We start from the raw sequence: 247398 nt of genomic DNA on the forward strand, positions 1-247398 counted from the left end.
AGCAATGGTTATATAGATAACTCTATATTGAATTATATACTCCATTTTTACTTGACTTTTGAAAAAAAAACAGAAGTTGTTTATATTCCATAACAATATATTCCAGTGTACTTAACTTGGATTCTGTTTCTTTTTATTGTTATCTTTGTTAATATATTTTTAAATGTCATTCTTTTGAGACTGCTTTCTTTATTTAATCTTCATGTCTTTGAATAATTCTTTGAATTATTCTTATTTTTATTTCTTTTTATAAATATTGATGCTAGAACATATATATTTTTCTTCTGATTCTATTCACTTCATTTTATCAAATTGTACGAGTCTTCCCAAATCTCACCACACTCTTTCCCTCATTTTTTACCACTCAATAGTATTACATTGTATTCATAGACCACAATTTCCTTTTTTAAAAAAATTTATTTCAATAGTATTCTCTTTTCCCAAATACATGTACAGATAATTTTCAACATTCATTTTTGTAAAACTTCGTGTTCCAAATGTTTCTTCTTACCTCCCCTACTTTTCCCCCTCTCCAAGACACAAGAAATCTGATATAGATTAAATATGTGGAATCCTTTTAAACAAATTACCATATGTTTCATGTACAAGAAACATAAGACCGAAAGAAAAAAAAACACACACACACAAGGAGGAAAACAAACAAAAAGGTGAACAAGCTATGCGTCAATCCATATTCAGAATTCACAGTTCTCTATCTGTATGTAGATGGTAGTTTCCATCCCAAGTCTATTGGAATTGCCGTGAATCACTGCATTGTTGAGAAGAGCTAAGTCTTGATCATCAGGTAATTTTCTTGTTATTATATGACAATTTCTTTAGCCATTTCCCCAATTGATATGGATACCTTAGTTTCCAGATGTTGGAGTTTTTTTCCCCTATTATATGGAGTCTTGATATGTATACTACACAAAAAGTTTTCATAAAATATTATCAGTATTATCACTATGACAACATATTAGAAAAGTCCTAGAACATCCTATGATGTTCAATTTATACCAAAAATGTAGAACTAATTCAATATAAGATAATAAGCTGTTAACATAAATAATAAAAATTATGTTTATATCAATATGTGTAGGATAGTTTTTTTTTTTTAAAGAATACCTATTAAATACCTATTAAAAACCCTAGAAACCATAGGATGAAATGAAACTTTCCTTAATGTAATAAGTAATGCCTATCTAAATCTAAGACAAATTATGTATAATGGGAAAAAATAGAAACTTTCCAGTTATAGCCAAAATAAAGCAAGGATGTCCTTTACCATAATTAATATTTGATTAAGTACTATACTGCTGGCTATAGCAATAATACAATTATACAATAATACAAAAGAAATTGAAGGATTAAACATAGGCAAAAAATGAATAAAATTATCTTTTTTAAAAACAGATAACATGATGGTATACTTAGAGCATTCTAGAGAGTCAGCTAAAATTAATTGAAACAATAGTTTTACCAAAATTGAAAAATATAAAATAAATCACATAAATCATTAGCAATCTTATATATTACCAATAAAGCCCAGCAGAAATCATTAGAAGTAAAAATTCCATTCAAAATGACTGAAGAAGTTATGTAATATTTGGAAGCATATCTAAGCAAGATTTACTCAGAAATTATATGAATCTAACTACAAAACAATCTGTGGAAATAAAGATAAACTTAAATAATTGGAGAAGCATTAATTGCTCGCATTAGATTAAGCCAGCATGATAAAAATGACAATACCATTAAATTAATTTACATATACAGTGCTCTACCAATCAAACCCATAAGAATATTTTATTGTTCTAGACAGTCATGAGAAAAGCTCTTTGAAGGAATAAAAAAATCAAAGTTTTCAAAAGTAATAATGAAAAAAGTGAGAATGTTCCCCAAACCTCAGTTATTAAGGGAAAGATTATTTTCTAATTTGGCAAAAAATGGGTATAGACTAATTCATCATATTATACTATAAGAGCTTGAACATTAGTGAAAAGAAGTCCCAAATGGATGCATGGCCTAAATGTAAATGGTAATCAAAAATTATTCAGTGATAAAGGATTAAAGTTCTGTCATGTGAATTGGACAATGTAAACTGATTTAGAATTCATCTGTGAAATAATGAAATTAAACCAATAGGAATAGATGAAACCATCAAGAAAAAGATAAAAAGTGTCCATGATAAAGTCTTAGATTGTTTAGTGCTGGACACCATATGTAAAGAACATTTGTAACCTGGGAGGGTATTCAGAGTCAGGGACCAAGATAGCAAAGACCTTTTGCAGTTGAAGCAGTTGAAGGACTTAAAAATTAAAAGACTTAAATGATGCCATACCTGTCTTCAAATATTTAAAGGGCTTATCAAGTGGAAGAGTAATTATATGTATGATGTTTGTCTCCAAAGGGTAGAAGATGATGCATAGACAGATTTAGACTAAATATGAAAGAAAAGATCTGAACAATTAGTTATATTTGTTTAGTCATATTTAGTTCTTCATGACCACATTTAGGGTTTTCTGTTTTTTTTAATGTGTAATCATTTAAAAAAATTTTTTTTACCTAATAGTATTTTTTTCCAATTGCATGTAAAGATAGTTTTTAAACATTTATTTTTGTAAGATTTTGAGTTCCAAAGTTTTCTTCCTTCCTCTTTCTCCACTTCCCAAGAAAACAAATAATCTGTTATAGGATATACATGCACTACCATGTTAAACATATTTCCATATTAGTCATGTTGTGAATGAAGAATCTGACCAATAAGAAAAAATCACAAAAGAAAAACAAAAAGCAAATTATAAAATAGTATGCTTTGGTCTGCATTCAGTCTACAAAGAGTTTTCTCTGTGTATGGATGGCATTTTCAATTACAAGTCTTTTGAAATTCTCTGGGATTCATATATTATAGAGAAGATCTAAATATCATAATTGATCATTATACAATATTGTTGCTACTATGTTCAATTTTCTCCTAGTTCTGTGTTCACTTCATTCAGCATCAGTTATTATAGTATACCCTTACAGGTTTCTCTGAAATACACTTGCTCATCATGCACCCATTTTGACTTAGTCTGACATAGGATGTGAGATGTTGGCCTAGGCCTAATTTCTGTCATACTATTTTCCAAATTTCCTAGAAGTTTTTGTCATACAGCAAATTCCCCAAAACTGGAGTTTTTGGGTTTATCAACTAATCAGACTACTCTCTGAGTATACCATCATACCAAATACAAAGAGTGATAATTTTGTTTTCTCATTGACTAGTTCTAATCCCTTCAATTTCTTTTTCTTCTCTTATTGCTAAAGATAACATTTCTAGTACAATATTAATAATGGTGGTGATAATCATGCACTGCTCTCTGAGTACACCATCATACCAAATACAAAGAGTGATAATTTTGTTTTCTCATTGCCTAGTTCTAATCCCTTCAATTTCTTTTTCTTCTCTTATTGCTAAAGGTAACATTTCTAGTACAATATTAATAATGGTGGTGATAATCATGCCTGATCTTACTGGGAATGCTTCTAGCTTATGCCCATTACATATAATTCTTATATGATAGATCTCTGGAGAAAATGTAATGGAGACAGAAAGGAATACACTTTCTTTTCAGCAGTTCATGGAACCTATACAAAAATTGACCATATATTAGGACATAAAAACCTCAAACTCAAATGCAGTAAGGCAGAAATAATAAATGCATCCTTTTCAGACCACGATGCAATGAAAATTACATTCAACAAAAAACCAGGGGGAAGTAGACCAAAAAATAATTGGAAACTAAATAATCTCATACTAAAGAATGATTGGGTGAAACAGCAAATCATAGACATAATTAATAACTTCACCCAAGAAAACGATAATAATGAGACATCATACCAAAATGTATGGGATGCAGCCAAAGCGGTAATAAGGGGAAATTTCATATCTCTAGAGGCCTATTTCTATAAAATAGAGAAAGAGAAGATCAATGAATTGGGTTTGCAATTAAAAATGCTAGAAAAGGAACAAATTAAAAACCCCCAGTCAAACACTAAACTTGAAATTCTAAAAATAAAAGGTGAGATCAATAAAATTGAAAGTAAAAAAACTATTGAATTGATTAATAAAACTAAGAGTTGGTTCTATGAAAAAACCAACAAAATAGACAAACCCTTAGTAAATCTGATTAAAAAAAGGAAAGAGGAAAATCAAATTGTTAGTCTTAAAAATGAAAAGGGAGAACTCGCCACTAACGAAGAGGAAATTAGAGCAATAATTAGGAGTTACTTTGCCCAACTTTATGCCAATAAATTCGACAACTTAAATGAAATAGAAAAATACCTCCAAAAATATAGCTTGCCCAAACTAACAGAGGAAGAAGTAAATATCCTAAACAGTCCCATCTCAGAAAAAGAAATAGAACAAACTATCAATCAACTCCCTAAGAAAAAATCCCCAGGACCAGATGGATTTACATGTGAATTCTACCAAACATTTAAAGAACAATTAACTCCAATGTTATATAAACTATTTGAAAAAATAGGGATTGAAGGAGTCCTACCAAACTCCTTTTATGACACAGACATGGTACTGATACCTAAACCAGGTAGGCTGAAAACAGAGAAAGAAAATTATAGACCAATCTCCCTAATGAATATTGATGCTAAAATCTTAAATAAAATATTAGCAAAAAGATTACAGAAAATCATCACCAGGATAATACACTATGACCAAGTAGGATTTATACCAGGAATGCAGGGCTGGTTCAATATTAGGAAAACTATTAGCATAATTGACTATATCAATAACCAAACAAACAAAAACCATATGATCATCTCAATAGATGCAGAAAAAGCATTTGATAAAATCCAACATCCATTCCTAATAAAAACACTTGAGAGCATAGGAATAAATGGACTTTTCCTTAAAATAGTCAGGAGCATATATTTAAAACCATCAGTAAGCATCATATGCAATGGGGAAAAACTGGAACCTTTCCCAGTAAGATCTGGAGTGAAGCAAGGTTGCCCACTATCACCATTATTATTTAATATCGTATTAGAAACACTAGCCTCGGCAATAAGAGTCGAGAAAGAAATTAAAGGAATTAGAGTAGGCAATGAGGAAACCAAGCTATCACTCTTTGCAGATGATATGATGGTATACCTAGAGAACCCCAGAGATTCTACTAAAAAGCTATTGGAAATAATTCATAATTTTAGCAAAGTAGCTGGCTACAAAATAAATCCCCATACATATAATTCTTACAGATGATTTTAGATAGATGCTGCTTATCATTTTAAGAAAAACTCCATTTATTTTTAAGTTCTCTTGGTTTTTAATAGAGAGAAGGGGTGCTCTATTTTGTCAAAAGCTTTTTCTGCATCTATCAACATGATCATATCTTTTCTGTTAACTTTGTTATTGAAATGGTCAATTATACTGATATTTTTCCTAATATCAAACCAACCTTTCATTCCTGGTATAAATCCAACTTGATCGTTTTAGATTATCCTGGTGATAAATTGCAATTATCTCTTTGCTAATGTGTGTGTGTGTGTGTGTGTGTGTGTGTGTGTGTGTGTGTGTGTAGGTAGATAGGTATAAATCAGTAATCATTAGGGAAATTGGTCTATAATTTTCTATTTCTGTTGTGGCTTTTCCTAATTTACATACCAGCACCGTATTTGTGTCATAAAATTAATTCAGAGGACTCCTTTGCTATTTTTCCAAATAATTTACACAGTATTGGAATTAATTGTTCCTTAAATGTGTGATAGAATTCACCCATGAATCCATCTAGCCCTTATGTTCTTTTTTTTTTCTTAAGATTTTGTTCTTAAGAAATTCACTAATCACCTTTTCAATTTCTTTTTTTTTATAAAATGGGGTTATTTAAGTATTTTATTTTCTCTTCTGTTAATCTGGACAATTTATATTTTTGTAAATATTCATTCATTTCACTTAGATTGTCAGATTTGGGGCATACAGTTGGGCAAAATAGCTCCTAATCATTGTCTTCATGTCCTCTTCATTAGTGGCAAATTCACCCTTTTCATTTTTATATGATAATTTGGTTTTCTTCTTTCTTTTTTTTTCCTAATCAAATTAACCAAAGGTTTATCTATTTTATTGTTTTCCCCAATTCTTAGCTTTATTTATTAATTCAATAATTTTCTTACTTTCAATTTCATTACTATCTCCTTTGATTTTCAGAATTTCTAATTTGGTACTTAATTGAGAATTTTTAATTTATTCTTCTTTCAGCTTTTTTAGTTGCATGCCCAATTCATTGATCTCCTTTTTTCTTTTTATTCATGCAAGCATTTAGAGATGTACAATTTTTCCCAAAGAACTACTTCAGTTGCATCCCATAAGTTTTGGTATGTTGTCTTATCATAGTAATTCTCCTGATGAAATAACTGATTGTTTCTATGATTTGTTGTTTGACTCACTCATTCTTTAGGATTATCTTTTTTTAGTTTCTAATTCATTTTTAGTCTATCTTTCCATGACCTGTAATTACACATAATTTTATTATGATTTTAAAAGGATGTATTCAATATTTCTGCTTTTCTTCATTTGATTGTAAGGTTTTTGTGCCCTAACATATGGTCGATTTTTGTGCAATTTCCATTTACTTCTGAAAAACAGATATATTCCTTTCCATTCCCATCCAACTTTTTCCAGAGGTCTATCATATCTAAATTTTGTAAAATTCTATTTACTTCCTTAACTTTTTTTTTGTTTATTTGTGCTTTATATTTATCTATTTCTGAGAGGGGGAGATTGAGATCCCCACTGGTATAATTTTGCTGTCTATTTCTTTCTAAAACTCACTTAATTTCTTTGAGAATTTGGATGCCATACCTTTTGGCGCCTATATGTGCCATCCTTGATATCTTCATTATCTTTGGTGTCCTTTAGCAAGAAGTAGTTTTCTTTCTCATCTCTTTTAATTAGATCTATTTTTGTTTTTGTTTTGTTGGAGGTAAATATTACTATCCCTGATTTTTATTTACTTCAGCTGAAGCATAGTATAATCTGCTCCAGCCTTTTACTTTTACTCTGTATGTATCTCTCTGCTTCAAATGTGGTTTTTTTAAATGTAAATAACATATGTAAGAAACATGTGGTTTTTAATCCATTCTGCAGCTTCTATTTTTATGGGAGAGTTCATACTGTCAGATTCACAGTTAGAATTATTAACTTAGTATTTCCTTTCATCTTATTTTTCACTGTTTATATTATTTTCTCCCCATTCTTGTCCCTCCTGTCCAGTGTTTTACTTCTAATCTCCATCTCCCTCAATCTGCCCTCCTTTCTATTAGCCTCCCCTTCCTTTTTTTCCCTTTCCCCTCTTAATTCCTTATAGAATAAGTTAAATTTTTATTCAACAAATTGTGTATAATATTTCCTCTTTGAGACAAATCTGATGAGAATAAGGTTCAAACGATGTTCAGTCCCTTCCTTTTTTCTCTCTACTGCAATAGGTCTTTTCCATTTCTTCATGTGATCTAATTTACTCTATTCTATCTTCCCTTTTCCTCTTCTCCCAATACAATTCCTTTTTTGCATCTTAATTTTTTTTATGTCATCACATTAAAGTCAATTTACACCCACACCCTCTATGTATACTTCTTCTTTCTGCCCTAATAAAGATACAATTGTCAAGAGTTACAAGTATCATCTTCCCATGTAACAATGTATAACATGCTGGGTTTTTTCCCCTTTCCTGTGTATCTCTTTATGCTTCTTGAATCATATTTGAAAATCAAAATGTTTGTTCAGGTCTGATTTTTTCATAAGGAATGTTTGCAAGTCCTCTATTTCATTGAATATCCACAATTTCCATGATATTCCCTCAGAATATCATATTCCAGAATATTCTATGCCTTCTGATCCTTTAATGTAAAGGGTGCTATATCCTAAGTAATCCTGATGGTAACTTCTTGGTATTTGAATTGTTTCTTTTTAGCTGCCTGCAATATTATCTTTTTGGTCTGAAAATACTGGAATTTGGCTCCAATATTCCCTGGGGCTATCATTTTGGTATCTTTTTTATGAGGTGATCAGTGGATTCTATTACTACTTTGCCCTCTAGTTCTAGGCTTTCTGGACAATTTTCCTTGGCAATTTCTTGAAAGATGTTGTACAGGATTTTTTTTTTTGTCATGGTTTTCAGATAGTTCTATAATTTTTAAATTCTCTCTTTTGAAAGATAATGATAAATGCTGAAGGGGATGTGGGAAAACTAGGATCTTAATACATTATTGATAGAGTTGTGGAATTCTGCAACATTCTGGAAAGCAATTTAGAATATACCCCAAAGGCTATCCAATTATGTATACCCTTTGATCCAACAGTGTCTCTACTGGTTCTGTATCCCAAAGATATCATAAAAGAGGGGAAATGACCCACACTTACAAAAATGTTTGTAGCAGGTTTTTTTTTTGTTTGTTTGTTTTTGTTTTGTTTTGTTTTGTTTTTGTAGTGGCAAGGAACTGGAAATTTAATGGATGCCCATCAGTTGAGGAATGGCTGAATAGGTTATGGTATATGAATGTAATGGAATATTATTGTTATATAAGAAATGATGAGCAAGCTATTTCAGAAAAGCCTGGAAAGACTCACATGAACTGATGTTGAGTGAGGTGAGCAAAACAAAGAGAATATGGTACACAGGAACAAGACTACAAGATAATCAACTATGATGGACTTGGCTCTTTCCAACAATGAGGTGTGTTACAGGAGTCACCTGCTAGTAGATGATGGGGATCTAATTCTGGTGAGCAGAATAGATCCCTTCATGTGAGAGGATGATAAAGATACAAGGAAACTGAGAGGCAGTTGCATTTTTTGTCTCTCTCCTTTTCCCTCTGGCTTCCAATTTATTTCATTATTCATAAGCAACAGCTGCATCAGTAAGGGCTGATTTGCAATTCCTTCAAATGTGTTATGATTCACAGCTGGAGGGCTTTCAGAAAATTGACCTGCCCCATTGTTTTTTAAGAACAGTCCTTAACAGAAGTGATTCAAGGCAATTCTAATAGATTGTGATGGGAAATGCCATCCATATCCAGAGAGAGAACTATGGAGACTGAATGTGAATCAAAGGATATTATTTTCACCTTTTTGTAGTTGTTGTTTATTTGCTTGGTCCTTTTTTTTTTTATCTTTCTTGTGTTTTTTCCTTTTTGATCTGATTTTTCTTGTATAGAATAATGAATATGGAATTATGTTTAGAAGAATTGCACATGTTTAAGCTATATTAGATTGCTTGCTGTCTTGGAGAGAGAGGAGAGAAGAGGGGGAAAATTTTGGACACAAGATTTTGCAAAGATGAATACTGAAAACTGTCTTTGTATGTATTTGGAAAAATAAAATATTAAAAAAAATTAAATTAAAAATTCTCTCTCCTGGATGTATTTGCCTAATCAATTATTTTTCTAGTGAGATATTTTATATTTTCTTCTATATATTTTTTCATTTTTAATTGTTTGATTGATTCTTGATGTCTCATAGAATCATTAGCTTCCAAATGCCCAATTTTAATATTTAAGGATTTTCTTCACTTAGCTTTTGTGCCTTTTTCCCATTTGACCAATTCTACTTTTAAAGAGGTTGGTTTCCTTGGTGAATCCCCCTCCTCAAATTAGCCAATTCTATATTTTAAGGAGTGCTTTCTTCGGTCAATTTTTGTGTTTCTTTTTTCAAAATGATGACCTTTTTCGCATAATTCTCATTTCTTTTTTCAATTTTTCTCCTACTTTTCTTATTTTTAAAAATCCTTTTTGAGCTCTTTCAAGAGACTTTTTTGAACTTGAAACCAATTCATATTCCTTTTTTGTGGCTTAACATTTAGACACTTTTTTATTGCTATCTTTTTCAGAATTAGTATTCTGATCTTTCCTGTTGCCTTAGTAATTTCCTATGGTCAAGGCTCTTTTTTAGTTTTTGCTCATGTTTTATTTTTCATTTTCATTTACTTATTTATTGGTGAGACAATTGAGTGAAGTGACTTGCCCAGTTTCACAGTGTTTGAGGCTGGATTGGAACTTAGGTCTTCATGACTGTAGGACTGATGCTTTATCCACTGTAACATTTAGCTGGCCATTTTTGCTCATTTTTAAAAGTTAAGTTCTGCTACTAGGGCCCAGGGGACATTGTCCCAAGCTTCTTTTGCTAGGAAACAGAGTCGTGGTCACTAGCATTCTACACTGGGACCTGAGATAGTTGTGGCTTGCCCACTATGCTGAGATGATCCTGCCTTGTCATGCCTATTGAATTTGCCTTCTGAATTGGGGCTGGAGGCCTCATATCTGGCCTGCTGTGACACTGGCCTGTGGAGCTAGGATTAAGGGGCCTTGGTTGCTGATCTGTGCTGTGGCTAAGAGCCTCCCACTAGAAAGTCTGTACTATGGCCATGTTATCCTTTTATACAAAAGAGACTTTTTCTGAAGTCCTTCTAAGTTATCATAAACTAAAAAATTATTTCAGTCTGGAATTTTTTGTGCATTTTATCATTCTAGAATCCATTTAGAGGCTTGATTTAATGTTGTTTATGAGAAAAACTGGGGGAAACTTCAGAAAACTTCCTTCCTTCTCTCCCCCACCTTCCACATTTGAAATTATCTTTGCAAAGATACTGGTACACTTTGCTGCTTCCTACTCCTGCTCATTTTGCAGATAAGGAAATGCAGGGAAACAGGGGTTGAATGACAAATCCAGTGTTGAATTCCTCCTTACTAGAGGTTTTTCAGCAAAAGTTGTATGATTATTTGTTGAATCTGTTCTAAAGCCTATGGAATGCACTTGACAATTTTGTGGGTCCCTATCAAAGTGGGACTCTATGATTGTGATGTTTCCAAATCTATTCAGGGTTAAATAAGGATGATGGGTGGGATGGAAAACATGTGTATACATTTCCAAACAGAAGAAAATTCACTGACATTAAGATTCTAGAGTCAAAAGTGTAAATGACCTCCTACAATCAAAAAATTCAATTTAAAAAATCAGATTTGTGCAGATGGATAGAATAGACAAAACTTTCTTTTATGAAACTTTTCCCCATGAAACTCTAAAGTTAAGATCAAGAATAATTGACACATGGAGTCCTTAAACTCTTCTTCCCCAAGACTTATAAGAAACATAAAGAATAAGAAGATTTATTTCTGGACAGGGTCAAAGGTATGGTTAGGATGACTCTTTCAGATCCTTTTCTCAGCCCTGATGGCTCATAATTCTGATTTGGACCTTACTTAGGAATAGAAAGTATATTAAATGACAGGAAAAAAAGGTGATTAGTCACAAAAGATTCAATAAGGAAACCTCCTAAGCAGCCTGAAAATCTTCTAGCAGTAATTGTCATTGCCACAAATCCTGCAAACAAAGGAAGCACTGACATGTTGCTCTGCCTACTGCTACCTTTTTGACACAATAGCCATGCTCCTTAGTAGTGGGCTACCTTTCCTCTTCCCACTGAGTCACTTAGCAGTGCTTTCTCTGAAGCTCATGCTAGGCCTTTCCTTGCCTCTATGGTCTTGATGCAGAACTGATAAATGATGATTGATTTTGGAGTTTTATTTTCCAGACAAAATAAGACTCCAAAATCAATCATCAATCTGGGTGAATGAGAAGTTACAGATCAATAGAGGGTTCTGCTGCTCTTAGTTTCCCCTTTTCTCTTTTCAAAGTCTTTTCAAGATGAATTCCAACAAAAGTATTTAAGGGTTATATACAAGTTCACTTGTGTCCTCTACTCTGAGGTTCTCTTCCATGGGCTGTTATTTAATCATTTCAATTGTGTCCAACTTTTCATCATCCAGTTTGGAATTTTCTTGGTAGAGATATTAGGATAGTTTATCATATCCTTCTCTAGTTCACCAGTTCATTTTACAGATGGGGAAATGAGGTAAACAGGATTAAGTGACTTACATAGGGTTGCACAGCTAATAAGTTTCTGACACAAGGTTTGAATCCAGGGAAATAAATCTTCCTGACTCCATGATCAGCACTTTTTTGTACCACTTTGTCTCTTCCATAGGCTAAGCAGTTGTAAAGATGTTAAATTCCCAAACTAAAAATACATATCTGAGTCCCTATCCAGTCCTGGAATGGAGAAGGCAAAGACTGAGAACCCCAAATTGATTGTACATCCTCAGGGCATAGAAGAAGGCCTTAGAGATAGTTGGGCCCAGGCTACAAAAGGTATTGAGGTCTAGACCTGAAGGTAAAACTATGAATTCCTCCACAAGTATCTTAATGTGCTGCCTAGAATAACAATAAATAGAATGTTGTTGTTTAGTCATTTTTTTCCAGTAATATTTGATTCTTCCTGACTCCCTTTGGAGTTTTCTTGCCAAATATTTTGCCATTTCCTTCTCCAGCTTACGTTACATATGAGGACACTGAGGCAAATAAAATTAAGTGCATTGCCCAGAGTCACACAATTAGTAAGTATTTAAGGCCAGATTGAACTCAGGTCTCTCTGACTCTAAACTCGGCACTCTATGCACTGGCCCCAAAATGGTTAGAATACCTGGAGGCAATGATAAGAAGTGAATCCTCCTGGTTCATGGATGAGACCATCATTGATGGTAATGTGGCCTATGTGATGTAGACTTTCCAAGAAGGGCAAATTCTGTTGAAAAGAAGCATGGGAATACCTGAAGAGGAATGGTAAGAAGTGAAACCTCCAGATCCATTTTGAGAACTATTAATATTTGTAATGTGGCTAGTGATGTGGTGAAGTTCCAGGAATGGAAAGCTCTGTAAGAAAGGTGGGGTAATCTGGGATTTCTGGTGACCAAAGTTGATTACCACAAATGATACGTGACAATTTTAAATGCTTCTAAAGGACAAAGCAGTTGTCTCTATACTATTCAAACACTCTTACTGTTTTGAAAAGAGTTTTCTGAGGTGGGTTTAATTCCTTTACATCATTCGCACTGGGACTCAAATCAATGCTCATGGCATTAAAGTGATTTAAGAGTTATGGAAAGAGTTGCTTTACAAACCCTAAATCCTAGCAGAGCCACAAACTTTGGAGGTAGAAATGTGAATTGGGGATATAAATCAATTTGGGTATTAAATGTGAATAATGGTGGCATAGAAAGTCAGAAGGAAACATGGGTAGAATTCCAAGTCAAGGTGTGGATGATTTGGCTTAACTGCCCTCCATCCTAACCCTCACTTTACTCAGACTCACCCAGATCAGTTTCTTTGGGAGGCATGCAAAGAGTTGGAAAACACACATACATTCACACAGTATATATACATCACTTTGGTGAACCCCAAATAAGTCCCAGGCGGAAACATCTTGCAAATGGAACAGATCATCTGTGACAAGTTCATCCAACTGAGAAACCTGATTTCTTGTAAAAAAATAAGCAACTTCTGCCCACCTTTTCTCTCCCCACCCTTCACAACCCAAGAGTCCTTCCATCTCTTAGAATTAGATCTAAAAGAAAAAAAAAAAAGAAATTCACTATTCTGCCCTCACTTTTCCCTACTTTTTCATCAAGCATAGCCTTAAATGTAAAATTCAAGGGAACCCTAAACTTACTCATGGAATAGAAAGAAGGCATAGTTTAAATTCATTTTCTTTTATTGTTGATTTGTCAGCCATATCCAATCCTCCCAACTCCAGTGGTTTGTCATTTCTTTCTCCATCTCATTTTAAAGATGAACAGAGTTGTAGGGCTTGCCCACAGTTACAGTTAGTATGAGTTTGAGGCCAGATTTGAACTCATAAAGGTAAGTCTTCTTGATTCCAAGCCCAGTCCTCTATCCACTGTACTATCTGGCTACCAAATGTGAAATCATACTCCCAACTTAAAATCATGAAATTTTTAAATAAGAAAAGACCAGAGAAATTATGTGTTTTGTCACCTCCATTTCTTCTCATCTTATAATTAGGGTATGAGTCTGAGGCATGGAGTAGAACTTGCCCAATATTACAAGGCTGAAATTTAACCTCTTTCCCTAACATGAGGCCATCTCTCTTGGGTCAGTGGAATCAATGAGACCTCAACAATGTTTGTTTGTTTTTTTTCCTCTATATCCTCAAAGATTAACCCAGTTCCTGGCACATAGTAGGTGCTTAATGAATGTTTGTTGACTGATAGGTTGTGGGACTTAAATAATATAATGTTCCAAAGGTGCTTTGCACACTTTAAAATGCAGTGCTAGAAATAGTGATATTCATATATGGCACTTGAAAGTTTTTATATAAAGGAGTAGTTAGGTGGTGCAGTGGAGAGAGCACCAACCCTGAAGTTAGGAGGACCTAAGTTCAAATCTGGCCTCAGACACTTAATACTTCCTAGCTGTGTGATCCTGGGCAAATCACTTAACCGCAATTGCCTAAGAAAAAAATAAGTAATAAAAAAAGAAAATTTACATACATTATCTATATTGAACCTCACAATAACCTAATGAGGTAGGCACTCTGAATTTGAGACTCAAGGAAATGAAATAATTTGTCCATGGAAAATAGTATTTATAGCCAACATCATCATCATTATTGAATTTTTATGCACTGAATTGGAAATCAGGAATGCTGTTTAATTTCTTTTTTCAAAATTTTATCATATCTTTTCTGCTAATCTAAATACTTCCTATGTTTTGGGACATGAGGAAGGTAGATGAATGGAACTAAAACCTTGTTCAAATCCAGATCTTGAATGTATAACTTAGTGTTAGGCAATGAACCTCTCTGGACCTGTTTCTTTATCTGAGAATATCTTGCTCACTTGGGTCTTGTGAGGACTCTATGAGGATAAGTTGGTGTTATAGACACATGAAAATACCCAGTTCCAATTGCAGAAGTGCTAAAGAAAAGTGAGCAAAATCCATTCCATTATTTTTTGATCTTACAACAGTCCTGTGATCATACCTCTGTCCTACTTCTGTAGAATGAGGGTAATTACTCCATTTTACAGATGTAGGCTAGTAGGACTTAAGCAGGTTAGTTGACTTGCTAGTGAATGGAGAATGGCTGAACAAATTATGGCATATGAATGTTATGGAATATTATTGTTCTATAAGAAATGATTAACAGGATGATTTCAGAGAGGCCTAGAGAGACTTACATGAACTGATGCTGAGTGAAATGAGCAGAACCAGGAGATCATTATACTCGGCAATAACAAGATTATGTGATGATCAATTCTAATGGACGTGACTCTCATCAATGAGATGATTCAGACCATTTCCATGATCTTGTGATTAAGAAAGCCATCTGCACCCAGAGAGAGAACAGTGGAAACTGAATGTGGATCTTTGTCTTTATATCACCAGTATCTAACATATACAGTTGGGAATTAATATATGTTTGTTCAGTTGAATTGAAGTAACTTGCCTAAGGAAAAAAAGTATTAATCCCAACCTAATAAACTAAAATTCAATAGAGATAAATAAGACAGGATGACAAAGCTGATAGAAGGGTAGATTTGGAATCAGAAAAAACTAAATTTCATTCCTTTCTCTGATACTTAATAGCTCTGTGACCCTGGGTAAATCCCTTAAACTCTAAGTGATAGAAGCAACTTATTAGGCCCTGTCTACTCATCATGTCCTATGGGAGAAAGTGCTCATACAGGGACTTTCCTTACTAGAACTTCCCTACTCCAAATCACAGCTCCTTTCTATATTTATATAAAGGTAAAGTCTTCCAATTACGTTCAAAAAGTCAAAATCACAAGTATAAGATAGGAAGGACAAGACAAATATAATAGTCTGTCTGAAAAAGATCTCAGGATTTCTACAAGCTTAGTATAAGTCAACAATATTGTTATGGTATCTGGTAATGAGAAAAAGAAGAAAAAAAATGTTAATTAGGTCTTAGGGTATATTAAGAGAGGCATGGTGTCCAAGAAATGAGGAATTAAGAATCCAACCATACTTTTCTCCTACCTAACCACACCTGCAACATAGTGTTCATTTTTGAGTGCCACACAAAAGGTATTGATAGGCTAGTGTCCAAAGGAAGGCAGCAGAATTGTTGAGGTACTAAAGATTATGTTGTCTACAGATCACTTGAAGGAAATGGGAACATTTAACCTACAAAAAAGAAGACAAGGTAGAAAGAGAGGTGAGAGAGCAAGTAGGACATGATAGCTATATGTAATGGGCTGTTTCCCAAAGTCATAGAGTTCATAAACAATAAAAATTGGAGTTGAACCCTGGTTCTCTGTCTCAAAAACAAGTCAGTCCATAAGTATTTATTAATCATTTATTATATACCATGCACTGTGTTAAATACTGGAACTATAAATACAAGTGAGAGGATAGTCTCTACTCTCAAGAATCTAATATTTTCCAGGGGTCCTCAAACTACAGCCCATGGGCCAGATGCAGCAGCTGAGGACATTTATCCCCCTCACCCAGGGCTATGAAGTATCTTTATTTAAAGGCCCACAACCTTTTTTGTTTTTGTTTTTACTATAGTCCGGCCCTCCAACAGTCTGAGGGACAGTGAATTGGCCCCCTATTTAAAAAGTTTGAGGACCCCTGATAAACAAACTAGAAAGGGGAAAGAGATCAGGTTGTAGAATTCCAAGAATGGATAATAGCTGCTCTGGATTCTTGTGTCATTTGGAGATTCTTGGAAAAACTCACCAAGGGAAAAAAGGACCTCAGGAGCAAAGGAAAGAGGTAACTGAGGCATATTACTATAGTTCAGAGATTGAGGGGGTGGCTGGTGCTTTTCCTAATGTATCATGTTGATGCCTTCTTCCTTTTAAAAATAATTTATCAACTTTTGAGAATAATTTGTGTGGTTTAGATATTGTTGCTGTTGTTGAGTTGTTACAATTACGTCTGAATCCTCATACCCTCATTCAGGATTTTCTTAGCAAAGATATTGAAATGGTTTGTCATTTCCTTCTCCATCATTTGATAGTTGAGGAAACTCAGGCAAATATGTTATGGTTAAAAAACTTACCTTCCATCACCCTGCTAATAAATATCTGGGGCCAGATTTGAACTTATATCTTCCTGACTCCAGGCCCTTCTACTGTGCTACTTAGCTGCCCACTATAGCTATCATTTTACTTTAAAAGTGATAGAATTCACTTGTAAACTCGTCAGGAATCCTTTTAGTTTTAATGAATCATCTTGCAATATATAGTTATTTGTGTACATGTTATATCCTACCCACCTGGTCATTAGATTGCAGTTCTTGTGGATAGAGAATAGCACTTAGCAAATTGTAAGTTCTTAACACATTAGCTGGATGGAATTGAATTATAAAAACGATTTTTATTGATGATATATTATCTTCTCTCTGGTCTTACTGCTCTACCTTCTCTCAATTTTCTTAGTTTTCTTCCTTCATAATCATAATGTGATTCTGTGTGTGGTTAGTATTTTGAAATAGTTTGGAAAAATACTCTAATTAAATTCCTCTTCCATTTACATTGAAAAATGATGTGTCCTTAGAGGGAAATGGGGCCTCAGAAATCTGTGGTGATTTTTTTTTTTTTTAATTTGACATTATGATAACAAAAGAGTTCTTTGAAGGCAGAGGATGCTTCATTTTTGTTTTTCATATCCCCAATTTCTAAGGAAAGTACCTTGGAACACAGGGAGAGGAAGGGGGGGCTGAACCTATGACTTCTTTGATATGGATAACTTCTGGATAAAAAAACATCTGCTACCAGTGCACCTCAATACAGTCTCTGCAACATATTCTTAAGTTGCTTAGAGCACTGAGAGATCATATGTATCAGAGACAAGGCTTGAACCTGAGGTCTTCTTGATTTCCAGATTAGTACTGTACTACAACAGGGCAAAACAGGTACTTAATAAATGCTTGTTGATTGATTGGTTGATGAATTCTAAAGTTGAAAATGTTTTGAAGTGATCAACTTGTCCAGCTCCTGACTTTCTATTGGGAAAATAATATGAAATAATATGAGTCTCAATGACTTGGCTGAAGTCCTGATACTGGAGAAGTATCTGGTGAAATAAATGTAGGTTTTCTAGTCATATAAAATTTCTTAAGTTTGAAGAGATGTTGAAGATTAGTTTAACTTTCTCATTAATATGGAGGAGAAAACAGATATAGAGGAGTTAAATTACTTGCCCAAAGCCACACAGTCAAATTCGAGTCAAAATTCCATGTTTGGATTCACTGCCCTACTACCTTATTCTACCTTGATAGCAGTTTCAATTTTTCACAGCAATTCTCAGGTTTTTTGGTCTCAGGGTCCCTTTTACTCTTAAAATTATTGAGGATCCCAAAGAACTTTTATTCATATGAACTGTATTATTTTTAGTTATTATTTTAGACATTTAAACTGATAAATATTTAAATACTTATTAATTCATTTAAAAGAATAAATACATTTAATGTTAATGTGAGCAATATATTTTATTAAAATAACTGTACTTTTCAATATAATAAAAGGAAGGGATCATTTTACATATTTTTGCAAATCTTCTTAGTATCTGGCTTACGAAGAGAAAGCAGGATTCCCATATATGTTTTCTGCATTCAATCTATTATGAAACTTTGTCTTGGTTGAAGTATATGAAGAAAGTTCAGACCTTTACAAATGTGCAGTTAGAAAAGGGAAGAATAATAGTCAATTAATGTCTGTCGTCTTCGTATTTATATAAAAATAGTATTGACCTCAAAGATCCCCTAAAAAGTTTTCAGAGATTCCTATATTATTAAAATGTTAATTTTTGGTTACATTTTAAGTTCCAAAATGTCTCTTTCCCTTCTTCTCTCTCTCCAAACCTCATACAAGAGAAGGCCATCATTTGACACAATGGACCACATTTTGAGAATGGCAGGCTTAGTAACTTTGTTATTTGAATATTGTTCGTTAATTAGTCATATAATTATAAAAATATAGAATCCCAAAGTTGGAAAAAACCCTCAGCATGTATTCATCAAAGCATGATTAAACACAATTGTAGAACCAGAGAAAATTAGTGATGAAAGGAATTGTAGAGATCATCTACAGAAAGGGAGACATGATACATTTGAAAGACCCTTGATTTAGAATGAAAGCATCTGGGTGCAAATCTTATTTCTAAAGCATGTTACCTATGTGACCATGGACAAGTTCTTTAAGTTCACTGGGCTTCAGTTCCTTCAAATCAAGGATTTGGGAATGGCCTTTATGATGCTTCTGAATTAACAGAACTCATCCTGCTCTCAGGATCTTAGTGTTCTTCCAAAGATGATGGAGGCGTCAGATAGCAGGATCATGAAGATTATGGGAGTAAAAATGAACCCCAAAGTATATCCCCTTCTAGATGCCCAGTTTACTTAGATGCTCTTAGAACTGGGTCAGTAGGCTTGTAACTTGTAGTTACACCAGAAAGGTGTCAAAAAAGCTACCAAACCCTCAATAGTTCATTGTAATGGTAAAAAGAAGATGCCAGAGTTCTTGAAAATCTTACCCTTCCTACTGCACGTGAAGACAGTGTGTGAAGACAAAATCATGCCCTATGTGTCTGCACTTCTGGCAAGTCCTAAGACTGACATGTGATATCACCCAGCCAGTAACTGTATATTCATCAACATCAAGGAATGTTGTCCCTCAGATCTAGTCCATTGAGCAATTATCAACTGAGAGACTCAGTCTACACCGAACAGTCAGCATCATTCCCCCAACATTTCTGACTGGGGTCCAAACTAGATTAAAATATAACTAAGAAATATTTAACAAAATAAATAAAAAATACAAATAAAATTCATTTTAAAATGTGGTATTCTAAGTCACTATGCAGCCATTAGGTGATTCTTTTACCATTTAGTGGCCCTCATTTCTATCTGAGTTTAATACCACTGGTTTAAAACAGTACATTCCATTATATGTCTTTATCATAGGTTCTTTTATAGTTCTGACTTGGAAGAGCTGTGTTCATTCAAAGATTGTGTATAAAGTATTTATACTGTCAGAGATTAGTCTTAAAAGTCACAAATTTTTAATGTTTTTATTAAAGTTTTTTACATCATCATAGTTTTCCCCATTTTATTTCCCTTCCCTCTTCCATAGAGTCATCCCATATAATATTTTATAAAGATAAAAAAGAGGAAAAAATTGGCACAACTAATCAATACATTGAAGAAATCTGAAAACATATGCAACGGGAAACTTCTCTTTCCATTAGGAAGGAGTTAGGTTAGGAGTGATTTTTTATATATCTCTTAGATGATTTTCAATATTAATTTTTTCTATCATTAAAAATAAAATAAAATGAGTAGGTTTGACTGAATTGTTTCTGAGATTATTTTTACCTCTCAAACTCTGGATCTGAATTAGCATCCTACCTCATGCATTTACTACCTATAGGACCTCAACCAGATCATTTATTTCTCTGGCCCTCAGTTTATTCATTGATAAAATTAGGGGGTTGGACTAGCTGATTTCTAAGGTACCTTCCAATTCTAAAACTATAATCTTAGTCATAGGAAATCCTGAGAGAAATAAGAGAGGATCTAGGCTGGAGGGAGGAGGGTAGCCAGGAAAAGGCAGGGTTATGATGACTAAGAATTCCTTTATGGTGGGCAGAAAGCTAGAAGTTTCAGGTCTACTTTCCAGGCACCAAGGAAGAAGGAGATGGGCTTTCCAGTTACAAATGTTTCCTACCAGAACAAGCTCTTGTAAACACCAGATAGCATGAATCACAGGCCTTACTTAGTTGGAAAAAGACTCATCAGGCAGCAGGGTGTTTTTAGAGTTTAGGGCCCCTTGTTTTTGGATGCTAAGCCACTTCAAAGTTTCTCATTTTCCATTTCTGTTTGTGGCAGAAGAAACTCTTAAGTTTCTTCCACTAGGCCTGGACTCACACTAGATCTTGAGGGTCAGTGTGTTTAAAGTAAGTGTTGAGTATGAGATACATTGAACAATGGTTCTTGCTTGGGTTGTTTCACTTCCACAGCCATCCACCCCTCCCATTTCTAACAAAGATCAAGTAAATCTGAAATATTGCCCTTTGACACCCATTTCCCCTCTTCTCTTCCCCTCTTCTTTTCCTTTCCTCTTTCTTCTTCCATTACCCATCCTACCTTTCTCTTGCTCTTCTCTTCTTTTTGAAAGACTGGGTGATGTATGTACTCAGTAATGGGTTTCCTTCCATTTCCACTTTTCTCTCATCTCAAGAACTATATCTCCAATATCTCTGCTTGCCTTTCAGCCTGTGATGTTACTGTCATCATTTTAGACTTGGGGCTTGCAAATTCAGTTTGAAAAAGCTGATTATTTCCTTTGAGCTACAATCACACTTTTATAAGTTAGTCTGGTTAATTGGAACAATGGGCAAATCCTTTTACCTCAACTATAAAATGGTGGAGTTGGATTAATTCAAGGTTCTTAATCTGAGATCTATGAACTTGTTCTATTACTTTTTAGATATCTATATTTCAATGTAATTGGTTTTCTTTGTTGTGCTATTTTTTTAAAAATGCATTTAAAATCAGTGAAATAACAAAAATGTTAGTGGATTTCTAAATTCCTAGCTCTGAAACCTGCAATGACTAGAGATTAATTCAGTTTTCCATTCATTTACTCCTTTTATTTTGTTTTATTTTTAAACAAAATTAGAACTACTTATTTTTTAAAAGTAAGCACAGAAAGGGTAAGAAATATATATATATATGTATATATATATATATAAACAGAATATAAAAAGTAAGATTTAAAGAAACAAACATAGGTGTTTTTCTTAGTATTTTTAAACTAATATCATTCATTACTTACCTTAACTTTGGTTTAATCCCAAGACTTCAGTAGAATGTTTCTGCTGTGAATCCTAATCTTAGAAACCAACCACTCCCAGCAGAATTCTAGAAATTCAGACTACTTTCAGATCCAAAGGCCTTCTTTCAGGCTCTTCATGGTTTTTCTATCTATCTTGGCACTAAGTATTCTGTTAGTCTTTATGAGGCTTATAGCATTAATAAAAGCCATGGTCTTTTCACTCTCTTTAAAATAGGGTATACCCCCTATTCCTTCTGACTCCTTTATTCTTTTCCCCACATGGCAAAAGAGAGATATTAGTCAGCTTATATCAAGTACCCTGTACAAATCTCTGAACTGTTTCTCCCCCCCCCCCCAAATATGGTTTCTGGACACCTTTTATTCAAGAGGAAGGAAGAAGATACAGTATCCCCTTCCTTTAAATTTTTAACTTCCTTAACTGAATTTAATAAGATGGAAAATCATAATTGCCAAATGTTAAAAAATATATATATATTCACCATATTTCCTACCCCATGCCACAAGTCAGTGTATTTTGCCCTTCCCTTTTCTCTACCACTGTAAGAAATGCTATCACTTTTAATGCTGATTTACAATCCTGGAGTTTCTTCAAATAATTAGTTTTATGATACCGAGCAATTTACCCAGGCTCTCAGGTTCCTCACTTGTAACAGGCTAGGCTAGAATCTAGTATGGTTCCAAACTCTTTGTAGTCATTCTAGAATAGTCTTGGATTAGAATGGTTTTTACATTTTAAAACAAAGTTTTAGCTTATTTTTTAATGTATTATTCTTAGTTTGAGAGCCATACAAAAACAATGAGCCAGATGTTATATATGTTATGTGTAAATTACTGTAGTGGTACTGGGGACACAAAGAAAATGCAGACCCCAAGGAACTTAAATATTTCACTCAACAAGGAATTAAATATATGCAAAACAATTTAGATGGTAATGAATGAATTAAGGAAATTTAAAAAATTTTGTTACTATGTTACCATACTTTATTATTTGTCATATTACTATATTGGCTATCCTACCATGCCTGGAATACTGTTCCTCTTTTATTCTGACTACTGGCCTCTCTAGCTTCTCCTTTAAATCTTAGCTAAAATCTACTAGGGAAACCTTCCCTAACCTCTCTTAATTTCAGTCCCTTCCTTCTGTTAATTATTTCTTATTTATCTACAATATATTTATATGTATGTATGTATGTATCTATTTGTTTGCCTATTATCTCCCTATTAAATTGTAAGCTCTTTGAGGTCAGAGACTGTCTTTTACCTCTTTTTATCCCTAAAAACTAATACAGTGTTTGGCATATAGTAGATGATTAATAAATGTGTATAGAATAGAATTGTGTATAGAATAGAATTGAATATAATATGTACTATATTTTGTTACTGTATTACTTTTAGTAATAATTTAAATAATATCTGTTTATTATTATATTCCAAACACTAGGCTAAACATTGGTGATACACATACAAGAAATCTGTTACATTCTAATAAGGGAAGACAATATATGAAGGGAAACTAATTTGACGAAAGAGATAGAGGGTACATGTCCTATGGAATGATTTGGAAATACTGAGGAAGTAGTTTATAGGCTTAGTTCTAGGAAATATAAGGTTAAAGCTCATCTATCAAAATCAAGGGTCCCAGGAACATAATCTAAATTCTAGTTGGAAGAGGAAGATGATAGCACGATGTAGGTAGCATGCTTTGGAAATGACTGGGAAGAATAATAAGAACTTTCCTGGATCCAGAATAGAACTAAGCCATAATTCTGCATAGTGACTCCAAGTCTGCTGAACCTTCCATCTAGTTGATGAGGGTTGAGGTCAACTACTATTTATCAGAGTGCTACATAATTATAGTACTTGAACCCAAACTATTGCCAGAAGCCTGAAAAACCTAGGATAGTAATAATAATCAGACCAGGTCCTGGAGCTAATTGCAGCAGATCCCTGGAAACTCCACAGATTCCTAGTTTAAGTGACCTTTGAAATAATTAGAAATCAGTATCAAAAACAAAAAATCCAACATAATGGCAGGACACCAATCAAGATGCCTAGGACCAGGCAAGGCCACAGTAAATCCACTGCAAGCAATTCACTGGAAATTTTAAAAACCTCATCCTAACATAAAGTTTCAATTTAGGAAGAAGCTCTAGAAGAATTAGTAAACAAACAAAAAACATTAAAAAGTGACTAACCCAGAAAAAAAGAATAATTCCAAGCAAAACCTTAAAGAAAATCATCACTTAGCCATAAGGCCAATCAGAATTTTTAGAAGAAATAAAGCAAAAGAGAAAAAAAATTCATGAATGAAATTATTAATTAAATGAAAAGATTAAAGGAAAGAATTGGAAATGAAACTCATTAGAGAAAGGACTGAAACAGAACTAACAGCTTGGTACAAGAAATGCAAAAAGAATGAACCTCTATTGAAATGGAAGACCTATAAGCATTCTTGATGAAAAGATTGAAGCTGAGTATACAAACATAGTGGTAAAGAGAAATATCCAACATTCTTTGAATAGACCTGAATCTCATAGAGAAGATCCTAGAGTAACCTGATACAACGTGCAACAAGAACAATGAAATCAGTGGAATAGAGTATTTGGAGACTCTATTGTTTTAATCTTTCCATGTATCATTTCTAATGTTAGGCACACTTGGGCTTCTCTCCTTCATCTTCTAATATATCATTGACATTTCTTTAGATAGTACATTGGGCAACCAAGTGATAGAGACCAAATGTTGTCTTTCCATTATCATTTCTCATTAGCCTATATAGCTATAGAAATCCCAATAAATCCATCCCATTTTACATTATATTTGTTGTCCTCATTCTGCTTTCATCTCCAAATGTTATTGGTAGGTTTATTTGATTGTCACAGTAAACTATGTACAGCCTTCAACTACTTTTGACATTTATGAGAAGATATTGGTTATGGTCCTTTTTAATCCAATGATACTAACGGTTGTGAATTATGCAAAGCATGATTTTGGAAAAATATAATTTCCAGGTGAATGAATAGCAATGGACAGATACACAAAGCATAAGACACTCAGACATATTACCAACATTGAATTTTGCACAAGAAATAGTAGAAAGGGAGAAGATTAAACTTTCAAAAAATAATTTTTACAAGAAAAGAAAATCAGTAAGCATTTTTAAAACATTCTAACTGTTTTAGGCATTGTATTAAGCTTTAAGGATGCAAAGAAAAAGCAAAAGAAACCAGTTCCTGCTCTCAAGGAGCTTACATTCCAGTGGAAGAGTCAACAGATACATAAATAGGCAGATACAACAGACTGAGAAAGGATTCCACAAAAGATGGCATTTAAGGTGAATTTTCAAAAAGTTAAGAATTTTAGGAATCAAGATGAGAAATAGAGCACTGGAGATGCTTAGAAACTTTAAAAATAGAACTCAGGTTTTGAAGAGTTTGCCATGCCAAATAGAAAAGTTAATATTTAATCTAGATCTAAGGTAACATGGTCTTATGTTTAAATGTACATATATGCACATTTTCCCCCTAGTAAGCACAATCAATTTATATCCTAGTGTTAGGAAGGATAGTATTTGTTGAAAGAAGCAAACAAATATTATAGTTATAATAAGAAGAGTTATAATACCCACAAATTGACACTATAAAATGAATTGAGAGAGAAGAGGAGGAAGAGGGACCTGGAAGGAGAAGAGAAAAAGACAAACAAAAAGAGAGGAAAAGAGAGAAAGAAAGAGCACACAATGACATCTGGATAATCTGTGAAGGGATTAAGGAGGAAATAAAATTTTTGGCTGGAACTTGAAGGATGGAAAAGGGTAAAAGGGATGGTCTCATTACTTGATATGAATATGACTATTATTCTTTCAAATAGAAGGCTGAACAGATGTTATATAGGGTTTATATTGGGATACTTGGGGCATAATCATTACTATGCAAAGAGTGCTACTGCTTCCTCTTTAAATATGCTTCAGAGAGAGAATTCAAAGCTGATTAAACCCCTGGCTTGGCCATATATGGGATTTCTTGTTTCTTAGTATTCTTTTTGGAATCACAAAAAGAAGTTGTATTGACTAAATGAAGTTAGGGAGACCATGAAGAACTAATCATCTTTCCCAATTAGCAGTGGACATGGATGACAGGTAGTAAGTGAGGGGAATCCAGCAAGATTTCACCCTTCATTACAGCTCTTTTTGAGGCCATAATTGTGAAAGCTCCCTAGAACACTGGGAAAACCCAAAACAGGTACTGGGAAAGCCCCTTCCTCACAATAGCTCCATCTGATATTGAGTCACACCATTTAATATTGTGGTGGAATAGAGAATTCCACTTGGAATCAGAAAACTTGACATTGTGTCCTTTCTAATTTGTATTATTTATTTCATCTTGGACAAGTTGTGTAATCTCCCTGAGCTTCAACTCATCTAAGATGTAGCTAATGACTCTTATATGATCTGTTGGTCAGCAATATTGTCATTTTTTAATTAATTTTTTTTCTGGTTATGCATGAACATAAATTTTTTAATACACATTTCATTATGAATCATGCTGGGAGAGAAAAATCAGAACAAAAGGGAAAAACCATGAGAGAAAAAAATGAAGAAAAAGAAAGAAAAAGTGAACATAGCATGTACTGATTTATATTCAGTCTCTTTAGTTCTTTCTTGGTATGCACATGGCATTTTCTATCCAATCTATTGGGATTGCCTTAGATCACTGAACCATTGAGAAGAACCAAGTCTGTCAGAATTGATCATCGCACAATCTTGTTATTACTGTGTACATTGTATTCTTGGTTCTATTTGTTTTGCTCAGAATCAGTTCATGTAAATCTTTCCAGAACTTTCTAAAATCAGCTTATTCATCATTTTTTATAGAATAATAGCATTCCATTACTTTCTTATACCATAACTTATTCAGCTATTTCTCAATTGATGGGCATTTATTCATTTTCCAGTTCTTTGCACAAAAAAAATTCAGTTACATTATTATAAGAAATATTCTTTAAAATCTATTAAGTTACTCATCCATTCCACTATTAGGCTTATAGCTGAAGAAATTTTTTTAAAAGAAGAAAAGGAATCATATATACAAAAATATGTTTAATAATTCTTTTTATATTGACAAAGAACTGGAAACTAAAGGAATATCCATCAGTTGGGAAATGGTTCAATAAAATATAGTATATTAATTGAATGTGCTGTAAGATAATGATAAATGGTATAGTTTTAGAAAAATCTAGAAAAACATGTGTGAACTGATAAAAATGAAGTAAATGGAACCATAAGAACAATGTATACATTAACAGCAACTTTGTAAAGACCATCAACTTTGAAGGACTTAAGAACATTTCAGTGAAATGACCAATCATGATTCCAGAGGATTGATGATGAAACATGACTTCTGACAAAGAAGTGATAAACTCAAGAATATAGAAGTAGATATATTTTTCAGATATGGCCAATAAGGACATTGGTTTTGTTTGACTATATATATTTGTTTATAAAAGTTTCGTTTTTAGTTTTTTTCCAATGGGAGAAGGAAAGTTTTAAAAAATGGATTTTTTTCATTAAAAAATTAAAATTTAAAAAAACATTAAAAATTAAATCTATATAAGTAGGAATTAATAGTACTATTAGCTTATCTGTCATGAAATTCCTTTCCCAGCTAATCTAAACTAGATTTGTATGTTTTGTGTCTCTCTGGCAAAGGCTTTATGCTCTTAAACATATTCAGAGCATTTTGTATCAAAGAGGACTGGGTAACTATTTAAAAGCTGAAAATATACTCCAAAAACTCCATAATTTTTTTGTCTCTGGGCCCCATGGATTATTTTTCTTTCTTTGACAATCAAAGCTCACTTCTCTAGGGTAGAATGAGAATCTCACATTCTATTATCCTAGGGGAAGATACTTTTCAAATCATCAAACTCTTTTCTGGTCTACCCAGGAAATCTCTTTTTAGGAAATGTCACCAAACAAGGAAAACATCTTCTATTGAGAATGAGTGCTAAGTGTTATTACAAGAGTAAATGAAAGTTCTGAAGCCCCTTATCTTCAAAATAGGGGAGTCAGTTCTCATTCAAGTTTTCAGGGATTAAGATGGCTGTATCCTGTGGTCATGAACCAGTTTATGGAGCTTTGAATTGCACCATATTTTTGAAAGGCAATGATCAACTGGAACATCTAGATAAGAGATATCATCATGTTGAGGTGACCAGAGATCACACCATAAGAATGTATTTTAAAAGAAATAAGAGAGGCAGGTAGGTGGCACAGTGGGCAGAGCACCAGGCCTGAAATCAGGAGAACCAAGTTCAAATGTGGCCTTAGACATAACACTTTCTAGCTGTGTAATCCTGGGCAAGTCTCTTAACCCCAATTGCTTCAGCAAAAAAAAAAAGAAGAAGAAGAAGGAGAAGGAGAAGGAGAAGGAGAAGGAGAAGGAGAAGAGAAGGAGAAGGAGAAGAGAAGGAGAAGGAGAAGGAGAAGGAGAAGGAGAAGGAGAAGGAGAAGGAGAAGGAGAAGGAGAAGGAGAAGGAGAAGGAGGAGGAGGAGGAGGAGGAGGAGGAGGAGGAGGAGGAGGAGAAGGAGGAGGAGAAGGAGAAGAAGGAGAAGAGAAGAAGAAGAAGAAGAAGAAGAAGAAGAAGAAGAGAAGAAGAAGAAGAAGAAGAAGAAGAAGAGAAGAAGAAGAAGAAGAAGAAGAAGAAGAAGAAGAAGAAGGAGAAGAAGGAGAAGAAGGAGAAGAAGGAGAAGAAGAAGAAGAAGAAAGAAAGAAGAAGAAGAAGAAGAAGAAGAAGAAGAAGAAGAAGAAGAAGAAGAAAGAGAAAGAAAGAAAGAAAGAAAGAAAGAAATAGGAATATTTAGCCTGGAAAAGAAAATATTTAAGTGGGAGGTAATGACTATCTTTAAATATTTGAAGTCACTTATTTTGTTGTGGTTGGACAATTAAGTAGCACAATGGATAGAATGCCAGACTTGGAATCAAAAAGATCTGGCCTCAGATACTTACTAGCTGGGTTACCTTGGGCAAGTCACTTAATCCTCTTTGCCTCAGTTTCCTCATCTATAAAATGAGCTGGAAAAGGAAATGGCAAGCGACTACAGTATCTTCACCAAGAAACCTCCAAATGGGATCCAAAAAAGTCAGAAAAACAACTGAAAACAACAATAAAAGTGGGGGAACTTCATTTTTATTAGACAGACCATTCTCCATTTTGAAAGTTTTAATGAATTTAAGCAATATTTGCCAATTTTTCCAAGTTCTACCCTAGGACAAACCAGAAGAAATCTACTCTTTCTTCTTAATCATCTCTTCAAATACTTAAATATTCTTACCATATCACTGTAAGTCATCTCTTCAGGTAAACAAGAATTTTTGGTTTCACTAACTGATCCTCCTTCAATAAAACCTCTATTGCTCTTAACTTCCACATTACCCTCTCAGGATATGTTCTATGTCATCAATTTCTTCCTAAAATACAATTCCCATAAGTAAACACAATATTCCAGATCATATATGACAATCATACGTACAGTGAAACTCTCACCTCCTTTGTTCTGGACCTTTCTTAATACAAGCTAAGATGACATTTAGTATTTTAACTTCAGTTTTACACTGCTGACTCATATTAAGTTTTTTAAACTTTCAAATAACATTAGTGATTCATATTGCTTTTTATTAAATCCTCTTCCGATCTTTTTCAGATATTATCTGAAACTTTAACTCCCTCCATCTTGAAATTATGAAGTTTAATTTTATAACCCAAATGTAATATTTTATTTATCTTTATAAAATTTAATCTCATTAGATCTGACTCATTATTCTAGCCTGCTAAATTTTTTAATAATCCCAATCTTTCAATAAACCATGTTGACTATCTTAGTATTATGCCATGTAAAAATTCAATAAGTATGGCATTTATACTTCATTTGAATCATTTATGAAAGTGTTGAATAGTACAAAGAATAGATTTCTGGGATACTCTACTACTGGAGGCCTTCTTCCGAGTTGCCATGAATATGTTGATTGTTATTCTTTTGTCAACCCATATATATTTAGCTTTCAGACTTGCTTTGTTTGCTCTAAGAAGATAAATACTCTAGTTTCACTGAATTCATACCATTGTAGTGACAAATTCATTGAGGATAACTAAATATGCTTTCTTTCTGTGTTTTCAGTTATCTTGAATTTCAATTTCTTCTCAACCAATATGATTCTTTCCCCTTTTTCCAATGACAGTATAATTTTTCTTAACTAAAACAGAATAGAAACAAAATAAGAATAGAGTAGATTTGCCTTCTCTACATTATTCTTTTCATTTTTCTCCTAAACAGTCACTCTATGCCTTTTTTGATCCTTCTCTTAAACATGACAATTTTTTTTAAACTAGTGTTACAATTTCATATTGGCAGCTGAGTAAAAGATGAATTGGAATGGGGAAGGATTTAAGGCAGGGAGAAAGTTAGAAACATATAGTTAGAAAGCTATTACAGTGAAAAGTTTAATCCTGATGAGGAAACTTTCTATTACAGAAAAGTAGCCCCTAGTCTACAATGTATAGCTTTGAAGAGTTGCCTAGGGGACTGAAAGACCAAGTGGTTTGCCCAGGATCAAACAGCCAATGTAGGTTCAAGGCAGGACTTGAACCCAAGACTTCCTGACTCTGATACCACCTTTTTATGAAATATTACTCCTAACAAAGATTTATATTAAGTAAAACAATCCTCTTTTATCTTTGGCTTTCATCATCAGCTTTAGTTAATCATCCCTCAAAGCTTTAGACTTATAAACTTTGGCCTTCAAGAGTAGAATTTGGACAATGATTGGAAGTTACAGAAACATGGATTTTAACCAATATGCAATGAGAAAACTTCCTAATAATAAAGCAGTTCAAAAGTAGGATGATGGAATGGCTCCAGAGGAAATGGATTTCCTCTCACTAAGAATATATTGAGATAGAGCTGATCTTTGGCATTCATTCTGTCTTGAGGAAAACTATTTATATAGAATGTTGCATGTACGTCTCCATTTCCAAAATATCTCAGTGCCAGCAGATGGCAGGAACAATATAAACTAACTAAAATGTTCTGAATCACAGGCCTTCCTACTAATTGCAGAGGTCAACTTGAGCTCGCACCTTTTCTGCATCTAAGGAATCTGAGGTTATTTGCATACTAAATCTGGCCAACCTGTTACCAATAATCTAGGAAAGTGACAGGTATTTTTTAATCACATTAAAGAGATGTCTAGATCAAGAGTCCTCACTCTAACAGCTATGACTCTAGCAATGAGATGTTAGGCAAGTCCCTGCTCTGGATCTTAATTTTCTCATTTGTGACATGAATGAATTAGCCTAGGTGATTTCTAAGGGATGTTTCAATCCTTTCAGGATATTTGCTTTCAGTATCTATTTCCTTATTTGAAAAGTGAGAATGACAATATTGTACTCCCTATTTCAAAGTGTTATTATTTGCTATAAATTTTAGAGTGTTACAGAAAACCTTATTATTATTATTATTCTCATATGAACCCTGAATTAATATACCAAATGGCTGACTTTAGGTGATGGTGAAGTGGGGAAAAGAGAGGAGAGATTTAGCCAGTCTATCTTCCATTAAGGGTAGCAGTCTCTATGCAACTTCCCTAAAAGTAGATTAGTATCCTCAAACAGATTCAAGAGAAATGGCAGGCCATAGGCCACAATAGGCATAATAGAGCCATGAATTATAAGCTGAAAGGGACCTCAAAAGTCATCCAAGCAAAAGACATTTTTCAAATGAGCAGAGAAGAAATAATCTGAGTTAGTCTTCTTTGAAAATGAATAAAGCTCAAAAAAAAAAAAGAAAGAAAGAAAGAAAGAAAAAAGAAAAAGAAAGAAAGAAAGTGAACAAAGTTTTTCCATGTCTATACCCAGAAACCCAAGAGGTCATGTCTGATTTCTGATGTTAGCTTTCAATGTCTTTCAGGTTCCATTGCATGACTGAGCAGAAAGAAGGAGAGAATTAATATTTTGACAGGAAATAGTGGTTTGAAAATGGGAGCACAGGTGATGTGTTGAGGGCTCAGTGTTGCTTTTAACTCCTACTTTATTTTTGTTACAGATGTAACACCTGAGGATTCCACATAACTTGCAAAATGAGTCCCATCTCCCCACCAAAAAAAAAAAAAAAAATCCCCAACTATTTTATGTTCATGTGACTTCACGGGACTACATCCTGTCAAAACCATTACTTAAAGTCCCACCAATATGCCAGATGACATGATTAGTCCAAAGCAAAGAAAGTTAAGGAATTATCATAGAAATGGCAATAAAACACTTTCCCTCAAAACTCAGGGCACATTTTCCCAGAAACATTCATACAATAAAAACAATCAACAAACATTTATACACACCAATATATGCCGAGCACTGTGCTAGATGCTGGGGATATTAAAAACAAAAGTGAAACAGATCCTGCTCAAGAAACTGTATTTCTGTCTAGGGAGACAATATGTACAAGCATAAATACATAGAGAAATAAATACAAGAGAATTTAGGGAGGGAAGGAATATAGGCATTTAGGAGTATCAGAATAGACTTCTTTTTAAAAAGTGAAGGAGAAAAATGTTATTGTAGATTAAATTTAAACTTGCTCATTTTTTGTTTGTTGGTTTTTTGATTTTTTTTTTCCCACCAGCACAACACTAGTATTATGTAAATTATTAACAAGTATTTACTGAGTCCCTATAATATTCCAGAAATTGTGTCAGGTATAATGGGGGATAAAATCATAATAAAAGACATGGTCTCTGTCCTTTTTATATGTAGAGGCAAGGATTGGGAGAGGGCAAGTTGACATGTGATTTCATGGACAGATGGAACTTCCAATAACTCCCTCTATCAATTCAGTTTGATACCTGGTCTAAAACTTATAGTCTTAGAAAGTGGTATAGCAGTACTTTGAGTTTAAGTAACCTTTCCATATCAGACAGTGATTGTCAGAGGCAGGAATTTAACTCAGAGTTCCTGATTCTAAAGCTAAACAAGCATAAAACAAAACCAGAAAAATTTTACTGTAGATAATTTAGTTGTATGGCCTAGATAATATAAGAGTTGAGAGATGAAAAGGACCAACAAGGACTAGAAAGAGTCAGGAAAGGCTTCATGAATTGACATGACTTAAGTCAAGCCTTTAAAAGATAGAAAGAATTTGGGCAAGCAGAAAATCAAGAAAGGACATCTTTCTTTTTTTTTTTTTAATAGTATTTTATTTTTTCCAAATACATGCACATAGTTTTCAATACTCATCTTTTCAAAACCTCATGTTCCAAATTTTTTCTCCCTTTCTCTCTCCCTCCCCTCCAAGACAGCAAGCAATCTGATATAGGTTAAACATGTGCAATTTTTCTAATTTTTTTTCCCATATTTGTTATGCTGCACAAGAAAAAACTGATCAAAAGGGGGAAAAAAAACACAAGGAAGAAAAAAAAAAACAAGCTAACAAACAATAATAACAAAAAGGTGATAATACTATGCTTGGATCCATATTCAGTCCCCATAGTTCTCTCTCTGGATGCAAATATCACTTTCCATCATAAGCCTATTAGAATTGCTCTGAATCACCTTGTTGAAAAAAGCCAACTCCATCACAGTTGATCATTACATAATCTTGTTGACCCTATGTACAGTGTTCTGCTAAGTTTTCTTAGGATCAGTTCATGTAAGTTTTTCTGGGCTTTTCTAAAATCAGTCTGCTCATCATTTCATATAGAACAATAATATTCCATTACATTCATATACCTTAATTTATTCAACTGTTCCCCAACTAATGGACAGCCGCTCAATTGACAATTCCTTGCTACTTCAAAAGGGCTGTTACAATCATTTTCCTACTTTTATGACCTTTTTAGATACAGATCCAGTAATGACACAATGGATTAAGAGATATGCAACAATTTTATAGCCCTTTGGGCATATTTCCAAATTGTTCTCCAGAATGATTAGATAATTTCACAACTCCATCAACATTGCATTAATGCAGGACATCTTTCTTAAAACAAACTGATTCAACTCAGCTAGTACAATTTGCTTGGACAATCGAAATGAATATATTAAGATATTAAAAGGGGAAGCAGAGTTTGTAAGAGGTCACTGAATGTTTTACTTTGTTCTGGACTAGCAAACACAATGTAGTCATTTGCATAAAGGAATAACAATAGCATAACTACTTATTTCTTCTCCTTTTTCCAAATAGGCAAAGCAAATCTCATTTATCTTGACTATGTCTCTGGAGAATAGAGAACTGGCAGGCTATAGATATCTATTTATTTTTGGAAAGAGCCACTGAGGGTGTTAAGAGATAGAAAATTTAAGTAATACATCTAGGATCAGTTGGTTTGAGTGAGCCTGTGGTAAAGCTTAGATCCCAACTGAATTCTCCTAGACTATGAAAGCTCTTTAGAAACCCAACAGTATTGAAAAACAGATACTGACCTGACTTATGTAATAGACAAGTTTAAGTGTATGTCTGAGTGCTCATTTGATATCTTCTGTTCTTTATAAGATCAAAAAGGAAATTCACATCCTATTTGTTTGGGGAGCTTTTGAAATTTGAAGGGGCATTATCTCTTTTCAATGATATAAATAATTGTGGCTTTTATTATTAAAAATATACACTGTTGTGGAAATTCACATGCAAACTCCCACATGACAGGAAAAAGAGGAAACAGTCTTAAGACAGGAAGTGAGTTGGATGTAACACTTTGGATGGACAAGTATTCTGGAACAGTAGTAATGGAAGAGACCTCTGAAGTTATCAACTCCAACCTCCTCACTTGACAACAAAAGAGAGGTCCCCCAAAATTAAATATTTTGCCCAAGGTCATACAGGCTTAAGAAGATCTCATTGTATATTAAGTTGAAGAGCCCAAATTTGGAATCAGGATTTCTAACTCCAAAACTCAAGTGTTTTTTTTTTTTTTTTCCCTCTGCATCATACTGCTAAGTACAGGAAGGTAGGTTGAAGGTCACACCCAAGAACTTGCAATATTTATTCTGAAACATTAGGACTTGGAACCATGGCTTTTTCCTTTGCCCGCCTCATCCTCCAAAGTAAAGTATCCATAGTTAAAAACTCCTAGCAGTCTTTGTGTAGAGACTTTTGTCCCTCAGACATGATTAGAGCACACTACATATTTTTACAATCCAGATTTTTGTAGTTTGAAAGCTGTCACATATTATATTATTTGATCCTAATACTTGTGTCCATTCCCTTGAATCTAATCTCTTCCCAACCCAGATCTTCTTCAAAAATATTAGAGTTAGAAGGGATTTCAGAGACTATCTATTCTAAGGATTAGCAAAGTATGGTAAGCCCTACATTTTCTTTTTGTATTGGGTAAGCAAATAATGTTTTTTTTTTTTACATTTGTAGATGCAAAAAATTTTATTTTAAAATGTAAGTACTATTTTAGTATTTAGTATAGAAATAATACAAAAACATGTGGAGTCTGGATTTGACCTAAGAGTTATAGTTTGCTAACTTGATTATTAAATATACTGCTGAGCAAGAATCACCTCATTTAAAGTAGGGAAGAGGAGATGACCCACTATCTCCAAAATAACTTATTTTAAATAGTTAAAAAGGAAGCTTTTCCATGCACCAAGTCTAAATTTTTCTCTCTACAACTTTGGTGGGAATTTGTTTTTCTTGACTATGCTCATTAGTTACAAAAGTTTTGTTTTTCTTTTTTTCCCCTATGTACGGCAAAGTAGAGGTGGGAGAAGAGAATTAATTTTTCTTTAAGTAAAACTAAAATAAAAAAAAATTCTTCCTCTGACCATTTTTGTTATTATTTCCAGGCCTTTCATGATGCTGATCACTTCCTCTGGATATTTTCCAGCTTTTTAATATCCTTCTTAGAGTATGGCACATAACTTGAAGATGGACACATCTAGCTCCATCAACTTCTCTGAGATATTTGTCATCATAATACCGCCTTTTCTTTACCTGTTCCATAAGCAACTTCCCTTAATTCTAAATATTCTCTTCTACAATTCTTCTATCTACTAATTAGTACCTGGTTCTATCCTAATAACAATCTCATTAACTTTCTAATAGCTGAATCTTCACTCATTTCCGTCAGCTCATTAGTCGAGACAAGTAAATTAGAATATTCTTTGCTCCTAATTGCCACTTTGGGTTCTTCTTCTTCCATCATTCAGGAACTCTCCTTCTTCAAAGTTCATGTTATTCATATATACTACCCATTTGAAATTCTAATAATTGTTTTCTAAAGATCTCCAGTTCACCTCCTTCCTTCTTCAATGAGTTTGGCATATGGCTTCCATTTTTTTTCCTACCTAACACCTATTCTCACACTAGGGTACTTCAACACACACACATACACACATACACATACACACACACACACACACACACACACACACACACACCTGTGTGTGTGTATATATATATATCGACTCTCCCTCAAATACTCTAACCACTCAGTTCCTCAACCTACTCACTTCCCATGACCTATTCCTCCACGCCACACCCATTTCAGCCACACAAAAAGATAGTCATATTTTTGATATTACCATTGCCCACAAAATGTGCCACCTCCACATTCAAAAATTCTAAAATCCCCTTGCTGACCATATTTTTTTTTTTTAGTTTTTCACCTCTTCCCCTGTCTTCCTTGACAAAATTTTACTTTTCAACTGCATAACCACCAATTGTTTAACTCCTCAGTTTTTTGTTTTTTTGTTTTTTTTTAAATGGCATTTTCCTTCCACTAACAACTCTTTCTTCTTATCCCCATCTTGATCCCTTGGTGAACTAATTCAACTCTACACTGTACTTCTCCTTTGAATCCCTAGCCTTTTTATTATTTCACCAATTACACCCTGTCTCTGCTCATGCCCATCATTTGCTGCCTTCATTCCTATTGTCATGCCACTGCACAAAGATGAGAAAATCATGTAACCATTCTGACTGCATCCACCACACATTTATGTTAGACAATTCCAACTGGGCCTTCACTCCTCTCTGTTGTTGCGCAATCTTTCTATAACTGGCTGATTAATTAACTATCCTACTCTTCAGAGCTCTTTCAAACATTTTCATTCAAACATTTTCATCCTTCCTCAAACTTCCTCTGGCTCTTCTACCTTCCCTCTACTCTCTCAACTGAGAAACTTCCTCATATTTTACAGAAAAACTGAGATCATTCATTATGAATTTTTTCTTTCCTTTTGTTCATCTCACACCATTCATTTGTCTTCTGCCACTGTCTCTTCCTTTACCCATATCTCACATGATGAGGTTTTACCTCTTACCAAAAACTAATCCATTTACCTACTCAAGCAATGTTAATGCTTCCTATTTTCCCCAACAAATTTTCCCCTCTGTCAATTCCATTCTACTACTTATTTTCTATCTCTACTTGTCTGCTGGTTCATTTTTACTATCTACAAACATGCCCATGTCTTTCCTATCCTTAAAAACCTTTACTGTCATTCCATTCCTGCTAATTATCATTCTGTCTTTTGTGGTTAAACTCCTTGAAAAGACCATCTATAGTTAGTGACTCTTCTTTTCTCTTACTCTCTTCTTAACTCTTATGATCCAGCTTCCAATGTTAACATTGTACCAAAACTATTTACTCTAAAATTACCAAAGATCATTTTATTGCTAAATCCTTTTCTCTATCCTCTGAATGCAGGGTTTGACACTGCTGATCACCTTCTCCTTTGATACTCTCTTCTTTCCAGATTTTTGAGATACTATCCTCTCCTGGTTTTCCTCATATCTGATTATATTTTCTGTCTCTTTTGTTTGGATCCTTGTCCAAATCACACCTTCTAATCATAGGTGTCCCATAATGTTCTTCCCTGGGCTCTCTTCTCTTCTCCATCTATGTTAGTTTACCTGGTGATTGCATCAGGTTCTGCAGATTTAATTAACATTTCTATACTGATTATTTTCAGATCTGGCTACTGACACAACTTCTCTGATAACCCCAGCATTTTTTTATCTCCAACTGCCTTTCAGACATATTAAACTTAAAAATTCAGTAGATATCTTAAACTCAATATTTCCAAAACAGAACTCATTTTCTTTCTCCCTAAATTCTCTCCCATAATTGAAGAAAGTCATCACTATTTTCCTAGTCCCATAGGTTTGAAATTTAAGGAATCATCCTTAACTTTTCATATTCTTTTCCTCCAAAATTTAATTTCTTTAAAGAAACAGAATAAGAAAAATAGAAAAAGAATACAAAACAAAAGAAAATATTGTCATGTGCCCAATAGAATACCAGGGAGGATTCAAAATATATAACAACATACGACCAGTTCAAGAAAGTACATATTGGGAGAAGCAATTATGTTCATGAGTGTCTATCTTTTTCTTTATTTCCTTGGAAATTGTTCTTTTGTTTTCTACCTGTGCATCTTTATTCTTTTTTCCCTCTTACATCCTCACCCCTACCCCCACGTGTGCTATAGTTAAGAAAAGATATATTTATATATACATATGGGGATATATACATACACATACATATGCACACACATAACCCCACACATAGACACACACATATCTTCCCTATCCTTGCTGACCCTTTGTTTTAATTCTGCTCCTAATTTACCTTTCTATTATTTAACCTTCCCCCATCCATGTCCTCTTCCCTTACTTTTTGATTTCCTGTCCACCCATCTCTTTCCCTTATTTCTTTATAGATTTTGGAGGCTATTATATCCTTCATAGTATATATGTAGTGTTGCTTATTTAACTCATTTGTGATGTAATTAGATTTTCTGAGCTATAAGCCTCCTTCCCCCTCTAATGTCTCTGTCTGGTCTTACTTCGCACTTTATTTATATGACATAATTACTATTTTTAACTTAACTCTACCTCAATTTCATATTTTCCATTCCTGGAATTTTGTATCCCTTCATTTTGTCTGTAATTTTTTCCCTAAATAAATCTTTTGCCAGAGAATGGCCACTATGAATTCTTCACATGACCAAACTCCCACTTTTGGTGCCTTCTATCATCGGATGTCTACATCACTCATATCACTAGGTCTCCCAAAATACTTTAAATTTAATTACTTTGCAATTGTTTTTATTCTCTTTGTATTTATTGTATATATATATATATTTACAATGTACTTTCTGTCTCCCTTGCTGGACTGTATAGTCCTTGAACTAGAGTTTGTTTCATTTTCTTTATATGTATCCCTAGAGCCTAGCACAGTACCTGGCACATGGTAGATGCTTAATAAATGCTTATTGATTGATTGTTTGATTCTTGATGCTATGTCAATAGTATCCAAGCTCTGTAATTTATTATCAAGCTGGTACAGACCCAGGGATAATTTGTGTGTCTTCTGTCTGAGGAGTAGGTTAGCTAAAGATGAAGAGGCTCAATAAATGAAAATTTCTTAAGCACTTAATGTGTGACAGATAATATGCCAAATGCTAGGGATGGAAAAAGAGCAAAAGATAATCCCTGTCTTCAAGGAGCTCACAATGTAATGGAGGAAACAACAAAAACAAATATAAATAAACATGCCATATACAGAATAAATAGGAAATGATTAACAGAGGGGAAAACACTAGATTTCAGAAGGAAGGGGGAAATTTCCATTAGAAGATAAGATTTAAATTGGAATTTATAGAAATCGAGAGCGGCCAGTATATAAAGATTAAGAGGAAGAACATTTCAGGTATAGAAGAAAGCTGAAGAGTAAGATGTAAGAAGTCTAGAAAGGCAGAGGGGTGAGGGAGTTCAGTTATGAAGGGTTTTGATAGACAAGCAGAACATTTTATATTTGATCTTGGATATAAACTATAATGAGCCATCAGAATTTATTAAATTGGGCATTGACATGGTTATATCTTTGCTTTATCATTTTAATGGCTGAATAAAGAATAGATTGGAGTTAGTGCCAGAGACCATGCTCTTCAAGGACATGGTCTTCAAGAAGTTAGAAGAGATTTGAGGCAGGCAGATAGACCCACCACCAAGCTACTGCAATAATCCAGGCAAGATAATGAGGGTTTCACTAAAATAGTGGCAGCATCAGAGAAGAAAGAGGAATATTTGAGAGATGTTGAAGAGACTTTAACAACAGAAGGACTCTGGAAAGATGGTGGAGTAGGTTAATAAATTTCAAGCTCTCCCAAATTCCCCCACAAATAGAACAAATTTGTACCTCAGGGCAAACATAGACTTGGAAAAATCAAGAAGACTTGGGGTAGAACTGGAATCCTCCTGACAACCTCAGAAAATTTGAAGAAAGACTCAGGATTGAGATTGTGATACCATCAGATCTGAATTTAAGGAAAATTATTTTGGTGGGAGATGGATAGGAGTGTCATGGGTCAGAACCCATGATCACCTCCATTCCATTTTATGACTCTAGAGGAGAACTTCAGTGAAATGGAAAATGATAACATATTGAGCATAGGGGATGAAGTATAGAGAGAAAAGTGGAAGTGGAAGATAAGATTTTGAGCCTGTATGACCTCAAGTTGATGAAAGTTAAGATATTCCTAGGTTACAGTTAGAGAGACATCATGTCCAGGAACATGGAGTTGATGATTCCTTTGTACTTTACCCTACTCAGAGATTTTGTTTGCTTCTGGATGTGTCACTTTAATAAGGATATTGATAAACTGAAGTGCTTCTCTAAGAAACCTCCTAGGAGGGCAAAGGGCCTTGAAAAAAAATTATTGAATTAAAAAACAAAAATATATTTATTAAACATTTACTATGTGCCTGGCACTATACTATATGGTGGACATACATTAAAAGCATATTATGATTCCTACTCTCTAAGAATGTTATATTCTAAAGGAGAAGATAGCAAATAAAGGGTAACTAGAAAGGTGATAGAGGAAAGGCTGGAATGGGACCAAATGAAGATTTCTCAAAAAGTCTGTGAGATGGAGTGAATCAAACTTTAGGATTGTCAGGTGACTCCTATTCTTAAAGAGCTGTAGGGCAAAAAATGTCAGACCCTTGGTCTAAACTTAAGGAAGTTACATGACCCACAGGAAGTAGACATCATTGCTGCCAACTGGTCAGTGGTTACTGCCTTTTCAATCCATGCAATGGACTCAAGTCTTTTACTATATAATTGATTTCCTCTTTCTGGTCCAGGGGCCATACATCATACTGGGTCATTAGAGCTCTATGTCTGCTCAGCTAGTGTGCTTAGACCCCTCCTTGAAAGGACTGAAAAAATGTTTCCTGTTTTTAGGATAAAGGGATATAGCACCCCATTCCACACAGTTTATGGGAGCTCATCCGGGATCTATGACTTCCCAGAGAGACAGCTGGGGTTGTAATGCAAGGCAGGCACCAAGTTAAGTTTTCCCTAACTGTCTTTGAGATCAGACTCTCAACTACTCTCTCTGTGAAGTATGCGCCTGAACAGAGGCACTCAAACAGCAAACAGCAGCAGAAGCCTCTGAAGAAGAATTAGCCTGAGAGCAAGTGGATGTAATCATAAAACTTGTATGTACATAATCCAGAGGCAGCACTGCCTGTGCCCTTGGGCTGTCTTTAGATTGAAGGCGACTCTGGGATCATCAAGATTTGATGATCCAAGATAAGGAGTAGCATCTAGTAAGCCAGAAAGAAGTCCTGAAATTTGGCACAGAGCAGAGGTGATCTGAATGACTATTGGATGGGGATGACCCCTCAAGGCTTGGACATCTGAGTCAAGGATCTCAAGCCATGAGATTGGACCTACTCTCTCCAGAAGAGAAAGGGGAAGGAGCAGTCCAAACCTAAATCTTCAGAGCAAAAATCTATACTACCACAAAGTGCCCTTCATGCAATATTGCTGTTTTATGTAGGAAAGAGACCGTCCTCTTTCATGTAATTTTTGTCTGTGTCTGTCTTTGTTTCTTTGTGCAGAATGTCTTGTCATGTCTGTTCTATGAGCTAGATTTTGTTACCTGGAAAGATTTAAAATGCATCCAGCAAGAAGAAAAACTTCTATGCTTCAATTAGAACACTGGAAAAGATTTTTTAACATCCTTAACTCCCACTTTAAAAAAAAAAAAAAACCTGACTTTTTCCTGTGCACCGCAGCTCTGGACAAGCTAGGGTCTACAGAAATAAAGTTAGCTAATTTTTGAGATCAATGATTGGGGAGTTTGGCAATTGGTCATTTCAAGATTGCAAAAGTGCTTAGCATAAAACAAAATGCTATATGAATGTGAACTTTATTAGATTTAATTGCTTCATTTTTGATAACTTTATGAGTTTTTAGATGTGACCAATATACAATGCTAATGTTGACATAAATGATTTTTTTTGTGTATAAAGTAATTTGGAAGCAAATTCAATGAAATTGAGGCTTCCATAAAGAGGATAGTGCAGAAAGTAAAGAGAATCTCTTTCTTTCCCTTTTCTCTATTCTCTGACTTCAGCAGAGCATGGATGAAGGAGTGGGAAGGAGAGAGAAAATATGCTCAATCAGTTCAGTGAAATTTGTTATTTAAGATATGACAGTAAAAGCAGTTTTATGTAAATTGTAATCTCTGCACTGACTGTGTTAACAGAAGATTTAAGAGTTTGGGAATTTTGGGGAAAACAGGCTACTTTTAAAAACTGACCGCAAATAGCCTACTCTGCAAGTCTTTTTTGATTGACAAAGGAAAGAGAAAAAGATTTGTGTCAACTGGCAAAAAAAATTAAAAGGTAATGGGGTAATGATTTCTTTCTAAAATTGTAGAACTGAGATTTAGCTTGTAACTAAAAGTTTGTATCTAGGGAAAAAAAAACTTTTATCTGGTTCAGGTTTACACTTTAAAAGCCTGGAGACCTGAGACTATGCAGTTTTCAACTGGAGGAAAATAAAAGAGAACAAAGAAAGGAAATGTCAGTCAAAGAAAGTAAATAGACAGGAAATGAAGAGGAGTCTTTTTTCTGGAATTCCTCTTGTAAATTTGTTAAGCTTTTTAAAACTATTTTGTCAGTAAGATTGTTATTCCTGAGAAAGAACTTGTTTGAGTTACATACGTCCCAGTGAAGGAATGAGTTTATTCATAATCTACAACTTTGTTAAGAAGGAATGACTTCTAATTGGCTTTTACCTCAGGAATGTTGAGATAACCACAATTTAATGATATATGCTAGAATTGTGAATTTGTTTACTTTAAGCACAAGATCTTAGAAAATTTTGTGCAAACATTGAAATATTACTGAAAATTTAAATCTGTATTTGATTTGATTTTAAGTTTAAAAAAATAGGTTGTTAAAACAAAGTTCTGGTAACTTACCTTAAAAGGTCATATATTTGTATCATCTAATTAGATGAAATATGTTGTTTTCTAAAATGTATATTGAATAATTTGTAAACATTATGAGCTATGTTCTAAAATTTTATCAGCTCTGTTAGAAATATGTATAAGTTTTATGAAATTTGGTCCAAAGTTATTTAGATATTAGCTATGTTGTGAATCTTAAAGTTTTAAAGAAAAAATAAGTAATTTTTTAAAAAGAGACAAGAAAGTAATTTGACAAAGTAATTGACAGTTTGATTGGAACATCTAGTTAGAATATCACAAGGTAAAGTATTGATTTTTAAAATAACTATTAATTGCTGTGTACATTAAAATTGAAAACAACTGTAAATTACATGAGATTCCTATCCATTTTTTTTGATAGACCATGCTATATTTATTTGGCTATCACTTAAAATTGTGAAATTGCTAATTAAATTATTTGGGGTTGTTGTCATAATATTGAAAACTAAAATTGTTAGATATATGTAGACACCAGATGATGATAGACATGAAAAGTTGGGGTTCGGTAATGTGAAGATTCGCATTGACCATTATCTTTGGCAAAAAGTAGATTTATTATGAAAAGAGCAAGCTCCTAGTGGAACTTGTCCTTTGCCAGGAGAAAGGAAGCACCCCATGATGTTCTTTAGCTGTCAGGCTGAATCCTAAAAGGAACTTAGCACCCTAAAAGAGTTAGTTATTAGGAGGAGAAGTGAGGTTGAAAAGCACAGTGGAGCTAGAAGAGATACCAAGCAGCATGGGGGAAGGGAAAGGGCAAGGTTTCATCCACCTTTTCCCTCATTGAGTGTGGCTGCGCCTTAGGAACCCACTCACTGGAGTGCACCATTCCACCCACCCCCCAATTAATTGCTTCTATTGTTAACAACTGAATCTTTTTTTTTATTTTTCAAGTTTATGGCTGATTTAAGGCAAAGTCATTTTTGATGCTGTATCAAAGATCCCACTGCTTAGCAATGCAAAAAACTTTTATGATTTTTTTAGAATTACAAGTTCTTTGAAAATGATTATTTCTACCAACGTCTCTGTTATGGGTCAGAACTCTGAAACAAGGATTCTTACAAGGTGTTAGGTCAGTGGAATTGATAAAGACAATGGTAGTTCAGTACATGTACTTAGTACTTACTATAGTTTCACAAGATTCATACCTATGATAAGAGAGCATATAAGCTTGGACAAACTCAACTAGAATCAGAACTAGAAGACAGAGACCATGATGATGGTCTTCCTGCCTCCCCCATAGAAACCAAGACACATTCAGGAAGACCTCAAGAAGCTGGCAGAGGCAGAGAAGACAAAGGACTGACAGCAGGAGCTTAGCTCTCAGAACCAAGGAGAGAGATAGGCCTCTAAGAAAGCTAACTGGGCCCCAGGAAAGGAGACAATGAAGGATTTGGACTTTAACCCTTGGCTGTTCTCGTGGTGATTACTGAATTGAAACAAAAGCTGCTCCCAGAGCTCCCAGGAAACTCACCAAAGAACATTACACATCTCCAACTGTCTTAAGCAAATTATTTAATATTTATTTAAATGCATAATGGTCTCCTTGTTTAATGAATATGATAACAAATATGATCTATAGCTTTCTTGAAGTACCCAGAGGAGAATTTTAACCTGATACCCCTGCACTAGTTTTGACTGTCTTGCAGGCATATTTGATAGGTTATGCACAATGGTTTGTAAGATTTTTGTTTGTTTGTTTTTATATAGACCTGAAGCCTCTAATTGGTAAAACTTGCTATTAAGATGAAATCTCTCGGGATTGTAACTAATATTGTTTTGAGTTTCGAATTTGGATATGATTGCTTCATGGATCATTAAGTCAGTAACCCATCATTTGGGAGAAATGCCATAAGTTACTCAGAAGGATGCCTTCCTGAGCTGTTACAAGTAGATGTCTTATCTGGGCAAGAGCTGGGAAGATAACCTTAGCCTCTGCTTAAGATGGGAGCCTTCTGACTCAATTTCCCAGTTCTGTTTCTTTGCTTCCCACCTGCTTTAGTCTGCCTATGAAGTGGAATTGTTACTGCATGATTGGTTGTCAGAACTAAGGATGCTTTATCCTGTCATGTATGTGCTTTCAGATTGAGGCCTTGAAGAATCAGTTTATATTATAAACATGTCCCTGCTTTTTCCTCTTTTAGCACATTTCTGTAATCAGAGCAAATGGCTAGTAGAAGATATGAGGCACAAAACATGTATGTAGATGATATCCTGATCTGCAGCCTAGCCCTGGAGGCTCTTCTGGCTACTGCCATAAAATCCTCAACTTTCTTGCTTCCTTGTGAGAATTTCTTTGTCGGAAAGCCCACTTTGCCTATAGGCCTACTAAGTATTTGGACCACCTTCCACCTCTCTTTTGCTTACTGTGGAGAGGAAACAGACAATCTTATCACTCCCTGATCAGGCCAAGGCTTTTAAGACCTTGAAAGCTAAAGTAATCTCTCCCCAGTCTTAGCCCTATCTAAAGCCTTTTACTCTGTATGTTGATGAAAGGCTGGGCCAGGTCCTAGGAATCTTGACTCAACCCCTGAGACCAGATCCCAGACTTTTTCCTTATTTCTCAAAGAAACTTGAAGTTTTGGGAGTGACCCTCCTGCTTTAGAGAAATAGTTGCCATAATCTTTATAATTGAGGAAGCTTCTAAGGTCATCCTAGGCCAATTATTGGAGATTCTAATTGCCCACCAGGTTTGGAGCATTTTTACCCTCACTAGAGTTTTAGAATTGGGGAAAGGAATGAGAATGAATATCTATACTGACTTCAAATATGTTTTTCATCTTTTGCATGATCATGGAGGCTATATGGAAAGAAAGGGAATTAGGATTCCCCTAATAAATAAGCAGGGGAAGAATTACTGTAAGCTGTTCATGAACCTAGAGAGGTTTATATTATGTTTCATAAAGGAAGGGAGATTCACTTTAGGCCTAAGGAAACAGGCTTGCAGATTCAGCTGCTTGCCCGGCTATCTGTTTGCCTCTGATCATGAGACACTTTTAATTCCTCAATTCCTGATTCCTGCATTCCCTCATATAGCTTCCAGATAACTAAATTTTGAAACGAGTGTTTTAAAAAGGCCTATCTGGAGGAAGGGTACATATTTGGGGGAGAATGGATCTTATATATATGCCCTCTCGCAGGGGTTTCAAACTGCTTTCAATTTAGTTGACTAATTGGGTACTGTACTAATTGGGTTAAAGGCTTGCCTTGTAAGACTGAAAAGACTCTAGAGTTTTTGCTAAAGGAGATCATACTCACTTAAGGCCACAAAATTCTACCCATTGCCCCATATCCTTTGAAGAAACAAAAGCAGGAATTTGGGGGAAATGTTCTTTGGTTGATAGCCTCATCTCTCCCCCAGTTTCCTCTGGATGGGGTCCCTGGTTACTTTACCCAATAATCTCCATAGTAACTCCACTTTTGTTTATTCTCTTTTTTTTTTTTTTGCTCATATTTAGTCTTTGCATTTTTAATTTACTTCTGAGAGTTGTTTCTTCCAGACTCCAAAACAGGAAATCCCAACTACTTGGTCAACCAGAAATCACCTGATACCTAATTCTGACATTCAGCACCGAATGCTCTGATATCACCTATAAGTCACTTCTCTCCCCTCCTCAATCTAGATCCACTGGGTAGGGCTACCTCTGTGCTCCTTATCATCCTGAAATCAGCTCCAGAAGATGAGACCTCCATCTCTTTGTCCCAAATGAAGCTGGGTCTGGACTGCTTGAGGTGGGAATGATGTGGCAATGGCTCTGAGGTCATTGGGCCTCCACAGTGCTGTAATTCTATGGCTGCCAGATGTCATTTTGTTCTATGATGACTGGGTTTCCAAGACAGATAGTGGGAGTTGGTGGAAGAGGGTTCTCCAATTCCTGCTCATTGCTTTAAGCAGCAATATCCTATCACCCACGTGCTTATACAGTTAATCACTAGAATAGCTCAACATTTCTTAACTAAAGTAGTTCCTGAAAGCTTCCACGGCTGTGTGGGGGTTGGTTCTAAATGGCAGAGGATGGATTACAGCTAATACTGAAGAGAGGGACAAGTCTAAAGGCCTAGATGATGAGGATGTCCTAGTGGAAGAAATATCTCAAGATTGATGTAAGAAATGTTCAAACATATGAAAAGGGGGAGGGATTGATGGGGACCAGATGAAGATTTCTCAAAAAGTCTATGAGATGGAATGGATCAGACCCTAGGCCTAAATTTCAGGAAGCCACATGATCCCTATTCTCAGAGGGCCGTAGAATAGAAAAGATCAGACTCAAGGATTAAGTTTCAGGAACTTACATGACTCACAGGAAGTAGACAGCATTGTTGACCAATAGTCAGTGGTTCCTTTCTTTTCAGTCCGCCCAATGAATGCAAGTCTTTTGCTATATAATTGATTCCCTGTTTCTGGTCTGGGACCACACATTATGCTGGGAGATTGGAGCTGAGCAATACGCTCAGCTGGTATACTTGGGCCTCTCCTTGCAAGGACTAAATAAATGCTCCCTATTTGTATCTGAAGATGCCTCTGAGTAATCAGTTTGAATAAGGGGGTCTAGCACCAGTTCCACAGAGGCACAATCCAGAAGCAGCTTCCTAGTCTGAGTATGAGCAAAATAAGGTAAACAATCAATACTCAGAGCCCAGAGTCCCAGAAGCAGAGTCTGGATTCTGGTTTGGAAGGGGAGGAAAAATATGATAGCATGATTTGCAAATAGGCAGAAAGTAGTGTGGGGGTCTAGTTGCTGGAAAGATAAAGTGCCAGGTTCACAAAGCTTTTTAAACCTTGGCTCATGATCTCATGTTGATGAGGTTTAGATTTAAGGAATCAAAATGAAATTAGGGTTTCTGGTGATCAGAGAGTTAAATGATAAGGTCTAGTGGCAGGTTTGGGATTCAGGAAACCAAATGGAGAGGTTTGGCTCCCCTGCACCCCCTTGGGATTTGGTGCAAGGGTAGGGAGTTTTAGGGACTCACTTCTGGCAGTAGAGAGACTCCCTGTAAAGGAATTTACAGACCCCAAAATCTAGATTGATAAAAAAGGTTTATTACAGGGATTGGAAGTAAGGTTAGAAATACTGTCAGAGAGACATAAAGTCTGGTTAGGGAAATAGGTGAGGGTAAAGAGAGGATGGCACTGGAAAGAGTATTCCAGCGGGCAGAGGTTTCCTTGGCATAGCATGGCATAGCCTAGCATGGCATAGCATGGCATGTTTGGAGCTCTGCAAAGAGAGGATTTTAGTTTGGCTCTTTTTATAATGAGAGATTTAGCTAAAAGGGGCCTTTGGGTGGAGTCCCAAGTTGGTTCCTCCCTGGGTTTCAGCTAGAGCTAGAATTTGAATTGAATTCAATGAGTTTCAGGACTGAGCCCAACCCCACCCAGATAACAAAGATGAAACTGTTTGTCCTTGGGGTGGGGTCCCTCACTGAGGCAGAGTTGAAGCAGATTTACTTCATTAAGGATTTTCAGTTTCGGGGTCCCCTCTTCAATGTGGGATCATGTAACTGAATATGGAGATCATGGAAAAAATTAATTCAATTTTTGTCAAGTGACAAAAAAATTAATTCAAAAATCAAACTTGTAATGAATCTGAGGTGTGAGGAATGGATTTATTTGATTTCCATAGTATAAAAATTTAGTTGGAGAAATGAAACAAATTACATTGAAACCCACAAGGGTTTCTATTTGAGAGGAACAGGGAATAATGGAATTTCTACTTAACCAAAGTAGTACAATAAATCTAGCTTCTTCTTGGTTAAAGCATCTTCATATAATTATTCCCTTAATGAGATATTACACAAACCTATATGGAGAATAATATCTTTACAATCAAATTAGGAGGCGACGATGGTTAATTTTTAACTGATTAGAGCACTACCACAAGACTACCACAAGGTAGTCTTGGTAGAGGCCAAAAGAATGTAAGGATGTAAGTTCCTTAGAGGCAGGGCTTGACTTTTGTAATTAGGGGTGATGGCCTGAGATTTGAAAAGAATCTTTTGTTCTTTGTCCCTAGATTTCCACTATTACCTTCTTCTCCTTCTAGAATGGAAGCTCCTTAGGAGCAGGGACTGCATTGAGTAGGAAACATCCTCCTCTATTAAGCAGTTGATAGCCTCAAGCTTTCTTATTTCATTCTTAAAGAAACTGTGTAGTTTAGAAACTGTTTAGAAATCCCAGTCAATGGGGCAAGGAGCCAGAGAGTTGTGGAGGGGAGTTTGTGTTGGGGAGGAAAGTTCATATTGGGGAATAATGCCTTTTTCCTAATTGTGTGTGTGTGTGTGTCTCTTTCAAACCACACTTTGTGGTTCAGAGATTGTGCACCCTTTCTTATGAGAAATAAATAAACTTTTTCTCACACCCATATTCAGGCTTTTGGTTATTTTAATGGTCGCTACTGTTCCAACACAGAGGGTTTCTGGCAATGCTTGCCTGAATTACATTGTGCGACTTCATTGCAGCCTTAGCTCTGCACATAAACCCACACACTTTGCACTACACATGCATGAACGTTGCCAGAAACACCTCTTCTAAGATTTGAGAAAGGGCTGTGTAAAAATTGCTTAGGTGAAAAAATAGTCATAAATAGAAAAATCTAAGAAGCTCTGACATATTAGAGCCCTGGGCCCCAGGAACAAAGTTTGATGCTGAAGTGACTCAAGAACATGTTATATGTTGATAGGTTGAAGGACCATGGAACTGCTTAACCCAATGGTCCTCAAAATGTAGTCCAAAGAATTGTTGGGGGTCTCTGAAACCCTTTCAGAGGGTCTACAAATTCAAAATTATTTTTTATTTTTAATATAGTAAATAGCTATAAATATAACCCATATGAATAAAAACTCTTAGAACAGATCCTCTTTAGTTAGTTTTTTTAACAACATGAAGACATTGAGAACAAAAGTTTGAGAACCACTGGGCCCTTAACCCAAAGAAGAGAAGACTTTGGGAGATTCAATTGCTATCTTCAAGTATTTAAAGACAGTTAAGTGGAGTTAATTTAATTTAAATAACAACACAGGTTAAGTACCTACTCTGTGCAAGATATTGTGTGAGGATACCCAAACAAAAATGAAACAATCCTGACAAATTCTCCTCAGGTATTTGCTTGAAAGCCTTAATGAGGAAAAACCCATCACCTCCCAAGATAGTCCATTCTATCTTTGGATAATACTAATGAAGAAGTATCAGATAAATAAAATACCAAGTTACTAGGGATTAATGTTATACAAATAGAACTAAATTTGTCTCCAGAGAAAAGAATTAGGACCAAAGGGTAGAACCTAAAAAGAGGCTGATTTAGGGTTGATTATAATGGAAAATTTTCTAACATTAGTGATGTGAAAGATGATTTTAATCAGTAACTTTATTCCATCCATCCAGTATCTATTATCTTACACTAAGGTACCTTAGACTTTATTGTTAACATATCTAAACTAGCATATTCTATGTCCTCTGATCTCATTGTGTACCAGGTCATCTAGATCTCAACTAAGCCCCTCCCTGGCCCTTTTTCAACTCTTCTCCAACTTCCTTCTAATTCCTCCCCTTACTCCCTAGAATTTGTCCTTATTTCTCTTTCCCACTCCACTCCAATTTTAAAAGTTCTAGTAATGACTAGAAGCACTTTTTCTTTATTATATTTAATTGGTCTTTGAGCTATTTCACATAATAAATGGCAACCTTTATGATTGTGATAAATATTGTGAGTTCTTCATGTCTTGAACCATTCTGTATCTAGTAATTTGGTACTTTATTTATCTGATACTTCTTCATTAATGTTATGGAAAGGTAGAATGGACTGCCTTGGGAGCCCCTCACTAAGGCTTTCACAAAGGCTTGATGAGCAGTTGTCAGGTATACCTGTCAGGTATCAGAGGCATAATGTCCTCAGAGGTCATTCCAATTCAGTTTCTGTGATTTTGTGATCTTGTTGAGTCTGGCAGAGTCTACAAATGATGTGGACTTTGAGTTTATTCTCACCCCTTATCAGGAATCCCAACCAGTTATCATCAGGTATAACCAAGTCCTAGACTATCCTGTTTAGCCTGGGGATGGAACTCTATCAACTTCCTTTATCTGTCCTTCAAACTTCTGTGCATCTTTAAACAACCTCTGAGATATTGATTAGCATATCTTTAGACAGGTCTGGGATCTGATCTGCCTGGAGCATTCCCTCTGGCTCCTCTATGCCTCCCTCTGAGGTTTCTGGCACTTTTTATTCCCTGAGAAACCCCCATGACTATACTTTTTCTATAAAAGATAAGCCTACAATGAAAATTGTTGCTAAGTCCTTTCCAGGACTGAGACCACTGTGAGGTACTCTCTCCTCATAGTGCCTTCCCTTTAATGACATCTTTCTCCTTACTATGGTTAGGCTGCTAAAATCCTCTATGGATCTAACTGCTAATTAATCAATGGCATACCCAGGTTTCATGGCATATTCCTTTAATAGATTCTTTCAAACTCTTTTCCTTGGTAACCTCATTGCTCTCCTATATCTATTTCATATTTGTCACTCCTGGTGGCGGTTATTTGGCTTGTAACATTTTCCCTAAATAAGCCTACCTTTTGGCAAAGAAAATGGCCATTGTGTATTTGTCACATGTTTATTTCAAAATAGTAATTGCTACCCTGACTTCATTACAAGGAAAGACAGAGGTTAAGAACTGTCTGTCAGGTGTTTCACCTTATTTTTTTGTCATTTCTGAACAGGTATTTATAATATGGTTATTTGCATGGTAGGATAACAATTGTACTCTCACATCTTTTTTGTTTGTTTTTCTTTTTAAAGGATGGAGAGAAGCTTGTTCATCCTCAAGCTCTCTGGAGAATAATAAGAGGTTTGTATCTATATTTGAATTTTCCCAACAATTGACATGGGTGTGAAACTGTATTCCCTTTTGATATGTAAAATTAACCTTCTTAATTTCTGCCCCTTTGATTCCAGACCCCCCAGACTCCAGAGAGTCTATGAGAGCATATACTCTTGGCTGGGCTTTTCTAAGGCAAATCACTCCATTGATGCAGACCCCAATGTGTTCTTGGTTCTACTTACTTCACTTAGCATCAATTCATGCCTCTCCAGGCCTTTGTGAAATAATCCTATTGATGGTTTCTTATAGAATAATAATATTCCATAACATTCATATACTGTAATTTATTCAACTATTCCCCAACTGATGGCTATCCACTTAGTTTTCAGTTCTTTGCCATTACATTTTTGCACATATGAGTCATTTCCCCTCTTTTATGGTCTCTTTGGAATACAATGACAGTTGAGACTGCTGGATCAAAGAGGATGGACAGTTTAATAACCTAGTTTCAAATAGTTGCCCAACTAACAGTAGTTCCAAATTGTTCTCCAGAATGGTTGGATCAGTCCACAATTTCACCAGCAAAGTGTTAAGTGTTCCATTATCTTTTTCAGGTGATTTTCCTTTTTTTCCTTTTTTATTAAAGCTTTTTATTTTCAAAACATATGCACATAATTTTCAACATTAATCCTTACAAAGCCTTATGTTCCATTTTTTTCCCCTTCCTTTACCCTCACCCTGTCCTCTAATTGGCAAATAATCCAACATACGCCAAACACATGCAATTCTTCTATATATATTTCCACAATTATCAAGCTGCACAAAAAAAATCAGATCAAAAAAGGAAAAAAAAAAGAGAAAGAAAACAAAATGCAAGCAAACAACAAAAACGTTAAAATACTATGTTGTGCTACACACTCAGTTCCCATAGTTCTTTCTATGGTTGTAGATAGCTCTCCTCAAAACAAGACCATTGGAACTAGCCTCTCAAGTGATTAAAAAAAAATCACAAAAATTATAATCATGCTATCAAACAAATTAAAAACGAAAAATTCAAGCTAAAGGGATAAACAAGGAAATTGCATTATTCTGAAAGGAACCACAAATAAGCTAATATCAATATGAAATATACTCCAAATTCCATCACATTCAAATTCATAAAGTAAAAATTAATAAAATTATAAGAATACAGATAATAATATAATGATTAAAGGAGTCTTTTATGCAAATCTAACAGAAAGTTAAATGAAAAGGAAAATACAGAATTGAAAAATTCTTGGAGAAAATAGAGCTAAAAGACTTATTGAGTCTTCAAAATGGGACCATGAAAGAATGTACATATTTCTACATATCATAAAGTTATACTTATTATTTATCAGTACTATCACCCTTTCCAGCTTCCTCTTTGTGTATTGTCTATTACTATAATTATTTTTAGATAAGGAACAATTTTGTTTTCTTGCATTTATATCCCCAGAATTTAGCACAATACCTGGCATATGACGAATGCTTATTAAATGTATTATCTTTTGTCTATCTACTTATCTCTCAATTTTTCTGTCTGTCTGTCTGCCTTTCTATCTGTCTATTTTTATAAATAATATGATGTATGGATGCCCATCAATTGGAGAATGGCTGAATAAATTGTGGTATATGAATATTACGGAATATTATTGTTCTATAAGAAATGACCTGCATTTTTTTATTTCCTCCATAGACTAATTGTACACTATTTCAAAGTCGACTCTTTTTGTACAGCAAAATAACTGTTTGGACATGTATACATATATTGTATTTAATTTATACTTTAACATATTTAACATGTATTGGTCAACCTGCCATCTGGGAGAGATAGTGGAGGGAAGGAGAGGAAAAGTTGGAACAAAAGGATTTGCAACTGTCAATGCTGAAAAACTACCTATGCATATATCTTGTAAACAAAAAGCTATAATAAAAAAAAAAATAATAATATGATGTCGACTACAGACCTTGGTTTGAGTCAATTCCCAATTTTAATACCTATCTATTTGTGTGATTTTGGACATGTCATAGTCTCTCTGAGCCTGACTATAATAATAATATTTGTTCTATCTGCTTGCTATTAAGGACCATGCCTAAGTGAAGGGGCTGGTCAATTCTCTGAGAGCCTCCACAGCTGTGAATCATAACATTTGAAGGAGCAGCCTTCGCAGATGTTCCTTGTGGATTGGGAATGAAATAAATTGAAGGCAAGAGGGAAAAGGAGAGAGGTCAGAGAACACCACTGTCTCTCAATCTTCTTATATCATCATCATCCTCTTACATAAAGAGATCCATTCTACAGGTCTGAGTTAAAACTCCAGCAGCCAGATGGCTCCTGTATCACAACATATGGCACCCAAACATGTGACACAAGAAACAAAGAAGCAGCAGTTCCCGAGAGCTGTTTGTGAGTAGGATCCTCCCAGAGTTCCTTTGGTAACCCGTGGGGAAGGAAAGGGAGAAGAGACCTGGTAAAATGTTTTTAGTCAAGGTAATTAAATGGACCAACACATCAAAGAGCCAAGTCAGGAGACTGATGAGAGACTTATGAAAAAAGCCTATTTTGACTATAGTCCTCTTCTCTGTTTAAAAGTTTGCCTCTATAATATCTCACAAGCTTTAACACCTCCTATAGTGCTGTTTGCACTATCTAGCATGTGGACACAGATACTTTAGCATGTGAACTTAGATAACAGCCAATGCATAAACTTACTGACCATGCTATGGGGGGAAAATAATCGAGTTTCCATAAAACAAAAAACAGTTAATTGTTAAGGACCATGTGTAAGTGAAAAGACAGGTCAATTTTCCAAGAGCCTCCACAACTGTGAATCATGATACAAAGGAGTTGCAAAGAAGCTTTCACAGATGTTCCTTATGGATTGGGAATGAAATAAATTGGAGGCAAGAGGGAAGAGGAGAGAGGCCAGAGAACACCACTGACTCTTAGTCTCCTTGTATCCTCATCATCATGAAGAGATCCATTCCACAAGTTTGAGTTAGACCTCCAGCAGCCACTGGCAGGTGGCTCCTGTATAACAACAAATGGCCTTATAGGATTGCTGTAACGAAAGTACTTTTTAAGAGTACTGGGATTTAAAGTCAGAAAAGACTTAGTTCAAATATTGCTTCAGATACTCATTAGCTGTGCAACTCTTGGCAAGTCATTTAACATTTTTTTTGTTTGGTTTTGTTTGACATCTTATTTTCAAATAATTTTTGTTTATTCCAATTAACAAGCATTTTAATTTATCTATTCCTCCTATTACCCTTTTCTTATGAACAAATAAAACATACTTTAAGAATATGATGTAGCAAAATAAATTCACATTAACCATATCTGAAAATGCCTTCTTTCTACATTTTAAGTTCATTACCTTTCTGTCAAGAGATGAATCATGTATTTTCATTTTCATTCTCTCAGATTTATTTTTATTTCAGAGTTCTGAATTTTTTCAAAGCTGTTTCTCTCTATGAAAAAAAGCCAGAGAAGACTAGAGTCTGACTCTCTTTTACTAATGTTTCCTGTTACACAACTGTCATAGCTTAATGTATAAATTGCATTCAGTTATAATTAGAGCTTGCTGATGAGGCATGGTTTTAATTCCACCTTCCTCATCCTGAGTTGGTCTTTTGGTTAATTTTTAGAAACCTTCTTCCTTTTGGACTGCTTCATGCTCCCTGGCCCCATTACCCCTACCAGCTGCAATGCAGCTTCCTCAGCAAAAACTTTGTCTGAAACTACTACAGAATTCTGTATTCTCTGCAACTTTGGGGCCAGGACTATGGAGAGAACAGCCCACAATTTATATAAACTGCCATATATATCATGTTCTCTGTGTGAATTATGACTGCAACTTTAACCCTGTTGTATCTATTCATATCCTCCTATGATGTGCACATTTATGAATATCAACAAACAATTCCAACTTTTCCTATCATTGCTAGAGGCCATTCATCTGAACTCTATTCCAAATTTGCATTAAATCTATAATGTTATTATCACTATAAAAATTGTTTTGTTTTGGCTCTTTCTTCTGCATGAGTTCATAGAGACCTTTACAACATTTTCTGTTTAAATTGTCCATTTAATGACTTCCTGTGGTCTAATAATTTTTCATTGCATTAATATGCCACAAGTAAATTAGCCATTTCCAAATAAGAGAATATCCCCTGAAGATTCAAATTTTGGCTACAATTTTTTAAAAAAATCTATAAATATGTTTATACATATAGACTATTTTCTGCTTTCTTTGACTTCTTTGGGGAATATAGCCTTAGTAGTAGCATAGCTGGGTCAAAAGACATGCACACTGTGACAAATACAATATGAGCAAGCTCTACAGCACAGAACTTAATAGAATTTTCAAAGAGTTTAGCTATAAAAGGGAGCAGAGATGTGGGATGTTAGCTAGATGAGATAAAAGGAACAACTGAGACTAGGAAGAGGGGAAAATGAACATATTTGTAGGCACCAGGAAGGCAGCCACTAGACATGAAGAGATTAAAGAAAAGTTGTCGAGTGGGGATGAGAGAAGGAAAATACAATCGAGAAGATGGAAGGAATAGAATTGGTTTACATATAAGGAAAAGGACTACCTTACCTTATGAAATAGGGGTAAACAAAGAGATAGTGGCAGAAGGAATCAGAGTGAGATGAAATGAAGAGAGAAAAGAGGGAGCTCTTGGTCTTCACTTTTTTTCAGTAAAATATGAATCAAATTTCTTGGTTTAAAGGGTAGAAGAGGAGGAGTGATGGAAAATTTGAGAATGTATGAAAAGGTTTGGAAGACTACTTAGAGAATGGAATAATCTTGTTGCTATGTACAATGTTCTTATTCTACTCACTTCATTTAGCATCAATTCTTGTAAGTCTCTCCAATCCTCTCTGAAATCATCCTGCTGATTCTTTCTTATAGAACAATAATATTCTATAACATTCATGTACCATAACTTATCCAGCCATTCTCCAGCTGAATTCTTCAGCTTTAGAGCCAACTTGGCCACAAGTATTTTGTAAGTTCATGGAATAAAATTTAAAATCCCTACTACCTTCTTGACTGCTTTTGCTGTCAGACCTGAAGTTTTCTTTAATCTCTCTTCAAAAAAATAGGTATTCATTCAAACATTTAAGGGCCTCAATTTTCACTCATGCCTTTGATTTCTATCTCATGAAGCTCTTGGTTCTCTGCTTCATAGAAATGGGGAGATTCTGAGTGAAATTTGTAAAGCTTTTGACTCAATCTACTTGCAACCACAGTTGACATCTAGCTTGTAGCCCTCTAAGCTTAGTTTCTGAAGTCTGGTTTTTCCCTGAAGATTGGCTCCCCTTGGTAGGCACAAAGGTAGAAAAGGGGAAATTCTACAGAATTCCCTTCCTTCTAGAGTCTGACAGAGGCTGAGATCTAAGATTGCCATGTATTCTTGAAGAAGGCAGAGGAAAAGGCAAAGATTATTGATCTGTCCTCCTGTCTTTGATATTGTTTTGTACTTCTATTCTCCTATTTTTTTAATATCCTTTTGTACTTATATCTCTTGTCCAAAAGCTTTGTTACCAGGTTCTCATGATACAGATAAAAAACTGAAACTTTAGAAATTAATTTCCCCTGCTGTGTTTCTTCCCAAATGTCAAGTTTTATTTTGACTCTATCTGAATTAAAAGGAACAGACTCATTCCCATTCTTAGGTCACAGATGTTCCAGGATAGGAGTCAAGGGAGCCCTAGTGTTCCCCAGAACTGAAACATTTGGCTAACTAAGTCTTATGCTTTTGTTTTGAAGTTGAGCTGTGGAGACTCTATTTGAGAAATAGAGAAAAGATTCTGGTTGGGGGTAAATTATTCCACTTTTTGAAATGACTATTTCTACCTTGTAGGTAGATTATAGAATTATAATCTTCCTGAGGGCTACATATTACTTTTCTGTGGCCTTTAAAATACATGAGGTTTCCTTTCAAAAATCAATACTTGATCCAAGTTTTTTCCACTCCCCCATTTAATAGTATTGCTTTCCATTTACATATAAAAATAGCTTTCAACATTTATTTTTGTAAGATTTTGAGTTCCAAATTTTTTTCTTCCCCCTCCCAAAGACAGAATGGAATCCAATATAAGCTATGCATCTACAAAAATGTTAAACATATTTCCATAATAGTCATGTTGTGAAAGAAGAATTAGAATAAAAGGGAAAAACCAAGAGAAGGAAAAGACCAAAAAAGTGAGAATAGTTTGTTTTGGTTTGCCTTAAGTTTCCATATTTTTTTCAATGTTTGTGGATGACTTTTTCTACCACAAATCTTTTGGAATTATCTTGGATCATCACTGTATTGGTGAGAACTAAGTCCATTATAGTTGATTATCACACAATATTGCTGTTACTGAGTACAATGTTCTCCTGGTTCTGCTTACTTCACTCAGCATTAATTCATGTAAATCTTTAGAAATTTCTCTGAAATTTACCTGCTCATTATTTTTTATAAAACAATAGAATTCCATTATATTCATATACCACAACTTGTTCAGCCATTCCCCCAACTGATGAACATCCTCTCAATTTCCAATTCTTTGTCACTACAAAAAGAACTATTATACATATTTTTGTTCATGTGAGTCATTTTTCCTTTTTTATGATCCCTTTGAGATATGGACCTAGTAGTGGTGTTGCACAGATTTATAGCCTTTTGGACATAGTTCCAGATTGGTTTTCAGAATATCTGAATCAGTTCACAACCCCATCAACAATACATTAATGTCCCAGTTTTCTCACAGCCTCCAAAATATTTATCATTTTTTTTCTTCCATCTTAGTCAATCTGAGAGATGTGGAGTGCTACTGTTTTGCTGTTGTTTGTCCTTCATCCTCAAAGAGAACCAGTAGTTTTATTTATTTATTTTATATATTTTTTATTTTATTTTATAATAACTTTATATTGACAGAATCCATGCCAAGGTAATTTTTTTTTTTACAACATTATCCCTTGCACTCGCTTCTGTTCCGATTTTTCCCCTCCTCTAGATGGCAAGCAGTTCCATATATGTTAGATATGTTGCAGTATATCCTAGATACAATATATGTTTGCAGAACCAAACAGTTCTCTTGTTGCGCAGGGAGAATTGGATTCAGAAGGTAAAAATAACCCGGGAAGAAAAACAAAAATGCAAATAGTTCACATTCATTTCCCAGTGTTCTTTCTTTGGATGTAGCTGCTTCTGTCCATCATTTATCAATTGAAACTCAGGTCTCTTTGTCAAGAAATCTATTTCCATCAGAATACATCCTCATACAATATCATTGTTGAAGTGTATAATGATCTCCTGGTTCTGCTCATTTCACTTAGCATCAGTTCATGTAAGTCTCTCCAACCCTCTCTGTATTCATCCTGCTGGTCATTTTTTACAGAACAATATTATTCATTCATTCCATAACATTCATATACCACAATTTACCCAGCCATTCTCCAATTGATGGGCATCCATTCAATTTCCAGTTTCTAGCCACTACAAACAGGGCTGCCACAAACATTTTGGCACATACAAGTCCCTTTCCCTTCTTTAGTATTTCTTTGGGATATAAGCCCAGTAGTAGCACTGCTGGATCAAAGGGTATGCACAGTTTGATAACTTTTGGGGCATAATTCCAGATTGCTCTCCAGAATGGTTGGATTCGTTCACAACTCCACCAACAATGCATCAGTGTCCCAGTTTTCCCGCATTCCCCTCCAACATTCATCATTATTTTTTCCTATCATCTTAGCTAATCTGACAGGTGTGTAGTGGTATCTCAGAGTTGTCTTAGTTTGCATTTCTCTGATTAACAGTGATTTGGAACACTCTTTCATATGAGTGGTAATAGTTTCAATTTCATCATCTGAAAATTGTCTATTCATAAGGGACCAGTAGTTTTAAATTTGATTCTCTAAGTATTTTCTACATCTTCTATAAAGAATGATAATTTTGTTTCTTCATTGCCTATTCTAATTCCTTCAACTATTTTTCTTTTGATTTTATTTGATTGTTTCTTGATATCTCATAGTCATTAATTTCCACTTGTTCAATTTAATTTTTAATGAATTATTTTCTTTCATTAGCTTTTATGCTTCCTTTCCTATTTAGCCAAATCTACTTTTGAAGGAGTTGTTTTCTTCGGTATATTTTTGTGCCTCCTTTTTCATTTGTTTTTTTTTTTTTTTAAATTTTTAGGGAGATATTTTCTTTTTCCAAGCTACTGACTCTTTTCCATGATTACTTTGTATCACTCACCTTTCTTTCCTCAATTTTTTCCCTACCTGCCTGATTTTTAAAATTCTCTTCAAACTCTTCTTAGAGTACTTTTGGGGCTTGAGATTAATTCACATTCCTCTTTGAGAATTCATATATAAGCATTTTGATTTTGTTGTCCTCTTTGAATTTGTGTTTTGATCTTCCCTGTTGCCATAGTAATTTTCTATGGTGAGGGCCCTTTTTTGGATTTTGCTCATTTTCTAGCCTATTTTGTGATTTTTTCAAACTGGGTTCTGTTTCTGGGGTACAGAGAGCCCCTTGTCCTGGAAGCCAGTGGCCTAATTATTGGATTTCTAGGTCAGGACCTCTGGAACTGGCATTTTGTCTTCTGTGCTGAAAGTAGAGGTTTCACAGTGAGTCTGTTGTGCCATGGATCTGCTGAATCTGGATTGTGGAGCCCCATTGGACTTTCATTTGAAGAACTTCTTGCCCTACAAGCCTCTCATATTCTCCTGCTTTTTGGCCATCAGTCTTCTCACCATCCTGACAACTTTTTTCACTAAACAATTCAGTTCATCATGTTTTTTTCCTACACTACATTAAGTTCAAACTTCCACTTTGGAGATGTTTGGCCTGGAAGGCTCAAAGATTACTGTAGATGACCAAACCTGAAAAATGTTGTGTGCAGGACTGTTCTGTTTCATAGCAAGCCAAAGGCAGGAGAAAAGCCTTAGTTTAAAGTCACAAGTGATATCATAGGGAAGGGAAGCAGATAGTCATTCTCTTGAACCCAAAGTAAGAGCCTACCAGGGATTTACATTAGCAGGAAAGCTTTGAATATACAGAAGTCTTTATCTCTCAAGCTCTTGTACCCCAGTCTTCATTTATCTTCCACATTCAACCATCCCAGGCCCTCAATAGAAACTTTTTCTCTAGAAATGGAAGCCACTACCAGTGGCCTCACACTTGTGCTTTGAATGTAAGGAAGTACCTACTCCAACTAAACAAGAGGTAGGAAAAGTGCACATGGAGTTGGTACCCAAAGAAATTATATTCTTGAAATTCTAAATTGGAACTCTGAATGTACTTTTCCATAGAAACATTATTAGAAAATCTGAAAGTGTTATTAGGACAACTCTATAGTTCAACTGTATTATGAATTGAATGGAATTCTGTGTCAACTTGGAAACATTTCTGTCCATCCATAAATCTATTGTATAAAGCTGTGTAGTAGCCTCTGTATGTAGTAGCATACAAAGTTTAATTAGAATATAGTCCCTGATCTTTATGAAGCTTATAACCTAGTGAAAGGATAAAACACAAATGTACTTTGATACATTTCTAATTTTGGTACATATTATAAGTCTTATTTTGTTGTTTAGTCACTTAAGTTGTGTCTGACTCTTCATGACTCCATTTGGAGTTTCTTGGAAAAGACATTGAAGTGGTTTGCCATTTTCTTATTCAGTTCATTTTACAGATGAGGAAATTAAGGGAAATCTGGTTAAGAGACTTGTCCGGTGTCACACAACTAGAAAGTGTCTGAGGCCAGATTTCGCTCAAAGCTCTATATCCACTGTGCCACCTAGTTCTATATAACTAAGTCCTCTTTGTCTCTCTGTCCCTCTCTGTTTCTGTCCCTCTTTCTCTCTGTCTCTGTCTTTATTTGTCTGAATGTCTCTGTCTCTCTCCCCATATAAAACACACATACAAAATGTATACAAACATATATACAAGGCCTATAGAAAGGTGCAAAGTGTGATGAGAATTATAAGGGTGAAAAGCTATCACTAACAGGGGTATGAGAGAAGCATGGACTTTAAAAAAATACTATGAATGCAGCAAACAAAGAGAAGAGATATTGTAGGTATAGAAATGACTTGAACAGAGATGAAGAGTGGAGAAGAAAGAGTTTATATTGTTGCAGTATTGTCTCACATGCCATCTTCTATATTAGGACTTTCCTGATTTTACTAGTTGTTAATTTTCCCTCTTCCCCATTCCAACTTTTAATTATTTTGTATTTATTTTATATATGTTTTGTAATTTCTTACATATATATGTTGTTTCTCCCTATTCCCCAATAAACATTAATCCCTTAAAGATAGGAACGGCTTCATCTTGTTCTTTGTATCATCCTTATCTTGAACTCTGCCCAGTAATGCAGAATGAAATGAGTTTTTCTCTGGGTACAGGGCCCCTCTATTCTAGTAGGAGGAGGAAGAGGGAAAAGGAAAACAGGTAGATCAAGAATACTAGAATGATTGAAAAATAAGTCAATGTAACTTACCAATACCAATGGAATCCTACCAGCTCTAGTGTTGGATAGTCTTACGATAAAAAAGATTGAAGCTGCAATCAAATGGAAGGATTACTCAAAGGTCCTCTTGGAGTGGCAAAGTAAGGAATCCTAAATCCAAAAGTTACAATAAAAAATATTATTTCATGGGACATTTGATCATCACATCTTATAGTCCTAGTGCTTATAAAAAGGCCACCACCAAACTAACTGAAACTTATGCATCGATACTGGTTGCTATGCATGAATTGATAGACAAAATATATGAAGACTTTGGTAAGATCCTATAAAGCAAATAAACACTCTGATATGTGATGATTTCCAAGTAGTAGTGTAGTGGTAAATATTTAATAAGAAGCTCTTGGGGGTGGGTGAAGGTATACACAAGAACACTTCTAAATTTACTCTGTATTAACATTATCTCTGTTATGGGCCAGAACTCTGAACTTGAAACAAAGGATTCTTACAAGATACTAAGTTACTGGAATTGATAGAGACAATGGTTATCTAATTTATCATGATTCAGTATGATTGATTTAATCCTACAACAAATAATGGTTTCCTAGTGATAGAATAATTGGTTTATACTCAGAGTAGAGCATATAAGCTAGGAGCCTCAGCCACAATTCAATTTGGGAAATTCAGAAGCCAGAGAAGACAAGCGGGAGCTCAAGCTCTTGGAACCAAGGAGAGAGATAGGCCTTTAAGAAAGCTAACTGGGCCCCAGGAAAGGAGACAAAACTTTGAAGGAGACAATAAAGGATTTGGACTTTAACCCCTGGCTACACATGTGGTGATTACTGAACTGAAGGCTGCTCCCAGAGACCCCAAGGAAATTGAACTAAGGAGAACACTACAATCTCTTTCACTTTCTTAGTCTCGACAATCAATAAACCAATAAATCAAGCCCCAATATGAATTATTTCTGAGGTATAAAGGGTCACATTTAAATTTTAATAATTGATTTGTGTCTGGCTCTAATACACACCTGTTTTAATGCAAAGGTGGGAAAAAAGTGAGAACAAGAAAAAATGTGGAACAGTATGATTCAGAAAAAAGAAATGAGAGAGGCCAAAGACATAGAAATTTTACAGAATTTCATGTTTTTATACCAATGGTTCATATCCTTTTTGTGTCATGAACCTCATTGGCATTACAGAAAGCCTATGAACCTTTTCTCAAAATAATGTTTTCATAGACATAGAATAAAATACATAGAATTACAAAGGATAACAATTATTGAAAAACAGTAATGAATTTTTAAAGAGCAAGTTTATTGGCCCTCAATTAAAAATCTTTGCTTCTCTCAAAGTTTCTTTAAAAAAAGAACATAATATGGTAACCACAAAATAGCATCATAAAGTAATAGTCCTCAAACTTTTTGGTTTCAGGACCCTTTTTTTAAACTCCAAAGAAATTTGTTTATGTGAATTATAGTTATCAATAATTAATCATCTTAGAAATTAAAACTGGTATAATTTTAAAATATTAATTTGTTCATTGTAAAAATAATAATGTAAAACCCCATCATACATAAACATAAATAACATTTTTGGAAAAGTGACATATTTTGTGATGTTCTTCTTTTCTAAAATATATTCGTTCTCTGTGTGCAAGTTTCTCGGGGGGCTTCTGGGGACAGCCTTAGTTTCAGTTCAGAGTAATAACCACCTCAAATGCAACCAGCAGTTAAAGTTCAGTCTTTTGTCTCCTTCAAAATAGACCAGTTAGCTTTCTTTGGTTCTGAGGGCTCTCGTTGCTAGTCTTTTGCTTCTGCCAGCTTCAGCCCTCTCCTCTTCCGAATCCTTCATTCTCAATCTCCCAGAAGTCTTTAGTGCTTGTCCTTTTATATGCTCTTTTAAAGGTGTAAACTCAAAGATTGACTCCTCCTCCGAGAGTGGGATTGTGGGGTCCTGACTTGTGAATCTCCGAACTTGTGAACTCTAATGTGTGAGCTAATGTGTGAACTCTCAAAGGTGTAAACTTAAGTACATAAGCATTGTTTCTATCAATTCCAGTGAGTTAACACTTTGTAAGGATTCTAACAATATTCTACATATTTTTATAAGCTAATAACAAATATTAATATAGTACTTATGATGTGCCAGGCACTTTATATCTTTATAACTCTGTAACATTTGATTTTCACAATTTCCAACCTTGGAAGGTAAGTGGTATTTTTATCCCTACTTTACAGATGAGGAAACTGAGGTTAGGTGAAGTCAAATGTTACACAGCTAGTAAGTGTCTGAAGCTAAATTAGAACTCAGGTCTCCATGAATTCAGGCCAGTGTTTCATTCATTGTACTACCTATCCACTTATAATAGGCAACAACTGGATTCTCTATCTACTTCAGCATTCAATCTCTTAGATATATTGTTTTGGTCAAAACATTTGAAGAAAATCCAGCCTCACATAGATATATGGTTGGAAAAGGGAAGAGTAGTTTAATAGAGAAATGATATTTTACTATTATTATAAAAATATTTTGATCTCATAAACTTTCCAAAACAGTCTCAGAGACTCCCAGGACTTCTTAGACCACATTTCAGGACCATTGGCTTGAAAATGAAATTGTTGTTATTACAACAGACAGGCAAAGACTTATTTTTGTGTAGCTTTCTTTATTGTCTATATCCAGTCAGAACCTTGACTCATCACAGCAAAGATCAGAATTTATTTTTAAAAACTGAAGAAAAATATGAAATGCAATTAAAATAATTGAAGCCAGAATTATTTTTTTTAAAAAATCCAACAGGACTTGATGAAATTAATAGACTATCACCTGCAAACAATATTTGCAGGCCCACTAAGGCCTCTTACTCTACATTCTATACCATCATCTCTGTAATTATTACTAGTTATTTACCATATTACTTAGATTTCATTTCCATAATGTGTCATATTACTTTTAAAAAGTAAAGGAGGAAAAGGAAAAAAATTGCCTCTCATTGGCTCTTTCATTGCTGTCTGCCAGAGAATTGGGACCTGAAGAGGACATGGTAAAGCCTACTTACTTTTGCTCACAGTTAAGTTTTAGCTATTATCAGTCCCACTCTGGTTTCTTCTGTGATAGGCTTCTGTACATAGTCAGGAACTGAGCCCGCTCAGTCTCTAGTGGTTTAGTTTCCTTTTACAAGGTGCTTTTTAACTGAAATGCTTACCACAATGGTTTTCCTTCCTCATGCAATATGAAGGGACTGAGATGGCCACCAATGTGGGGCGTGAGGAGAAAATGCAAACATCAGTCTGCTCAGTCTTGTGCCTTTTCCTACTTTGAAGAGATCTTTTTTTTTTCAATTCACTTATATTCAAAACTATTTTCATCTCTAGGCAACTGGTGGTGCAGCTGAAAAAGCTGGGCCTGGCAAAAAGACCTGAGTTCAAATGTAGCCTCAGACACTAGCTGTATGATCCTGGGCATATCACTTTACTTCAGTTTCACTAGCTCTTAAATGGGGATAATAATAGCATCTACCTTACAGGATTGTTGTGAGGATCAAATGAGATAATTGTAAAAAGCTCAACCCAGTGTGTAGCATGTAGTAGACACTATACAAATGTTTATTCTCTTCTCTGTTTTGTCCTCAAGTTCCTCATTTACAAAATGAGTAAATTAGATTCTAGTATCCCTTCCAGCTTTAGCATTCTATTATTTTAGAATATTAGGAGATGTCCCCTAATGAGGGCTCTTATCCTAACAACTGTTCTGAAAGATATGCAGAATACATGCTATTATTCCCATTTCATAGATTGATCAACTAACAAGCATTTAGTAAATACTGAAGTGGACAACACTGTGCAAACATACACACACACACACATTTATGCCCTACATACTCTCAATGTTTTCAAGAATACAGCCACAATTATTATTCAAATAGATGCATTTAAAGCTGAACTTCATTTGTTTCTGCAGTGAGTGGGGCATCACAGAACTTAGAGGAAGTTAGGTTTGTAACCTTAGAATCTCTTCCTCTTCTTTTCACTTTCTTTACCACCGCCTTATTTTTGTATTTTTTCTTTGGAACTCTGTCCAACAACCAAAACTGTTCAGACAGAACTATTCATTTAAAGAGATGGGGAGGCCATTTGTCTTCTTTGCCAATTGAAATATAGGAGACCCAGCTTAGTAGGAAATTTAGTCAGAGATTATATCTTTCCTACTAATGCCTATGGAGAATACTTAGTTTCTCAGTTAGTTAATAAACATCTATTAAATTAAGTTCCTGACCTAGTGACTAGTTGTTTTGGTAACTATGGAGACAGAGGGAAGCAACTTTTTATATCATTTTAACTTTAGAAGTTATATTATTTTAATTTATTAAGATCTTGCATATGGTGACTGAATCACCATATAAGCCTAGTTTTGAAAAATCATAAGTAACAATAATTTTTCTGCCCAACCAGAGCCCAAATGGTGAAGATCTCTGATCCACAAAAGTTGCATTTTATAATGGAAATGAATTAAATTCTAATTCAGTTCAATTCAATTCAATAAATAAATACGTTACTTATGATTTTTCAAAACTAGGCTTATATGGTGATTCAGTCACCATATGCAAGATCTTAATAAATTAAAATAATATATTTTGAAGCATGAGTTAAATGGAAATATTTTCCATAATTGTATAATTGATATCATATCATTTGCCTTCACAATGGATAGGGGAGGGAAAAGCAAAAGGGTGAGAATTCAGAAAATTAAAAAAAAAATTATTGTTAAAAATAAACAATAACTATTAAATTAAACATTAATTAATTATTAAAAAGCAAGTAGATAACAAACTGAAGTATTTCATTCCCTTAAGATTTCAATGTAGTATAGCAGTCACAGAACAGGAAGAAGAAGAAGGAGGAGGAGGAGGAGAAAAAGGAGGAGAAGGAGGAGGAGGAGGAAGGAAGGAAGGAAGGAAGGAAGGAAGGAAGAAAGAAAGGAAAGAAGGAAGGAAGGAAGGAAGGAAGGAAGGAAGGAAGGAAGGAAGGAAGGAAGGAAGGAAGGAAAGAAGGAAGGAAGGAAGGAAGTATGAAAAGAAAGGAAAGAAAGGAAGAAAGAAAGAAAGAAAGAAAGAAAGAAAGAAAGAAAGAAAGAAAGGACAAGGTTAACCTGGTTTTCCCCCTCAGATCAATGTGGTGAGTGGACAATGCCCAAATCTCTTGTTGTTCCCAACAAAACATAATGTCATCAGCAAACAAGAGGATCAAGAAGACCTCAATATTCATAGTAATAATAGTAATAATTGCATATATATGGTGCTTTAAGTTTTGCAAACATATTATATATGTTATTTTGTTAGATCCTCACAACAAATCTGTAAAGTAAGTACTAATATTACTCCCTTTTTCCAGATGGAAAAACTGAAGCCAAAAGAGCTTAAGTTGATTTGCCTAGGATTACACAGCTAGTGAGGATCCAAAGAGAACTCAGATTCTCCCTCCAAGCCCCATTTTCTATCTACCATATAATCAACCTAGTCATTTATCTTCATCTTTCATTCCATCCTGAGTCTCCTCTATTACAATGGCAAACAACTTTTGTAAATATATGCCTCTCCATTTTATGTATAATTTGATTTTTATGATCATAAAAATTTTAATAAGATTATTTCTATTGTTCATTTGTTTAAGAAATCATGAATGATTTTTATGTATGGACAGGAGACACCTTGGAAAAGACATTTCAAGATGATATTTTGCTCTGTCGAAAAAAAGTTGGTTTTTTTTTTTGGTTTTCAATAAATAACATATATCTTTCAGTCAGTTGTATGATGCTAAAGATCTGATCCAGTGCGGAAAATCTCAATGATTTTAGATAATTCTTGTAAAAATTTGCTAAGAACATAAGCATTTTATTCTGCAATTCTTACTCACTCAGTCACTTTTTTCCAGTACTAATAAAGTCTAAGTTTGTTTATTTGTTTTTCCCAAACTCCTGATACATCCCCTTCCTTCAGGTATCTTGTGAATCGATCTATCAATGGCATAACAATTTTGTCACCTCTAATAAGAATGTTTTTCCTGTATATTTGGTCTAGTTCAACTGCTTTTTTTACCTTTGTTCTTTTTAGTGACATTTCTACTTCCTCTATAAGTATGTCCTGGGCTTTGATGCTAAAGTCCAAGAATGATACTTCTTATCTGCAGCTTTTTTATACTTCTCTTCTACTTGCTGTCCTTCTATTTTCTGTATATTTTTCATTTATCACTTAAATACATCATTGATATTGGTGGATGAGAATATAAGAAAGATGAAATGTTATCAAAATGAAGCAGAGTCATAAGAATATTATATATGATTATAACAAATAAAATAAAAATTTTAATAGAAGTAGAAATTGCAATAAATAAAATAAAATAGAAATAAAAGAATATTCATTGTGTTCAGAATTACTTTATTCAATTATATTTCTCCAAATTCTTTTAAAAGTGATTTTTATCTTCTCTCTCTGCTTCTCTGATTTGTGAGGTGATATTATTCATAATCTTCCATTACATTTTTTGTTAAGATTTTACAAACAAGTATATAAATTTGTATTATTGTTGCATTTAGCTGCTACTTCTATTATGTTGATGTAAGTCAAGTGTTAAGTGCCGAGAACAATGCTTAGCATTTAGTTTATTGATTTATTGATTATTAACCAAGGAGATTTTTAGTTCATTTTGATCTTTTTGTGATATTAGTTTAGACTGGGTAAGCTTTCCTTTGCATTACTTCATGTAAGTTTTTACCTACTTCAGGACATATACTTTATATAGTCACTTACATTTCTCATTAATTAAATTGTATCATTTAGATTTCAGTCATAACAATGAATGAAGATAGAAAAAAATTTAGAAAGATGTAAAATTACCAAAACAAAGTGTGAGGAGCCGGCACTAATCTATAGGTGATAAAGCCACATTTCTAAAGACTCCTCTAACCTTGAACAAACAGGCATCTAGACGCCTCCTGGAGCTTCCTACATCATCAAAGGCCTCTGGTCAACTCCTCTTTCAGCGTGAAACAAACCCTTTATCTAGGGTCTCCTCTGTACTGAGTTTGTACGACCCCCACTCCCTCACAAACCACCATAAATACTTGTGCTTTTGCCCACAATAAACGAGACTTGTTTGTCTCCCTTCTGTGGGTTTCTTGTCCCGCCCTTCCTCTTCTCTCTTCACAGGGCCTTTTACACACACTGTCCAGCAGATTCTGGACAATTGGCGCCAAAATGTGGGGCCCGGAAGATTGTGGTGTTAGGAGCAGCCACTGCTGGATCAAAAAACCTCTAAAGAAATAGAACTGCGCAGTCCCGGAGAATAAAGAGAAGAAGGTCTGCTCGGGTGCACCCACCCCGTAGAAAGAGGCCTGGTGAGTGAGGTTTTTGATATGGGACAGGACATTAGTGTACATAAGTTTGTTGAGGGTCTCAAAGACTCATTAAGGCCTCGTAGAGTAAGGGTTAAAAAAAGACTTGTGAATTTTTTTAAGTTTTTAGAAGATGTTTGTCCATAGTTCCCACAGGAAGGAACCATTGATATGAAAAGGTGGAAAAGAGTTGGAGATTGCCTTAATGATTTTTATAGATATATAAACTATATAGATATTTAGATATATTGAACTTTTGGATTTTTTTTTTCAAAATACCTGATAGAATGGGAACCCCTAGCTCCTATTCACTTTGCCTTAGGCACTTCTGCCCCACCCCCTATCTCACTAGTTCAGATTGAATTTGAATGTTTTAGCTTTAGAATCCCTTATTTTGTTAAAATTGCCCTGGCAGACTCAGTTTTGGGGATTATTTTTTTTAGAAAAGTTTTAGAAATCAGACACCTGACTTGGGACTGTCAGTCTCTCTGATCTGTTTTTCTTCAGTCCTGTAACCCCAGTTCATTAATTAGTACCTCAGCATTTCAGAGGGCCTTGTTTGATATCAGGCATTTTTAAAAAGTTTGGAGTTTGCCTGCCTTGATGGTCTTACTGTACATAATCTGCTCAGAAATCTGTATTCTAGTAGCAGCCCTGCCTGTTTCTCAGGGACTGGTGGAGCTACTACAGCTTCACCCTTCTCCCCTGGAGTGGGTTGAGCCCTTGGGCCCTGCTGTTAGTAAAGTGCACAAATGACCACAGATTTAATTGTCCATCTCAAACTGGATTCTCTGGCTGAGAACTGTAGAGGACCTGACATGTTAACTCTGTTACAGCTATTAACTCTGGGGTTATCGGGGGAGACTTGCTCTTGCCATATGAGTCCTTACATTTTTCTAGTTTTATTTTGGGTTGGTCAAAATTATGGTGCTATCTAGAGGAAGGTGCTAATATTCAAAGGTTTGAATATTTAGGAGAGAGAGTGTGGAATGTTATGCCACAGTTATCTTTAACTGTCCTGACTCAGTTTCCCTGAACTAGTTTCCCTTGTCTCAGTTTCCTTAACTGTTCTGTCTCAATCTCCTAAATTGTAAAACTCTCCTCCCCCTCTGACCCATTAAGACTGAAGACTATTTGCTCTGAGGTTATAAATTAGCAAGATAAACAAGAGAGTAGACCTTTTGGTTCTTTTCTAGCTATCTGTGGTCTCAGAATAAAACCGATGGGTTTAAAAGTTCTGAGATGGATATTTTCTGGGATACTGGAAAATATCCTCTGGGTATGTGTTATATGTTTGTTTAATGTTCTAACTATGTAGTCTGTGTGATGTGTATTCTATGTTCTGTGTGATTTGTCTGTCTGTTTGGTTGAAAAAATTTTTAAGAACAACGTTGCAACTGTGCTTAGTAAAATGGAGCTCCACATGTGTCTTTGTGTGTCTGTGTTAAAAGTTAGCAAATTTGTAAGAGATAAGAATTCAGCCTCTGTGTGCAGGCTTAGAAAATATCAAGAAGCTTGAAAAATCTTTCTCTCTCCTTCTGTCTCTGGCTGACTGCAGCAGCCTGTGAGAAAAAGGGAGAAAAGGGAGAAAAAAAAAAAGAAAAGAAAAAGAAAAGAAATGAATAAAAAAAAAATAGATTGAAAGAGATTTGAAAGTTTGGAAAGTTAAATATATATAGAAGAGCAGTGTGCTAACATTTAAAGAAAAGAAGTTTGAATGGAATATCTAGGCATTCTCTGTGAAGGCAGAGAAAAGCACTAAACAGGCTTGGAAGTTCACAGAAGCTGCTTTGGATTCTGGAAGAAAAAAAAAACTTTTTTTTTAATTTAAATTTTATTTTATTTAATAATAACTTTGTATTGACAGAATCCATGCCAGGATAATTTTTTTTTTACAACATTATCCCTTGCACTCGCTTATGTTTCGTTTTTTCCCCTCCCTCTCTCCACCCCCCCCAAGATGGCAAGCAGTCCTATATATGTTAAATATGTTGCAGTATATCCTAGATACAATACATATTTGCAGAACCGAACAGTTCTCCCACTGCACAGGGAGAATTGGATTCAGAAGGTAAAAATAACTCGGGAAGAAAATCAAAAATGCAAATAGTTCACATTTGTTTCCCAGTGTTCCTTCTCTGGGTGTAGCTGTCTCTGTCCATCATTTATCCATTGAAACTCAATTAGGTCTCTTTGTCATAGAAATCCACCTCCATCAGAATACATCCTCATACAATATCGTTGTCGAAGTGTATCATGATCTCCTGGTTCTGCTCATCTCACTTAGCATCAGTCCATGTAGGTCTCTCCAAGCCTCTCTGTATTCATCCTTCTGGTCATTCCTTACAGAGCAATAATATTCCATAACATTCATATACCACAATTTACCCAGCCATTCTCCAATTGATGGGCATCCATTCATTTTCCAGTTTCTAGCCACTACAAACAGGGCTGCTACAAACATTTTGGCACATACAGGTCCCTTTCCCTTTTTTAGTATCTCTTTGGGATATAAGCCCAATAGAAACACTGCTGGATCAAAGGGTATGCACAGTTTGATAACTTTTTGGGCATAATTCCAGATTGCTCTCCAGAATGGCTGGATTCGTTCACAACTCCACCAACAATGCATCAGTGTCCCTGTTTTCCCGTATCCCCTCCAACACTCATCATTATTTTTTCCTGTCATCTTAGCCAATCTGACAGATGTGTAGTGATATCTCAGAGTTGTCTTAATTTGCATTTCTCTGATCAATAGTGATTTGGAACACTCTTTCATGTGAGTGGTAATAGTTTCAATTTCTTCATCTGAAAATTGTCTGTTCATATCCTTTGACCATTTATCAATTGGAGAATGGCTTGATTAAAAAAAAAAAACTTTTAAAAACAGCTGTTTAATTCAGATGTTACTTTCTGAAATATATTGAGTTATTTGTTAACATAAGTCATACTTTAAATCCAGCTCTGCTGGACATGTGTGGGTTTTATGGAGGTTTGGGCTATTCACTATAGTGTGAATCTTACAGGTTTTTGAAGGAAGGAGAAGGTTTGGAACTTGGTAGATTTGAGAAGAAAGTAAATAAACTGATGAGTTAAATCTTGAAAAGGATCTCCATGTAGGAAATTGAGTGGGGAAGCTGAAGGAAGTTTTTTTTTTTTTTTTTTTCTAGCGGGCAGGAATAGGGGAAGGGTGGCTATGTGGAATCCTCTCCTCCCCTCACCCCTCTAAGTGTGTTCCTGCCTTTTTTTTTTTTCTTATCTGATTATGGCCAGTGCAACAAACTGATTTTTAAGGGCATGCTTACTTTTAGGTTAATTGATTGAATATTTGTTTTTTTTTTTTTGATTCATAAAGGTTTTCTTGTTTAAGGAATATGGTCATAAATGTGATCCATACTTTGGTAGGAATATTTCTAAAAGTTTAATTGCTATTTTAAGAAACTTCTTGAATTCTTTTATGTGGAATTGAGTCTTTTGTATAAGTTTAAATTGATTGTATTGGATCATCCTGAGGTTATTTAAAGGGTCTCTGAACACTGAACATAATAGTTTTTTCCTTTGTCCTTTTGAAAATGTTTCTGTTATGGACAATATGCAGTTTGGGATATTTTTCTATGTATTGGATATTTTAAAAGCAAAATGATTTGTATGTATAATGTTCACTCATGTAACATCTACCTGGATTTGATAATTGTTCTAAGTTGTGAACTTACTGAGACAAAACTTCTTTCTGTTATTACTATAAGGTTATCTGCTGAAGATTGAATTTTAACTGCTTATGTTATGTTATAGTTATGTTCTTGCATTTTTCCTTCTGTAACTGATCTCTCTGATCAGAGCAATGGTCAATAGAAACTGTTAATGCAATTCAATTATGTCATGCCTTGCTATTTTCAGTCTGGTTATATGTAATCATTGTATCCCTAAATGCTTGGGCAACTGAGTATTTCTCCTGGTCATCTGTCTGTTACTGGGAATTTGTGTTTTGCTTCTTCAAGTTTTCTACATGATAAGAGGACAATTAATAATGGTCTGTAAGACTGCAGCCATTTGCCCGGCCTGTAAAGCAAACTCATTTCTTCACATAGGAAACAATTTATTTTGGCCTCCTCATGTTCTGCAGCAGTCTGGTGAACTGAGTCTTTCTATCTAAGAATGATTTAATCTTTCTTTGTTAGATTTGTGTTTTTTGTTCTAGATTTTGGTCAAATTACAGATATTGGCTTGCTTCTGGGACCTGGATCAGCTTTTGATCAGCTTTGACTGTCAGCATGGCACACCCACATTTCACAGCCTGGAGCAGCAGTTTTTAAAATGAGACCATGGTCTGGTACCTGCATCCAGGCCCTCTCCAGTACTATAAATGATCTTCAGGATCAGATCAATAGTTTAGCTGATGTTGTCTTGCAAAACAGACAAGGCCTGGACCTCCTCACTGCAGAACAAGGAGGGATATGTTTAGCCCTTCAAAAAACGCTGTTGCTTCTATGCAAACAAATCTGGTATTGTTAGGGACAAAATTAGGAGACTCCAGGAAGATTTGATTAAGCGGGGCCAAGAGCTGTTTGACAATCCTCTTTGGAGTGGGCTCCAAGGGATCCTCCCGTATATCCTCCCCTTACTTGGGCTTTTAATTGGCTTTCTCGTACTTTTGTCCTTTGGACCCTGGGCTTTCCAGAAAATCACATCCTTTGTAAATCCCAGATAGATAGTGCACTGGCAAAACCCATTCACATAATTATCATCGCCTTGAGACTGATGATGACCCCTTTGATGCTCATATGAGCAATCAAAATTTTCAAAAAACATCGAGATCTGGTTAGCCAATGACGGGTAAGATCCCTCAAGGACTAGCCAACCTAAGCCAGGAAGAGATGCTTCTGTACATCCTTCCTATGACGGGTAAGGCTTCTCCCCATAGGGACAATCTAAGCCAGGCACAGGTCGGGAAGTGAAAAATTCTATTCTTTATATAAATACAAAAAGGGGGACCTGTGGGAAGCCGGCACTAATCTATAGGTGATAAAGCCACATTCCTAAAGACTCCTCTAACCTTGAACAAACAGACATCTAGATGCCTCCTGGAGCTTCCTACATCATCAAAGGCCTCTGGTATTCCTCTTTCAGTGGGAAACAAACCCTTTATCTAGGGACTCCTCTGAACTGAGTTTGTACGACCCCGACTCCCTCACAAACCACCATAAATACTTGTACTTTTGCCCACAATAAACGAGACTTGATCAGAAAGCCCGTCTTGTCTCCCTTCTGCACGTCTCTTGTCCCGCCCTTCCTCTTCTCTCTTCGCAGGGCCTTTTACACACACTGTCCAGCAGGTTCTGGACAACAAAGATTATAGAGTCAGAAGAACAGGCTACACCAGTGTTATCACTAAATACAAAGAACATTTAATTTGATCTTTGACAAGTCATTTCATTCCTGTGAAGAAGTTCCTCATCTACGAAATGATGACACAAGACCAAATAGTCTCTAAAGTCCTTCCCAGCTTCAAAGCAATGTCAAACAAATGTAATATTCAGAAGTTAGACTTATTCTCTATGGCTCCAACAACCAGAACTAATATCAATGTGGAGATGTTAAAGATCAATTAAAAAATGAAGACACTTTGACCACTATAACTGTCGCCCAAAAATTGAACAACATGCCTTGATAAATAATATATTCCTTATTACTAATAGTATTCATGGAAGAGATATGATGATCACTTATCAGAGATATTATGGAAAGGAAATGAGCAGTAGTCCAGGGACAAGAATATGGATTTGATTTGAACTTAGAGAATGTTAATTCAGATTCCTGGTCAGAATCTCAAAGAATTCACTTCCTCAATTTGAATTTATTTCCTCAAAACATCATTACTCAATGATCTCTTAGATCTCTTTTGCTTCAATGTCTATGGTTCTCACGCTCTCTTAGTATTTTTATAATGCTAGAGCTCTGCTACTGGGGAAGCTTTTTCAGCAAAACATTATAAAGCTGAAAAAAAAAAAAAAAAAAAGGAAACCAAAACTGCAACTCATTTATCACCTTATTGTTGTCTTCCAGGGATTAAGAGTGGAAAAAACATGGTCCAACTCTACCTCTGGTTCGCAGGCCTCTTTCTTCTGTTCATGGGTAAGTTCTGACTGTTGACAGTTCTTTTCTATTGTCCACCAGCTAGCTATCTGCTTGGGAGGGAACATTGCTGAGTCATAATGGGTGGTTTAGGGCTGCGATGGCAACCTTTCTTTTTGTACTTTTAAAGGATCATGCCCACTCCCATGTTTTCTGTCTCTTCTAAAATCTTAAGGAATTGAGCTGTCCAAAAGCATGGCCATCAGAAGAGGATGCAAATATCAAACCTGGCTAGCCTAATGTCTTCTCCTACTTTGAAGAAGACAGTGTTCAAATTTATTTCTATTCAGAATTCACTCAGCCTCAGTGGGCATCTGATTCCTCAATTACAAAATGAAAAGGATGAGTTTAGGACTCCTTCCAACTGTCATCTTCTATGAATCTATAATTGTAGGAAATAGTCCTTGGATATTCTCATTTGATCATTACAATAATTCTATGAATGAGACAAAACACATTTTTATACATTTTTTAAAAAATAGTTAAGGCCTATATGGGTTAAATAACTTTCTTTTAAATCTCCAAGCTAGTAAATGTCAGAACTATAACCCAAATAAAAAGTATCAGAGGTCCTAAGTATATTTCACATAGTAGGTGTATAATCAGTTTGTTATTTTGAATTGAATTGAAAATTTAATTGTCCAGTCTAGTTTTCATCATACCATGCTTCCTCTCTACTTTAAACTATAGTCAAAATGTGTCAAGCATTCTTTAACTAGTGAGATGAGACTATGATATGCTGGGAAAAACATCACATTTGGAGTCAGAAGACCTAGCTCTGGCTCTGACAACTTAGGATGTATCCTTTGAAATGTCATTCCACTTATCAAGGTCTTAGTTTCTTCATTTGTAAAATGGGAAATGTACTCCATGATTTCTAAGGTTTTTTCTAAATTAAATTCTTAGCCTTTGAGAAATGAGTTTGAAATTGTCCAATTTATTGTTAAATACACAACTGTCACTCTATATTAAAGTGAATAATGGAGAACTGAATGTAATAGTTGAAATAATATAGGCAATAATAACAACCCCCCCATGATTTCCAATTCTTTAAGTTTTGCATACATGATACAAGTAGAGGCTTAGAGAGATGAAGGGACATTCCCTACATCACAAAGCAAGTAAGCAGCAAAGTCAGTACTGAAATCCAAGCTGGTGACCATCTCTATAGGTAGTAGTTGTGGTCAACATCCTCCTCATCATTATCAGCACTATTATTGAGTACATAGCACTGTTTCAGGTATTGTACAAAGAAAATAGTATAGGATAAGTCCCTGGCCCAGTTGCTTCAAACTACGTACAAAGAAGAGACCTCCCAGGACTTTGTTGGACAGCAGAGAGATGTCATTGTGACCATGAAAGACTCATCCTATGGATGGTTCATATTTAAGGTGATTGATGATGTTTTTAAATTTTGATTTTCAGTATCTTTTAGGAACAAACAAGGTCAGTAACAGCAGGATTTCCTGAAAATGTGGAGCTAACATGCCTAGAGTTCATTAATCCACTTGAGGATTTAAATTATACTTGTATTTATAATGAATCTCTTCTTTCTGGGGAAAACCTAAGCAGTCAACAGCATGTCTAATAAAGTCCATGATTCCATAAGATGGTCCGTGCTAAAAATATAGAAAGGTACTGTAAGAGGTTAAGTTGAGCTATGGACAACTGTCTGCTAGGTCCTCATGGATTTTTGAATCCTTAAAATTGGGTGTGTCCATTTGACTGTCTCAAGCACATTTCTCTCTTCCTTAAAAGATCTCATTCACTCCCATGAGTGCTTTTATCTTTCTTTTGATTTTCAATTCTTTATAGCCACCAATCTCTCCCCAAAGTGCTAGACCCATTTCTAAATACTTATTGAATACCCAAGCTGACTGTATCAAACTCAACTGAATTTGTCTACTTCCCTTTTCTCTGCCCAAAGAGGTGGGGAAAACTTGTTTCTTAACTTCTTCATTTTTGTTATTTTCACAACTATATTCCCAGTTACTTAATCTCACAACCACAGAATCATTTTTAATTCTTCTCTTTCCTCATCCCCACAAATAATCAATTCTGAAGTCCTTTTGATTCTCTCTGTATATTGGGAAAAAATGGGTTAGAATAGAAGATGTATTAATAATGGAGCCAGAGTTGAGGAATAGCCAATAAATAGCTTTACTCTCTATTGATTACTGTAAAAATATCAAGACATCGAGGAAAGTCCTTAAGGGCACAATCATCTACAAGGGATTCATGAAGTAGAATTGACCAGTTACCCAGAATGAGAAATCAGGAAAGAGTTGCAATATAAATCATTGTAGGGATGAGATCACAGAGGGATCTAAGTATGGAAATAATATTCTCCTTTCTCTCTTCTCCTCTTCATTCACATTGTCCACACTTTAGTTCAATAATCTCACTTAGATTGTGGAAATAGTTCTCTAATTGGCCTTCATGCATCCAACCCTTTATCTTCTATAAACCTTTCTTTAATCCTCTCTTTCTCCCTCCCTTTCTGTCTCCTTCTTTCTCTTCCTTTCCCTCTTCTTCTCTCCCTCCTCCCTCTCCCTTTTCCTTTACCTCTCCTTTTCCTTCTCCCTCTTCCTCTCCTTCTCCCTCTCCCTCTCCTCCCTCTTCCTCTGTCTCTGTCTCTGTCTCTGTCTCTCTCTCTCTCTCTTTGTCTCTCTCTCTTTTTCTCTCTCTTTCCCTTTCTCTTTTCTCTCTCTCTTTCTCTTTCTCTTTCTCTTTCTCTCTCTCTCTTTCTCTTTCTCTCTCTCTCTTTCGCTCTTTCTCTTTCTCTCTCTCTCTTTCTCTCTTTCTCTCTCTCTCTGTCTCTCTCTCACATACATACACACACACACACACACACACACAAATTATGGCAAAAATGACTGTTTAAATTTCTTCTATATAAGTTCTTCATCCTCCTCTTATGCCTCAACTATAAGTTTCCCCAGATATTCTACCATGGATCTTTTCTCTTCTTTATATATTCTCCCTTGCTGATCTCATCTTCAATGGCTTCAATTAATAATCTTTAAAAATATGACTTTCAAGGGTCTTTCTTCACTCCAAACTCTCTTCAGAGACTAGTTTATTATGATTCTGCATATCTAAATAGCAGCTAGTTATTTCCAGTTGATGTTATTTATATTCTTTGCTAAATGACGTATAGGAGACCCAGCCTAGAAGGGAATTAAATAAGAGACTACAACTATGCTCCTACTGACTGTGGAAAATTCCCAGTTTCTCAATTAATTAATAAACATTTATTAATCTTTTTAAACTTTTATTATAACTTTTTATATACAAAACATATGCATGAGTAATTTTCAACACTGACTGTTGCAAAAACTTCTGTTTCAACTTTTACCCTCCTTCCTTCCACTTCTTCCCCTAGATGGCAGGTGGTCTCATAGATGTTAAATATGTTAAAATATAAAGCATTTATTAATTCTTACTAAGTTCCTGACCTAATGACTAGTTGTTTTGGTGATTATGTAGACAGAGGGAAGTAACTTTTTATATCCTTTTAGCTTTAGAAGTTATATTATTTAAATTTATCAAAGTCTTTGCATTTTTTACACTTGAGATTGAATCACTATACAGGCCTAGCTTTAGAAGGCCAAAAGTAACTATAGTCTTTCTGTCTGACCATTGTTGAGCCCAAATGGGCTCCTATTCTCCTACTCCATAAAAACTTTATATATACTATAGTGAAGGGTTAAATTAGATTCTAACCCAGTTTGATTCATTTCAATAAATACAAATCAATTAGTTACTGTGTATAAAGTTCTGTGCTAAGTGCTGAAGATATATTCAGTCAATAATCTTTTATTATGCATAGGCACTACACATAGCATTATGTAGACTATGCACCAGGAGCTGAACAAAAGATAAAAATGAAATCATCTCTAATTTCAAAGAATTTTACATTTTACTGGACCTTTAAAGAGAGTGGGTTCTACCACTAATATACCTAGGAGTTGTAAACTAGGAGTCTTTCTGGAGATCATATCCTTTGACCTAGCAATACTACTACTAGCAAAAAATTAAAGAAAAATGAAAAGTGCCCATATATATACAAAAATATTTATAGCTGCTCTTTATATGATAGGAAAAAATTAGAAATTGAGAGAATGTTCATCAACTGGAGAATGATTGAAGAAATTTTGGTATATGTTTATGGTGACATATTATAATCCAGTAAGAAATGACAACCAGGATGATTTCAGAAAAACGTGGGAAGATCCCCATGATTTGATAGAGAATATAGTGCGTAGAACCAGGATATCTTTGCACAGTTATATCAATATTGTAACAATGATCAACTATGAAAAACTTAATCAATACAATGATCCAAGACAATTTTAAAAGATTCATGATGAAAAATGCTATCCAACTCCATAGAAGGAACTGATGAACTCTGAGTGCAAGTTAAAGTATATATTTTTCTTTAATTTTTTCTTGCCTTCTTTATTTTGCAACAAGACAAATGTGGAAATATTTTTATATGATTATATGTTTGATATCATATTGTTTGGCTTTTCAATGGGTGGAGGAGGAAGAATTCCAAACTTAAAAAAATTTAATGAATGTTGAAAAATAAATAAATGAATTTAAATTTAACAAAGATGTGTTCATGAAAAGCAGGTAGATAATAGGCTGAAGCACTTCAGGCCCTTAAGATTTTAGTGTATGACAGCAGCCACAGAACAGGAAAGGAGAATATTTGAAGAATATGTGTGTTTCAAACCTGGTTTTCCCGCTAAGATCAATGTGGTGAGTGGGCACTGTCCAAATGCTTTGGTGTTGTTCCCTTTCCTCTCCTCCATGGTCCTGGGAAATATAGGTTAACCTGAGTTGGGGAAGGGAATAAAGCAGTTGGCTCTCAATAAAAAAGCTGCAGTAATTCTGGCAAAGAAAGATACCCCAATGAGATCATAGCAGTAATTGTCAAAAAAGTAGTAGGAGGTAAAAGGAAAAGTTCAGTGAATTTGGAGTTAGAATATTTCAAACCAGGCTATTGACAAGCAGCTCTATGATCTAGGAGAGTTTATATCCCATCTCTTGACTTCTCCTTTCTCATCTATAAAATTAGACATCTGTATAATGTGATTTTTAAAGATCCCTTTAGATTCCTCACCATCTAGTTCCTATGTAAGCTAGACACTAGCCCCAATGACTTGTAGACTCGCAGAGCCATAATCTCACTTTAGGGTTTTGAGGATTGAAGGATCCTTGGAGGAGTCAGAATGTTGCTCTGTGTGAACAACAATCAGCTCTGGCTCATGACATTTTTTAGTGTAGAAATTCTGTAGTAAGTTGCTTCCAAAAATAATCATAGCTCACAAATAACAAGTTTTTACAGTTTATAAACCAGCAAAGGAAGGAAGTAGTAGGCAAGGCAAGAATTATTGCCCCTATTTCATAAATGAAACAGTTGAAATGACTTGACCAGCTATCAAACTATACCCTTTGTTATAGCAGTATATCTACTAAGTCTTTATCCCAAAGAGATCATTAAAAAAAGGAAAAGGACCTACATGTACAAAAATGTTTATAGCAACTTTTTTTTTTTTTAATACTGGCAAGGGAGTGGAAACTGAGTGGATGCCCCTCATTTTATAAGAAACAATTAATAGGATGATTTCAGAAAAGTCTGGAGAGATTTACATTAATTAATGGCCCAGGATGGTGGATGACACAGCAACAGCAAGATTATGTGATGATCAATTTTAATGGACTTGACTCATCAACAATGAAGTGATTCAGGCCAATTCCAATAGACTGGTGATGGAGAGGGCCATTCACATCCAGAGTCATGACTATGAGGACTGAATGTATATCAATCACAACAAACTATTTTCACATTTTTTGTTGTTTCTGTTGTCGTTTGCTTGCTTGTTTTTTTTTTTTTCTTTCTCATTTTTCCCCTTTTGATCTGATTTTTCTTGTGTGGCATGATAAATGTGGAAATATGTTTAGAAACATTGCACATGTTTAGCCTATATTGGATTACTTGATATCTAGAAGAGCGGGGAAGTGAAGAGGAGGGAAGAAAAATTTGGAATACAAGGTTTAGTAAGGGTAAATGTTAAAAAATTATCTTTGCATGTATTTTGAAAAATAAAAAAGCTATTATTAAACATAAATCTACATACATAAACATAAAAAAAAAAGACAACCAAAGTCACCCAACTAGTAAGTGGAAGAATTAGAACCCAGCTTTCTGACTACAAGCCCTTGCTCTTTCCTTTATACTAAATTGTCACTTGGAATACTTGAAAATATTATTGTTTATACTTCATTTTTCAAAGAGGATCAACGACAACAGGAATAACTTCTTGACTTGTGTGTGAATTGAAATTAAGTGAAGTAGAGTTGCACAAAGTTATCAGCTTCACTGTCTCTTTCAGATTTATAGAAGTGTAGTAGCAAAACAAAATTGAGGATGATTGACAATGGCCCAGGATGGTGGATGACTTAGACATCTTCAATGCCCGATCAAGCTCTAAGACCTTTACAGATGCTTTCATGGCCATTGGAATAAATTGTTTTCATCCACCCATTCCACCAGTTTTCATATGCTTGGGACAGACTTGACGCTAATTCAGTGACTTTCGAGACCTATCGGATCCCCTCAACTTGGTTTAGTCCATCAGTTCAAACGTGCTATATGGAGAATTCAGGGAGGACTAGCACTATTTTCATGTACTATGGCCACATCCTGGTTAAAAAAATAAAACATGAAAATACACTAACTCGGGAATGGAGAAAATTTTCAATGTATATTTCATATACATCTTGACATACTTCATATAAGAAACCTCAATGGTCCTTTTACAAATGAAGAAAATTGAGAATATTTTTACTTTAATCTCTAAGAAAGATATCAGTGCATAAAATAGTTTTCTTCCTGTTGATTTCTTAGATAATATCCATCATTACCTCTGTAAGATGAAATGATCAAGTATCCTATATTTCTCATTGCTTCTAAGTGAATTTTGAGGCCTGTTCTCCAAATTCCTTGATTTATCTCTCTAATGAGAAAGAACCAGTGAGTCCTTCCATTCAGTCAAAACTTCTTTATGTCAAATACTTTATATTGAAATTACTTAAGAAATTACTTATAGGAAAAGGGAAAGTAATCAAAAATCATGATTAAGCTCCATCCTGTAACAGGATTAGGGAAAAAAACTACACTCTTCCTTTTCTATGTTATGGATTTTGAGGCCTGAATTCACTCACTTTAGATCAGTTAGCTACAGTTAGCCACTCTCCTCATTATGATATATTTAATTTTATCCTTCTAAACTTTATATTGATTTAAAGTTATTTTGGATATACAATTCTCATTTATAAAATTACTTCTTTCTTATTGAATAAGATGGTTATAAATAATTTTAACTAAGTTGATTATTATAATTAATAATATTAAAATAGAAATTATTAAGAAAACCACTACACAGATAATATAATATATTGAATTAATAACAAAGCTAAAGATATAACATAATTCATAATATTTTGATTATGACCAATGTCACAGAATGTTACCCTAAAGTTTCAATAGCTGACTTATCCTTACTTGCTTGAAAATTCATTCTCAAATCATTCAACTCACTTCAGATAACAAAAGTCTATTAAACATTTTATTCCTCTTTCTCCCCAGAATTAATCCTTAATCTTCAGAAATTATAAGAAATAATCATTTGAGATTCTCTAAAGTTCTTCATAAAATTCTCCTCATAAATTTCCCTTTATAACACTACATTTCAAATAGTTTTAGCAAGGAAGAAGTTTCTCCTCACCATCTTCCTATATCTTATCCACAGATTTTTCACAGATACTTAGGCATCACAGACAAACTATTCCTCTTTTACCTCACTTCATGGAGATATATTGTACATCAAACCATTTTCTCAACTGATTTATTCTGTCTCCATAATCTCCACAGATACTTCATAGATCTTCAAGGATCATAGATAAAACATATATCGTTTTTTTTTCTGACTCCATAGAAAGAGACATTTAACATTAATTCATTTTTTCCAAATTACTTTTCATAGATTCCTATGTCTAACATAAAATATACCCGTTTCCCTGGCCCCATAGCAATTTCTCAACTGAACTCCAAATTTCCCATCTTAATGCTTTTTCTCAACATTTTATATGAATCTAATCATTCTACTGTTGCTCTTAAAGTTAGAGTAACATTGGGAGTCTGTGAGAGATGTTTTTGAAAGGGGGTTTGTTTCACTGGGAATATTACTTTGGATGTGATTCACTTGTTTTTGAAAGTGATCTGCTTGTAGCTGAATAGCAATTAAGTATTAAGACTGGTAACCTCTTCAATAATATTTGACTGACCATATGAAGAAATATGACCAACTGCATTCTAGAATAATTTTCTAGCACTTGGTCCTAGTTGAATGATTGACACTAAGAAGTAGTAATTAATGAATTAATCTCAACATGAAGGAAAGTTTCTAATGCAGTTTCACAGTTGGCTACGTTGGTCTTGGTCCTAACATATATATATATATATGTATATATATGTATATATATATGTATAATTTTTGTTATATATATTTATATTTATTATTATTATTATATATTTTGCTGAGGTAATTGAGGTTAAATGACTTGCCCAGGGTCATACAGCTAGGACGTGTTAAGTGTCTGAGGCAGAATTTGAACTCATCCTGACTTCAGGGCTGGGGCTCTATCCACTACGTCATCAAGCTGCCCCCTGACCAATATTGATATTCATTAACTATGTGTTCACAGAAACTCTCTAACACTATTATCTAGTATGAGTTATAGATAGTTTGTGGATGAGTTAGAATAAGGATTTCTGAGATCATAGAATACAGATTCTTGATGTATGAAGACAAATGTTTATGTAGAATTCACAATCTATCAAAATAATGTAATTTTTCTACTCTCAAATAATTCCTGGGGAAAGAAGACAAAGGAAGTTTCCATAATACTTTGTCCTAAAGGAATTAAATAAGACAGACTTGAAGAGAATTTTGGAACCCTCAAAGGAGCTACAGAACACAGATAACATAAGCATATTCAATAGGAAACTCATAACTTTCTAGCAAGTTATCATGCAGTATTTACTTGAAGAGTTTCAGTGTCGGGGAACTCACTATCTTCTAGGGAATGAATGCTCAGGTCAATGACCATTATTGCTCTTGATGTAAGTACAAAAGTAAGAGCAGAAAGCTTTATCTGACAGAATCAGTATTTTATCCTTGCAGAATATACTCTCTATATAGTGACTAAGTAAACTTCCTTTGTTTACTAATATATATGTATGTATATATATACACATACATATATGGTATTTATATAAGGCATTCTATTACACTTCTGGAATGGAATATATAATACTTAATTCATAAAACTATGAAGTTTGGGGAATGAAATGTCAGGGGCCTATGGGTTAAACTTGGCTACTGTTACAGTCTCTCATTTCCATCTGCTGGACCAGGAACTTCTAGAGAGAACCCAGCTCCACTGTCAAGTACTTTTAAGAGTGCTGGTCATTCTACCTTTGGATATCCTAGCTGGAATAGACATTAAGAAAATTTCTTGTACTTCCACACCCTTGTTGCTTTTGCACATTGCAAATATAGAATACTGGAAATGGCATCAGGAAAACCTGAATTCAACTCTCACCTCTTATCCCTACTACCTAAAGGACATTGGACAATCTTCGTAATCTTTAAGATTTATCTAGTCAGTTATAGATGGATTATGTCTGAGTTGGTAGAAGGAACTACTGCATCAACAAATATGCAAATTCTTGATGCACACTGATTATATAATGCATTTATTTGGTGCACTAATATGATGCAAATTTTCATAGAGAAAATTGTCAGGATCCTCTTACATCCAAAAACTTCCAGAGGATGAAGAGAGGGAGATTTCACAGTATGGTGACTCCTCAGGGAATTAAATGATATGGAACTAAGAATTAGCAGATCTCAGAGTATATATGTTAAAACTCATATGCAAACAAATTCTTAGTACAACTTCCCCCAAAAGTTGTCATCACACCTCTCTTTTAAGGACTCCAATAATTGAGAACTTCAATTATTCAATTTTTTACAAGGTTTCCCATATTATATATATATATATATATTTGCTGAGGCAATTGGGGTTAAGTGACTTACACAGGGTCACATAGCTAGGGTCGCATAGTTAAGTGTCTGAAGCCAGATTTGAACTCAGGTCTTCCTGACTTCAGGGCTGGTATTCGATCCACTGCACCATCTATCTGCACCCCACCCCCACCCCCGCCCCCACCAAACCTACTATCATAATGTATCTGAAATACTTATCCTAAATTATGGGCTGTGGTGCCAAGGGAATGCTATGGGATGAGAATCAAGTTTAATTGCTATTACAATTTCCTTTTTGCTTCTACAGAGGCAAGAACTGCCAGAGAGAACACTGACCCAATAATGGTGATGGGGATTCTGGGAGAGTCAGCTATTCTACCTGCAGAAATACCACCTAGAAAGAAACTTGGGAGCATTAACTGGTCTTCCCGTACACCTGTTGCTGTTGTACAGCTAGATCCAGGAACATCATTCAAACTTATTATAACCCATCAAAATTATGTGGGACGGCTGAATGTCACATCCTTGAATTACGATTTAAAGATTAGCCCCCTGAAGATGGAGGATGCAGGAAGCTACAGAGCTGACATAAATCTTCAGACCAATACAGCTACCGCCATCACTATCACCAAGAATTATTCGCTGCATGTCTACAGTAAGACTATAGCTGTGGATTTACAGAGTGTTTGGGAAGGGACCAAACAGACCCTCTAGTCCAACTCCTCACTTTTCATCCAAGGAAAATGAGGCTCAAAGAAGTGAGCCTAGTGGTAAAACATACCTAGTGGTCAAACTAACAAAAGAAATGGGGTTTCCCAATTTAGTTCCCAATCTTGTTCTACTGGATTATTTTTCAAGTTACTCCTCAAAAGAATACTAAAGTGTTTAACCAAATGTTCCTTTGACCTTTAAGCAGCTATCAGTAAGAGCTCTTGGCACTATACTAGAAAGTCTGAGGGGAACAGGGTTAAAAAGTACATGCATTTTATCTTCAGGCAGGTCAAGCTTTTGCCCTTTCATCTCCAACTACTGGCTCCTTCCTATTTGCTTGCAAGCATGCCCATGTCTCCCTACTCCTTTAAAAAAAATACTTTTCTTTTAGTCTCCCACCATCAACTGCTAAACTTTGAAAAATGATGATTATGTCTAATGCCTCTTCTCTCTTATTGTTCACCTTCTCATTTTTATAAAATATTCAAGCTCCAATTACTCTTTGGAAATTGTCCTTTTTTCAAAGATCTTATAAATAACACATTTCATGTGTTTTTTTAGTCTTTTACCTCCTTGAACTGAACTCAGTCTTCAAATTGAACTCTGCAACATATAATGTTATTGATTATTTCTATAACACTAAAATTTCCTTCTACTGAGTATTTTCTCTTCAACTGATTAAAAAAAACAAACACTTTCTTAGATGTCCTCTTGCTTTACTAAATGTTCCTTATCCCCTTCAGTAACTTTTCTTGTTATTTTTCACTATATAATATGGGTATTCTAAGATTCTGTGCTTGGTCCTCTTCTGTCCCTATACTTTTCCCATTTGATGACCTCATTCATTACCACTTAGTCGAAAATGACTCCCAAGTCTTCATCTGCTTGCCTTGAATAGAGGCTACTTTAGCAAGAGTATTTCTCAAACTCACTTCTAAAGAGTTCAAAATTAGAAAAAGTTAACAAAGTTTATGAAGAAAGTGATTTCATTATAAACTAATTCTTATGTCTTATTTTGTTCCATCTCATAGGACGACTGGCACCACCAAAAATTACTAGGAATTCCATAATCTCTAAGAACAACATCTGTAATATTACTCTGACATGCTTTGTAGAGGAGGGAGGAGAAGCTGTGAAGTACCAGTGGACCCCTCTGGAAGAACAAGCTATTGAGTCCAATGGGAAATCCAGTCTTTTCATCTCCCGAATATCTGAGGATGCTCACATAAATTTTACCTGTATAGTCACAAACCCAGTCAGCAACAATTCTGAATCCATACTTATTCATCTCTGTGCAGGTAATTATCTGTCCTTGTCTTTCTAAAATCTCAGCAACTATAACAAGGAGGCTTAAAGAGCTCTGGTCTTCAAAGAAACAGAATCCATTTAAAATATAATAGAAAGAGAGCCCATATCCAATAGAGCTTACAGACGCTTTTCAATTCACTTTAATTCAATGAAATAATCATTTATTACTACCTACTATGGGATGAGCATGCTGCTATATACAAGGAACTAAAACAAAGACTTTGTCCTTATGAAACTTACAATGTTAAAAAAAAGGGACAGGAAATCAACACAACTCTAAAAATAGCACATGTAAAAATGCAAAACAAAGCATCATAGTACCAAATTTCAATGAAGGTTATATACACTTGAAGGATTTGACATTTGAACAGGATTGTCAGAGATGGCTAAATTTCAATTAATGATTGTAATAATTAACATTTATATAGTGCTTTAGATTTTGCCAAGTGTTTTACAATCTTTCATTTGTATCTCACAACCCTAAGAAGTAGGCATTTTGAGTATTTTTAATCATGTTTTTCATGGGAGAGGAAATGAAGCCTCAGAGAATTTCACAGTCACATAGCTAGCAAACAATTGATCACCAGTAAAAAAAATTTGTTAAGCATTCTACTATGTGAAAAACACTGGAATAGGCAGAGGATAGAAAAACAAAATGAAATAATCTCTGACTTCAAGTTTATATTCTACCTAAAGGATTCCAAAAGGATATAAAAAACGTGAGTAAATGGAAGTAAACAATGTAGATTGGGGTAAAAGTGCAAACTACTGGGGAGATCTAAAAAGGTCTGTTGTATATATGATGGCATCAAAGTTGATCCTTGAGGGGAACTAAGGATTCTAAAAGGCAAGAGGTAGGAATGAATGCATTTTAAGCTCAAGGACCGTCTTTGCAAAAGCACAGAGGCGGCAATTGGGGCTTCACCATTTAAGACTAGACTAGAATATAGTACGTGAAAGAAAGAAATGTGAAATAAACTTGGAAAATAAAACTAGCTAAAGCCCAAAGTTAAAGTCTAAGAATTTTGTAAGATATTCCAGAAACAATAGGAAAGATTTTTAAATGAGAGAATTATATAATTAATTTACTAGCTCTGTCAGAACTGATCAAAAGACAGAATGGAAAAAGGGGGATGAAATAGGATGTTATCACAGTGGTCTAAGTGAAAGGTCATGAGGGCTAGTACTGGTATGGTAATTCTTTGTGTGGATAGAAGAAGGTGTGGAGATATAATATACAATACTTAGTGACCAATCCTATATGGGTTATGAGAAAGAAGAAAAAATTCAGGACAACATTCCCAATGCTCTCAATAGACATAATGGAAATTTGTGAGAAGGATGGGTTTAGGGGTTTAGGTGAAAGTAGGAAGGAAAATAAAGACAATTTTTAAACTTGTTGAATTTTAATTTTAATCACCCAGGTGAAAAAGGCAATTGAGGAGGAGAATCACCTGTATAAAGATGACATCACCAAAGAGAGTATAGAGAGAGAAGAAAAGATGTCCCAGGCCATAATACTCATGTCTAATAAATAACCAGTAGTTATATAGTGATTTGATTTTTACAAAGCATTTACATATGTTAACTGATTTGACAGTCATAACCCTGGGAAGAAGATACTGTTAACTCCATTTTAGAGAAGAGAAAATTGAAACAGGTTTAGTGACTTGTTCAGGGTCATATAGCTAGCCAGTGTTTGAGATAGCATTCCAGCTGAGACCTTTCTGAAGCTAAATCCTGGGTTTTATCTATTGTGCTACTTAGTTGTTGGAGGTGAGGAGTGGGTGCGAAAAGGTGGTAGTGACAGTAAAAAAAGAGAGAGAGAGAGAGAGAGAAAAGGTATTAAGCATGGATGGTGATCTTGCCAAGGATACTGAGAAGGAATAATATCAGAAAAAGATCCAGAAATCCCAAAAACCCAGCAAAGGGAGCATCTAGGAATACTTGACAGTCATCAGTGTCAGACTTTGCACATTGTTCGAGAAGGAAGAAGATTGAGATAATACCATGGAATTTAGAAATTAAGCTATTGTTAGTAACTTTAGTTAGAATGGTTTTTGTTGGCAGACACCAGATTCCAATAAATTTAGTGAGTGAATGGTAAGGAAGTAGCGCTGACTCTTTCTTGGTATTTATGAAAGAGAAGATATAGGATAATTTTTGAAAAAAATGATAGAATCAAATGCAATTTTATAATTATGGGGAAGATCTGAATATGTCTGTAGGCAGCAGACAAGATCTCAAAAAAATAATAAAAATTTAAAAGGGCAAGGATGATGGAAAAGTCCAGCTGCTGTTGGAGGGGGCTAGAGGTCTTCAGGGGGATCAAGGGCACAAGGAGAAGGGCTGGATTTGGCAAACAGAAGTATCACTTCTTTTAAGATTAGATCAAAGGAAGAGAAAATAAGGGAATGATTCTGTAAACCCCCAGATCTATATATCTGGCCTTACTCTCTCCCACTTCAATCTCACATCAATAACTGCCCATTGGATTATTTAATAATGGATGTCTTCTAGACACCTCAAACTCAACAGAGAACCCAATATGGTTCTCTCCATATCACCATTCTTGTGAACATTTCCAGTTCTCACCATGATCCTACAAGATCTCATCAGTTCCCATGGATTTAATTACCATCTCTATGCTGGTGATTCTCAAATTGACCGCTTCTGCCTCAGTTTCTCTGCTGGCATCTAATCTTGCATGTCCATCTATATATTTCAGGGATCTCAAATTAGCTGTTTAGTAGATCTCATAAATTCAAATTGTCCAAAGAGATTATGAAAAAGAGTTTGTTAACAAATAGAACAAGACTTTCAGAGACCAAAGTAAAAGGAAAGAACAGAAAAAAATTGGGATTTAGAAGGCACGCAAAGTAAAAATAAATTGGGAGCTAGGAGCAGATAAAAGTAGCAGAGAACATGAATTTTATCATATTTTGACTATGAAACACAGGTTTTTGAAGGAGGACGGAGTTCAATTGTCACAGGAAGATAGATTGTTCAACCTTTCCTAATAAATAACAATACAGGTTTAGGTGTACATTTGTTTTGGGCAAGGTAGCAGGATGAGGAGGTTCCAACAACTTCATAAGGAGATGCCTGGTGTTACCTAGGTTAGATGGAGGCAGAGTTTGAATCCACTTCTTAATTCTAGAACCAGCATGCTATTCACTGTATTATGCTACCTCTCAAGAAGAGGAAAAAGGACATTCTAGGAGGAGTATGAAGGACAATGTTCCATCAGGCAGAGATGAAATGAAACCATAGTTCAAAGTATGAGCAAAATCATGAAGGCAAATGAGTCTTACTCATTAGGCAATAGGGAGCCAAAGAACATTTTTGAGACAACAAGTTATACAACTAAATCTTTGCATGAAGATTCCCAGTCTGTAATACAGATTTCCAGGAGAGTAAAACCTCAATCTGTTTTATAGACCATACTCCTAATCACTTTGGAAAGGGTTTTTCTTGGACGCTGGGCAGATGTGGCTCTGGCAGGAACCCAGGATTCAACTGAGTCCACTCACCTCTTGAGTCTGTCCAGTGAGGAATCTGATCAAAACAAAGCCAAACTCAGCCGAAGATCTCACCACTCTTGGCCAGATTGCCTTTCAGGTACTTTTGATCCTTCCTGCTGCGTACTCGTGTCTGTCTTGGTAAAGCTGGTTCTCTTCAGTTTGGCTGGAGTGGGTTTTTACCTATGGCCCAAGATAAAACAAGGTAGGATTTTCTGGGAGACGATGCAAAAAAACATACCTTTTCTGGGTTGGAATTCTGATTTCCTTGAGGTCTTAATTTTGAGGAGGAGAAGGAAGAGGAATCTTTAGTACATCCCCTCACCCATCTCCCCTTCCTTCTCAATCATCTCCCTAACATTACTATATTATAATATGCATTGTGTATTTGTATAACATTTTATAATTTTCAAATCTCTTTTACACAGCTGGAAAGCTCTTACTAATTGCCAAGTCAAAGAATCAGAGTGTCTGAATTGAAAGCAATAGCAGATTAGGGAGCCAATTTATACCTGAATGAAAATGACAGTATATACCTTCCCAGAGGTTATCTGGCTTCTGCTTGAAGATTTCCAGAGAGATGAAGCCTGTGATCTTTCTAGACAGATCATTTCACGTCTGAATTCTCCTAATTAGTAGCAAGTTGTTGTTTTTCCTTACAAGGAGATTAAATCTGTTTCTATGCAATTTCTACTCATTCATTCCTATTAGTTCCATCCTATGGGACCAGAGTAGATCTAATCATTCTTGTGCATGACATTATCTAAAATAATTCAGGACAATTACCATATTCTTTCAAAGACTTCTCTTTTCAACCCATCTTCATACGACATGATCCTGAAATCCTTTCCCATCCTGATCTCCCTCTATGTGCACTCTAAGCATTCTTTTTTTCTTGATAATAGATTATTTTCCCAAATTCATGAAAGGACAGTTTTTAACATTCATTTTTATAATATTTTGCATTCCAATTTTTTCTCTTCCTCTCTTACCCCCCCCCCCCCCCGTCTAAGACAAGTAGTAATCTTATATAGGTTACACATGTATAAAACTTTTAACCATATTTCCATATTTGTCATGTTGTGGAAGAAAAATCAGACTAAAATAGATAAAAACAAGAGAAAGCAAACAAACAAAAATGGTTTAAAAAATACTATGCTTTGATTCACATTCCATGTTTATAATTCTCTGATGTAAATGGCATTTTCCATTCCAAGTTTATTGAATTATTTTGGTATGCTGTGTTACTGAGAAGATCTATTATAGTAGATCATCCCATAATCTTGCTGTTACTGTGCACAATGTGCTCCTGATTCTATTCACTTCAACATCAGTTCATGTAAGTCTTTTTGAAATCAGCCTGCTCATCATTTCTTATAGAACATTAATATTCAATTACATTTCTATTATCATAACTCATTCATCCATTCCCTGTTTGATGGGCATCCCCTCAATTTCCAGTTTCTTGCCACTATAAAAAGAGCTATTATAAACATTTTTGCACATATCAGTCTTTTTTCCTCTTATATGATCTCTTTGAGATATAATTCTAGTAATGAGATTGTTGGATTAAAGGTTTGCAGAGTTTGGGCATATTTTCAAATTGTTCTCCAGAGTGGCTGGATCATTTCACAGCTCTCCCATGAATGTATTAGTGTTTCCCCGCATCATCTCTAATATTTATCATTGTCTTTTCCTGTCATCTTAGGCAATCAGAGAGGTGTGAATGGTACTTAGAGTTGTCTTAATTTGCATTTTTCTAATCAAAAATGATTTAGAGCATACTTTCCTGTGATTATAAATGGTATTAATTCTTCATCTGAAAATTATCTGTTCATTTCCCTTGACCATTTATCAATTGATTCCTGCATATTTTTAACCCATTAATCTATTTCCTAAAATGAGGTGCCCAGAACTGAACACAACAATACAGATTTGGCCTGATTAAGACAGAGTACAAAGATATAAACATATAAATATAGTTCTACATTACAGATCTATGGACATATACACACATCTAAATGTAGTATAGATATTATGTCCATGTCTATACAATATACTGCATATGCATATATGTATATACACATACAGATATACATGTTTATATATTATATAAATATACATATGTAATATGTATTAACATGTATATATACACATAGGATGAAGTACAGATATATACAAATATACATATATTGACGTAGCTATGCTCTATTATAATATGTATCCTAATATGCCATTATAATATACATTTGTAAATAGGTATTTCAACATATCGTTGTATTTTTTATCTGTATAAATATACATGGATATAAGAAATAGATATAGATTAGGCAACTGGCAGAAAAATTGACAGAGAACTATGCATGGAGTTAGGAAAACTTTGTTCAAATCTGACCTCAAACACTTGTTTGCTATATGAGCCTGGGTAAATCACTTAATGTCTCTATTTGCTGCAGTTTTCTTAACTATAAAAGAAGGAAAATAACAGCACTTTTCTCACAAGGGTTGTTGTGAGAATCAAAAGACATATTTGTTAAGTGCTTAGCACAGCACTTATCACATAAGTATTCTATAAATGCTTATTCCCTTCCCTCACTTCTTTAGATGGATATAGATATAGACACAGATGTATATATAGATAATATAGATACAGCAGTATGGAGATAAATTTATATATATATATATATATGTATGTGTGTATATACATATACATATGTATATACACACATACATACATATATATAAAATTCATATTCACATACAATAAATATCTGTATATACACACACTATACATGTAGTATCCTGGACACTATGCTTCTCAGTTCAAAAGAGTATCCCATTACTTTTTGCAGTTGATATTACACTGTTAATTCATATTGAATTTACAATTCACTAAAATCTAAAGATGTTTCTCAGACAAATTGTTATTTAATCTCCTGCTCTCCATCTTTTACTCTTGGAACTTTTTTTTTTTTATCCAAGTATGAGATTTTACAGTTTTCACTTTTGAATTTCATTTTATTAGCTTAAGTCCAAGTCCAATATTCTACCCTGGCTAGAACTTTTTTTTCTTTTTTGCTGAGGCAATTGGGGTTGAATGATCTGCTCAGGGTCAAGAAGCTTCTTTTTCCAATTTGTCTTAGCTATGAACCCCCCCATTAGTCATTTCTGTTCTGTCTTTTTGCAAAATATGCCTTGAATACCACTGCCTTTTCTCTTCTATTATCATAGGGATGGGGAGGAGGGGGGAATAAGATTTTTCTAAGTATCATTATATAGTAGGCACTGTGCTAAGTGTTTTACAAATATTACTTCACTGTGGGGATGATTGTGATCCCCACAAAAACCCCATGAGATACATGCTATTATTATCTCCATTTTTGTTGTTGAGTAAACTGCGGCAGATAGAGGTTATCTGAATTGTCCAGAGTCATACAACTATTAAGTGTTTGAGGCCAGATTTAAATCCAGGTATTTCATACTCCCAGGATAGGAATTTTTTTATTAAACAAATAATTTTCCCCTTATTAAGGAGACTCAAAATGAGAAAATCCAAAGAAATTGACCTCAGTTTTGCTGTGGAACAAAGAAAAGCAGTTAGAGCTCAGGTCCTGTGTCCCTTCACCTTAGGTCCCTCAGGAGGTTCAGTGCCAGATCCAGTCTGTTTTTCCCAGGAGGACCTGAGTTCAAGTCCAGCCTCAGATATCTTCTAGTTATGTGACCCTGGTTGCTATGAGCCAGAACTTGAAACAAGGTGTTAACTCACTAGAGTTGATAAAAAACAATGCTTAGGAAATTGGTTCACACATTAGAGCTCACACCTTTAAGAGAATTTAAACATTAAAGCTCACCCATTAGAGTTCACAAGTTTAGGAGATTCACAAGTCAGAAACCCACAATCCCACTCTCTCAGAGGATGAGTCAACCTTTGGGTTTACACCTTTAAGAAATCATATATAAGAAGCTCTCAGTCTCAGCAAGAGTCAGTTGGAGATATTGGGAGTCAGAAGTCAGTGGGAGAGAGAGTCGAAGAGATTGAAAGCCAGAAGTCAGTCAGTTGAGGGGATTGAGAAGCCAGGAGTCAGAGTTGAGCTAGAGGCAGAAGTTGGCAGATGTAAAAGACTAGCAGTGAGAGCTCTCAGAATCAAAGAAAGCTAACTGGGCTATTTTGGAAGAGACAATAAAAGATTGGATTTTAACTCCTGGCTGCATTTGAGGTGATTATTTCTCTGAACTGAAACAAAGGCTGCCTCCAGAAATCTCCCCAAGAAACCTGCTCCCAGAGAGAATGATCATATATTATACAAAAGAAGAGAACACTACACCTGTCACACTTAAAACTTAACTTCTGTTTGCCTTGGAATCATTAAGATGATTCAGTAGATAGAATGATGGGTCTGAAGTCAAGAAGACCTGAGTTCAAAGTAAGCCTCAAAAACTTAGGTGCATTACCCTGGGCAAGTCACTTAAGTCTCAAATCATTCAGTTTCTTCAACTGTAAAATGATCTGGAGAAGGAAATGGCAAACCTCTAGTATCTTTGCCAAAAATTTCCAAGTCATGTCACAAAGAATCAGACACAAAGAATCAAAATGACTGAATAACGACCACAATTTCTGATTTCAGGTCCAGTACTCAATTGTTTCTGTTACTCTAGCTCCCTCTGTGTCATCCACTACTTTCTTCTTTAGTTCAAATATAGATGAGTTTTTTTGTTGTTGTTAATACCTTTCTTTCCTGTCTCTTAATCTTTAATACCCCTAACATGATCTTTGCAGGACCATTTCTTTGCATTTAACTTCCATTGCTTTCATCTCTTTTTTTTTTTATCTGAGCTGCATCCCTGTGCATCCACAACTTCTCTTTTTCCTCCTCAAAAAATTATTTTTCTTTGTAAATTCAAAATTTATCCTATCACTCTTGAAATCATTCTCCATATAAACTTTTTAAAAGCTATACAATATTAACTATCCTTTCTCTACATCTGTTTTCCAAAAATCTAGGATTCATGTCAGGCTGTACCAACATGTTTTACTCTCACAAATTCTAAGATGAAATACAATAATAATTTCTCCTCATAATTTTGTTGTTGTCATAATTTCTATTTCAGTAATCAATTTCTCCTTGTTGATGAAAACCAGGCACAAAATAGAAATTGCTCATTATTTGTCCCCTTCCTCTTTGAAGGGTGGAATGATCATTAAGGCAAGCCAAAAAAAGTTTTGGCTGTTTTGCTTTGGGAAGAAAAAAAAGAGATTAAGAGCATTCATGTTTTTCATCACTCAGCTATTATGCTTCCTCCAGTGATGAAGATGGAATAAGCTAACTCAGGACATAATCTTTCTTGCTGGAGGTCTACAAGAAAAGGCTGAATGAACACTTTTCAAGGAGTGGAGATCAGGGTTAGAGAAATCAGTCTCTGAAATTTCTTCCAAGTCTGAGATGCCATGATTTTGTGAGACACAAAAGTAATGCACAAAACAAAGACTATTCATTTTGAAATTTGAGAACTGTAAGTCTAACTTTGAGGGAAGAGAAACAAAAATATTCCTTCCTATCTAAATAAATCTTTCCTGCATTGATCCTTTTTTTGTCTGTTGCTCTCTGGAGAGCTAAAGGACTTTTGAGAGGAAGGAGTCAGATTTCGTATAACCAAGATAGTTGAAAATAAAAATCAAACAATTCGAAGATATTATCAGAGAGAAAACTCTCAAGATTGAATTTACACCATTGTGTCTGAAGTCTTGTTACACAAGTTATAGCCATTAGGTCAAATTTGTAATATGTGCTGATATATGGAATCTCACATGCATCACAATAGCTGTTCAACCTCACTTGGTGCCTGTTAGCCTTGGAAAAAAGTGAGGAGAAATACTTTTTTAAAAGAAGATAATCCTCGGGGCAGAGGGCTTCCTGAAAATCTGAGCACTCTGTTCAGAAAGAATATGACTCTGCAGAGATGGCAATAAACTCAACCAAACAAGGCAAAAATCTCTTCACTGGATCTTCAAATCTCAACTCAAGAGGTATAGGGCTACATTGTGCCAAGCTGGATCAAGCATCAACTGTGGCAGGGTGAGGAAAGACGTATGGGATAGTGAAAAGAACACTGGACAAAGGGAAAAACACATTTATTCAGCATTTACTATATGCCAAGATTGATAAGCCTTGTACAAATCTCATTTGATCTTCACAAGTGTGGGAGGTAGATTCAATTACTGCTACATTTTACAATTGAGGAAACTGAGAAAGATGGTGATTAAGTGATATATCCAAGTCACCCAGCTAGTGACTGAAGTCAGATTTGAATTTGAGTGTTCCTAATTTTAAGCTCAGTATCCTATCCACAGTACCATCTAGCTGCTTCTGGACAAAGGATAGGAATGCACAGAACTGCCTCTAACAAGTTGTGTTACTTTGGACAAGTGATTGTCCCTTTGGGGAAAATCTGAGCTATAATGTAGGAAGACATTGGACTAGATTATTTCTGAGGTCATTTCCAGTTTCTATTGTTCTATGACTATATGCATTTGATATCTTTCAGAAGTTTCCTCACCATGACAAGCAAGAAATGGTCCTTCTTCTCAGAAGACTTGGATCAGGAAGATATGAATCTCTGAACATGGATCAGTTTTGTGATGTCCTGGAAAAAGGGGGGGCTGAAATTTATTCTAATTCTACTTTTATGAAAAAGAATATTGTACTAAATGAGGACCAAAAATTCAAAGAAATCTCTAAGGCTCTTTGTCTGTGCCTAGACTTGACTAGATAGTTGTCATAGAATGGTCTAATATGAAGCCATCTCAGCAATCTCAGAACGGGAAATAACTTCGTTGAGCTCATCTATTTCAGTCTATGTGAGGAGAGGAATCCCCTCAACAACAAACCCAAGAAGTAATCATTCAGTCTTTGCTTAATTGTTGATGAGAGGAGAACCCAGTATATCTATTACACTTTTGAATGGTACTAATTGTTAGGAAACATGATCTTGCTTTAAGTGAAAAATGTGCTTAACTTTCAGCCATCAACTTAGTACTGCCATAACCAAGTAGAACAGATTTAATCATACATCCACATTATGGCTCTTTAGATACTTAAGACTGGAATACTTTATGTCCTGCTGCTTAGAAGTAATTCTGGATTGATGGAGAAAATGACTCAAAATCACATGCCTGAAAGGCAAATTTAAAAGCTTTAGAAAGGGAATTCTTCATTTCTCTTCCAATATGGAACTCTCTTCAAAAAGAAACCCATGAAAAGAGAGAAAAGATTTAAGAAAGCAGCAGACAGGTAGAAAAGCTTAGAATTCAATATATTCCAGATATTCAACTAGCCTCCCTAAAGATTTCAAAGAATTTCTCCTACATTGAGACTGGGGTGCCACTTAATTGGGTTGACTATTGGATCTTAATGAGTCAATTTTCTCTGTGTACTAGCTTATATGTATGGCTTCTCCAATTTCTATTTGCTATCTGCTTGACTAAATGGGTTTACTTACTGTTTTACTGTTTGTGAATTAGGGATTGATTACTTGTAAAGAATCAAGCCTGAGGGTATAAACTTGAGATCACCCTTTTCCCCTTTCATGGACAGTGACCAAGAAATTGTCTTTAACTTAAAAATCAAGCCTTTGACCAGAAATATTTAGGAAGGCAGATAAATATAATTCTCATCTGGTATATAGTATGCTATTTTAAATTGCTAAGTGGCCAGATTTGTGGCCCCTTCACCTGCTCCCTTGAAGCTTAAATCAAATCCTCTTTTTTATGAACATACATATCTTATCTAAACATATTTATCTTTACATTTTAAAATAAATATCATCCCTCCCCTTCCAAATTTTATCGTCCTTACTTTTTTGTGTCAAGAGGAAAATATTAAAGCTATAGGATTAGAAGTTGTACAGTAAAATAAATGTTTCATGGAATCTTGGGTACAAAATTATTTTTACAGACTGAACTAGTGCCTATAACCTATATTGCTTCATTCCAGAGGATGTTGAGAGAAAGAAGGAAACAGAGACCTGAAAGTGGTAGGGGAAAATTAGTTTTAAAACCTAACTCCAGGATTAAAATGGAGATTTTTTTTAAAAAATAAAATGGGTTATGTGTTGGCAGGTTTGACAGAGCTGAAATTACCCTTTGGTATATCTTTTTGATTCAGTTTTCAGTTTGATTTAGCCCTAGTATATTCAGAAATGGATGGGGAATAGTTTCTGATTTTAGCAAGTAAATACTTGTTATAAATAAAGTTCTTTTTAATTAATTTTATGGTCTGCAAATATTTCATAGTGTTCCAATCTGAAACCTGAATTATTAGATTGTGCCATCAGGCAAATCAACAATCTTGTTATTCTCGAAGTTAAATGGGGGAAGACTGACAAAGAAAAAATGGAAGTTTTGAGATAACCATATACTAGATTATAGCATTCTTTGACCTTTTATATTTTAACTATATAAAGTACCATCTTAAGAGATCAGAAAGGCCCTAGCACTATAAAAGAATGTGACAAGGATAAAACAAAAACAATAAATAAATTTAATTTTATATAGCACTATAAGGTTTGGGGAAAAGTACTTTATAATATCTAGGATCCTTTAATTCATTCTTAGTGACAATTTTAGAAAAGGTTGAGCATAAGGAAACTGAAAATAAATTGTTTTTGTATGTTCAAAGATCAATATTTAAATATTTTAGAAATTTAAGGACTGTATCTTGAAAGTGGAGAGTCAAATAATAGACTTAGTAACAAGTTAGGTGAAAAGTATCATGCTTTTGGTGGTGAAGATCAATAGATTTCATGTAGAAAGCATGGTTTCTGGCTCTGGGATCTCTCTGAAGAATTTTATTAGGGCTATAAAAGAAAAGAATGAGAGTCAAAATGAAGATGCAAAGTGGGAACCATTGAAAGTAGTAAGAAAGCCTTGATCTTATCTCAGAGTAAGATTTCTTCCCCAAAGGGGTCAGAGGTTAGATGGTCATCACCAAGAAACTTGTGAAGTAGCAAAAGTTCATATTAGAAACTAATGAATCTTTAGAACAATAGTTAATGGTGATCCAAGCTCATGGGGCAATTCAGATTCACTTTCACAAAGTCAATGAAATGAATTTGAAGCTCTGACTGAGAATTTTTGTTTTTCTCTTTTTTGGTTACTAGGTTACCACATATACACACACAAATTGAATTCATAGGGTTACATGCTATTTAGATCTGGAAGGGGCCTTAGACTACTCTACTCATTTTGCAGATGAAGAAACTGAGATAGAGAGAATACAAGAACTACACAGTCTACAACAATAAGTATCAGAGGTATCATTTGAATTTAGGAGTGCCTTAATTATTTCAGTACATCATGTCTTTCTGTTTGCCCATAGAGTTAGTTCCCTCATGGAAGTCAGTGAGGGAAGAAATAGAAATATATTCAGTAGGATAGTTTGGTGACTCTGATTTATAATATTTCCATATTTTTTTAACTCCCTACCACCAGTCTTTTTTAGGATCCCACCTTTTATTCAGAGTGCCACATATGTGGTGTCAGGCTTTAGCTTTCAGCCTTACCTATCACTTACACTAAGCTGGACTTTTACAGAAGAGATGAGTTTAAAGAATCCCTTGAATATCTGAGAAATAACCAGATCTAGGTAAAATCTTTGAAATGCCAGCACAAGAGACAAAAGAGACCTAGAAAGATCAATTTATCCCTTCTTCAAAGGATAAACGATTACCAAGTATTTATGGCCTAAGTGGAGGGAGAAGAGAGAATTGTCCCTTTATAATCCCACTTTTCTCAAGGGTCAAAGAGAGAAAAAAAGATCAACTCAGAATCTAGGTGTGGTTTTGTTTTGTGATTTTGAAAGAGCAAATAAAAGAGAAGAGAAATATAATGTAGAATAAATGAGGAAGAAAATGAAGGAACTATTTCTACCAATGGAGACACATCTGAAAAATGTGTACAAAGATGAGAGTGGGAGGAGTTAAACATCACATGAATCCTATCTAAACCTTAAAAAGGAAGGTTCAAGGATAAATACATTGAGAAAGATGGAGACAAAGAGAAACAAAGACAGAGAGAAAGAGACACACACAGAGAGACAGAGATCCAGAAATAGGGAGAGTGAGAAAGAAAGAAAGGAAGAGGAGACAGAGACAGAGACAGAGATGCAGGGAAGGGAAGGAAAGAGGGAAGAGAGAGACAGAGACAGACACAGAGAGAGAGATAGAAAGAGGGAAGAAGGGAGGATGGGAGTAGAGTACATTAAAGTACATTAAAGTAAATAAGTAGTAAAATAGATAAATAATAAAATAGTAAATAAATAATAAAGTAGAAATACATTAAAGTAAAAAAGGAAATATGTAGAGACAGGCAGAGGAAGGAACAAGGAAGATTTTTTATGACCATCTGTATGATACTCATTTTCAGTTCTTTGGAGATCGTTGTGTTCCATGTCTTAGAGCAATTTGACACCAGTAGAATATTGGTATTAGAAAGATCAATTTTTGTTTCTGGGGAAAATTAAGTGTCATTAAAAGAACTTAGTAATTTCCTAGAGGTACTCCAGCCTTTTTTCATTTTCTTGTTTAATTCTGTGTCCATTCCACTGTCCGTTTGTATTGACTGTACTTGACATATTCTGATGAATAAACCCTATTGATTATCCATCCAAATATATGCAAAAATTTGGGCAATAGTTATTCTTCAGTCATTTGTTTTCTCTTGAATAGATGGTTAATCCATACTTTTTTGAATGATTTCAGATCCCTTCCTGGAGGCTCCAAAATGATTCAAAGATTGAAGCAATAAGCACAATGTCATCAGCAAACAAGCATCTAGAAGACTCCATTTACCATGCTACTACTACTACAATTACTAATACTAATAATAAGCATTTATATGGTGCTTTAAGTTTTGAAAACATATTATATGTTATTTCATTTGATTCTCACAACAATTCTGTATGCTAAGTACTAATTTACTCCCTTTTTTCAGCTGAAGAAACTGAGACTGAAACACTCAAGTTAAACTGCCCATGGTTACACAGCTAGTCCTAAGGTAGAACTCATACTCCAACTCCAAATCCCATTTTCTGTATACCATATTACAACTAGTTTATTCTTCTTCAACTTCATGTTAGTGAAATTATATGATATTACACATCATTAATACTTGTGGATGAGAGTATTTTGTTGTTTGTCCTTCATTCTCAAAAAGGGCCATGACATTAGGGAGGTGATGCTATGACATGGAAGTGAAGTGATTTAAGTGAGGAAGGCTATGAAGATCAATTGCCTCACTTTCCCTTCCTCTGCCAACTGGATCCAGTGGTCAGATACAAATCAGGAGGACTAGAGATGGCACTGGATGCAATGGGAGACCTTAGCCTTTTTAAGCGAACGTCTTCAACAAGTCTCAGTTTTGATTGCGGCTGCATCCATTCAGTGATTGAGGGTAAGCAGCAATTGAGGCAAAGAATCCACTCTTTTACCTAGTCAAAAAAAAAAAAAAAAGCCTAAATAAATAGATAAATTCCACACAAATCAAAGGACCAGTAAAAGCACTTGAAAGATAAAAGGCAAGCATGAAAAAGTCTTAAATTGGGCAACTAAAATAAAACTAAAATAATAGTTTGGCGCTGAAGTAGAGACAAACCCATCTCATCACAATCATAGATATAAAATGTAAAATAAAATGAAAAAAAATGAATGGGTTCAAGTGTATCTTTACCTTATGCTTCCTTTGTAATTTCCTTTGGTTAGGTTCTTTATTATCTCTTGCCTGGGCTATTGTAGAAGTCTCTTAATTGGTCTTCCAGTTTCCAGTCTAAGAACCTGATATGATCAGAGGATTGTTGCTGGGAAGATTACTTGCTCAGCCATGTGAAGAAGAATGGATAAGAAGATAAAGGAATTTAGAAAGATGAAATGTTATCAAAACAAAGGAAGCAGAGCCAGAAGAATAGTATATATGATTATTATCAGTGAATAAAAGAATAATTATTAAGTGTGCTCAGAATTACTTTGCTTGATTAGCTTTCTTCAGGTTTTCTTTAAAACCTTATTATTTACTATTACTTCTCTCTGATTTATCAGGGGATGCTACTCATAATCTTCCATTATATTTTTTGGTTAAGATTTTACAGGGACTCAGAGCCAAGATGGTGGATTAAAGGCAGAAACTTGTCCAACTTCTTCCCCAAACTGCTCCAAATTCTTTTAAATAATGATCCTAAACAATTTTTAGAGCATCAGGACACCCAAGAAGAAGGAGTAGAACATTTTCCAACTGATGGCAACTTAGAAGCTCAGCAGGAAAGGTCTGTGACACCAAGATGAAATCCAAAATGCAGCCCCGGATCCGAATCCAGTCCTGGCCCAGCCCCTGCCCAGCCTCTGCCCAGCCCCTGCCAGGCCCGACCTCTGAATCAGCAGCAGATCTGGGGGCTTCCAGACCTCTCATCCCAGAGATATCAAAGAGGAACTAGATGGTCAGCAGAAAAGATCTGTGGAAACAGTAGGAGCCCAGCATGCAATCCCAGAGCAGATTGGGCCTGGCTCCAACCCTAGTCCAGACCCCAATGTCAGTGGGCAGAACTTCTAAGTCAGCAGTAGTGCTGGAGGCTTCTGGATCTCTCAGCCCAGAGACATCAGGAAGGACTCAGAAGGTCAGTGAAGAAGGTCTGGTGGGAGTCTGGTGTGAGGTCCCATCACAGTCCTGGTCAGCAGAGCCCCAGCCCAGGCCAGCACACTAGATCTTACAGTTAGAGTAGGGAGAACACACCTAACAGCTCCAGGGCAGAAAGGAGTGCTTGTGTTCAGATACCTAGAAGGATTTCTGACAACAGCTGCACAAAACCCCTGAACCTTGGGACAATGCACCCTTCACTCTGGAAACAGAGCCCTACTTTAACAAAGAGTTAAAAGCTGAGTAATAAGCTAGGTAAATGAGCAGAAAAAAATTTTCTGACCATTAAAAGTTATTATAGTGACAAGGAAGATAAAAACACACACTTAGAAGATGGTAACAAAATCAAAGCTCCTACATCCAAAGCCGCCAAGAAAATTAAGAACTGGGCTCAGATCATGGAAAAGGTCCAAAGGGAACTTTAAAAATCAAGTAAGAGAGCTAGAGGAAAAATTAGGGAAAGAATTGAGAATGGTGCAAAAGGAAATACAAAAAGTTAATGAAGAGAAGAATGCTCTAAAAAGCAAAACTGGTCACTTGGGAAAGGAGCTACAAAAGGAAATAATCCCTTAAAATTAGGGAAATAATTCCTTTATTATAAAATAATATAGGAAAATAATCCCTTAAAAATTAGAATTGAGCAAATAGAAGCTAATAAATTTGTGAGAAATCAAGATACAATAAAGTAAAACCAAAAAATGAAAAATAGGAAAAATGTGAAATATTTCATTGGAAAAACAATTGACCTGGATAATAGATCCAGGAGAGATAATTTCAAAATTATTACTCTACCTGAAAGTCAAGATCAAAAAAAGAGCCTAGATATCATCTTTCAAGAAATTATCAAGGAAAACTGTCCTGATATTGTAGAACCAGAGGGTAAAATAGAAATAGAAAGAATCTATCCATCACTTCCTGAAGGAGATCTCAGAAAATTCCCAGGAATATTATAGCCAAATTCCAGCCAAGGAGAAAATATTGCAAGAATCCAGAAAGAAACAATTCGAGTATAATGGAACCACAGTCAGGATAACACACGATTTAACAGCTTCTACATTAAAGGACTGGAGGGCTCAGGATATGATAATCTAGGAAGCAATGGAACTAGAATTGCAACCAAAAATCACCTACCCAGAAAAACTTTTATATAATCCTTCAGAGGAAAAGATGGTCATTCAATGAAATAGAGGATTTTCAAGTATTTCAAGTATAGTGATGAAAAGACCAAAGCTGAATGGAAAATTTGATTTTCAAACACAGGACTCTGGAGAAGCATAAGGTGCTAATCAGGAAAGTGATATCATTAGGGACTTAATAAGGTTTATTTGGTTACATTCCAACACAGGAGGATGATACTTGTAACTCATTAGAACTTTTTCATTATTATGGCAGTTAGAAGGAGTATATATAGACAGAGGGCCATGAGTGTGAGTTGAATATGAAGGAATAATATCTTTTTTTAATAATAATGAAATTAAGGGATGAGGGAAGCATGTACTGGAAGGAAGGGAAAGGGAGAAGTGGAATGGTGCAAATTATTTACCATTAAAAAAGAGGTTAGAAAAAGCTTTTGCAGTAGAGAGGAAGAGGGAAAGGAAAGGGAAAGTAAGTGAACCTTATCCTTATCAAAATTGGGTCAAATAAGAAATAACATACAATCTCAATAGGGGTATAGAAATCTATCATACACATGCAGGAAAATAGGAAGGGAATTGGATATGGGAAGAGGGAGAAGGTGATAAAAGAGAGAACATATTGGGAGAGGAAGTGGTCAGTAGCAAAACACTTTTGAGAAGGGACAGATTGAAAGAGAGAGAATAAATTAGGGAAAATGCAATTAGCAATAGTAATTATAAAAAAAAAATTTCGAATTCTATGATAAAGTCTCATTTCTCAAAGACAGAGGGAATTGAGTTAAATTTATAAAAAGTAAGAGTCATGCCCCAATTGATAAATGATCAAAAGATATACTCTGTGCTCAAAGGGCAGCAAATTTATGTGTATACTTTGACATAACACTACTAGTAGGCATGAATACCAAAAGAAATTTGTAAAAAAAAAAAAAAAAAGGGGGGGGGGAAAGAAAATATGTACCAAAAAATATTCATAGCAGCTTTCTTCTCAGGACAAAGAAAATTAGAAATTGAGGAGATGCCCAAAAATTGTGGAATGGCATAATAAACTGTAGTATGTGTTTGTGATGGAATATTATGATTCTCTGAGAAATGATGAGCAGGATACCCCCACTGAAACAAAAACCTGGAAAATCCTCCATTAACAAAGTGAAATATACTGTATACAAAGTAATAGCAACGTCTAGGCTATAAATAACTTTGTTATTCTCAGTAGAAAAATCATTCACAACTACTCTGAAGGACTTATGATAAAAGCCTATCCATATCCAAAGAAAGAACTGATTGTGCCAGAATACAAACTGAAGCATTCTCTATTTCTATCTCTCCCTTTCTTTTTTCTTTTACAACTTGATGCCTATGGAAATGGCTTGCATAACTTCAAATTGTGATTTCTTAATTGTGGGTATGTATGGAGCAGCTAGGTGGTGCAGTGGATAGAGCACCAGCCCTTAAATCAGGAGGACCTGAGTTCAAATCTAACCTCAAATACTTAACACTTCCTAGATGTGTGACCCTGTGCAAGTCACTTAACTTGAATTGCCTCTTCAAAAATGAAAATAAAAAAACAAATTGTGAGTGTGAATAAAGGAAAAAGCCTAGAACTTAAAAACAGATATAAAAATAACTATTTTGAATGTAATTGGGTAAAAATTTTAAATTAATTAATTGATTGACTTTTAAAAAGATTTTACAAGCAAGTTTATAATTTGAACCATTGTTGCATTTGGCTGCCATTTATAACAAATTGATAATGATTAAAAGTTAAGTGTTTAACACATAATAGATTTTTTCTCATTAATTATATTTCTCATTAATAAAATTGCATATTAGATATCATTAATAAGGGTGAATGGAAATATAAAGGGATTTACAATGATGCAAAGTTATTCCAAAATCAGAAGATAGGATATGTAATTATCATCACTAAATACAAAGAACAATTCTATGTGATCTTTGACAAGTCACTTCACTTTGTGAGCCTCAATTCCTCCTCTACAAAATGGTGAATCTCTAAAGTCCTTCCAAGTTCTAAATCAATGGCAAATGAAGACCTAATACCATCTACTACTTTGAAGAAGATAGTCTTGAAATTTATTTCTATTCAAAATTCTGTTGGCTTCAGTTGGTCTGATTTCTCAATGTTCAAGAGAAATTAGATTTATTCTCCATGGCTCCAAGAAATAGAACTAATATCAGTACATGGATGTTGCTAATTAATTTAAAAAAAAAAAAGACCCGTTTACCATTATGCTTGTGCAAAAAATTAACACGCCGCCTCAATAGGTGGTGTATTCCTCATTATTAATGGTATTCTTGCAGAGATATGATGACTACTTATCAGAGACATTAAGGGAAAAAAAGTGGTAAAGGACCTAAAACATGTTCTGAATTTCTAGTTAGAGAATGTTGGTTCAAATCCCTGGGCAGTTACTTACTAAATGACTTCAAAGAATTAACTTCATCAGTTTGGGCCTATTCCCTAATGCATCATTAGTCAAAGATCTCTTATTTTTCTTTTTCCTAGGGTTCTAGCAGCTCTCTTACTATAGTTCTAGTGCAATGCTACTATTGGGGAAGCAGTAAAACGTCATAGAACTTAAAGAAAAAAAAAAAAAAAAGGAAGGGAAACAGAAAAACTACAACTCATTTAATACTGTCACTATTGCCTGTCAGGGATTAAGAGCTGAAAGAACATGGTCCAACTCTGCCTCTGGTTCTTGGCCTCTTTCTCTTTATGGGTAAGTTCTGGCTGTTGCTAATCCCTTTTTATTATATATCTACCAGCTATCTGCTTTGAGGAAATATTATTGAGACATTGTGGGTGGTTTAGGGCTGAGATGGATATTTCCTTTCTGTTCGTACTTTTAAACGATCATGCTCACCCCTGTTTTCTGTCTCTATTGAAATCCTAAGAAATGAGCTAGCTAAAAGCATGGCCATCAGAAGAAAATGCAAACATCAAACCTGGCTACTCTAATGTTTTCTACTTTGAAGAATATACTGTTGAAATTTATTCTATTCCTAATTCATTAAGCCTCAATGGGCATCTGATCCCTCAATTACAAAATGAAAGGGATCTTCTATGAATATATAGTTCCAAGAAATAGTCCTTGGACATTCTAATTTGATTCTTACAAGTCCTCCAAAGGAGGCAAAACTTATTTTTACACATTTAAAAAAATAGCTGAGGCTCACAGGGATTAAATAACTTCCTTTTAAATTTCAAAGCTAGTAAAGTCGGAATGAAAAAGCATCAGAGCCCCTAAATATATTTCACACAGTGGTTGTATAGTCAATGTTTGCTGTTTTGAATTGAACTGAAAATTTAATTTCCCATCTGGTTTCACTGTACTCATCTGGTTTTAAAGTTCCTACTTTAAACTATACTCAAAAGCTGTCATGCATTCATAAACTAGTGAGATGAGACTGTATTTTATGCTGGAAATAATACTAAATTTTGATTCAAAGGACCTGGATTGCTCTGCCACTTAGGATGTTCCTTTGGAACATCATTTCACTTAGGTATAAAATGGAAAATGTACTCCATGACTTCTAAGGTCCCTTTTAACTTTAAATTCCTAGCCTTTGAGAAATGAGTTTGGAGTAATCTAATTTATTTTTAGATACACAACTATTAATACATTAAAATGAATAATGGAGAACTGAGTGTAATAGGTGAAATGCAGGTAATAATAACAATCCCCCCAATTTTTTCTAATTCTTTAAGCTTTGCTTACATGATATAAAGAGAGACTTAAAGAGATGAAGGGACCTTCCCACAACACAAGGCAAATAAGCAGCAAAGTCAGAAGTCCAAGCTGGTGACCCTCTCTACATGTAGTAGTTGTGGTCAACATTATCCTCATCATTATCATCACTATTATTGAGCACATGGCACTGTTTTGGGTATTGTGCAAAGAAAACTGTACAGACTAAGTCTCTGGCCTCAGTTGCTTCAAACTAACTAGAAAGAAGGAAAACTTCCCAGGACTCTTTGGACAGCAGAGATATGTCACTGTCACTGTGAAAGATTCATCCTATGGATGGTTCATATTTAAGGTGATTGGTGATGCTTTTAAATTTTAATCTTCAGTATCTATTAGAAACTCTAGCAATAGATTAGAACAAACCAGGTCAGGAACAGCTGGATTTCGTAAAAATGTAGGGCCAATGTGCCTAGAGTTCATTAATCCATCTGAAGATTTAAATTACACTCCCATTTATAATGAATCTCTTCTCTCTGAGGAAAATTCAAGCAATCAAGAGCATCTCAAGAAGTCCATACTAAAAATTTAGAAAGGTGCAATAAGAGGTTAGGTTGCACTATGGATAGTTCTTTGACAGCTCCTCATCCACCTCTGACTTACACTGAGTGTGTCCACTTGACTGTCCCAGGCACACTTCTCTCCTCTCTGTAATCTCTCCCTTAAATGATCTCCTCTATTACCATGAATGCTGTTATCACCTCTATGGCTTTCTTTATTTATAACCACCAATAGCTCTACAATTCTCATAGTCTCATGTTTCTAAAAGCCTACTGAAAACCCAAGCTGATTGTATTAAAATGAATTTATCCACTTCTTTTTTTCCTGCCCAAAGGGGATGGGCAATTTTTTTTCTTAACTTCTCTATTTTGTTATTTTCACAACTATATTCTCAGTTACTTAATCTCATAACCACAGAATCATTTTTTAACTTTTCCCTTTCCCTCACCCCCATACCTAATCAATTCTGAAGTCCTGTCAATTCTCGTATATTGGGAGCAAGATGGGGAGGATCCATAGAAGATATGCTAGTCATGGAGCCAGAGGAATAAGCAATAAATATGTTTTTCTCCCCACTGATTTGTGTTAAAATGTCAAGAGATCTAGAGGAAAGCCTCTAGCACATAGTATCAATCATCTCCAAGGGTTTTATGAAAGGGAAATGACCAAAGTTACCTAGGATGAGAAGGTAGGAAATGGTTATAATATACACCATTTTAGGGATGAGATCACAGAGGGATCACAGTACAGACATAATATTTTCCCCTTTGGTCCTCTTCCTTTCGCTCACACATTGTCACCACTTTAGTTCAATCTCTAATCTCTTCTTACTTAAATTATTGGGATAGTTTTCTGATTGGCTTTCCATGCATCCACCATTTATCTTCTCTAAACCGTCCTTTAAATATCCCCCCAAAAATTATGAGAAGAATGATCATTTAATCTGTCTTCTCTATAGGCTTTTCATGCTCCTCTTATAGCTCCACTATTAGTTTTCCCCAAAATTCCATCATAGATCCTTTTCTCTTCTTTTTCTACATATTCTCCCTAGCTGATCTCATATTCTTCAAATATGCCTTTATGAAGATGACTTACAAGGATCTTTCTTTACTCCAACTTCTCTTCAGAGACTGGTTTATTTTAATTCAACAAGCATTTATTGTCTCTCTATCTCTAAATAGTAGCTAGATACTTCCACTTGGATGTCCTGCCTGAAATTTAAATGCGAATTTAAAAAACTAGTATGTCAGCTTTCATTCTACCTCCTATCCCTCTTTCCTTCCTAACTATTCTTTTTCTGGAAATGGTTTACCCTTTTCCAATAATTTTGTTGCTATTTTTTTTTTTACCATCTACCCATCTCCTCTCTCTTTGTATCTATGTCTTTGTCTCTGTGTGTGCATCTTTCTTTTTCCTCTTTTCTTCCCTTTCATTCCTCTCTTTTCCTTTACTCTATCTGCATCTTTCTTTTTCCTCTTTCCTTCCCTTTCATTCCTCTCTTTTCCTTTACTCTATCTGCATCTTTCCCTTGTTGTTCTTTCTTTTATTTCCCATACTTAGCCTTTATATTTAATGTCATGGAGGGAAATTGGGGAAATATCTCATAGTGTTATCACCTTCAGAGGTAGTCCTAGGCTGGATAGACAAAATGATCTAATCAAAGATGCTATTTAATAATATTGTTTGTCTGATGCTTCATGGTTTTCATACAAATTATCCCCATATTTTTTTTGCAAATCTGTTAAGTGAACAAAGCAAGGATTATTATAAACTGAGACATTTCCAAGTTCACATAGGTAGTAAATGACAGAGCCATGACTAAGATGCTGAACTTTTCATTAATTTGGTAGTCTTGCTCACATAAAAAAGACTTAATGTCATATATATGCTATTTGCTATAAGGCATCTAAAAGAGTAGGCTCTTTGTCACCCAGTGATCTCAGACAAGACTGCTCTTATGATTAAGACTCTGAGGAATGGAAATAAGAGGTTGGGTACAGTGGAAATTTGAGAGGGTGATTTAGGTGAGTGGGAAACAGGTTTCTTTGAAAAGAAAGGTCAGAAATGAGCTGTTTGCTCATTTTCATGGTATTTTCATGATATATGACATTTTCATGATAAACTAGCAGTAATAGACTAAAAGAACTATGAACATTTAATTTTAACTAACTTGGGCTACATAATTCTAGAAATCTCACCTAAAACTGATATAGCTTCACAAATTTATACATTCAAAACTTCAAAAGAATAAATAATGCCATTTAAAAATAGATTATTCAAAACTACAGAAAAAATCTGGATTCATATGATGCTTTTGATATCTAAAACATCATATAATCCATAGAACATAAATTCCTTAAGATCAAGGACTGTGCTCCATTTTGTCTTTGAATGCCAAAGGAAATATTGTCACAGGAATCAGGAAGATCTGGGTTCAAGTGTCACCTCTGACACATGCCAGCTGTGTGATCATGGGCAAGTTACTTAACATCTCAGTACCCCAGAGAATTATTCAGACTATAAGTACCAAATGCGTTACTGATCTGCATCAGTGGAAGAAATTTCCATGCTAGGAGTTTCCCTTCTGATGAAATTAGAAATGTGTACTCCCCCATTACCAAAAAAAAAAAAAAAAAAAATCCCAAAATTGAGCTCATTACTTTGCATATAGTCAACATGAAATAAACAACTGTTGAATTGTTATTGAACATGTAGTAGCTCATTCACTCAACGAAAATGACTATGTTCACTACAATGTTGTTATTTAATCTTAGCTGGACCCTCATTGTGGCATCATACCTTTCTAGTTGTTCCTCTATTTCAACATTTCTCAAAATGCTACCTGGAAACCCTTGGAGATCCCCACAATTCTTTCAGAAGGTCTGCAAAGTCAAAAGTACTTTCATAAGAGTATGTAATAATACTTTCAATCTATTTATTCAATCTATTATTCTATATCTCTCCCTACTTTCTTGATCAAATTCCCAGAAAAAGCTATATTTGCTGCCTCCACTACTTCTCATAGTGCTTAATAAACCAATAGAAAATGATAACTGGAGAATTCTTTATTTAATAAGTGGAAAAAAATTGGTTTACAATATTAAAAAAAAAAAAAAAAAGAACCTTATAGTCACACCTTATTTGTGTTTGTATTCTAAGCACTTACTTAGCACAATGTCTGGTATATAGTTCAGAGATTAATAAATACTTACTGACTGATTAAAACTTCACATCATATGCTACACTAAATTACATTTGAATTAGAGACAAAACAAAAAACAAAAAACAAAAAATGGAAGAAAACAACAGTTATCTCAAGTATGGAAGGGAGATAGACATTTTATCTATTAAACAAATGGGAGAAATTACTGGAGACAAAGTAGATTTACTTAAATATATTAAAATTTTTAATTTTAATTTTAAAATTTCTGCCATCTGGAGGAGGGGGTGGAGGGAAGGAGGGGAAAAATCGGAACAGAAGTGAGTGCAAGGCACAATGCTGTAAAAAATTACCCTGACATGGGTTCTGTCAATAGAAAGTTATTAAAAAAATTTTTTTTAGTGTTAAGGTGTTTAGGACTTTTCCTAAACAATCTGACAATTGAGTATAAAGTCATTACTTAAAAAGCCAGACAATGGAGTGCAAATAACCCAATAATATCCAAAGGCTTTGTCCACTGGATGAAGGCAACTGACTAAGAATCAGTAATGACCTTTGTGTCTTTTAAAAAGGAAACTAGTCATGTCTGGAATAAGTCAGTTCTGAGAATAAAATCAGCCCTGCAGGAAGTTTTTAGCTCTTGCAGAGTCATTCTTTATCTTTTTTTGTGATCCCTTACAACAGAGAGCAGCAAAAAGAATAGGGGGAGAAGGGCTCTTTCTTTTCCTCCACCTCCCATCAATAGTTTGCTGCACCTTGAAGCAAAAGCACAGGGTTATTTAGAATATTTACTTGCACAAAATCTAAGGGGGAGATTCAAGGCTATTACTTCCTGACTCCCAAGTTTCTGTGGATGATTCTGAACTAACTAAGGAAAACAATTTCAAAATTTAGAGTTTTAGCAAAGAACAGGAATTTGGGTGAGATTTGGTTCTGAGGGTGGTTTCTGAGTTCAACAGTTCTAGACAATGAATCTTCCAGAAGGGCAAGATTTCTCAAAGCATCTTGCCTTTGGGAGAAGGAAAAAGACAATGAATATGATTACTGAGCAGTGTCCTGTTTTGGAGAACAAAGTCACTAAGGATTTTGCAAGATTAAAAAGCTAGAGGCAGCAAAGACAGTAACCAAGCAGTCTTCTGCAGATAGTAAAATGTGTTTGGAGAAGGCTACAAAGCAAAGTATACCAGAACAATACAAAAGACTTCATGTTCTCGCAGCTTTCCAGCATCAGAGGAATGAACTTTCTTTATATCTAACTTGACTACACCTGTGCCTTTCTGTTCATGACCTCTATGCATATCCATTTTTTTCAACAATGCTGAGCACATTTGTGGAAAAACATGGCCCAGGTCTATGATAGGTTTCATTGATAATTTTCTTAAGAGCTATTTCAGTAAATTCCTTTTTATTGACTTAATTGTGTCTCCTGGCTGATTTTAAAAGGATAAATATGTTGGTACTGTTTAATGAACAATGAGCTTAATGAACCTGGATTCCCATGGAACTCAATCTAGAGGTACAGGAAGAGAGAAAGACAAAAGGGACCCTATATCACTTTGACAGATATACACAAATGCATGTATACATACATATATGTACATGCACATATACACATATACATACATACACACATATTTAAGGTAGAAAGGAAAACAATAGCATAGGGAAAGCATTTATGATAAATATAACAAATAAAAACCATACATGATTAACATAAAGGAATTGATAATAATATTCAATGGCAAAACCAAAATCTTAATAGATAAAAAGATATGAATAAAAATTTTACAGAAATGAAACATGTTATCACTTGAAAAGATATGTTCAACCTCACTAAAAATCAGAGAAATATGAATTAAAGCAAATTTAAGATTATACCCATCAAAATGGCAGAGAATTAAGAATAATAAAACTCAGGGCAGCTAGATGGCACGGTGGATAGAATGCCAGCTGAATTCAAATCTTAATACTTCCTCTCTGTATGACCCTGGGCAAGTCACTTAATCCCAATTGTCTCAAAAAAAGAAAAGAATAATAAAACTCAGTGTTAGTGTGGCTAGAATAAATAAGAACGTTCATGTTCTGCTAGTGAATTTACAAAATGCCACAATCTCTTTGCAGACCAAGAGTTAATAAAATAATCATAACATTCGACCTAATAATCTCATTATTGGGAATAGAATTCAGAAGGGTTAACTAAAAGAAAAGAAAATGTACTGGGTTTAAAGATGTTTATAGAAACATTGTCATAGCAACAAAACAAAACAAAAAGTCCCCCAAAGTGAAAAGTCACACAAAAAAATGCAACAATCATAGAATAGGTAGATAAATTTGTTGTTCAGTTGTTTTAAGTTGTCTGACTCTTCATGATCCTATCTGGGTTTTTCTTAGCAAAGATACTGAAATGTTTTGCTGTTTTCTTCTCTAGATCATATTGTATTTGAGTAAACTGAGGCAAACAGGGTTAAGTGATTTGCCGAGAGTCACACAACTAGAAAATATTTGAGGCCAGATTTGAACTCAGGAAGACAAGTCTTCTTGACTCCTGGCCCAGCATTCTTTCTCCTAACCACCTAGTTGCCTTCTGAATAACTTAAAGTATATGAAAATAATAGGATACTATAATATGAATAAGATTTATAAATACAAATTATGTAAAAAATTTGGAGATCCACATTAATTCATGTGAAGACAAAAAAAAAAAAAAAGAGTAGAGACAGAGTACATGTTGACTATGACCATACAAATGGAGAAATGTAAATATAAATATTTCAGAAATAATGGATAAAAGGAAATTAAAGAAAACACAAAGGAATTAATTGATGAATTAATTACATTTTAAAGTTGGAATTCATGCATTTAAATGTAAATAATTATAAAATATATTTGTTGGGTTTTGCCAATAGTTAAATTTGTTTATGCATAAGTTATTTAATTTTTTAAAAAATGAACTCTAGCCAACTGCAGTTCCTTTCATTGTAGTCATACAACATTCAATTACCACTTTTTTTTCTGAATTTGGTGTTAACCACTATTTGGTGTCCTTTTCTCTGGGTGTAAGAATACTGCAGAAAATTTAGGGAGAGTAGCCCTAAGTTCAAAGTAGCTCCAGTTAGGGAGTTGTAGATAGGACTCCTGTTTGCCTTAGCCTTTAGAATAAGAAAATTCTGAATCATGAATAACAAAGATTTTTCCACAATGGGAAATAAATTCCATGAGAATGAAGACACAGAGTCTCATGTTCTGACTTAAAATTCCCAGACTGTCTATTCTTCACCCTTCAGGCCCAGAATAATATAAGCCACCTCTCTATCTTTTCCATCTACTCTCCTCTTCCTTCATCTTTCCTTATTTTCTCACTTTTATCTCCCTCTCCATTCCACCTCCCATCCCATCATCCCTCTACTCCCCTCTTTTCTTTCCACCTCCTTCTCCTTTAATCCTCATTTAACCTTCATTTATTACAATTCTCCCTCTAACTCTCCCTCCTCCATTCTCCCTTTATTTCCCTCTCTTCCATCCCTTCCTCCTCGATTTTTCATTCACTCTTTCCTTCTTTCACCTTTTTACCACTCTTCCTGAAACTCTATCCTCCCTTCATTCTTTATCTTCTTCCCTCTATCCACCATTCTTCCTCTCAAATTTTTCAAGTGAATGGAAAAGAAACTTACTAAAGGAAAAAAAATGCTTGGATTACATTGAGCTTATCATTAACCACCCTAATTTAGGGAAATGTACATGACTAATTACCCCATGTGCTATTTTCCAGTTTGATGAAGCATTATTTGATTTTCCCCCCACAGTAGCAGGCTTTCCCTTCTAAGTCTTTTTAGTTTGGGGTAGAAATTTCTTGTTATTAGTCTAGGCACAACCAGGAACAACTGGATTGAAACCCATCTCTACTATTTGTTATCTATATAACTTTAGACAGCTAATAAATTCCTGGAATCTTAGATCCTCTGTCTTCAATAAATCATTTCACAAGGTTATTACAAAATTAAATGGGATTTAGTACATAGTCCAGGAACTAAGAGATACAAGGATGAAAACAGAAGCAGAAAAACAAGGGGTCTTCCAAAAACTTAGTTGAATCTTGAATCTTGAGCACTTAACAAAAAGAGTGCAGTGAAGAATGAAAAACTCTAATTATTAGCTTTGTGATTTGTGTGGCAAATCACTTAACCTCTTTCAAGATTCCATTTTCTCATTTGTATAGTGATAATAATAGTCCCTACTTTACACATTTATGAAAAGGAAGATATGAAAAATGCTTTGCAAATCTTAAAATTCAACATAAATGTTAGTTACTATTTTCATTTTACTTCTGGTCATTAATAACAATGAAGGAATATTGCTTTCATGGTACCTTCATTTTTCTTGTCAATATTCTTAAGAATTCAATGAGCCAATTCCACTAAGTCAGGAGGAATCTCTTCCTGATACCATCGAAAGTTTTCTTAACTATGCAGTCAAAAGCAGGAAAACCACAGAGAATCAGGTTCCAAATCAAGTCTCCAAATCATCCAAGGTTCTTTCTGCATTGACCTTTCCTCAGATCACCTACAAAGTCTACCATGTAGTCATTTAAATAATTCCTACTGACAATAATCAAAAGTTTTAGACATTCTAATGATTAAAATGCAGAATTGGCATGAAATAAAATACTAGAAGACTCTATAAAAGTTAACAAAGAAATTTTTACTCAACAAGAATGTAATAAAGATATTTTGCAAAAATGGTTGGTTTTTTATTGGGTATTTTGTGCCTTTCAATCCTATATTTGTTATGGTGATACACTCAGAAAGGCAGGTTCCCTCAAAATTGGGTGGGTAATCCATCCATCTTGAAGAGCTCAGACTACCTATGCTCTAGGTTTCTATGTCATAAGCAGCTTCAATGCTATTATCAACAATTTGCACCTTAGTCTTCTGGACTAATTCAATCTCAAGAAATATTTCATTGTTTTCTAAAGGGGAAAATGAATTAAGATGTTTTCAATTTTTTAAAAACTTTATTTAAATTCTTTTAGGAGTCACACATGGAAGGCACAACCATAGGGACAAATAAAGATGTGCATAGCAAGTGTCCATGTGCTCAAGGCAAATCCATAAAGATGGCATAATGAATAATGTATTGGAGTCAGAAAGAAATTAGTATTTCCTGCCTCATGAACACTTCCTGTTTGGTGCTAATAACCAAGTCATTGAAAATTTTCAGCCTCATTTTTCACATACATAGAATGGGAATATCATCAATTTATTAGCATTGGTATGAGAATCAAATTAAATAATATATGTAAAATTTTTTGAAAACTCTAAATATCTAAATGTTTGTCATCAGTAGACCTATTATTACAGGACTATTGTGTGATAAGAGCAATTCTGTGTCCCACACTACATAGTTGCTTATATCCTTCTGGGATTTAACTGCCTTATTCTTTGCTTCTCTCTTCTCCGAGAATCACATCTCTATAATTGGTCATATTGTTTCTCCTGAAATATCTTTGTGCTCCATCAGGTTATCTCTGCTAGATGTCTCTGGCAATCTTGTAGTCATCCAGCTTCTCTCTGCTAGCCTTCAGCTACTTAGCTTCTTTAAGACACCTCTATAGCCTTCTACTATCATCTAGTGGTATGTAACAGCCAGAAAGCTTCTACTTAGCGGGGAAAATTAGATTATCATTTTAATTCCTGGAAAATCTGACTTCAAGTCAATATCTCCAGATTCTGGAGACTCCATTCAAAATACTCACAGGAGCCACATGGGAACTAAGGATATAAAATCCCTTTCTTAACCAAGATCTTTTGGGATTGTTGTGGAAATGAAGCTGGGGTCAAAAAGAAAAGACTGATTGAATGAATTAAAGCATTTAGTCTCTAAGCCAGCATCTTGTATCTTCCTTTATTACTTATGACAAAAGCCAGAGACTTTTGTGCTACATTTCAGCCAGCACAAACTTCATTAGTTAGTAGATATTTCTTGAATTAAATTTATATCTTTTAAATGAAAAAGCTGACAATCTCATCTTTAAGATTCCCTCTAGCTCTCTGTCTTATAATACAATTATTTCCATGCTTACCTTGATCTCATTCCCTGAATTATTAGAAGCAGAATGATGCAGTATAATATTAAAACCACAGGATTTGGAATAAAAGGACTAGCATTTAAATCTTGCTTCTTCCATTTGTGCTAAGTGTAAGATCTTATGCTACTCAGTTAACCTCTTAGGAACACAGTTTCCTCCTTTATAAGGTAAGACCTTGAAGGCCTCTTCCAACTCTGAATCTATGATCTAGACCATTGGCTCCCATTTAGTAAGAACCCCTTAGAAGCTCATGAAACTAGTCCAATGTGTTTAGAGGCTTGCACTAAAAATTAGTTAATGGTATGTTAAGTGATAAGTAGTTATTTGATCTTGTCACAAATATATATTTTCTGCAACAAGCATTCTGCTTCTAATAATTCAGGGAATGAGAACTTATTTTGATCAAGGTAAGCATGGAAATAATTGTATTATGGGACAGAAAATTAGAGGGAATCTTAGAGATGATCTTGCCAATAGTAAGTATGTGAGATCTTACCAGATTGTTTCGTTGAATTCTTATAGAATGCCTCACATAAAATATTTTATAATTTTCTATTTCTAGAATTTTTGTAATTATAGGTATAATATAGCTTTAGATTTTTATCATTATAATTATATACAATATACATTAAAATTTGGATCTTTGGTGAATAAATAAATTAATAAGGAGTATATTAAATTACTCTAGGATAATTTAACACTCTTAATACCACACTTTTTTTGTTGTTGTTGATAGGTATTCATAGAACAACAACAACAAAAGAAAAAAAACATCACTGTGATTTAGACTATAGATAGAAATGAAGTTTCTAATTGTAGAGAAAAGCTGTTCTAGGACTAAAAATATTTGTGGATAATTTACAAAGCAAATAATTCACACATAATAATGATAACTAGCCTTTCTATAGCACTTACTATGTGCCAGGTACTATGCTAAGTATTGATCCTCACAACAAACCTTAAAGTTTTTACTTATTATTGCTAGAAGGTGAATTAACATAGACTATGCCTTACCCTAACCACCTTGGATTTTGAGTGGAAATTTTTTTTTTGATTAGGGGATTTGGGGGCAAACAGTTTCCTGGCTATCACCAGCTGTATGCAGATAAGGAAAGGATACAGTAAAAGTAGCATTGGGAACCCCTATCCTACTTCACAATGGGAGGTTGTGGAGGAAGGAAAAGAGGAAAGGAAAGTTTAATTGAGACTAGACTATTACACCAGCTCCATTTATTTAGTGGAAAAGTCTTGGTCATTTGGCTATGGAGAAAGGAGGAAGTCCTATGTATCCATCTCCCAAGATGGTGGAATCAGATTTGATTTCACAACTGCTTTCTGGATCAAAGTAGTGTTACTAGAATTCCTCTCTAAGCCCTATTCCAGAAATTCCTGGTAATTTAAGAGACTCTTGTGGTTTTCACGAACAGCTGGTTAGAATAAAGTCTGCACTTTCCTTAATGGTTTAGTTAAAGTAAGAACAACAATGTGTAGCTTTTATCAACACTTAAGCAAATGGCACCCATAGCCACAATTTTATGCTTCTTTGGCCTCCCTGGACCTCTCATTCTTTCTGTAAGGGTTGATAAATGGATGTAATAGATTAATGGAAAGATGGATAAGGGAAGAGAGAAACAGACAGAGACAGAAACACACAGGGGGGGAGGGGCAGAGACACAGAGACAGAACAGAAAGAGAGACAAAGAAACAGAGGCAGAGATAGAGACAGAGAGACAAAGATACAGAGGGAAAGGGAGGGAGAGAGAGAGAGAGAGAGGAGAGAGAGAGAGAGAGAGAGAGAATATATTAAGTGCTTACTATGTTCTAAGTACTGTGTTAAACAACTTTGGGGATTAGATGCAAGAAAATAAGATGGCCCATACTTAAAGGTAAAACATGATGGGGAGCTAGAAGTAGGAAAGGATACCTCATGGGCAAGGCAGCTCAAGGGGAGATGGAACAGTGCTGAGAATGCATTCAGCCAAAAGTGAAGTATGGTTCATTGGAGCATAATAAGCCCAGCAAAAATTCATCAGTCAGTGATCAGTTTCCAATAGAGTCCTAAACAGGTCTCCCTGTATCCCATTTTGCAAGTACAAAGCCATTCTTCAGCACTTCCAGCAGCCAAACTTCTAAAAGTTACTACTTTGACTCTTCTGCTCAAAAATATTCAAAGCCTTTGTATTACCTGTGTCACAACATACAAATTCTTTAGCCTAGCCCTGAAATCTGTCTTTCCACTGCTGTCTGTTCCTAATTTACCATCCTAGTCTTGTCTGCTACTCCTGATAGATGTAATAATAATAATTCACATATATATCACTAAATTAAGCATCCTCCTACAGCCCTGTGAGGTAGATATTTTTAGTATTCTTATCCTCATTTTAAAAATGAAGAAACTAAGCTTGGGGAGATTGAATGACTTGGCCAACATCATCTGAGTCAGAATTCAACTGTACTCCATGGGCCATGAGATGACACAATGAATACAGCACTGGCTCTGCAGTCAAAAGGTTCTAAGTTCAAATCTGACCTCAGACACTTAACACTTCCTACCTGTGTGACCCAGTCACCTAACCCTCAATTGTCTTGCTAAAAAACAACAAATAAAACACAATATTCCAGAATTCAAATCCAGTCTTCACTCAAAAGTCAGGTTTCTGAGCTTCGCCAACATTGTCATGCCACATTAGTCTTCTAACTGCCATGCTACCTTACCTCCTTCTTTCCTATCTCTGAGCTTTTGTTACAGTCATTCTCTATCAAAAATCATTTTCCATAGCCTCTTGTTTTATTTTTTTTATTTTTCAAGTAACAAGTATTTTTTGAAGACTAATCTACCCTGTCCATTATCCCTTCCTTCTCTCCTCCCAAACTGAGTACATTAATTTTTAATGTCAGAATACAAATCTATAGACCAGCAAAAGAAATATTTGTGTTAGCAATGACCAAAAATGTATGTCTCCATCTATATTCATAACCTCTTTTAGGAGGTAATTGACATATTTTGTCTTAATTCTTTGTGCTCTTGATTCATCTTTGTGTTGATTAGGGTTCTAAAGACTTAATTTTTTCCCCCTTTATAATGTTGTTGTTATGTAAAACTTTCTAGTTCTACTTATTTTACTTTGCTCCAGTTCATAAGGGTTGTCCCAGGTTCCTCAGAAAATGTCCATTTCATCCTTTGCTATGGCATAATAATATACCACTGTAATGTTTAGGCTAGCTTCCTAGGGTCCTCCAGAAGGGCCTTGGTCTCAGCAAGATAGTCACCACAAGGACGGACAAGAATAGGTTCAAAGTCTTTATTGTCTCCTTCACAGTCTGTGTCTGTCATAGTATGACCCAGTCTCAGTCTGACCCAGTCTCCTCCAGCAGTCTGCCAGTCTGCCAGTCTCAACCAGTCTCAGTCTGAGTTTGACTTTGTCCCCAGTTCTCTCAGCCCTTAAATACCCTATTACAATTATATCATTATCCTGAGTATAAGCCAATCTAGAATGATATATTATCATATCAAATTAGAGTCATTATATCATTATATCAAACCAAAGTGATTATGTCATTATATCATACTAGATATATCTGAGCTAAGGAACTATTATCTCATCAATTCCACTTAGTTAACATCTTATTTCAAATATACTTCTCCAGAGTTCCGGTCCTCTACATACCACATTTTATTTGGTCATTCCTTAGTAAGAGAATGTTTTTTATCAGATACTTGCTACAAAGATGTGTTTCTCCCTATTTACCTGTTTCCCTTCTAATTTTTACTACATTAGATTTGTTTGTGCAAAATCTCTCTAATTTTATATAATTGTTGTTCATAATTTTATTGTCCATTGTTCAAAACTGTCCATTTTGTCATGTGTAAACCTCTCTATCTCTTGTTTAGTCATGAGCTCTTTCCCTTATCCATAGATCCAAAAAGTAATTTCTTACTTCTTCCTTTAATTTGTTTACAATGTGACTTTTCATGTTTAAGTTAGGTATCCATTTAGAATTTATTTTAGCATATGATTATGAGGTATTTCTGCCAAACTTATGTCCAGTTTTCCAAGCAGTTTTTTTTTCTTAATCAAAGAAGTTCTTCTCCTTTCCCCACTAGGAATGGGATATTGAGGTCTATTAAATACTTTGCCGCTGTGTTTGCTTGTTTCTGTCTGTTGCACCTAGTCTGTTGCAATGATTAACCTTAGCCTCTTAGCTTTTCCAAATCCTACCTATACTACAAAATCCATTTCAAGTTCTATTTCTTTTATGAAGTGTTCCTTGACTATCACACTCTGCAAAGACTGCTCCCTTTCTTTTCTGAAGAGATGTGGTATTTATTATCCTACCTCTTTGGGAAGTATCAGTGTTTTATTTGCTCTTCTGTGTCTCTGGATCACCTCTGGTTAGAGGGGGAGGGGATGTTAATATTTCTTGTGTCATAAATCTCTTTGGCAGTCTCAAAATGATATTCTTTAGTGCACTAAGTAAATTACTTAGAATTACAAAGGAAACCAATTATACTGAAATATAGTTATTGAAACTTTTTTAAAGTTTTTATAATTTCATAAATTTTATAAGTTTATAAATTTTATAGGCAAAAAAATCCTTAAATTAGGCTGTCAACTCCTCAAGGACACTGCCACTGTGGTCTGCCTGTAACTTAGTACCTTTAATAGGACCTCAGTCAATCAGAATTTATTTATTGCTTAGCTCATTGATTTGGAGTCCTTAATTGTTGCCTTAGTTACCTCTCTGAACAGAATGAAAAGCCTAAATACTTGAAACCAATTCATCTTATGTGAGTAAGGGTTTGGTGGGGAATGTACTGAATGAAGAGACAAGCTTTCCGAGTGGTCATGTTGTCCATATTTTAATAGGGGACTGTGGTCTCTAAAATTATCCCACAGAGGAGGTCAAGAATGGTCCTGCTAATATTTGTCAAATGATACCAACATCCTACTGTAATTTTGAGGATAACAAAGCATCTCCTCTGCCCAAAATGAGCTCTAAATTCTCTAGCTTTCCTTGATTTTCCTCAGACTGTTCCCAATGTTCCTTCTTCATCAGCTCAATTATAACCCATCTAAAATCCCATTCAAGTTCTGCAAGTTTTCCTTGATCCCACTGGTCAATCATAACCTAATCCCAAGAACTCCTCTCCCCTCGAGTACTTTGTTTTGTCTCTCTTGTGTTTTTATTATGCAATGCCATATATTATACTTATCTGAATTGGTTTCTAGCCAATTCCTTTCCCAAAAGACTGTGAGCCCCAAGAAGACTAGTACTTATTCTACTTGGCTTTGTTAATTCTACCCCCAAATGTCCCAGAAGCACATGAATAAAAAGTGACCCTGATAATCCCATCTCTATTTATATCTAAATTCTGGATCTATCAAAGTGTTTAGTAATATCTTCTACAAATATTATAGAAAATTAATAAATGTTAATGATCATATTGTTTCAATAATCTACAGAGGCAGTCATAGCCATAGTTTGAAGCTTCAGTAACAGACTTCAAGTGTTTTTCTCTCCCCCTCCTCTCCCTACCACTTCAGCACTGCCACTGCCCTCCCTTCTTCCTTCACCTTCACCCACTCCCCTCCCACTTAAAGAGAAACCTGCATCACTTCCTGGATAAACTGTTCTCACTTTTTTGTTGAGGCCCCCAAGATATAGGTGATAATGGAGACTTCAGAGAACAGAAATTCACTATCTCAGCTGCTGCTGCTGCTGCCCTATCACAAAAGCAGGTCACAACTTTATCAGATGAGTCACACACACACACACACACACACACACACACACACACATCTTCCCAGAGTTTTCAAGGAGGGGGCCAGAATGACTAGCAACACCGAGGCACACCAGCCAATTTAGTAATCTCACATCCTCTCCAACTCCTGATCCCAAAACTACACAAAATATAAGAGTGAAGGTGTTATGATGGGGATTTGGGAGAGTAATCAAAGTCCAATGAAATTCGATTCAATTTTTAATACAAGTACTGGGGATACAAAGGCAAAAAAGGGGGGAGAGGGGAGTGGGCAGGGACACATAAGTTTGGCTAAGTGATTACCACTTAGCCTAATTCTAATTAGGCTAACTAATGGCCTAATTCAAAGGGTTTCAAGTTGTGTAGGAGAAACATGAATGGTAGAAAGAGCATTTGTTCTAAATTCTATTCCTGAAAGGGAGGAGTCACAGAGCTCACATTGACAACTTCCTCATAATAATAGCTAATATACAAGTTGGCAAAGTTCTTTACATATGTTTTTTCCTTTGAAGTGACTCCATAACAGCCTTGTGACATTATTATTCAAGTCATTCAACCATGTTCAACTCTTTGTGATCCCATGTGGGGTTTTCTTTTCTTTTTTGCTGAGGCAATTGGGGTTAAATGACTTGCCCAATGTCACACAACTAGGAAGTGTTAAGTGTCTGAGGTCAAATTTGAACTCAAGTCATCCTGACTTCAGGGCTGGTGCTCTATTCACTACACCACCTAGCTGCCCCTCATGAGCGGTTTTCTTAATCGAGATACTGGAGTGGTTTGCCATATCCTTTCTCCAGCTCATCTTACAAGTAAAAAAACTGAAGGAAACAGGATGAAGTGACTTTTTCAGGGTCATACAGCTAATAAGAGTCTGAGGCCAGATTTGACTTCAGAAAAATAAGACTTCCTGACTCTTTGAAGTTTTATAAACCTTAGTCAAGTTTAGTCATTCTAAATAATTGCTTACTTAAGGCCCCCATTGTCTAGCAAATTGATCATCTTAGTGCAGACCTGATAGGGAATCTTCCCACAAATCAATGGGCTCTTGCTCTCAAGAATTTTTCATTCTAGGGAGGGACAGGTTGATAATATTCAAAGTCTCCAGGATATCAGACCTAATACAATCACCACAAGGCAAGAATAGAAGTTAGATGAGGAATATTAAACTTTCAGTTAGTCTTCTCACCCAGATCAACTCCCATCTTTGTTGTCCCTTGTATAAAATACTCCACTTCCCAAATCTTGAATTTCCCTTTGACTACTCTCCGTACTTGAAACAATCTCCCTCTTAATCTTCCCTGGTTTTATTCAAGTCTCAGCTAAAATCCCATCTTTTACAAGAAGCTTGTTCTAATTGCTCTTTAATTTTAGTTTAATTTAAATTTAAATTTACTAAATAAATTTAAATTTAATTTAATTTAGAAGGAATTTAATCTTCTCTCCACTTACTTCATACTTATATGGATCATTTGCTTATGGTTGTTTGTCTGTTGTCCCTTCCATTAGATTATGAGCTCTTTGTCTTTTTTCCTTTCTTTGTATGCCTAAAACAGAGCGTGGTGTGTCTAGTATGTAGCAGGTGCTTAATAAATGCTTATTGACTGGTGAGTAGACAGTAATTGATCCTTTGTTCCTCCCTGTCCTCTTCTTCATGACCTGTGCAACTAATTAATAATAATATTTATATAGTGATTTAAAGTACATAAAATACTTTAACAAATATTATTTCATTGGATCCTAGCAATAACCCTGAAAGATAGATGACATTATTATCTCCATTTTAGATAAAGATAGTGAGATATAGACTTAGTGATTTCTCCAGGGTCATGCTGCTCCTAAGTATTTGAGTCTAAATGTGAACTCATTTTTCTGTCTCTGGGTCTAAGCTTCAATACATAGAAATAGGTGGATACATTGGAGATTTCCAACTTGTATTGTTGTTCCTATCTATCCTTAATGTTTCTTTTAATGTATCAGTATGTAGGTTAAAGGTACTATTCACTTTCTTGACAGTTATGGAACTGTAAGGTTCAATAGAGGAAGAAGCAGGAATCCTATCTTCCTGTTTGGATAATTCAGGTTTCCCAGTTTATATTTTCTCTACAAACATTTTAAATATCATCCAAGTTTAGAGTTCTGACTTTTTTTTTTTTATGATCTGCTGTTCTAAATTTTTTCCATTAGGATCCTGGAAGTCTGTAGTGAGATATGTTATTTACTTTTCTCATATTAATCCCCGTCTCTTGCATGCTGGATTATTAGTTTCCATTTATTTTATCTTCTTTCTTTCTTTCTTTCTTTCTTTTTTCTTTCTTTCTTACTTCCTTTCTTTCTTCCTTCCTTCCTTCCTTTCTTTCTTTCTTTTGATGAGGCAATTGGGGTTAAGTGACTTGCCCAGGGTCACACAGCTAGGATGTGTTTAAGTGATAATATTTGAACTCAGGTCCTCCTGACTTCAGGGCTAATGCTCTATCCACTGCACCACCTAGCTGCCACCTAGTTGCCCCCTATTTTATCTTATTTCTAATGGGCCATGATTATGGGGCCCATTGGTTTCACTCATACTGCATGCATATACACACTACATACCATGATCTACAACACGAGTAATAGAGAAACAACCAAATAGATATGATTGTTCAGAGTCTTCCCTTGAAATTTCCAGTCTTTGTTCTTAGAGGTATTGGAGACAATAAATTTTGTGAACCTACAATTCCATTCCAAGCTTTAAAGGTGCATAAGTCAGCAAAGCAGGGGTTGATTAAGTCCATCTTCTTTATCATCTGGACATTAATACTATGATCTTTTGGCTATAGGACCACTCCTATAACTTATTCTAAAATACTCTGACATACTGCATTTCACTCTGTAATATTTAAACCATGGATATCCTTATATATCCCTACTTTCTAGAAAGAACCACTTTTATAACTAGTTTTAATTTTTCTCCTTTGCTGTCCAGGATCAATCTTATGTGGAAATACGAAACCCATTTATTTTAACCTCATGACTGTAAACAAAGAGAGTCACCTATATATCAATGTCAGTGTCATCAGGCATCCTAAATGATGGAACCAGTTGAACAAATAATATGAAGAGGAACAACCTTGTGATTATGATGCCTCACAGAGCCTGTCTCAAGTTCTATTATGCCATACATCTCAAATCTCTCTAGTAATCTAAGAACCTAATCCATCTAAATTAATATGAGAAGAGTCATTAAGGATCTAGATTTCAGTGCATTCTATTTAGCTACCAACTGCTTAAATAAAGCCATCTGGATCCTTTACACTGTGTGGCCACAGCATACTTTTTTGTCTCATGTTCACCAGATACAAAATCAAGTAGTTGTAGTATCATGTCCCTTGAACTACCGATACTGAAGCTATCCTTCCCTTTGAGAAGCTTTGGACCTCAGTTTTGAAATCACTTCTCTTTGCTTGGCCAGTGAGGTTCAGGTGCATACAAGTCAGGATACCTATATATTCATGAAAGAGGTGACATTAATTCTGAAGATATTACAAGTGTTGTCCCAGGTGAATTTCTTTTCCTTTCACTTGGTTCAATTTCTGAACATGAATTCCTCCAAAATTATAACTTCCCCAATTTGGGAGATAATTGAGAAGTTCTACAAGAGCTTTCCTACACATCCATTATGTCCTGACATCACACTAAGTAATCCACAAATATTACTTTGATTCTCACAACAATCCTGGTAAGTAGGCACTGTAATCATTCTCATTTCACCAGCAAGGAAATTGAGGAAGTTAGAGGTTAGGTGATTTGCCCAGGTCACATAGCTAGTTAGTATCTGAGGCTAGATTTGAACTCAGGTTTTCCCAACTCCGAGAGCATTATTTTATTCACTGATTCACCTAGCTGCCTTAAAGTACGGGGTGCCATCTTGTGGCATCTTGGTGGGATTTTCTGCTTCTTCGTCCTTTTACATTAAGCTTATTTTTTACTGAATGTTAATGAAATTCTGCAAAGAAAAGAGTAAATCAAATGTCACTACTGATCTGAATGAAATAAAGGAATTAAGTTGAATTTTGCTATGAACATATGGAAACAACATAGTAATACTGGAATGAAATGTCCATGTTTATTTTAAGGCAATATATCATTGTAGAATAATAATTCAGTGCTGCAGAAACATTAGAATGAAATATTAATTGTGATATGCTATAAAAAACAAGGTAGAATACTAATTAATAGTAATTGTTGTCATGGAACATGAATGGGAATCATTCAATAATCTTGTCCAATGGATTTCAGAATGGATACTAGAATACCTGTTATTCATGACACATATTCATACACACACACACACACACACACACACACACACACACACTACAATGATTGTGTTATCTTGGGCAAGCTCCTTGTCTCTTAGAGACTCAATTTCCTCATCTGTCAAATGGAGCTAATATTAATTACACTATCTCATTTACAGAGTGATTGTTGGGAAAGTGCTTTGTAAAAAAGTGTTACAAACACTTTGTAAAGTGTTACAAAGCTACTTTGTAAAGTAGCTTTAAGCTAAACAAACAGGAGCTATAGTTACATTTCTTTGTATCCTTACAATGTAAGTACTTAGTACAGTATAAGCATTTAATAAATGCTTGAAATGAAGTTCAGAAATTCTGAAAGTTAGCCCAGGTTTACACAGTCAATCAGGGGCAGAATCCTTAAATTAAATAAGAGTATAAGAAAAATGAATGCTATGATTCTTCCTAAATTTCAGTCCCCTTAGGGGGATCCCTCATCTGGAGGATCCCTACGGAAGAAGGCCAATAATCAGTGGTAAGCTTCACAGGTGACTGTGATCTACAAATGGAAAATCAAAGCAAGTATGCAAAGAAGACAGTCAAAGGAAGAAGTTAACTCAGTCCAGGGAAGACTTGTTAGACTCTAAACTGGTTTTGTAGCCTCCTATTTCTCCTCTTCCTTCATACCACCACCAGATTAAAATTTCTTTTACCTAAATCTAGGCATTTCTCTGATATAAAATCTGCACAGATACCCTATTTCCTACAAAATAAAGGTCCATCTCTTCTGCGTGGCATTTAAGACACCCACAATTTGGTGCCACTATATTTCTCATCATATCATTCCCTTCTACATAATATAAATTCCAGTCAAAATGGGCTATTTGTTATTGCCCTTAGTGATCCCATGCTCTGCCATCTCAATAATTTTTTCACAAAAGTTCCCATAGAATCTTCCTCTGTCTGTTGAAATCTTATCATTAAATTCTATTTCCTCCATAAAAACTTCATTGATATGCATATTCTTTAAGGATTCTTCCCCACTCCCTTCAATATTCCAAGATCTTGCAAAGCACTTTCTTTGTAACTCATGCATTTTCACATATTATGAATGAGTTATCTACACAGGTATCTTCCTCCAGAGAAGAAGCACTGAAATTGTTTCATCTAAACTTTGTTCCTTCAGCCCCTTAATGTTGCACTCTGCATCCAGTTGGTGCTTAGTAAATGCTGAAATTGAAGGAATGCAGCATTTCTGGGAGCCTTACAATCTTTCTTTCCTCTTAGAATCTTTTTTCCTACAGCACAAGGACAGCTTAAGAGGTACTTGGAATAAACTGTTATCCACAGGATATGAATTCAGGACCTCTAGAAAGGCCTTTTAGCTTCCCAAAATACTACTCTTCCCAATGAAATTTGTCCCATTTCACCATTTGTGAGTCATTTCTGTGGCTTTTGGTTTCAAAACAATCCCTGATGAAGTTCAAAAGCCCTTAGGAAAGTTAATATACTAAATTTTATAAGGCTTTTGTGCTTTACTATAAATGAGAGCTGAGAAAAATAGGGTTTCATATGATATACTGGTGGAAAAGCATTATAATAGATGAGAATATGTGGTCTTTGGGTCAAAAGTGAAAGATGAAATTCCACCAAGAGGGTATAAAACTCACAGAAAAGAAAGAGTAGAGTCATTAATGGCAAAAATTTCTTGACCTAATAACTAGCATTGGAAGTACAATCTTTCTTTCTTTTTATAAATAAGTAGACTTTACTGAAATAAACAATTTTCAACATCATTTGCTGTAGTGTTGTCTCTAAAATGTAATATTCTCTCTAAATGTAATGTTCTCTTGTTGGGGTTTTCTTGGGATCTCTGGAGGCAGCCTTTCTTTCAATTCAATAATCATCAGGAGAGTAGCCAGGTGTTAAAGTCCAAATCCTTTATTGTCTCTTTCCAAGTCTTGTCTTCTTTCCTATGGTCCATTTAGCTTTCTTATAGTACAGATCCTTTATTATCTCCTTCCTGGGGTTGGGCAGCTTTCTGGAGATCCTTTCAATCTGGCCTTAATTTTGAGAGCTTGAGCTCCCGCATGCCTTCTCTGGCTTCTAAATCTCACCAACCGAATCCTGGCTGAGGCTCCTAGCTTATATATGCTCTCTTATCAAAGATGTGAATCTTGTAGAACTATAGTAAGTATTAAATACATGTACTGAACTAGAGAACTGTTAAGCACTATGCTAAATTAGATAACTATTGTCTCTATCAATTCCACTGACTTAGCAACTCATTTCAAGTTCTGGCTCATAACAATTTCCTTGGATACCTCTTGCAATATTTTAGCAAGTTTCTAATTGAATAGAAATTACACTAAATGTTGGAAGCACTCCTCCCTTGTAGCAAATTAAAGTTAGTTCTAAAGCTTCAGCCTGTAAGAACAAAAAAATAAAATAAAATAAAATAAACTCCACATTAAAGAAGTTATGTTCCATGAAAAAATTGCTATGTAAGTTGAATTTTTATATTTTTTTTTCATGCAGACATATTATTTTGTCCATTCAGGGAATTCCCAGTAAGCAAAGTCAACCAATGCAGACAATTGTTCTGCAAATTAAAATCTAAGTGTGTTGTAAGAGGCATAGAGTGTTTAAGTGACTTTCCCAAAATCATACATGATGTATCAGAGGCAGTGTTGATGTATCAAGTATGTATTATGGTGTTGCCTCTGAAAAAATTCAGGTTCACACAATATCTAACCCAAGCAAATTTTAATGGGACTTACACACTTCATAAGCAGATCAAGCTCCCTGAAGGATTCAGCAGCCCAGCAAAGGAAGACAAGGATTTTTACAATCAATGGTACTGATTACATTACAAAATATGTAAATTTTAAGATTATAGGAGGAGTTTATTAACATGGGGAGGGCCTAAAGTCTTGGTGGAACTACACATATGATTACCCAGAATGCATACAGAAGAACCCACTTAAGGAGGGGATATTAATTTATGATAATGATATTTTAATTAGCCTCCCTTTGTCATAAGTTCCCCCAAAAGAGAGCAAAGGAGAGTGTACAGGTGCTATGTCAGGGGAAAGAGTAATTAAGTTTGTGGTTTAATGTTTTGTTCTACATCCCGTTGGTACTACTTTCTTATTGGTTGATTTCTATGGTATGTCTAGACATGATAGATGATGGAATTATAGACCATGGAGACCTATACTTGTACCTGGCAGTTAGTGATTGAGGATTTCTGTGGGAGTTAGGCTGGGGAGGAGGCAGATCTGAGCGGGGAAAGACAGAGAGAGACAGAGAAAGAGGGGGGAAGACAGAGAGAGAGGGAGGGAGGGAGAGAAAGAATCAGGAATATGTGAATTCAAAGTCCACCTCTGATGTTTAACTACTTATGGAAAACTGGACAATCCACTTAATGACTCTAAATCTGAACCATTTTAAAAGACTTATCTATTCAATTATAGATGGACTATGTTTGAGATGATAGAAAGAATTCCCATAACAGCAAATAGGCACTTTATTCAATATACTGAAATTATGCACATTTTCATATATAAAATCCTTAGAATCCCCTACACTGAAAGTATTTCTGGAGAACAGAGGTTAGAGTGTGATTCCACAATAAGTTGTCTCCTCAAGGACTTAAATGAGGTTGAACTAAGAAAAATTATCAAATCTCAGAGTTCACAGAGTAGAACCCATACTCAGATAAATTCCTATTACAATATCCCCTTTCCCAGAGTAGTCGTCAAACTTCTATTTGAAGAGCTCCAATGATTAGGAGATTCACTATATTCCAAGGTTCCCCATTTACATTGGCATCTAAAGATGTTAAAAGAATGCTATGGGATAGGAATCAAATTTAATTGCTATTGTAATTTCCCTTTTGCTTCTACAGAGGAGGCAAGAACTGCCAGAGAGAACACTGACCCAATAATGGTGATGGGGATTCTGGGAGAGTCAGCTATTCTACCTGCAGAAATACCACCTGGAAAGAAACTTGGGAACATTAACTGGTCTTCCCGTACACCTGTTGCTGTTGTACAGCCAGATCCAGGAACATCATTCAAACTTATTATAACCCATCAAAATTATGTGGGACGACTGAATGTCACATCCTTGAATTATGATTTAAAGATTAGCCCCCTGAAGATGGAGGATGCAGGAAGCTACAGAGCTGACATAAATCTTCAGACCGATACAGCTACTGCCATCACTATCACCAAGAACTATTCGCTGCATGTCTACAGTAAGACTATAGTTGTGGACTGATAGAATATTTGGGCTGAGAGAGAACAGAAGCCCACTGGTCCAACCTCTCATTTTTCATCCAAGGAAATTGAGGCTCAAAAGAAGTGAGGTGATTTGTCTAAGGTCATATACATAGAGGCAAAACTAAAAAAGAAATGGGATTATATGATTTGGCTCTCTCTTGTTTCACTGAGTTATTTTTCAAATTATTCTTCAAAAGAATACTAAACTTTTCAATAAAATGTTTCCTGGACCATTCAGTGGCTATCAGTAAGAGACCTTGGCACTATACTAGAGAGTCTAGGGTAAAGAAGTTTAGGAAAAACATAGGTCTTGTCTTCAGGAAGGTACGACTTTTGTCCTTTCATTTCTCTCTATTGGTTCTTTCCCATGTATCTATAAACATGCTCATATTTCCCTAATCTAAAAAAAAATTTTTTTAAACAACCAGACTTTCCTTAATTCTTGCACTTATCCAACTATTATTTTATTAGTCTCTTACCATCTGTTGCTAAATCTCTGAAAATATGCTGTCTGTATTCAATGGCTCTTCTTTGTTATTACTTATCTTTTCAATCCAATGACCATGAAAACTGTTCCCTCTGATTCAATGACCTTATAAATGCCAGATTTCGCGGCTTTTTTCAGTTTTCTTCCTCCAAGAAATCTCTGCAATATATACTGTTGTTGATCATTTCTATGACCCTAAAATTTCCTCTTACTAGGTACTTTCTACTCCCTTGCCTTCAAAGGCTTTCTGCTTTCCTCTTACTTCCCTAAATACTCCTTTGCTCTCTTCAGTAACTTTCCTTACTATTCTTCACCTTTCAGTACCCATTCCCCAAAGTTCTGTCCTTGGTCCTGCTCTGTCCTTATACTTTTCCCACTTGGTAACTTCATTCATTATCAATTTGAAGAAAATGGCTCCCAAGTCTTTATCTGATTGCTTTGGCTTTAGATTACTTTAACAAGAATGTTTCTCAAGACTGACTTTTGAAGAATTCAAAATTGGAAATATTAAAAAATTTTTTAAAAGAAAGCGGTTTCACTAAAGACTCATTCTTGTATTGTTCCATCTCATAGGACGACTGGCACCACCAAAAATTACTCGGAATTCTATAATCTCTACGAACAACACCTGTAATATTACTCTGATATGCTTCGTAGAGGAGGGAGGAGAAGGTGTGAAGTACCAGTGGACCCCTCTGGAAGAACAAGCCATTGAGTCTAATGGGAAATCCAGTCTTTTCATCTATCGAAGACCTGAGGATGCTCACATAAATTATACCTGTACAGTCACAAACCCTGTCAGCAACAATTCTGAATCCATACTTGTTCATCTCTGTGCAGGTAAGAAGATCTGTTCTTTACATAAGCATCTTCAAGATAGATTCTAATGAAGATAGGAATCAAATCTAATCAGGGTTATAAGCACCTTTCAATTAATTTAATTCAACAAATTTATTAAGGCCTACTATATATTTTGTTGAATTGCGTACTTAAAAAAAAGAAAGAAAAAAGGAAGAAGAACATATAGTCCCTGACCTTCATGAAACTTTCCTTATACCAACATTTATACTAATACATATGACTATAATAAAATTATATGAAAAGTACTTTAAGGAGGTATAAAGCAAAGGCTGGCCAGGAATTCCAAATCTAACCTCAGATATTCCCAAGTTATATGACACCGATCAAGTAATTTAATCTCTATTTGCCCCCATTTCTCATCTGTAAAAGAGAAAATATATTGGAGAAGGAAATGATAAACCACTCCACTATCCTTTCCAAAAAACTACATAGACAGAAACCAAAGGAGACACCCAAAGTTGAACAAAACAGAACAAATAAACAACACCCAATTACTATTTGTTACCTTCCATATACATATATGACCTGGGAATTTCTATTACCCACATTTATTAATTACTCACTAAATGTGAGTAATAGAGAGGGTACTTTGCATAGATATAAAGGAGGTTCCAGATGAGTAATTCTTCCTCTATCAATGTAGGTTAGAACTTTCTCTGAAATTTAGAATCTTGCAGAATTGCCTAGGACAATAAAAAATCAAATGACTTATGCTGGTCACACAGCCAATCAATCAATCATTAGGTATTTATAAATACACACTATATGCTGGGTACTGTGGTAAGTGCTGCAGATACAAAGAAAAAGAGGGTGGGGAATAATTCCTGGCCTTAAGACATTTATATTCTAACAGAGGAGACAACACATACAAATTATTGCATTTTGGATAAAGGATTTAAATCCAGGTCTTCATATCTTCAGTGACAGCTTTTTATTATACCATACTACTTCTCTGATATAAGAAGCTATACAATTCTATTTAGTATCTATATTTATGTCCTACATTACTATACTTTGAGTTATATTTTAAGATTCCTCTGAATGAACTCTGGGTAGAAGCATAATTAGGATAAGAGAGACAATCTTTTTAAGGGTAGCCCCAAGATTGAATTTAGCCTGTGTGAGTTCAGAGTGCATAGTACTGACCATGGATTACATTCTGAAATCATTGTGTATTTACATGTTGTACCCCTCAGTAGTTCAGTGCCTAGCATCAATTTAGCATAATAAGTACTTGATCAATTTTTATTGAACTGAATTAAGTGAGGAACAGTGTTTAAGAAAGCAATGGCATAGGCTTGAAGATTGCGTTAATTTTTCCTACTTTGGGAGTAGGTAAGCTAGCTCCCAGTGACCATTAAGGGAGGGGTTGGTGACTGGTACAGAGTCATCATATCAGAGTGATATGGAGACCAGAGTCAAAATACAGAGACAGAATTTGAACTCAGCTTCTAAAGGTTCCAAACACAACTTTCTATCCAATACTACATCATGCAGCTTGTCAGAAGGAAGAAGAGAAAAGACATTACAGACACTAAGAACAAAGGGGGAAGTGGGAGTAGGCAAGAAAAAGGTGAGTGTGGGAAGGCATAAAAGCACACAGAGTATTCAAGAGACAGAACATTTACCCCATTTGATTGAGAGTAGACTACATAGAGGGGAGATAAGTCCTGCAAAATGGAGAGGTGGGGCAGATTGTAGAGGATCTTGAATTACAGGTAAAGGAATATGAATTTTAATTAGTAAGTAATAGGGAGCCGCTCTAGATTTTTGAATAAGGGAGTGACATGATTAATGTGAATAAAGATGAAAAAAAAAATTGTAATCTAGATTTCCAGGAGAGCAGAATCACATTCTCCATAAGAGACTTCATTCCCAATTTCCCTGGGGAAGGATCTTTCTAGGATTTCTAAGTAGGACATGACACTGGCAAAGAGTTAGCACACTCACCCCTAGGTCTGTTCAATAAGTAGTCTTTTTTTTTTCATTGTTGTTGTTGTTGTTTTGTTTTGTGTTTTTATTGTTATTATTCAGGAAGTTTCCCTGACACTTGTTTCCTCTTCTTTCAGAAACAACATCACTTTCTAGTCTCCGCTGGTCAATCCCTGTGCTTTCTAGTATAGTACTGATTGTAGTTGGGACATGCTTTTATCTTCAACACAAGAAAAAAAAAGGTATGAGGTTCTGGGGAGAGAGGAAGAAACATATTCTTTTCTTTCTTGGTTTAAATTTTGGCTTCCTTGCTTCTTTTCCAAACTATTGACCCTCTCATCCATACCTCTCATTTCTTTTCTCATTTTTTCTTCTACCTCTCTTATTTGCCTTTTAAAATCTTTTATGAGCATTTCCACGAAGCCTCTTCGAGTTTGAGACCAATTCATATCATTGAGATTTCTTCTGTGGATATTTTGTTTTCATCTGAGTTTGTTTTGCTCTGTTCTGTCACATAGTAGCTTTCTATGGTCCAAGTTCTTTTCTGTTTCTTGCTAATTTTCTTCCCTTTTCTTTTAGTATTTACTTTTTTCACTTTTACAGTTGATCTCTGCTCCTTGGTTGCTGTCCCAAGCTTCCTGTGCAGCTCTGAGCCTTGCTTTGAGCACAGAAGCCCTTTGCATTGTATAGGGTTGCTTTGCCTGCTAATTTCATGAAACAGCCTGATTTCCCAGATTTTGCCTTCTGAGCTGGGACTGGAAGCTGCCCCCCTGGTTTGCTACTCTACTAAGCTAGGAATGAGAGTCTTAATTGCTGATTTGTAGTGATTATGACACTCTTACCCTTTTAACCCTGGTGAGATTGATTTTTCTTGAAGTCCTTCTAATTTATCTTGAGCTAGAGAGTGGTTTCAATCTCTCAGACTCTCTTCAGAGGCTTGATTTTGTGTCATTTTTGAGAGAAATTGGGAGAACTCCAGCAGCTTCTTGGCTTTACTTTGCCATCTTGGTTCCACCTCCAGAACTGATTGAGATTTTGGTTGAAGAGAGAGAGAGAGAGAGAGAAAGAGAGAAAGAGAGAGAGAGAGAGAGAGAGAGAGTACAGAATTCCCTAGGGTCTTAGGAATTATGGCTTTGTATATTTCCTTTTCCCTTCCATGGCTTTTTTTTTCCTGAGGGAATTGGGGTTAAGTGACTTGCTCAAAGTCACACAGTTAGGAAGTGTTAAGTGTCTGAGGCCAGATTTGAACTCAGGTCCTCCTGACTTCAGGGCTCTATCCATTGTGTTACCAAGCTGCCCCCATGGCTTTTCTAATAAGAATATTTTATACTGATTTCATTTTACATTTTTACTTTAATATTTTCACATTAACAGTGAATTAGAAAGTGAGTTAGAAAGAATTTACTAATGTCATGGGAAAAACTTACAGCTCCCAATACAATTTAAGGTAAAGGTCAGGAAGAAGCTTCATTTCTACTATAAGTCACATCAGGGAAAGATGAGTTGACTGACATTTCCACTATCGGTCAAGTGGGTTCTATTTACAAGCAATTTCCACCTAACCTGTTATATAAAATTAAGTGAAATAATAATACCTACCTCTCACTATTGTTGTGAGCACTGAATGAGAAAATAATTATAAAGTACTTAGTGCTGTGCCTGGCCCATAGTAAGCACTATATTAATGTTATTAATAATATTATCTTAATATTATTAATGATAAGCACTATATTCATATTATTATTATTATCCTCATGTTCCTCAATTGTATCACAAAAGAAAAATACTTCATAGGCTAATTATATAAATTTTCAAGAACTGTGGCCAACTTTTGGAAAGAAAAATAGAACTTTCTGAAAGATTCTTACCAATTTCTATGCTAAGAATTTAAATATAAATGTTTACAGTATTCTTAGTTGACTTAGATCTTTTCTTTGTTTAATATTTGTGTTCAGCCTGGTACTGGCTTTGGGGCCAGTTTTTGAGAGAAATTAACCAAATTATGACATTCTTAGTAAAAGGGGATGGGAACAAAACAAGTTATATATGTTATCAGGTAGAGCGATGATCCCACCAAAAAAAAAAAAAAATGTGTTATGAGTCAGAAAATGACACCTATGAGTTCAGATTTGCTTCCTCATATTTCTAGCCTCAGATTTCTTCTAAATGAATTAAGGATAATAACATTATACAATCTAACAGAGATGTAATTAGGAAGTTTCCCCTAAATCTTAAAATGTTACAAATTTTGTAACATATTACAATTTTGATGATTAAGATGTCACATTATTATATCTGTGATAGACCCTATAATACTACCAACTCTAATCAAAATGAACTCTAAAAACATCCCATATGACCTAACCTAAGAAAAAGGAAGTCAGCTAAGTGACACAGGAAATAAAACACCAGCCCTGGAATTAAGAGGACCTGAATTTAGCTCCTACATTTACTAACTATATGACCATGGGCAATTTACTTAATTCTATTTGCTTCAATTTCCTCATCTATAAAATGAACTGGAAAAGGAAAAAAGCAAACTAATCCAGTATCTTTGCCAAGAAAACTCCAAATTGGTCACAGAAAGTCAGACACAAGTAATCAACATAACAACAAGAAGATATATTTAAACGTTAATATACAATAGTGCAGTATACTGGAAAAATTGCTGGACTTTGAGATAGAAATCCTGGGTTTGAATTTCAGGTTTGGAATTTAATAACTAACCATAGGCAAGTTTTCTCTAGACCTCAGGTTCCATATCTCTAAAATGTGGACATTAATTGCTGCCTAAATCACAAGATTACTTGTAATAAAGTGCTTTCTAGATATTATTTTTAATAAATGCATGTGTTATTAATTTGACCACTTATATGAACTGATACTGAGTAAGATGAGCAGGACCAGGAGATCATTATATACTTCAACAACAATACTATATGATGATCAATCCTGATGGACCTGGCTCTCTTCAACAATGAGATGAACCAAATCGGTTCCATTTGTTCAATAATGAAGAGAACCATCCCATGAAAGAACTCTGGGAAATGAGAGCAAACCATGACATAGCATTTCCAATCTCTCTGTTTTTATCTGCTTGCATTTTTTATTTCCTTTTCAGGTTAATTTTACCTTATTTCTAAGTCCGATTTTTCTTATGCAGCAAAATAACAGTATGGATATGTATACACATATTGTATTTAACATATACTTTAACATATTTAATATGTATTGGTCTACCTGCCATCTGGGGGAGGGGATGGGGAGAAGGAGGGGAAAAGTTGGAACATAAGGTTTTGCAAGGGTCAATGCTGAAAAATTACCCATGCATATATCTTGTAAATAAAAAACTATAATAATAATAATAATAATTGAAAAATAGATCTGAAAAAAAAGTGATGGGACATTTGAATATTTCTAAGCCTCCTACTAGGTTCTAACATGCTATGGTTCTGTGAATTTGCTATATTGTAGATGCTGATTCACTACCCATTTCCCAGTCAAAGAATCTTCCTGAAGATAACCAAGTCTATGATGAACTCAGCATGCCCACTGTAAGTTTAACTTCATCTCTCTCTACTGTGACCTGGATGAGGAGATTTGTGCTAGAGGTTTTGACCATGAATTGCACTTTTATGAGGTTAAAAGAAATCCTGTCCTTCCCATTTCCAATCCTTGCCTCTGCACAATGCAATTGGTAGAACTGAGCCTGGGGGATGTCTACCTTGGTGAAAATAAGAAAAATAAGGCACAAGGAAAGAAATAAGGGGAAAGTATGGGCTGATATTCCATGCTAACCTGAGAACTCATGATAATCTTTTACAGCTAATTGTTTCCAATCAGAAGAAAGAAGCCCCAAATACAATTTATTGCACAGTGCAGAACCCCCAAAAGGTAAGTATCTTTCAGTAAAATTTCATTTAGGGCCTATTGTCTCCTCTCAAATTGGCCTAGAAGGTTCTAAGGCCCTTTTGTCTGGGTCTTCCCTCAAGCAAGAGAAATGTAGCAGATTCCATCCGGATCTTATCTCTGTGTGTCCCCAAAGACAACTCCAGTTTAACCCTCATAAGCCACATCATGAATGCAGCTGTGACTTCCTCCCTGCTCTAAAAGCTGCTTCAGTAGCGTTTGACAAAAAATCCACTGGACACTTTTAACCCCCAAAATTTACACATGCACACTCATCTATACATCCACACCTGCAAATCTGTTTCCTATTGTCACTTGCGGTAGAATTTTCTATCACATCACTTCCTTATTCAATAAATAGCAGTGGTTCAATATAAAATCTACTGGCTTTTAAAGATCTTTATAAGCTGTTTCTTTCCTAACTTTCTGGTCTTAGACTTTCCTCCATTGTACTCTACAATCTAGTAGTACTGACCTCCTTCACACAATACTACATTTTCTAAGTTCATGCATTCTCATAGGCTGTGCTCCATGCATGAAATCCTATCCTTATCTCTACCTTCTGGCTTCCCTGGCTTCCTTCAAGTCTCTGCTAAAATTCATGTTCTACAAATAGCTTTTTCCATCCCTCCTTTACACTAGTTCCTTCCCTCTGAAATTACCTCTAGTTTATCTTGTCCATATTTTTTATCCATAAATTATTTGCAAGTTGCCCTTTGCCACATTAGACTGTAAGCTCCTTGAGAATAAGATTTGGTTTCGCCTTCTTTTGTATTCTTAGCATTTAGCATAGTGCATTGTGCACAATTATCAATGATACTTATAATTTTGTTAACCGCTAAATGATCAGTGTGAATGTATTACTAATGCTGCTGATCACTAGAAGGCTCCTCAATGGCTCTATACTAGAAATTCATAAGAGGAGGGCAAAAGAATCTCCTCCCCTTCCATCTCACAGACTCAAGATTGTGGCAATAGGAGACATAGGGAATGAAGAAACCCTAACACTTCATCTGAGATACATAGCAAAATCATCTACTATGCCCCACCTCCCCCATCTCATTCCTCTTGTTATATTTTAAAGTTTAATCCCTACAGATCCCTCTTTAGGGGGTTTTAATAGTCAAGAAGTCATATGTGATCCAGAAGGGATCCATCCTAAGGATGGACAATATTAATTCCCTTTTTTGGAGGGAGAAAAACCGTAAGGCTAAAACTGATACCTGGCTAGCTTTGGTCTGCTTTCTATGATTGTTATAGTTTTCTGATTCCAGTTTAATGTTAACATGCTTTTTGTCCTTTCCTCTTTTACAGATGGAAAATTCTTAGTCATCTACTATCAAACTTCTTGGGACCTCTCTCAGTGAGTCTGTGATGGAGATGACAGAAAGGCTTATTCTCTTCCCAGAAGTGGACGTTTGATGGCAGGAAGACTTCAGCCTGTTGGTTCAGGCTTTGTCCTGGTCAGTGAGGCAAATTCAGGAAAAGAAAGGCGAAAGTATTTTATTAGCATACCAAGGCATCAAGAAGTGAGAGTACAAGTAGCCCCATTTCAAACTGAGCTGCTTTTTATAGACTGGAGTAATAACTTCCACAAAGGAGCAAAAGTATGCTAATTGGTAATGCAATACCATAATCGGACCTATATCATTCCTCTGTCTTCAATTGCATCATCTTAGTCTGGACTGCCTGCTCTATGGGGGTAGGTCTTGAGAGGAGTACCTTACACTGGGGAAGACACTATAAACAGAAGCAACATACAAATCCTACAACAAAACACCTGAGAAGGTGTTTCAGCCATGAGAGATCAGGGAACCAAGAAGTTAACGCCCATAGGGAACAGTGTTCTTTCCTATCCTGCTTGAACTCAATCCAGGCATTTTATATCAAGCCCAAATGGACATTAATGTCATTGGAGTTATCAGGAACCCATGTGCAGCAGTCTTGACCTTTAAGGACACATACCCATTCCGTTTCTGTCAGGAGGTAATCCAGAGCTCAACTGTTTTGTAAGACCATGTCTCCAAGGCTATAGACCCCTGCAGTGTGTTCCTCCACAGCATCTTTGGATTCATTAACACAAGTCTGTAAAAATTTATTCATTCTGTTGAAGAATGCTAAACTGTGTCAACAGGATGGAAAAGGCAGTTTCAGATTCTCCCCCTAAAGGAGGAACCAGACGGCTGCATATTTACTCTGCAAATAGGTGCTAAGAAGCAGGTTAGGTGCCTGGAGACCAAAAAGAACTCTTCCCATTCCTTGATATTCCTGACATTCTGGGGGACATTAACAATAACCTTTGTTGTGACACAAGAAATAAAGTCCCCATGGGGCTATCTCAAAAAATCTAATTGTGTGTGCCTGGCCACCCAACTTAAGACATTCTCAGAAGGCCATCCCATTCTCAGTCACCTTCTGTTTCAGGGTTAGGTATAGTTACATCCTATTTGGCACTTCATTTCCTGCCCTTGTGTCTTGTTTTGCTCATATAACACAGTATAAGCATCCTAGCTCATCTTATTCCAACTAAAGGTAAATGAGTGAGAGAAATCATTTTGCCAGTCCATAGCAGGACAATTTGACATTTTGTTTAAGTTTTCCTTAATGATTGCAAAAGCATGTCATTCAAGTAAGTCCTAGACATTGGATCCCATGTCTACCAGGGGTATCTCTTCCCCCAAGGCCAAAGGGACATGGGCATGTCCCAGTTGATCCAGTTAAAGTCATGGCTGACATTTTGGATCAGACATATATAAGTGATGGATCTCCTATTCCCCCATCCCCAAGGCCATAAAGAAGGGCATGAAGGGAAGAAAACAAACACATGGTAAAATTGCAGAAGAAATATTAGGTCCTAATTATCAGTTAAAAAAAAAAAAAAAACAGATGACCCAGAACCATTGATTGGGTTTAACTAAGTCCAGGGTGATCAGCATTGGGCTGATGTCAATCACACCATTCATATGGGAGTGATGTATCTAGGTTATCTATTCGTCAACCTTGATGGTAGTATGGGCAACCTTGATGGTAGTATGTCTTGTCAGCAGGATCTGGAATGGCCCATTCCAAAGGACTGGAGACTGGATGTCTTCCTGAAGCTGCAAATCCATATTTGGTCTCCTCACTCAAATGAATACATCAACTTTTCCAAAGGGAGAATTTGTGTCCAAACAGGTGAAAGACAGCTGGAAAGAGATCCCATATCTTCTCAGGCTTTCACCTCTCTGGCCAGATTCAGGCTCTGAGGGTCCAAGTGTCATGTTGTAGTAGTTGGTCTCCTGAACAGAATTTCAAAAGGTTAACAATCCACCATCCTGCCTATTAAAACAACACAAAGGGAAGTACCTGAAGCCATTTTAACTGTGTTTCTTGGCATAATTTTCCAAAAAGGATCTTGATTTCCTTATTTAGCTGCTCAGCTCTCCCGATGATTGTGTACACAAGTTCCCCAAATACTTGGAGAGTTACTTAGTTATTTCTGTGGTAAAATACAGACCCCAGTCAGTGTCAACAGTACATGGCAGGCCAAATCTTGATATTATGTTTGTTTGTTTTTTCTTTCTTTCTTAGGCAATTGGGGTTAAGTGACTTGCCCAGGGTCACACAGCTAGGAAGTGTTAATATGTCTGAGACCAGATTTGAACTCAGGTCCTCCTGACTTCAGGGGCTGGTGCTCTATCCACTGTGCCACCTAGCTGCCCCTGGCATTATGTTCTTGATCAGACACCTTGTATCTGCTGTAGCAAGTGTGTCACTCAAAAGGCTTCTATTCATGGCTTAATTGTTCTTTGCATACCAACACATATCTGGGGCCAGTAGACTTCAGCAATTCAATAAAGTCAATCTGAAAGTGTTCACATGGTAAAGCACCCCACTTTCTCCATCTTTTGACATAACTTTCCCCCTCAAGTTGCTGAATGGTTGAAAAGAAAGGCAACTACACACTACACAATGGGCCTCTACATAAGCACCAGGAGCACTCTATAACCAGCAAGCTTGTAGTACAAAGACCTCGGTTCCTATATGGGCCAAGGCAGGCAACTGTTGGAATAGGAGGTGCACTAATCATTTAGCCATAAGGAGCCCTCCATCTGACATGATTGACATTCTGTCTTGTAGAAGGATTTCATGTCTTGTCACAAGATATCAAAAATGTGGTGTTCTCTTCTTTAATAATATAATGGTTCTCTCTGGGAACAGGTTTCTCAGGGAGGTTTTCTGGAGTCAGCCTTAGTTTCAGTTCAGAGTAATAATCACTTCAAATGCAGCCAGCTGATAAAATCCAGACGGTTATTTTCTCCTTCCAAGTCTTGGGCCCAGTTAGCTTGCTTAGAAGCCTATCTCTCTGCTTGGTTCCAAGAGCTCTTGCAGCTTGTCCTTTGCCTCTGCTTTCTTCAGCCTCCAGCCAGCACAAAGGTGAAAGATGGAATGAATCTGACTTCGCCTCCGAGAGTGGACTTGTGGGCTTCTATATCTCCCAGAGTGCATCTGTGACTAAGAAGAAGTCATTTGGTGTGCTAGTAAATAGCATAAGCAGTGATTTTAGCAGATCTCAAAGACTCTATTTTGGCCCTTTTGTCTACACACTGGTTGCCAACTTCAAAAAATGACCATTAGAAAGATGGCTCTAGACAAATTTCAGAAAAGCTTGGAAAGACTTACATGAACTGATGCTAAGTGAAGTGAGCAGAACCAGGAGATCATTGTACACAGTAACAAAATTATGTAATGACACCTGTGATGGACCTGATTCTTTTAAACAATGAGATGATTCAAGGCAATTCCAATAGATTTTTGATGGAAAATGTCATATAAAGCCTGCAAGAACTATCAGACTGAACATGGATCAAAGCATAGTATTATCATTTTTGTTATTGTTATTGTTGTTGTTGTCTGTTTGCTTGGTTTTTTTCCCTTTTGAGCTGAATTTTTTTGTGCAGCATGACAGATATGGAAATATGTTCAGAAGAATTGCACATGTTTATATAAAATTGCTTGCCATTTTGAGAAGACGGGAAAGGGGAAGAGAAGGAGAAAAATGTGGAGTACAAGGTTTTGCAAATGTTGAAAACTAACTCTGCAAGTATTTGGAAAAATAAAATACTATTTAAAAATAAAATAAAATAAATTTAACAGTCGAAAAAAAAGAAAGAAAGAAAGATGGCTCTGTGAGCAAGATAGCCTGAAGGACTTCAATAAGGGATGCACCATTTGCAGTGATAAAGACACACTACTTCCACAAAGCACCAGTACTGTTAAAGACCCCACAGGTGTATTTGGAATCAGTGTAAATGTTCACGTGGAGTCTCAGGGCCTGCTGGCATTCCCTGCTCAGCACTACCCACTCAACTCCTTGTACTTCAAGTTCATTATGCAATGTAGCTTCCCATTCAAAAATTGGAGGGACACAACCATTCCCCTAGTTACTCATATCTCATTTTCCTAAAAAGAGAACCATCTGTGCAGAGTGTGAGATTAAGTTCCACCAAGGATGTTTGAGGAGTCAGGCTATGGTTCCTCTATGGCAGTTACCTCAAGGCAGTCATATGGCACTTCATGGTCTTTCACGTGTTCAGGAAGAACGGTGAGTGGTTTTAAGATATTACAATACTAAAGAGAAAGGTTAAGATTAGACAAAAGGCTTGTCTCATATTCCGCCTCTAGCTGGTGGGGGAAAATGGGAATCTTAGATTATAGACTGTGACTGGCCAGGACAATATATTGAGTCATTTTGCAAGCTCCACAGGTGCCCAAAGGCACTTCACATCACTTTGTATCACTCGATCAAGCTCACAAGAATAGTAACTAGTGGGCCTGTGATGGGGTCCCAGCCTCTAGTTGTCGACTTATTTTTTCCTGAGCTATTGGGGTTAAGTGACTTGCCCAGGGTCACACAGCTAGGAAGTGTTAAGTGTCTGAGATAAGATTTGAACTCAGGTCCTCCTGACTTCAGGGTTTGTGCTCTGTCTAACTGTCCCTTAGTTATGGACTTCTAATCCAACTCCTCTGTGCCCATATATAAAAAGGGAAAATGGCTTGTCATAAGCAGTTAGTCCCAGAGATAGTGAGAACACCACCCACTTCACACTTGCTTAGCTATTTCCTTTGAGACTTCTAAGAGTGTGAAGAACTCAGGGCCTCTTTAGTCACATAAGCCACTAGTTCTTTAATGAGCTTCCTCAGTGCTAGAATCCCAAAAAGTGGCAATAAATATCCCATAGTCCCCAACAGGATGTGCAGCTAGTGTTTTGTTTTTGGTATGGGCATTTGAAGCACACCTTGTGTGATGAACAAAAAGTTCAAGACATAATTTCTGGATAATTAATTATCTTATTAATTACACTAGCAGATAATTACTAAATGGAGCTAAGGATAATTTCAAATACCAAAGACCCTCTTATAGAACCCATTAAACATTTATATGCCCTTGAAAGAGTGGGAATTCCTGAGGGTAGTAGTCAACTCTAATTGGTTAACAAATAATGAGAAGAATGAATATTAAAATGAGGAGTCAGTTTATCCTAATGAAGGTCTGAGCTGAGATGACTGATCACTCAATCTCCCACAAAGAGACTTTCCTCTTATTCAGATCGTCTCCACCTAGGGCAATCTAGACAAAAGGGAGATCCACCTCAACTCAGACAGACTAAAACATGATGATCAGGATATCATTGTGCTAGAATCTCCTTGTAAGGTTTTTCTTGTTAGTGGGATAAATTTTGGGACAAGGCCAGAGATCTCCCCAATAATTTGTTATGTAATAATCCTTTCTCTCTTCTAGATCTTACCATTTGTCAAGGTCCTCATTCCTCATCCTGATTCATACCCCAAGTACCACATTATTGGAAAGGCAAACAGTAACTCTATTTTTTTTCTTCTTTAACACTATTCTTTTTTCCATTTTTTAATTAAAGCTTTTTTTTATTTTCAAAACATATATATGGATAATTTTCAACTATATATATATGCTCTTGCAAAATCTTATGTTCCAAATTTTTTGCCTCCCTTTCCCCTAGTCCCTCCCCTAGATAGCAAGTATCCAATATATATTAAACATATGCAATTCTTCTATACATATTTTCACAATTATCGTGTTGCACAAGAAAAATCAAATCAAAAAGGGAAAAATGAGAAAGAAAACAAAATGCAAGCAAACAACAACAAAAGGAGTGAAAATTCTATGCTGTGATCCACACTCAGTTCTCACAGTCCTCTCTCTGAGTCATCACAAGAGCATTGGAACTGGATTGAATCATCTCATTGTTGAAAAGAGCCACGTCCATCAGAACTGATCATCATATAATCTTTCTGTTGCCATGTACAATGATGTCCTGGTTCTACTCACTTCACTTAGTATCAGTTCATGTAAGTCTCTCCAGGCCTTTCTGAAATCCAAACGGTAACTTTAATGGACAGACTCAATAATCCTTTTCATAAAGACAACATATGAAGAAAATTCTATCTTCTTCCTTGGTTCCCTGTGAGTGGTAAATCATCAATATATTGAATTAGGGTTAACAACCAGGTGGAGTAATATCTTTTAAGTCCTTGACAAAAAATTATGTGAATAAAGTGGGAGATTCACTATAATCCTGAAGCAACCTAGTTCTCAAGTATTGATCCTTCCAAGTAAAGGCAATAAAGTTTCTGTGAGGCTAGGTCTATTTAAATACAAAAAAAAAAAAAAAAAAAAAAAACAGAATTTGCTTTTGTATTGTGAGAAATATTGGTGATAATAGAGACAGGCTTTTGAAACACTGAGGCTCTCGGGATGATAAAATTACTGATAGTCCTCAGATCTTGGACAAAATGGTTTACAGGTAGGCTTTCATCATCCAGCTTTTTTTTCCTCTTTGGTGGTACAGGGATATTGCAAGGTGACTGCAACGAAATTGAATTATCATTTCCAGATGAATGCAAGCATTGGTAAGTTTTTTAAAATAGATTTAGCAATCTTTAAATTGATATTATATTGTTGCACACAAGGCAATGGTCTGTCCTTAGTCCAGATCCACAAAGGTTCAATTGACTCTATGAACCACACAATAATGTTCCAATCCCATAAAAAGGCCAGTAATTTCATTATATGAGAGGCAAATCAGACATTACTAGTCCCGTATTTTTTTTTTAGGTTTCTTTAAAATTTTCTTATGAGACAAATCTATTCCTTTGTATTCTAATCTAACCCCTCAGGAATAGAATAAATAATGAGCTCAAGTTTCCAAAACAAGTCACATACATACACACATAATGAGATAGAAATTAGGCATTAATAAAAAGGAATGAAAATACATCAAAGTTCCAACAGTTACTTTACAATGGGGTGAATGGACTACAGCAAAAGACCACATTTTGGGGAGCAATCCAGTATCTCATTAGACCCCAATGAGGGTAGAATTATTTTCTAATGACATTATCATGTACAGACACAGCTATCCTGTACTGATGCCCACTCTTAACTTTTATATTTTGGAGATTAAACTATAGAAATCAACTCCTGAGGCTATCTTGTATAAACAGGACAGTCACTGAGAGCCAATTGATTTACTGACACACAATTTACATAGTTAACATACCTTATTCTGGGTACTGTCCCATAAAAGGTCCCACCTACTCCCTTGTTAATTGCTAGTTCATTAGGAACTTTATTTGCCAAGTATTACAATAAAACTCTGTTCTTTGGCCTGGAAATGGTTTGAACCTGTGAATCCATTCCAGATGACTATCCACCTTCTTGACTTGTTGGACCTCATCATTAAGATATATATTTCTGGGGCAGCTAGATGACACAATGGATAGACTTGAGTTCAAAGTCTGCTTAAAACTTCCTAGCTGTATGACTCTAGGCAAGTCACTTAACCCCAATTGCCTTGCAAAAAAAAGTATATATTACATTTTTCCCTAAGATATCTATCACCATTTCAATCTTTAACACTAAGAAACCCTGGTGGCAAAGAAAGGGCTAAGTGCTGAGAAAGTTACTTCTGAGTTTACCAAACAAAAGGTATTCCATTAATGGTAATTTCAGTAAGGATTCCTTTACTACAAAGGTCACTTTCCACGTTCTCAAGAAATACCTCCAGTTTCCAATTATCTACCTCCTGCTATTATTGTGAATACTCATCCCCAGCATTCAAAACAGGTTACAAACTGTTCAGTATCTCTAGCAATTACAGACACCAAGGCAACAGTGAGGGTGGCAGTCCATGGGCCCCCTTTGGATAACTTGGAGGATATCCCCCTTGCCAGACACTCTTGTCCCAGTTGTATTTCCTGCAATTCCTCTTAAAATGCCTCTCCTTTTTTTTTTTTTTATAATAAAAGCCTATCGTGTCATTTTCTAATTCTCCCTTTCTGGTCCTTTGTCTTTTCTGTCTTCTTGCATCACCCTTTTCGTGGCAGCTGCCAAAAATCTTCATTTCCTTAATTTTACTTTTCTTCTCTTTCCTAAGTTCCGTCTCCTTCCACTCTTTAAACACCTACAATGCAGTTCTCCTACCTTAACTAATAGTTTTCCCACTCTAACTGGGGCAGAATTCATGAAAGTACACTTAATTGCTACTGATCGACTAACCTGAGCCGGTCTTTTAGGTCACACTCATTTTCTGGATCTAACAAGGCAAATTTCTAGGCAACAGAATATAAATGAATGTAGAAAGCATCAGAATATACATCTAAATTTTGAAGAGAGAAAAGGAATGGGAGGAAAAGCTATTGGGTAACTTCATCTTCTCAAATTAAAAAAAAAAAATACTCATATACATAATCCTTCAAGCTAGACAAAAGGAATAAACCAAAATACATAGGAACAAAAGATCTGGATTTCATCCTCTACTTGATTACTCAAATAATGCAGGACTAAGTGAGATTGTCCCTCCCAGCAAGTCCAAGCACATTTCCCTTTCTGGAGTAATCCCAGGCTCAATCATCTTGGGAAGTATCATATCTATATGAGTTTCTGGGGTGCAAATTGAACTCCTATATTTCCCTTCTGGGGGCATTTTAAATCCTCGTGAGTAACTTAAGGCTTGATGATGTATGGATCCCTGACAAAGTTATAAAATATAATACAAAGATATAATACACTTTATTTCCAGCATAGGGACTGCCAAATGGGGAGGAATTTGTTTGAGGATATAAAAACACAAAAAATCACTGACTATACAGATACTCTTCAAAGGAAAAAGGTAAAAATGAAGTCTGATAGAGTGAAGGAGATCAAAAAAGATTCTGGGAGTAGAAGTAGGGGAAGACATCTATACCAGCCAGAGGAGAGATGTGGCTCTAGCTCTGGTTTTCACAGGTAAAGAAGGAGATTTTTGAGACTTTGGAGAGTACAACCTAAACTGTAGATGGGAAGAGGAAGCGCTGTTCTCACCAGACCCTATCTTAATGGGCTCGTGCCCTCACTGTCAACAGCAGAGGCTCTTCAGCATTTCTCTCACAACCTATTCTGACCAAGAGATAAAACATTAAAGCAACAGGGAAGCTCAGGAATTATGCTGTGGAGGCTTCCTCCCTTATGCCTTAATTGGTCTCCAGAAAGGAAAGGAGTTGATAGGTATGAATGTATGAGCATTTATTAAGTGCTTAATATGTGCCATGAATTGTATTAAACACTGAACTTGCAAACAGAAAGATAAGACAGTTTTCCCCATTTTCAAAGGGTTTTCTTTCTAATTAGGGATAGAAGGAAATAGAAGGATGTACATAGGACAGCTGCTAAGAAGATAAAAGAGCGTGGTGGTCCTAAGGATGCAGCTGCAGGAAGAATAATATGACTGTAGATCCTCTGTCTAGCCAGAATTATTGTACTGAGTGATTCCCTGCTCTTCTAAATAGTAGGATTAGCCATGACATCAGAGCAGAAATGCCTGGAAGTGCTGGAGGGATTGGGTCATCCAGAAGAAGAAAGAGAAAGAGACTATTTATAGAAAAGTTGGAAGAAAAAGGGCTTCCTCAACAACTGATCCTGGTATCTGGACCATTCTGCCTAATGATAATTATGTGGAAAAAAAGAAGAAGAAGAAAATAAAGGAGGAGGAGGAGGAAGAAGTGGAGGAGGAGGAGGAGGAGGAAGAGGAGGAGGAGAAAAAGGAGGAAAAGAAGAAGAAAATGAAGGAAAAAAAGATGATGAAGATGAAAAAGAAGGAACAGGAGGAGGAAGAAAAACCACTAACAAAACATTTTAAAACACACAGAAGAGAGCAGAAGGATGTTCAGAAAGGAACTTAGACAAATAGGATGATTTTGTTACTAATATGTTATTTAATATTTACTTTTTATATAAAGAATTTTTTTTAATTTTTAAAGAAATTAAATATTTTAATTTTAATTTTTTTTTATTTTCACTTTTTAAAATTTTGAGTTCCAAATTCTCTCCCTCCTTCTCATTCCTATACCATCCCTGGTAAAGGCAAGAAATGGAATAACATTTTCATATAAAAATAAAATTGGTATTGGGCAAGGAAATCTCTGAGGTCTCTTCTAGCTCTAACAATCCAAATGTGGGAGATTTGGGTTCCATTTGACTCCACATCAACTCACATCAATTTTGTTAAGAATTCATGGGCTCCATCAATTGGAGATATGAGTTGACAATAGACCATTAGGGGTAAGGTTGGCAATCGACCATATAAAAGGAAGCACCATGATCAATTTTGTATGTATGGTGTTGGGGATCTACCATAATGGGATCATAAAGCTAAAAAGGACTATTAAGCCTAACCACCTTCTTTTACAGAGGTAATGAGAGATATGACATATCTAAGATCAGATAACAGGTCAGTCAGCAAAAAAGCATTTGTTAAGTTTCTACTATGTTCCAGGTATCATGCTAAGCACTGGAGATACAAAGAAAGAAAAAAAGAATCAGTTATTATTGTATTCATCATTTAAATTTTAATATTTAATAATTTTACATTATTATTAAATAATCAAGGAATCCACTGTCTAATGGGAGAAACAAAATGCAAACAAATATGTACATACAATATGTGTGCAGAACAAGCTGAGGGTAGTCTCAGAGAGACATTAAAATTAAGGAAAATTGGGAAAGGCTTCTTATAAAAAGTGGAAATTTATTGTTATTGTTGCTTGTTTTCTACTTTTTGAAGAGGACCAAAGATGGTGCAGAGTAATATCTTAACTTAGTCATGAACTGGATTTAAGTGAGGCAGTCATCAAAAATCATCACCCTCACTTTTTCTTCCAGAGTCATCAAAATACAGTGGCAAGTCAGGACAATTAGCAATGGCCCAAGATGCAGTGAATGGTTTTGTCATCTTTAATGTTTCACCAGTTCTCAGTGCTCCACAAAGCCTACTTCAGCCACTTTCATGGCTGGAACAAATTGTTCTCATCCTCCTGTTCTGTGAAAGAAGAAGTCTTCACACAGTTAAAGCAGACATTCCCCTAACTCACCATCTGTTTTAAGATCTGTGGGTTACCCTCAACCTGGTTTGTCCCATTTATCTCATGGTTTTACCAAATGTGGCCCCAGTGCATGCTACAGTTGGAATATGCTATAGCTGCAAATGTGACTTTAATTGAGACTTAAAGGAAACTAGAAAAACCAAGAAGAGAATTGAGGAGAGATAATATTCAAAACATGGGGGTCCACCAGGGAAAAGCCTCGGTTTGAGATGTAGTCAAAAGAGCAGGGAACAGGCAAGCAGGCTAAAGTCATTGGATTGCAAAGTGGAGGAAAGTAAAATATACTAGGAATGAAAAGTTAGGAAGGGGTCAAATTATAAAGGAGTTTTAAAAACAACAAGAGGATTTTATCTTTGATCTTGGAGACAATCAGGAGCAGTTGGAGTTTATTGAATGAGGGGTGCAATATGGGGATTGATATAGTTAGACTTGAACTTTGGGGAAATCATTTTGATGGCCAAATGGAGGATAGATTGCAGGGAAGAGACCTGAGTACTGATAGGTATAAAGTTATGAGGACCTACACTGGGATGTTGGCAGCATCAGAACTGATCAATCAGTCAACTAGCATTTGTTAAATACTTACACATAAGCACTGTGCTAAATACTTAGAATATGAATGCAAATAAAGAGAAAACCGAAGACAACAAAAAGAAAAAAAAAAAAAAAAAAAAAAAGGAAACTGCTGAAAGATGTCCGGAGGGGAAGGGATCTGGAGAGAAGAATATTGGAGAAACCCAAATGCAAAAATGAAGAATAATTGGCCTGGGTAGCTTTTTTGAAAGAAATCCAGTCAGAAGGTGAGGCCATAGAGGTAAAGGTACATCTGGACTAAGAATTCCAGGGCTAAAGTGATCTGCTAGGATGAAGAGGCTTCTAGAGAATAATAAAGTCTAGAGTACACCCCAGTAGGAAATGAGAAGACAAAGTGGTACAAAAAGGAGATATTGTGAAGTAGAAATGATAGGATTTGCTAATTGATTGGATATGAGGAACAAAGGAGATCCTTCAAGCTCTCTATTTATGATCCAGATTGCTAAGATTGGCATGAATTTCATTCATCTTGTGATCTCAGAATTTTCTTATATTTATCTTTTAGTACAAATCTGAAATAGAAAATAGAAGTCTCTCTCTTATCTTCCCCAGTTCCCTTCTTTAGTCCTTCGGTTTGAGACAGAGTGAATAATCCTATTTTTCATTTTATTTCACACATTTCGGGGATAATTGATCAGGATTGTTCTTTTCTTCACTGAAAGAGTTGGTAAGAAGTCAGGAGGAAGTATGAGAGATATTTGGGGGTGACTCTATATAGATGGAGTGTCTATCTAGTTTCTCTTTTACTTTATGCTACATACAGTGCATTGCATGATCATAGTATACTGTTACTGAATCAGGTGACACAATGGGAAAGTAAATTGAAGAAAGAGAAAAAAACTATGGTACAAAAGCTCTGAATTAGATACAAAAATCAGATTTATTAGTGAATAAATATTTATTAAGTATCTACTATGTCCCAGGTACTATTTTAAGTTCTGGGAATACAAAGACAAGTTAAAAACAGTCTCTATTCTCAAGGACCTCAATCTAATTGAATATTTTAATACTTTGAGCAATATTCCATTTCATCTCCTGGATTAAATTGGGACTCAATCTTCAAGGGAAGGAAAAGCTTCTTTAACATTGTTATCCCCAAGTGAACTTGGAAAGAGAGTTTCATGCAAAACACCTTCTGATGGCCAATAAGGATACTCTATCCTTTTAGGGAAGGGTTGTCCACAGTTTATAGATACCAAACTAATTTTAAAAGTTTGCCAGAATGGCCCAGTGGCTCTAGTAGAACCCCATCTGGTAAGTCAACATTGATTCCCAGAAGATTTCTAAAATAAAAAGTTGTCAAACTTTTAAAAAGGGAAGTGGTGATTACCAAGAACCAGTGTGGTATTATCAAGACAAATCATGCTAATCTCATTTTCTTTTCTAATAGTTACCAAAGTACTATTGGAGGATGATTCTGATCGGAAATAGGATTTAAATTCCTGATTCCAGGTTCTATTCTCTATGTCACCTAACTGCCTCATTGAGTCTCATTTCCTCATCTTCAAAGAAAATAAGGATACTTTATATTATCTACTTCACAGGATTATGTGAATTAACACTTTATTAGCCTTATTTGCTGAAGGAAAGGTGTCATTATTATGCTCAGAATTATTGTTGTAAATATGTGTTGCTGTCATGAGGAGAACATCAATACAACAGGATGGACTTTATGGAGTCAAGAACAGAAAGGAACAATTTACACGCTGGTGACCCTAATTACAGGGCCACCTGTAATTATTCTATAATTACTAATATTTATTATCCACTGAACCATCTAGCTGCTATTGACCATAATTACAAAATAAAATGAGAACTCAACTAAAAAAGGCCAGGAATCTGCTATCCTGTTACAATGACATGGAGAAGTGGAAGTAGGCATGACAACTGCTTTCAATTAATAAAGTTGGATTGAAAAGTCTAGATGGACCAGTTTTATAGTTTTCTGGACATAAAACCTGCAATTCTGGGAGCTACCACCAGGTGGTGATATGACATGCTATTAAATCCCCCAAATAGGCCATCTAAAAGTATGGATAACTGAGAAAAAGGAGATGGGGGGGGCTATCTAGTGTACTAGATAGAGCATTGGCCATGGAATCAGAAGGACCTGAGTTCAGATTGGACCTCAAACGTCTAGTTAGCTGCGTGATCCTGGGCAGGTCATTTAATGTCAATTGCCTCCAAAAGAAAGGTGAGATGAAATATCATCTGATCGTGAAAATCTGTGTTAAAATAATAATATATTTATTCTATAATTACTAATATTTATTAATAATCACTAATATTTATTTAACAATTATTAACATTCCCTAATTACTAATATTACTACTAATAATAATTCCCTAATACTAAAATAACAATTTTAGGTCAAATACAATGTGGGTCTAGTTTAGAATAAAGAATAACACTTTTATTATTAGTTTTCTCCTAAGACTCAGTACTTAACCAAACTAGATTTTTCTCACCTCTTTCTTCATTCATGCTTTCCTTTCACTCCTATTTCATAACACTGTTGTGAGGATCAAATAAGTTATTACTTGTAAAGTGAAGTGGTGATTACCAAGAACCAGTGCCTGGCACATAGTAGGCACTTAATAAATTTTTATTTCCTTCCAAATTTATTTCCTTAAATACACAAAGGATTCATCAGTAAAAAGAAATTTAAGAGATGGAATTAGAATCTAGGTCTTCAAACTCATATATAGTTCTTTTTAGCACACTGGAAGAATATAATTGTCACATAAAGACAATGGAAAGAGAGATCTGTTTGTCTTAGTTATTACTACACGTAAGAAATTAACATTTAACCTGGACTTAATGGTATGTAGCTGAAAGAGAACTTAGTTCAACTTCTTTATATTAAATATGAGAAAATTGAGGCCCAGGGAGACTGGGTTATTTGTGCTAAGCACTTATTATACAGCAGACAACATGTTGGGCATTGGGTATAAAAATTGAAAGCGGTTTCTGACCTCAAGTAGTCAAAGGAGACTACATGTAAATATATAAATAGAATAATAATTAACACCTATACTTCAGCTTTGTAACACCTCTTCTATATAACCCTTTCTATACTCTGACACTCTCACCAGTCTAGGGCAGGCCCTCATCATCTTATCATGAATTATTGCAATAGCTCACTGGTGGATATACTACCTCAAGTCTCTCCTCATTCTAATTCATCCTCCATTCAATGATTAAAATGTTTCTTCCATAATACAGGTTGGACCATATCATCTCCCCTACTCAATAAACTAATTGGCTCCTCTTTGCCTCCAAGTAATCTGAGTAGTGTTGTAGAACAGGGTTTTTTCTGGGCTTGACTATAGTACCTAACACAAAGGCTTTCTAATCCCTACCAAACCACATGGATGGGGTAGGCTTTTGCTCGTGGAAAGGGAACTGGGCTGACTGAAACAGTCAGTGTCTTTCCTGACGCTGTATCTAGTAGGTAAAGATCATAATTTGCCTGCTTCACAAGTGCCATGAACTCAACCAGTGAAAGGGGCAAGACTTCCTTCTCTTTTTTAACCCTGACTTAGGGAAATGGGCATAACACCTGGGAAAAGAGGGAAGTTGTTTTATTGTGTGGATTGTGATTTTTTTTTTTTTGTTTTTTGTTTGTTTGGTCCTTCTTGTCAGTTTTAGGTTCTGGCAATGATCCCTACCACTTGAAATTTGGAACCATGGTGACTTTAGAATCAAGATTCCAGGAAGAAAGTTATAGCTAGCCAGCCAGAAGACAGAGTGCCTAGGACTTCGACCCAAAGACGGTTTTGGACTTAAAATAGGGACTAATCTTTATAGCCCAACTTCTCAAACTGTGTGGCTCATGATTCCAAAAAGGATCTTGTAACTGAATGTGGAAGTCACAAAATTTTAATTTATTATCAATAAATGTTTGATTTATATGCATATTTTATATACCTATGTATCCAGAGTCACATAAAAATTTCTTGGACAAAAAGCTGTCTTGAGTAGAAAAAGTTTAAGAAACCCTGCTCTGTAGAAAATGAAATGAACTATGAACTTAATCCCTTTTCCTTCCTCACAGTGTAAAGTGGTACAAAATGGAGAGAAAGGATTATACTGGGAAAATGGGTATATTTGTGATTATACATTTTAAAGTAAATATTTTAAAAGCTAATACAATTTTTAATGGCTAAATAGAAGTTGTTACAAGAGATTATTCCCCTATACTTGGAAGAACATCATCACTGGGAACTAGATTCAATGACAAGAGAGTTTTGCTAGATAGACAACCCCAGCTCCCTTAGGCATAATGGAGAAGAGTAAATGTAACCTATTTGGCCTTTGGTCAGTGAGAGCAAAGTGATCAGTGCTGAATTAGAATACAAGCTCCTTGAGAGTAGTATTTGGTATGTAGTAGATAACTAATAAAAGTTTATTGGGTGATTGATTATGGTTTTGCTTTTTATATTTACTAGCTTTTAAGCTTGAGCAACTTACTTTACCTTTAGGGCAAGAGTGTGTTAGCAAATATTTAACAATCAGTTGGGGGCAAATGTTTAACAACCAGCAGAAGAGAACATACATCATAATCTTAAATTTAATCAGCATCATGAATTATGCTCTACTCTACTTTTTAAGTATATACAATCAACAAAACAATATGTATCCACTTCCAGAGAGAAAATTGATGAATTGATAAGTACAAATTCAAGTATAATTTTCTCACTTTATCTTTTTGGCTTTTTGTGATATATATAGCTAATGTATTTATACATAATAAATACATGTGAAATCACGCAAAACATGTATAATTGATATCCTATTGTTTACTTTCTCAGTGAGTGGAGGAGGTGTGAGAGAGGAGAGAATCTGGAAATCAAAATTTAAAAAGAAGAGTGTTTAAAAATTTTTATTTAAAAAAAACTTCCTTTGTCCTAGATCTTGAATTTTTTGGGGTGGAGGGGATCCTGAGGCAATTGGAGTTAATTGATTCACCCAAGGTCACATGGCTACTAAGTGTCAAGTATTTGAGACAAGATTTGAACTCAGCTCCTCCTGTCTTTAGAGCAGGTTCCTTTTTATCTACTGTACTACCTAACTGCCCCTGCTAGACTTTGAACCTAAAAAGTAATATCATTGCTCAGGGTATGAAGAAACATGCTAATCTGCCCCTAAATCTAATAAAGTCATTAAAACAGAAATTATGAGGATTTTGGGAGAAGTAACCCTTCCATTTTGAGATCATGACAGACAAAGCAATGAAAGTAAGGCATAATTGCAATCTAGATTTTAATAGTGTGAATTTCTAAGAGAGAATAGATAGTATTGGAGATCTACATACTCACTCGTTCCAATTTCAAATGTTACCTCCCTGTGTGCTCTCTCATTTTCCATGTGAACTGTTTGTCATTCAAAATTCTTCATTTCAGATAATCATATTTATTCTAGGGCTTCTTCATATTCCACTCCACATTGGAACTTTGAAACCAGGCACTGGATAGTCTTCTCAATTTATACTTAGGTTATTCCAGTGTTATCCTTCTGGGCTAAACTTTCACTTTTTAAAGGCAATCAGGATGAAGTGACTTACCCAGGGTCACATGGCTGGTAAGTACCTGAGGTTGAATTTGAACTCGGCAATTCCTGACTCCAGGCTCTGTGCTCTATCCATTGTGTTACCTAGTCTGCCCCTGAGTTAAACTTCTTAAGAAAGATTTCTACACTGACTGACTACTTCCATGTCTCCTCTCACTAAATCTTAACTGGTTTCTGACCTCATCATTTAACTGGCACTGCTCTCTCCAAAGTATCAATCATCTCTTAAGTGCCAAATTTCATAGTATTTTTTCAATACTCATCCATCTTGACCTTTCTTCTACTGGATATTCTCTCCTTTATAGGTTTCTGTGACACTATTATCTCCTGTTTTTCCTCCTTCCTCTCTGACCATTCATTTTCAGTCTAAAATTTCCTTCACTTCCTTCATTTAAGGTCATTTCCACAATTCTAAATGTTCCCAAAGTCTCTGTCCTGGATTCTCTTTTCTCCTAAATTAATCTCACTTGGTGATCGCATCAGTTTCTACAGCTTCAGTAATTATCTATATAGAAATGATTCCCAGATCTCCATATCTAGCTCTAATCTCTCTCTTGACCTCCAGCCCTGCTTTACTAATTCTGTCTTTTGGCCTTCTTCTATACTCTCTTACTTGGTGATCTCATGAAGCAGTAGATGTTCAATTATCTCTGTACATATTTTTCTCAGTTTACTTATCTAGCCTCAATCTCCGCTAATCTCAAGTTTCACACGTCAACTGCCATTAGACATGTTGTAAAAGAAGAAACAGAACAAAAGGAAAAAAAACATGAAAAAAGTGAAAATAATGTGCTTCAATCTGCATTCAACCTCCGGCCCTTCTTTCTCTGCATGTGGATATCATTTTCCATCTTCAGTCTTTTAGGATTGTCTTGGATTCATGCTTGAACTATTGCAATAGCATGCTGGGTGCTCTGCAGGCCACAAGTTTCTCCCCAATTCAGTCCATCCTCCACTCAGCTGTCAAAATAATCTTCCCAAAGAGTAGATCTGGACACCACCATGTGCATCTACCCAGCTCCAGGCAGGCAGGTGTCTTCAGGCTGCCAAACCACCACATTCTACAATGTAATCACAGAGAAACACAGAAATACCCACACCAGGCCTCAGCATATGCCAGTCCCCACCACAAGGATGCCACCTCAGCACCAGGTGGGCTACCTGACTCCTACAGCCCCCAGCAGCAACAGCCCCCACCCCCATTCCATTCTCCCAGCATAGCACCAGACCCAAAGTCCCCACCATAGTCTTCAGGGCAATATCAGTAAAGCACCAGGTAAATGTCCAGGGCCTGCAGTCACTGAAACAAGAAATCTGGGACAGTGCCCCTTCTACCTGAGAGCAGAGCTCAAATTAAAAAGAAAAAAAAAAAATGTGGATCTGACTAATACATTTTCTTTTCAACTCAGTCTCTCTGCCTGGGTCTCTCTGTTTCCGTCTCTGTGTGTGTGTCTCTATCTCTTCCTGTCTTTGTCTTTATGTCTTTCTGTCTCTGTCTCTCTGTCTGTCTCTCTTTCTGTCTCTGTCTGTCTCTCTTTTTAATATGCATGAAGTAATTTGCATGTTTTCACTCTCACCCCTGGCCCCTCACCCCATCATACGGAACTCTTTAAGAGTAGGGACTGAAGTGTGCCATTTTTTGTATCCTAGTGCTTAGGGCAGTGCCCAGAAGTAGTAAGTGTTTAATAATTGCTTGTTGGCTGACTGACGTAGGACATATCTCCACTTCTACAAAGACAGTAGTAAAGACAGGAAATGTAAACTAGATATTGCTTTCTATTCATGGCACAATTTCAAAAAAGCAGTTTGGCTGAGGGTTCAGGCCAGGCTCCAGCTGAGGCGCAAGACCATGACACATCTACTGCAATGGTTCACAGTCATCCTCTTTTTACAAATTGGTAAGTGTCAATTGGGATATTTTTGGAGGCTGAGTTCCCCCCTTGGAATGGGGAAACTCCCCACCAATGGTTTTGTCGAGGAGGCTTGCTTTAACCTGATCACTAGAGTGCTTCAGTGTCAAGGAGTTATGAAGCTTATTTGGTCCTATCTCCTCTCAGCCTTGATTATAATGACAGAGATGGAATAAATGGAAAAAAATTATTTTAATTGCACCTGCCTTTTTTAAAGGTACTATGATACTGAGGAGGAGGATAAGCTGGAGTCTGTAGGACCCAAAGTCCTATAAAAAATAGTTGCTTTGGGTGAATGTCTGCTCATCTCTGAACAGGATATGCTAGTTAAGCACTGAGACATAGAAATTCGGACTCTAGAACCAAAGTTGTCAGAAAAGATTCCATTACTTGCAAATGTAACAAATTTCTTAGTTCAGCAATTTGTGATTTTCATGGTGTGCCTTTGACTTCTACCAATACTGAACAAAACCTTTCTATTCTTTCAGATTTGTCTTTATAGTCCCAGTATCTGGCACATAGAAAGCTTTGTTAGAGAAGTTTGTTACTGATATAACTTAAGAGATTCTTCCAAAATTGTAGAGGCTCAAAAATGAATAATCCTGTATCCAACTTATCTAGGTTGTTCTCTTGGATGATAGAAACTCACTCTGTCACCAAGTTGTTTCAGATAACCAGCTCCCCCATTAAGACAATGCCAAGAGTGTTGGGAATATAATGGAATTGCGGGGCTTACAGGATACTGGAACTAGGATGAAGAAGACCTGGGATCCAAATTTAGCCTTGGCCACTTGCTAGCCATGTAATCCTGAACAAATCTCTTAATCTGGCTGACTTAATTTCCTCAATTGTAAAATAAGGACAATAATAGCACCTATCTCCCAGTATTGTTGTGAAAATTAACTGAGATAACATTTGTAAAGCATGTGGTGAACCTTAAAGTGCTAGAGAAATGCTAGCTTTAAAAAAAAATAGAAAGAGAGGATACCTCCATGATAACTCCCTTTAGTTTTTAGTTAATTCTCTTCTGCTTTTTTCATTCTTTCTGGTAAACCAAAGCTATTTAAGTAACTGATGTTCAGCTCCCCACCCATTGCTATTACTGCTACAAATAGTTTGGTCTCTTGGGAACTCTTCAAACTATAAAGATGTAGGGGCTGATTTTTGTTGTTGACTGTTCAATCATGTCTGATTTTTTGTAACCCCATGGATCGTACTGTCCATGAAGTTTTATTGGCAAAGATACTGGAATGGTTTGCCATTTCATTCTCCAATGGATTAAGACAAACAGAGGTTAAATAATTTGCTCAGGATCATACTACAACTAGTGTTTGAATTTAAACACAAGTTTTCCTGACTTCAAATTTATCTACTGAGTCATCAAGCTGCTTGGATAATTGCTATTAATTAATCAATAAGCATTTATTTTATTCCTACTATGTTCCAGGACCTCTAAGAGGCATTGGGGATACAAACACAAAAAATAAGATGGTATTCAACTTCAGAGAGTGTACTAGAGGAAGACAAGATGTTCACTGACAAATATATGACAGCTAGGTTACATAGTGGACTTGTACCTGGAATCTATACAAATGATAGCTATTATATACTCCAAAATATAACATTTGAATGGAGGAAAGGACACTAATAACTAGGCGAACCAAGAGACATCTTATATAAGAAAAAAATGACACAGAAGCTGAATTTTCAAGAGAATCAGGAGTTCCAAGAATCAGACACAGAACACCTGAAATGTTCATTAGGGATAGACCATGTAATGTTATAGAAATGGGAGACTGAATATCATTTGTGGGGAATAACAATCAGGCCATTTTGGCTAGAATATAAAATGTTCACATCTGTTTTAAGAATATCAATTTGGGAGCTCTATCGAAGATAGATTGGAAAGGGAACAAGATTGGCTGTAGGGAGACCAAATGAACAGTTATGACAATAGTCTAGACATAGCTGTGACTATGGTGGTGGTAGTATGAGTAGAAAGAAGGGGAAGAACACAGACTATATTGAGGGGATAGAACTGACTTGGCACCCAATTGGATATGAGATGAGGGCGTGTGGTGGGGGATGAGGGGGAATAAAGAAGCCACGATGAAACAACCAAGATGTAATTATTAAATGCTTAATACTTAAAACTTAAATATGTAATACTTAATTTAGTACTTAATAATAAGTGACAGGCACTGAATTAAGAAAAGATGATTGGGCAATGCTGGTGCTTTCCAGAGAAATAGGGAAGTTGTAAAGTGGGAGGAGTTGATTGAGGGAGGATAATGAGCTCTGTTTGGGGTACTTAATATCTAAATGCACATGAGACATCAAGCAGGCACTTGGTGGTCCTCAGATGGTCTCAAGAGAAAAATGAGGGTGATATATATAGCTATGCGAGTCATTTGATAAGAAAAAATAATTGAATATATTAGAGCTGAAGATATTATAAAGGGAAAGAATAGAAAGAGAGAAAAAGAGTGTCCAATACAAAACATGAGGTTTATCTACTTACTCATAGGATCCGGATACTAATAGTGAACCAACAGAGGAGAATGAGAGGAATTGATAAATAGCAGAGCAGCATCATAAAAACCCAGGAAGAAATGAATGTCTAAAAGAAGTTGGTGATAAGTAGTATTAAATGCCAAAAAGAAATCAAAGCAGGCAAGGATTGCAGAAAAGTTCACTGGATTAAGCAAAAAGGGATCATTGGTGACCTTTCAAAGAGCATTTCTATTAAGTAATGGGACTGAAGATAGAATACAGAGGTTGAGAATTTATTGGAAGGTGAGAAAATGGAAGTAACAGAATAAATTAGAGGTTCTTAGCCTGTGAACTAGTTTTATATATAGATGTGTTTATGTGCACATATATGTGTCTGGCCTCATCAGACTTCCTTAGGAGTCTATCACACACTCACATACACATATTATTAAAAACCCTCAGTATAGTTTTTCCTAGAAATTTGCCTATGGAAGGGAGAATAATAACTTGAGATGTTTGGGTGGAATTTAAGGATGGGGAATCCTGATTATGTTTGAAGGCATTAAGGAAGGAACCAGTGAACAAAGAGACTGAAAATTAAGTGAGCAAGAGGGGATGATCAAAGGTACAAGATACTTGAGGAGATGAGAGGTGATGAAATCAATGGCACAAGTAAAGGGGTTGACATTAAGGACCTTTAAGACTAGAAAAAAAGGAGAAAACAGCGTTATTGAGGTGATTTGAAATACATTATTTAATAATTTAAAAGAAACAATTTTCATTTTTCAGTGCTATTTAAGGAGAGATCTTCTGTTAAGTGATTAGGGAAGATGGTGATTTAGATGGCTTGAAAGGAATTTGGAACAGTCATTGAGGGGAGTCAATGAGGAAAAAATAATTAATAAGAGAAACTGATCAAAGGAACAATCTACTAGAGGAGATAGGTGGGGATGGAATCAAGGAACATTTGTATAATTTTCTCAAGCAGAACAACATTTAGCAACATGCATGAAAGAATGATAAAGGTCAATGGTAAGACTAATCCGAGGCTGAGGAAATGAAAAAAAAATAAATAGCAAAAGACAAATGTGGAAGGGATTGAAGAATTTTTAAAAGGGTAAGTTTGAACTGCTAAATATCTGCTATAGCCTCAGAGCAAAAATAGCCTACCTTCCCCTCTCCCTCATCCAAACAAAGAATATACCAACTCTGGGGGGCAGAATCAGTGCACTCTTCTTTATTATTTTTATTTTATTTTATTTTATAATAACTTTTTATTGACAGAACCCATGCCAGGGTAATTTTTTACAACATTATCCCTTGCACTCACTTCTGTTCCGATTTTTTTCCCTCCCTCCCTCCACCCTCTCCCCTAGATGGCAAGCAGTCCTATATATGTTAAATATATTGCAGTATATCCTAGACACAATATATGTGAGCAGAACCAAACAGTTCTCTTGTTAGTGCACTCTTCTTTAGAAGTTACACGAGTTTCATCATGGAATGAAGATAACAGTAAGTACTTAAAAGATGTGCTAATTAAGCATAAGCTCTTAATCATAAAATCCTTTTAATCTAAAATCGCTTCAAGATTAGACTTATAGACTGTATATCTATCGTCCAAGGAATTAAATTCAACTTAAATTTAAAATCATACTCAAAATGGTCACATATTGATTATTTTTATTTTTTGGCCAAAAGCAATTCATAAAGAACATCTTAAAAGATGGAGACAGGAAGGATGAGATACTGTAAAGCCAGAATCAATCAACTGAGAAGTATTTATTCAGTGTTTACCATGTGGATAGTATGTAAAGAAAGGATGGCTTGTGGTTTAACATCTCTGTCTATTCATTGTATATAGCAATAATACTGGCTTGTCATCAGAAAGATCCTAGTTCAAATCCTGCCTCAGATACTCTAATTGGTGTTCATGGGAATATCACTTAATCTCTCTCTCTTTTTTTAAATAACTTTTTATTGACCGAATCCATGCCAGGGTAATTTTTTACAACATTATCCCTTGCATTCACTTCTGTTCCAATTTTTCCCCTCCTTCCCTCCACCCCCTCCCCCAGATGGCAAGCAGTCCTATATATGTTAAATAGATTACAGTATAACCTAGATACAATATATGTGTGCAGAACTGAACAGTTCTCTTGTTGCACAGGGAGAATTGGATTCAGAAGGTATAAATAACCTGGGAAGAAAAACAAAAATGCAAGCAGTTTACATTCATTTCCCAGTGTTCTTTCTTTGGGTATAGCTGCTTCTATCCATCCTTGATCAGTTGAAACTGAGTTAGATCTCTTTGACGAAGAAATCCACTTCCATCAGAATACATCCTCATATAGTATCGTTGTTGAAGTATATAATGATCTCCTGGTTCTGCTCATTTCACTTAGCATCAGTTCATGTAAGTCTCGCCAATCCTCTCTGTATTCCTCCTACTGGTCATTTCTCATAAAACAATAATATTCCATAACATTCATATACCACAATTTATTCAACCATTCTCCAATTGATGGGCATCCATTCATTTTCCAGCTTCTAGCCATTACAAACAGGGCCACATTTTGGTACATACAGTCCCTTTCCCTTCTTTAGTATCTCTTTGGGGTATAAGCCCAGTAGAAACACTGCTGGATCAAAGGGTATGCACAGTTTGATTTAATCTCGTTTTTTAAAGCTCAGTTTCCTCATCTATAGAATGGAGATAGTATTGGTCTCTACATCTTAGGGCTATTTTAAGAATAAAATGGTAAATGTAATAAGGATTAGATGGTACCTCAAAATTGTTTTAATTTGTATTTTCCAGTCAATAGTGATTTTGAGCATTTTTTTCATATGGCTATAGATAGTTTTGATTACTTCATCTAAAAATTGATAATTCATATTTTTGATCTCTCTCTCTCTCTCTCTCTCTCTCTCTCTCTCTCTCCCCTTTCTCTCTCTGCCTCTATCTCTGTTTCTGTCTCTGTCTCTGTGTGTCTTTCTCTACATATGTGTGTGTGTGTGTGTGTGTGTGTGTTCCTTATAAGTATCCTAATAATGGGAACATTTTTATGAATTACAAGTATCATTTTCCCATGTAAGAGTGTACACAATTTAATCTTATGAAGTCCCTTTTGATTTCCCTTTTTTGTTTACCTTTTTATACTTCCCTTGAGTCTTGTATTTGAATGTAAAATTTCCTATTCAGCACAGGTCTTTTCATCAGGAATGCTTGAAAGTCCTCTATTTCATTGAATATCCAGTTTTTCCCAATGAAGAACTGTATTCACTTATGCTGAGTAGGTGATCAAACTTTTTTGCCCTGCAGAACATTATATTCCAAGCTTGCTTATCCTTTAAAGTAGAAACTGCTAAACTTTGTGTTATCCTCACTGTGATTCCACAATACTTGAATTGTTCCTTTCTTGTTGCTTGCCATATTTTCTCTTTGACTTGAGAAATCTGGAATTTGGCTATAATATTCTTGGAAATTTTTATTTGGGTATCTCTTTCAAAAGGTTATTGGTGGATTCATTCAACTTCAATTTTACTCTCTGTTTCTAGAATATAAGGGCAGTTTTCCTTGATAATTTTTTGAAAGATGATGTCTAGGCTCTTTTTTTTATCATGGTTCAGGAAATACAATAATGTCAAAATTATCTTTACTGGATCTATTTTCCAGGTGAGTTTTTTTTTCCAATGATATATTTCACATTGTTTTCTTTTTTTTATTCTTTTGGTTTTGCTTTATTATTTCTTGATGTCACTTAGAATCATTAGCTTCCATTTGCTCAGATATAATTTTTAAGGAATTATCTTCTGGGGGCAGAGCCAAGATAGTGGAGAGTAGACAGGTCTTTGTCTGAGGTCTTTCTGGCTTCCCTCAGATCAATACCAGATCAAACCTCTGGACTGGTTTTGGAGTGACAGAACATATAAATATTTGGAGTATAATAAATTTCCAGCAGAAAATATTTTGGAAAAATTTCAGAAAATGTTTGTTTCAATTGCGTATGGGGGAGGTGGCCAAATGCAGGTGGAGCACAGGGACCCAGGGCAGTGTGGTATTCAGGCACTGGGGGAATTTATAAGGAGGCTCTTAGTCAAAATATAGCAGTGTTGGCTACTCTGTCCTGATTCAGAAGCCAGTGTATCAGTACACTAGCTGTGAGACATCCAATGCAACTAAAAAAGGCAAATAGTGAGCCCCTGAACTCCGGAATGATGTGGGACTTGACTACACCCACCCAGCACAAGAAGGAAGCCAGCAGCACCCACCTCAGGGCAGCATGAAGCCACCCGTAGAGGAAGCTTGGGACAATCTCCCCTTTGCCCTCAGAGCAGACCTCAGCCTTTTAAAATGAGCAAAAAAAAAAAAAAGAATTATTTTCCTCAGTGAACTTTGAACCTCCCTTTCCATTTGGCCTATTCTATTTTTATGGAGTTCCTCTTTCAATGACTTTTTTATAACTCTTTTTTCCTTCATTTGGTCAATCCTGCTTTTCAAGACATTCTTCTCTTTGAATTTTTGTACCTCTTACTATTTGGCTTATTCTGATTTTTAAAGGTGCTGGTTTTTTGTGTGTGCCTCCTTTACCAAGGTATTGACCTTTTTTTAATGGTTTTATTATATTATTCAAATTTTTCTTCTCAATTTTTTCTCCACCTGTCTTATTTGATTTTTAAAATTCTTTATGAGTTCTTCCATGATCTGAGAGCAATTCATATTTTTCTTGGAGGCTTTGGGATGTAGGAGTTTTGACTTTGTCTTCTTCTGAGTTATGTTTTGATCTTCTTTATCATCATAGTAACTTTCTATGACTTTTTTTTCAATTGTTACTCATTTCTCCACCATTTTATTGACCAGTTTTTGATCTCCTTATCATCTGTGGTCTGGGAGCTCAAGAAATAGCCACTGCCACTATTGTTTCAATGACTCCTGATGCCTGTTCCTAGTTTTCTGAGGACCAGTTTGCACTGGCATGAACTTCATTGGACTATGCTCTACTCTTACCCAATACAAAAAACCTTTCCTGTGGATCCTTTACCTTGCCTTAGACTAGAGAATGATTTAATCCCCATCCTTTGTGGGTTTTATTGCTCCAAAATTTGTTTTAAGATTTTTTTTAAAGGTGTTCGGAAAGGTCTGTAGAGAATTTAAGCCTTTCTTTGCCATCTTGTCTCTATTTCATATCTCTTTGATTTTATAATAAATCCTAATATATTTTAGATATTGTTAATATCTGATGTTTTAATACAATTCACAATTTATTTTTATGTTTGTTAATTATAATGCTTTTTGTTACATAGAAAGCTTTTATTTTAATATAGTCAAGCAAATATCTAGTCATTAATAATTCCTTTTAGTTTTTAAATTGAATCATTGTACATCCACAAATGAAAATTGTCTGTTCATATTCTTTAATCATTTATCAAATGGGGAATGACTTGTATTCTTATAAATTTGACAGATTTTTTTTTACATATTTATTTACTTTAAAAAAGAGGCCTTTATCAGAAACATTGGCTGTTAAATTTTTTCCCAGCTTTGTACTTCCCTTTTAATATTGTTTCTGTTGGTTTTGTTTGTAAAAAAAACTTATTAATTTAATGTAATCAAAATTCTTCATTTTGCATTTCATAACATTCTCTAGTTCTCCTTTGATATGAATTTCTCCCTTCTCTAAAGATCTGATAAGCAAACTATCCTTTGGCTTATGGTATCACCCTTTACATCCAAATTGTGTACCCAATATGAACTTATTTTGGTATGGTGTATGAGACTTAGGTCTATGATTAGTTTCTGACATACTATTTTCTAGTTTTCCCAACTATTTTGTGAAATAGTGAATTCTTATCCTAGAAGCTGGAGTTGGGGGATTTATCAAATTTTAGGTTGCTATAGTCACTGATTATTGTGTCGTGTGGATCTAACCCATTTCACTGATCTACCACTCTGTTTCTTAACCAGTATCAAAACTAAGGCCAATTTAACTAAAATTGTCATTTTTATTATATTAGCTCAGCCTACACATGAGCAATTGATATTATTCCAGTTGTTTAGATCTCACTTTATTTGTTTGAGAAGTGTTTTATAATTATGTTCATATAGTTCCTGGGTTAGTCTTGGCAAATAGATATCTAAATATTTTATTTTGTCTACAGTTATTTTAAAAGGAGTTTCTCATGCTGTTGGGCTTTGTCAATAATATATAGAAATGCTGATGATTTGTATGAGTTCATTTTATATCCTACAACTTGGCTCTTGTTTTATAAATTTGGCTCAATTCACTGTATATTTTAGAAATGAGACCTTTATCAGAAAAATGCTTTTAAAAATTTTCCTTAGTTTGTTGTTATCCTAATTTTGACTGTGTTAATTTTGTTTATGCAAAAACTTTTGAATTTCATGTAATCATAAATTATCTATTTTACTTCTAGTAATCCGCTCTATCTCTTGTTTATTCATGTTTTTTTCCTTATCCATAGAATATCTGACATGTGTATTTTTTCACATTCTCCCAGTTTACTTATGTCACCATTTATGTCTAAATTATTGCTCCATTTTGATCTTATCTTGGTATATAGTGTGAATGATGGTCTAAACCTAGTTTCTCTGGAATTGGCAATGAGGAGAAGTAAGGTTTAATATAAGGAAAATTATCCTAACAATTAGAAGTATTTATAAATTGGAATGGGCTGCCTCTGAACATAGTAGGTACCTGTTTTTTAAAGGTCTTTGAGCAAAAACTAAAAGACAACTTATCAGCTATGTTGTAGGAGAATTGTATTCAAGTTGGGTCTGTATTATGTGGCTCCTGAGCTCTGTCAACCTTGAGATTCAGAGATTCTGGAATATCCCATCAGCTATCCAGAGACAATTGCTTGTTTCTGACAGGCTTAAACCAGAAGCTCATCTTCTCAACTGACTTTTAAGTGTAGCCCTGAGGTTTTGTGATTTCAAACTGGCAATTTGAGGTTTCCCCTCACCCAATTCTAGCTGAGCCACTTAGTCTGTTCAGAGACTTCCTTTTTACCATTTTAATTAATTTGATGCTGTGTTCTGTTGTTTTAAAAAGAACCCATCATAGGCATCAAAAAGGGAAACAGAAAATAAGAGGAAATTTAAAGCATGTATACTAGGAGTTTGGGCGGTTTTTACTTGGCTAATTAGGTGTTCAGAATATAGCTTTCCCTGATTCTGCCAAATTGAATGGGGTCCCTACCTCCTCAAACTTTTTTAGAGCATTTTTCTGGATCTTTCCTATACAGAGTACCATGTTTGTCTATTTACACATGTTCTGCCCTATTAGGCTATACATTCTTTGAAGCTATGCACTGTCATTTTCATCTCTGTATTCTTAGCATCCTGAACATAGAAGACATTTGATAAATGTGTCATTTAAAATAAACATAGAAAAGAATAGTCATCTCTTAGGATAATAGTCTAGTGGTCAGCTCCAAAGTAGCCCTGTCTATCATAGTAACGTCTTTCAACTCCTGCTTGTGCCTAAGTCATATGTGAGGATACAGTGATCCAAAAGGCACATGACTGGTCTATCCACTCCAGCTCTGGGAAATGATGAAATTATGCCTAAAGATTTTACCCAAGGAGCAGTGTTTAGATAGCACAGTAGATAGAGTACTGGCCCTTAAATCAGGAGATCTGAGTTCAAACCTGACCTCAGACACTTAACACTTTCTAGCCATGGGATCCAAGCAAGTAATTTAATCCCAAATGTTTCACCAAAAAGAAAATCTTAACTCAAAGGGTATAATTCAGCGAGACTCCCAATGGATCCCCAGTTTGGGGATAATGGTGTATATCTATATCTGCAATCTCAAAATATCTCTTATTCCCCTCTTTCCTGAGAGATATATCAATCAGTGACTAAGCCCTGTGTATGCTATTCACACAGTTATCAAAATAATATTTCTAAACCTAATCTTACTACATCAAAACCTTGACCAAAGACTTTTTGTCTCTAGAATAAAATGTACATTTCTTAGCCAGATTTTCAAAGTTTTGCACAATCTAGCCTCAACATACCTGTCCAAACTTATTACACATAACATCCTTTCACAAAATTTACATTCTAATCAAATTGAACTACCAAGTCTTCTCTAACCATGCCTTTTCCAGCTTCCATGCACTCTCATAAAGTTTATACCATGTCTAGAATGTACTCTTTTCTCATTTTGATTTATCTTTCCTTCAAAGATTAACTTGGGTACCACCACCTCTGTGAAGCCTTCCTTGATTCCCTCAGTCAGAGACTTTCTTCTCAAATTATATACCATATGCTAATTTTCTTCTTTACTTTTGTTATTCCCCATACTTAGAAGGCCTAACTCTATGTCCTTCAAAGTTCAATCAGATGTCATCTCTTCTGTAAAGCTTTATCTGACTCCCCTAATTTAGTGAAGGAACCAGTCCCTCAGCTGCTCTTATAGCCCTTCGTCCTCTTATGGACTTATATACTATTTGTATTGTATTTATCTATGTCCATGTATTATCATTTTGATTGTAAGCTCCTCAGTGTCAGAGGCATTATCTTTTCCATCTGTATTTATCCCAATGCCTTATATATAGTACAAGAGGAATGAATGAATGAAATTAGATGGGAACTTTTTAAAAAAAATTTTTGTTATAGAAAACTACTAAATAAGGAAATTACCATACCAAAAAAGATAAATATCTTCTCTTCAATTTATGATTTTATAGAGCACTAAAATGTTGAATGATTTTCCCAAAGAAACCCAAACAGTGCATATCAAAAGAATGGCAAACTCAGTTCTCCCTAACTCCAAGAATGACTCACCGTACATTATGCTTCAGTGTATGAATGAGAGAATTAATGATTGCATGGATGGATGGATGGATGACTTGAGATAATAATATGGATATCTTGTTACCAAAAACACTATGTAAATTGGAGGTTCTTGGTTATTAATGTCTTCTGTTCATTTTTATTCTCTCTTCTCCCAAAATCCAGCTTTCCTTATATGAAAAAAGACTTTTTGTCTTGGAGAAGCTTTCTTTCTTTGGAGGGTTCAGTGAATTTCATGTTGCTGGGGCAAGCAAGGAAATAGATTCCTACACAGGAAATCTGAAGCACAGGACTATAAAATATAAGGGATTCACAGACTTCTCTAACTGTTTTTCTATGCATATGGAAATTAATGTTCCCAAAAGGCTGAGAATAGGCCAGTCTTGGGAAATCCTTGGATCCCAAATAAAACCATCCAAGAGGAATTCTCAAAGTGTATAAGGTTAAATTAAAAGCCTAAATACCTTATTAGTGCATTATGGATTGCTGTATAAGGTATCCAAAGACCTGTGATTCAATCCTGATCCTGTTTTTTATTACTTTATTCTTTTGTATGATTTTGAGCAAATCACTTAACTCTAGCCTCCTTGTTTTCCTCAAACAAGATATTCCATTTCCTGACTGCAGGGATTTTCACTGGCTGAAGCCTCCTGGCTTCCCTGGCTTCCTTCAAATACTTAGCTGAAAAATCCCATCTTCTGGAATACTTTTTAAATCCCCCTTAATTTAGTACCTTTCTTCGGTTGATTATCTCTATTGAATCTTGTATGTATTTTATTTTTACATAGTTCTTAGTATATTGTCTGTGAGCTCTCTAAGAACAGAGATTCTCTTTTGTTTTTCTTTGTATGCTTTATACAGTTCCTGGCACATAGCAGCTACTGAAGTTATTTGCTAACTTTCTAACCTGTCTTGGTTTCTTTTTTATTCTTCTTTTATTAAATGAGAGAGTTTACTGTCTAAGAATCCTTCCAGTTTTTAAACTATGACCCTCTAATTTGATTATTTTGGTTTCTAACCAAATTCTTTTGATAGCAAGTCCCTCCAGCAATTACCCATCAGAGAATATGGGTAAGTAGATTTAAAAAGATAGGGATAAAGAAAAAGCATGTAAACTATTGGGAATTCCAGAATCCTAGAAAATGAATGAATGAAATAATGACTGTAGAGCATGGGGGTTGGGAGAGGAAGTCTATCCTCTACAATCCTATCATAGGTTAGCCCATAGATTTTATTTCTGGGATTTCCAAGACTTCAGTAACATCCAGCCCAAAGTACCTATCTTAAGGCACTTCAATTTTTTTTAAAGCCCTACTTTTTAAGCTAAGAAAATACTGAAAGGTTGGAAGAGGAGAATCATGGTGAATTTCCTCCTTTTTCTTCTGGCCCAACACCAATTCTTCATTTTCTTTTAGTCCAGTTCAAGATTCATCTCTTTCATGAACCTCTTTGAGGACAACAATAAACTTTTTATTTTAAATTCCATCAATATTTGTGTTTCTATCATATTATAACACACTAAAAGATTGTCTGGAAATTGTTTTCTATCTGTTTCATGTTGTTATTCTTCTAGCCTCAGCTTGAAGCCTAAGGACTTTGTCTTTTCTACTCCCCATAGCCTCTAGCATAATGATAGGCACATAGTAGATGCTCAAAAAATTGCTATTTAATTGAATTGAAACAGCAGTAATTGATGTTCCATGAGGCAGCTGCCAAGTGGTTACTCATTCCTAGAAAACAAAAAGGAGATGTACAAGATGTGACAAGCCTGTGGTATTGAGATGGACTCGGCCAGGAAAGGTCTGGATCCAAATCCTGCTTCTGTCTTTCTGATCAATCAGTATATCTTCTCTCTGGTTAAGTTTTCTCATTGATAAAATGGGGATAATAATAACCTCAACCTTTCTAGCTTACAAGGATCAAATGACATAACATGTAAAGTGCTTTGCAAATCTTAAAGTGTTACACAAATTCTAGTTATTCTTCTTAAAAATTGAGTGATATAGGGATGTAGATCAAAGGAGGAGAGGAGACAGAGACAAAAAAAAAAAAAAAAAAACATGAGCCAAGTCAGAATCTGGAGCAGGGACCTCTATTTATTTAAAGTACAAGTGTAGATTTGTACAATTGTTGACATCAAAGCAAAACCAAAACTCAATACCCCAAATCTATTTCTGACTGTCATTTCTGTAAGCTAGAGTGTTTCAAGAAGAATGGGAAGGGGGATGGAATAGTTCGGGGAAGGAGGCTATCCTTGCAGTTTTTCTATTCTACTGTGTCTGTCTGCAGAAGAAGCCGTCTCCACAGAAGTCCCAAGGATGATTATGGGGACTGTGGGGAAGTCAATCACTCTACCTTTGAAGATGTCATCAAACAAGATTCGAACTATTGTCTGGCTATCTCAAAATGCTCTTGCCACTGTCGACTTAAAAGGACCAGACCCCTTTATAATATATACTGATTCCAAGTACGAAAATAGATTAGAAGTCCTCAAAAATGAAAGCTACTCTCTGCGAATCTACAATCTGACAACAGAAGATGAAAATGTCTACAAAGGGCAAATAATCCTAGAGAATTCAGTTTCAACTGAAATGATTATTCAAAAGTTCTTCCTACATATTTATGGTAAGTCATAAGCTTAACTACATATAAATTTTTTTAAGTTGGATTTGTAATTTCCTTGATATAGGGAAATGCTTGTGAGGAAACTCTGTACCAGTGCAGATTGGTACCTGTTACACAATGTATGGTCCTAGAGAGTGCTGGAGGCACTGAATGGTAAAGTGTTTTGCTTACGGTACAAGAACCAGTATGAGTTAGAGGAGGAATCATTTCAGACCTCCCTGTGCATGAACTCTAAAACTAATTACTATTACTTTGAAATTTACCCACTCTACTTTTTTTTCTCCTTCTTTGCAGTGGGGGACTATGGGTGTAGAACACTGCATATAATCTCATACAGTTAATGCCTTGGTTAGTCTTGCTGAGCTGTTCCCTCCCCCCCCCCCCTCTCTGTCGCTCTCTCTCTCTGTCACTCTCTCTCTCTCTCTCTCTTTCTCTCTCTCTCTCTCTCTCTCTCTCTCTCTCTCTCTCTCTCTCTCTCTCTCTCTGTCTCCCTCTCTCCCTCTTTAATGTGTTATAACAGAAGACCTTTTGGGGAAGGTTTGGAAATAAAGGTGATATAAAATAAAGGTACCAGTGTTTTAAAAGAAAAAAAGAGAAGGTTCAGTATGACTTCCATTCAGAGGGTTATTTATTCTCTATCCATGGATTACAAAAAAAAAAAAAAAAAAAAAAAAAAAAAAAAGGAATGATAAGGATCTAGACACACCATGAAGCATACCCAGGGAATTAGGTGTAATAGGAGGTCACCTTGTATGTGAGCTATGGAAAGCAGTTAGAGCTCTCCTATATAAGAGAAAAGTCAAATGGGCAGTCATCTTCAAAGAATATCACTCCCATGCCTTTACTCTGTTCCATCAGCAAGTGTGACATCCTGACTTTCTAGTCATAATCTTAAGGAAGAATTTTTCCTGTGACTTCAAATTCAAAAATACAGTCCTTTTCCACCCTCTCAGTAAGTAGTTAGAATAGTAACACCCATGTGAATCATGATCTTACCTTAAGGAAGAAGATTTTTCCCTATGACTTCAAATTCAAAAATACAGTCCTTTTCCATGCTCACAGTAAGTAGTTGTAACAATAACACACATTTAAATCATTACCTTATATACAGCAGAAACTGATTTATTACAGGATTTAGCAAAAAATAAACTAAGTTCAGATCAGTAAACAAAGACATTAAATTCAGAGTCCAATTTTGCTTAGCTTAGGAGAAAAACATATAATTGGAAAGGACCACACAGGACATCTAGTACAATCTGAACAAGTCTAAAACAGGTTTACATGAATATTTAGGTGGTACAGTGGATAGATTACTGGATTTGGAATGAAGTAGGCTTTAGTCCAAATATGGCCTTAGGCATTTACTGATTATGTGACTTTGGCAAATCATTTAATTTTTGTCTTCCTCTATTTCCTCATTTGTAAAATGAAAATAATAATAATTACAATAACATCTACCTTCCAGGGTTGGTGATAGAATAAAATAAAATAATTTTTGCAAAATATTTTGCAAACCTTGAAGTACTATAGAAATGCTAGCTCTTATTAACATGATGGTGGTGATGGTAAAGATGAACAAAAATCCCTTCCAAAAAAATGTAGAAGTTAGCATACCATACTCACTAAATTTCCATTGAGGAGAGATGCACCACCATCTGAGGCAATCCATTGCACTTTCAGACTTCAATTGTTAAAAAGTTTTTCAAGACCTTAAATCTGTCTCTCTTCAGCTTCTACCCATTTTTTTTTTAGTTCTACCCTTTGTAGCCAAGCAATATAAGTATAATTCTTCTCCAAGTAATAGTTCATCAAATACTTCAATTCAGTTACCATGATTCCCCCAAGTCTTCTCTTCTTCAACCTAAATTCTTTCAGTCTATTCTTATATGACATGCTGTTGAGATTTTCAACATCAGTTATGGTTGTTTCTTTCTGGATACTCTATTCTTCAAGACCAACACCCTTTCAGAAGATCATATAGTAATATATAGTACTGGACTTTGAATCAGTAATAGTACCTTTTGTAGATTTAATAAGATGGTTACTCTCTTGTCTGAATAATTGATTAAAAATGTGAAATAGTCTAGGTAGACACCTGGTGATCGCTTGCCAAATCCTGACAAAACATATTACTTTTCATTTCTAGTCATTCAATTAAGGCCCAAATCAACTTAAATGTTTCTTATATCAATTCATCTTTTATCATAAAATAGTATATGAAACTTGGTTTTTAAAAAATTGCTCAAGTCTAGAAACATAGCAAAGTATCCTTACTAATTAAAATATTTTAGGCTTAATGATTTTGGTTAGGATTATCTAATAGGATTAGTTACAGTATTTTTATACTCTATTGGTCTGCTAACTCTGAAAAAAGGAAATTAAGTAAACATATTCTTTTGTTTCAAATCTCTGATAATCAGTTTTCTTTCCCCAATCATTATGATTGGCATAAAAAATATAAGTAAAATAAGATTCAAATGGCTCTATCTTTTCTCTTTTTCATCTGTTATCATCATCCCATATGTCCTAATCAGAGATTCTTTCCTTTCTTTGACTCTTCTATTTTTTATTAATATAGCTTTTTTTTAATCCCTTTTTTGTTAGACTTGACAGATTCATCAAAAAGAAGTCAGACTGCAACATTTCCTAAGTTTACAATAGCTTGCTTAAGAATCCTTTTCTATGTAAAATGTTCATTTCCAAGCATATTTTGGCTAATATCTGATGAGAATCAATAGAGTAAGTGTTGTATTTCATGCATATCTTGGTATACCTAGAACCAAGAAAATCAAGTCAGCCAATAAGCATTTACACATCATTCATTGTGCTAAGTGCTGAGATAAAAAAAGAAAGACAAAAAACAAACCTTGTTCTCACTGTGTTCACATATGGGGGAGGCAACATGCAAATAACTACATACAAACAAGATGTTATACAGGAAAAAAATGAAGACAATTTCAGAGGGAAGGCACTAAGATTAAAAAACACTGGGAAAGACTTCTATATGGTAAGACTTTAGCTAAGTAAGTCTTAAAGGAAGTCAGGAGGTAGAGATGAAGAGAGAGAGAATTCCAGGCATGAGGGACCATCAGTGAATGTGGCCAGAGTCAGGAGGAGTATTGTATTTAAGAAACATTAAGGTCATTAGATCATAGAGTACATGGAAGAGAGTAAGATATCAGAAAACCAGAAATGTAGGAAGGGTTCAGGTTATAAAGGGCTTTGAAAGCCAAATACAAAACTATATATTTGTCTTGAAGATAATAGGGAACCAATGGAATTTATTGAGTAGGGGAATGGAATGGTTAGATCTGTGTTTTAGAAAGCACAGAGTAGGCATTTAATAGATGTTTGTTGTATGATTGATTGTGTTTGATAATAAGCTGGACCTAAGAGTAATTATAACACATAATTCAATCTAGCAAGCATTTGTTAAGTTATTGGCACTGAAGTTATTAAGTTATAAGGCACTGAAAGTACAAGTATAAAAAGAAAAAATAATACTGGTCCTTAGAGAGCTTATATTTTGCTGGGTGAATATAACACATAAACAGAATTACATATATTTTATGTATATATATATATATATATATATATATATATATATATATTATATCTACATATAGAAAGAGAGAGAGGAAGGGAGGGAGAGAGAGAAAAAATTTTATATATATGTATGTATTTGAGGACTGAAAAGATCCTCATAACTAGTAGAATCAGAAAACACTTCCTCTAGGAAAGCTGAACTTCCAAGGAATCTAAGGATTCTAAATGGAAAGATAAGGAGGGAGTATATTCTAATATGAGGTCTAGCCTGTGAGAAAGTACAAAAACGAGTTTAGGTTATAGAAAATAGAACAGTTTGGCTAAAAGATGGCGTATGTGAGGGGGAGTTAGGTGAAATAAGGTTTGAATGGAAGCTTGAAGCTAGACTGGAGAAGACTTAAGTTCAGAAGTACATAGAGTATATTTCATCATCAAAGCAATGGAAAATTAATAAAGATTCTTGAGCAGAGAAGCTACACAGTTAGATTTATGCTTTATGCTTTAAGATTATTTGGACAGCTATGTGAAAAAATGGACTTAGTGGCAGAGTAGAAGGTAGGGGACTAATCCCAAAAATGTATTTGGAAGGGAAAAGAGAGGGAAGTATCAAAAGTGAGTACAAATTTTAAAATCTGGGTGAATTACATAGAAATACATAGAAATAAGGCAGCCTGAAAGAAGGGTCATTTGAAGAAATAATAAGTTTTTGGATGGACTGAATTGATAGAGGCTGGTGAGAAGTCCAGGTAAAACCAACAGATAGCTGGAAATGCAGTACGAGAAATAGAAGGAAGTATTAGAGCTGGATATATATGTTGCAGAGTTTAGGAAGCATTTGTAGTCACCTTTTATGTATTACTTGACTCATTCCCACATTTAATCTTACAAATTGAAAAACTGTTAGGAAAATTGTAAAGCAATCTGGCAGAAATTCAGCATAAATCAACATCATATATCAAGATCAACTTCAGCTGGATACATGACTTAGACATAATGCTATTGTTCAGTTGTTTCAGTTATGTCTAACTCTTCATGTTCCCATTTGGGATTTTCTTGATGGGGACACTGGAATGATTTGACATTTCCCTCTCCAGTTTATTTCCTCATAGATGAGGAAACTTGGACTAACAGAATTAAGTGCTTGCCCAGAGTCACACAACTAGTAAGTATCTGAAGCCAGATTTTGAACTCAAAATGAATCTGCCTGACTTCAAGCTTGGCATTCTATTAAGCCACTTAACAGTCTTCAGATATAATAGATGATATTATAAATAGAGTTAGAGACATTATAAACAAAAAAGCAATCAATATCTGTAGGTAGGCAAAGAGTTTATAATCAAACAATGGAAAATGGAAGCATGGTAGAAAAAAATGAGTAGTTTTGAATGTACAAAATTAAAAGTTTGTTATACAAAGAAAATCAATTCAGTTAAAATTAGAAAGAAAACAGGACAGAAGTAAAAAATCTTTGCAGCAAGTTTCTCTGGAAAAAGGTCACATATTTAATATATATAAGAAATTGATCCAAGTTTATAAGAGCAAGACCCATTCACTATTAGATAAATGGTCAAAGGATATGAACAGGTAAGCTTTCAGAGGAAGAAATCCATACTATCAACAAATATATGAAAAAAGTGCTCCAAATCAGTAAAAATTAAAGAAATACAAATTAAAGCAACTGTGGGGCTTTCTCTCAAGCCCATCAGATTGTCAAAAAATAATCAAAAAATGAAAATGACAGATGTTGAAGGGGCTGCAAGAAAAGAGGCACACTAATTCATTGCTGGTAGGGCCTTAAATTGAGCCAGTCATTCTAGAAAGCAACTTGGAATTCTGGCCAAGAAGTCATAAAACATATACCATTTGCCACTAGGTATATACCCCCATCCGACTCATATATACAAAAATATTTATAGAATCTTTTTGTTTTTAGTAATCAAAATCTTGCAACTAAAGAATAATCCTGGCCCTTATTTTGCTTATATTTTTATATATAGCTTATATTTTGCTGGGTGAATATAACACATTAACAGAATTATATATATTTTATGTATGTGTATATATATATATTATATTTACACATATATATATATAGAGAGAGAGAGAGAAAGGAAGGGAGAAAGAGAAAATTATATATATGTATGTTGGAAAATTGGAAAATGATTAAACAAATTATGATATTTGAAGCTTCATATACCTGGGGGCATGGTTGAGATTGAGCTCTAAGTATACCTAGAATGAGCATAGGGTCCCATTCTCTGCTCAGCTATTTATCTTCAATCATAAGACAAGAACTGCTACTTGGAAGAGCTCATGCTTCTATTCCCCCCGAAAAGGAGGAACAATTTCCAAAAAAAAATCTTTAAGTTCACTGAAATAGTTCTTGCCATGATACTCAGTGCATCTATTTCTTCTTCTGTAAAAGGAGATTATACAAAGTGCCTTTCACTGTTAACAATTTCTGAATCTGAGATGTGTTTTGCATTTGACTTCACCTTAGGTCAGCTTCAATTTTAATAAGAGTTCAAACAATCTGTGGGAGCTTGAACATTTTGCTTATTCTCTTTAGGCATTTGGTTCCTTCCTCTTTAAAATTGCAAAGCTGAAAAAAAAATTGCAAAGCTGGTCAAGAAGAACCCTAATGTTCCTTCCATTTCTGTGACAATACTTTAAAGATGGTAAAATTGAAGTGGTGATTTCAGTCCTCTCATTAAAAATCCATATATAGAGAAATAAATAAAAATAACAATATACAAATGCAATAATGTTAACAAAAGAGAATGCTAAAGGATCAGGGTAGGGGCAAACTGTTTAATTGTAAAGACCAATACCCAGAGAACAGATTAAGCCATAACTCCTTTCTCTCAGCCTAAAGCAAGGGGACTATGAGAATGGAATGTTGCTAAATTATTGGAAATGGTCACTTTATCTGTTACTTTTATTTAATTGTTTTTCTGCTATCTAAAAGTTGAGTTGAGGGGGCAGCTGAATGATGCGGTGGATAGAGTGCCAGCCCTGAAATCAGGAGGACCTGAGTTCAAATCTGACCTCAGACACTTAATATTTACTAGCTATATGACCCTGGGCAAATACTTAACCCCAATTGCCTCAGCAAACTAAATAGATAAATAAAAGTTGAGTTGTCCTAACCAGTACAGCATATCTAAAAATGACTTGAATAAAAAAAAATTGAGGTGTCCTTTTTGGGAGGAAAGGGAGAAATTAACTGACTTTAGCAACTATTAAGCATAATTGGTTAAAATTGATTACCAAAAGGTCTATTTTCTTGGTGGAGGGCAAAAGAAGCTGCCCCTTGTGATATCCCAAGGTTTTTTCCTTCTCCATACCCCAACTCCATTTCTTTAACAGTTTTTGACTATCCCTTACCCTCCACTCTTTCCAACTGAGATCACCTTCCATACTGCTAGCTTTGGTACCAGTTTGTGGTATCATCCAAATGCAAAATTTCCTAGTGATTGGATTCCCTAGTCTCCAAATCTAATCTCAATGGAAATCTCCACTTTCACTTCAAGCTATCTTAGCTTCAGCTTTCCTCTTCATCCTCCTCCCCCTTCCCAATTACTCTAACCATATCTTTTGGTAGCAGCAATTTCTCAGGTCCCATGATCATAAATTCCTAAAACTATCTTACTATATAGTCATTTATAGAACCTCTCCAGGTGGCAACTTTTACCAAAGAAATCAGTAAGTAAACTTATGCTGTGCAATTAAATTATTACAGGTATTTTTCCTCAATTTCATGTCTTTTCTCTTCACACAGAGGAACTGCCCAAACCCCAGATCACATTAAACTTTACAGGGTTTGAGAATGATACCTGTAATGTCACCTTGCTGTGCTCCGTGGAAAAGGAAGGGAAAAATGTGACTTACAGGTGGACATCCCTAGAAGATGGACATACAATCACCTTCCATGAGGGACCCAAAGCCACAGTCTCCTGGAAACATGGGGAAAGTGAGCCAAATTATATCTGCAGAGTCACAAATCCTGTCAGCAGTCAGAGTGCCCAGGCAAATCCTTTTCCAGGGCTCTGTCCAGGTAACCCTTCCCATCTCTCCAGGAACTTCAGGAGAATTCATGAAGAGCTTCAGGAAACAGATTAGTGCCCTTCTCAGTTCTGTCATTCAAAAACAGTGCCTTTCATAGCATCATTAGGTTTCGAGAGAGAAAGGAACTTAGAGATCATTCAGTTCAACCTCAAACTCCCTCCCCACCCCCACCCCACCCCTACATTTACACAATTTTTTCCATAGTTGAGTAGACCAAAACACAGAATGGTTACCTGGGGTTATATACATGGAAAGTGGAAGGTTAGAATTGGAATTCAAGTCCTCCTGACTCTAAATCTAATAATCTTTGTACTGTCCCATATTGTTACTAGAGCTCCCTGGGCACACAACCCAACCAAATTTCTCTTAAGTGAAACCAAGAATTTCCTAGGATTCTGGGCTTCTGCCTTCAGAGCTTTCAAACTGTATTTCTTTCCTAGCCCAGTATTCCTCCCTCGCCCTCCACAACCTCATATATTTTCAGCACACAGAACTCAAAGCTAAGGATCTAAGAAGAGACAGTTCTTCCAGAAGCAGCTCATTAGGGATTCTGGCTCAGTGTTCCCAATACCATTCATGTGATCTTTTCCTTTCCATATCCTCAAGGACAATCATCTAGGAATTATTCTGGGCTGATCATAGGAATTATAATTCCAGTTATGCTGTGTATAGTCATCATGATTGGGGTGATTATTTGGAAGAAAAGGGAACAAGGTGAGATTTCTTTGAAAGATAAGTTTTTGTAACCTATATTTCTCACTGGTTTTCCCCAATATTCCAGCGTTGTGGTGATATATATCCTTGCTATGATAGCCTCATTATCCCCAAACTTCTTTGCTCTGGTGAAGACCATCATTCTGATTTGGGGGTCAATATTGAGACCTCTGTCCCCAGAAATCACCCTGAATGAGTCACAGAGAAAATCCATAAGTTAACTACTCTGTCCAAATGGTTTCTGGGACATACAATGATCTTATATGGCAATATGCTATTGAAAATTGGAGTTCTGCCTCCTTTCTTTCCCTTAGACCGACTTTCCATTTACAATGGACTTATTTGTTCAGCAAAATCTGTCCCACTTTTCCAACCCTGCCTTCCTCCCCACCCTCTTCAGGAAATATTGGAATGAGGGGAAGAGAGGTAATAACTTCTCTCTCCATTACTTCTCCATCATCTTCAATCTTTGGGTTTATCTTTTCAGGTATCACCTACTTCTTTCCTGTTCCACAGCAGGGTAAGTTTCCAGATTCTGAATTACATGGATTGACACTGTTAGGAGGAACTACTGGATTGTTGTAAAGTGGAGAAGGGGAATGAAAGATGTGGAAGGAGACATTTTGCAGGTAGATAGTACAAGAAGGTGGTACAAATAATAATCCTATTAGATAGTGTTACTGATGGCAGAGGACAGAGTTTTGCTATCAAGATACAGTTTTAAGTCCTTCCTTTAACATTTATTACTTGTGTGACCATGGGCAAGTAATTCAACTTCTCTTTATTTTTAGACAATTAAGGGTATGAAATACAATCCAGGTGTTGATTTTCTCTGGTAAAGAAAGATTCCACACTGGAAGTTCCATCCAAGTCTGGATCCCTCCCCACACAAATGGAAGGATCTCTCTTCAGTCACAAACACCCAAGTGGGAGCAGATTTATCCTTTCTACTCTACTTATGATGAAACTTAAGACCTAAATTCCTTCCAATTCTGACATTCTCTGACATTGCAATAATTTTAATTATCATTAAAATGTCATTAGCTGACTAATAATCACTGAAGACATAGCCAGTCCACAACAGGAATGCTGGGAAAATGCTTCCAGAGTACTCGTCTTTTCTCACCCCTCCCATGATTCAACACTGAAAGAAGGTTCAAGATAGCAGTACTCTAAGAATACATTATCTTTGCATTTCTAGAGCAGAATGGAGTGCATAATACCAATCCTTGAACTGCTATACAATAACTCCATTCCCGCCTCATAAGTAATTTGAGGTATAGCTATTCCAGGATCACAGCCCACAACAAAAAGATCCATATGCATTTCAGAGCCTCAAACAAAGGGTGAAAGCTGTCCAGAATCAGAATGAGCTCCTTCAAGAGGTGATGAATTTGCTACATTCAAAATCATCAAGTATAGACAGAGGACCATTTATTAAAGATGCTATGAAAGATTTTTTAAATTCAAGTACAAAGAAGACTAAATAATCTGTGGTGAATTTGAAGTCAGAGACAGTAGAATAGAGCCTTGTGCTTCTCATGTGATGCCTTTCCTCTAATACAACCCAGAATAATTTCCACATTATTACATAGCTGACTCAAAGTCAGCCTGTGAGTCATGTCATTCAATCGAGTTTCCGTGTATGACTTGGGGCAAAGAGTTTGATAGACATGGTTACAAATCCTATGCCAGATGGTTAGTAGTTGCTGAACCCTGGGAAAATCAACCTCTCAGTGTCTTAATTATCTCACCTATAATATGGGACCTCAAGGTCCCTTCCTGCTTGAAATCTATAACTTTGTGACCTCTGAAGTTCCTTCCTACTTGGAGAGTCAATGAATGCACCAGCTCTTAGAAACAAAAAGGGAAGAATAAGAGATGGAAATGTAGAAGAAAATATGTTGCCTCTAATTTGAATATAACCATCAAGCACAGACCCTCTCTCCTAATGCCTAGAACAGAACCAACAAAGGTTCCTTTGTGATTCACTCATCGTGAACCACCACTTTTTGAGGTCCCTATCCTGAAGAGCAGAGAGCATGTCTATCAAACTCTTTGCCCCAAGTCACACATGGAAACTCGATTGAGTGACACAACTCACAGGCTGACTTTGAGTCAGCTTTGTAATAATGTGGAAATTATTCTGGGTTGTATTAGAGGAAAGGCATCACATGAGAAGCACAAGGCTCTATTCTACTCTCCTCAGAACTAGCTGTTCTTGATTCAGGGTCCCATATGTCTATCTAGTCTTCACAACTAAAAAGGAATGAAAACTTACAGAGGGAAAAAATGTATCTGGATTTTAGCATGTCTTTTGACAAAGTCTCTCACAAAATTCTTGAATGTAAAATGGAGAAATATAGATTGAATGATAGAACATTCATGGGTATTTGTAGTTAATTGAATGACAGTACCTTGAGATCAAGAGATAGAAATTAAATGAGGTCCTATGTGACATGTGCCAAGATTCTGTCCTTAGCCATGTTCTCTTCAATATTTTTTATCAATTATTTGGGTGAAGTCATAGATGGCACATTTATCAAATTTTTGTTGTTAGCTTTCAGTCATTTCAGTCATGTATGATTCTTCTTGACTTTATTTGGGGGTTTCCTTGGCAGATACTGGAGTAGTTTACCATTTCCTCTCCAACTCATTTTACAGAAGAGAAAACTGAGACAAAGGGTTAAATAACTTGCCCAAGATCACACAACTAGTAAGTGTCTGAAGCTTAAATTTGAACTCAGAAAGAGGAGTCTTGCTGACTCCAGCGCTGGTACTCTATTATCTCACTTTGCTGCCCCTTCTCAAACTTACCAATAGTATAAAACATTTATATAGCTTCTAGTGGTATAAAAGTACTTTCTTCACAATAGATCTCTACGATAAGTAGCACAAGTATCATGACCATCTATTTCACTTGTGAAGAAACTGACGTATAGAGAAATTAAGTGACTTGGCCAGCATCATACAATAGTAAATATCAGAGCTGGGACTGAAATCCATTCTGGACTCAATGTTCTTTGGGCAGAAAATCATCCGGACTACATAGGACATTTGGTTGATGAGGTCAGAAAGTCTGTGTGTTGCTGATCTTACCCTTTGTGTCCGCAGAGGCTGTGGGGACCACAATATATGCACAAGTTAATCATCCAAACAGGGTAAGTCCTTTCAGCCATCCAAATGACATCTCTTATTGTTCAGTCATTTCAATCATGTCTAACACTTTATGACCCCATTTGGGATTTTCTTGTCAAAGACATTGGAATGATTTGCCATTTCATTTTACAAATGGAAAAAACTGAGGCAGACAGAATTAAATGACTTGCCCAAGGTCATGCAGCTAGTTAAGTGTCCAAAGTCACATTTGAACTCAGATCCTACTAACTCCAAGGCTGTTGTTCTATCCACTGCATCACCAAGCTGAACCACCTCTGACCAAAACCATATTATTAATCCAGTTAACTAGCAATGGAAACAAAACCTTATCCCAGGGTTCCTGGACTATGTGCATTAAACTGCAGTCATGTAAGACCATTGTAATCTGCCCTGACTCTTCCTCAAATGTTCCATAGTTTCTCATTTGTACCACATGGTTATACACATAACCATATGCTTCTGTCTGGGATTTCCCCAAGTGCTGCATAGACACTAGTTTCTTTTCCCAACTGCAGTGAGGGCAGAGAGACCATCTTCTTCTTCAAGTCCATATCCTGTGACTTACTAGCTATGTGACTGTGAGCAAGTCATTTATTCTCTGCAAATCTTCATTTCTTTCTACATAAAGAAGAGTTTGTAAAAGTGGGCTTCTGAGGTCCCTCTAGGGTTCTAGATTGATGATCCTAAGATTCTATGCTCTCTGAAGTTCTTCCCAGCTTTGACATTCCATAAATCTATGATTCTTTTGTCTCCTACAATAGCTGGCACAGTGCTAAGTTACCCCAAACACATTCTTAATGACTTCTTCTATTCTATTTGTTGCTCTTGTTTTGTCCAACTCTCCATGACACCATTTGGGGTTTTCTTGGCACTAGAGTGGTTTGCCATTTCCTGTTACAGATCATTTTACAGATGAGGAAACTGAGGCAAACAGGATTAAGTGATGCAGATTGTATTTGACTTCAAGTCCTTCTAACTCCAGGGCCAGTGCTGTATCCACTGTGCTACCTAGCTGTCAAGCACATATTATATGCCTAATATGTGACTTCTGTATTAATAAAGGTCTTCAAGTGCTGAATGTGAATTGTATATTCATTAACTGATGAAACTGAAAGAAGTTGGACTTCCAGCCAAGATGGCGGAGAGGAGGCACACAGCTATGTAAGCTCTGCGTTTTTCTCTCAGAATCATTCCATTATAAGCCTCTGAATTAATGCTTGACTGAAAAAAAAAACCCACAAATAGTTACCAAGAGAAGACATCCTTGAGATTCGCCAGGAAAGTTTGTCTTTGATTCTTCTCTGACAAAATGAGCAAAAAATTGAAGAGGACTTTAACCCTTGACAGCTTCTATACAGATAGAGAGCAGTCTCTAAATCCTGAGGAGACTAAAAACAGACTATCTCCAGGTGAATCCCCAAAGAAGGAGATCATCTGTTCCTCAGCACAGATGAACCTCATAGAAGAAATTAAAAAGGCTCTCACAAGGGAGCTAGAAGAAAAATGGGAAAAGGAGAGGGAGGCTTGGCAAGAGAGTCTGGAGAAGTCATCCCACTTATTTAAAGAGAGACTGGATAAAGAAATAAAATCCTTGAAAAATAGGATTAGTGAACTGGAAACAGAAAATAGCTCTCTAAAAAACAAAATTGGCAAAATGGAAAAATATTCCATAGAACAAAAGAACGCAATTGGACAATTAGAAAAATATTTTTTAAAAGTGAGTGAAGGGGGCAGCTAGGTAGAGCAGTGGATAGAGCACCAGTCCTGAAGTCTGGAGGACCTGAGTTTAAATCTGATCTCAGACACTTCACACTTCCTAGCTGTATGACCCTGGGCAAGTCACTTTACCCCAATTGTCTCAGAAAAAAAAAAAAAAGTGAGTGAAGAAAATATTTCATTGAAAATCAGGTTCGAACAAATGGAATTGAATGACTCGAGGAGACAAGAAGAATCAGTCAAGCAAATCCAGAAAAAATCAAACAATGGAAAAGAATGTGAAATACCTTCTGGGAAAAACAACAGACCTGGAAAACAGATCCAGGAGAGACAATTTGAGAATCATTGGACTCCCAGAAAAGTATGATGAAAAAAAGAGCCTGGACACTATTTTCCAGGAAATTATCAAAGAGAACTGCCCAGAAGTCATAGAAACAGAGGGTAAAATAGACATTGAAAGAATTCATCAATCACCTACTGAAAGGGATCCTAAAATCAAAACATCAAGAAATATAGTGGCCAAATGCCAGAACCCTCAGACAAAGGAAAAAATATTACAAGCAGCTAGAAAAACCCAATTCAAGTATCTAGGAGCCACAATAAGGATCACCCAGGATCTAGCAGCATCCATATTAAAGGATCGAAGAGCCTGGAATATGATATTCTGAAAGGCTAAGGAACTTGGTATGCAACCAAAAATAACTTACCCAGCTAGAATGAGCATCTTTTTCCAAAGAAGAAGATGGACATTCAACGAAGTAAGCAAATTTCATCTATTTTTGATGAAAAAGCCAGAACTTAACAAAAAGTTTGATCTACAAATATAGAACTCAAGAGAAATCTAAAAAGGTAAAGATTAATCTTGGGAACTATATTTCTGCTATAAAGATGTATAAAGAATACATGTATACCTTGTTCTAGAAACTAAATGTGGAAAGGACATTTTACCAGAAAAAGGGTAAAGTGGGGGTACTACATCTCATGAAGAGGCAAAGGAAACCTATTATATCTGAGAGAAAGAATGGAGGGGGATGAATATAGTAGGTATCTTACTGCCTTCAGAATTAGCTTTAAGAGAAAAATTTTAGACATATTCAATTTATGGTGAAACTTCTCCCATCTCATTGAAAAGTGAGAAGGGAAAAGGGAAAAAGGAAGGAATAAGCTAAGCGGAAGGGAATACAGAAACTGGGAGGGAAAGGGTAAGATAGGGGGAGGAACTCTAAGGCAGGGGGAGAGATACTAAAAAGGGAGGGCTGTGAGAAGCAAGTGGTGCTCACAAACTTAATACTGGGAAGTGGGGTAAAGGGGAAAGAAGGGAGAAAAGCATAAACAGGTGTTAACAAGATGGCAAGTAATACAGAATTGGTCATTTTAGCCATAAATGTGAACGGGGTAAACTCCCCCATAAAGAGGAAGCGGTTAGCAGAATGGATTAAAAGCCAGAATCCTACAATATGTTGTTTACAGGAAACACACCTGAAGCAGGGAGATACATGCAGGTTAAAGGTAAAAGGTTGGAGCAAAATCTACTATGCTTCAGGTGAAGTCAAAAAAGCAGGGGTAGCTTTTTTGCTAAAGCTAAATTGATCTAATTAAAAGAGATAAGGAAGGGCACTATATCTTGCTAAAGGGTAGCATGGATAATGAAGCAATATCAATATTAAACATACATGCACGAAGTGATGTAGCATCTAAATTCTTAAAAGAGAAATTAAGAGAGCTGCAAGAAGAAATAGACAGCAAAACTATAATAGTGGGAGATCTCAACCTTGCACTCTCAGAATTAGATAAATCAAACCACAAAATAAATAAGAAAGAAGTCAAAGAGGTAAATAGAATACTAGAAAAATTAGATATGATAGCTCTCTGGAGAAAACATAATGGAGACAGAAAGGAGTACACTTTGTTTTCAGCAGTTTATGAAACCTATACAAAAACTGACCATATATTAGGACATAAAACCTCAAACTCAAATGCAGTAAGGCAGAAATAGTAAATGCATCCTTTTCAGACCACGATGCAATGAAAATTACATTCAACAAAAAGCCAGGGGAAAGTAGACAAAAAATAATTGGAAACTAAATAATCTCATACTAAAGAATGATTGGGTGAAACAGCAAATCATAAACATAATTAATAATTTCACCCAAGAAAACAATAATAATGAGACATCATACCAAAATGTATGGGATGCAGCCAAAGCGGTAATAAGGGGAAATTTTATATCTCTAGAGGCCTATTTGTATAAAATAGAGAAAGAGAAGGTCAATGAATTGGGCTTGCAACTAAAAATGCTAGAAAAGGAACAAATTAAAGACCCCCAGTCAAACACTAAACTTGAAATTCTAAAAATAAAAGGAGAGATCAATAAAATTTAAAGTAAAAAAACTATTGAATTAATTAATAAAACTAAGAGTTGGTTCTATGAAAAAACCAACAAAATAGACAAACCCTTAGTAAATCTGATTAAAAAAAGGAAAGAGGAAAATCAAATTGTTAGTCTTAAAAATGAAAAGGGAGAACTCGCCACTAATGAAGAGGAAATTAGAGCAATAATTAGGAGTTACTTTGCCCAACTTTATGCCAATAAATTCGACAACTTAAATGAAATAGAAGAATACCTCCAAAAATATAGCTTGCCCAAACTAACAGAGGAAGAAATAAATATCCTAAACAGTCCCATCTCAGAAAAAGAAATAGAACAAACTATCAACCAACTCCCTAAGAAAAAATCCCCAGGACCAGATGGAATTACATGTGAATTCTATCAAACATTTAAAGAACAATTAACTCCAATGCTAAATAAAGTATTTGAAAAAAATAGGGATTGAAGGAGTCCTACCAAACTCCTTTTATGACACAGACATGGTTACTGATACCTAAACCAGGTAGGTTGAAAACAGAAAATTATAGCTCAATCTCCCTAATGAATATTGATGCTAAAATCTTAAACAAAATATTAGCAAAAAGATTACAGAAAATCATCCCCAGGATAATACACTATGACCAAGTAGGATTTATACCAGGAATGCAGGGCTGGTTCAATATTAGGAAAACTATTAGCATAATTGACTATATCAATAATCAAACAAACAAAAACCATATGATCATCTCAATAGATGCAGAAAAAGCATTTGATAAAATCCAACATCCATTCCTAATAAAAACACTTGAGAGCATAGGAATAAATGGACTTGTCCTTAAAATAGTCAGGAGTATATATTTAAAACCATCAGTAAGCATCATATGCAATGAGGAAAAACTGGAACCTTTCCCAGTAAGATCTGGAGTGAAGCAAGGTTGCCCACTATCACCATTATTATTCAATATTGTATTAGAAACACTAGCCTCTGCAATAAGAGTGGAGAAAGAGATGAAAGGAATTAGAGTAGGCAATGAGGAAACCAAACTATCACTTTTTGCAGATGATATGATGGTATACCTAGAGAACCCCAGAGATTCTACTAAAAAGCTATTAGAAATAATTCATAATTTTAGCAAAGTAGCAGGATACAAAATAAATCCCCATAAATCCTCAGCATTTTTATACATCACCAACAAAATCCAACAGCAAGAGATACAAAGAGAAATTCCATTCAAAATAACTGTTGATAGCATAAAATATTTGGGAATCTACGTACCAAAGGAAAGTCAGGAATTATATGAGCAAAATTACAAAAAAGTTTCCACACAAATAAAGTCAGACTTTAATTGGAAAAATATTAAGTGCTCTTGGATAGGCCGAGCGAATATAATAAAGATGACAATACTCCCTAAATTAATCTATTTATTTAGTGCTATACCAATCAGACTTCCAAGAAAATATTTTAATGATCTAGAAAAAATTATAACAAAATTCATATGGAACAATAAAAAGTCAAGAATCTCAAGGGAATTAATGAAAAAAAATCAAATGAAGGTGGTCTAGCTGTACCTGATCTAAAATTATATTATAAAGTAACAGTCACCAAAACCATTTGGTATTGGCTAAGAAATAGATTAGTTGATCAGTGGAAAAGGTTAGGTTCACAAGACAGAATAGTCAACTATAGCAATCTAGTGTTTGACAAACCCAAAGATCCTAACTTTGGGGATAAGAATTCATTATTTGATAAAAACTGCTGGGATAACTGGAAATTAGTATGGCAGAAATTAGGCATGGACCCACACTTAACACCATATAACCAAGATAAGATCAAAATGGGTCCATGACCTAGACAAAAAGAACGAGATTATAAATAAATTAGAGGAACATAGGATAGTTTATCTCTCAGACTTGTGGAGGAGAAAGAAATTTGTGACCAAAGATGAACTAGAGACCATTACTGATCACAAAATAGAAAATTTCAATTATATCAAATTAAAAAGCCTTTGTACAAACAAAACTAATGCAAACAAGATTAGAAGGGAAGCAACAAACTGGGAAAACATCTTCACAGTTAAAGGTTCTGATAAAGGCCTCATTTCCAAAATATATAGAGAACTGACTCTAATTTATAAGAAATCAAGCCATTCTCCAATTGATAAATGGTCAAAGGATATGAACAGACAATTTTCAGGTGATGAAATTGAAACTATTACCACTCATGAAAGAGTGTTCCAAATCACTATTGATCAGAGAAATGCAAATTAAGACAACCCTGAGATATCACTACACACCTCAGATTGGTTAAGATGACAGGAAAAAATAATGATGAATGTTGGAGCGGATGCATTGTTGGTGGAGTTGTGAACGAATCCAACCATTCTGGAGAGCAATCTGGAATTATGCCCAAAAAGTTATCAAACTGTGCATACCCTTTTATCCAGCAGTGCTACTACTGGGCTTATACCCCAAAGAGATACTAAAGAAGGGAAAGGGACCTGTATGTGCCAAAATGTTTGTGGCAGCCCTGTTTGTAGTGACTAGAAACTGGAAATTGAATGGATGCCCATCAATTGGAGAGTGGCTGGGTAAATTGTGGTATATGAATGTTATGGAATATTATCGTTCTGTAAGAAATGACCAGCAGGATGAATACAGAGAGGCTTGGAGAGACTTACATGAACTGATGCTAAGTGAAATGAGCAGAACCAGGAGATCATTATACACTGCGACAATGATATTGTATGAGGATGTATTCTGATGGAAGTGGGTTTCTTTGACAAAGAGACCTAACTGAGTTTCAATTGATAAATGATGGACAGAAGCAGCTACACTCAAAGAAAGAACACTGGGAAACGAATGTGAACTATTTGCATTTTTGTTTTTCTTCCCAGGTTATTTTTACCTTCTGAATCCAATTCTCCCTATATTAATAGATATATTACATCTAGGTTATACTGCAACATATCTAACATATATAGAACTGCTTGCCATCTAGGAGAGAGGGTGGAGGGAGGGAGGGGAAAAATCAGAACAGAAGCGAGTGCAAGGGATAATGTTGTAAAAAAAAATTATCCTGGCATGGATTCTGTCAATATAAAGTTATTATAAAATTTAAAAAAAAAAGAAACTGAAGGGAGTTGTGGTACTCAAATATAGGTTGGATTTTTAACACCCTCAAAAACATCCCCAGAAATTATTCATCTAGCTTACTCTTGAAGACTCCCATGATGTAGAATTCAGTTCTTGAGGCAATTTGGTCCTAGGCACTGAACTAGCCTAGGAATCCTAAAACAAAAAAAGTAAGTTCCAAGGAACTTACAATCTATTCCAAATAAAATTGAATGGAGATTGGGAATAAACAACAACAACAAAAAAAAAATAGTCATCCCAAAGGCAGGGAGCTATTTAACTGATTTAAAGGTTTTTCATAGGTAAGATAGGGAAGCTCAAAACCAATATAAGGAAGAGAAAGAGAAAAGATATTTCTAATACAAACAACCCACAGCCCCTGCTACAAGCAGATGGCCCTAGCCTTGCATCATGTATGCTCTACACCCATTTCTTAAGTATCTTCAGGTGACTCTTAGCCCCTGAAATATCTTCGTAACCATTCATGATCAGCTTCTAATTATGTCCAGGAAGACATAGGAACTGTCCAAGCTTCTCTTCCTCTACCCCTCTTTAAAAAAGTCTCTCTGTGTAGTCAATATTTTAATTAGAAATTCTGGGTCTCCAAGGCCCTTTTGTTTTAACTTGAAATAAGCAGCTTGCCCCTCTTTGTGAAAAAAGAAAGAAAACCATCATTTTCACATTTTTTTCCCTTTTCACTAAGAAAACAGAAATATCTGAGAATCATAGAATCAGAAATTTAGGCTGGAAGGGATCTTACAATCCATCTAATCCAATCCCCTCAATTTACAGATGAGGAAATTAAGGAATTAAGGAATTGATAAATAAGTGTCTATCAGAAAGTTTAGAGGGGATTATATGTAAAACAAATATTCTAAAGCCCCTGGATTTTTGTTATTTTCTTGTTTCAGAAATATGTATTTTAGACAGGAGTTGGCTCTAAGTAGCCATAGTCTGTCTAATGTGACTTGCAAATAGTTATCTTTGGAGTATGATAAGCTTGAAACAGAAGTTCCTTCAGAGACAAAGTATCTAGAATTTCAGGGACTTTTCTGGAAAGTGAAAAGCAAATATCGTCTCTAGCTTGAAAGACCTGAGGTACCTGTGAAATGCTTATAGTACACATTCAATAAATGTCCAATGAATAGATGAATGAAGATAATCTGCTTAATTAAAACCAGTTTCTAAAATCATTTAAAAATAGATTTGTACTGATATGTTTTTAATTTATATCGCCTAGATCATCTCTTGCATACTTTTCTCCCCTGTACGAGATATTCCTTGTAGCAAAGAATTTATTTTAAATAAAAGGAAAAGAAAAAAAATCTTCTACAATCCATTTAATACATTGAAAAAACATCAACACATGCCATATTTCATAACCATAGACACTCTCACACACATATACTCATATATGAAGTGAAAAATGGGAGGAAATGTCTTCTCAAGTCTCTTTTTTTGGAGTTCAGCTTGGTATATATATAATTTGGTCGCATTTTTTTTCTTTATTTTCTTTATTATTATTATTATTATTTTGCTGAGGCTATTGGGGTTAAGTGACTTGCCTAAGGTCACACAGCTAGAACGTGTTAAGTGTCTGAGTCCAAAATTGAACTCAGGTCATCCTGACTTCAAGGCTGATGCTCTATTCACTACTCTATCTAGCTGCCCCGGCAGCATTCATTTTTAATTGTTTTATGGTTCAATAAGCACTTATTAAGCAATTACTGTGTACCAGGGTAGCTAGATATCACAGTGGTAGAGCACTGGATTCAGAATCAGGAAGATTCATCTTCATGAGTTGAAATATAGCCTCAGAGACTTACTAGAAATGTGGGCACTTAATCCTATTTGCCTCAATTCCTCATCTATAAAATGAGCTGGAGAAAAAAATGGCAAAACAATGCAGTATCTTTGCCAAGAAAAATGCAAACAGGTTATGAAGATGCAACTGGAAAACAACATGTGCCAGAAACAGCCCTCAGGAAGCTGATATTCTAATGGAGGGTACACCAATAAATAAATAGGCATATACAAACCACATACTGAATAGGTAAGAGATAGACTGAGGGGAGAATATGAAGACTTAGGAAGGGCATCCCTTTCCATAACGACTCTAGGCATTATATTACTCAATTGTGATATTTCTTCCCAATTAAGAAACTTAAATGATGTTCATCAAGGAGTTATGATTTCTTTAGTGTGTAAATTCCTTCCACCTAGCCTCTTTTAATTTAGTAAGTCTTAAAGACATGTCCAAGGCCCAGAAAGATCTTCAAATAGGAGGTTTTTAAGCTCAGTTGTATCAAATACTATGGCTATTACAGATGCCTCTCTAAAATATTTATTTTAAACAGATTTCACCTGGATAGAAATGTTAATGAATGGAATAAATGAGAATTCACTATCTCTTAAGACACATTAGTCTTAAACAGTAAGTTAGCCTAGGTCAAAGGAAGGAATACAATATACCAGTTATACATTAAGAGCCTATTAGGTGTAGAAACTGAGAAAGGTAAAATCCAATCCAGACCAATAATATTAAGGTCCTACTATGCCTAGGGTACCAAGTTAAAGACAGAATGGAAAAAATAGCTCTTGTCTTCAAGAAGCTTACATCTTATAGGGAGAATATACTATGCAAACAAAGGATTGTTATATAAATCTTCATTTGAGGAGATGGATGAAAACCCTAACAAGTAGGCTCCTGGATCATAGGAAATGAGGAATAAAGAAGATTAAGAAATCTAATGTATCTTCCACTACATCCATGCTGCCTTTCTTCCTCCCAGCACATATTCCTTGTTCTGTTATCCATCATTTTACTGACACATCATGCCTGTTTATTAGAGACATTTCATTTCCTTTCCCATTCCTGATCTTCCAAAGGCTTACAATATTTAAAACTTTAGAAATTCTGGGCTCTATTAAGTCATATAGTTCACCATCTGGAACATGATACTTCCCACTGACTATTCTCTATTTTGGTCAAACCATCAACCCTAAGGTTTTGAATCTGTATGCATATGCCATTGTCATCTTATGACTAAACGTGCATTTTTTTTTTAACAGAACACGACTGAAAGTCCTAACATTCCAGACAAAAAGGATTCTGTCACAATTTACTCTACTATCCAGTCTCCTAAAGAGGTATATATTAAACTGTCTTATTCTCTGAGTTTTATTTTCTCATATAATTTGGATGAGGATCAGGTAAAGAAACTTTGCAAACCATGGCAGGAAATAACTATTGGTCAACAGTATTACTGTTGTATTGTATCAGCCAAATGAATTCTGAATACAAAAAAATGGTGGGGAAGAAGTGGAAGAGAGACAAGTCACATTGCAATTGACCTAGAAGATATAACAGGCGGTTCTAATTTGTCTTTTTTGGGGGGAAAGAGTTTCTCATTTTTGTGCTTTGAAAAACCAGGAAATGGTAATGGAGGGGGGTTGGAGATAATTGTTTATTTTGCACTAAAATGAAAGCTATTTCAAAGATTAAGTCTTGTATCAAGAGAGAGAAGATTCTTCTAAATTGCTATACATAGTTCATTGCACCTACTCATCCTTGATTTTTGAAATGAAAGGTCTTCAAGGGAAAGCTCTGAGTACAAGTGGAAAGCAAGTCAAGTTGAGCTTTGGGGTTATGAATTCTCACTTCCAATTGTCTTCTTATAACTTCTTTGGTCCATGCTTGACCTAAAGTCTCTTGCACAAACTGTATAATCATGAATAAATAAATGACTTAATCACTCTGAGCTTTGATTTTCTCACATGAAAACTAGGTATAATAATAACTGCTTCACAAGATAAAGATCAAACACTATGTAAATGTCAGTTGTTTCTTTATAGTTATTATCATCATTCCTAATTATCATTATCACTATTATCATGTGTCTCATTCCCAGAAGGTTCTTCTCTATCACAATTCCCAAAAGGACTTATGTTTTTTAGTAATATATGTCTTTTGGTAGAGAAGACTCTGAATTTTAATACATCAAATAATAGACTGTCAGGTCCATGAGACATTAAAAAAAGATTTGGAGAATTCCTCAAATTAGATAATTAAAGATAGTTACCTACTAATTATATTCAGTCCTATCCCTTCTTACAATAATAGTTTATATTTATATAGCACTTTATAATAATAAAATTACTACTACAATGCTTCATTGTGGCATGAAGGTGATTCTTGGCTCTTTGTGGCTACAACACTGGAACAGGTTCTATCCAAAGGATTATAAACTGCTTAGAAGAATCAGACTTATAGATTATAAATATCTTCTTCAAGAAAAGAGATAGAAGGATCCAGACATGCAAACACAATACAAATATTATAAAAGAAATGAAATCAACTATATCTTGAAAGACAAGAAGAAACTGGTTACCAATGTGGAAGTTATTTCTGTATTAGGTGTCTTCCTACAATCAGAACATGAATTTGCAATGCAAGTATCAGAATTACTGCTAAATTAGAAGAAAGGATAGAGATGAGAAGATAGAGAAGAGCAATTAGAACAGGTTCAAGCTATTGTGCTAAAAAAAAATGAGAAAAGAATAAAGAAACAAATATAAGCAAATTTTATCACTATTTCCCACATATATTTAGAGCTAGAAGAAACCTGAGAAGCCATAGACACTTCCAATCCTTCATTTTATGAATGTGGAAATTAAGGTTTAGAAATATTAAGTGACTTGTCTAAGAGCATCCAGGTGAAAATGATAGAGGAAGGATTTGAACCCAGGGCTTCCAATTCCAAAACAAATTGTTCATTTGTTGTTTTTTTTTTTCCCTCCCACTGCGTTTTCCTAACTCTCAAAGTCTTACTATGCCAATTATGTGTCAGGTGTGGATGTCTTCCGTTTGCTAAAAAGAAGAACCTTGTGCTATAATTTTCTTTAATGACAGATTTCTCCTGAAGTATACCCTGCCTTGTGTCCTTCTACTATTAACACACACGTGTGTATATAGACATACATATTTGTATGTATATACACACACAAATAGGCATGTGTATATGGTGAATTTTTTATGGCCTCACTTTCCCAAAGCAAGGCTGACTACATGACCCCCTCCACCATGGTTGCAGAGGTTCCCTTGAGAGGTTGAGTGATCTTTTTCTGATGCCATTGGTTTGAGTCCCCATTCCAGTTGTGTTCCCCCACGCTTCTCAGTGACTGGTGCTCTGGTTCCATTTTAAACTAGTTTTTATAACAAATCATTTTCCCCAAGCTAGAGGCAAGAACAGAAGTACAAAAATTCTTCCCAAATACCTCCAGAGGGATACATGTGCCTCCATTACCTTGGTCTCTGGGAAGAATATGCTTAGACAGTGAAGTTTTGCATAGTTTTAGTCCCACCAAGTGCACATTACCATCACTGCTGGCCTGCTGCAGAGAGGATTTTCCCTGGATAAGATGGTCTCTGAGATCTCTTCCAACATTTAGAGTTGTAATTCTGTAATACTGAGAACTAGATGATTTGGAATCAGGGCATATTTTTATATGAACTCATTTGTAGAAAAATTCTGAAAAGAATGATGAAGCTTTTAAATAGTATCATTTCATAAAATAATAAGGAATAATGATAGAAAAATCAAATCCTTAGAAATTTTGGCATTGGATCCATCTAGTCAGATCATCCCAAAATAACTTTAAAAAAATTTCAACTAAGGACAACAAAAATTTGAAAAATGGAATGCATCTATCAGGCTTTCTAAAACAAACTGTTTTCATTGTTAAAGATGACACATAAATAATATTGTACCACAGAAAATCACATAACCTTCTTAATGAGATCCACAAATAGTCAAAAAAAGTTTGATCTTGTAATCCACATAATTAAAAGCAAATGAATGAAGAATGACCATTGTCCAGGCTGTAACATGCAATTTAATTGACCTGTTTAGTTAGTAATAGTGTTCATATGTACATACATGTAGACTAAACAGGTCAATTAAACTTCATATTAAATTGTATTTTATATAATATATTATATATGTGTGTTTACATATACACACATAAAGCAATATTCAGAATTAAATAAGAGGAAGAAAGGAAGAGGAACTGAATTTGGGAAATTGTGCAAAGCTTTCAACAAGTTGTTTCCTGATGCAAAAACCTATATTTTTCTGATCAGTATTCTTATGGTAATGTCAGATAACTGCTAATGGCGGGTAAGAGTTTTAGAAAAGAAGTCTTAGAAAGTCCCAGAACTACAGGAAAAGTGATCAACTATAAATTTTAAATTAACAGTAAAAAATTTAGCTAGGTACCAAGTAACTTTTATGAGTTATTAATTGGTCCCTTTAATGAATCAAAAAAGAAGCAAGACATTAGGATGAAAAAAATAGGAACTCTGAAAACCAAGGGAGCATCCACAAAGTGGGGAATGAATGAACAAAACATGGCACGTAGATGTAATGCAATATGATCCATCAATAAGTAATGGTGAAAAACTTAGAAGACATGTGAAATGACAAATGAAGGAAGCAGAACCAGGAGAACAATTTATGTAGCAAAAACATTGTAAATAAAAACAATGCTGAAAGACTTATGAATTCTTTTCAATGCAAATGATTTTCCATGATTAAAAAGAATTGAAGATTTAGCAGGCTAGCCACATCCTGAGAGAAACCTGAAGGACCTTCAGTATAGAATCAGATATACATTTTTGTTGTGGCAAATGTGTGCTTTTGTTTTAGGTGACTATATGCTTCTTAGTTACAAGAATTGCGTTTTTCCCTTTGTATTTGGTGAGTGGCATAGACTTAAGAGCAAGAGGGGAGCTGGTCATAGTGTTGACATAAAAAAAGAAAAAAGAAATGAAATAAAATTGTCATCAAAACATTTTTAAAAACACAAAATAGAATAGAAGTTCAGAGGGAACCAAAGATGAGCAGGAAGGACATTTTTTAAAGGTAAAATGTTGAATTTAGTATAGAGAGGGAGGGAGTGAGAGAAGGAAAGAGAGGGGAAGGGAGGAAAAGAGAAGGAAGGAGGGAGGGAGAAAGGGAGAGAGAGAGAGAGGAAAGAAAGGAGAGGGGGGAAGGGAGAGATAAAGAGAGAAAAAGGGAGAGGGAAGGAAAGAGAAAGGAGAGAGAAGGGGAATTTTTTATTTACTATGTGCATTGTGGCAAGTGATGGGGTTACGATAACAAGAAAACAAGATGATCCCTACTCTCAAGGAATTTGTGTTTCAAAAAGAGAAGACAAAATATTAAGAGACTCTGGAAAACTGAAAGTATAGAGAATAGGAAGGGGAAGAGAGGAGAGTACTCATACTAAGGCAAGGCAGCTGCCAGGGAGATGGAGTGGAGCATAACAGTAAACTAGAAATAAATTGAACTGGGTGGCTGGGAATCTTCAAGAAATGGTGTTCTGGTGTAGAGTTCACTTGATATTACTTTCCAAAATTGAAAAGGAACAAATATTTATACAGGGAAATGAACCTAGTCAATGAGTCAATAGAAGTAGTGTCAAGGACAAAAAACCTTGCTCATTCATCCACACTAAACACCACAATCTCCAAAGAATCAAACTGGCAAGGGATGGAAGTCAACTGAGAGTTTATAATGGGCATAAATAACAATGACTAGTTAATAATTTGCTTTTGTTGTTCAGTCATTTCAATCATGCATGACTCTTTGTGACCCCATTTGAGGGTTTTTTTTTTTGAAAACATACTGAATTGGAGATGAGGAAACTGGGGCAAACAGGATTAAGTGACTTATCGAGGATCACATAGCTTCATTAAGTGTCTGAGGCCTAATATGACTTGGGTCTTCTTGACTCCAGGTCCAGCACTCTATTCATTCTATCACCTAACTGATCCTAGCCAATAATAGCTAACATTTATATAGAATTTAAAGGTTTGTGAAGCACTTTATTAATATTATCTTAATTTATCTTACCAATAATAAGGAGGTAGTTGCTATTATTATCCCCCTTTTATATATGAGAAACTGAAGCTGAAAGAACTTAAGTAACTTGGCTAGGATCACCAGCTTGTGTATAAGGCTGGATTTGAACTCAGTTCTTTCTAATTCTGAATTCAGTGTTCTATCCACTAGGCAACTTAGTAGCTTCAGAATAGTACCAACAATGATGAATGCAAGAATTTGGGTAACAGCTATAATCCAGAAAACAAATGATGAGAAAAGAAAGTCTACTGGTCATATAGCAAGAACAAGGACTATCTTAAAGATACCTAGTGTACTACACAAATAGAAGTATTTCAAGACCCAGGGAAAGACCTTCCGAACATTGAATGTATTTTATACAGAAAATTTATAGCAGAGTATGAAACAGAATGTGATATGAATCACTTATATTTTGCACCTTTAAAGGAAGGACCCATGATGATGAGATCATGGTGGCATTTCAGTATCTATTTTTTTTTCTTTTTTAAATTTATTTTTATTTCCAATTCATAGAATAAAACAAGCATTTCCAAAACATAGTATAATAAAAGAGATGACTGCACATTAAACTGCAAATTTTTACAACTTGCTATTCCCTCCAATATACAACAAAGTTATCATATAAATTTCTTTTTTCCCTTTTTGCTTCCCTTCCCTTCCCCCACCTTAGAGATGGGCACAAATAGGCAAATATATAAATACACACACAAACACACATACACACACACACACACACACACACACACATATATATATATACAAATATAAATATGCAAAATTATTCTATACATACTTTTGTTTATCATTTTTTCCTCTGGATGCAGATATTATCTTTCTTCATTTCTTTATTTTTCATTTGTATATTTACAATAGTTAAAATTATGTCATCATTCATAGATGTTTTTAATCTAAATTGCCTAAAACAATATTGCTGATACTGAATAAAATGTTCTCTTAGTTCTTCTCCCTTTACTCTTCATTTCATATGTCATGTCTTTCTAAGATCATTGAGCTCATCATTTCTTATAGCACAAAAGTGTTCCATCACAACCATACAGCACAACAAACTGTTCAGCCATTCTGCAATGGTTAAGGATCTCTAAAATTTCCACCACAAATTGCCACTATAAAGAGAACTGTTATAAACATCCCTATCATATTCAATATTATTATTTGTGAATTTTCCTCTGTCCTATTTTTACTGTTTTCTTTTTCAACCTTTATTTTTTACCATATCCCTATTACCTTATCTTCTCCCACACACATACTACCACACTTCATCCATCTACCCGAGTCTCCCCATCCCTTCCTCTTTCCTCCCAACTCAATCCACACACCCCTTCATAAGTCCCTTCATCCTCTCCCCCCAAATCTTCCAAGTCCCAGTCCACAAACCCCTCCCTTTCATCCAGTTTTCTCACCTTTCTACAAGTTCAGAAAACTTCTAAACCATTCTAGATGTAGATATTGTTTCTTCTTCAAGAGAGATGAGAGTAAGATTCCAATATTATCAGCCCTCTACCCACACCTGCTTCCTCTGTATTAGTTCTCCCTTTCATACTCCATTTTTATAATATAAGTTCTCCCTTTTATCTTTTCCTATGCAATTTTGGTTTTTTAGAATCATCATAACTCATATATATTATATTTATAACATCTTCTGGATGTTTTATATCAAATTTTCCATTAAGTTCTGGTAATTTTTGTTACAAGTACCTAAAAATCTTTCAGTTCATCAAATATTCAATATTTTTTGTTCAGGATTATATTCAACTTTTCTGGATAAGTTATTTTTGGATGCAAATTCAGCTCTTTTGTTCCTTGAAATATAATGTTCCAAGACCTACAGTCTTTTAGAGTAAAAGTTGCCATCTTTTATGGAATCTTGACTGTATTCTCTCAGTTTTTAAATTGTTTTATTCTTGTTACTTGCAATATTTTTTTTTAACTTGAGAGTTTTGAAACTTGGCTATGACATTCCTGTAAATTTTACTTCTGGAATTTCTTTCAGGGAAGATTATTTTTTCTATTTCTATTTCTACTGTTAACCTTCTTGTTCTAGAAATTTAAAGCAAATTTCCTTAATAATTTATTATAATGTTATAACCAGAATCTTTTCTGATCATGACTTTTAGGTAGTCTGATAATTTTTATATTGTCTCTCCTGGATCTGTTCTCCAGATCGGTTATTTTTCTAAAGAGATGTTTCATATTCTCTTCTAATTTTTTCTAGTTTTATTACTTCCTGATGTTTTATCATTTGATTCCTCCCAAAGCTAGTTTCCAGGAATTGTTTTCTTCCTTAAGATTTTGAACCTCTTTTACCAACTAGTTAACTTTTTTTTCATCGTTTTCTTGCATTGCTTTTATTTTTCCCCTTTACCTTGATTTCTCTCTTTTTTAATTATTGAATTTCTTCATAAATTCTTCTAAGAACTCTTTTTGGAATCATGACCATTTGATGATGCTCTTTAGGATAGGATAGGAATGGCTTTTTTTTTTACCTCAATATCTTCCTCTGAATATTAACCCAGATCTTTTACATCAACATAACGATCTTTGGTCAGGTTCTTTTTCCTTTGCTTACTCATTTTTATTTTTATTTTATTTTATTTTAGCAGGTTATTATTATTATTTAGTAGCCTATAGTATTATAACTCAGGTTTTAAACTTGAGTTGTGCATAATGTTGCTCTAGACCTCAGGTTCTTCTTGCTGTTATCTTATCTTCTGAATTCTGTCCCTGGTGCTGGCTCACAGCCACAACTGAAGATCACTTCTGGTCAGCACAGCTAGGGTTGGCTTCCAAAACCAGCAAAGAATCCTTCAATCTTCCCCTACTCAGCAGTCTGCTATTCCTTATTTGAAAGTTTGGAAGATTAAAAATTCCTGAGACTTTGAGGTAATTTTTTTTGGTCCATTTCATATTTTTAAAATAGTATTTTATTTTTCAAATACATGTAAAGACATTTCTTTAAGGTAATTTCTCAATGCTGTGAATAAGATGAATGATTGAGGTGAAATTTCTTGAGGCCTAGTCTGCTTTCTGACAGAGTTGCTCTCAAAGCATGCTGCTTATTAATTCAGAATGGGTCTAGAGCTGTCTATACCTTCCTCATGCCAAATCTCAGCCTCTGGAAGTCTGCCTTTTCTGAGTTCCTCTCAAGTTATCTTAGAGGACAACTACTTTACTCCTTTATTTTTTGCTTTATTTTTCATTTCATGGAGATAATCTGTCTGTTTGTGGAGGAAATCTGGAGAATCTGGAAATTTCGGATCTATTCTGCCATCACCCCAGATTCCCATTATCAAAGAATGATCTAGTAATAGTTATAAAATGTTCCAAATCCATTATTCCATTTAACCTTCATAACACTCGTATGGATCCAATAGTATAATTTTTTTTTATATTTTTTGGACTGACACTCAGGGTAAATGATTGCCTGAAGTCATACAGATTAAATGACTGAGTCAAAATTAGAATTCAAGTTTTTCTGACTCAAAGTTCAGTGCTTTTCCATTTTACTGTCTTGTCTGTAATGCCTATTGTGAAGAATAGCACTTGCCTACAGGTTTCCTCCTTCTAGGTTTTCTAATGTAGACTGAATATACTATATAGGAACCCTGCTTATATCATCTTGTGGTGAGAGCTTCTTATTACAGCAAGGAAATATTATTAATCTGTTCTATGTGAGCTTTTGTAAACTATGTTCACCTCAGGCCATTACATGGGTCAGTGTGGAAATAGAAGATAGAGAAACTATATGTTACAACTTCACCAATCATATCACAGCGAGGGATAGAAAGTTTTTTTTTTTTAAACAGTCAAAAAACAAAACAAAAAAATTTTTTTTTCCTACCCTCAGTGTAATCCAGAGAATTTGTTGGAAAGAATAGACTTTTCATTTAATTTCCATTTTATTATATGGCCTGGATAAATCATTGATGATGGTCTGTGACATTGAAGGAGAGTGCATTTGTCAGTGCACTGAGATCTTAAGCCCACAGTTCCTTAATCTGAGATTCATCTCCTTGAAATAATAAATATCAATGAATTCACAGAACTGAAAAAGCAAGTTAGACAGTAACCAAAACTGTTCCCAACTAAATTGCTTTTCTTTCTGGCAAAGCAATTGGGGTTAAGTGACTTGCCCAGGATCACACAGCCAGAAAGTACTGTCTAAGACTGACCTTGAACTCAAGTCTTCCAGATTGCATGGCTGGTGCTTTATCCACTGCATCATCTAGCTGCCCCATTCCTTAGTAAAATTGAAATGAATGTTCAGAAGTGAAGAGATTCATTAACTTCACCAGAGCACACTTGGAGGAGGCTGATGAATAACTTAAATCAACAGAGATTCTTGAATTTCCAATCTACTTTCCATCAGATTTCTATCTGACTTCTCCTGTTGTGGCTACGTGACCAATTAATCTCATTTTCCAATCATACATTTCCTGGTTGATAACTTTTACTTTCTCACTACACATTCCACTTGCCCGTGCCATCTGTCCTTGATCTATATTTTTCTTGCCACGAAGGACCAAGTGGAATCAGAGTTACATTAGTTTTGTTCTCTACTAATATTCCATGTCTTCCTTTTCCTTCCAACAGAGAGAAGCCACACTTCCTGAAACATCTGCTTATGACAAATCCATCTAAGTAATCAGGCAAGAGTATCACTTCATTTCTCCAGACCTCAATTTCCTCATCTATAAAACAAGGGGGGCGGATTGGATAATCTGTGGTTCCTTCCAGTGCTTAATCTTAGTATGCTATGATATCTGTCTCCCTCTGCCTTTCCACTCCAGCAACAAAGAGATGGCAGACTTTCCCATGGGAAAGGTGACCCTCCATATGACAGGAAACCCAAAAACTTTTCTTGTCAAGTCAAAACACACTCTGGACATCTGACATTATTCTCACCAACTCTTCAGAAATAAACTATGACATCTAGGTTCTACTGCCAAAAGAATGTCTTCATCCCCAGAAACTAAGCCAAGTAGCATCTCCTCAATCCAGGAACAAGATATATTTCAGAAACATGACCTGTTAAACTTTTTCTTTGTTACCTTAATTGATAAAGGGCATGAGATATACAATTCAGAAGAGTTGGAAGCTGCTCCCCTATTGCAAAGTTTATAGAAGCACTGGACCCAGAAATCATTCTTCCATGGAAACTTCAGGCTTTCAAGGATTTTGGTATTCCATTCCCTTTATCCTCACCATGCACTCTCACTTTGATGCCTTCCTTTGTCTCATTCCTATACCTTCAGTGAGAAAAGTAAGAGGATTGGTCTCCTCACTGAATAGTGACAGTTCTGAGTCATTAATGGATTGCCTTTCTTCTAATCATTGAAATCATTATCCTCTTCCAATTGCTTCAGTTCACAAGGCTTTCTAGGACCCATTTCCTCATTGCTTAGTGACTATAGAATCAGACATGCATTCTTCTTCTTCTTCCCTTCATACCAAGGCACCCTTTTCAGAGATTTTGACATTTCATCAATGATTTTGAAGATCTTAGTCTCATGTTCTTTTAGCCTTTATAATTGTAAGGATTTCCTCGTCTTTACATCAGTTATGTATTCCTCCTTTGTGTTATTAGACTTCATCAAGTTCGCAACGGGAAAGGTAACTGAATCTTAAAGTCAGAAAATACTTGAATTCACCACATACCTCTGACACTTACTACTTCTGCAATCATGGACAAGTCTCTTTGTACCTCTCTTTCCTTGTCTGTAAAATGGAGGATAAGAATAAATGTATTTCCTATGTCATAGGTTTGTGGGAGGATAAAATGAGATAACTTGTATGAGAAAGCCGTGATCTACTAGACTGGGGCCCTTAATTCTAGCTAAAGGAATGTATGACCAGAAGTTCCTGTGTCCCTCTAGCTGGGGATTAGTCTTATAGGCTGGGCTACTGATCCAAGAAGAGCCACCCTTTCTGCAGACCATATGGAATGAGGAAAAACTGCTTTTGATAGAGTTGTTGTGAGGTTAAAATATGATCATATTTTCAAAAACACTTAGCACAGTTTCTTGCACATAGTAATGCTCTAGAAATACTTATTCCCTTTCTTTTCCTTTCTGGGCTCTTTTGATATAACCTTTTTGTCAGGAAATAGTCAACACCAGGTCTCAGGACATAGTCAATGCTAGGTCTCCTTTAGACTTCCAGAAAGGTGAAGGAATTCCTTTCCCTCTCTCTATCACACCCAACCCTAACAATAGCAATTGGATCTATGAAGCAACAAGAGCCTACATGCATTTTCAGCTCCATGAGAACTTCAAGGTGGGAGTTTATCAGATCAAGGAATTTTTCTGATCAACCCTGCTGCTTATAGAAAACATTTTGCAAACTATAAAGGGAAAACCACAAAGGGAATAGGACTTTCAGTTGGACATTAAATGGGGGTGGGGGTGGGTCAAATCAAAAGGTGAGAGAAATGAGAAATAGAAGCAAGGTTGAGCATCCTATGTTGGGGACAAGAACATAAGAGTCTGACTAAAGGAGGATGTTCACAAAGGGAAACAGTGAGGAATTCAATAGAAAAAGAAAGCTGATTTGGGGGCTTTATTTTTTTTTCAGGGAGGCCAGCCTAACTGATGTAGCAGGGCACCACGAGAGAGGTATGAAGCATATGTGCCAGAAAATCAAACCACCACCATCATCACCACCTTCATACCATCTCATCTCAAACCCAATGGAAACAACTCAGCGCTCTGAATCCAAGAGCCTTGGAAATAGTAGTACCTCCAGATCATAGTGGTTTGGATATAGTATCAACTTCCAGATCAGCATCTCTGACCAACTGCTACCATTGGAAAGATAGACACAGGAGCCCTGACAGTGGAGATGCTCTCCAGGCCACTACTCTTCTTCTAGCCCAGCCCTCAAAGTCACACTCCAGGGAAGCAACTTTTATGGAGAAGAGGTCAGACAGCCCCGAACTGCCACACAGAGGCCAAGTGACCTATTCTGATTGAGATAACAGGATTTCTTAAGAGAGATAGAGGAGACAGCATGTGACAGACAAATCAAACCACTATCAATACTTTGACCACCATCTCCCTTTAGATCCTGTTTAGAAAAAACTCAAGAGCCCCAAAGCCTTGACAATACCAAAGATCTCAGCCTAGTATATTCAATTATCATCCTGGAAAGCAATCCCTATACAGATGCAACCCAGTAAGCTGCTCTTGCAGGAGCTGCAGTCAAAACTACTGAAGACCCAGAAAATTCTGGACATCAAAGTTCTCAGTATTGTCAAATGGGTCAACATTAAAAACAACATTATTACCTGCTTTGCCATTGCCTCCCTAAGTATGATAGAATCTTTCCATCTGTTGAAATTTTTAATATATACCATCTCCCCAACTACACTATGATGTCTTAGAATTGAACTTTGAATACAGATTGGAGTAAACTTTCTGTTTTCTTTATGTTTATTGTTTTATTTTCTTGTACAAAATGCTTAATGTGGACATATGTTTTATGTCCATGTTCACATGGATATATGAAATCAAACTGTTTGCCTTTTCAAGAAGAGGGGAAGGGAGGGAGAGAATTTGGAACTCGAAATTTTTTAATGATTATTATAAAAAGTTTTTACATGTAATTGTGAAATATTTAATGAAATAAAATATTTTTTTAAAAAAAAACACGAGTTCCTTGAGAGCATGCTTTGTACATCATAATGACTTAATAAATTTTTGTTTTTTAAAATTCATTCATTATCCGGTAAACATTTCCCATTACATGAGAAGAAAAAGCACTGAGTACACAAATGGGGGAACATTTATACTTGTTTGTGTGACACAGCTCCTCCCTTCAGAAAATGGATTGATCCATTTTATCCAGGTTACAGTCTTTCTGATATGCCCACTACATGTTTCTTCTTAATATGTATAAAACATATCTCTCCCCCCATCATACATCCCATGTTCAAAAATGGAGGAAAACTCCTCCTCTGGGTGTGTTGTTTAATATTCAATTAGCCTATTAAGCAGGTGCGGTAGTGATTTGGTCAAGTCATGTCATTGACCCTAACCAATTTGGGCTGGATGAACTATTAGTTTGTGGTTTTCTTAAAATCACAAGATTCTTTCTGGTTGGCTGAATCCACCTGTGCCTTCCTACTTTCCCCCCCCCCCCAGTTTCTTGTTTGCTCAAGGCTTCTATTGATCATTTACTTATCCTATGAATTCTAATCTTCCTTAACCTCTCACTTTCTGAAAACTTCTTGATCGATAGTACCTACTATCCCAATCCCACACTACCTCAAAGCTTGCAACACTGTGGAAACCCAACTTTTCAGCATTTCTCACAATAATTACTATGGAGACGGGAAAATAGAACCCAAAGGACACTAAAGAAAAAATGCCTCCAGATGAAGCCTCAAAGGGAGATATGAACTGGTCTCCAACTCAAAATGCTTTCTTGAAGGAGTTCAAAAAGGAGCTTTAAAAAATTAGAAGGAAAAAATGGGGAAAAGAAATGAGAGCTTTACAGAAGAATTTGAAAAAGGAAATAACTTTACTGAAGAAAACTTAAAAACTACTTTTGATGAAATGGGGAAAAAATTCTGAAGAAAACAACTTCTAAAAAAAATAGATTTGATGAAATGAAGAAAACAACTCCTTAAAAAAATTGATGAAATGGAAAAAAACAATTCCTTTAAAAGTACAATTGGCCAAATGCAGAAAGAGGAAATAAAACTAACTAAAAGAAATAATTCATTAAAAATTAAAATTGAATACATGGAAATGAATATCTTAATGAGACATCAAGAGTCAGTCAGCCTTAAGTATACCTTCAACTGGCAACAGAATATCTTCATCTGAATGTCTCACTGGTACCCCAAATTCTACCCAAAATGAAGCTTATTTTTCCCCCATAACCCATTCTTCTGCCATTTTTCACTATTCCTGTCAATGATGTCACCATTCACTTTAGCTCCCATGTGTGAAACTTGGTGCTGTCTTTGAACCTTAACTCTTCTATACCTCTCATGTTCAAATCATTACTAGTTTATGTTGATTCCACCTCTACAACAACTCTCACAATCATCTCTTTCTCTCTGTTCCCTCCACCATCATCATTATGCAACATATTACTACTTAATATCTTCCTAGACTTTTGCAATAGCTTACTAAAAGATCTTCCCATAGACATTTTTTTTTTCCTTCATACCTTTTGTATGTGTGTCATGGACTTCTTCAGGCATGTAGCAAAGTCTATGGAACCATTCTCAGAATAATATTCTTAAATGAATAAAATAAAATATATAGGATTATAATGAAAATCAATTTTATTGAAATATAATTATCATGGGGCAGCTAGATGACACAGTGGACAGAACACTGGCTCTGGAGTCAGAAGGATCAAGTTCAAATTCAGTCTTAGATATTCAATACTTACTTGCTGTGTGATTCTGGGCAAATCACTTAACCCCAATAGCCTTGCAAAAAAAAGAAAGAAAGAGAGAAAGAAAGAAAGAAAGAAAGAAAGAAAGAAAGAAAGAAAGAAAGAAAGAAAGAAAGAAAGAAAGAAAGAAAAAAGAAAGAAAGAAAGAAATATAATTATAATATTTTAAAAATAAGTTCATAGCCCCTAAATTAAGAAACCCTGCTCTAAGTAATTTTTCAGATAGCTGCAAAAGTAATCTTCCTTATACAAAGTCACATTGTTCCTCTGCTCAGAAATTGTCCCTGGCTTTCTCTTACTTAACCAATAGAGTTCAAAATTCTTTACCTTCATTTCCAAAATATATAGAGAATTGACTCTCATTTATAAGAAATCAAGCCATTCACCAATTGATAAATGGTCAAAGGATATGAACAGACAATTTTCAGATAAAGAAATTGAAACTATTTCTAGCCATATGAAAAGATGCTCCAAGTCATTATTAATCAGAGAAATGCAAATTAAGACAACTCTGAGATACCACTATACACCTGTCAGATTGGCTAGGATGACAAGAAAAGATAATGCCAAGTGTTGGAGGGGATGTGGGAAAACTGGGACACTGATACATTGTTGGTGGAATTGTGAATACATCCAGCCATTCTGGAGAGCGATTTGAAACTATGCTCAAAAAGTTATCAAACTGTACATACCCTTTGATCCATCAGTGTTACTACTGGACTTATATCCCAAATAGATCTTAAAGAAGGAAAAGGGAGCTATATGTGCAAAAATGTTTGTGGCAGCCCTTTTTGTAGTGGCTAGAAACTGTAAATTGAATGGATACCCATCAATTGGAGAATGGCTGAATAAATTGTGGTATATGAATGTTATGGAACATTATTGTTCCATAAGAAATGACCAGCAGGATGATTTCAGAAAGGCCTGGAGAGACTTACATGAACTGATGCTGAGTGAAATGAGCAGCACCAGGAGATCATCATATACTTCAACAACAATACTATATGATGATCAATTCTGTTGGACCATGGCTCTCTTCAACAATGAGATGAACCAAATCAGTTCCATTTGTTCAATAATGGAGAGAACCAGCTACACCCAGTGAAAGAACTCTGGGAAATGAGTGTGAACCACAACATAGCATTTCCACTCTCCCTGTTTTTGTCCACTTGCATTTTTTATTTCCTTCTCAGGTTGATTTTACCTTATTTCTAAGTCTGGTCTTTCTTGTGTAGCAAAATAACTGTATGGATATGTATACATATATTGTACTTAACACATGCTTTAACATATTTAACATGTATTATTCTACCTGCCATCTGGGGGGGGGGGGGGATGGAGAGAAGGAGATAAAAAGTTGGAACAGAAGATTTTACAAAGAACAATGTATCTTGTAAATAAAAAACTATAGTAAAGAAAGAAAGAAAGAAGAAAGAAAGAAAGAAAGAAAGAAAGAAAGAAAGAAAGAAAGAAAGAAAGAAAGAAAGAAAGAAAGAAAGAAAGAAAGAAAGAAAGAAAGAAAAGAAAAATGATTTGCCTAACATTCCAGGCTCTCTAAAATTTGGGATCAACCTATCTTTTCAACCTTATTCCATATTACTTTCCTTCAAGTACTCTATGTTCCAGCCAAATTGAACTTTTTTTATCCCTTGCCTTCTCTCTCTGCTTTACCTCAACTATGCACTATGCTCTTCCACTTTTGGAACTTTTATACCTTCAATCATGCCATTCTCTATATCTGGAATGCCCTGCCTACTTTTTACTCTTTACCTGATGAATTATTAACTATTCCTCATGGTCTAACTCAAATACCACTTCTTCCAGGATCCTTTCACCAATTCTTCTGATTCATAATGATCATCCCTTTCATATTTCATATGGAACATTATTCTGTATCTTTCTAATGCACCTTTTACATAAGGTATTATAGTTATCAGCTATTGTGTCTTGCTGCCCCTCCTCTATGAGAATATGTTGTTATTTATCCTTCTTTTTTTATTTAATATTTTTCTTAAATTATAATTAAAACAATTTTTACATTTGTTTTTAAAACTTTGGAGTTCCAGATTCTTTCCCTTATCCCCTCCCCAGCTCCCATTAAGAAACTGCATGTGAAGTAATACCAAACATTTCCATAAAAGTCATGCTGTAAAAGAAAACGTATCTCCCTGAGTCAAAACAATTCCAATTGTTCAGTGATGAAGAGAGCCATCTTCACCCAGAGAGAGGACCATGGGAACTGAGTATGGACCACAACATAGCATTCTCAGTCTTTGTGTTGTTGTTTGCTTGTATTTTGTTTTCTCAGTTTTTTTTCCTTCTTGATCCGATTTTTTTTGTGTGTGTCCCAAGATAACTGTATAAATATGTATACATATATTGGATTTAAAATGTATTTTAACATATTTAACATGTATTGGACTACCTGCCATCTAGGGGAGGAGTAAGGGGAAAGGAGGGGAAAATTTGAAACAGAAAGCTTTGCAAGAGTCAATGTTGAAAAATTACCCAAATAAAAAACTTTAATAAAATTTAAAAAAGAAAACATATCTCCCACCCTAAAAAAAAAAATCAAGAAAAATAAAGTGAGAGACTAAGAGAGGCAGAGGTATGGAGAGAAGAGAAAAAGAGTGTAATTGCTTCAATCTGTATTCAGATATGATCAGTTCCTTCACTGGGTATGGATAGGATCTTTCATCATAAGTTTCTCAGAGTAGTCTGTCCTTCATTTTTGAAGAGGATCAATGACATCTGATGTCATTACATGTAAATTGAGTTTAAGTGAGGTAGAGCTACACAAAGTCAACAGCCTCACTCTCCTTTTTATAGTGATCAAAATCCAGTGGGAAGACTGTATAGTCAAGAAAATTAGCAATGGCCTGGGATTCAGTGGATGACATTGACATCATTGATGTCTGACCAAACTCTAAGTGCTCCACAGAACTTGCTTCAAATATCTTCATGGTCACTGGAACAGCTTGTTCTCATTTGCCCATTCTGCTGAAGAGGAATTCTGCATATATTTGGGGTAGACAACCCCCTAAATCACTAATGAGTGTGAAGCCTGTCAAGGAAACTATGAACTCCATGAAAATAAAGACTATGTCTTATCCAAATTTTGTATCTTTATAACTTAGTTATAAGAAGATGAATTTTAGAAAATTCAGAGTCTGGAGTCCTCTAGGAAACCAATTAGTATTATTAATGCAAGCATGATATGATGAAGATGGTCCACATTTAAACGAAAAGGAAATTTTAAGAAAATCTGGGAACTAAGTGACTTGGAACCAAGAACTAGGGAAATCATCAATTACTTAAAAGTTTCAAGCTAATATGATTAGGAAATTAATGTGGTGAAAATTGGGAAATGGTTAAGAGTAGAGGGTGGTTGGTGACAAAGATGATAAGTTCTCTTTCAGACTTCCTAAAATCACAGCTGAAGTCAGATGGAAATATTCATCAATACAGGGAACCAAATTTAGAATGCAAGCTACTGCTTCTTTATTCAAAGTACAAAATAATCAAAATAACTGAAACTTACCCTTTCAGAGAGCTAAACATTTTCTTCATTAAAATCCTTTATAAAATTTTAGAAATTAGAGTTGGAAGAAATCTTAGAGATCATTTATATGTACCCATTCCTTCCTTCTAGGGATTTTTTAAAAATTATACTCCTCCCTACCTATCAGGCTATCACAGGTCACAATATCACTTTTGAGGCCTGCATCATTCTGATTTTCTTCTGATTGGTTTCTATTAATCTGTTATGATTTGATAAATCAAAAAACTTTGATTGTCAAAGTTATCAAAATTATATGTAAATTAGATTTGTAAATGTTATATGTCAGCCTAAGAAGTAAATGTAAAAGTTTTAGTAAAAAAGTTTTGTAACTATCCTTTCTTTAGTTCAACTATTTTTTTTTACTTGTTTCCTCATTCTTTGCTGACTGAGGCTAATAATATATCTGACTTTAGGATGTTTGGGTGTGTACCAAGTTCCCCTCAATTTCTGGAAATTCCCCCAGAATGGACAGCTGAGAAGGCAAAGAAAAACTAGTCAGAGAAAACTAGGAAAGAAGGTCTACTCCCTTCCCCAGTGTAGGTTCGTGGAAGGAAAAAAATAAGCTCTAGTCACAAAAGGGAGACTATGACTTAGAGAGAATCTGAAATGTAAAGGATGATCAGGGTGGAAAATAGCCCCTTAGAAAAGGAGGGAAGGGGAAGAAGCTCCTTGCTTCCTTTTGTGAGTCATTGTTATCTCCCTCCCTCTGTTTTCCCCTCCATTCTCATAGTCATTCATTCCAGTTTTTAGTCTATGAGAAAGGAACATCTTGGCCAACCACCACCACTACCTCATGTCACAATCTCCACTGCACAGAAGCCTCGGTGGTTTTCACTGGGAACTCTCAAATGCTTTGAAGTGAAAAGCAATGGTGGAGGAAGGGGAGGAGTGGAAATACCTCCATATATGGTGCACATTTTCACTTCCCAGCAATGACCCATCTGCTCAAGCATTATTTATTTCTAACTTGTTCAACACACAAACTAATCATGATCTCAATGCCAATACTCACCCAGGATGCTCAAATTGGAAATTTCTTTTTTTCATTTGTTTATTCAATTGTGAAGTTTAGGTATAATCAGTTTAAATTATCTTGCAGGAGGAAAAGGCAGTAAGAAAAGAAGAAAGAAAACTCTGGTCTTGAGTGATTGCCTAAAGATATTTATATTAAAGCTATGAGCATCAACAGGCCCCCAGATTAAAAGATAGAGAGTCCTGTGAGCTAGTATTTTCTGAGATCAACAAAACATACCATTTTCTTGAAAGGGAATTTTTAAAAAGCTAGTAACAATAACAAACATTTATTGTGCTAAGTGCCAGGGATTCAAAGTATAGTTTGGGTTTATTTGTTTTTAATGTCACAGTTACAAGGTTTACAATCCATGGGACAAGAAAAAAAAAGCCACCCAGAAAATTGTTTACCGAATTTCAGAAACTGAAACCAAATAACACTGTAAGACCTGTTACAATAATAACACTTTACTTTTATGTGGTCTCTTTCTTTTGAAGAGCTCAAACTACCTTCTTCCTCCCTCTATTATCTCATCATCTTCACAGCTCTGTGAAGATGGTAGTAAAGAGGAAATAGGACATTCTTAGTACTCCCCAGTTTGTAAAAGGGAAAAACTGAGGCACAGGAAATTTAACAAGATCACCCAGAACTACAAATGTGAGTCAGTCTTATCTCCATATCTGAAACAAGGCTCTCCTAATTCCCTATCATACATAAAAAATGACATTTATAATTTATAGAGCATTTCCCTCATAACAAGCTTGTGAGATAAGTAGTATAAGTTTTTGTAACCCCATCCTACAAACTCAAGGAGGCCCAGAAAGGACCTCAGAATCATGGAATTTGAGAATTGAAAGTATCCTTCGCAGTCATCTAGTCCAAATCCACATACAAAAGACATTCTCTCCCCTCCCCCATAGCATATGCTACAGGGGATCATGAGCTCTAAAGGCAGCGCATTCTATTGTTGGGCAGCCCTGATTATTAGAAAGGATTTTTTTCCCCTGACAACACTTAATTGATCCTATCTGAAACTTCCACTCACACTTCCTCATTCTACCCTAAATAGCAACATGTCTAATAAGTCTTCAGCATGATACCCCTGAAAATACTTGAAAATAAATATCACTTCCCCACTCTGTACTCTTTTCTCCTTCTGGCTAAACCCTCCCTTTTCCTTCAGCAGAAGGAACCCAGTTCCTCCTCACATAAAACAGACTCAAAGCCAGATTCATTCACACTCCTAGTTATCCTCCTCTCCATGTTCTCCAGATTATCAGTGTCCTTAAACTGTAACTCACAGAATTGATCAAAATATTCCAGAATGGCATCTGACAAGGTAGAGTATGGTGGAACCATCACTTCCTACATCTTAGAAGTTGTACCTCTTTTAATTTCATGTAATATATCATATTCATTGTAATACAAGGTGGATTGAGAGTTAGGAGGGAAAATGCTAAACACTTTCATTTTACAGAAGAAAAAATTGAGACCCAGAGAGAGTAAGTTAATAGACACCTATTAAAAGCCTGCTGTGTGCCAGGTGCCATACTAAGCACTGGGGATACAATGAAATCTATGATTATTGGACCATAGATTTAGAACTGGAAATGGCCCTAGAGTTCTTTGTCTATCTTCCTCACTATTAACAAAAAAGTAAACAAGCCTAGAAATACTAAGTGACTTGCCTAAGATCACATAACTAGTAAGTTGCTGCATTGACATTTAATTTGGGTCTTTTTTTTTTCAAAAGGAAATACTTCTTTATTTTACTAATATTATTCTAATCTTCACTGATTTGCAGTCTTTCTTTCCCCCACCCCCTGAACATTTCTAAACAATTATTCTATATGACTTCAAGGAAATGCAGTAGTCAAGAATTTCTTCTTCACAGTTTTGGAGAATCCATAAACTTTCTCTCGTTTCTCTTGTCATCTAGATTCATCATATCTATATGTATTTTCCAATTTTTCCTGTTTAGTTTCCAAAACTTATTTTTCTCCTTTTTCTGTTGTCCTTCTTCCATGTTGTCCTTCACTAAAATCATTCTTTCTATAACTTTTTTGAGAGTTTCTATGGATCTTTCCAAATTATTAAGTTTCATCATCATGATGTCCTGAAATGTTTTAGTTGCACTCAAGTCCCACTTTTCTTCATTTTGGGATGGTTTGCTATTTTCAATTCTGTCTTTGATTTCTTCAATGTGTTTATTATCCATTATATTATGTCTTGGGGGATTTTGTTGTTGGTGTGGCCTAAATATATTTCTCTTATAGAATTTCTAGCTTCCCTTAATACTCTGGGTCTTTCTTTTATTGTAGATGATGCCTCCTTTGTTCACTCATTTTTTTTCAATGTTTCTATAAAATGATTTTCTTTGAAATTTTTGCTTCTTTGAGGACATTTAAGTTGCTATTTGAGGTCATTGAGGATATCTCTCCTGAATTTTCTCACTTTTCCATCTCCCTGGAAGATATCCTTAACATCCAGGTCTTCTCACTCTAAAGTTAACTTATTTTATCTCTCAGGGGAAAAAAGAGCCCCATATAGGTAAACTTTAGAATAAAGCTAAAGCAACAGCCATGGATCTCTGTGATTTCCCCTTAATTACCAGGGGGCAACTTATAAGAGAATTTTCAAAACTGTTCCTGTTTTGGAACAGGAATAATGGAATGGAATGGACTAATGCTCCTAAGCATTATTATACAGGGATCAATTTCAATTAATCTAGTGAAAATGTAGGGTATTGAAAGATAGGAAATGCAAGCCCTAATCCTTGTTCTGATGCTGAAGAGTTATGTGACACCAGTTATGCACTTTACCTCTCTCACCTTTATTTAATAAATATTTCTTAAGTATCTAATATTTGCAAGGGACTCTGATAGGCACAGGAATACAAGAATAAAAAAGGATACCAAATTAAAGGATAATGTGTCTTTACCCTCAAAGTTTTCAAAACTATTTAAGGAATAGAGTATATATAAATATTCATCTGATGTAAAGTGATGTAATGTATATTGTGCACAACTTAGAATTACAAAGATCTGGCTTTAAATTCTACTTTAGACACTTACTAGCTATGTCACCCTAAGTGATTCATTGAAGCTGTCTGTCTTAATTTCTTCAACTGTGAAATAGGGATAATGATAGCACTTACCTCCTAGGGTAGTTGTAAGAATCCAGTGAGATCATGTTTGTAAAGCACTTTGGATTTCTTGTTAGTGTTTTATTTTTCCCAAATTGCATGCAAAAACAGTTGTCAACATTTGTTTTTAAAATTGAGTTCCAAATTTTCTCCCTCCCTCATCATCCCCCTCATTGAGAATGATATACATGTGTAGTCATGGAAAACATTTCCATATTAGTCATGGTGTAAAAGGAAACATAGACCAATATAAAAACCTAAGAAAAATAAAGTTATTTTTTTTTAAGTTTCTAGCTTTGCATTCAGATTCCATCAGTTCTTCTACTGAGGATATATTTTCACCTTAAAGTCCTTCAGAGTTGTCTTGGATCATTGTATGGATGAGAATAACTAAGTCATTCACAATTAATCATCTGTAAAGCACTTTGCAAATCTTAAAAGTATTTTAGAAGTGTTCGTTATCGTTGATATTATTATTATTGCTGTTATAATACTATGCTTTATGGTATAAGCTAGAAAATTCTTAAGTACAATCTTTTGCACAGAAAATATTGAAAGAACAGAGTACTAGAAATCAGGTAGGGTCTCGTGGAAAAAATGGCATAACATTCAAGATGCCCAGGAGGTCATTAGAAATGCAGGTAAAGGTTGGGACTACATAGATAAAGCTCAATATTAATGGGTTCAAAATCTAGCTTACCATTTGTTCATTAGGTAATTTTAGACAAATTGTTAAATCTCTCTGACATAATGAGTATTTAAATCAGAAACCCAGGCAGAAAAGGTAAGTGAGGACAGACAACCAATCTATCCCTGAAAAGAGAAGATAAGAAGGTAGTGAAGAAGTGGCATGAAGAACAGTACAAAGATACTGGGATAAGAGATGGAATTTTCTGTGTGAAGAACAACAGCAAGAAGGTTAGTTTAATTAAATTGTAGAACTCCCACAGATTTGGGGCAGGGGAGAAACTGAAAAAAAAAAAAAAAAGGTAAGTTGCACACACGTTGAGAACTTTAAAAGTCAATGAGAATAGTGGCTAATTTATCCTAAAGGCAAGAGGGAGCCACTAGAGTTTATTGAGTAAGCAAATGAAATGGTCAAACCCATGCTTAAGAAAAACAACTTCAATAATCATGCAGAAGAATTAGAGTGAAGAGAATAGAAACAAAGAAACCAATTAGGAATATAATGCAATAATCCATGTAAGAGATAATAAGGGACTGAAATAAATCAGTAGCATGTGAATAGAGAGAAAGGAATAAATGCCAGAAATGTTGCAGAAGCAAGATTTGGCACATAATTAAATATGTAAGAGGAGAGAAAATGAAGAGATTAGGATAATATCAAGTTTGTGGATGTGGGAGACTGAAAGGATAATTGTACCCCTGGTAGAAAGGGGAATTTTAAGAAAAGAGATGGATTTAAGAGGAAAGAACATGAGTTCTGATTTGGATAAATTGTATGGTGAGATGAGAAACCTATAAAAAAAATGTCTATTTCCCCAATCCTTAAAAAAAAAAAATCACAATTTCATTAGATTCTACTATCCTCTCAAGCTATCATCTAACACTTCTCTTCTTTTTCTCAGCAGAATTCTCTTAAAAAGAATTTGCTAAATGTTTGTGGCAGCCCTTTTTGTAGTGACAAGAAACTGGAAACTGAGTGGATGCCCATCAACTGGAGAATGGCTGAATAAATTGTGGTATATGAATGTTATGAAATATTATTGTTCTGTAAGAAACAGGTAGCAGGATGGTTTCAGAGAGGCCTGCGGAGACTTACATGAACTGATGCAAAGTGAAATGAGCAGAACCAGGACATCATTATACACAACAACAACAAGATTATATGAAGATCAATTCTGACGGACATGGCTCTCTTCAATAATGAGATGATTTAGACTAGTTCCAATGATCTTGTGATGAAGAGAGCTATCTAAATCCAGATGGATGTAGAGGACTATGAAAACTGAGTGTGGTTCACCACACAGAATTTTCACTCTTTGTGTTGTTGTTTGCTTGCATTGTATTTTGTTTCTCTTTTTTAATACTGGTTTGATTTGATTTTTCTTGTGTGGCACAATAATTGTATGAATATGTATGCATATATTGATTTAACATATATTTCTACCATGTTAAATATATTTTGGACTACTTGCCATAAAGGGGAAGGCATGATGGAAGGAGGGGGAATTGGAACACAAGATTTTGCAAGGGTTAATTAAAGAATTGTCCATGCATATGTTTTGAAACATAAAAACGCTTTAATAATGGGGGAAAAAAAGAATTTTGCTTACATTGCTTAGATTGCAAAAGAATTTTTGCTTACATTTTTTGCCTCACTTCTCTTCTCATCACTTCATATCTCTTTGAATTTTTGTAGGCAGCAGCAAAGGAACTATTAGAACTAGAGGCTGAATATTAAAAGGGAAGAAAGACTGAATTTGAATGGGTCAACATATTGTTGAAAACAAGAGACAATAAGAGTGAGGGTATATGAAGAGGGGTTGGCTTTGGCAAGAAGAAAAACCATCTCATTCAAAATGGAAATAAAAGAGGAGAGACTGTCAACAATAGCAAGAAGATTTGAAATAAAGAGAAGTTCATGGTAAATGATCTCTATTTTCTCAGTAAAACATGAGAGAAGATCTTCAGTTAGGAGGGTGGTGGGAGAAGATATGATAAACCTGAGGAGAAGTTCCCTCTATGCTTCCCAAGTATACAGTCACTGACACATTGAATTGTTATCATGCAGCTGAAATGTTGTTTTAAATATGTTACTGGGGACAGCTAGCTAACACAGTGGATAGAGCACCAATTCTGGCCTCAGACATTTAACACTTCCTAACTGTGTGACCCTGTGCAAGTCACTTAATCCCAATTGCCTCAACAAAAAAAGAAAGAAAAAGAAAAATATTACTGGTTCTATGTCACTGTTCACATATTTTTTGTGCTTTCCTTTCCCCATAAGGGGAAATGCATATTTCCCCTTAATGCATATTTTAAATGATTTACAAACTGCTATTGGGCACAGTTAGGTCATGTGATCGTATCTGGCCAGTAGACATCAAATAGGTAGTCTTTCTATTTTCAAGTTGATGGGAAAGCTTTGATTGGCTGGAACAATTACTTTATTGTAATCCTCTAGAGGCAGAAATCTGAAGTTATGTATTATATATGAAGTTATATAAGAAGGTGTTATAACTATCATGAAAGAAGAGGAAAAAGAAACACATGAATGATATAATGATATGAACATTCTAATAAAGAATTATAGTAAAGTTTACTACAGTATTTATTCAATAAATACAATCAAAAGTATATAGAATTTTAATTTTCATTGAAAATATTTATATCATGTATATTATTTTTAAAACACTTTAAAAGTGCTGCATATTTGTCAAGTCATATAAAAATTTTCTGCTTAGAGCATTAGCAGATCCATGCAGTTGTAAGGGGAAAAAATAGAGGTAAAATTGTTGAGGAGTGATTTGTAATGTGATTCAGAGAGTGGAAGAGAAAACCATTTACAAAGGAGTAAAAGGATTGTTTCAAAGTCCCGAGTGTCCAATTAAAATTAGATTATACCAACATATAATGGACTCATTTGGTTCCGAAGAATGACTTTTCAACTCTTTTAGTTATTAAGAGAGAGCTGTGTGACCCTGATGAAGATGATGCAGGAGATTCCTTGAAGAAAGAAATCAATGAAATTCGGGCATTCACAGAACGAAGATTAAAACAATTCTACTCAGTAGAAAGTGGAGGAAATGATGTGCTCCTCATTAGAATGTTTGGCATGGCACCTAAAAAAACTGATACCTCTTTCCCTAAAGGATTCCAGCACACAACTAAGAAGAAAACTCAAGTTACTCTACTTGTGTTGTCACTATTTGGCACCTGCAAAGCTTCCTTAAAGGATATGAAAAAATATACTGAAACTTTGGTTTGAAGACTCAAATAAGGGGCATTCCAGATTATTTACAAAGCATGAAAAAATAGTCTTATGAGTAGAGTAGATATTAAAGAACTAATAGTGGACTGCCTCAATCCTGAAAATGCCATTCTAATCCCCAGTAGATTATTGTAATGGAAATCATTAAAGCTATTTACTACCTAAGTGTTATGAATGAATATACATTGTTCAGAAAATATAACTTTCAGGAAAATATTTAGGAGTAGTAAAAGTTGTCCCTGAAAAACTCTGCTCAGATATCATAAGTAAGAAATGGAAAGGGGACAAAACTGGAATTTAGAAATAGAGATAAGAAGAAACTTACGTGTGACACAGAAGAAGAAAAATAATAATCCAAGGAATGGAGTAGAGTGTAGTCAAAAGAAGGGGGTGAAAAGCCCACTTTCTGAGATGCAAGTGGAAAATGAAAAAGAAAAAAAATCCATCTGAAATTAGAACCCAATTTATGAAAGGATCTAAATCAAATGAAGAAGGTGACCTGGTGTAGAGAAAAATTAATCAATTGAGGCAGGAAGGGATTAAAGGAGAGTTATAAGACAGGCACAAACTAACCTGTCCAATTTGAGAATGTTATTGAATAATGAAACTCACTTTGAAGATGAATTTAACCTGAAGTTTTTCAAAGTTATAGAAGCATTAGAAATATGCCATATCTTGCCAGCACTATTTGCTGAATCAATAGCAGACGAATTATTGAGTTCATGCTCCCACAGAAAGTGATTAATTGGTTAAATCAGATTCTCTAAAAGTATTTTTCATCCCCTAAACTCAAAATAGTTTGAGAGCATTATCCTAAAATTCCTAAAAGAGTACAGGGTTGGTAGCCAAGATGGCAGTGTAAGGGCAGTAACTCACCCAACCTTTCTCCCAAACTCTTTCAAATTTTTTAAAATAATGACTCTAAACAAATTTTAGAGCTTCAGAATACCAAAAAAAGACAGATTTTGTCTCAGACCATGGAAGAACTCAAAGGAGATTTTGAAAATCAAGTAAGAGAAACAGAAGAAAAATTTGGAATAGAATTGAAAGTGATGATACAAAAGGAAATACAAAAAGCTAATGAGAAGAATGCCTTAAAAAGCAAAGTTGGCCAAATGGGAAAGGATGTACAAAAGGTCACTGAGGAAAATAATTCTTTAAAAATTAGAATTGTGCAAAGGGAAACTAATGATTTTATGAGAAATCAAGATACATTAAAGCAAAATCCAAAAAATGGGAAGAGGGAAAGCTAAATATTTCATTGGAAAAACAACTGTCTTGGGAAATGGTTTCAAGACAGATAATTTTATAATTATCAATTTACCTGAAAGTCATGATCAAAAAAGGAACCTAGACATCATCTTTCAAGAAATTATCAAGGAAAACTGTCTTGATATTCTAGAACCAGAGGGTAAAATAGAAACTGAAAGAATCTACCAATCACCTCCTGAGATTCCAAAATGAAAACTCCCAGGAATATTATAGCCAAATTCCAGAACTTCCAGGTCAAAAAGGAAATATTGCAAGCATACAGAAAGACACAATTCAAGTACGGTGGAACCACAGTTGGGATAACACAAGATTTAGCAGCTTCTATATTAAAAGACTTGAAGGCTTAGAATATGACATTCCATAAAGTAGTAGAATTGGGATTTTGACCAAGAATCCCCTACCCAGGAAACTACACATAATTCTTCAGGGGGAAAAGTGGATATTCAATGAAATAAAGGATTTTCAAGCATTTATGATAAAAAGGCCAGAGCTGAATAGGAATTTTGATTTTCAAATACAGAACTCAGGAGAAATCAGGAAAGTGATATCATAAGCAATTTAATAAGGACTATCTGTTTACATTCCCACATGGAATGATACTTGTAACTCATTGAAACTTTCTCATTATTATGGCAGCTAGAAGAATATATCTAAATTAAGGGCACAGGTGTGAGTTGAATATGAAGGGCTAATATCTTTTTTAAAAATGAAATTAAGAAGAGAGGAATGTACTGGGAGAAAGGAAAAGGAAAAAGTGAAATATTGTAAATTATCTGCCATAAAAAGAAGTAAGAAAAAGTTTTCATGGTAGAGGGGAAAAGAGAGAGGAGAGGCGGAGTTAGTTAATCTTACTCTCATTAGAACTGGCTCAAAGAAAAAATAATATACACATTTAATATGGGTATAGAAATCTATCTTACCCTGCAGAAAAGTAAGAGGGCAATGAGATACAAGATGGGGGGAGGGTGACAAATGATAGGGCATATTGGGGGAGGGAGTAGTCAGTAGCAAAACACTTTTGACAGTGGACAAGGTGAAAGGAGAAAGAGGATAGAATAAATGGAGGGGATACAGTTAGCAGTAGTAATTGTAAAAAGAATTTTGAAACAAGTTTCTCTGATAAAGCCTCATTTATCAAATATAGAAGGAACTGAGTCAAATTTACAAAATAATAATAATAATAATAAGAGCCATGATCCAACTGATTAGTGATCACAAGATATGATCCATGCCCAAAGGGCTATAAATTCATGCATATCCTTTGACCTAACAATATCACTGCCAGACACGCATGAATCCCAAAAAAGTTTTTTAAAAAGGAAAAAGGCCTATATGTACAAAAATATTTATAGTAGCCCTCTTCTCAGGGCAAAGAATTGGAAATTTAGGGGATGCCTATCAATTAGGAAATGGCTAAATAAATGGTAATATGTGATTATGAAGGAATATTACTTTCCATAAGAAATGATGAGTAAGATGCTATCAGAAAAACCTGGAAAGTCCTCCATGACTCAAACAAAGTAAAATGTTACATGGCTCAAAACCACGCCACTTGGAAATACAGATGAAGGAACTAGAGATATTTATCCAGGAGGAAAGAAACTGAAAGGAGCATAATAGCTGTCTTCCTGCCTGACACTGGCAAGTCACTTGATGTCTTAGTCTCAATTGCCTTCTCCATAAAATGAAGGGCTTTAGTTAGATAACCTCTAAGGTCTCTTCCAGGTCTAAAACTACGATTCTAAGAATTTACACTCTATCACATGGAAAAAGAATTAAATTTGTTCTCTTTAGCCCAAGAGGCCCAAACTAGGAACAATGGTTAGAGATTACAAGGAGAAAAATTAAGATATAAGAAAAGTCTGTCCAACAATAAGATAATATCAGAAAATAAATGAAGAAAATTTGGAAATGGAATTAACAAAGACACCCCAAATCCCTGTGAAAACTCCAAGAAGAAATTCTCCTTGAACCCAACCCAAGGAACCAAGATAAAGTGGTTTATCTTGGTAGGACTAGTTGAAGTATTCAACTCCAAGATTTTCTACCCTATTGTTGGCTCAAAACCACTCCTAGTAAGTGGTCTCATCTAGGCCTAGGGGCAGTGACAGCAATGAAGGAATCTCATTCGATTGAAACTTCTGTCTCAGATTTCTTTGTAAAAATGGCGATTTTAAACTCATTCCTTGTAGAGGACCTAACATGCCATGTTATGCCAAGGAAATCTCTGCCCACTGGAATGATATTCTCTTTCAGCATTACCCTCTCTTTATCCTCACCTATTTCCCTAACGAGATTTTATCTCTCTGTCGGGACCTTGCCTCTAAGGAAGTCAGCCTTTCTAGTCATGCATAGCAAAGGCTGACTTCCCAAGGCCTATAATAAACTTGTTTTTATCAGTCTAGCTTTTTGGGTTCATAAATTCCTTTATGTAGGACCTCTGCACCATCAGAAAAAGGGTTCCAACACCCTATCTTGCACCGATCCTAAAGGGGATTTAAGGGAGCCAAACATTTTCATTTGGTTCCCTGAATCCCAAACCTGCCACTAACCTTATCATTTAACTCCCTGACCACCAGGAACTCTAATCTCATCATTTGCTTCCCTGAGTCTAATCTCATATGTTCCATCTGATATTTGCAAAATGCTTTACCATTTTTGACACACTTTTTGTTTTCATTGGCCTCAAAACAACCCTATGAGTTGGACAAAGAACTTTTTCAGAGAAGCCCAAGATCACCTACTAAACTCAAAACAGAACAAAGAACCCAGGCTTTGTCCGTCTTAGGATGCTTTCCCATAAACCATCCTTCTTTTTGGTACTTTCCTCCAACACCAACTATTCTCTACTCTCAGAGTTCTCTAAAATAGATACTGACAGATTGGGAAGGGACTTCCCTGCAGTGTGGAGACTAGCAAAGGTGACAAAGGATTCTCTCACACTATTCAGGAGGCAAAGTAAGCAATAGCTAAGGAATGAGAGGATGGGGCTTGCTGGTTCTTGGCCCTCTGACTGGAGCTGCCTTAAAGACAGACTGGATACAGTCTTGACTTGACCAGTATCTGAGTCATAGAACAATGACTTAACTGCAATTATCACAATGCACATTCTTCCTTCCTTCTTCCTTTCTTATTCTTCAAGCCTCATGATCTATGCTAGTGGTATACATGCATTCATTGATCTGAACAGCTGAAAAAATATTGGTCTGTACAGGTGATATACAGGGTCTAGAGTCAGGAAGCCCCAAGTTCAAATCAAGCCTCAGATATGTTTGAGCTATGAGATCCTGGGCAACATGTTTTAGTTTCCTCCACCTCAATTATAAGAATAATAATAGGGTTGTTAATAGGAGTAAATGAAACAATATTTGTAAGACCAGTATCTGATACATAATAAATACATAGTAAATGTGTCTCCTTCCTTATAGTAGAAAGAATGTTTCAACTACAGTCAGATGAGCTGAGGACATTTTATGCTTTTGCTGTTTACTTTCAGTGTTGGACTAGTGAAGTTTAGGGTCCTTTCCTACTCTACCCATGATCCTATGATGATCAATCTGAACTAGTTCAGAAATACCCATTATCAGAAAATTAATCACCATAATTACTTGACCAGAGCAATTTATGAAATAGTCTATTAAGGGGAAGTGGGATTTAAAATAAGTGGCTGAAATCAGTGAATTGGGGAGGCAGTTCGGTCAGGATGAGTGTTTTTTTAGTGGCTACAGGAAGCAATGACTTACTCCTGGAAACTGAGAAGTTCATACATGAGATCTTGCCTCAACAAACTACTTTGAAATCCCAGCATTATTTGGCTCTTTTCAATAATGAGATGATTCAGATGAATTATCTCATTATTAAAAAGAGCCAAATAATGCTCCAGAGGGAGAATTATGGAGACTGGATGCGGATCAAAGCATAGTATTTTCAATACTTTTTTGGGTGGTGGTTGTTTGTTTGCTTGTTTTTTTTTTCTTTCTCAAGTTATTTTTTCCTTTTTGATCTGATTTTTCTTGCACAGAATGAAGAATATGGAAATGGTTTAGAAGAACTGTGCATATATAACCTATATCAGATTGCTTGTTATTGGGGGGGGAGGGAGGGGGAAGAAGAAAGAGGGAGAAAAATTGGAAACAAGGTTTTGCAAAGGTAAATGTTGATATACTTTAACATATTTAACATGTATTGGTCTACCTGCCATCTGGGGAAGGGGATGGAGGGAAAGAGAGGAAAAATTGGAACAAAAAGATATGCAACTGTCAATGCTGAAAAATTACTCAGGCATATATCTTGTAAATAAAAAGCTATAATAATACTACTAATAAAAGGTGAATGATGAAAACTATCTTTGCATGTATTTGGAAAAATAAAATACTCTTTAAAATCCTACCATTAAAGATTTATTTGGGCCTTGAGGTTTCTAAAAGCACATTCACATTACTAAACACACAAATCTATGACTCTGAACAAATCATTTTTTCTTCCCAATTTCCTCATGTTGAAAATAAGAGGGTGGGCTTAGCCAGCAGTTAACTGTTAAATTCTCAGTATGAACATTTTCATTGTTATCATGTCCAACTCTGCATGACCCTATTTGAGAGTTTCTTTGCAAAGAAACAGAGGTGGTTTGCCATTTCTTTCTCCAGTTCATTTTATAGATGAGGAAACAGAAGTAAGCATAGTTAAGTGACTTATCCAGAGACACACAGCTAGGGAGTACGCAGGGTCATATTTGAACTCAGTTCTTCCTGATTCCAGGCCCCATATTTTCTCTATTACACCACCTAGCTGCCCTTATGAGCATTTACTCCTCGGGAACTGACAAACATTACAAATCAGGACTAGATTTATTGTTTTAATGATTATTTGGACCTAAGAAAGTGACTGAGGAAATGTTAATCATGTAGATCAGACTTAAAGTATGTTAGACATGTTTTTTTTTTTCCCCAGAAAGTTTATTGTTAAAGATCTCCTAGCATATGTTTGAACAAAACCAAATTAGAAGTGTCAAACACATTAGCCTACCAGCCCACAACACTCCTAGATATGGCAAAAACCAGATTAGAATTTAGTTGAGAAGGGATACAGCAGATAGAAAGCATCAGCTCTGGAATTAGGAGGACTTGAAGTCACTTAACCCCACTGCCTCCCAAAAAAATGTTCTTGGGAAATAATTAACAAAATAAAAATACAATAAAATATAGATAACATTTTATTTTTAAACTAAACCAACACATGGTTTATGAGAATATATAGTGACCCCATTTCTATTTAAATCCTACACCAGTGTTTTAGACATACCTGCACACTCCTAAATAGTCTTTTCCAAAATCCCTACCTGATCCATTCTAGGACTTCCAAGTCTGCTACAGGAGCTAACGGTGACCTAGATGAACAATCTGAAAACCTACTACTACTTCAGACTCACTGTTACTCTCACTCCAAAGGAAGGTTCTTTTTAGTTCCACAAATGAATCCAGCCAGAGATTCTTACCAAATTAAATAAATGTCTCTGTCTATGTGTGTATTTCTAATTATGTGCCTTTATCTATGTCCCTTTTTCTCTTTTGTCTCTCTTTTTCCTCTGTGTCTCTCTCTCTGTCTCCTTCCCTCTCTCTTTCCTTCTCTCCCTCTTTCTCTCCCTCCTCCTCTTCCTTTCTCTTCCTCCCTCCTCTCCCCTGACCCCCACAACAGCTTCAAGTCAGTCAGTGGCCTTTACAAGGCCCTGGAATAGAAGCTTAGACTGTCAGTGCAAAATGCAGATGGAAAGGAAACATGGTCCCTTGCCCTGACAAATCTCAAGGGAAATTCATAATTGACAGAAAGAATACATTGACAGAAAGAACATGAATATAGTATTTATTTTTATTTCTTGATGTAAGATAGAATTCCCCAGAGAAATATATGAAATAATTTTCTTTCTTTCTTTCTTTCTTTTTTTTTTTTTTTTTTTTTGGTCTGAACCTGTGATATCACTGATATATGAAACTCCTAGTGGAAAAAAGCCTTCTACCAATACAGATGAGCTCCTCCTGCTCTACAAATTATAATTTTAAGAGAGCTTCCTAAGTCAGTGAGAAATCTGATCATTTGCCCAGGACAACACAGCCAGTGAGTGTCAGCGGCTGTTCTTGAACCCAGATTATCCTGACTCCCAAGCAGATTTCCAATTTACTGTGCTACCCTGCCAGTCGATTAGCCCTAATTATATGTCAATGTTTTCATAAATCCATTCAATAGCCAGTCATGTGTATACACTAATGAATATATCCATTGTCTTAGGAGATTTGAATAAAACAACTGATGATGTATAGCTTGGAGAAGACTTAGAGGGGATTTAATCTATGTCCATAGGTAACTGAAGGGCTGTCATGTGAAAAATCTAAGATTGTCCTGCTTAGCTCTTGAGGGCAGAACTAAAAAAATTCAGTAAAAGATGAAGAGAGGCAGAATTCAACTTAGATCCAGGAAAAAATTTTCCACCACTTAGCATTTGTTTAAAAGTGAAATGAACACCTCTAAAGATGTTCAAGAGGAAGACAGGAGCAACCTTTGTCAGAAATGCCACAGAGAGAATTCCTGATCAATTATGAGGTAGATGAGATGGGAATCCAAATTTCCTTCCAATGCTGAGATTCTGTGTTTCCAGGAGAGGCAGAAGAAGGTTTTACAGAGATAATTAAAAGATATCAATTCTCAGATATGGATACAGTATACAATAATAACAATAAGTAGCAATGATACAGCATGGAGGTAACATATATTTTAAATCCAGTTAATAGTAATAATACATAAAGATGAAAATGAAATAATAAAAATATGATTTTAAATTTGACAATCTGATTTTATCTTTAAAATAATCTCAAGATACAGACTAAAGATATTCTTTCCCCCATTTTACAAATGAGGAAACTGAAGTTCAGAAAGGTGTGGCATAATTAATTACAGTGTCATGGGTGGAATTTGAAAAAGTAAAAGTAGGGAACCAGGAAATCAAGATTTTGTACAGCCAGGAGTATGCTAGTAAATGTTTAACAATCAGCTCTTCAACTTTAAAAAAAAAATGACACATTTTTAAATTCAATATAAATTAACATTTTACATCACTTTCTTAAATGTAGATCAACAACAAAACAATAAATCAAACTCTAAGTTGTAGCTTTTCCAGATATAAATGCTTACCCTGAAAATATAACAATCACTCTCATGTGTTGGAATCCTTACAAACTGCTAACTCATTAGAGTTGATAGATTGTTGATCTGATCTTACAAGAAGATGTTTTGGGCCAGAACCTGAAACAAGGTACTAAGTAGAACTAATTAGTACAATGCTTGTGTTTACACCTTTACTCATCGGAGTTCACAAGTATGCCAGATTCACAAAGTAAACTTTGTAACTTGGTGAATTCACACCTCCCTTAAAGCTCTTAGGGCCAGAGAGCACTATGGGAGAAAACCCATAATCCCATTCTCTCAGAAGAGTCAGATATAAGGCCAGTGATGAGAGATTCTATTTTCCATTTGGCTCGCTGGTGGCAGAAGAAGAGTTTTCAGAGGAAGAAGCTATTGAGTCGAGAGTTCAGCGGACAACCAGATTCATCTTCATCTCACACCACTGTGGTTGGTGGCTGGGCTCCTGCACTTCCCCCACTGAGACCAAGCTGGTCTGAAAGACTCACCAGAAAGCTAGCCGAGCCCCAAGTGAAGGAGACAAGAGATTCATTCCATCTTTGTGCTGGCTGGAGGCTGAAGAAAGCAGAGGCAGAGGCTAAAGGACAAAACCTTTGGATTTGGAGACATTCGGAGGGCTCTAAGCTAAACCGGCTGTGTTTTGAGAAGAACAAGAACTCCAACATTTGAACTCCTACACTCATGAGCTAGTTGGACTTGATCCTAGCATACCTCTAGACTATACAACTCTATAAATTGCTTCACTATTCTGTGCTATACTTGTCCTTTCAAACCTTGTGGAATTTCAAGTAGATCAAATGAAATAACAACTATGAAAGCATGTTTTGATAAATCAAAAAATGCCATACAAATATAAGATGTTATTACTATTATTATCCATTCAAGCTATCAACTAAGAAATCTCACAAAAGAAATCTGGCATTAGATATGACTTCAAGATAGATTGTTCAAGTCATCCCCTTTGAACAAGAGTCCAGTTGTGATTGAAGCTTCTGAGGTTCACAAAGGATTTTGATGTCAAGATTTTTCCTCACTCATCTCACTCTTAGGGGAAGGGATCCGATTAGTGTATAGAAAAGGAAATATAGGCCTGCATTGAGTCGTTCATTTTGGCTGCCTCATCGTGTAATGATGATCAGAGTAGGGATTTGAGAGTTTCAAATAAAATGTAGAACTGAGATTCTAGAGCTTCTGAGTACAAGAAAGGAATATATAACCATTGGACCTATTATCTAGATTTAGCTTTGCTAAAATTTATTTTAATTCAATACATCTAGTATTTCTTGATCCTGTCAATCAAAGTAGACAATTATAGTTGCCTGTAGTAGTATCCAATATAGGCAGAACTCTGTACTAAGTGCTAGAGACACAAAGGCAAAATAATAATAATAATTATTATTATTATGTTAAAAAGCTTACATTCCATTAGGAAAGAAATGAAACAAGCATTTATTAAGCACCTACTATGTACTTTGCAAATATTATCTCATTTCCACCCTCAGAATGTTTCAATGTAGGTCTTTTATTATCTTCATTTTACAGTTGAAGGAACTGAGGGAAATACAGCTTAAGTGATTTATATGGAGTCACACCACTAAGAAGTATCTTAGAGTGGATTTAAACTCAAGTCTTCTTGGAAGAATGCTTCCAAGCCCAGCATTCTATTCACTTTGCCATTTAGTAACCTCAAAGTGGACTGCAATATTTACACAGATAAGTAAATACAAAATAATTTTCCAGGAGGAGAGTGAAGGCAGAAAATATTTTCAACTAATTGGATCTCAAAGAGGAGAATGATTTCATAAAGGAGTTGGTGCCTACATTGAACTTAGAAAAAGAAAGGGATTTTTGGGAGATAGGGATGAGAAAGGTGTGCATTCCAAGTCTTTGCTTTGTGGTTTGGCGATTTGTATCTCTCTGAGTCTTGCTTTTGTCATCTGAAAAATGTAGGTGTTAGACTAAGCAACTTCCAAGGTCCCCCATCTACAAGTCTAGAACTACAGTTTAAAATGAGTCAGGTTTGTGATTAGTAAAGAATGATCCTCCAGAGATGGAGATCCAGGTAGCTGCTCTCACTAAGTGGAAGGACCAAAGCCTGACTGTATCCCTTCCTTCCTTAGTCTGCTCAGAAAAGGCAGATAGGTCCAGGATTACAGGATCTCAGTGTTGGAAGAGAACTGGACAGTCATGTAAATGGGCTCCTTTTCCAAAATTAAATATCCAATGTGGTCATACAGCTTCAACTTGAAAATAGTTCAATGGTCTCCTGAAACAACCCATTCTTGGCTAGGAAGCTTTTTCTGGTCAAACTAATTCTGCCTTTTTGCAGTTTCTACCCATTGTTCTTAATTCTGACAAAATGACTTTGAAGTGTAAGCAATTTTTTTTTTCTGTTTGAGGTTAACTCATTTAAAAATATATGTTCAATAAAATGAACAGGAAATAGGAGGGGTCAGATAGGGAGACTTGCCAGAAAACGCAACAGTAATTTGTGAGAGGCAGGGTGGAGAAACCCAAAGACATCAACGCACCAAATGTTCATTTTATGTCTGATTCTGGAACTCTAGAGTTGAGACTGCATTAGTGGATAGCCTCATCAGCAGTGGCCTATGATGTGTCAAAACAACACCATCCCTACCTCCACTAACTCCTTCTCTTGTTAGTAAGAAAGTGCTACCAGAGTCACAAAGTGACTAGCTCTTGTGAGTTCAGAGAAGGCAGCAGGATTTCCAAAAATAATATTAAAAAAAGAAATCACACACTTGTTTGGTCCCTTCTAAAAAAACAAAACAACTCCAAGATTGGCAGTTTTCAAAAGAAGAAATCAAAGGTATTTATGGAAAAACACTCTAAATGATCATTTGGTCAAAGAAATGCAAAAAATGTAAGGTTACCATCTTACATCTATCAGAAATGATAAATCTTGAAGGAGATGAAAAAAATAGTTACACTAATAAACTGCTTAGAGAGTAGGCTCTGCAGTGAGGGGGACCTGAATTCAAATCTAGCCTCAACTGTTGGTGGAGTTGTGAATTGGTTCTCTGTTATGGAGAATAAATTGGAATTCTACCCAAAGAGGTATAATCTGTACATATCCTTTGACCTACCAATAACACTACTAAGTCTGTATCCCCAAGAGATCAAAGGAAAAGGACCTATATATATTCAAAAATATTTATAACATCTCTTTTGTGATGGCAAAGAATTGGAAAGTGGAGTGATGATCATCAATTGAGGAATGGCTGAAGAAGTTGTGGTATATGATTGTGATGGAATACTATTGTGCTATAAGAAATGATGAGCACTATGCTTTCAGAAAAACCTGAAATTTATGTAAACTGAAGCAAAATTTTAGAATATTAATGCAACTGATTTTGGAAATTATTGACAATGTTTACTTTGCAAAGTGCCTGTGAATCTAATTAATGGGATTTGAGCACAATAAGTGCTCTTATATGTACACTCCTTTTCAGGTTTGTTTTGTTTTTTTGCTTTGTTTTGCTTTTACATTTTAAACATTTAGAGATTACATTCTTTGTGAGAAGACTCTTGTAAGCAAGTAAAACAGTTAAATAAAGCTAATGATACAGTGAACTCAAAAAAATAAATAAATAAATTGATGCAAAGTGAAGTAAAGAGAAGCGGAGGAACATTGTATATAGCAATAGTAATACTATTCAGTGATCAGCTGTGAAAGATATAGCTGTTCTGAGCAATACAATGATACAGGATCTGACGATGAAAAATGTTCTCCATCTTGAGAGAAAGAACTGATGAAACCTGAATACAGTTTAAAACATATTTTATTTTATTTTTCTTGGGAGGGTTGGGGAGCAGGGAGGAAGAGTCTGTGTTTACTTTTGCAACACTGCTAAAGTAAAAATATATTTTACATGACTTTTCATATATAATCTATATCCCATTGCTTACTTTCTCATGGGAGGGGGGAAGGGAGAGAGGAAGGAGAAAGAGGAAGGGGGAGAGAGAGAGAGAGAGAGAGAGAGAGAGAGAGAGAGAGAGAGAGAGAGAGAGAGAGAGAAAGGAAGGAGGAAGGGAGTGAAGGAGAGAAGGAATAAGGGGAAAAGAGAAGGAGGGAAGAAAGCAGAGACAGAAAGAATTTGAAGCTCAAAACTTTTAAAACTGAATTTTAAACAAATTTACATGTAATTAAGAAAAATAAAGGAAAAAAATAAACTTAAAAAAAAAACATTTTGAAATATTTGGCTACTCTGATCACTACAATGATCCAAGTCAATTCCAAAGGACCCATGATTAAAAAAAAAAAAAAAATTAACAAACAACAAAAAAACCTCTACCCATCTTCAGAGAAATAACTGATGAACTCTGAGTACTAATTGAAGTATAACTTTCTGACTTTATTTATTTATTTTTTTTTGCTTTGTGGTATGATTAATTTATGAATGGATTTTGCATGGTATCACCTATATAATTAGGTGTTGTTTTGCTTGCCTTCTCAGTGAGTGGGAGAAGGGAAAGGAAGGTAATCAATTTGGAACTCAAAATTTAAAAAGAAAATAATGTTTAAATGAATACATTTTAACAACATTAAAAAGAAAATAAAAGAATCAATTTTTAAAAAAATCTCTTGCTGCCTATGTCCAATTTTCTTGGCTCATATTCTGAGTCAATCATAAAGCCCTGAGAGTTACACCCCTAAGGGACCTGGGGAATGGAAACTTCAAGGTATGTTGAAGGGGCAGCAAAATTCCTTCTCATCATATAAAAATACCCAAATATTCAGGAATGGAGCTAGAAGCCTTCTCTTCTTGAGTGCCTTGAGCGGAATCAATTTTGCTGGTGCCAAAACAACCTGCACAGTGAGAATCTAATAGTTATTTATGGACAGAGACATCAAGCCAGTTAAAAAGACCTCCTGGAAAGTCCAAACATTTAATTACATTCCCAGTTGATAAGGGTAATAAGGGAGGAGCAGTTGGGGGAAGGAATAGGAGCTGGTAACAGGTATGTCTGCAAGCAACAGAGGGGAATGGGAGCACTAAAGGGTGAACTCAGAATTCTTCCTCCCTTAGCCAAAATTTTCCTTCTTGTAAAAAAAAAAAAAAAAGCAGAGACATATGTCCTTTTTTTAATGGAATTCACACCAAAACCACAGAATCTCAAAATTAAAATGGACCTCATGGCCATTTAGTTCAACCCACATAGAAATAATTATCCCCCTTTCCAGCATTTAAGATCATTGACCATTGGTTTAAAAATCTAGCCTTGTATAGTAAGTTTTTTTTCCTTATAGATCTGCCTCTGCAACTTCTATCCATTGCTTCTCTTTCTACCCCATGGGGCTACAGTAAATAAATCCAATACCTATTCCATTTAGCAGATATCCAAGTGCACCTATCAGGTCTATCCCTAAGACTTCTCCAGACTAAGCATCCCATTGCTAAACAGTGATAATCCTTATGGAGCATAATCTCAAGATCTTTTCCATCAACCTGGTCACTCTTCTTTGGATGCACTATTACCTAGAAATGTCCTTCATAATATAGTAGAGAGAGTTGGATTTGCAATAGAAAGAGATCTCGGTTTGAATATGACCAGACAAATCTTCTAATCTCTATAAACTTTATTGAGTCTCCTCATTTAAGGAAATATAGATAATAACTGATGTTCTCTACCTGTCAGGATTCATGAAATATTATTAGGAGAAAATAGGCCTTTAATGAAATAGTGGGCTCCCCCACTTGCTGAAAAGTTGAGAAGTGCATAGAAATTTTGCCACAGAAACACAGGTGTAAAAAACAAAAACAAAAAACATAAAAAGGCAAACACAAGCAAACAAATGATGGACTAAGCAAGGATATATGGTTTACATTCTACTATGGAAAGATACATATTTCCCATAAAATTGTATTATCATGCTTAATGTTTCTTGAAATTATGGCAGAGTTGGGATTAAAATCCTGGTATCCTGACTTCCAGACTATTTCTTCATCTACTACATCATACTGCTTTCTCTAAACTGAGACAGGAAGGCAAACTTTGGCATTTCCCCTTCTATGGGAAGATTTCTTTTGCATCTCCCACTGTTTTGGAAACACCTACAAAGGAGTGAGTGCTTATAACCCTTTGCTATGTATTTAATGGGATCAAGAATGAGCTGTGCAAAAATATTTGTAGCAGAGTTTTGTGCAATGACAAGGATTGGAAATTGAGTGGATGCCCATCAATTGGGAATTGACCGAATAAGTTATGGAATGAATGTAATGCAATATTATTGTTCTATAAGGAATGATCAAGAGGATGATTTCAGAGAGTCCTGGAGAGACTATATGAACTGATGCTAAGTGAAGTAAGTAGAACCAACAGAACATTGTATAGCAACAAGAAGATTGTGGTGATGAACTTGGCTCTTTTCACCAAAGAAGTGATTCAGGCCAAATTCACCAGACTTGTAACGGAGAGCCATCAGTATTAAGAAATAGAACTATGAGGATTGAATGTGGGATCACAACATGGTATCACCTTTTTTATTGTTTGCTTGTTTTTTTTTCTCATTTTTTTTCCTTTTTGATCTGATTTTTCTTGTGCAGCATGATAAATGTGGAAATATAGAAGAATTGCACATGTTTAACCCATACTGAATTATTTGCTATCTAGGGAAAGGGGGTAAAGGGAAGAGAGGAAGAGAAATTTGGAACACAAGGTTTTACAGAGATGAATGCAGAACACTATCTTCACATGTATTTTGAAAATAAAAACTCATATCAAAACAAAATATATGCATATGTTTCAAGAAAAGAAAGAATGAGAATGATACTGCATAAAGTTTTAGGGAACTAGACACTGTGGAAAGAGGTAGCATGAGTTTATGGCAGATAATGGGGTGTGAGTAGGATAGAGAGAGCTATAAGTGGTTGCAGCAAGTTTAAGTGCCAGACCCCTCCCTTCCCCAGTAACACAGAATTTGTTATGGACCTCCTCCAACCCTACATACAGGGGTAGGTCCTATAGCCTAACTGCTATCAGACACCAAATGCATTGTATTATAGTAGTAAGTAATAATGATATTTGATTACTTTAAGAAGCAAAAAAAAAAAAAAAAAAACACTCATGATAGTAGGTGGTGCAATGAGTGAGTTTTGGACTTGGAGTCCAACACAACTAGGTTCAAATCTCAATACATTAATAACTGTGTGATACTAGATGAGTTATTTAATGTCTGCCTCAGTTTCCTTATCTTTAAAATCAGAGGTAATAACAGCACTTACCTCAAAAGGGTTGTTGAAGGGATCAAATTAGATAGCATGTGTGGTATTTTGCCAACTTGAAAGCATTATAAATGCTAGCTATTATCATAGCAGGATATCTCAGTGCGACAGTAACATGATTCAGGGTCTGGCTATATTATATGGAAAGGTTTAACAATATAAGACTGAAAGCTTTGACTACCAGCAATTACTTGTTCCTCTTTAACCATCCTTGCCATTAGTGCATTGATCCATTTCCTCCTCCTTTTCCTTCCTATTATTTCCCCCTTATGAGCCAGTTTTAATACACACACCCCTTTTTTCTGAGGTTCTCAAAGAATTTTTCTCATTTTCTTTTTTCTTTATCAAAATCCTGAACCTATAGTTTTTTTTTTTTCCTTTTGCTGAAGAAATTGAGGCTCAAAAGAAGATGAGTTCTAGGGCAGCATAGAGGTAACACATTTGCTCCACGTTCACTAGTCAAATTGGTTTTCTCACTAATTATTCCCATAAACAATTTCCCTCACACACACACACACACACACACACACACACACACACACACACCACACACACCCACACACATACACTATGTTCATTCCCAGCTCTGTTCCTTTATCTGTTCCATCCCTTCTTTCTTCAATTCCTCTCCGTAGCTATCTTCCTATATCCTCTTCCTTCATGGTCCACTTAAGTTTCATCTTTTCCATGAGGCAGTCTCCAAATACTTCAAGCCACTTTGATCTCCCTTACAAACTTCCAATGAGCAGTAAACACCACATAGTAAGCATCACATAGCTCAGCACTTAACTTTATTTAAATTATTGCTATGCCTGTTAACTTTTCTTCCTCAAAGTCCTCTGATGCCTCATTGTGGCATAGAGATTCCCATAGGATATAAATTCATAATTAAAAGAGACTTGGGCTCCAATTTAGTCCAATTCCCTCATTTTACAGAAGAAGAAACTAAAGTTCAGAGATCTACGTGACTTGCCTAAGATCAGAGGGCCATTTATTGGTACAGCAGGGATTAGAGATAAGGATCTATAACTACAGCACTCTTTCCAAAGCTCCCATGTTATCTTTTTTTTTTTGACTAACAATTTTACCAAGATTTTGGCATATTGTTGTATGCAATAAATAATGATCATGGACAAGCATGGGAGGAGCTATTTGAACTGATACAGAGTATCAATGACAATAACAGTGTAAACGGAAAACTCACATACCACAACAATCAAAAATGAATGTTGCAAAATTATAAACAAACATGGCTTGGAAAAGATAGTAGAGGACATCTACCCACTCCTTCCTGGAGATAGTAGGCTCATAAATATTGCACACTGCACCAGTTTGGGGACTTTTCCAATGTATTGAATGGTTGCAGTGATTTTTTCCCCTCTTTTACTTTAAAAAAATACTATTTGTTATTAGGGATACTTCTCTGTAAAGGGGATGGAAGGGATACTGAAGGAAACTATGTTGATGTAAAAAGCAAAGTCATCAATTAAAACATTTTAAAAACAAGTTTACTGAGATATAAAGGTTAAGTGCATAAAGGTTGAGGCATAAGGTTAAAAGATATACAAGTAGTAGTAAAAGAGGGATATGAATCAAGACCTTTTATCTCTGTCTATTGTTCTTTTCACAGTAACACATTGCTATGCCAATAGATCATTCACTCTGATAGTTCCTATCAAGATGAAAAGGCTTTATAGAGAGTACTGTTCAGGATTTTTCATGATTCCAAAGTCAGAAGATGGCACTATGAACAGAGCACCAGGAATATAGTCAGGAATTCCTGAGTTCAAATCTAGTCTCAGACATTAACTAAGTGTGTAACTTAGGGCAAGTCATTTAACTCTGGCTGCTTCAGTTTGCTTAACTGTAAAAAGAAGCTGGAAAAGAAAATGGCAAAGCACATCAGTTATCTCTGCCAAGAAAATTCCAAATGGGGTCATGAAGAGTCAGATACAACCACATCATGGAATCATGGAACACCACAATATACTGAGATTCAACATTGCTGGTGGCCCAAGGGACAATGAAGAAACATATGGTGGATAATAAATAGGCTATAACATATTATTAATGTCATATCTTGCATGCAAGAAATGGTATAGAAGATCATCACCCAGGGAATAAACAGTCAGAAAAGGTGTCAGCTCACACATGTTAATGAGAGTTAAGATTTAGACAGTATTTATGCTCACAGAATATTGGAAGCCCTCCAGGATACTGAATTGTTTTATCAAACAATTTAACAAAAGGCACAACAAAAATCACACAGAAAAAAGTGTGGATGGAAAGGTTTCAATTTATCTGCATCACTGTTTGCATGTCATTTCCTCCCCACCATAATACAAGCTCCTTAAGGGAACAGATTGGGTTCTTTTTTTTTTTTTCCATTTTGTCTTTGTATTCCCAGCTGCTAGATAGCAGCAAGACATTGAATATAATAGTCTCTCAAGAATTAAAAATGAATTGTTATAATGTGTAAATGAGTAGGCTGTAATCTGTAATCAATGAGGAATTTTGAAAAATAGGAATAAAAGAGGTCACCAAGAAATCGTTGATCAGAAAAGATGTGTTGTTCACATGGCAAGGATAACAGGAGGACGGTTTGAGCAGTCTTGATCCATCAAGACAAATGCCCAAGGGAGAAATTATAGAAAAAATGGGTGAGGCATACAGGGTAGGTAAATAATCTATATCACTAGAAGAAATTCAAAATTGATAAGATCACTGTTTTGTTAGAGTAGGGGTTATTAACCTTTAAAAAAAAAAAATGAACAGGTGGTACAGATGATAGACTGCTGGGTCTGGAATCAGGAATTCAAATCTTGTCTCAGACTCTTCCTAGCTATGTTAAGGAAAAGGAAATGAACATTCTGTGAAATAGGTGCTATTAATATCCCCACTTTACTTTTGAGGAAACTGAGGCAGAGATTAAGTAACTTACCCAAGATGATACAGCTAGTGCATATGAATTGAGGTCTTTCTGATTCCAGGACCAGAGCTCTATTCTATAGAATCTTGAGTCATTTAAATACTATCTACCTTAGTTTCATCTATAAAATGAGAGTAATAATAATAGCATCTACCTCTCAGGTTGTTGTGGTGATCAAGTGAGATAATATTTGTAATACACTTTGCAAGCCTAAAAGTGCTTATATAAATGCTAACTATGTCACAGATCCTTTTAGCAATCTGGTAGAAGCTATAGACCTTTCTCAAAATAACATTTGTTCATTACAGTCATAACTGAAAAAAATATTAAATTTCAGTGAAGTTAAAAGGAAATAAAAACGTCATTTTCCCCATCCATGTTCATGGACCTGGAATCTATCCAAAGGCTAAACAAGGGCTCACTGATACTTGATTAAGAACTCCAGCACTGGGATAATTGGAAATTAGTATGGCAGAAATTAGGCATGGACCCACACTTAACACCATATACCAAGATAAGATCAAAATGGGTCCATGACCTAGGCATAAAGAACGAGATTATAAATAAATTAGAGGAACATAGAATAGTTTATCTCTCAGACTTGTGGAGGAGAAAGAAATTTGTGACCAAAGATGAACTAGAGACCATTACTGATCACAAAATAAAAAATTTTGATTACATCAAATTAAAAAGCCTTTGTACAAACAAAACTAATGCAAACAAGATTAGAAGGGAAGCAACAAACTGGGAAAACATCTTCACAGTTAAAGGTTCTGATAAAGGCCTCATTTCCAAAATATATAGAGAACTGACTCAAATTTATAAGAAATCAAGCCATTCTCCAATTGATAAATGGTCAAAGGATATGAACAGACAATTTTCAGAGGATGAAATTGAAACTATTACCACTCATATGAAAGAGTGTTCCAAATCATTATTGATCAGAGAAATGCAAATTAAGACAACTTTGAGATACCACTACACACCTGTCAGATTGGCTAAGATGACAGGAAAAAATAATGATGAATGTTGGAGGGGATGCGGGAAAACTGGGACACTAATGCATTGTTGGTGGAGTTGTGAACGAATCCAACCATTCTGGAGAGCAATCTGGAATTACGCCCAAAAAGTTATCAAACTGTGCATATCCTTTGATCCAGCAGTGTTTCTATTGGGCTTATATCCCAAAGAAATACTAAAGAAGGGAAAGGGACCTGTATGTGCCAAAATGTTTGTAGCAGCCCTATTTGTAGTGGCTAGAAACTGGAAAATGAATGGATGCCCATCAATTGGAGAGTGACTGGGTAAATTGTGGTATATGAATGTTATGGAATATTATTGTTGTGTAAGAAATGACCAGCAGGATGAATACAGAGAGGACTGGCGAGACTTACATGAACTGATGCTAAGTGAAATGAGCAGAACCAGGAGATCATTATACACTTCGACAACGATATTGTATGAGGACATATTTTGATGGAAGTGGATTTCTTTGACAAAGAGACCTGAGTTTCAATTGATAAATGATGGACAAAAGCAGCTACACCCAAAGAAAGAACACTGGGAAACGAATGTGAACTATCTGCATTTTTGTTTTTCTTCCCGGGTTATTTATACCTTCTGAATCCAATTCTCCCTATGCAACAAGAGAACTGTTCGGTTCTGCAAACATACATTGTATCTAGGATACACTGCAACATATCCAACATATAAAGGACTGCTTGCCATCTAGGGGAGGGGGTGGAGGGAGGGAGGGGAAAAAAATTGGAACAGAAACGAGTGCAAAGGATAATGTTGTAAAAAAAAAAATTACCCTGGCATGGATTCTGTCAATATAAAGTAATTATTAAATAAAAATTTTTAAAAAATAAAAAAAATTTAAAAAAAGAACCCCAGCACTGAAGTATTTGAATATCCTTAATATTTAGCAGAGTATCTTGCATATAATTAAGTATTTAATAAATAATTGCTGGATTAGATTGCTAATTGATGTCACAATGGTACAAATTGAGCACAGCTATACCTGGGTGAATGTCAACTGCAACAATGGAGCTGAAAATGATCTTTGACATCTAGTCAAATCCCCTCATTTTTATAGATGAGAAAAACAAAGTGTAAAAAGGTTAAATAATTAAGGGGGGAAGAGAATAAGTATTTTTATAACACCAGATACTGTGCTAAGCATTTTTAGATATATTTTCTTATTTGATGCTCACAACGACCTTGAGAGGAAAGTGTTATTATTACTTCTATTTTATAGTTGAGGAAACAGATGAACAGAGATTAAATAACTTGCCATGAATTACACACAGCTAGTGCCTAAAGCTGAATTTGAACTCAGAATCTCCTGATTTCAAACCAGTAATTCATCTACAGCACCACCAGCTACCTCTGTAAAGTATGTTTACTAAATAAAAATAGAAAGGGACAAAAAGTCAACAATTTTGATCACATGACTTTAAGGAATTAAAAAGTGGATCCCTGACTCCCAGCTTCCTCTCTCTGAGCAGAAGTAAGAGACTATTAGGACAGAATATTGTATACATTGTTAGTCTCAGGATCAAATCAGTATCAGATATTTTTGCTTAACACAAGAAAGGGTTCAATCGAGATGTTGGGAAATTAATACTGTAAAAAATAAGAGGCATCAATGAAATTTTTTAAAGTACAATTATGTCTTCCACATCACAGGGATTAGGTTGGACTAAGTAGCCTCTAAAGTGCATCCTTACCTTGAGAGACTAAGATTCTGAAATCACACGCTGAGAAACATTGACAATCAAAAAGAAAGCATAGATAGTTTTTGTTTTGTTTTGCTTGTTTATAAAGCATAGATGTTGAAAGACAAGCTGGGTCAAAGGGACAAAAGGAAGCCAGGGATGCTAAAATGGAGTAACAAAGGCAAAACCAAGAATCAAGAAAACAAATCGGGTATACATAAAACTTGAGCAGCCATAAGGAAAGAAAGACAGGTTTCAGTGTAAGGACACATATCTCCATACAGATTCTTGATTGGCTGGGGAATTCCAAGCATGATCCCACTTGTCTCTTAAAAAATCTATTTTTCTGGAATTCAGGAAGCAGGAAGATATGAAGTTGAATAGTCACACAGATAAGAATTGGGAATGTTCTATAGTGTCTATTTTCAGAAAAGACCCCCTTTTATGTACTTAGATAAATTTAGTGCAAATTGATAATAAAGAGATAAAGGAATAAATTTAAGGAAATTGGTTTTCTTGGATGTGTTTGTAAATTATAGTTTTCATTATATTCATAATTTAAGGTTTTTTCAGTAAGTCTGATGAACCCAGAGTTTCATGATTCTGAAATAAATAGGAAGGAAGGAAGGAAGGAAAGAAGGAAGGAAGGAAGGAAGGAAGGAAAGAAGAAAAAAAGGAAGGAAGGAAGGAAGGAAGAAAGGAAGGAAGGAAGGAAGGAAGGAAGGAAGGAAGGAAGGAAAGAAGGAAGGGCGGGAAAGAGAGAGGGAGGGAGGGAGGAAGGAAGGGAAAGAGGAAGGGAAGGAAGAAGGGAGGGAGGGAGAATGGAAAGAAGGGAGAGCGGAAGGGAAGGAAGGAAGGAAGGGAGAAAGGAAGGAAGGAAGGCAGGAAGAAAGGAAAAAAGGAAAGGAGGGAGGGAGGAAGGGGGGGAGAGAGAGAGAGAGAGAGAGAGAGAGAGAGAAAGGAGGGAAAAAGAAAAGATCCCTTTGTCATTACCCAAAAGTACTGAATCAAAGGATTCGGGTTCCAATCCTACTGATCATCTTATTATCTATGTTACACTGGGCAAATAATTTAACCTCTCTGAGCCTCCATTTCTTTATCTGTAAAAATGAAGGGCTTGGGTCAGCTGTTTTTTTTAAGGTCCTTTGCAGTCTATAACTACAGTGTGAGGACCCTCACAAGTAACATAGCCCATGACATACTTTCCTTATAAATCCTTCTGCCCAACACCAGATTTCCTTTCCATCTCACCCTCAGGAACTTGGAGCTTAAGCCAAGCTTACATTGCCCTCTGCTGATGCATTTTTATAATTTGATCAACCGCGTAGGTCTTTGTGGCTGCAGAACTGTGAGAAATCCAGACCTTCCAGGGCTGACTTCCTGGAAGCTCTTTTCTTACTGCAGTAATAAAGCAATCAAATACCACCCCAAAAAAGTCAAATGTGTTTATTTTATATAAAAAAAATTTGTACAGTTTTAGTTCCTATGTTTTAAGAAAGAAAATCCCTAAATTTGCCATAATGCTTAGATCCACTGCAAACTGTAAAAACAAGCTTTTTATATATTAAAAAAACAATTTTACATTTTACAATTTTCTACATGCATGCACAAAGGTCTCAGCTCTGTAAAAAAAAAAAAATTCTAGAATTGAATGGAAAAGTCTACATTTACAATCTCACTTGGAAGGGACCTAGTTAGTCCCCCTGCTTCCCCCCTCCTTTTGCGCATAGGAGAACGCAATAGAACAGTCCTACACCAGGACTGAATCCATCAGCAGGTACTGCCCTAGGGGATGGGCACAGGAAAGAGAAGAAAGACAAACTGACAGACAAGACACCATACAGAGACAGGGGAGCCTATGTGGGTCCAACAAAAGAAAGCACAAGCCCACAAAAATGGCCCAGTTGAGGGTTTCTAAAGGTCCATTTGTTTCACCTCATCTCTTCTAACAAAAAAGGAACAGCCCAGGAGTTCCATGGGGGATGTCAGGAAAGAATTTAAGGGCAGGATGAAGGATGAACAAGGACAAAGATGATAGTTTAAGAAAAAAATAGAGAAAAATGAAGGCAGAAGACACAGAAGTGAGCTTAGGAAAAAGCAATCAATGATGATAGATGCAGAATGGTGAGGTAGGTGAAGGATTGAGGCACAGTGACCTGAGGGTGGGAAGGGTGAGTTAGATATGTCAAAAAAAAAAAAAAAAAAAAACCTAAATGAATGGTTAATGGGTAGGATAAGGTCAAATGGAAACAATGGAAGAAGGGCATACCCTGTACCTCCCCCAAAAGGACTACAAGAAGCTTCTATAAGAAGGAAGAGAAAAAGAATTATAGAAAGGGGAGGAGAGAGAGAGATAGAATGGGAGGGAGAGAGAGAACGCTCTTAGGAAGAGTATTAATTTTACATCCCACTACTGGTCACAGCCTTAAGACTACTTCCCACAGAGGAGAGATAAAACACAAAACATACATACATACACACATACATACACATCACAATTCATCCTGATTTTTTTTAAAGAAAATGAAAACAAAAAGATACCACAGTTGTGACACAGAAGGTCTAAAACATTGCTATTCTCAATCACAGCCCTTAGTGCTTAAGAGACAGGGGGAAAAAATTAGGGTAGCTTTTTTTGTTAGTTTTTTTTTTTTTAAAGAAAAGGAATGAAAAAAATCACAGTGATTAAAAACATGGCAGGTCCTTTAAAAGAATCATCCACTGCCCATAATCAAGGAAAGCAATAAGGGTCCCAAATACCTTCTCTTTTACAATCTCAGAGTCCCATCCTGCTCTCAATACTCTTTCCACCAAGGCAGTGACTATCCATCCAAGACCCCTTTCTAGAAAAGTTATTTAGACACATGACCAGGAGAGACCCCTCCCACATTAAATTTTGCAGACAGAAACAAGTCCAGAAAAAAGTCCAGAAAAGTGGCTGCACCCCAACCTTTTAGCAGTATCTCAAAACTACCGGGCTTAACCCAGGGACTTGCAATTCTGGAAAAATTAGTCTTGTAATCACCAAGTACAACTTCTGCCTAGACAGAGGGAACCCCCCTATACGTCCCTGAGCATTTCCAAAGGGGAAGAGAAGGGTTCAAGGTACAAGTCCAAGGATGGCACTATTTAGAAAGACTCTGTTGGATCAGTGTGGCTAAGGCTCTGCCTCCTGTCTCACAAGGTTAGCAGCAGTCTTTGAAGCCCAGAATCACCTTCAGGGTTTCTACTTTAAAGGTAGAAGGTTTCCTAGAGAATGAAGCTGAGGGTGCTGTATCTCTGAATTCCCCAGGCATTTGCACACAAAGAGGGAGCAATAAACGATGCAGGGAAGAAGATGGACCAAAATGGGAGCAAAGCACAAGCATACCAAGCAGGGTATGGACCCATCTCAGCTACTGGAGCTATACTGATAACAATTAAATATGATGCTTCAAATTCCCATTCCCCTTGCTAAAATTCCAGTTATTTGGACTAACCCAAACTCAA

General features: G+C 35.4%; 2 protein-coding genes across 5 annotated transcripts; both read left to right on the top strand.

The window, feature by feature from the left end:
* Nucleotides 1-75532: 75532 nt before the first annotated feature.
* On the top strand, nucleotides 75533-141695 carry LOC127561290 (SLAM family member 5-like). The gene is made up of 10 exons (XM_051996575.1): nucleotides 75533-75867; nucleotides 86299-86646; nucleotides 87734-88000; nucleotides 91620-91736; nucleotides 132757-133152; nucleotides 134238-134504; nucleotides 136595-136699; nucleotides 139932-140011; nucleotides 140283-140351; nucleotides 141681-141695. Exons 1-10 carry the CDS (start codon nucleotides 75819-75821, stop codon nucleotides 141693-141695), a joined length of 1713 nt encoding a protein of 570 aa, XP_051852535.1. The 5' UTR covers nucleotides 75533-75818.
* Nucleotides 141696-160625: 18930 nt separating this feature from the next.
* Nucleotides 160626-209111, top strand: LOC127559698 (SLAM family member 9-like). Of its 4 annotated transcripts, XM_051993658.1 has the most exons (9): nucleotides 160633-160864; nucleotides 174484-174819; nucleotides 182147-182422; nucleotides 183040-183147; nucleotides 183635-183667; nucleotides 186262-186308; nucleotides 196595-196672; nucleotides 206059-206114; nucleotides 208039-209111. In XM_051993658.1, the coding sequence occupies exons 1-8, from the start codon at nucleotides 160816-160818 to the stop codon at nucleotides 206104-206106; spliced, it is 975 nt and encodes a 324-aa protein (XP_051849618.1). In that variant the 5' UTR covers nucleotides 160633-160815; the 3' UTR covers nucleotides 206107-206114; nucleotides 208039-209111. The 4 variants fall into 4 exon arrangements, 3 of the variants coding, with proteins under 3 accessions (XP_051849619.1, XP_051849618.1, XP_051849620.1); XR_007953190.1 differs by lacking the exons at nucleotides 206059-206114; nucleotides 208039-209111 and adding an exon at nucleotides 187369-188871 and having other exon boundaries at nucleotides 160626-160864; XM_051993659.1 differs by lacking the exon at nucleotides 206059-206114 and having other exon boundaries at nucleotides 160631-160864.
* The last annotated feature ends 38287 nt before the right edge of the window (nucleotides 209112-247398 follow it).

Source organism: Antechinus flavipes, chromosome 4 (genome assembly GCF_016432865.1).
Source record: "Antechinus flavipes isolate AdamAnt ecotype Samford, QLD, Australia chromosome 4, AdamAnt_v2, whole genome shotgun sequence".
Lineage (NCBI taxonomy): Eukaryota > Metazoa > Chordata > Mammalia > Dasyuromorphia > Dasyuridae > Antechinus > Antechinus flavipes.

What these genes read in the sequence shown, in the direction of transcription:
- LOC127561290 (XM_051996575.1), top strand. Translation starts at nt 75,819, where the DNA reads ATGGTCCAACTCTACCTCTGGTTCGCAGGCCTCTTTCTTCTGTTCATG. An exon ending in CTATTCGCTGCATGTCTACA is followed by an intron (nt 133,153 to 134,237) that starts GTAAGACTATAG and finishes TCCATCTCATAG; the next exon opens with GACGACTGGCACCACCAAAA. An exon ending in ATGAACTCAGCATGCCCACT is followed by an intron (nt 140,012 to 140,282) that starts GTAAGTTTAACT and finishes AATCTTTTACAG; the next exon opens with CTAATTGTTTCCAATCAGAA.
- LOC127559698 (XM_051993658.1), top strand. Translation starts at nt 160,816, where the DNA reads ATGACACATCTACTGCAATGGTTCACAGTCATCCTCTTTTTACAAATT. An exon ending in CATCCTCTTTTTACAAATTG is followed by an intron (nt 160,865 to 174,483) that starts GTAAGTGTCAAT and finishes GTCTGTCTGCAG; the next exon opens with AAGAAGCCGTCTCCACAGAA. An exon ending in CTTTCCTGTTCCACAGCAGG is followed by an intron (nt 183,668 to 186,261) that starts GTAAGTTTCCAG and finishes TTGTGTCCGCAG; the next exon opens with AGGCTGTGGGGACCACAATA.